Source organism: Mchenga conophoros, linkage group LG14 (genome assembly GCF_057382185.1).
Source record: "Mchenga conophoros isolate Kocher_MC1m ecotype Shallow Benthic linkage group LG14, M_conophoros_male_GT1.1, whole genome shotgun sequence".
Taxonomy (NCBI): Eukaryota; Metazoa; Chordata; class Actinopteri; order Cichliformes; family Cichlidae; genus Mchenga; species Mchenga conophoros.
In genome coordinates, this window is record NC_140539.1 from 17094302 (window position 1) to 17382659 (window position 288358).

The 288358-nt window shown below is 39.9% G+C and overlaps 4 protein-coding genes, 2 long non-coding RNA genes and 1 pseudogene across 18 annotated transcripts; 4 read left to right on the forward strand and 3 right to left on the reverse strand.

The window, feature by feature from the left end:
• The first annotated feature begins 89136 nt into the window (after nucleotides 1-89136).
• smtla (somatolactin alpha) lies at nucleotides 89137-95279 on the forward strand. Its single transcript, XM_085245572.1, has 5 exons — nucleotides 89137-89168; nucleotides 89345-89535; nucleotides 90846-90959; nucleotides 93678-93857; nucleotides 94234-95279. The coding sequence occupies exons 1-5, from the start codon at nucleotides 89156-89158 to the stop codon at nucleotides 94426-94428; spliced, it is 693 nt and encodes a 230-aa protein (XP_085101698.1). The 5' UTR covers nucleotides 89137-89155; the 3' UTR covers nucleotides 94429-95279.
• A 30667-nt stretch (nucleotides 95280-125946) lies between these two features.
• LOC146559529 (uncharacterized) lies at nucleotides 125947-152142 on the forward strand. The gene is made up of 3 exons (XR_014888252.1): nucleotides 125947-126010; nucleotides 143608-143666; nucleotides 151899-152142. It is a non-coding gene; the product is annotated as an uncharacterized LOC146559529 (long non-coding RNA).
• A 2080-nt stretch (nucleotides 152143-154222) lies between these two features.
• ets1 (ETS proto-oncogene 1, transcription factor) lies at nucleotides 154223-193783 on the reverse strand. 3 transcript variants are annotated; one of them, XM_085245574.1, is made up of 10 exons: nucleotides 193685-193783; nucleotides 191954-192030; nucleotides 188361-188508; nucleotides 165099-165218; nucleotides 164321-164521; nucleotides 163958-164035; nucleotides 163232-163432; nucleotides 161305-161565; nucleotides 157568-157686; nucleotides 154223-157387 (listed from the first exon to the last, which is right to left on the reverse strand). In XM_085245574.1, the coding sequence occupies exons 2-10, from the start codon at nucleotides 192020-192022 to the stop codon at nucleotides 157172-157174; spliced, it is 1413 nt and encodes a 470-aa protein (XP_085101700.1). In that variant the 5' UTR covers nucleotides 192023-192030; nucleotides 193685-193783; the 3' UTR covers nucleotides 154223-157171. The 3 variants fall into 3 exon arrangements, with proteins under 3 accessions (XP_085101700.1, XP_085101699.1, XP_085101701.1); XM_085245573.1 differs by having other exon boundaries at nucleotides 163232-163480; XM_085245575.1 differs by lacking the exons at nucleotides 188361-188508; nucleotides 191954-192030; nucleotides 193685-193783 and adding an exon at nucleotides 176001-176407 and having other exon boundaries at nucleotides 163232-163480.
• On the reverse strand, nucleotides 177697-183903 carry LOC146559531 (uncharacterized). Of its 4 annotated transcripts, none has more exons than XR_014888352.1 (5): nucleotides 181497-183903; nucleotides 180888-180953; nucleotides 180382-180537; nucleotides 179837-179929; nucleotides 177697-179537 (listed from the first exon to the last, which is right to left on the reverse strand). It is a non-coding gene; the product is annotated as an uncharacterized LOC146559531 (long non-coding RNA). The 4 variants fall into 4 exon arrangements; XR_014888351.1 differs by having other exon boundaries at nucleotides 181653-183902; XR_014888353.1 differs by lacking the exon at nucleotides 180888-180953 and having other exon boundaries at nucleotides 181653-183902.
• A 12000-nt stretch (nucleotides 193784-205783) lies between the features above and the next one.
• fli1 (Fli-1 proto-oncogene, ETS transcription factor) lies at nucleotides 205784-236220 on the forward strand. 6 transcript variants are annotated; one of them, XM_085245580.1, is made up of 10 exons: nucleotides 205784-205942; nucleotides 207641-207727; nucleotides 216825-217036; nucleotides 217764-217915; nucleotides 218778-218981; nucleotides 225554-225622; nucleotides 231352-231411; nucleotides 231810-231869; nucleotides 232711-232758; nucleotides 232913-236220. In XM_085245580.1, exons 2-10 carry the CDS (start codon nucleotides 207689-207691, stop codon nucleotides 233440-233442), a joined length of 1374 nt encoding a protein of 457 aa, XP_085101706.1. In that variant the 5' UTR covers nucleotides 205784-205942; nucleotides 207641-207688; the 3' UTR covers nucleotides 233443-236220. The 6 variants fall into 6 exon arrangements, with proteins under 6 accessions (XP_085101706.1, XP_085101702.1, XP_085101705.1 ...); XM_085245576.1 differs by having other exon boundaries at nucleotides 205785-205942; nucleotides 217761-217915; XM_085245579.1 differs by lacking the exon at nucleotides 205784-205942 and adding an exon at nucleotides 206184-206292 and having other exon boundaries at nucleotides 217761-217915.
• Nucleotides 236221-238464: 2244 nt separating this feature from the next.
• Nucleotides 238465-242083, reverse strand: LOC146559533 (ATP-sensitive inward rectifier potassium channel 1 pseudogene; annotated as a pseudogene). Its single transcript, XR_014888273.1, has 2 exons — nucleotides 241996-242083; nucleotides 238465-240384 (listed from the first exon to the last, which is right to left on the reverse strand). The product of XR_014888273.1 is annotated as an ATP-sensitive inward rectifier potassium channel 1 pseudogene (transcript).
• A 7635-nt stretch (nucleotides 242084-249718) lies between these two features.
• Nucleotides 249719-273287, forward strand: kcnj5 (potassium inwardly rectifying channel subfamily J member 5). 2 transcript variants are annotated; one of them, XM_085245584.1, is made up of 4 exons: nucleotides 249719-249969; nucleotides 259823-259902; nucleotides 261948-262821; nucleotides 271140-273287. In XM_085245584.1, exons 2-4 carry the CDS (start codon nucleotides 259840-259842, stop codon nucleotides 271523-271525), a joined length of 1323 nt encoding a protein of 440 aa, XP_085101710.1. In that variant the 5' UTR covers nucleotides 249719-249969; nucleotides 259823-259839; the 3' UTR covers nucleotides 271526-273287. The 2 variants fall into 2 exon arrangements, with proteins under 2 accessions (XP_085101710.1, XP_085101711.1); XM_085245585.1 differs by lacking the exons at nucleotides 249719-249969; nucleotides 259823-259902 and adding an exon at nucleotides 261763-261851.
• The last annotated feature ends 15071 nt before the right edge of the window (nucleotides 273288-288358 follow it).

Consider the following 288358-nt stretch of genomic DNA (forward strand, 5'->3'; position numbering starts at 1 on the left):
TTTGGGTTAATAGATAGGTATTTACCACCGTAATATCCTTAAACCTGTCCATCCCGAACCCCAGGCTCATCTCACCATTTGTCTTGCGCTGCAGCTGAATGAGAGCATGAGCTCTTCATGGTTCAAGAGCTTCACCTTTATATAATTCTTTTTGTCTTCTTCTTCTTCTTCTTTTAGCTGAAGTCACCACTGTGGCTCATCTGCCTCCATCTAACCTTAGCATCCTCTTCAGTTCCACCAACCTTCTGCATGTCCTCCACTACATCCATGTCTCTCTATCTACCCACACACACTGGCCACTTTATTAGTTACACTCTGCTAATACTAAGTGCGTTATTTCTTTGTGGTGTAGATTCATACATAGAAATGAAAAGTTTTTCCAATCTTCTATTGTCCAGTCGTGAACTGTAGCCTCAGTTTCCTGTTCTTAGTTGGCAGGAGTGTGACTTTGTCTTCTGCTTCAGTGTTGGACTCTTTAGTGGGCAGGTTGTTGCATATCAATAACTATGGCACGTTCAAAGTCATTTGACTAATATTTAGTAATGTACAACTAAACATATGTACCGGAGGGAGGATGGAGCATGTTATACTAAATATAAAATGAATAATTTATACATCCATTATAAATTAATAGTAAATTAAACTTAGTATCTATTCTATTAATGTTAACAAACACTGGAATCATAGTTAATGTAGTTAAGTCTCTAGTGTAAGTCGAAGTCTTTAAGTTTCTTGAAGATGTTTCACCTCTCATCTGAGAAGCTTCTTCAGTTCTAAGAGATTTTAAGCCCTATGGGAGTGTCCCCAAGAGGGTCATGGACCCTCTATTGATCCTCTACCTAATCTCACAAGCTAAGGTGTGAAAACAGGCTTGGGTCACAATCAGTCAAGGTTTTGGGTGAACCGACTGCGAAACCTTGCCCACCCTATCATGTGATTTTCTGAGGTTAAATGGCCCAGATGTGAGTGGGCGTTAAGGCGTCTGGGAAGGGATCTCAAAAACTGATGTCGTAAACCACCGCCTCTGTTCAAAGATGGTCGTTCACAGTGGGCATAGATAGCTCCTTTCACTCCTCTTTCAAATCATCTGTCTTACCGTCCTCAAAAGAGTGACCTTTGTCCTTTAGATGCAGAAGGACAGCCGAGCCTTGTCCCGTCCAGGTGGCTCTTCTGTGTTGTGCCATGCGTTTATGAAGTGGCTGTTTGGTCTCTCCAAGGTCTTAGAGGTCTGAGCATTCCCGGCTACACTGTACAGCATACACTACATTGTTAAGTTTTGTCTTTGGGATGAACCAATTTTTGTCTGAGTGTGTGGGTGGGTCTGAAGTACACTGGGATGTCGTGCTTGGAGAAGACTTTCTGAGTTTCTCTCATAAACCTGCTACATAGGGATGACAATACTGTTGTGTTTGTCAAATGCAACAATATTGTCATTTGTATTTGTTAGTGATGGCCAAATGTCTTTGTGGTTTCGTAATTACTTATCAGTGTACCAGTTCTCATTACCAGGACAGCAAATCAAGCTGTTAAGTGAAAGATGTAGAGTTACATACAAGGTGGTATTTAGTTTTGGTGCGTTGCCTTGTGTATGAATTAAGGGAACAGGGAAACTTACCTATCATATTTTAACCCAAACTACTGTACAGTCTTATTGTTAACCTGGTTTAAATGAGGTAGTTAAATCTAAACAAACACACAGCAAAAGTAAAAAATTAACAGTGAATAAGTTAGGACAGAAACTGTGTCGTTAGGTTCACAGACCTGTGATTTATTCCATTAATGTTTGACCAGCATAACTTTTGTACTTGAAAATAGGTATAGTTAATATTTTCAAAACTTTATAACACCCATTAAAATATTCGCTGAACATGCACCAAACACAATTTATTTACTGTTTACCAATTTGAAAACCATTAGCAACTTTAAAATAACCATCCAGATAACTTTCAAGGATAGTTTACCTGTCAATGTATGGGCTATAGTTGTTGTAAAGAGTTGTGTTTCTTTTTTTAATCATCTTTCCTTGAAGAATAATACTTTTACTGTACATCCCTAATCAGTTTAAATGACACAAACCGCATTGCAGTGGTTGCCATTGTTTCCGCTTAGTAGTTATTTTTGTCCCTTCTTAGCATCATATTGAAACTATGTGATTTATATGTTGGTGGCTATTGCATAAACTGAATATGGAACTTGCTCATTTTGTATGGTCAGCTGGGAAATTAGACCACCAGTTCTCACAACATAATAATAGAAATAATATACAGTGTGACCAAAAGGTTTGGAAACACTTTTCTAAAAGAACAAATTACATTAAAAGTTTATTGCCAGCCTTGAATTCTTCTATCAAATGTGCCGACTGCAGCGAGAAGCCCCAGAAGCTTTCATAATGAGAATCACATTCCAAACAATAACGTGTTAATGTAGAGCTATGCCCTTGTCAGTGGTGTGGACATTCTGACTCTCATGCACGGACAGACATGACAGCCTGCTCAGATTCAGCAAAAGGTCAAAATAACTTCAGTCAGTTGCAGTTTGTTCTAACATCATCCTGCTCTCTTTCTGAAGATCACTGTTAGCCAAAATGAGGCAACAGCAGTTTGCTATTACAGTGCCACATCAACCCTGTCACTTTTCCTCATGATGAAAATTAATTATAATGAAGGCTATTAAGTGAGGTAGCATTACCATCATTTAAAGAAAACCTTTGAAGCCATAAAGTACCACACTCAGAAATTAATGTCTACTATATTTAATCTATACTGACACAGCACCGGGTTATAAAAGTGCCCAAAACGACAAAAGCTAATGAAAAGTTCAATTTTCTGTCACTGCTAATCTAAATATGACCATCTACGGGAGACACACAAGATGTCAAATTAGTAAAATAGCTCCACACTTTGAAGCTCAACTTTAAAATCTATTCTTTTGTTCACTTACAAACATTCACAGTCATCTTGTTGTTGATATTTAAGTCCAGACTTAGTGCTGTTTTGGTGTATTTTGGGGTTTCTGATCTGTGCTGTAGGATATGTCCTGTATATTTGACTCACATTCTGCCCCTCTCCTTCTCATCTGAGAGGGCAAAGGAGATCATATCCATCTCCATCTCCTGCAGCCAGCCCCCACTCTACTAAAATACTCTGTGCCATAAAGGTGAATTGCTCATGGATGTCGTTCAGTTTCATTGCAGTTTTGGAGAAAGTCCGCTGCACTGAAAACAAGTAAAATCACCTCATACTACTAGCACTTTTTTATTAGTAGACAGGGAGTTAGTGCTGACTGTACATTTTTCTGCAGTGTATACTTTCTTTCCTGTTTCGCCCTCTCGTCTCCTTTCCACACCCTGTCACTTTTGCTCTCTGCCAATCTTGTCTAAACCTCCCCACCCCTCCACCGCCACCTTTGTCAGCCCTGCCCACCCTCCTCCTCACTCACCTTCACTCCCGCAACCCCTACCGTGGTGTGCTGCTCTCTCCCTGCAACATTTGTCTCTCATTTGAAATGAAGAGGAAATGCCTCCCTGTGGGCTCACAAGTGGCCCATCCCGAGGGCTGCCTGAGATTGATGCCTGTGATCCAGCTGTGCTGATTTACTCCCCGCACCCACAGGGGAGCGGGAGATTACACCGCGCTCTGCTGGAGAGGACGAAAAGCAGACAGACAAAATGAAGCAGAGGGAGCGATGGTAAGATAGTGAGTTAAGGAAAGAGGGAGGGAGAGAGAGATGTCATGAGAAAGATGAACCCATCAGAGTCGTCTCCTACCATTCTGTCCTCTTGTCGAGAACCACGCCTTTCATTACCAAACTGTCTAATTGTGAAACCAAAGCTCTGTTTGATGGTCACTATTTACTTTTCTGTAATTGCTGAGGTGGCAGAACGTGCCCTACCGCAAGTTCTATTCATGATATACACACAGGGCTTGTTGTGTCAAAGTGAAAATCATTATCAGTGTCCCAAGTTGAGAGAACAGGGAGGAAACTAAACAATGTCTTAGTCACAATTCAAGCTTTTGCATTGGCATTCGATAAGGTAAAAGCATGTCTCGGCTGACCATTCCCCCTGTGGTAGCAGAGACAATCTATAACTGTTGTCTCAACATTGATTCCAACATTATCCTCTTGAGGTCATCTGTATTCAGCCAACAGGAAAGAGTGTCCTAAATTTACCTCGTCGTGGCATTAGTTCACTGGCCCCTCCCCTGTCATCAGCTTCAAATTGAATGTGGTGATTTATTACCGGGTCATGGACGAATGATAACACTTTATCATTTCAGCTGACATCATAGTGGAAGTAATCTATTACAGCATGGCACCCAGAAAAGTTCACACATAATGCTTAAATGTACAGTATACCCTCAAATTAAATGTCCCTTGACTGCAACAGCCACTGGAAGCATAAGAGCATCGGCTTTAACACAAGAGAAAACTTGACTTATCTACTGCAAATGATTTAAAATTGAATCTAGTGCCTCTGTCATGTTTATTTATTTATTTACTTGGCAATACCTGTATGAATATTAAATGTAAATTAATGTTTCCACTTTTGCAGTAAAAGACGGGGAAGAAAAGGCTTTGTTGAACATTTATTGACACTTTAAATCTTGCTGTCTGACTGCAAAGAAAATGTACTTTTCCTTTTTGAGAGTTTTACTCCAGTGAGTTTTATGCACTGAATTTATGGTTTCTGAAAAATAAATTGACAGCACACTGCCTGCTCTGCCCATTTCACCTTTAAGAAGATAGATGCTGGCACTGATATAGTTCCTTGGAGGCAAGATTGCACACAAATACTCAGTTGTGTGTTTGCATGTACACTGCATGCGTGGTTACATGTGCATTATATGCCTGTCTGTGTGCATACAGGGAATCCAACTTATGTGGCAAAATGAATGACATTGATCTTTAACTCAGTAAACACAGAAATTTGTAAAGGCTTTCGTGACCTTTTAGGAGGAACCCATTTGTTTATCTGTGGCTCAGGAGGCATTGATTAGGTGGCAAAAGGAGCAAATGACTTACTGCGACTTGTTGCTCTGTGTCCTCACAAGACAAACACTCCTTCTCCCTCCTGCTTCCCATGGTGTACAGTTGACAGCATCTCTTCTATGTCCCTAGTGCACCTCGGTGGGGTGGTTGTGCCAAAGTCTGATGAGATGAAGCTGTATTGAACTGCTTACCCAAGGCTTTGTCCAAGAACATAGCACAATAAACAGCCTTTTACGTATCACTGTTAGGCGTTTTATCACAAAGTATTTGTGCATGATGTGTGCAGTAGCTACCCAAACAAATAAATCTCAAGAAAGCTCTACCATGTTCTAATGCCCACATTTACAGACACAAAGATCCTGCTCCACTCAGCCCCACAAAACCACACACACACACATACATGCATCACTACCGTCGCTGCCTGTTTTTTCCCCCACTGATATCCAAAGCCACTAGGTGTGAATGTGCGAGTGAATGTGAGTGTGAATGGTTGTCTGTCCCTATGTGTTAGCCCTGAGACAGACTGGCGACCTGTCCAGGGTGTACCCCGCCTTTCGCCCTATGACAGCTGGGATAGGCTCCAGCGCCCCCCGCGACCCTGAAAAGGATAAGCGGAAGCGAATGGATGGATGGATGATATCCAAAGAACTGACAGAGTCAAGATCTTATTTACTTGCACACATAAAGCACATTTATCGTAAATAAAGATAAATGCAAGGCAAAAATGAGGAGAAAATGGTATTCAGTGCATTTGTAAAAAAGCAGCACACTGAATTGTTTTACCAGACTGGCTTTGCCGTTATAAAGAATTTTTCAATCCCCATGCTAAATTTCTCAGGCCGGACCAAGAAGTAGAAAAATCTGTTATTATGACCCATTGGGAACAAAGTACAAAATAAATAGCTTTTTTATATTCACTGTAGGAATGGATCAGAAAGACTAAAGACAATTGTATGTTTTATACACTTGAGAACTCAACACATATGCAGTGGATTATAGTGTTTTTTCTAAGCATATCAGCACTCAAGGTCTTGAACGGATGTGTTGATTAATAATTGCTTCATTACTTTTTTTAAATCATTACATTAAATAAATGTCCTTCTCCTCAGAATAAAAGACAAACAAAAAATGCAGTATGTATTTCTGTCAAAATACATAAATGACATTCTCTGTATTATCTGTTTTTTGTGTGTGTCTTTTTAATTAAAGTAAGGTAGTTAAAGTGATTGTAATTAACCACTGAAAGAGTGTAATTATCCATGCATGTGGGAAACTCCAGACACCATAAAAGACTGGCAGGTGAGCCCAAAGTTTTGCCTTATTTTGGGAATTACACAGACGTAGAAATTAGTCTCCCTTTATTTTAATGCGAGTACTACCGGTTGGAGGTGCACAACAGAAGACAAATAGAAATAGAAATAGAAAAGTAGGAAAATGGTTACGCCTATTCCATCAAATGAGCCAGTGGCCACATATATTGGCACTTCTTCCACTGACAACTATACTGCGTAAATCTCTCATAAGGGACTGCACACACTAAACCATCACCTGCTAATCAGAAGGTCGGTGGTTCGATTCCCTTCTGTGCCAGTCTGCGTGTCAAATATCCTTGGACAAGATACTAACCCCACGTTGCTCTTAATGCATTCATCAGAGGGTGAAGTCAGATAGATGCACTCATCATTAGATAGATGAGTGCTCAGCTGGAGTAGAAAAGAGTTACATAAGAACCTTTTTATTTACCTAGAACACCAAGCTGAAATGTTTTGTTTTTCGCACATTTAGAAAGAGCCCTACTTACATACGTAGCTGTATTATATAATAATCTACCAAATGTGTGTTAATCAGAGATGGGCAGTAACGCGATACTGTAATCCGATTACTTTTTTTCAAGTAACAAGTAAAGTAAGGGATTACTATTGCAAAAATGGTAATTAGATTACCGTTACTTTCCCGTAGGAACACTGCGTTACTAAAACCGTGATTTTTTTGCGAGAATGTCTCATTACAGTGACGTAAGCGAGTGCGACGTTCATGACAACAGCTGTGTGCGGATTAAAAATGGATAATATATCGAGTGCAGGAGAGAGTATGAGCGTGCAGCGTTTAAAGCGTGGAAGTACTGACCTTACTTTGCGTTTGATTCCATAAAAAGTGACAAAAACATTAGCGTCCGTTGTGCGTGGGAAGAAAACTTCTTTTTACAGCGAAAAAAACCCCCTAAACTTCCAAGCAAGCACCGAGTGCGCTACCACGTAATGGGAAATTCACAGAGAAACTCGCGGATTCTTCCACTGACCGCTGCGGCACACCTGCACCAGGGTAAACCTCCGCCTACCCCACTCCTGCTTTACAGGTGAAAATAGAGTAAAAGGACCGCTAGTCTTTGACTTTATTTATTTTCTGCTGTGTTTAACTTGCATCTATTTGAAAGAGAGAGTGTAAACACACACAAGAAAATTTATTTTATGTGCTGGAATGTGCAGAAAATAGGTTTAAATATTAAACAAATTTCTTCAAGTCAGAGAATGTTGCATATAAAATTGAATTACATTCTTTCTTGATGCATAAAGTTAAAAGGTTAAAACTAATAAAACAAGTTTTAAAAAGGGACTTTTCCATTTGATTACATTTTGTATGATAGATTATGTAGGAAAAGTAGAACTGGGCTGAAAGATCTTTCGCTTTATCATCTAATCAGGTTGTAAATTGTGTTTATAAAAAGTAACTAAGTAATTCATTAATTTTGAAAATAAGTAATCAGTAATGTAAAGGGATTACTTTTTGGGGGAAGTAATCAGTAATTAGTTACTGATTACTTTTTTCAAGTACCTTGACCAACACTGGTTTTAATTGTGTTCTATATTATTTCTCAAGAAATAATGTGATGTTTGATCAAGCATACGTTGTTTTTTTTTTTTCTACTGAACTGAGTAAGCGTCTAGAGCAGCAGTGTCAAAACATAAGGCTCAGGGGTCATGCTTTTGGAATATGTGAAAAAGTAGATAGATTTTGGACTATGGAAGCATTTCTTGATCATGTGGAAAAACTGAGACATGCAGTTGAATTATTGTTGATTAAATGTGTTGTTAAACTTCACTCGAATGACCCACATGAGATCAAACTGGGCTGTATGTGGCCCATGATGAAAAGGGAGTTTAACATCTCTGCTCAAGAGTATAGGATCAAATGTGGTACCGTGTCTGAGACGTGTCTGAGCCCAGCGGAGGGCATTAGTAGGTCAATGGATTTCAGACTAATTGCAGCGGGATGCTGAAACACAAATTAATTTGCAAGACTGGAACAATGGCCAAATGGACAAATGTCATCATCTGACAGTCCAACTCTGAAATGATATATAGTGGTAACTCTTATAACGATAATATACCATTCTAGTCCGGATTGTTGTGCATTGACACCCTATCTAGTAGCATTTCATTTCTTCAAGAGATTTGTTAAACTGTATGAAATTGTCTTTTCATTTCATAAATTCAAGTAATTGTTTTTATTAAAAAGATCAGTTGGGGGACTGTTGATAAATAATGCAATTTAAAGTTTAACTCAGTTGAATATCCAGTCTATTTTAATTACATTTTGAAGTAATATTAGTTGTGTTATTTCTTGTAATTATTAAACACACACGTACACACTCACACACACATCTTCTGTGACAGAGGAAGCATAGCAGAAGATGCAGACGTGAAGGCAGTGATATCCTGTGGAGTTTAAAATGAGTTTACAACAGAGATCCATTAGGAGGGCTGTAAACATGTCTTTTAGTTATGGATCCATTCATATCCACATAACTCTTCCCCAAACCCTTTTCCTGGCTATTAATGGACTTCTTGACATGCAATTTAGGCTGCTTAGCCACTCTTTAATCCGCTTGTGCCACCCCAAGTTTATGGGGCAAAGAAAATCAAATAAACAGATGGTAATCTAACTAAATTAGAGCACAGGCGATGCTTCCAAGTACTAAGTACTGCATTATCTATCACATGGTTGAGTTGTTTTTCCTTCATGCTACTTAATAATTTATAGTTTGTTGAAAGAAAGGTCTTTTTGTTGTTCAGTATTTCTGTTTAATCCTAAATGTGTAATAAAGGTGTGGAATCCATTTCAAAGTTAAGTGTATTGCACAGGTTTTGCGTCATCCAAATACAAGTGTGAGTGCATGCGTAAGTTTTTCTACATGTTTTAAGGTAATGTAGTGTACATCCATCTGTGCATGTGATGCATCCATGTCTTTCTATGTGTGCTTGTGTGACAGTCGGAGGATGTTTGCTGTTATTTTTTCCGGCTTTTAGAGCAAATATCAGTGTGTCCCAGCTGAGAAGGCATTACAGGCTGTTGATTTGAGCAGCTCTCGGGACTCAGTACCATAATCTGCGTCTGTTCTTAGGTGCGTTGTACAGGTGGCTGTTCAGGAGAGGAAGGCTGGGGAATTTGGTTAATTAAGCAAGGTAAACAGCAGATAACTGCAAGCCATCCTGCTGGGACCACAAAAGCACCAGACCTTAGACATCGCCTAAATACCTTAGTAACCATAGTATGTATTTTATTCTTTTCTTGTGCTTTTGTCACATGAAAATCTTTGGCTGGAAGTGTATTTACAAATTGCAGCTATTGGGGTTAATGGTTCCTCGGAGATCCATTGTGAACAAGCAAGTTGGCATCCATTCTTGGAGTGGAGGAGATGGTGGTTTTGTTAACGATAATGATAATGCATGCCACGCAGATGGCATAAATTATTTTGTGCAACAAGGGTGTAATACAAAATGGGCCAAAAACAGCACTGGTGATACAGTAATTTGTTCAAATTCAAATTCAAATTTTATTTGTCACGTACACAGTCATACACAGTACGATATGCAGTGAAATGCTTAGACAACTGCTTGTGACCTAAAGAAAAAAAAGGAAAAGGCTATGGATAAGATAGGAGTAAAATATATAAATTAAAGTTGAAAATAAAATAACTGTACAACCAAATACACAATACACAATATAGAACTATATAAGAATGTATGAAGAAATATAAATAAATAAATAAATATATACACAATAACAGCAGCTGTACAAGTATTAACTGGAAATGAAGAATATAGTGACCAGTGTTGTGCAGTCCACATTATGTCTTGTGTAGTGCAAATATGCTTAAAGTGATTTAAGTGATGAAGTGAAAACAATGTCCAGAATGTCCAGTGTGTGTGTAAGAACTATATGTGTGGGTCAGTACTGTGTGGTGGTGTGATTGAGAGACCGTATCGCCTGCGGGAAGAAGCTCCTCCTCAGTCTCTCTGTGTTGGTCTTCAGGGAGCGGAATCGCTTTCCTGACCTCAGCAGAGAGAACAGTCTGTTGTTGGGATGGCTGAGGTCCTTCACGATCTTCCTGGCCTTGGTCCAGCACCGCCTGCTGTAGATTGAGTGCAGGTCAGGGAGCTCGGAGCGGATGGTGCGCTCAGCTGACCGCACAACCCTCTGTAGAGCTCGTCTGTCCTGCATGGTGCTGTTCCCGAACCAGGTTAAGATGTTTCCCGTCAGGATGCTCTCTATGGTGCACGAGTAAAAGTTCCTGAGCACCATGGAGGGCAGTTGGAAGTCTCTCAAGCATCTGAGGTGGTAGAGACACTGACGGGCCTTTTTCACCACGGTGTTGATATGACAGGACCATGACAGGTCCTGCGTGATGTGAACTCCGAGGTATTTGAAGCTGTCCACTCTCTCCACTGGGCACTCGTTGATGACGGGGGTCTGGTAGTTCCTCTCCTGCTTAGTGCTGAAGTCCACTATCAGCTCCTTTGTCTTACTGACGTTTAGAAGGAGGTTGTTCCTCTGGCACCAGTTCTCCAGATTCCTAATCTCCTTCAGGTAGGCCGTCTCGTTGTTATCAGAGATCAGGCCCACCACGACGGTGTTGTCAGCAAACTTGATGATGGTGGTGGAGCTGGTAGTGGCCACACAGTCATATGTGTACAAAGAGTACAGCAGGGGGCTCAGAACACACCCCTGGGGGGCTCCAGTGCTGAGAGTGGTGGAGGCTGAGACATGTCCGCCCATCCTTACTGCCTGTGGTCTGCCAGTTAGGAAGTTGGAGATCCACTGACACATAGATGAGCTGAGTCCCAGATGCTCCAGCTTGGTGGTGAGTGTGGAGGGAATTATGGTGTTAAATGCAGAGCTGAAGTCTATGAAGAGCATTTTAACATAATTCCCCCTTCTAGTGTCCAAGTGAGTAAGTGATGTGTGGAGGAGATGAGAGATGGCATCGTCTGTGGAACGATTTGGATGGTAAGCGAACTGTAGTGGGTCAGTGTGTCTGGTAGTGAAGAAATGATGAAGTCTCTGACCAGGCGTTCAAAGCACTTCATCACTACTGAGGTGAGGGCTACAGGGCGATAGTCATTGAGAGAAGCAGGGTGGGGTTTCTTCGGGACAGGAACAATGATGGACTCTTTGAAGCATGTGGGGATCACCGACTGAGATAAAGAGATGTTGAATATCTCAGTGAACACAGGAGCTAGCTGGTATGCGCAGTCTCTGAGGATACGACCTGGGATGCCGTCTGGTCCTGCTGCTTTCCTGGTGTTCACTCTTTTGAAGGCTCTCCTTACTTCATGCTCAGAGATGACGAGCACATTTCCGGTGCTGGCAGTATCTTCCTGTCTGCAGCCGTTTGCGCCGCTAGCACTAGCATCATTGGAGTCCTTAGCTGCAGCCTGGAAGCGAGCATAGAAAGTGTTCAGCTCGTCTGCCAGAGTCACGGCCGCGTTCGTCATACCGGTTGTTGGTGCTTTATAGTCCGTTATTGTCCTTAGTCCCCGCCACAGGCTCCTAGAGTCACTCTGTTGGAGTTGTGACTCTAGTTTCCTCCCGTAGCGCTGCTTCGCCTCTTTCACCGCCCTCCGCACGTTATATGACGCGGCTTTGTACGGGTCCATGTCCCCCGTCGTGAGTCCCGTGTTGTAGGCAGCGGTGCGGGATCTCAGAGCGTCGCGGATGGTTTTATCCACCCACGGCTTCTGGTTGGGAAACGCTGTGATAGTCTTTGTCTCCACAGTATCATCTGCTAGTTTCCCGATGAATCCCACGTTGACATTATCATCGGAGCTGTTTCTGAACATGTCCCAGTCTGCGTCATCGAGTGCGTCCTGTAACGCGGCACTGATTGATCCGTCCAGCACGCGACCTTCCTCTGAACCAGAACTTCCTGTTTCAGCCTTTGTTTGTATTTTGGCATGAGGAAGATGGCGGCGTGATCGGATTTACCAAACGGAGGGCGAGATTGTGCCTTGTAGCCGTCCTTGACCGTAGTGTAGCAGTGGTCCAGTGTCCTTTCACCTCTGGTGGGGCAGGTGATGTGTTGATAAAAGTTCGGCATTTTTGTTTTAGTTACGGTACATAAAAACAGTTTGTTAATATAGTAGTGGCTCACAGTCTGTTCTCCAGTAACTCGTTCTAATCTTTGTATTTCTTGATTCAGGATTATTCAGGTAGAACTCATTTATAATTCCTCATTTATTATTCAGCAATTAGTCGCACGTATTTCTTTTGTACTTTACAATTTTGAAATCAAAGTAGCCTCCCCGGCCAGGTCTAGTGAAAGTACTCAGTGAGTTATGAACTTTTCTCTCTGCAGCCTTTAGAATTGCTGAAAGGTCAGCTAAAGGATCACTACATTTGGTCTTTTATGATGAAACAGTGACTAAATTTCTTCATTAGTAGTACAAAACTGAACCCCGTTACTACTATTAATTTGGACAGTAAATGTATTTTCCATTGTGTTACGTCTTCGGTACTTACAAATGCTGCCTGCCTGACTTATTAATAGTGCCACTTCGTGTAGGGTCATTCCATTTCAAATTAACGTGGGCCTTCTGCACAACTGTCTCAGATTTGCATAACCTTTTATATGATCCAGAGTTTAAACACATAGAATGATTGCTATGAAATTTTAGCTTCATACATCGAATCTTTTTCAAGATATAACTTTTTGAAAAATGGCCAGTTGACCCACTTTCAGGCCTTTTTTTCACACATTGAAATCTGAGACAATGTTTGAAAAAGAATATCACAAAAGCTATTAAAGATAAAAGCCTGATTCACTGGCCTCTGCTCAGGCTCTTCAGGACTTGTGAATCTGAAACATACGTGTCAAAAAATGTTCTTGGCTATATAAACAGTTTAATATTGACTAGTTAAAATATGAAAAAAAGAGTCCCATATTTGATCACTCACTAATGAAAATCGTCACATTGCAAAATACAATTAATGCTGGTTTGAGCAAATACCACAAGCTGTACAACAAAAACAAAAATATCAGTAGATGGTCTAAACTGAATAGAAGAAAACTCTTCACGGTACTCTAATTCAGCGGTCCCCAACCTTTTTTGCGCCACGGACCGGTTTATGTCCGACAATATTTTCATGGACCGGCCTTTAAGGTGTCACGGATAAATACAACAAAATAAAACTAGTACCGGTACCGAAAAAAAGAAGATTTATTCATAACACACATGAAAAGACCCAGGAAAACTGAGTTAACTATAAAAACGATAACAAAATAACTTCTCATACTCAAACATAATAATTTCTCATGGTTGAGACCTACTCTGCTTTCCATTTAGAGACCTACTGCTGCCTTGGTAGTTTTACAATTTAGGTCAAATTCTAAAAATATTAAGAGCCATTATAAACCCAACAAGTTCATCATGTGATGTTTATCTTTCCGCCCAGCAGCTCAATCGCCCAAGCAAGTGAATGAAGTGTGTCCTTACATTTTAGATTGTAACACAAATCTGAGTTTGAACTCTGTGTAGAGCTTGCATGTATTCCCTGTGTTCCCATGTTGTTTCTCTCTGTGTTAATCCTATAGTCCAAAGACATGCTTGGCTGTAGGTGTAAACTCCTGAAGTTCCATTATTTATGTTTCAGTATTTGTGACATAATCCATCCTGCTTGCATTGCCTTTGGAATTTTTTAACTCTTCCCATTGGAAGCTAATTATTTGCCATGCTTCGCATTACAATACAATGGCAGTTTTCATTCCAAACCTCTAAAAGCATCGGCTAGTAACGGCCTCTTGATACATTAACATTTATACTCAAGTTTAACACAAAGAATGATAACTGCTGCTGTGATATGATAATGTTGTGGTCAGTGGTTCAGACCAAATTATGCTCGCCATGCTGTCAGGTGCCCAAGTTGGAGCTGACCTCCTCTGATCTTTTATCCCGTCCTTATCAAGACACCTGTGAATGTGCTCGCCAGGCTGTGAAATGAAATGATATCCTCTCAGCAATAAGAGCAGCCTTCCATTGTCTTCTTTGCCCCATCCATAATCATACTGAAAGCCGTAAAATAAAACAGTTCTTCTGTATCATCTAGGTTGAAACACCCCCATAATTGCATTAAAACAATCATAGGGTTTTTTTATCATTATTTTTTTTTAACTTGGTCTATTTTGTTTCCCCCGTGGTGGACATTGATGCATTAGCTTATACCATAGTGGTAATGAGAGGACCTTGGTCTCCTCTGAGGTGACACAGTGACCCAAATTAACAAATACAGGGAGTGGGATGTGTAACTCTGTGTGTGTATGTAGGTGGGAATGGGGTTGAATTTGTGTATAGCTGTTTTTCAGCAGGACTATACTAATGGAGACAGTGCAGCATTTTTTAACTTTTACACATATTTTTTTAACTTAACAATTAATCTGAATTATAGAGTTATCGTAACACTTCAGAAGCGATAGACATGCCAATATCCGGAAGAATGGAACCAAAATTTGACTTATATGGAATGCCAGTTTTGTGTTTGCTGCTTACACACGTGTGTGTTGAATCTACTGAGATCTGAATTTTTGTTTTTCTGGCTGTGCAAAGAAAGTGGCAGTCTTCCAACGCAATGTGGCCAAGGTTGATAACTGTAACGCGGCCCAGGTTACGCTCTGACCACACAGTCAGGCTATGAGATTGGTGGGATTACTGGGGAAGAAATGTTGCCGTGGGAACAGTGGAATGAGAGCAGGGCAGGGCCTGTAAAACATGCAGTCAGAGTTTCATATAGATTAGACATACATGACCACTGTCAGCAATGCCAAAGCATTTATGGACATTTTGAAAGAGGATTAGAAAGTGAATCCCTTTGCTCAGTTTCTGCTGAAGGATTTCTCAGGGAAATTACTTTTCGTTCATTTTCTGCTGCACATTACAATGTTGTTATGGGGACATGAAACTTGTAAACAGGCTTATAGATGGCTTAGACTGCCTTAGTGTTTATTCCATGGTATTTAATTCAAGAAAAAGGGGATTTATTGCTGTGATAATACGAAATTATCTGCTTGGCACTTACTCGGAGTGTAAAACTTAACTTGGACTATATATGTGTGTGTATATATATATATATATATATATATATATATATATATATATATATGCATATATATATATATATATCCCGAGGTCAAGTCCCGAGGTCAAAATGGGAGATGCCCCCAAGGGTGGTGGAGAATGACCGAGCTAAGATCCTGTGGGACTTCCAGATACAGACGGACAAAATGGTGGTGGCTAACCAACCGGACATAGTGGTGGTAGACAAACAGAAGAAGACGGCCGTAGTGATCGATGTAGCGGTTCCGAATGACAGCAATATCAGGAAGAAGGAACACGAGAAGCTGGAGAAATACCAAGGGCTCAGAGAAGAGCTCGAGAGGATGTGGAGGGTGAAGGTAACGGTGGTCCCCGTGGTAATCGGAGCACTAGGTGCGGTGACTCCCAAGCTAGGCGAGTGGCTCCAGCAGATCCCGGGAACAACATCGGAGATCTCTGTCCAGAAGAGCGCAGTCCTGGGAACAGCTAAGATACTGCGCAGGACCCTCAAGCTCCCAGGCCTCTGGTAGAGGACCCGAGCTTGAAGGATAAACCGCCCGCAGGGGCGTGCTGGGTGTTTTTTTATATATATATATATATATATATGCAGAAAGGTGCGACAAATAAGGTGCCTAAGAAATACAGCAAGCTGTCCATACCTGAGGCCTTGGAAACTGCCAAGCAAAGACTCACAGCCTTGGCCAGCCGCTTGAGGAGGTACACCAGAGAGATAGAAGGCAGGAGAATAAACCAGCTGTTCTCCACAGAACCAGCAAAGGTGTACTCTCAGTGGCAAGGGAACAATAAGAGAACAGCACCACCAAGGCTGGAGACGGAGCAATACTGGAAGAGCATATGGGAGAAGGATGCAACCCATAACGGCAATGCTCAGTGGCTAGAGGATCTGAGGGCTGACCACAGCGACCTCCCTGAACAGGGTCCAGTAACCATCACAGTGGCAGATATCCAAGAAAGGGTCTCCAGTATGAAGAGTTGGACAGCACCAGGGCCCGACATGGTTCACGCCTACTGGCTGAAGAAGCTGACTGCACTCCACGAGCGTCTGGCAGCACAAATGAACCAGCTGCTAGTTAACGAGAGACACCCGGAATGGCTAACTGAAGGCCGGACGGTCCTGATCCCCAAGGACCCCAAGAAGGGACCGGTCCCCTCCAACTACCGACCAATAACCTGCCTCAGTACTACATGGAAGCTCCTGTCAGGCATCATATCGGCTAAGATGAACAGGCACATGGGTCAATACATGAGCGGGACACAGAAAGGAATTGGCAAGAATACCAGAGGCGCAAAACACCAGCTACTGGTAGACAGAACAGTCAGCCGAGACTGCAAGACCAGACTGACCAACCTGTGCACTGCCTGGATTGATTACAAGAAGGCCTATGACTCAATGCCCCACAGCTGGATACTGGAATGCCTAGAATTGTACAAGATCAATGGGACCCTAAGAGCCTTCATCAGGAACTCAATGGGGATGTGGCGTACAACACTAGAGGCCAACTCCAAGCCCATAGCACAAGTCACCATCAAGTGCGGGATCTACCAAGGAGATGCTCTGTCCCCACTGCTGTTCTGCATAGGCCTGAACCCCCTCAGTGAGATCATTAACAAGACTGGCTACGGATACCGACTACAGAACGGAGCAGTTGTCAGCCACCTCCTGTACATGGATGACATCAAGCTGTATGCCAAGAGTGAACGAGACATCGATTCACTGATCCACACTACCAGGCTATACAGCAATGACATTGGAATGTCGTTCGGACTGGAGAAGTGTAGTCGGATGGTAACAAAGAGAGGGAAGGTAGTCAGAACTGAGGGGATTGAACTACCAGAAGGCAACATTGCAGACATAGAGGACAGTTACAAGTACTTGGGGATCCCACAGGCGAATGGGAACCATGAAGAGGCCGCTAGAAAAGCTGCAACCACCAAGTACCTGCAGAGGGTCAGGCAAGTCCTGAGGAGTCAGCTGAATGGTAAGAACAAGATCCGGGCCATCAACACGTACGCCCTGCCCGTGATCAGGTACCCTGCTGGGGTAATAGGCTGGCCAAAGGAGGAGATAGAAGCCACTGACATAAAGACAAGAAAGCTCCTTACCATGCATGGAGGGTTTCACCCCAAATCCAGCACCCTGAGGCTGTACGCTAAGCGGAAGGAAGGGGGCCGGGGACTGGTGAGTGTCAGCACCACAGTCCAGGATGAGACAACGAACATCCAAGAATACATTAGGAAGATGGCCCCAACTGACCGAGTGCTCAGTGAATACCTCAGGCAGCAGAAACCCAAGAAAGAGGAGGGAGACGAGGAACCATCATGGAAGGACAGGCCCCTGCACGGTATGTACCACCGGCAGATAGAGGAGGTGGCTGATATCCAGAAATCCTACCAGTGGCTGGACAAAGCTGGACTGAAAGACAGCACAGAAGCACTAATCATGGCAGCACAAGAACAAGCTCTGAGCACAAGATCCATAGAGGCTGGGGTCTATCACACCAGGCAAGACCCCAGGTGCAGGCTGTGTAAAGATGCCCCAGAGACAATCCAGCACATAACAGCAGGGTGCAAGATGCTAGCAGGCAAGGCATACATGGAACGCCATAACCAAGTGGCCGGCATAGTGTACAGGAACATCTGTGCCGAGTATAACCTGGAAGTCCCGAGGTCAAAATGGGAGATGCCCCCAAGGGTGGTGGAGAATGACCGAGCTAAGATCCTGTGGGACTTCCAGATACAGACGGACAAAATGGTGGTGGCTAACCAACCGGACATAGTGGTGGTAGACAAACAGAAGAAGATGGCCGTAGTGATCGATGTAGCGGTTCCGAATGACAGCAATATCAGGAAGAAGGAACACGAGAAGCTGGAGAAATACCAAGGGCTCAGAGAAGAGCTCGAGAGGATGTGGAGGGTGAAGGTAACGGTGGTCCCCGTGGTAATCGGAGCACTAGGTGCGGTGACTCCCAAGCTAGGCGAGTGGCTCCAGCAGATCCCGGGAACAACATCGGAGATCTCTGTCCAGAAGAGCGCAGTCCTGGGAACAGCTAAGATACTGCGCAGGACCCTCAAGCTCCCAGGCCTCTGGTAGAGGACCCGAGCTTGAAGGATAAACCGCCCGCAGGGGCGTGCTGGGTGTTTTTTATATATATATATATATATATATATATATATATATATATATATATATGTATATATATATATATATATATATATATATATATATATATACATATATATATATATATATACATAATTACATAGTGACAGACACTTAACAGACTCAATGAGTGTGGCATGAGGTCGAGATGTCATTTAGTGAGCACAGCCCAGCACTGAGAATGCTGCCAGAGACCATCATGAATTCCACCGTGCTGGATGATGTTGTAGAGAGCATAACATTTGTCACAGTGTATCCAGATTCTTTCATGTCTGTCACAGGTTCTTAGTCTGAACCAGCTCTTATATGTGAAGGGAACATGGTGCCAGTTGGTGGACTTGAAAGTTCTGGTGTTCTTGAGCACTTTTGTAGCTGTTGTTAGGTTTAAAAACCTTTTGTAGCTTTAATATATCTCAACCATACTTTCTTCCCATGAGTGAAAACATTAAAATGATATGAAGACAATAATGGCAGACACATTTCCACCCACAAGCAACATCAGATCTTTTCTGTTTTGATCACATTTTGGAGGTTGTTGTCACATCTCTTATTAGTCTTAACACAGCAGAGCCTTTCTGAATTGCTGGCTTTACTCTGTTATCCAGCATAATTGCTTTTGCATAAGAAAATGCAAATAGGAAAAGTGTGTGCAACCTGTGACAACAGACAGTAAATAAACTGAAAAGTCCACAGTTCAACAAAAGCTATGTCATCAGGTGCATGAATATAATAAATATTCTTTTTTTTTTTCAGTTTCTGCTGATCAGTAACCAAAATTCGAAATTGTGTTTTTTTTTCTTCTTTTTTGATTATTTAGAGCAGCAATGTAAATACCATAAGTAATGCATGCAGTTTTACTTACTCCTTATTCTTTACTTACTTATTCTAATTTAATTGTGTTCCCTTTTTTTCATCTTGCTATTTCAAAGATTTCCATAAAACATGCATCTAAAATGTTCTCCCCGTGTCTGCGTGGGTTCCCTCCGGGTACTCCGGCTTCCTCCCACCGTCCAAAGACATGCAACTTGTGGGGATAGGTTAATTGGATAATCCAAATTGTCACTAGGTGTGAATGTGCGAGTGAATGTGAGTGTGAATGGTTGTCTGTCCCTGTGTGTTAGCCCTGCGACAGACTGGCGACCTGTCCAGGGTGTACCCCGCCTCTCGCCCTATGACAGCTGGGATAGGCTCCAGCACCCCCCGCGACCCTGAAAAAGGATAAGTGGAAGCGAATGGATGGATGGATGGATGCATCTAAAATTTTATGATATTACTTGATATATAATCATATTTGATAATAATGAAAAATAAATATATGAAAAAATCCTCGCCTGCCTTACCTTGAGACTGGCATTGCATTAATATTTTATACTGTACTCTGAAAAGTTAAGAATCCCATTTCAATGAACTTTTTATGATGGATGTAAAGTGAGAAAATAAACAGATTCTTTTCACATATTATCAAAGGCTTTAGTATGATGAAGCTTTAAAAGCAGAAGGAAATGTTTGAATATACAACAACATATGTATAATGAGGCTGTATTGAAAAAAAAAACCTTTGTTGTGATCAAAGGAAAGTCCATGTTCTTTGTATCCGACAAGAAACCGGCTGTTCTGTGGCATTGTAATAAATACAAAATACATAGGATTAGGAAAATAGAAAGAAATTGTTTCGGTTTACCGAAAAGATTCGTTTTAAGGTCCTAGAAAACAGAATAGAAATCTGGTGTCTAACTTCACATGCCCACGACTTCTTCTAACTATGTTAATCACAAAGCATTATTTATTAGCCTTTTTGGAGAGAAACATCAATCAAAATGCCTGATCATTTTGAATGCAGAAACTGTCGTCTATATTTCATTCTAAAATTTGGTTTGGTTTTGTGAATGAAGGTCACATTACATCCTGCAAAATGCTGGTCAAGCCTTGCTGGGTATGTGCATGGATAATGCATTAGAAGATTCTATATTGTGTGAGTATCATCAGATATAAATATTCTGCTACTTCTACTTCAGGTCAGTAACAAAAAACTGAAATGTCAACAAGAATTTTTAAGTCCTGTATAGAATCACAATTTTATTTCACTTACTTTCTATTGGTTAAGCCATACAATAGCATCACAGTAACAGGAGATCTTACTTCATCTGACAGCAAGAGGAAAAGAGCTAAACAACTTTTTGAGTCCTTGGTTTCTTTTTTCTGTAACGTTCATTCAGTTTAGATTGTGCATAATATTATAGTTTGCTTTTTCGAATTCCGTGGACGAAATGAAAATGATCAGTGCTAATACTCGGAAAAAAATCACTGTACAATTATAGATGCTAACCAGCGTAGGTCATCCTTGAAAATTTATGCAGCCTTGAAATAATCTGAATCATAGAGTACATGTGTATATCCTGGATAGCACATATTGGCATTACCTACATATAGACACAACAAGTAAGACAAACGTGTTGACACCTCCTCCAGAAGAGCATTCATTATGCACACACACAAACCATCAATGACAGGATGCAAGAGGGATGCAAAGGCAACATGGGCCTTGGGTCCCCACTGTAATCTCATTCAGAATGGCAGCAGTGACAGAATGAGTTTTCTCCCCACTGAATAGCAAGACGGCTCTTTGTGTCTTTTTGATTTTCTTTCTTTTCAGATGATGTGTAGGGAAGGAAAGATCCCCTTTGTGTCAAGCCACAAGTCTTAAAAGCAAAGTTGGATCTGGACGCATTTGGGGTGTGTGTGTGTGTGTGTGTGTGTGTGTGTGTGTGTGTGTGTGTGTGTGTGTGTGTGTGTGTGACAAAGCGAGAGAAAGAAGGATGAGTACACAATGCACAAACAGCCTGGATCCATGTTTTTCTATGATATCCCGCACAAACAATGTTTCTTGAGAAAAATAGCATCACTGCAGCTAAGTTTGTTGACAGTTTGTTGAAAAATATCGAAGACCAAACAAGAAAATGACAAGATTATTTTTCCTCTTATTGAGTTTGTTCTGTAGTGCACACTCCTTCGCCTGTACATAAACAGCAACTGCTGCATTTAAACACTGTTTTGAAAAGGCTGCTGAATGTAGAATTTATTATTTAGCTCCTTTGAAGTGGTGATGCGAAAGCAAATAAAGTCTCCATATCACCAACAATGAAATTGCTGCCCCCATTTAATTTCATTCTCTTCAGGGAAAGATGCTAAATTAGGATTATGGAAAATAACTGGATTGTGTTGTAAACCACCAGCATTCAGTTTAAATGCAGCTAAGTTTCTAGGTCTATAGACTATAGAGGTCATAATGTTTTTAATTTTGCCTCTGTACACTAAAAATATGATCCATCAAGTGCACAAACTTACCTCTGCCTGTTCTCCATTCTCCCAAAGTATTTGTGCAAAATAATTGGGGTGCAAGTGCCTTTTATTTGTTCTAGGAGCATCAGGGTTCTGAGTAATATTAAGTGGGTAATATAGGTAGTAGGGTGTATGGGTTTACTTCTTAGATACATTTACTTCTTTATGGGTTTTCACTGATATTTATTAGGCATTTTGCTTGCTTGTAAATAGTTTCGAAAATGGTTTTATGTAAAAATTTATTTTTGTGTGACAAAGAAACTCTTTTTAATGAAGGTTTCATTATTATGCAGCAGACGGCATTTAAACAGTGCCCAAGTCTTTCTATGGGAAGGCGCTGGATGAACCTTGTTTTTAGAGTGGAAAAATAAATCTACTTCATGTTTCAAATTTGCTCTAGGTCTTGTGAACTCATTGCATCTTTCGAGCTTGATGAAGCTCACACTGGAATACATCTTAACATCAATGAATATATACTGGCCACCTCAGAAACACCAAGAGGCCTGGAAGACCTTCCTTACAGACCTGAAGTCTGTAAGGAAAATCACTTAAAACCAGTCAAGCCAAGTCAAGGCATTCTCAGGGAGGTCGGTACACTGACAGATGACACCAAAATGAACTTGTATGGTACGGGCATGTATGAATACCACTGGAACTGGGCCACTGCTTCGTACTGATCATGTGACTGCTGACAGATGGAGCAAGATTTGTTCAAGATTTGTTGATACACTTTTTTCACACTGAAAAAAGTGTATCAAGCAATATCTATAAAATTATTTTATAGTTCTTTTTATATTGTTTCTTTTTTTAAGTTTGTTATTGGTTGATTTGGCTGTTGTTGTTTTTTAATAACACCAATAATGCGAATACAATGTGGCTGAGGGCTAACATGTGAAGCAGCTTTAATGTTGGTCCTCTTTACAATATATTGCTTTACGATTTGTTTGAGTTAGCAGTGTACTCAAGAGAAAGATAATGCAGGTGAATGTCATTGTTTTCTGGTCCTTTGGTCACCAGAAGTTTAAGCAAAGCTGATGATGATGCTATTTGAAATGTCAGGGTATCACTATCATTTACAGGTCAATCTGAGGGTGGCATGATTGGCTGCAACAATTGATAGGAATTTTTTCAAAATCCTAAATGTCATTCTGATGCTACGGGAAAAGTCAAAAGACCCCTGAGGTCAGAAGGGTTAATCCTTTGGATGTTTGCATAACATTTTGTGTCGATCAGTGATGATGAACAAACTAAGACCCAAATGCCCACCTTACTTTTCTATTTAAAATTTTAAAAAGAGAAGAAACCCAATAAAACTTTAAAAGCTAGCCAGAATACCAATTTAAATGCATTTGGACACGAGACATTTCAGCATTTTATCAGATAAGCAACCCACAACACAACAGACTTAACCTGCTCCTGAAAAAGAACGACTGCAAAAAAAGACAATATTCCACTTTGTTGGATATTAAATATATATATTTGTAGACTTATGTTTTGTGTATCTTATTTCCTTCATAAATGTTTAATTAGTACTTATGTAAAAACAAAAACAGGCATCTTTTTCAGTTGCTAGGAAATGCAGCGAACAACACAGTTGCGGACTTCTTTGGCTTGCTTTCACAAATGTTTTCTAATTATTCTGACATCTGAAGCTGCTGTAAGTAGGACATGTTTGTGAGTCACAGCATTTGAAAGAGTTTAGTGGAAATAGTCCCTCAAAAAAAAAGAAAAATACTTGTTGCAAATATCTCGCCATGGATCCATGTTTTATTTATTCCTTAATGTTTAGTGCTCACTTTTATACCAAAAAGTATCTACAGAGGAAATCCCATTTTCAAAAGGTACTTTCATGGTAAAGACATTTGAGTTGACGAAGAAGATGAATGACAATCACTGCTGTCGACGTTATATTAATACAAAGATTATTAAAATATCACATAATGCATAAAAATATTGTAACCCCAATATCCACAGAGTTTCCTTCTGAACACTTTTGAATAGCAATCAATAGGAATAAAGTAGTCCCAAGTGCACTTAGTGGGATGTATTAACCTCAAAAACACATTGAATCTCAGGAGTTGCTAAATCTGCCAAGTTTCATGTAAATGAACTCCCAGGGGAATTTCTCTTGAGAGTGCATGAAGAACAGAGGATGATTATATTTAACAATGGAAAAAGTTCCTCTGTGTAAGCCAGTCTTCACACTCTCTGTCTGCTATTGTTCTGTTCTACTGCATTTGTTTTATACCTGTTATTGCCTGTCATCCACTCAATCACTGAACTAGAACTTCATATGCCTGCAAGTCACTGTTTGTTCCTTCTTAAAGGCAAAGAACTGAAAGGAAAAGGAGCTGTAGAAGTGCAATGGAGGTAACTGATACCAGGGTTTGCACGCCAGTGACACTGTCTTTCAGGACATTATGGAAATAAAACTGCAAGTCTTTGTACAGATTAACAAATAGGCAACCAAAATAGAAACACAACAGCACTGCTGCTCTTAAACAAGACTTGTTTGTGCCTGCTGACTTGGGATGTGAAGATGTATAGTTGTTTCTTTGCAAACATAAGGCGTAACAGAAGGTGCATACGAATGTTGTTACTCTCACCAGGATTTTTTTTTGTCTTATTAAAAACAGAAATACAAAAATGTTCAAAGCGTAACATCTTTCCCGTGTCAATCAAACTTTGAGCAGTGTTTCCGATTAACTCAAACATAAACATGGCATAATTTGTGGCATAACCCCAAATTTTTATGAGGAACAATTTCAAACAAAGAAGAAGGCGCAGGATTACGGTTTGAAAAAAGTAAAATGTATTGTTATTTCATTAATGCTCTGCCTGATGTTTGTCAGCTTGTTTATTGCTAATAGCCCCAGGTAATCATGCACTACAACCCCCGCGGAGTCATCATTTTGCGTTTCTACCTTTAAAACCCGGAGAGCAGTCAAATGGTGGAAGCGGAAGCTAAATTGGCTAGTCATTCATATGTATATGAGGTTGTTAAGTAGGAATTCTGGAGGGAGGGGGGTGGGGGAGTGGAGTGTTACAGTTTGCCATCTTAGGGAGAAATCAACACACACGGGTGTAGGTCCTTTGTTGCTGACATTTATTGATAAAAACAGTACAAAAAACCAACCATTTGTACACATATGTACAAATAATAATAAAAAGTGAGTGAGTACATTTCAACATTTTCAGCAATCACTCACAATCCTGGCACTGCCATGGTATCTGTAGTCTGCATTTACCACATGTGTATCTGTAGCAGTGAACACATCGCACAGTGGCCTGATTTTTCTTGCATTTGTGTTTGACCTGACACGTGGCTCTTTTTCCAGGGCAACCCGTCACACACAGCGACACTGCAAGCGATGCCACAATGGACCACTGATCAAAGACCACTGATCAATTGTGATCAAGGGTATATATATCATACAATCTCACTGCACTTAGCCTAATCCTTCATTGCCCTGAAGAATTGTGTGTAAAAGGGCTATGGAAATAACAATTTACATTATCTGTAGTCTGCATTTACACATGTGGTAAATGCAGACTACAGATACCATGGCAGTGCCAGGATTGTGAGTGATTGCTGAAAATGTTGAAATGTACTCACTCACTTTTTTATTATTATTTGTACATATGTGTACAAATGGTTGGTTTTTTTGTACTGTTTTTATCAATAAATGTCAGCAACAAAGGACCTACACCCATGTGTGTTGATTTCTCCCTAAGATGGCAAACTGTAACACTCCACTCCCCCACCCCACTCCCTCCAGAATTCCTACTTAACAACCTCATATACATATGAATGACTAGCCAATTTAGCTTCCGCTTCCACCATTTGATGCTCTCCGGGTTTTATAGGTAGAACGGTAGAAGCCTGGCAATCCCAGAAATTGTTTTATTTGGAGTTAAAAAGAGTGCACAGCTATGCTAAGGACTTCTGGACATCACAAAGGCTAAGCTAGATCTGGATGGATAGATGTGAAGCATTTGCCATTGTTCTTTCAGAAGCACCAGACAAAGCACTGGTGAGTAAGAAACAGTCAAGAGAAATGAGTAATCGGCCACGTAACACACTACTTTGATGAGTAGTAAGTGATGTCATTTTTTTCAGTGAGTACTGAGGAATTACTATCATCTTTTATCTACATGCTATACATACCTTCAGAGTAATATTGATTGTTGTACATCTGTGTCATCAGCTTGTTCATCTTTTCTTTCATCTTTTTGTGGAGTGACCTTTATTCGCTCCACACCAGACTACTCCAGGCTGCTGAGGTGCTGCCATCTGGGATTCTCCTCAGGGTTCCACAAGCAACACAATATCTCTGTGAAAGTTTAGTCCTTTAGGATTCTAAGCAGCCTTCCAATGGAAACCGAAGACTTCACCTCTCATATTTTCTAAAATAATTTTATGTTTTGTCAACTGATATCTGCACCGTCTGAACTGTGGGTGTGCCAAAAGACAGTTTGCAGGGTTAGTGTTAGGATTCTTATTCTTTTTCTTCTCCACTCCTGCCCACCTCACTCCCACTTGGAAGCACCAGAGGAGCAGATGGCTTGGCATCACCCTGACAGCCCAGTGTCAGCCTGTCTCTTTGGTTTGTCATCCAATCCAAGACTTGCTGTTAGCCCTGAATAAACACAGAAAGTGGCACACCAAAATTAGACATGAACAATTTGAGGGCACCATAAACTGGAATATGAAAACCCACCAAGATATGCCTCAATCAGGAAACAGGTTCGCACGGCACGGCTCCCCCTCGAGGGACAGACACCATTAAAATGTGACGGAAAAAATAAAAAAACAAACAAACACATTTGCTTTGCACAGTTGGTGTGAAATTCCTTTATTTATTTTATATCAACTCTAGGTGAGCTCAGGATGTTCAGAGTGTTTCTCTGTGATAATTTTAATTTTTCTTCATAGAAAAAAAAAGGGAAAAAGCAGTGGGCTGCTGATAAGAGTGCAGGTGCCAAGAGAAGAGGGACCACATCAGCTGCTCTGCAGCTGTTTAATCTTTCTCCTGAATTGTTGGAAATATGAGAATCTGCCAAAATCGATTGAGTCTAAATTTACTTTATCCACAGCTGCAGTAGAACCTTCTCTGATGCCACAACACATCTGTTTTGTTTTTTATACTCAAAAGGAAAATCTCTGTTTTGCATCTATGCCCTTCAGCCCTGAAAGAAACGGCGGGAGGCACTGACAAAGACACTTATGTTCTCACATATGCAGTGTGCACAGACTAGCTATTATCTCACCCCGTGCCTCCCAGCAGGGTTGGCAAAGTCAGATTCAGAGTTTGTATGAACTGGCGTCCGATATTACCTTTATTTGTATTTTATTTTATTTAACAACAAAGAAAAAGTCAAACTTGTGTAATGCACTGGCAGTGTTACCAAGTTGAGAGACATATTTTTGATCAGCAATTTATATATACATTTATGGGCAAAAGTCAAAAATTGTGTATCTCATTATAATTCCAATGCAGCTGTGAGAGCTGATCGCATTCACACAAGAGAATCAGAGAATGCTTGCATTTCCAATCGCCCCAGGAGCAGCTTTTCACTCAACTAATGCTTAAAACAGGGATGGGACTGTTTTTTATGGGCGTCATTTTAACCTGCGCTGAAGTCAGACAGACAAACGGCATAAAGAATTCAGTCAATTTTTGGCATAAAAGAATCAAATTCAAATTCAAATTTTATTTGTCACGTACACAGTCATACACAGTACGATATGTAGTGAAATGCTTGGACAACTGCTCGTGACCTAAAGAAAACAAAAAAGGAAAAGGCTATGAATAAGATAGGAAATAAATATGAAAAATTAAAAAGGGTAAATTTAACTAGGAAGGAATAAAATATAAATTAAGGTTAAAAATGAAATAACTGTACAACACAAATTAGAATGAAGGGTAAATTTAACTGGGAGAATAAGATAAAATATATAAATTAAAGTTGAAAATAAAATAACTGTACAACAAAATACACAATATAGAACTATATAAGAATGTATGAAGAAATATAAATAAATATATACACAATAACAGCAGCGTGATTTAAGTAATGAAGTGAAACAATGTCCAGAATGTCCAGTGTGTGTAAGAACTGTATGTGTGGGTCAGTACTGTGTGGTGGTGTGATTGAGAGACCGTATCGCCTGCGGGAAGAAGCTCCTCCTCAGTCTCTCTGTGTTGGTCTGTGTGTGAATCAGTGCAGACTAAGCCCTCTGCATCTGAAAAACTCCCAGTGTGATTTGAAGCTGTAGTAAAAACAGACCAAAACTGCATTGGTCTGTAGGGTGCAGGTGCATCAGTATGTTTTGCTCAGAAGCTGATGCTGCCTCATGGCCTGATGTGCAGCTGAAATTTAAGTTAGTGAAATATTCTTTGATTCTATTAATTATGGATTTTCAAGGTTAAACTAATTATCTATTAAGTCTTAACTGTAAGGTCGGCAGAATTTACTTAAAGGGTCAGAAAATATTTTTTAGTGATGACTTGTAAAGTTATATTAAAGATTTCTGGGACTGGGCCCTAGCTGTATTGATTTACTAGTAGGTTATTATGTTGCACAGTTTTCATGTTCGCAAGTTAGTAATAGGAATTTCAACGGCATCGCTAACCGAGCTCTAAGTTATAGAGTAAAATTGCCTGAACCGGTTATTAGATTAACTCCACTCGGGGAGTATTCTTAATATTTGTTACGATGGTCAAAATGCATATTAGTAAAGTATGAGGTTACAGCAAAGCACATCTCCAGTAAGCAGCCCCAGGCTCAAAACCAGGGCCTCCACCCCCTAATGCTGTGCAATCTCTGAAACTGAGTGAGAGAAACTCAGCTAAAGTCATCACACAGTCATCATCTGGATTAACAAGCTTCAAGTAAAGTATTCAGGAACTAAGACAATCCTGATGAGATGCAGGCTGCAGAATGAGGACATGGACCATGACTCAGATTACAGAACTGATTCCTCCTGTAACAGTTAAATGCAACATATATGAGAACTGTGGATGACCAGAGGACCAATAGTGACTACATTAACTAAGAAGCAGCAGGTCCCCCACTACTTAATAAAGGAAAACTACTATCACAAGTTCAAGAAAATCGTTTCAGTCCCCACACACGTGACCATGTGGTGAAACAAGACTGAAAAAAGAAAACCACAAACACCTTTTCTTAATTTCGTTCTGAATTACACCTCACTTCAGAACAGGGACATCATGAAAATTTAAATATAGAATAGTTTTTGGCATTTCTCTTTCTTGACCTTAGCTATACCTGTGTCACAGACTCATACTAACATTCCATTCCCCCTTCTCTCTTTTATCCCTAGTTATGGTATATCCCTATGAAAAATATATATTCTCTCCCTCTTACACCTCTCCCTTGCATTCTATCCTCCCCCTCACCTTGTGCCTACCTTTCAGCTAAAGTGTGACTTCCTGGGGTGTATGCAATTGTCACCTGACACACCTGCAACTGAAGCTCCAGTAACCTTACAGTCCTAGAGTAAGCTCTGAATATTCTCCCACTCTTTAGTTACATTGTTACATCTACTTTTTTGGAGGTAATGCTCGGGCTTCTCAGTTTTGATCTATGTACCTTGTTTTGACCCACAATGTTGTACAAAAGTCTTGAACTACAACTCATTTCAGTATGCTTTGCTCAGAAAATGGGAGAGCAATTTATAGAAATATGGAAATACAGTACTGTATCACAAAATAAAGGCTGAACAGCTTCTTGACATTATCTATCTATCTATCTATCTATCTATCTATCTATCTATCTATCTATCTATCTATCTATCTATCATGAAGAGAGCAATGGGAAGAGGAGTCAAATTTCTGGTTGTGTGGCCAAATAAAGATCCTTCTGATCGTGTTTCTCATATGACAAGTTTTCAGCTAAGAGCTCTTCACTAATCACTTAGTTGTTGCAAAACTAATATTTTGTGCCTGTCAAACTGTTATTTTTGGAATTTTTATTTATATTCATCTTAAAACTTAAGAAACAAACAGAGTGCCAAAAAATATCATTTAAATTGATTCTTTGCAAAGTCATCTCTTATGTGTAGACATAATACTACTTCATCTTTTGAATAAAAAGCCTGTTTTGTGTTTAAATGATTCATAGCTCAGGGTTCAGTGGCTTAACAATCAAAATTTGAAAAAAGCTCTCAAAATAGTCAGGTACGAGGACTATACTGAAAATCAGAGTAAAAAAAGCCAATGTCCAACCCCCTCAATTTTCTGAACTTTAAAATACTTTGTTGTTAAATGCAATCCCAAACTCACCACTGCAATCATCAACAGCTTTTGATGTGTCAGTTACCGCTTATTCTGATATTGCATAATTACACGCAAGTCCTGGTTTGTAGACATTCATTTATCACCTTCATCTATCGTTAAATTGTGTTTTTGTTATGTTATTGTCCCACACACAGTCCCCAAAACATGCTCAAGAGTTTGCCTTTATATAAAAACATGTATCAATCCTTCAGCTGCCTAACTGATTTGTTTTTGATCTTGTTTCCAAAAAAGACATATGTGAGTGCAAGAATTCTGCTAACCAAACAGACTACTCACTGCTCATATTTGGCCCTCTAAATAGTGCTGCTCTTTGTACATTGCATTGGTCACTGTTGAACTGAACAGTCTAACTGTGTTCATAGGGTGGCCCATTGTTAGTATCTCCTGCAGAACATTTCACTACCAATGGTATGTTTTTGTGATAGCCATTCTTAGTAAATCTGGTACTGAGATGGAACTGATAACATTCATTTCATTTCATTCATTTCTTTATTTATTTCACACATGGTCCAACAGTGTTTCGTTTCCTACATACAGAACCTCCTTCCCATTAATATAACACTGCACCCATGGGTGAAAAGGAGCAGGAAGAAGAATAAATTCTTGTTAGCACCTGCCCCCTATCTACAATCCAAATATTCTTACAAGAGGGTGCCAATAACCCCCCAAAAACTCTCTAACATCTATTTTTATGTAACAATGCAAAACTGAACAACAAATCAATATAATCAGCAATATACAGCACTAAATGGCAATGGATTTTTTTTCTTCCACATTTAGCCTAAATTACTTTCATGTTCTTCATATTGATTTATCCTTTTAAGTATGTAACACTTTTTAAAACGGTGCATGTTTGTACAACTCTTGAAATTATCTTGAAGAGAATTCTATATTCTTATACCTTTAACTGTCGGACACATTAGCCTTTGTGTAGAGCAAACTGGTGCTTAAAGTCAAACTTCCTTCTACTGTCCCCACTTCCTGAACACAATACAAATAAACTTTGTAACTTAACAGGTAATGTATTATTTCTTGCCTTGCACATGAATAATAATGTCTGTAATTTCACTAAGTCTTCAAATTTCGACAATTTCGATTTTATAAACAGATTATTTGTATGTTCTCTATATTTAACATTATGAACCATTCGTACCACTTTCTTCTGTAACAAGTATAGAGGATTTATATAAGTCGCATATGAATTCCCCTACACCTCAGCACAATAACTGAGATAGAGGAAAATTAGTGAGAAGTATAAAATACGCATTGCCTTATAATCTAATATATCTCTAACATTACCCAGAATATAAATATTTTAAACCATCTTTTTTCTAACATGTTCAGTATGAGATTTCCATTTTAATTTATCATCCAATACTACCCCCCAAAAATGGAGTTCAGTATCTCTCTCAATCGGAACTCCATCAATGGACAAAATTACTTCATCCTCTTTTACCTGTATAGGAATTTCTTTTACTTATGTATTAATCACATTAGTTTATTGTATAATGCCTTGGTGCCACTGGATTTTAACAAGTCTCACACTCATACATTAAGACAAATGGTGGGGGTGTAGTAAGGAAGTTGGGGGAGGCAGACAGCTCCACAGGAAGAATCTTTTGTCTCTTTGAGGACTCTGGGAGGGAGTGTGAACCTTATGTGTGAAACAGCTGTGTACTGCCTTTTGTTCCTGAAGAAGGTATTTAACTGAGAGTCATGCTAGGCTCAGAGAGACTCTGCTGACCGTCTTCCCCGCGGTCATGTAGGCTCTCCACAAGCTTGGTTTTCTGTTCTTTGTGTGTTTGGATTAAAGAATGTTAGCTCCGCTCACCGCTCGTCTGCAGGCTTTATTTAATGGAAAACTTCCACAACATACCCAATTTCCAAAAATCATAAATTTCGTTTTTGTCAAGTTCAAAGATAATTTGTTTACATCAAACCATTTTTTTAGTTTTTCCATTTCAGAAACCATTAATTCAGCCAATTCTTTCAATTTATCCCCAGCACAATAAAATTTTGTATCATCTGCAAACAAAATGGAACTTAACATTTTGGACACATCACAAATATCATTTATATATAAATTAAAAAGGTTTGGTCCCAAAACAGACCCTTGAGGAACGCCACATTCAGTTTTCAGTCTTTCAGAGGAAATGCCTAAATAATGCACATACTGAGTCCTATTTTCTAGATAACTACTTAACCAGTTTAATGCAATTCCTCTCACCCCATAAGTATTAAGCTTAGAAATCAAAATAGAATGTTGCAGCGTATCAAAAGCTTTTTTTAAGTCAATAAATACTCCTATTGTATATTTATTATTATCTGTTGCACATGAAATATCGTCAATAGTAGTCGTCAGTGCTAATGCCGTTGATTTATTTTTCCGAAAACCATATTGATTTTCACTTAGTAATTGATGTTTTTCAATAAAGCTATCAAGTCTTTCCACAAAAGGTTTTTCAAGAACTTTAGAAAACTGTGACAGAAGTGACACTGGCCTATAATTATTAAAACTATGTTTATCTCCCTTTTTATACAGAGGTATCACTTTTGCCACTTTCATTCTGTCAGGAAATACGCCAGTATGGAATGAAAGATTGAAAATATAACAAAGAGGAGTAATTATACAGTCTAATGTCTTTTTTAACTACAACCATATCTAAACCATCGCAATCAGTAGATGTCTTATTTTTAGTCTTATTTAAAATTGCTGCAATTTCGTTTTCAGTGATATCAGCTAAAAATATAGACTTAACTACTCTGCTTTCACCTTTCCAATCATTCTTTTGTTCTAACTTATCATGTTTTCGAATTCGATTTGCCAAATTATGGCCAATATTTACAAAAAAGGAACTGAATTCATTTACCACTTCATTCATGTCTTTATAATATTATTTTCCTTATAAAAATACTTATGCAAATCTAAGGCAACATTCTTATTGCCTAATATCTCTCTGAAAATATTCCAAATACCCTTTATATTATTTTTCTTTTCTTGAAATAGTTTGTTATAGTATTCTTTCTTGGCCTTCCTCAATATTAATACTAGCCTATTTTTATAGACTTTATATTTCATTTCAGCGGTCTTTGTTCTGAGTTTTATATAATCGCTGTATAGTTTGTTCTTCTTTTTGCACGCGTTTACTAGCCCCTTAGTTATCCATGGTTTAAAATTAGTTTTCTTCTTCTTAAACTTAAGCGGTACCAGTGGACAATGTTTTCCATACAAGGCCAAATAAGTATTTAAAAACGCATCATATGCGACATTAACATCATTTACATAAACGTCCTTCCAATCCTCTTCTATGAGATCATGTCTAAATTTATTTATTGCATCCTCATTTCTTATCCTTATACATCTGTCCAATTGCTCTTCCTCCTCCTCCTTATGATTTCTCATATTGTAATCTAAAGTAAAAAAAACAGGTAAATGATCACTTATATCATTTATGATGAGGCCACTTTTAATATTATTCCCTAAACCAGCGGTCCCCAAACCCCGGGCCTCGGACCGGTACCGGTCCATGAGTCGTTTGGTACCGGGCCACGAGAGTTGAGGCTCAGGTGTGAAATGTATGGTTTTCAGCGTTATTTTGTTATCGTTTTTATCGTTAACTCGGTTTTCCTGGGTCTTTTCACGTGTGTTATGAATAAATCTTTTTTTCGGTACCGGTACTAGTTTTATTTTGTTGTATTGATCCGTGACACCTTAAAGGCCGGTCCATGAAAATATTGTCGGGCATAAACCGGTCCGTGGCGCAAAAAAGGTTGGGGATCGCTGCCCTAAACTATTAATAAAAATATGATCAATTAATGTTGCTGATGTATCCGTTATTCTACTTGGCTTTGAAATCAGAGGGTATAATCCATTTCCAAGTAGTAATTCTAATAAGTCTGATGCCATGTGATTAGTCTCTTTTAGAAAATCAATATTATAATCCCCACACAAACAGAAAGTCTTATTTCCCTTAGCCCTACTTAATAAATCTTCCACTACACCTATACATTTTTCTGTCAGTGTTCCAGGTTTTCTATATATACACACCTAACAATTATATTACTTCTTCTTTCCATTTCTAATTCTACTGTAACAGTCTCCATTAAGTCGTCAATAACCATAGACATATCTTTAAGTTGTTTACATTTCAGATCACAGTTAACAAAAAGTGCCACCCCTCCTGCCTTCTTATTAGATCTATTTATGTAATATAACTCATACCCATCAATATAAAAATCACAGCCCCTTTTCTCATCTAGCCATGTTTCAGATAACGCAATTACTTTAAACTTGCCTCTCAAACTATGCAAAAAATCATTAATCGGAGCAATATTTTTATAGAGGCTTCTTCAATTAAAATGAATTAAAGAAAATATATTACTTATATCAACGTTATCTCTAAATTGCTCCTCCGTATAATATTCACATGTCTCATTAATTGTGTTAAGCATATTCCCTTCTAGATCAATATTGGCTTCAAAATCATATGATTTATAATCTAAATCATCGCTCCTTATAAATGAGTATTCTTTAAATGACTATTATTCTCACAAAAAACCCCCCCCAAAAAACAAAAAACGAAACAACATTAGCAATCGTGCATTTGTCTACCAACATATAGAGAAAATCCAGCGATCTTATCACAGTCCTATGCCCAAATTACAACCTGACTCTGGTCCTCTTCCATACAGTCAACTCCAGTAGTATTATCACTTATATATATCCAATTCCTCGAGATCCTTAATCGTGATCACCTTAGCCTCTTCTGGTGTTCCATTAAGCTTTATCATCACTTTATAGTTTCTCGTCCAAGTTGCTACCTCCTGCTTAAAACCTACCTACGTCATGAACTCAATGACGTTGTGGAAAACAAGACTAGAAGCCAACTGCACAGAGATCAGCCAGAGCACTGGTTGGTCAGCTAGCCAGAGAAATAAATACAGCTCAAAACAATAGGAATAATACTGAATCCATTAAGATGCATGTGCTGCCAGTCATCAGTTACACAGCTGGAAAAGCAAGCTGGCCATAGGAGAAGAATGATGTCAGTGATGTAATGATGCAAAAACTCTCCTTATTGCAGTCTGCTTGCTTTGTGAACCACCTCACCAGGTTCTATAGCAATGTGACTGGGATGATTTTGAAATATCCAAATTAAAATGACTAGCAAAAACAAAGGGATAAGGATCCCTAGACTAGGCATGCAGGTGAACATTTTCACCAGCTTTGTGATAGCCTGTTTCTGACTTTTAGCTAATCAACACTTTGTATAATACCAGAACTCTGATCTGTATATAACATATGTAATTGTTGTGGTGAATAAACAACAGAATAATATTTCTAAGTTCCTACACATTTTTCTATAAAACTATGTAGATACTGAAACAGCCAAATATTGAATAGTTTGAAGTTGTCATAAACTACATAAAACTGATGCTCATTAACTTTACAAATAGCTTAGATTAAACCCATACAAGGAGCATGCCACCTGAAAACTGAAAGAAATTAGCATTTCTGATTAATGTTTTCCGGGTGCACCTTGTGATTACAAGTGCCCTCTTGCTGATTTTGTATATAAAAATGTCTTAGCTTTTATGATAAAATAATCAAAGCGAAAAAAAAAAAATTACAGTGCGAGACTAGATTACCTATTTTAACCATCAACAAATTGCAATTTTCTGCAGCAAATGTGAATTATAATTAGACTGGACTGATTCATGATTAATGATCACACAGTCTCAAATCTTGTGTCATGGACCTCCTGCTTAAAACTGTAAACAAACAAAAAACAAAGCAATATTGGTACAATATTTGTTGTGTCCGCAATTAGGTGTCTGTGTGAGACACAAAGAGAAATGTGTGAATGAGAGATTAAAGAAAGAAAGAGAGAGAAGGAGGAATGGAGCATTAGAACAATCATATTAGGGAATTGGGGTGTATCAGTGTTGTTACGTGAAATGAGGTGCCCCACTCCAGGTTGGTTCTAGGCAGTGAATTGATAGATGAAAAGAAGAAACAACGGTAGTCAATTATAGCAGTGCATGATTAACCTAAACTAATTAAGACCTTTGGGTAATGGAAGGAAAGGAAACACTAGCCATCCTTTCCTTTTCACAGTGCAAACTCCCAGCACAGAATGCGGAGGCCTCCTTTGTTCTCTGTGTCCCAGTACTCAACCCAGCTGAACGACTGCCATTTCTACTGTAACTCCCTGACAGTGCTTCTCTCCAGTTTGCAATATATTTCAGCCTGTATGTTTGGATGTGTTACTGCGCATGCAAAGCATTGTTATCTTTGTTAGCCAGAAACACTCCTGGCTGGCTCTCTGAAGGAAAGTACGGAAAGTCCATAGATTTAGCTGTGCACACGTTCCTTTGAAAGCGGTATTTTGAAATAAATTACTCACAGGTCACTTCCTGTCCAGTAACTGTCATGGAGCTTTAAAAGAATAATTTGACAATCGGAAGTTTGTTGATGTGATTAATTGCAAAGAGTTCAATGAGAAGATTGATAGGATTTTCATTTCTGTAATGTAAATGTGTGGGTTTAGTCAGAGAATCACCACATCTTAAGTTCACTAATTACTACCTTAAGTTACATATATAAAAACATGTATTAAATAAAATACTCACACTATATTCCATTTGCCTTCACACACATGTAACATCTCTATCAACAGGGTTTAATATGATGCCGGCTCACCTTTTGCATTTGTAACAGTTGTAACTCCTCTGGAAAGGCTTTCCACAATGTTTAGGAGTGTGTTCAGTGGGATTTTTGGGAAGTTTCCACTCTAATTCATTCCAAAGGTGTTCTACCAGGTTGAGGTCAGGACTCTGTGCAGGCCGATCAAATTCTTCCACACCAAACTCTCTCATCCATGTAATTATGGACCTTACTTTGTGTGTTGGTTTACTGTCATGTTGAAACAGGAAAAAACCCCGTACCAAAAACGCCCCCTCCACCAAACTATATGCTTGGCACAGTGCAGTCAGACAAGTACCGTTCTTGTGGCAACCGTGATACCCAGATTCATCCATCGGAGTGCCAAACGAAGAAGCGTGACTCGCCCACTTCTATAGAGTCCAGTGTTGGCATGCTTTACACCATTGCATCTGGTGCTTTGATGATCTAAGGCTTGAATGGAGCTGGTAGGCCATGGAAACCCATTCCATGAAGCTCTCTCTTAAGAGATTTGCTCTCTTGAGCTAATCTGTCTTTGTAGAAAGTTGGTGACCTCTGTGCACTATGCGCCTCAACGTCAGCTGGCCCTGCTCTGTGATTTTCCATGGCCTACCTCTTAGTGGCTGAGTTGCTGTTATTCCCCCTCTCTTTGTTAAATTACCCACTTTGTTATAATACCATGAACAGTTGACTGTGGAATATTTAGTGGTGAGGAAATTTCACGGCTGGACTTGTTGCACAGCTGACATCCTATCACGGTACCACACTGGAATTCACTGAGCTCCTGAGAGCGACCCATTCTTTGGCAAATGTTTGTAGAAGCAGTCTGCATGCCTAGATGCTTAATTTTAAACACCTGTGACCATTGAAGTGGTTGGAACACCTGAATGCAATTATTTGGATGGGTGAGTGAATACTTTTTGCAATATACTTTATGTCCATGTGCAATCTTTCCTGTCATCTTGGCTTATTGCCTACTAGCAGCCAGTTATCAAGTCTTCTAAATTGTGAATAAGAACATTTCTAAAGTCAAACGAATATTTGCAGCATTGCTGCGATTAGATTGATTTTTATGGCTAATATATCATAATTTACAATTTAAATTCCCCAAACAACAAACATTTATAACAAACATTTACTAATTCTCCCTGAAAAGCCAAAATGTTGGAGTGTACTGACTGGCACTAGAAAGAGAGAAAATTGGATTTAAAATCCATCTCCTCACATATTTGAGCTTGAATAATCAGCCCCCATCTTATCTTAAGGACCCCATAGTATTGTATAATCCCAATAGAGCACTTTGATGAGGCTGGTTCTGCTTCCTTTTAAATGGAAGTTTTTCCTCCCTACTCTCACCAAGTACTTGCTCAGTGGGGGTCGAGTTTTCAATTATTCTAGGGTCTTTACATTACTATGTAAAGCACCTTAAGGCAGCGGTCCCCAACCTTTTTTGCGCCATGGACCGGTTTATGCCCAACAATATTTTCACGGACCGGCCTTTAAGGTGTCGCGGATAAGTACAACAAAATAAAACTAGTACCAGTACCGAAACAAAGATTTATTCATATCACACGTGAAAAGACCCAGGAAAACCGAGTTAACAATAAAAACGATAACAAAATAACGCTGAAAACCGATAAAAACCCTGAAAACCATACATTTCACACCTGAGCCTCAACTCTCGCGGCCCGGTACCAAATGACTCACAGACCGGTACCGGTCCGAGGCTCAGGGTTGGGGACCGCTGCCTTAAGGTGACTGCTGTTTTAATTTGGTGCTATATAAATAAAATTTAATTGAAACTGAAAGTGAAGTGATTAAGTTTTCAGTCGTTAATAGTCATACTCTACAGAATTGACAGAGTTTGAGCATTTTTTTCTAATATCAATTAGAAAAACTTAATTGAGTAGAAGTGACAGTGAAATCCACATAAAAAATACACTGACAAGCTGTAAATGAAAATAAATAAACCAAGCAGGACATGTCTGTGAGATTTATCTCTGATGCAGAATTCCAACACATGGGAATGCTGTGTTTATTTTAAAAGATCAAATTGATGGCGGAAGAAACAGATGACGGGGGACGGGGGACGGGGGACGGGGGGGGGGGGGGGGGGGGGGGGTGGTGGTCTTAAAAGTTCTGTCTTCTCTAAAGCTAAAGAATGAAACATCCTCCCATGCTAATTGCATGACTGCACTTTTCTGCTATTCAACCATCTTAACAACTTCTACCGCTGTGTATCAGTCAAAGAATGTCAGCAATCCAACTACTTGTGTTGGAAAGGAAAATGAGAGGAAAACTACATGCCTCTTGGTCCACTGCTTACTTGATGGATTACGAGACACTCAAAACCAGACAAGCATCACAGCAAATACTGTATATTTGCATCAACTATGCAAAACAAGAAATCAAAGACTGTTGGGCCTGGGATTTGCAAATTTAGAAAACAAAGCGGTGCCTAATTGAGGCAGTTGTTCTTATATGTTAGAAATCAGTGGATGATTGGCTGGTTTTATTTCTGAGTAAGACCATCATTTTTATTTTGGTATTTTTTCTTAATATTATACTGCATCATTGACTTAGTGGATGTGGATCAATGCAGGTTCATCTTTAACCAGGACACATTAATTCAGCTGACCTGGATCCGCACAGCTTTGAAGTTGTCAGTGATCTCCACTAGTCATCAATTTGCAAGAGCTCATCATTTAGAAAACTCCCCTTGCTCCATCACTTTGCATCCTGGGAATTAAAAGAAGCTTTTTCCAATTTCTGCTTTGGGTAGGCATAGTGCTGCTTAAAAGCCTACAGGAAGCAGAAGCAATGTGCTGACATCAGGCAAGCTGTTTGGAATTTTGTAATGTGTTTTCTTAGTGTATGTGCACCACATATATAAAGATATTTCACACTCAGACTTACCCTAATTAGCTTATGCCTCCCAGTTGTTGTTGCTGTCTTGATCATTCTCAGTGTCACAGGTCAACCAAATAAAATATTCAATATTTTTAATTAAAGATAAAGTTATGCTTCAGCCCATGGGGTTACTGGCAGATAAGGACTTTTATTGGAACCTACTTCAGGTGCTCCTCTTGAACACAACTTTTGTCACATTATAACACTGTTTCTGTCAGTCAGATTATAGTGGAAAGTGAAGCTTAGACAGGATATCACCATATTTCCACTAATGATAGGGATTTTCTGACATTACATTATCTAAGCTGATTTTAGCTCTCCAAAAAAGCATGTCTCATACAGAGCACTTCTTTGACTTTCCTAATGAACTTACTTCCTATTCAGGTTCAGTCTGCTCAAAATGCCACCTTTTCTACCATCTAATGTCACATTTCCATGTTCAAACGTCAATGTTTAGAATTCAGTTTTTACATGATAATAATCTTTGAAGACCAATTAAAGAGAGGCCAGATGTCACGCTATATTTTGTTATGCATCAACTCGTCTAACCCTTAATATTAAAATTAGCGAGGATGAGATCAGAATGTGAATAATAGATTTGACATTAGCTGACCAGGGTTGTTATTATTGAACATAATTTAGCATAATGCGGTTGATTCCCTTGAATTATGCACACAGGAATATAACATTATTTTGTTTGCATGGACAAAACCCCACTGGTAACCATCTGTTATGTACTGCTGGCGAGCAGCAGTTCTTGTTTGAATGAAAGCTGTATACAACAGGCCGTTTCGGTCAGCGTATTGTTTGCATAAATAGACCCCTTAACCAATGCTGCAACCTTAATGTGAATTATGCTCTGATGATAATAAAACACATCCATAAATTTTAAAATAAATACAATAGCTTGCACATGCCCCAGTGGAATATAATATACCATTTCGCTATAAACCAGGTTCACTTACAATCTTCTCATTGGACTTTGATCTGAACTACAAGCAGTTTATTTAAAGAAGCAACATAGGATCAAAGTAGCTCTGTCACAGAGATGTAAAACATGCAATAATAAACTAAAAGAATGTGTGTTCATCATGTTTTTGGATTTATGATTCTGTGATTTCATATATTATTAGAAGTCTGTTTAATTCTGTGGTATAAAAAGAATGATATATCTAGTTCACATACTGTTCCTAGAAATTCAAGAGCAGGTTCTACAATGAGTGTGAAGGAATCTTTTGTTTAAACATAATAAGTTTGAAGAAGGACTAACATACTTATCAGACTTAACTTTAAAAATTACTTAAAAGTTCTCTTTAAAAATTTAGTTTTTTTGTGAGTCACCCTATATTAGGTGAAGTGTTGGGATCGTTACTCAAGAAAAGTCATGTACACATTACTCATTACTTTTCTTAAAAGTATTGCAGTATGTTACTTAATTACTCACCAGGAGAAAGTAATTTTTTTTACACTATTCATTACATTACTTTCTTGTTACTCTGTTAAATTGATATGAAATGCATTGACTCACAATTACCAGTTAAAGTTATAAACCTCTGGATACTTCACACACCGCAATACAAATTCACATCCTAATGAGGATGCACATAGAAATTTTCTTTTAGTATTTAAATGTGAGCACAAAGCCGCCAACACAAAGCAAAGATGAATGTCAGCCTAAACAGACTTCACTGATTATGTTATAAAAACATCAACAGGTAGAAACAGGGGCTGCGAGCCTGACTGCTTATCTCTGCCTATGTTAACTGTTAAAGATAAGGCTCTGGCTGCTGAACTAGAGGTCAGCATACACTCAGCTTCTATGGGGTATGGGGTGGCTGTAGCTCAGGTGGCAGAGCAGGTCAGCCACTTATCAGAAGGTTGGTGGTTCGATCCCAGGCTGCCTCCTGGCTGCATGCCAAATATCCTTGGGCAAGATACTAACCCCATGTTTGCCTACTGGTGGTGGTCAGAGGGCCCGGTGGTGCCAGTGTCCGGCAGCCTCGCCTCTGTCAGTGCACCCCAGGGTGGCTGTGGCTACAATGTAGCTTGCCATCACCAGTGTGTGAATGTGTGGGTGGATGACTGGATGTAGTGTGAAGCGCTTTGGGGTCCTTAGGGACTAGAAAAGCGCCATACAAATGCAGGCCATTTACCATTCTAGCTGTGTGTTAGCATTTCCTGCACCTTTATGCTGTTACTTCAACATCATGCTGTTTGTTCTTTTGTTCAGTAAATGTAGTTGCCATATTACCACCAGAGATGGGCAGTAACTGTAAGCCGATTACTTTTAGGAAGTAACGAGTAAAGTAAGGGATTACTATTGCAAAAAAGGTAATTAGATTACTGCTAGTTTCCCGTAAGCACACTGCGTTACAGCGTTACTAAAGCCGCGATTTTTTTTGCGAGAGTGTATCATGACAATGACGTAAGCGAGTGCGACATTCGTGGCAACAGCTGTGTGCAGATCAACAATGGATAATATATCGAGTGTGGGAGAGAGTATGAGCGTGCAGCGTTTAACGCGTGGAAGTACTGACCTTACTTTGAGTTTGAGTCCGTGAAAGGTGACAAAAACATTAGTGTCTGCTGTTCACTGTGTGGGAAGAAAACTTTTTACAACGAAAAAACCCCTTAAAGCACTGAGTACGCTGCCACGTAATGGGAAATTCACAGAGAAACTTCCACTGTCCACTGCGGCACACCTGCACCAGGAAGAAACAGATGACGGAAGGTGGGGGGGGCTACCCCACTCCTGCTATACAGGTGAAAATAGAGCAAAAGGACCACTGAGTCTTTGATTTTTATTTTCTGCTGTGTTTCACTTGCATTTATTTGAAAAACTGAGTGTAAACACAAAAACCTATTTTATTTTAATGCACTGGAATGTGCAGAAAATAGGTTTAAATGTTAAACAAATTTCTTCAAGTCAGAGAACGTTGCATATAATTAAATTTTTGCTTGATGCATAAAGTTAAAAGGTTAAAACTAATAAAACAAGTTTTAAAAAGAGACTTTTCCATTTGATTACATTTTATATGATGGATTATGCAGAAAAAGTAGAATTGGGCTGAAAGATCTATCACTTTATCACCTATTTAGGGGATAAATCATGTTTTTAAAAAGTAACTAAGTAACTAATTACTTTTGAAAATAAGTAATCAGTAAAGTAATGGGATTACAGATGATTTTTGCGCAAGTTTTTGTATGTTTTTTTTCCCTATCTACCCAGCATGCAGAAAACTGAAGAACCTTTGTAACACAAGTAACAATATAATTGCAGCTGTAATGTAAATACTAAATTTAGACAGAAACAGATTTTTTACTGTAAAAAATATATCACCCAACACCGACATTTGTAGTCAAGCCTTGTGAAATGTTTAGTGTGTTGATATCCATGGCCCTTGCTGCTTGTACAGGGTTCTCTCTATTTTAGTCATGCTAAGGAATTTAATTAATCACGCTGTTCAGCTGCATGACTTTAGTTCTAAAGATAAAGCAAGAAAATGACAATAAAATAAGAGTGCAAGTTATTCCTACTTTTCTTTTGTCTGGAAATTTGTTATCATACTTATGTGCTTCTGGTTGACCCTTCCACTTGGTCTAAAAAGTGTAGTTATTTTTTATTTAGGTCACACTGTAGGGTAATGTTAAACAATAAATATTCCAGTGGCTATATACATCAAGTCTACCAACCAGAAGCTCCTGTCATGACCAATTAGAAATGCTTTGTGACTCAAAAATATGCTCACAGGCATGAAGCTGCTCTACCTGTAGCCATTGTCAGTCAAGAAAAAGCAAACACCCCTGTTAACCTTATGCACGAAAAGGAGAGCTTGCTGCCTCAAGTACAACAGCATTTCTGAATGAATATTTTATGACGCCTTGATTATGGGCACATGTAATTACTGCCTTTCCCATAATGCTTGACTAAGCCTTAACATCCAGGAATGAAGTGAAGCAGGGTGCACAGAAGGTTTGAATCCCCCACATCTACTCACCCACACCCCCAAATTACAAATTACTGTAATGTTTTTAAGCTCATTTACATACTTTGATCACTATGTGATGCGTGTACCAATACTTTCACTTCTGAGTGAACACTGCTGCTTATTAAGCCCCTTGAAAATGTGACCCAGTGAAGTAGCACTAGTGCTATTTTAAAGCTATGTAGAACTTGATTCAGATTCAGTTTTTCTCTCCTCATTTCAACGAGTCCATAATTTGCGTACAGTGATGTGACTATAAAGGAGGAAAGTTTATGGGCTTAGAAAGAACAAACAGGTCCACCTTCATTTAAAGTTTTTCTTTATTCTTTTTTCTTTTTTTCTTAAATACATTAAAGAGGTATCAAATATACTGGTGATACCAGCTAATATTCATCACATCCAGAGGCCAGAATGATGTGGAACATTGTTCCAACACCTTCAGTTAATGAGCATTTAAATCTGATAGGCATGTTAATGCATATTACTGTCGAAAGAGTTCATTTTTCGTGTCCTGCAGCCTGGCACTGCTTCCAGTGATAGCATGGAGATACTTGCTCAGTAATAAGAAAATAATGACATCCCACGGCCCACTTACACACTCAGTATATCCCTTTTTCTTCTCATTCCTGTGATGATGTCTCATTCCTAAATTATGAAAATTCCTAAATGATGAAAATTTAGTTGGTCACGGTCATCTAGCTAGTGCCATAGAAGAGAAATGAGCAAAATGGAATAACATTTTTTTAAGATACAAGGTAATTTCAAGTGCAAGTTTTCAAGAAGCTCAAAATATCACCAAACACAAAAACTGTTTCTGCAGTTTTTCACAAAATGTGTCTGCTAGCTAAAATTACAGTTATGGCATATCAAAGGGAGAACAATAAACAAATGAGCAAAAAAACAAAATAAATATGACATTATCAGAGATGGAGAAAGTTGAAAAGACCTACTGTCTTTTCAACTTTCTCCATCTCTGATAATGTCATATTTATTTTGTTTAGGAGACAAAAAAGAAGATGACAGATGATTTTTTTAAAGGTAAGAACTGTTCAGAATGTAGCGTTTCATAAACTTGAAATTTTCTATTCACTTTAGAGCTTTTAAAACCGATACATCATTTAACAACATGATGTGTTGCTGAAAGTTACATTAAGGGTAACAGACTTAAATTATTATTAAACATATTATCAGTTACTATATGGATTTGGTTAGATTCATGCACTTGATTCAACCTTTTGTAGTAGCATGACACTATCAAAGGTTTGGAAGTCAGCCACATTTCTTGTAGCTTGTGAAATATCTGCTTATATCTTGTCAAATTCGGTTAGAGCCCTAAATCCACAAAAATCACTGAATATTGAAGTAGCAGCACAGAGCTACAGCCACAGGGTAGCTCAGCGTTTATTTTTCCCACTCTTTCCCCATTACTATACCTGATCCTAGGGTTCAGCCACCTGTCAAATCCCATTTTAACCTTTGATCCTGTTAATTTTTATTATTATTATTTTTTTTACCATCCATATATTTACTGTTTACCTAGGCCCCAGTTATAGAGGCCTAACGATCTATTGGTGACTCCTTGGCAACCTCTGGTTGCGAAAGAAAAATGCCTAATCCATTACAAGTTGGCAAGTGGTTGCTATTTGTCATTACGTGAAATTCCTGCACCAATAAGATCTTAGTGATTGCTTTGGTCACTAGCAGATTGCCACGATTGCCCATAGTTGCCATGTAAGATGAAGACACATGCAAACTTGACAAAGTGTGATGAAAAATGGAAATGGAGAACATTCATTGTCAAAGAAAAAAAAAAAAACTGTCTCTGATTCCTGTTCGCATTAGACTCTTCACAGACTCACTGATGTTTGCAGTTTGTGTAGGTCTTCCATACAAAAGTACAATTGACTGCAGTAAACTGCTAGTGATCAAAGCAGTTGCAAGGAGGTTTTTTGGCAAAGTGCTGTATACTCCTTTGTGACTAATTTCAAGAAGAGTCAGCGAGCTACTTCTTGTCAACCAGTTAGGGACTGCAGATTTATTACATTTTAAATTTCACAGCAATTATCATCAAACTTCATCAACCACTGCCAAACAGTCCCTTGGTGTGTGGGGCTATGGCGTGAGATGTCTCACGTTCTTTACTGATAACATTTATATCGCTGAGGATGCCATAAGATTTTAAAAGGAAAAGTATTGCAGGTATTGCATTGTTTGTGTTGGGGTCTTTTAATTATTGTCATTTGACCAACTAATGGAATAGAAGTGCAGATTTTACTTCTTTAGATAAAAGAAAGCAGGTCACAGGTATAGACATAAGGATATAGCAATAAGCTATGCTCTTCATCTTCATGTTTTTTTTTTTCATTTTTAAAGGATGTGAATGTTTGTTTTGAATGTATTTACTTTAACTCACACGCATAGCTGGCATGCTGACATCCCTTGTATAATTTAATTGGCAGTTAGATGGGCACTGATATTATATTCTTGTAGCCAAACTAATCTGGAGCCACATTTCTGAGTCTGGCACTTGTAGGCATTTGCCATCAAGTAAATGGCCTCTTGAAGATCAACCCTGCCAGAGGCCTCCCATCATTTCATTTCTAAAAAGGAAGACTAGCATGTGATTCAAGTATAAATATTTCATTTAATTCCTTAGATTCATTTTAAATAGGCAGTAAACATATTGATGTGATCTTTTCTGATGGTTTAAACTGCTTTTTAAAGTGAGCACTCACATTGCCCTTATTACATTCTGAAGTGTATGTAAAAGATTAACTGCTTTGTATTACATTTCACTTGGTCAAACAGGGCAAATGCCATTATCAATTCAAACTGTATACAGCACTTAAGCTCATCTGTATTCAAAGCATTTTCTGACTTGATTCTATTTTCTTAATCCTAACTCGGGTGTCTGACCTGTGTTTTCTCAGGAGATCTGAAGAAGTCTAGTCACTTTTTTTGTGTGTGTGTCTGTATGTGAGCAGTGTATAACAGCTTGATGCACTACACCAAGGACTAAATCAAGCTTTCATTTCTTGTTACTAGGCTTACAATACAGTAAACTATCTACTGACATACAATAACCTCAGAAAATTACTTCAGACTACATGTCGGGGGCTTTTCCATTGCCGTGGAACATAAAAAGAGTAGTTGCACCTTGAGCGAAAATCAAGACTTACTCTCAATCTCACAAGGTTAATCAGATAATTTATAACAAGCCTGTTGCAAAGCCACCTTTAGCTGAAGTAGCAGTGGACAGACAGTGCATGCATGGAGGCAGACACCCACACGCGCACACACACACACACACTACTCCCTAACAGGCACTTGCTGAGTCCACACAACACTAGTTTGGCATGACCCTTATCAGAGTCTAGCAGTCTAATTACAGCTCAGGCAGTGAGAATCCATTGATTTGAAGATAAATGTTAGCACACCTGTGTGCTGAATCCATTACAATCTTATCTTAATGGCTCTGGGAAAATGCTTCATTAAGGTTCATTAGAATAATGTGAGGCATTAAGCATTAATTAGTTTACCATTGTGAATTGTCAGATTTACTTCCAGACAAAAACAAACTGTTGTGTTTTTCATTAGGCAGGAATACTGTAAAGCTAACACACACATTATATAACACAATGTTTAAGGCTAGTCCATGGTGTTTATTTTACCCTACACAGAGCACAGAGCACCTGTTTGCCAAGATATCATCAATCTTGGCAAACAGTCTAAGCCACCCCTCTTTTCTTTATATTTTGCTTTTTTATGGGGAAATGCTAGCAGGTGCAAACATACACGGAAATCAAGAATATAAGGCAAAAACACAATTCTAATGAGCTTGAAAGTCAAAATTTGGCATGATCACCTTTACTGTTTCATGCATTTATTCAAGTAATCTTCAGGAGCAATTGTCCAGCCTTTTTAAAGGACATAACATTTTATATAAACATTTGGACAGAAAAAAGCTACAAATGATTTGTAAATACTGGCCCAGATCTGCAAGGTTATCTAGTTTCACTGTCACCATCTGAAGGGAATGGTCCGTGGACTCTAATGAGCTGTGAAATTACATTATGAATAGAGGAGGCTTCGGTCTCCCCAGTTCCTGTGGTTAACTTGAGAAAACTGAGCAGAGGACCAGGACATCTCATCTAACTTAAAATTCTGATGACTGAGTGGAGGGATATGGGGCAGGAGACTCTCTGAGTTTTGAAGACTAAGAGCGACATAATCATGATGGCTGGAATGGCAAATATTATGGAGGAAAGTTATTTCAGGAGTGGGCACACTGGAAAAAGAAATAATGGCAAGGAATGATTGACATATTGCGGGGCGTACTTGGCTTCGTTGGAAAGAAAGATTTTGGGTCAATGAAAAATTGCCTTGGATTTACATCACCTTCATTATTTTTACTCGGAAAGCAGAATTTACAAGCAATGTAAGGAGTAACTGTAACTGCTGCAGCATAAAGTATGTCAGCATATGTAGCATGTAAAGCTAAGACAATGCAAAAAAAAATGAATACATAAAAAACATAAAAAACTGTTTGTCTGCACTTTTTGATGTGATGACTAGATGCATAATGAATTCAGTTAGTTTCCAGTGAATCATACTAAGTAACACTCTTTCCCATCTTACTTGCCCTCAACAGAACAAGTCTGTGATATTCTTAGTTGCTCTAAATGTTTAACTCCTATAGGATGAACTTATTTCTTTTCAACCTCCACAAGTATATGCACCTCTAACAAACTGTAACTGCTGTGAAATGCTTTGAGAATACATGTAATTATTTGTGTTTTTTTTTTTATTTAATTTATCTGAAAAGCTGATCAGATGTTTTTGCAGGCACTCCAAATGTGGCAGCGCATTAATTAACAACTTTTATATTTGTCAGATCATCAGTAACTGTGTTTCTGCCTTCAAAAATATATTCATTCAGGTCATTTATTAACTGTTCAATACATTCTTTTCATTTTTTTTTCTTTTACCTCTCCCTCCCCTCACGAGTCACACTCGACCCTCCTTTTGACAACTATGGCATCCTCCAGTCCCTCCTCCCTCCACCTCCCTCTCTTTGCCTTAGGCCCGTGGGTGGTTCAGATAATTTGCTTAATTTGTTGCCATTCACTCTCAGGACATGGATCAAAGAACTGTTAAATTGCACTGACGTGGCAGCATCTCGGAGTGACTGAGAGTGGAAGAAGAGAGGGAGATGGAGAGGGAGAGAGAGAGGTAAGCCCTCCAGCTAAAGGAGGAGACTTCCAACATCCTCACTACCACATTGTGTATTTGTGTGGGTGTGTTTGTGAGTGTATGTGTGTGTGTATCTACGGGCATGTGTGTGCTATGACATGAGGATGGAGACACCTACCAGAGGTGGGACCAAGTCATTGTTTTGCAAGTCTCAAGTAAGTCTCAAGTCTTTATCCTCAAGTCTCAAGTCAAGTCTCAAGTAATGTCAGGCAAGTCAGAGTCGAGTCTCAAGTCACTGGTGTAAAAGTCCGAGTCAAGTCACAAGTCTGAAATTTTGAATTTCAAGTCCTTTCGAGTCATTAAAAAAAACGAAAAAAAGCATGTTGCAGTTATGCTAAATGTAAATATTAGACCATGTAATTTTTAAATCTGTGTTTTTCTCAACACATGACAAAATAGTGAACTTAGAAAATATACACAAATTGTGAAATTGCACCTCTTTAGAATGCAGCTCAATTAAACCTAGCTCCAAGAATAATTTTCACCGACAGTTCTGAGATAAGCTGCATGTTATTCTTGGATGCGGTTGTAGGACCGGCTTTAAAATCGCATGACAAAAATATCATACACATTAAAAAAAAGCTGCATCACCAACGTAGCCTGGAAAACATTTGCTAGTTAGATGAAGTCAGCTATCTCATCGTAGCATATTTATATGCATATTTATAAGCATACGGTTCTTGGAGTGAGTGCACACACTCATGAAGTTTAGTAACTTCCGGTCACTGCAACAAGCCCAAGTACAGTTTACCGCCGGATGGGTACAGGACCTTGAAATGCACCGTGTAGAACGAAAGACCATCGTACGTATCATAAGTTTACCAGTCTCACAAATCGTCTTCATAAATACACATTCCTTAACCGTTTATTAATAGGACCTTTGAGCTCAACGGTAATTAATTAGTAGTGGAAATAATTTCTGGTACCCATCACAGAAATGTAGCAGTGACAATAATACTGTATGCTGTAATCGTACTGGGCAATTAGTGATACAAAAAACCTGTTTTATCCTGTGAATAAAAGTATATGTTTTTGTCAATGTACCATAATAACAGAGGCGAAACGCAATATTGTGTCAGGACAATTCACTATTTATGCACAATAAACAAAGGAGCATAGCACGACAATTTCTGTTCAGCGCCAGACTTGCTTGTAACCTATATCACCAATTATGTTATGAAAATGACGTATTAACTACAACAGCAGACTGACCTTTGTGGAAATGCTTGGAGCAGACTAACCTGTGAGCTGGAGTGTTCTGGGACGTTATATTTGATCTTTGAATGGCTGCAATCCAGGCCATCCGTCGCCTGTTTGTCACTTCGGAAACATGGCTGAACAATTTCTCTTAAACGTCGTAATCCGATAACAACCGATCTCTTTACCCGTCGGCTTCCCGTGGCTGTCATGCGACCGGCTATTGCAGTTAATAATACAACAGCTTCTTGACATTTTTGTGTTTCTTTTTATCGCTGTATAACTGATTTTAATTGAAAGCCTGCGTGCGCTAGTACTTCTTGCCACGAGTTCCCAGAATCCTTTGCGGTTCTACCCGTGAATGACGTCACATTTTCAATCTCTATATAATATGCGTGTTAAATTTTATATTTGGGGTGAAATATCAAGTCTTTTCAAGTAAACCGGTTCAAGTCCAATTCAAGTCCCAAGTCATTGGTGTAAAAGTCCAAGTCAAGTCACAAGTCTTAGAACATTTTTTCAAGTCAAGTCTAAAGTCATAAAATTAATGACTCGAGTCTGACTCGAGTCCAAGTCATGTGACTCGAGTCCACACCTCTGACACCTACTCTCTTCACTAGCAGGCCAAGTCGTGTTGGTGTGTGGATGCTGCTGATAATGGTTGCAGCCAATTCAGATAGCCTGTCAATAAACATTAGAGCACTACTACAGTTGGCTGATTGCTGGTATGAGCACAGACTGAGTGGTTATTTATGTTGGGAATATCATGGGATTTGAAATAAAGGGGTTAGCCAGGAATGATGTAAACTTTTTAGATCTCGAGCTCATTTCCTGATCCCCTCTCGGTCCCAAATACCCTGAACCAAGACAATTGCAATTTCTACACCTAAACTACTGATCAGCACTTTCTCTTCACTTTTCTGTCCTATTCTCGCTAATTCTAATTAATAAGCTGCATGAAACGTCAACTTACCACAGAGCAGGATCATGAAAAAGACCATTAGAATGATGCAATTACCCAGAGGACTCCGATGAGAGATACATGCAATCAAAGTGTGAAAAGAGGCAGGGAGGCAATGTAGCAGTGGGCTGGGGGAAGGGAAAAAAAGCAGATGTTGCAAAAAAAAAAAAAAAGTCTTCAAAGAGAAGGATGGGCTTGAAAACCCAGGAGAGGGAGCTGTGGGAGCTCTTCTTAGGCAAAAATGTGACAGAGCTCCTCCTGGACCTGGGAAGACACTGAGAACGAATGAACAGCAGGACATATTCTCACTGTCTTTATTTATCTGTCCTTCATTTTCACATCCTCTTCTTTTTGTCTTAAGATGCAAAGATGCAGGATAGAGAAACACACAGACAACGTGTGTTGTTTGAAAAGCAGTTTCAGATAAATAAAATTTTTGACTATAACATTACATACCCTGAGGTAAGCATGTGCTGCATTACTCTACCTATTTTGACACAGGATTTCCGATTTTCAGTATGAACTATGTGACCTGCAGTAAAAATGGAATCAGACACAATTATGTGTGGATATACTACATGATGCAACTCAAACTGAAACTTTTTGTCGCTAATGCACAACCAAGTCCTGCAGTGGTAATTCTGAGTAAACAAAACGCATAAAATATGTATGTGGGGTTTTCAGGTTGTTAGTTTTTAACTGTTGCAAATCGGCAACGCCTGCCTCAAGAGGGTTAAACTCTGTCAGCAAAGGCTTTTGCACTGATGACTTCAGCACCATGGACAGAGACATTTTCCTGCGAGAGATGCAATAGCTCTAGGTTTTGAATGGACAATCCCATGCTGTGGTACTCATCAGCCTGTATGCCATATTGATGTCTAATTAAAAATCATAATTGTATCATAGGATTTTCATTCCTTCTTGAACACATTTCATTTCACAGTGTCCCGTTAGCTTAACTTAACATCAGTGATGTATCATAAGTGATGAAACATAATCATCATCTGTTATCATCAAACATGGCACACTGGTACTGTTTCCTGTTCTTTCAGTCAGGCAATGCATGAGACTGATTCCTTATATGAGTAGGCACAATATACATTTAAAGCAAACAAATACAAGAAAGTGCATTACTTGATCTGATTTAAATCCATCATGTTAGTCTTAAAGTTTTACAATATTAGACTTAAGCAACAGGATGTTTCAGAACCTGATACTGCAAGGTATGGACACAGAGATAGCAGCAGCTAGCAAGAAAGTATAGATGAAGAAATATATGCCTGCATTTTTACAGCATATTGTTAGAGATGGAGCTACATGAGGTTGCATTCAGATTTATTGTATGCCAAGAGATGCAAAGGTAGGTAAGGAAAACTAATCACTTGTCTTCATGGTGGCTTACACAAGCTGGGTGTAATGGGAAAACTGAAACTCTGTTCATATATACAACTACCAGGCAATAAAATGATAAAAGCGAGACTGTATATTAAGCGACTGGTTGTCAGGGACAGTATTTGCTGTCCACACTTACATTCTGAGTGACATTTATATAATACTGAAGAATCATGCAAAAAAAAAAAAAGAGAGAAGGGGGGGAGGGGGGTTAAGATCAGAGAAAAAGAGATTGGCAGCTGAAGATGCAGATGTTTGTGCATGATAAAAGTGACTCGCATTATTGATTAAGTCACTCGCCTACGTATGGCAGGAACTGTTTAAATGTATGCTACTGTTCCCTCATTTTTTCAGACTGTACTACAATATTTATGCGCTTCTGCATCTAAATGCTGTATCCCATTTTCAAATAGCCTCGCTAAGCTATAAAGAAATGTCTCATATATCTCAAGAAATGAAAGGGATCTTAAGGCTTTTTTTTTGCTTTTTTTTGAGACAGTAGTTACCACTGTATAATATGGCTCAATGTTACCTATACATGTTTTGTATCCCTGTGTTTTCTATTATCATGTGTCAGAGATATAGATTTTTTTCATGCTCATCCACCGAGGAGGCGGATTTTAAAAAAAATATAGAAATCTAAAGGTGTTCTAACTTTCACATTTATCTTTTAAGTCTACCAGTTATCCTCCTCATATCCTATTCACATAGCCGCTGCCTTATGCATAAATGCATCAACCTGACAAACTTTGTGTTTGCCAATAATTTCCATGCTGTGATTTTTTAGATGACTTGGAAGATGATTCATCATCCATCATAAAATGCGCATGCATGCCAGTCTGTGTAGGCATGCATTCACTGGTGTGGTTTTTTGAAATTCAGGTTGCCAGCCACAAAGGTAACGTGTGAAAAAAGGGCTATTTAGATATGGAAGGCCTGATTGATTTATCAGAAAGAAGCTACTGGAAGCTAATCTTCCTCTTTGCAGATTTCTCCCATTATTGGGCATTGCTGCTGTGCTTTCAGTTCCCCTTCTTTTAATATTCTTATTTTCATATTCTTAACTGTGTCTCAGTTGGGTTTTAGTAGAGTCTATTTTGTTTGTCATTCTTCCAGCAAATTATTGTTTGAATACCCTGTTACAACTGCAGCATTTTTTGTAACATCTCTCCTTCTGGTGATTTCTATCATATGCATGTGGAAGTTCCTGTTTCACACTATCCTGAAAATCCAGCTGTATAAGAGATAATATTGTTGTATTAGTTCTATTTCAGATGCAGATTAAAAGTATAAAGTCAGGCAGTGTTGGCAAGGCTCATAGCCAGAGCTACCTCCCTCCTTTTTAATAAGTGTGAAACTGCATATCCTTTCTGATTTTTACCACTGGGAAGAGATATGGTCAAGGTATCCTTTGGCGATGGTGATGCAACAGCTAAGGCAATGCTAGATACTGAGAGTAAATGCTCCTGTGTGTCATGACAAAGTTTAATTTTTACCTGTTGTGTTTTTTAAAATTTTCCTGAAGACATTGTTTAATTTTAGGAAAAGATCATATCAATATCCCCATTTGAATAACTGAACAAATGATGATCAAGAATACCAGGTGCATTAGAAAGTGATGCAATGTGCATAACACACACAACATAACCTACTAATATGAAATGAATAACATTCTATCTATCTATCTATCTATCTATCTATCTATCTATCTATCTATCTATCTATCTATCTATCTATCTATCTATCTATCTATCTATCTATCTATGAAATATTAAACACAACTGTTGTAATGGAACACAATATCTTGAGTACAGGATATAAAGGCTTTTTCCGAGTCTGAAAATATATTATATATCATTTGTATTCCCATCATATTTGAACATACAGTCATAGAACAACAGAATGAATATAAAACAGTGTTTACAGACTGTCTTGCAGAGCACAGGTTCATCGTAACTGTCTAGACAAGTTCTACTGTCTCCTACCCCAATCGCAGAACAGTGTGGTGCATTGCAAAAGTACAAGATTTTAATGCAATAGGAGCATTTTGTATAAAAACATTGATATTTTTGGCCTCAAAACTGTATAAGTGTGTGTGTGTGTGTGTGTGTGTGGGTGGGGTGGGGTGGGGGGGTTAGTTTGTTGTGTCAGGCAAACTTTTTATACCCTTAAAACATTCTTTTAAGTAGCTGATTATTTCGGTATCTGATTAGCTGAATTAGTATTCCCACTATGTGCTTTGCCTGACTATCTGTTTAAGCACAAAAACAAACAAACAAAGCACATGAAGATCCCAACCTTGTATAACTTTGTGTACACAGAAAGGTCATTTCTGCATCAGTCAAGGCTGCTCTGAAATAGACTGAGAAACTCATATGTGAATATCGATTTATTTTTTCCTCTTTTCTCTGTTGCCAATTACAGAGCAGCAGATAATTTCAGCAAGGCTGAAAGGCAAAGTGCATCTATTTTGGAGATGCCAAAATATTATCTGAGAAAAAAGAGGCCCATGTATAACTGAACTCACTTCTATTTTTATTTTTTTTTTAGTCTTCCTGTGGTACACACTATGGTACGGACAGGAGAATGTTCGGTACCATTAAAATGAGAGCAACACAACAAGCTGGCAGAGGCATAGGCTGGATGAATCATGATTTAGATATCATGTTTCTGGGTTGTTTTTAATCCTCAGCACTGTTTAAGTCTTGTACATAATATTTATGTATTTAGTGTGTAATAAAGGGGAAAGGAAAAGACACCAAGAAAATGAAGGTGGGATACTACGCATTCGCGCTCTGCGTTAGATTACTCTGTTTTGGTCTGTTGATCTTCACCACCAGGCAGAACACTCCATCTGTGGCTGCCTCTCAATCCTGAGTAGACCAGACACTCTCTCCACTTCAGTGACTGGTTGTGCAGGAGCTGAAAACTAGCATCTCAGCAGTGCATCAAATAAAAAAAATAAAAAAATGTTCAAAAGATTTACAAACTCAGAGGTAAATGTTTTGCACTGCATAAAAATAAATATGCAATGCTGTCAGAAACTATTAGGATTTTAGTTTTTCATTGTTTTGCTCAATGGAACGGGAAAAATAGGATATGAAATAGAACAGGGACTTTAAGGTCAAAGTGCAACTTTAGTCATGTGTTTTACATCTGTTTGAGAGTCTCTTTGGAACGCTGTCGTTTTTACACTTAGTTGTAACTGCAATAATCCTGAAACACATACATCAGAGAGAGATGTTCTTAACTGTCAGTCAGTGGAGCTCAAACCAACTGAAAGTAGCGTGACTGTTGTAAATTGCCAACAGGGGCATAAACAGCCTCTGGTGTATATGCATCCATAACAAAGGTAAAGTGTATTTATTAGCATAGCAGAACAATATCCGCTTCTGTAGTGCAGTTGACATTTTTATGTTTATACAACGCTACTGGACCAGCTGTAACAACTGATACCCAGGGAACTGACTGAAACATAAGGATTACAAAGGAAACTGAAACCCAATAAACGTAACAATAAATAAATGCATGAAAAAATGACAGCAGAACTTTGCCTGTGGGTTTGAGACTATAAGCAAAAGCAAGGACAGGAACAGATATAAAAATGCATTTCTGTAGACATGCTGCTATAAAAATGAGGACCTGGCAAGAGGTCATCCAAAAGAAGGGAAATATGTTGCAAGAATGACTGGAAACTAACAAATGTCACTACAGACCATATATACAGAAAGGACTGGCTTGCTATTGGGGCCCAGGTGGCATGTAAAGGTGACAGGAAAAACAAAGGCTGGGTGTAAAACAATAATGGAAACATATTGGATATAAACAATTTCAAAATCAAACTGGAAACAACTACAAAAAATATAGCTGGTATGCCACAGCACCATACATTCAGAAAGCAGAGATTCAGATATAAAAATACATTAAAGACTAGATGGTACATAGCATAATTAAACTATTTTTTCTGTTTAAAAAAAAAAATCAAATACATAATCCTAGCTATTGTGGTCACTACAGTGAGTGTACGCTGTCAGTGTCAGTCTGATGTTTAAGTCAGCTGTCAATATGTTGGGGGTCCACATCTATTTATTCTGGAGGAGGCTATAAAAAGCTGTAATTGGTACGGTTTTGGCTGCTGTTGGCTTCTGTTAGATGCTGTGAAACTTTCTTTGAAGTGGCTCTAACATTGTTGGACTCAGACACTTATTGAATAAACTCCCATACATACGATGTGAGAATGTAATGAAACAGAGCGAATGAGTGATTTTAGGACACTCTAGCCTAGCATTAGCTAGCATAATGTTAGCTTATAACCAGCTGTTGTTATTGCTTAGCTGGCTTATTGGCAGCTATCTGGAGATGGAAGTGTTGCCCCCCTCCCATCTGCCCTACAACTTTGTTTGTCAGCAGTTACAAAACATAACTAAAAAAATAAAAAGAAATAATAAATAAAGATAAATTATGAGGGTCGTAGGCCAGTTAGCACCACTGTCAATGCTGCTGTCTTAGAACCTCGTTTTGAGGCTGCTCTTGCCATTTAGCTGAAGAGCCTCATCATTTAGCCCACCTGGGAAGTGGGCTAAATGACCCTGGAGTACCCAAGGGCTACACCAATCTTAGTAGTATGTTTTTTGGCAGCTGTGTACCTTGTGCACTGTGGAAAGACATAAACATGGTTGGAATTACTGGACTACTGATAACCACAATAAATAAAACACAATAAAACTCTAGTAAGTCTATGAAAACGCTTACATTATGGCCTAACATAAAGAAAATGTTATCATAGTGTAAGAAATTAGATACTGTAGCAACCACAACATACAGTTGCCATTACTAATACAAACCAGGAATTACCTGCAGATTCTGTTCACACCTTTCTGTCTTACTCCTCATATCTTCATTCAAACTTGTGCCTGTTGACTACTTTCATAAAAGTGCCATTCATCAAGCCTCAGCGGCATCACTGTTAGCTGCAGATGACAACGGCTGTCAGGATGTGACACTGCCATCACACCAAGTAGGCCAAGTGGGAGCGGCTTGAGATAACATAAAGCAGGGTTGTTTGACGTGAGGCGAGCGACCGGTAGTTAGACACTCAATCAAGAGGGGACAGAAGGGCTTGCCAATCTCTACGGGTCACAAAGCAGGCTCCATCTGTCACTCTGAAGCCCCCAGCTCTCCAATACTTCTCCACATACCGACAGAGAGACACTGGAAACCACTAAAGGGATAGGTACCACACAGAGCCATCATAGCAGGAGGAGAGTGACTGCTAATGAGGAGAGTTGAGCTCTTTACAGGCTAGTCACAGTCAATGATAGACCTTAAAAGACAGTCAAGGAGCCAAAAGGGGACAAGGAAAGCTAGCATTATCTTTTTGATTTCTAGTCAAAGAAGAAAAGGGCTCCTTTAAACAACTCAGTATTGTGCTTATGACTTGAATACACAACTTAAGCAATGCAAAAGGTTTCTAAGTGGCGAACAGAGCGTATGAGCAATTAAAAATAATGGAATGCATTTCTTTAGTGCTTTTATCTATATACGGTGACATGCAATCTAAGAGTAACGGGACCTCAAACAGAGTATAGCCATAGATTTACACTTTCCAGAAGCTATTATTTTTGTGAAGTCAGGCACTTAAATTGAATCCTCTTTCTGGGGCTTGATATATTTGGCAGCATATGGTGCAAAGACATTGTCCCCATTGAGGCACCTTATACACTGATGTAGAGGGAAAAGCCTGTCTTCTGCAAGAAAGCAAAGTGTACATAATTTACATCGTTCAACTCAGCAAACTTATGAAATAATGATGTGGTGTCTGTTTACGCAAAGGGTCCGTTTTATTATTCTGGCACAAATAAGAGGAAAAAAACGCAATCAGCTCATGTAAGTGGTACATTTAAACAATTTTGTTTGCCTGTCTGCTGTCACTCAAAGGGGCCATTTAAGGAAAAGGGGGCTTTCAGAGTATTCCCTTGAGTCGGAGCCGCTGAGCATAAGGAGCTGGAGTGGAAGCACCAGAATGCACCGTTTACACAGTGCACACAGCACATCAAATTACAGTGTACTTAGAAATTACTTGATGTGCATATTTGAGCTCTAATATGTGCCTACAACAATATTTTCCGGCTATTCAAACACATCTGCAGTTTGGATTGCTAAATGTGAATTGCGTCTCCAGAAACGCAGGTTCTTTTGTTTTTTTTCTGCGTGTGTGTATGTGAGTATTTGGTTTTGGTATCATTTCTTATTGGATTGGCTAAATCAGCTTTTAAATCTAGTGTCACTTGTACAGCCGCATCTGTTGCCACAGTTTTAATTACGAATATCTCAATGTAGCATATCCTAGACGTGCTCACAACAGACAGCACAAAAGCCCAAAGAATGACAGGCTGTGCGGCTTGGCAGCGCCGCCACAAAGTCACGTGGGGTGCAATCTTGTTGTGAAAACGCTGATATGCCTTGAGACACCACATTAGGAGGCCATCCTCGCTTGTCATCAGAGCTTTAATTGCCACGGCCAGGTGCAAACAGCATGTAATCTTGTTTGTCAGCCGCACAGTTTTATTTTCTAATTTCGTCCTTTTGACAAGCAATTTGGGAATAGAGAGGGATTTGAGAGAGCAGGCGGCCGTGAGCTAGTGGGGTGGAGTCGGATTTGGCGAAGCTGCGAGAGGAGAAAACGGGGGTGTCGAATGCGTACATCTGTGCGTTTGTGTGTGCGGCGGTGGTTATGCAAGTGTGTGTGCACACAGGGCCCCTCATCACTCCTGTTCAACCTTGTAATCTATGTGTCTCCCCAGTCTCTTTGTCCTGAGGAATGCCTGGCTCAGTGAGTGCAGAAAATTACCCTCCTGCTCTGTTCCTCAGCCTCATGAATATCACACACGCAGCACACACACACACACACACACAGTCCTCTAAGCTCATCTAGTTAAAATTCTAAGGGATATGAAAGAGGATCATCCGTTTCCAGATTTTTTTTTTTTTTTTTTTTTTTTACTACCTGGCCACCAGACCCATGCTTTGTTCCTAAACCAACCACTAAGAAAACATGAGGAGTTAAACTAAGCAATTCACAGCCTAGATATACAGCTACCTCTTCTTTCCACTAATGGCTGGACCTATTGAGCGCCGTACAATGCCGTCTCGAGAGCTGTAGCTGAGATGACCCCAGCTGCTTAAACTCACAACACGACCGAGAGTGAGTTTTGAAAAAAATATCCTTCTGCTCGGCTTCATGTTTGCTTGTTTTGAGTATGAATAAAACTTGTGCTTTTTAACCCGGTGTTTTTGCCTGCATTTATGACTGATAATGCCAAGTCCACGAATGAGTCTGTGTGTGAGTCATCATCTTCCTGTTTGTGTACAGTGCAGGCTACCCTCAATCTGACCTCGCCATTTTAAGCTTGCTTGTCCAGCCTTTTATGTAGATGCCCTTTTAGTGGTGCTTTCTTTTATTTCTGGGGGGGGTTCTCTGACCCACCAGCAATCTCTGTTCAAGCATTTGTCAAAATGTTTAGCATTGTCATGAGCCCTTTGTCTGGTCGAGGTCCCTCAGATGACTTTTGTTATGACAGGATACCCTAAGTGAGGAGCCAGTGTTTTTTTGTGCTGTACTTTGGCCATTGTGCTGCAAAAGATATTTAAATGGGGGTGCAGCCATAGGCCGAATATGCCTGGTAGATAGAGGTCAGGTGCAATGAGAGGCTTCTTTCAGAGACTATGCTGATGTAGTGTTACTCCATAAAAGATGAGGACTGGGTCCGGGCAAGTTTGAGTGAGGGTGTGTGAAGAGGTACAGAAGAAAAGAGCACCTGTCACTGAGGTGTTCATCACTTTCATGTCCTCACAGGAGAGACTCAGCAGCTTTCACTTGTAGATCAGTGTCTGCACCAGAGTAAAGCAGAAATTAATTTTTCTTTTTTTTTAAAGGTGAGTGAGGCTGAAAAAAGCTGGGATTTAAATATATAATTATGACAATGAATGCAAAAGTTCACACTCACCCACAGAAGTGGCACATTTATACGCACTAAAGGAAAGTCTGTGTGTCTCAGCTTGTGCGTAAAAAAGGAGAGAAGAGAAAGAAAGAAGAGAGAGCTACAGAGAGAGAAGAACCATGCCATATTCATTTTAAAACTCTGAAATTCAGAAAAAGAAAGTATAATGAGTTTTTTAATTAAGTCGCCCATTTTATCGTGTTTTACATAGCGACACCATTAATACCCCGGTAATTAATTGTTTTGGAAACTTTTCAGTGTCTGGTGATAAAGTTTTAATCAAACAATGTGGTGCTCTTGCTAAGCCATGTCACCTCTATATTTAATTATTTAGAGTTTAGTGCTGGTTTATGCATTTTGGCAGTCAAGTAGCTGTAAGAGTGCAGCTAACTCTTGTACTACTTGTAGCAGCCAAGACAGACATTCATGCCTTAATCCTGAAGCATGGGAAGTGGTGGAATGCAGCAATGTCTCACCTGAGGGTAACATCTTTCTTGCGCCGGACTGGAAAACTGCAGAGACCTTCAGTGAAGAGGAAAAGCGAAAACATAATCAGGCAACAGCAGATGACGGGTAAGAGGAGGTCTTGATGTTGAGGATAAAATCTGTTTTGTCACGTCATATCAATTAAGTGCATTTCTCATTCTTGATATATCTCACATGCTTTTCACGGGTTTGGTGCATCATTCTGACATGTCACCCTGAGTTTGGGTTACATGACTTTGTATTCTTAATGAAAACAGAAAATTGGGGTATTTTTTTTATATGTATGGAGAGAAAATGATTGAAATATGGCATTGTAAGAGAGGAATGCTGTCCCACTATTAGCTCATGCTCATCAGTTACACAGCTGGTGCTTAACTAGTCCTTACAATATTGCCTTGTGCCACCAACAAATTGTAGCAACCATGCCATGGGGTGATACCAGTAGTTTAATTTTAATCTAAGTCACTGTTTAGACTTCCCACAATTAAATGAGCATGATATGATGATATTAAAGATGTACGTAATAGAACAGCAAAGCAAAATCAAATGACACGCTCTCTTAATCAGCACCTGAATTTACCCTTGTTGTTGCTGTTTGAATTCCTCCATCAGCTGATAAAGATTTCATCCAAATGACTGCGGCTGATGGAGCCTGACCATACTGTGCACCACACATTAGACATGCAGCTAAATATTTTCTCTATCAACCGTTTTAGCATTGCTCATGCTAAAAAAAAACATGCCACAATATTTGCATACTTACATTTGCATACTGGAATTAAAATGTTCATCTATTTACCTTTTTGTGTTTGCTGGAACACATTTAATTTGCAGCTTTTGGGATAAATATATAATTGGTCTTCACAGTGTTCTCTGCCATTTATATTAAATCTATGTAATAAAAAAAGCAAGGTACAAAGTCACCACAACAGATTATTTAGCCAACTAACTATACTGTGAAGCACATTAGTACACTACATCTACTCTTTCTTCTCTAAAAACATTCTCTTTATGTGTGAGAATTTTGTACATCTCCTATAGGACTGAGGCTTTTATTCAATAGATTGCCTTCAAGAATATGCTTTTATAATGAATGCATTTCACTCAGCTCACTTTCACCAGCTCAGGCCTTGGAGACAAAATATTGATCAGTCACTATTGATGTGCATTGCTACTAGCAAGATTCACGTGTATATGAAATTTTGCTTTGATTATTGTATTTCCCTCAAGTTTTTCAGGCCAAACCCAAGTTTCAAGGAAAGTCGAAAGTACTTTCGATTACGGCGTCTTTCCTGTCACAGTGTTTTGTTTTTCTATGTTTTTTTTTTTTTAATGGACTGCAGCAAATTAAATCTCAAGTCTAATTATAAAAGCTCGGACATGTTGACAGGAATGTCAACCACAGAAAGCACAACAACAAGCCCGGCACATTTTCTGTTTCACTGGATGATTCGTACATTCAACACAGTGGGTTCAAACATTATATATAAATCATGCACTGGTTGTTTTATTTTATTTTCAGTCAGAATGAGCAGCTTAATTACAGGATATTCATTCTAGTTTAAACTTTTCTGGACTCTGCAGGCTTGGCCTATAGGTAGTATGTATCCTCTTGCAAGCTTTTTATTTATTTCCTTTTTGTAGTTTTCAGAAAATCATATGACTTCTATGCCCAGACTTACACACATGGCAAGATAAGCATGCACACACACAGACACACACACACATACAGACAAACAGAAGCACAAATCCCTCTGGCCTCCTAGCCTGCCTTCTTCCCCTGCTGCGCTTGATCAGGCATCCTTTCTTCATCTACAGAACACAGAGAAATGGCTGTGGTCCCATGTAGCCTTGTTTTCATTCTGCCTTTTCCATTTTAAGCCCCAGAACACCACTGAAAAAGCAGCTTCATTTTGACAAACTCTTTTAGGTGTCCATCTACTTACTTGTTAGTCTGCCTGGCTAGCCGCCTGCGGGTCTAGCAGCAATCCCATCAGTGACTTCTGTCTCCTGTCAGATTCAAGGCTTCACCCTGGGAAGTCATATTGATGGAGGAACAACTGGCCCTTTGGTTTTGATGGGGGAGAGAAAAAAACTGTTAGAAGATTTCTAATGAAATGAAAATGGCTCTTTTAAGGGCTGTTTTAGTGTGGGATGAAATGCATAAGAGAGAACTGAAAGAGCTGTGATGAAAGGACCAATGGACCAATAGATGATCTTTAAAAACTCAAGCCCTATGAATTAGAGACTTTGGAGTAGTTAATGTAAGATCATCTGAATTTAAAAAGAAATCACAGTTGTTTCCACTAATGAGACAATTTAAGTGCACAATCCATAAGTACAGGTCAAAGAAAACAGGTTTGAGTGTGTTCATCTATATATGGTTATTAAGTACGTTTTGGTAATATCATAATGTCTATAACCTCAGTTTACTGACATTATGGGGGACATATTTTCCAAATTTCCAATATTTTCATCAGTTCACGAGCGTGGCAGAGATTAGTAAAATAATTTAAGGGCAGGAGACTTGTCAGACTTAATTTCAAATCAATTCAGTTTTATTTATATAGCACCCAATCACAACAATTGTTGCCTCGGGGCCCTTATTGTAAGGTAATACAATAATACAAAGAAAACCCCAACAATCAAATGACCTCCTTTCAGTAAACACTTGGAAAGAGTGGGGAGGACAAACATCCTTTTAGCAGGAAAACACCTCTGGCAGAACCATCATCAGATGAAGGCAGCCATTGGTTGGGGTGAGGGGAGGAAAACAGGACAAAGACACTGTGGAAGAGAGCCAAGGAATAACTAATGATTAAATGCAGAGTTGTATAAACACATTATGAGTTAAAAGGGTGAATGAAAATGTCACGAAGTGGGATGGACTCAAGCGCAGACAAGGCAGCTAGAATACAGTTCCGTTTATTACTATACAACACGAAATATATACCAAATATAACATGCAAATATATACAAGTGAGAGGGCGAGGGGAATCCAGGGCACAGGGAAATCCGGGAAAGGAGCTCTTCACACACGAGGGACTTCACAAAAAACACAGCACACCAGCAAGCCTGCACACCAAGAGTTCCAGGGAAACGGAATTCTTGTTTACAGACAACAAGTGATTAATCCAAAGGGTCAGTGATACGAAAAGGCAACAAGAGACTAGTACTCCGGAGCTTACTACCGAGGTAACTCAATAGTCCAGCGGCGAGATGTTTCCAGCTACTGCCTTAAGTAGTGGATGAGTTTAGGCGATGAGCCACAGGTGTGTGATTAACTTCAGGTGCGAGGGCCAGTGGCGGGAGCCCGCAATGAGCTCCGCCCCGGCGAGACACAGCAAGCGTGAGAGAGGTAGATGTAAACAAGAAACATATGTAGCCAACCTGAGTCAGCCGGGCAGACACGGGGACCATGACAGAAAAACAACGACACACAGCTTAAGCCGATTGCAGCATAACTAAGTGAAGATTTATGGTCATCTGATCCAACCCTAATTACATATTTATCAAAAAGGAAAGTTTTACGTCTAATCCTAAAAGTAGAAAGGATGTCTTTCTCCTGAATCCAGACTGGTTCCACAGAAGAGGGGCCTGAAAGCTGAAGGCTCTGCCTCCCATTCTACTTTTAAATAACCCTAGGAACCACAAGTAAGTCTGCACTCTGAGAGTGAACTAATTTATTGGGGTGGTACAGTACTATAAGGTCTTTAAGATAAGATGGGGCTTGATTATTCAATTCAAGTTAACAGGAAGCCAGTGGAGATAAGCCAATATGAGAGAAATATGCTCTCTCATTCTACTGAATGTCAGTATTCTCGCTGCAGCATTTTGGATCAACTGAAGGCTTTTCAGGGAGTTTTTAGGACACGCTGCTAATAATGAATTACAGTAGTTCAGCATAGATGTAATACATAAAGTAATAAAGACTTGCAAATTAACTCCCCTAAATGAGAGAAGCAAATCTTTGGCAAGTTCAACAGAATGTGAAAGTACAAGACAGCTGTGTGTATTAGTAAGTTATTACAGCATGAGCAATTCATTTTTTCTTTTTCACTCAGGCTGGATCTGGTGCAGGCAGACTGTCGGATCTTCAAGAGTGTGAGGACGTAACGGTCAGTCATCATTGTGACAACCACAAACACACTTTTCCATGCCCTTCCCAGATGTCTGTTTCCTACCTGTGTAGCCCACTGTAGTCCCAAAGCTAAGAGATTATCGTGTTGATCTCAAAGTGTGAATCAATTAAGCTCTCACCACATTTGCAATCAATAAACAGCAAAGCCACTGACAGGCTTCCGCCTCAATTCTTCCCCCATTGTTAAAATGTCCTCTAAAGCACATGTGTTGGAACTCCTGCAGAGACAACCAAACAAAATGACTATTCCATGCCTATATCGACAGATACTAAGCAAGGGACTATGGGGAACCAGGGCAAACAATAGAAAAGGGTTTTTTTAAGAATCAGAGATAGATTTGTGTCATGATTGTCAATGATCTGTTCTTTTGCCCTCCATCAGACAGTGAAGCCCAATTTGTATTCCTGTTTCTTTTTTGTAGCTGTCAGGGAGACAGACGTGTGTCCATGTCTGCTGCTGGGGCAGTCAATGAGCCATTGATTTGGAGTCTGAGATGCCCACGTGATGGATGAGGCCCTTCTTAAACAGAAGCTAAAAAAAAAAAAAACCAAAAAAACAAATAATAATAATAAAAAAAAAATACCGAGCACAGAATGAGTAAAAGCAGGAGATATACAGTTTTGAAACTTTTTAAACTGCTCACACGGTCATTTCATAGTAAATGCTTTCATAGCTCTGGTTTTCTTTGATGATTCATTTACGGTTTTGATCTCTTTGTCTATTACCATTGTTGCAGATTCTTTCCCCATTACGTCTTCAAAAACAAAAAGGGTCTGTATTCATTTTTCAAACAAATTTCACATCAAAGGTGGCCACTGAAGCACAGAACACATGGAAACTGCAAAAAAATGCATATCTGTGTGTGCACATTTGAAGGTGTTTTGCACAAGTACGATGTAATAATCTGTTATGTGCCTTCCATATGCTCTGCTGCTGGGAAAGCTTTCACCTGACAAGCTTAATCTAATTCAGTTCTTTACAGTACTTCAGATGGTCTTCCTGGTGAAGTCAATTAATTATTTAATTACAACTTTCCCATGATGTTGGAGTAGCATCAAAGTAAAAAAACAAACAAACAAAAAACTGCCTTTTGTTTGCATCTTTTTTATATTGTGTGTATTGATATGGGCATCTTGGTTCTCATATGTGCAGGCAGCGCGCTGATAGGCTGTTTTCTCCCTGTTTGTTTTCTCAAGGATGTATTTATGTCAGCTGAAGAAAAAAATAAATAAAATAAAAACAACTTCAATCGCAAGGGTGAAACACAAGGCAAAATTAAACCAGTCGATGCATATCCAGCACATAAGACTTGTTAATTCAGTTGAGGGTGTGTGTAGTCCCTCATTATTTCATTCTATCATTGTGTGTTCTGTCAGGGGGAAAAAGACTCAACATTGTTAGTTTGAAAATGAACAAATGGTCTGCTTTGTAAGGAGAAGCTAACTGTATCAGACTTGTTTGGGCTGGTCTGACTGGACTGGGGTTGGATAGAGGAGGCAAATGAGGCACTAAAAATGATGCATGAAAATATGCAAAAACACATGCAGGCTGTCAGTGTTGCTCTCTTACTCAAAAAAAAAGTCATGTATTATGTTACATATTTACTCTCTGCACCAAGTAAACTCAATATATTACTTTTGCGTTACTTTACAACATAGTCTGAGATGTATTGCCACTTACTTAGGAGTTAACAACAAACCTTTAGGCTACGTGCCTCAGGCTCTAGGAAAAAGGAGCAGGATAAAAAGGGTGGTTTTTATATCCACCCTTCATGCAGGCAATTTAGGAACAATCCAAGTAATGGCATTATTGCTTGCTTAGTAACTGAAATGTGATTACCAACATTAGCACAGTAATGTATTACATTAGTGCATTAAAGAAAAGTATAATGTGATTAGAGCAACACCCAGTGCTGGAGCCTATGCAGAATTTACCTGACAATGCACATGTACAACTTAATAGTTTCTTTAGAGAGAGACAAAAGTGTTGAACATCAGTTAACGCTCAGGCTAAACGCTCTACATTTTCCAGGTGTGAAATTGAAGATGGATATGATATAGAATTGCTGTCTTTGCAGAGGTTATTGACTTTGGTTAACTATCTGAGGTAACCGTAAACCTCGAAATTAGGTGTCCTGATTTAAACACGAGTCATATGCACTCGTTCACCTTTGCTGAACAATTTGGAAAAGAGATGCATTTTTTTTTTAATCTTTCAGGTTTCTTAGGAGCAAATTGAAAAAGATATGCCCATTCATCTTTTAATTATGAATGGCAATTCAATTACATTGGCCCAACTACCGTATGTGTGTTGAGGGCACTCAAGTTATGGCCAAAGACCCTTTTGATGAGCCCAAGGTGACGATAGATTTAATAGGTGGATACAGGGTAAAGTTGGTTGTGAAAGCAGCCATTTGATAAAAAATGATCCCGAAATGTGCTGTAATAATGCAAAATGATGGGTTAACATGCTCAGTCCCTCCTGATCGCCTTGCACCATCCACATTAGTCTAAGTGCCTTGATCATCCATGTGCAAACCCTCTGGGAGAATAGGGTGGGAGGTGTTGTTGGTGAAGGTGTGGTGGCACACTCCTCCTTGCATCATATGAACCCCCTATTTCATGGCTGGCTAACCCGATGGAAAGTAATAGGGTTGTGGGGGTGATGAAGTGACATAGCCAATAACTTTCATTATGTGTTTTTAACCTTGTCCCATTCTCTAATTAATTCTCCAACGGCAGTCAAATGCCACTGTGTGTTAGACTGCATCCCAGGCAATCTTGGACTTGGTAAAACTTTGGTGGTACTGCTGGGAAACAGCAGAGAAGCAAATACTGCTGATACTCGAGCCTTAGGTGAGGTTTTCTTGTGGAGACCAATATATCTGTTTGCTTTTGCAGAGTCAGTCTATCCTTTCCTCAGCTCCTTTTTATAGATCATAGCCTCTTGCCAGATACAATCTGTCTTTCTTTCTCCCACATAGCTGGGAGCTGAAAGATGTTTCCTTTTGTAAGTTTTGTACTGCTAAGGTTTACCATATTGTGTAGGATCAGTAAAAGATACACTAATGAGTCCACCCCCTCACTATTGATCTGGATTCATTTTTGTCATGTCGATAAACCAATAGTCTCCAGACTCGCAACACTTATTTAGCTTGTCTCCTCTTGTTTATGGTCAAAACCAATTTTAATGGGGGTAAATAACAACAAGGGCTTTACGGGACAAAAGAAAAAAAGAAAAAGAAAAAGAAAAAGAAGAAAATCAAGTTTGTGATATTTTGTACACACAGTGAGCACCAAGTGTACTACAGCAGAACTAATCAATTAGCTTCTTTCATTTAATGATGCTGTGGGTTTATGCAAACCAGCTGCAATGAGAAGAATCAGCAGAATGAATAATAGATCACAAGGCTAAATCTGAAAACGGGGTAAGAGAACAGAACGCTCCCTTTAAGCTTTATCTTCACATTATCGCTTGTACCAAATGGTAGGCTGCCAACTGCTCTGCTGTTCAGTGTTTAAGGTGGAATTTCTGGAGTCCATTTTAGCTTTATTGTGTTTCCTCTGTTAGTATAGCTGTTTTTTCCCTTTAATTTAAAACACAATTAAACTTGGGACACTAACTCTATCCTTGTGCCTGCCAAACTCCTTCCACAGCAGCAGAGGCAGCCTCATTTAAGGAAACCCATGGGGTGTTGTGGATTAGGGAGGGTATGATTTCAGCACCACCTAGTGGCAGCCTCTGAAACAAAGCATTGTTTGTGAATTGGGTAAAAGATGCTTCCTATTAGAATTTCTCCCTATTAATGAGCCAAAAAAAGATAGTTGGTTCCTATTACAATGTGTTATCTTAGAATATGTAGAATCAGATAAAGTTCTCTCTTTACCGTTAAGATCGCCATCAGGAAAAGCAGTGAGAAGTTTGAAGTGCTGAGAAAGAAGGAGGAGTATCACCTTTGCCACTGCTATTCATTACTCTTAAAGGCATTAAGGAAACAACATAATGGCTCATAAGCCAAATGTTGTGGCATGAATCCGTCATTAGCGAAACGAGCAATAGAAATGATAAGAGAAGACATTATCGTATCATACATGCTTGACGTGCATTGTATTTCTCCAGGGTATATCATCAAACCACAAATAGTGCGCCGCTGATAATGTCTTATTTCTCCAGCAATTATATTTTATACATCCTTAATGAGCAGTTTCTCTTTAAAAGCAAACAAAACAAAATCCTGAGTCATTTCGCAGTTTAAGACTTACTCCAGAAGTCCATCCTAATCTAACGAGTTCTAACAAAGAGTCATTTCTCACACACGCAAACAGACCGACGAGCGGGCAAACATCTCTGTCTTTGAATTGTTGATTTTACTCGGAAATGTGTTTTGCCTCTCTTTGCTGCAAATGCAACCGTGTAATGACAGCAGTGTCATTGTGGGAGCCAACACCACACATGCTCCACTTCATCTTTAATATATCTGAGTTTGTGTTTTATTTTATTTTATTTTTTTGTGAGTAGATGCAAAAGGAGTCACATCCAAATGGCAACTACCCCTGTATACTGCCCAAAACCAAAGACATAGCAAAAACAAAGAGACTCCTTAACTACGGCATTCATTTTGGCATTAAGGCTCAGCGTACCGCAGAGACCAGAGAACACACTGATGATGAAAAAGAATGTCCTAGATTTTCAGAGGAAGAAGGGGGCTGGGCATGGGGAAAAGAGATTAAAGGACATGTTTTGACAGTGGTAGCTTGTTTCTGGAAAAAGTCCTGCACCCCATTCAGGATCTACACTGTTTCTTGCTTTCACCAGTTCAGATAGAGCCATGACGTGGATTCTGGGGGGGAGTGCAAGGTCAATGTAGTACTCTTTCAAAAGGGGACGGTTTAACATTTACTCATTTGCTAAAACAATGCACATATATCCACCTGCACCATCATTCCTTCCTCCACTCAGTCCACCTTATCCTTACAAAGTCTGCTCAATATGCCAAGAAAGCTGCCAACATTTGAGCAAACCCGCTCCTCCCCCACATGCTGCACAGGGGCGCACACACACACAGTAATCACACACACACATGCGGCTCCTCATAAATCGCCTACATCAACCAATTCTCTGCCCTCTCCTTCTCAGTATCCTCCCACCACCCCAGCTCACCCCACGGTACTCTTTTTCCTTTGTCTCTCTGGCTTCTTTGTCAGTGAGGCGTGCTTCTTGCTCGCTGTAATAATAAGGCTTTCAATAGGCTGGTGGCGGTACCGCTCCGGCTAGTCCTTATGAGCGGCCCATGGTTCCACAAAGACCACTTGTTGACGCCAGGTGAGACAGAGAGAGCAACAGAGACGAGGGAGAAAACGGTGAGATAGATAGTCAGGGGTGGGTCTCTGCTAGGCAAACAAAGCCTTGGCTATTTCAAGGTTGTCATGTGTCATGCTGTCCATGGGCCCGTCTACACACGGCTGTTTTGCAGAAGCTTGGCCAAAAATATCTTGGACCCTAAATGTCAATCAAAGCCGTATTAAGTGGCTCGTGGCTGAGAGAAGATAGTGTACTTCATTTTGAACATGGGTAATTAATAATGATTGTCCATCCATCCATCCATCTTCATCCGCTTTATCCGAGGCCGGGTCGCGGGGGCAGCAGCCTAAGCAAATGATTGTCTCTTTCGTTATTTATCTTGATCTCTTCTTTTATTTTCTGCTTTTTTTTTTCATCACAATTTTGACTCATTTTCACTCTATCTGAATCTATTTTGCATTTATTTGTCCCTGAGGAGATGGTAATGTAAGCATTATGCCTCAGGCCACAAAACAAGTCAGAAACAAAACCAACCAGCATTTGTGTACTTTTGTTGTCCTCATATTTTTGATGTGTTACACCCAGAATGATTTAGATATCACTTGAGGTTCTTTTCAGAGATTAATCTCATTATAAGCTTTTTTTTCTCTTTTTTTGTTTGGTTTTGTACCACTTTCCTCTGTCCAGAATGTGCAGACAGAAGAGATGCTCAAACCTCCCTTTCCCCAGCCACTGCCTCTAGCTCTTCCACGGGGATACAGAGGTATTCCCAGGCAAGCCAAGAAACATAACCTCTCCAGCGTGTCGTGGGTCTGCCCTGGGGTCTCCTCCCGGATGGACATGTTGAAACACCTCACCTATGAGGTGTACAGGAAGCATCCTGGTCAAATGCCAATAACTTCAGCTGTGGAAGCTCTACTCTGAGTATGTCCTGAATGTCTGAGGCTATCACCACCATTTGGAAATAACCTTTTTCAGCGTCTTGTACCCATAACCTTATTGTTTCGGTCACCACTCAAAGTTCATGACCATAGATGAGGAAGGATGTGGGTTGTTTCACTTTACAGCAGTGAAAAACAGGTTTTGTTAGGTGATGACTGGACACAGAGTTCTGTAACGCGATAAATTAGTGATATCAAAATTAAATGAATACAGCAAATTGCTGGGGAGGAAAATATTGTTGCTGCCTCTTTAATCTCTAGTTGCACTATAAAAACATTATTTTTGATTAAAATGGTCCTAATCCGAAACACCCCAAATCTAGACATTAATAAGCACACACATTTTAAGAAGTCTGATTTTGATGTTTGGTGCTTTTTACAACTTTTCCTGCTAATGTACAACTGCCCTCCAACATTGCCCCTTTGCTTTCCAGTGACTTAACTGCTCCTGTTATGAAACAGTACTGCGCCAGCATGTTGTGGAAATTAGTTGTATGAAGTCAGTGTTAAAATTTTTGCCACCTGCTTTTCGCCTTTGAGGCTTTTGCCATTAGAATACTCCACAGCCTGCTGAAAATCGGTGTCATCAAATACTCTCATGGACCTTACTACAAGTTGTTCATAGGCAGAAAAAAATAGTGTGAAATGCATCAGCAGTGACCTCCGTGAACCCAAAGCAAGTACCTCCCATTGTCTGCCCTGGCTTGTTTGTGAAGCTGTGCAGTTATGTATTTCATCAGGCTCATGTGCAATTAACCCTCACTGACTGCACCACTGCTGCATAATCTGTAATAATGTGCTTATGTCTTCATTTCAGAAAGCCCTGATTTTCTGCTTCATCCTTATATAAAGTGAAGGGTCTTCCAGATATGTTTAAGGCTGTTTACACAAAATACCCAGGTTGTATATAGCATGTGATGTAGTAATTCTGCATCATTGCCTCTGTATGAACCTACGGTAATAATAAGCAAACTCGAGTGTGACGAGTTGCTTAAATGAAAATGTGACATGTAAGCAGCCCGTGTGAAGTTTCTCTTTTGTGATTTTTCTCTCTCAAAGTAGCAACAGTCTCCAAGCAGCGTGCCTTTCTTGTTAAACAGTGAAGGCCGTGTTCTTTAATTGATTCCAGTGTTCAAGCAGTCTAAATTTGAATTGAGAATTGTGTTTAAAACTAATCCAATTATCACAACATCAGAAGAAGAAAAAAAAGTGGGGGAAAAGTAGGCTGTTAGCTCCATCAGTGGAGCTTGACAATTGGTATTTTAATCTTTGCAGCAGGAATAAGCTGTGATTAAGGCATTAAAGTGCTCTTCTTGTACATGGTTAAAAAAAATCTGCATTTTTATTTTTTATCTTACCGGAGTCTAAAATGGAATAAAAGATTTTTATGTCCATGATAACCTTTGTGATGTGGACGAGTGTAAATCTGGTCACCTTTGTAAGCATTTGTATTGTGGTGCAGATCAGCATGTTTGCTTCAAAATGCAGTGCACTCTTTAGTCTTTAAAGAGCAGAAACGTGGAACTAAGAGGTGAGAAAACTTGTAAAGAGGATGGAAAGTGAGAACAGCAAAAAACTATAAAAAAAACGCACAACTGAGAAACACGTATAAATACAAATATGTTAGCTATAATCAGTCTTTGATTCTGCTATCCCTGTGCTTGGCCTCACCACTGCTCAGACCCTGAGGCGATACTTGAGGCTAAAGACTTAACAGGGCTCTGATTCTGAAGCATCAACAATGGACGGGGGAGGCGAGTTGAAGATTAAGAAGGCACACCATGTGTGTGTTTGTCTATTAGTGCCTTTGGGAGACATAAAATTAAGGGAGGGAGAAAAAAAGCACTGTCATTAGCTTCTCATAGTGTGCTCCAGGGATACCATAGATGCCATTAGACTGGGATACAAACAGCAGAGTAGATGATATGTAGAGAAACTGCAGACAAAGCATCAAAGGACAACAGTGCAGACCTGACTTCTAAACTGATCTTTCAGCTTTAGCACTTGTTTCATGTTCCAAAGTCTTAATCACATGAACCTTCACTGTCTCCCTATACTTTCTATAATGTCGAATAAGCTGTCAATCATCAAAACGCACACACACTGACAAAGATTATGTGAACACTTCACGGAAAAAGAACTTTGAAGTATCCTTGCTACAATCACGAGTACAGCTGAAGATAGGTAATATTACATTAAAAGCCAATTAGCAGTCTGCTGAAAGAGATCTGACAAATAGCCCATTAATGTGACTTTTTAAAGGCAACACTGGATAGCCGTTGAAGGTTTAAAAAGGACAAATAATCTGTGCCCAAATTACTGGTGCAATTACTGGTGGAAGGGAAAAGAAATTAATAATTTTTAAAAGCAGCTAAGACGAACAATATTTAACATCGTGAAGTCTTGAAAAAACGGCAAATGCAAAAAGAAAAAAAATCTATTCAGCATTTAATATATGAGTCACACTGCTACCAAGCAGCGAGGTTATTTAGTATTTTTTTCCCTGAAGCGTTCATGTCATCTTTGTGTATGGCAAGTTCCATACTTTAAGCACCCCAAAGGTTTATGCTTGGTGTAAGTTCACTGTTGACTGTATACATAGGGGCAGATTACAACCATAAACTGTGAAGTGGAGAATTCGAATCATGATCATTTACATTTGCATACAGTGTAAATATCATCCCTGTTGATTAGGAAGAGAGAGAAAGAGAGAAGTTGTAGACATGTAGAGCAGGCAGGACGTGTGTGATGAAAGCAGCCAAACAAAGGAAATGTCACATAAAGTGATCCTAAAAATAAAAAGAACTGAACTAATTATGCTCTGTTGTTGTTTATAAGATGCTAGTGCCTCCATCTTTTATTCATCAAGACGCAAGGCGGCTGGAAGTTCTCTGTCTTGCTCTCTCATGCTCACTCCTTCAAATCTCATTTCAAACAGAACCCATTGAGCCATGGAACTGCATTCTGAATCACAATGAACTTGTTTTTCTTCAGCAAGAAAAGGATGGAGGAGGAAAAATGGCAAGAGTGGATCTTTACCATGGCAAACAAATAGAAAGAAAGGGAACGGGGGTTTCTAAATGTTACCTGACAATCATTGCTGTGCAGCAGGCAAAGACGTGGATTCACAAAACAGGAAGTTGATGACTTGTTTTGGTAGTGGGGGTAAGCCATTGTCAGTCAGCCTTAACCATCTTTGCTCCAGTGCACTCATTTTTAGTTTCCAAATGAAAAAGAACAAAAAAAACCAAATAAATACATAAATAAGTAAAATATGCATGGAGACAGGACAAATGAGCATTTTGACATACAAAACCTTAAACAAGTCCTGTATTCAGAAAGAAACTTCCGGAGGCAAGTTAAATTAATTGAGTTAGTCATCCCTACTACAGTCACTTTGCCTCAGGAGGGCCTCTTAATGTGAGATTCACATTATCTAATGGGGAATTTCATGCTCATCTCCTGAACTGACCAAACTATATTGTCTGGCTATGCCTCATTAGACAAACTGCGGGATTTTTCTCCCCATAGGTATACCTGTTTTTCTTCTTTTGGGATCCATAGACATGTTACATTTCTCATCTACAGCCACACATTCCTTTTGGGAATATTTTCTGTCACTATGGGGATTTTAAGTCTCTGTGTTAACAAGACCCATCACAGTTTGACAGACTTTAGTGAGGGCGCACGGAGGAATTTATCTTGTAATGAAAGAGATGTCCAAAAACTGAAAGAAGAGAAAATCACTTTCTTTACATTGTTTCTGGCTCACTAAACAAAGGACATATATGTATGTGTGTGTCACAAAGCTTATACCTAATGGGTTTGTAGGTAAAATAGTAAAGTGCAAGTTATTTTTGAGATTAAAAAAAACAAACATGTCTTTAAATCCCAAGAAATCATCAGAATTTGTATGATTCATCTCTGAGCTACCATCTGGCCTTGGCTTCTGTTAATAGGGGGTTTTGCTCTGAGCTAGCCAACACGTGGTTGCAGACTGTAGGAGAGAGAAAGAGGAAGAGTGGAAGCAGAGAGAGAGGAGAAAGCAGAGGGTAAAAAAGAGAGACTTAAAGGTGAGAGTAGGAATGAGGAGGAACAGAAGAAGAAGAACAAGCAAAGCATGAGAGACAGCGGGATGGGAGAAGATGGGTGAAATTTAGTGAAGGAAATGAGGATGGAGAAATATAGAAAACAGAGAAGGTAAAAGATTGAGCAGATGAGGCAGGAGCCGGGGAGAGTGCAGTGCACTCTAGGCGGGAACATGTATTTAGAATAAGGAGTAAAAGCAGAGAAGTGGAGCTTTGGTGTACATGTGCCCCGGGGAGGATAGTGTGAAGTACCTTTTGTCTTCCCACCATCAGGAGCTTCTTTTGAATAAACCAACCCAAGCATTTCCTTTTTGTAAATCTCACTTTAAAGAAGGGCAAAGCTAAAGCTTCTCCCACAGTGGTGATCTAGTATAGTTGTACCTCAGCCCACACAAATCCCTTCCTCAATAGCTGTGGGTGTGTAACAGCTTCATTTCCATTTTAGAGCACAGTGAGATCGCTTGCTGCCTAGACGCATAAGAGAAGCCTCACCTTGGTTGTGAGCCTGCATATGTTGTCCACAGTGATTGGCAAGGCCGTGTGACCAATTTGATTTAAAGCTTTATGCCTGTTTTCTTTATCCTTGAGACTTGTCAAAAATGACACGTGGCATCACTGCAAGGCAGTCATACTTCTGCTGCTGCAGCTGCTCGCGCTTCTGCAGCATCAAATCCCACTGGGAAATAACAAACTTGGGAGATGAATTCATCTCCAGTGATCATCATTGTTGCTCTTTAATTCTTGCAGGTGTGCTTCACCATAGATCCCATGGGTGCAGGAGTGTAAATGCAGGAGGAACAGAAGTGTTGCTATTGCTGTAACCAGACTGAGAAGTTAAAGAAAGATTGCATTTGAAACACAGAGTGTTGCGTGTTACTGGAGGGAGTTGGTAATTAAGCCTGGGGCAAAGTGGTAATGGATCAGCCCAGAACTGTCATCTGTAACTATGGCTTGCCTCTGATGATGGAACGGTTTTCTGTCAACCCACAGAAATCAAAGTGGGAAAAATGAATAAAAACTTCAACGATTCATTTGGCCCAAGTCAAACAGCAACTGGTGTGGTGCAAAATATTAACAAGGGAGAAAGCATACTATGTCAAAATATAGTTTAAAAGAGAAAGAAAACAAAACTTAAAAAAAAAAATAAAGCATCAAATAAATAATTAATTAAAAATATTGAAATTAGCTCTGTACCTAGAAGCTAAAGTTATCACGGCATGCAATATTAAGAAAGTGTAAACTATAAATGTAGGTAAATTATGGATGAATTCTAAATTGTGGATATGAATATCACAAATGAAGAGACTTTGGCAATTTCATCTTTTACTAATCAAAAGTTGTTTAAGTGTCCCTAAAGGCTCAGTCAAATCCAGACGCACACAAATGCACACACTCAAACACACTTACAGGCAATTTCGTACGGTAGACTAAATTGGTATAAACCAGAAACTTTGCATTCTGAAGCATTAAAGACTTTCTTTGCCTTATCGGCAGATCTATTTTCAGTATGCTGGCTGTGCACTCTTCAACTCTTCACTGTAAGTAAAAATAGCTTGCTGGGACTTGTTGGTCCTTTTTGTAGACAGTGCTGTTGAAAAAAAAAGAAGAAATTATTGCCTAAAACACTAACGCAAAATGACCAGGTTATTTAACTGGTTCATTACTATTCCTTTTCTCTCTATTTGTGAAATACATCAATCGCTGGAAACGTTACGTCCAGATGAACAGAATCAACTTTTGGAGATACATCAATCCAAAAACATGCTATGACATCAGATCATTAAAGACCACACAGTTCTTCTGTCATTCATTAATTATTCATATACACACATTAGCATGTGTACACCACATGTATGACAGCAGGCACGGGTACATGTCATAAAGACACATAAAATAACACAATAATCTTGTTAGTTATCCAACAACTGTATTGTGCTAAAGAATTGATTCTCTTTTTGTATATCAAAGACCTCATTAGAAAAGCCCACCTACTCGGTTATCTCCATTTCATTGGGCCCAATAACAAATCTGATAGCCCTGAAACAGTTTCAAGGTTAATCATCCAGCAGTTTTGCTAAATGAATACTAATGCTAAATAAATGATGATAATAATAATTTATCAAACCAGACATATAAGGACAACTCAGTTAATTATTACCAAATTTAATTACTAAAAAGTTAAAAAAAAACAACCCTCAGTTTAGTGTCATGTTACTTTAATTTGCTGTCAGCTGTAAACATTGAGTGATGTATCTGGTGTCATGGTGGTTACCTCCAGGGATTCTGTCTATTGATTTCTATGCATTTATAGAAAATTAGCTTGAATCGACATGAGCAATCACAAGTTGAATCTTAAGTTACTACTACTACAAATTTACATACAATTGCTCCCTTGTGAACCATATCATATGTGCTACCATATGGACAAAGATGTAGGCAACCAAGAGGACTGAAACATATTTGTAAAGCATGTTATGAAGTCCTGATGTCTGAGTGTAGAGCTTTTTTACTCGGATAAATTCTACTGAGATTAAAATCTCATTTTCATGACTTGAGTAAGTGTAATAACAGAAGATACTGAAAAACAGTAATACATACTGCAATATGAAAATGCAAAACAGAACATGAAATTAATGGCGCAGTGGAGCATGACTCATAGACTGTACACCTTCCTTTAGACTCTGGAACAAAATTAAAAGGAAGAAAATTGGAAGACACAGCACCAAAGGAAGAGGAAAGACAAATGCGTGTCTGTCCTTGTGACTAGACGAAGGCGATATCAGGATCTTTGTCACTGGGGAGGCAACAGAAGGTAACACTAAATATCCAGAGAATTAGTGAATGAGTATAGCTATGTAAAAGTAAATAGAGGACAGAAAGACACTGAAAGTGACACTGAGTTTTTATGCTTATTTAATGAATAAAAAAGGTTATGCAGTTACAGTCACTGGTCTGCTTAAAGCAATAAGAGGAACAGTTAAGACAAAGAATATGTTGAATTTCACTTGAAAATATGAAGCAGAAAACTTTGTGGATGTAATGAAAAAGGGTAGGGAGGGTATGTTTAGGGCCAAAAACAAAGATAGCAATATACGTACTACCAGTCAAAAGTTTGGATGCAGTTGCTATGCTGTGGTAGCCATGCTGGTTCAATGCGCCTTCAGTTTTGAATAAATCCCCAAAGGTTTCACCAGCAATGAACCATCACACCTCCTCCTCCAATGCTTCATGGTGGGAGACCATCCATTCTAGTTTTTTGCATCGTACCAGACTGCGCTTCACTTCTTAAAGTAATGTTGGACTGTTGTTTCTCTTTATGTAGCTGACTGGTTCTTGCCATAATTTGATTTCTAACAGTTGTCTATAGGGCTATATGGCTGTCCAGCTTTCTACAAACCTGACTTCTGCACAGCAAAACTGATGGTCCTAACCCCATCAAGGCAAGAAACTCCACAAATGAATCATGACAAGCTACACCTGTCAAATGAAAACCACTTCAGGTGACTACATCATGAAGCTCATTGAGAGAAGACTAAGGGTTTGTTTGTGAACAAAGAAAAGGGTGGCTACTTTTAGGAATCTAGTATATGACATATGTAGAGTAATTTATAATATTCTGATTTTCTTTTGTAATTCCATAATTCTTGTTTCATACATTTGTTGTTTTCACAATGTTTCTACAGTGTAAAAAGCAGTAAAATAAAGCAAAAAAACATTAAATGGGAAGGTGTGTCTGACTGGTAGTATAGATAGGTGCATCCAAGGACTAGCAGTACATGTGGAGTGCAAATAGTGAGAAAAAAGCCATAAATATCATAAACCATGCTGATTTAACCTTCTAGGACCTGGCGACCACATATGTGGACATCAGGCCCATTTAGAGCAAAATCAGGTAAAAAGATCATTCTTAGCTTTTACATTTATCAGGTCCCAATCAGCCCAAATAGCAAAGCGAAATTAAAAATGCATTCCACGAAAGAGTTTAGGTCTTAGGAGGTTAAACTTGTTTAGACTTGTTGAATCAGGAAATCACTTAAATAGAACCTGTCTGACAAAGTAAATTGGGTAAAAGATCTCAAAAAGCAGCACATCATGTTACAACCGAAAGAAACAATCTGAGAAACAAAGCCTTTGACATCAGTCAGTCTGAAAAGTGTCACAAAACCATTTGTAATGCTGCACTCAAAACGTGCGTCTATCCTAAATGGGCGTTCTTAAAGTCAGCAAAGAGGCACAGAAAAGAAGCTCAGACACCAGCGAGGGAGGATAAGAAAGACAGACGCAACAACATTGTCATCCCCTATGTAGCCGGTGTATCAGAGAAACTCAGGAGAGTTTTCTCCAAGCATGACATCCCAGTGTATTTCAGACCCAGCAACACGCTCAGACAGAAACTGGTTCACCCGAAAGACAAAACTCCAAAACACAAACTTAACAATGTGGTGTATGCTGTACAGTGCAGCGAGGAATGCCCAGACCTCTACATTGGAGAGACCAAACAGCCACTTCACAAGCGCATGGCACAACACAGAAGAGCCACCTCCACAGGACAAGACTCAGCAGTCCATCTGCATCTTAAGGATAAAGGTCACTCTTTCGAGGATGCCAATGTTCACATTTTGGACAGAGAGGACAGATGGTTTGAAAGAGGAATGAAAGAAGCCATCTATGTCCACTGTGAGCGAACATCTTTGAACAGAGGCGGTGGTTTACGACACCAACTCTCTGCCATCTATAATCCAGTTTTGAGATCCCTCCCCAGACACCTTAACGCCCACTCACATCCTGGGCCATCTGATCTCAGGAATTCGCATGATAAGGTGGGGCCAGGTTTCACAATGAGCTCACCCGAAACCCTGGCTGATTGGGACCCACACCCAGTTTCACACCTTGGCTCAGGCGATTAGAGGATCATCAGGGGGTCCTTTTGTCCCTCTGTGGGGGGATACTCCCACTAGGTTTAAATCTGGGACTCTCCACCATTTGACCTTAGAACTGAAGAAGCTTCTCGGATGAGAGGTGAAACAGCTTCAAGCAACTTAAAGAAGTCCAGACGCTTTTCTTTGCAAGCTCCTTTGACTACGATGACCTGGATGACTGAAAACCTTCACAGACAACAAGATTTAAAGAACTGCAGGCCTCACTCTACTCAGATAAGGTCAGTGTTCACGAACAATAATAACTAGACTGGGCAAAAATGGAAAGTTCAGGACGTGAAAACAACAACAAAAAAGACTAATGTCACATTTGCTGAAAAAATATCTTAACGAAAAACTTTTTGTGCATATAGTGTAAGCTATTTAAGTATAAAAACAAAGCTGAAACTTGTGAGACTTCATTAGAGGTGCAAGCCTCACAGCAGATGCCATTGTGTCAAAGTAACTGATGATAAAAAACTAAAATATATGAATATAATAATATATTCACACAATAATAATATATGATTTTCCCGGCCTGGTCTTTTATAGCATATAAGAAAATCATGTACAAAGACTGATGCTGCAAAAGTAAAGCAGAGCAAAGTTATAGAGGTTTTATTAGAGACATAGTTAGGAGTTTTGCAATTTGGCATCATTTGTAACAGCTGATATTTCTTCAGTATTGAACAGCAGAAATTAGGCTTTCTTGTCAGAGTCATATTTAGTAAAAAAGCAAAACAAAACAAAACAGTGGCCTTTAAATGTATCAAAGATATGCTACGTTGTCATGCAAAACCAAGTGAGAGCAAATTTTCCAGCCTATAAATATATAAAAATCATAGCAATTATATTAAGCTGTACAAAGACAGAAATGCATTTTAAAATTATTATACTACCAAAGTAACACACTGAAGCACAGTAACACAACAAGTGGCAAATGACTGAACGTACTTGATTTTGTTTTTTGTTTTTTTTGCACCACATTTGTCCCACTAGTTCAATGATGAGGTCTAGGCAAAATCTAGACAAATAAATTCAGTTTGATTGGTAAACACTGAGTTTATATCAGTTCATAGTTTTCTTCTTGAATAATTATTTAGATGATAAGCCTTTCATTTTATATATTTCATTTGCATTTTACTCACAGTTATTGCTTCATTTTATTGAGGGCCAAGAATCATTTTTTGAGTGTACAGAGGATGATTAGTGCTTGCATCAGAAAATGGCTAGAAGCCCATAGTGTCTTAGCAATGTGGCCCTATATAGATAGGGGGTTTGGAGAGGAATCAGTAACCTTGGTTTGTCAAGGGAGTTTAAGTGTGCAAGAACTAAGAAGTGTTAGTGCTAGAGCAAATATCCACAGGGTACATTAAGAGGAAAACAATAAACAAGTCAATACAAACCAAGTATGTAAATAAATGCAATGATATGTATGTCACAATCTACGATTACACTAATCATCACAGAAAAAAGAGACACTGTGATAAGCATCTCATTCAGAAGCAGGATGACATTGCATTTCAATTTAAATCATTGAGCTAACAAATCCAGAGACTCATTAAGACAGTGTGGCTGTCTGTCGCTATGCGTGCACCCTGAGATGGACTGCTAACCTGGGCGAAATGTACCTTGTCTCTTGACCTGTCACACTTAAATTGAACTCTTGCCCATACATTTTGTATAGACATGTCCAGTGATATGGATCCATATTTATCTTCCACAGCTTCTTCAAAATGTGAAGTAGAGCCCCTTAGCAACTTGTATTATTATTACTACAGCAAAAAAGTGATGAAAGACAAAAAAGTGTAGAACTGGATACATTCCAGAATTGCGCAGCTGTGAGACAAGGAGTCGCTGGGAGACAGAAACAAAAGCATCAGAGATATGTTTTTCATCTCTGTTTTAGGTTAGCGTACACAAGGTTTCTTGAATTGCCTCAAGAAATTCCTCCTGCCATCTAATTACAATAAAGGTTAATTAAATTCCACCTACTCAAATAATCTATTGGTGTTTGCAAGGTAGCTTAAAAGATAAAAAAAAACAAGATCCTCTCTTTTACTCTTTAAAACCCCAGAGAGAGGGGAAAAACATATATTTTGTTGAATTGAGTAAACTAATTACTAAACATGTGAGATAAATTTGTGTCACTCTTGGCAGTCAATTTTATAAAAGTAATTGTGAAAGCTCCACAAGGTACAAGGCCAAGATGCATCTTCAATTCTCATTCCAAGTGTGACTCCTTAACCTTTTCTTAAAAATACAACGACAATCAGGTTATTCTTTCAAAACATCATCCCTCTTGGCACCATTGGGAGGATCGTGTTTTTCTTGACTTTTACTTTTAAATGAAGAGAATTTGGTATATCTGCATCTTTAAAGTGGACGTGAAACAGTAAACATGTAAAGGAAAATTTACACCATAGAATCCTGTTCTTAAAAATGATCATATACTTAACACTGTCTGTGATGTATGTGCAGCGCCATCTTGTGCTAATACAGATTGGGAAGTCACTGAGTTGGCTGGTTGGTTGCTGCTAATAGACTTACTTTAGTTCATGTTAGCTAGCTAGTGACAGAACTGATAATTTAGTGGAAAACAAGGAAACTAAAAGTCTATCAGGGTCACCTTTTGCATTGCGTTCAACACTGAGTCGATTTCACGCTTTGCCTCTCCAAATGTTGAAACAGACACGCATGTTGAAGTTGCAGTAATTTGCAGTAACAACAGAGGGAGATATTTACATGTAAATATCTAGCTTAACTGTTACCAGTAAATAAGGACCCTGTAATGCACAGATCATTCTGCATGCGTGTCCATTTCACAATGGACCAGCGTGCCTATCACACGTTTTGCCGTGATTTCAGGTTGATGAATTTTGTGTTTTAAAAAAACATGAATTAATACTGTCGACTTTCACTCTGTCTCTTTAGCAGTAAGTAGCTGTTCATTGTAACAGGAAATCCACCTGTTGGCTGTAATAGCTGTGTTTGTAGAACACTTTATAAGTGAGAACTGTGTAAAGGAGAACCTGTTTGAGTCAGATTCACTGGACCAACAAGCTAAAGTGACACTGTCCCCTCTGTGAGTGATTTTTCCTCATCAGTGAGGGGCACAGACCAAGTGTATTAGACTGATGTCAGAATCTCACAATATGTAACACTAACTTTGATAAAGACCTCACACAGAATGCAGAAAAAAAAAGCGATGCACACATTTACACATGTGGCACAGTAAGTCATTAGAAGCCAATTTCTTCCAATCAATTTATATTAAAAAATGGTCACAGCTACTTATCACAATTATTGGTAAATGTGAAAATCGCACAGTTGTAAATATCTGCCATGCCTGCAGCTCTGCAGTCAGCTGATTTAAATATCACTATTTAATTTTTCATCCTGTTCTCTACTGTCTTTCCTGTTGACAGATGTTTTGACTGTGTGTTCATGTAGTTGTAGCTGTCGTTGTTTGCACTGTTTAGGTGAAAAGTCTGTCATCAGCTGTATGCGAGACTTGGTCTCTATGTTCTCTCTCTTTATTGTTGTGATTAACTAACAATCACTAAAAAGTAAACTGTACCTTTTTCCCTTCCTCAGAAGTGTCTGCCAAAGCACATGGATGTTTTGCTCAAACTCTTGCTAATGTTATGCTAATGTTATGCGGGGCCCCTAGTTGGGATTTGGACAGTGTATACTTCTCACCATGGCTTTTCTGTCAATAGGATTAGTCCTCTGCCTTCTTAATATTGGCCGGCAGAGCAAGTGGACATTTTGCCCAAAAGAATCTTTAACTGTGTGATCTATGAGTTTTGTGTGAATGCAGGATACTGAGTTGTATTAGTGCCATGTCAGGACATGGCAGAAGGCATTTTTTGTGCTTTTGGCACACAGTTGACATCCATGCTCACTCTACCATTTATTTCTTGGTGATCAGATCAGAATAAAGTGGTTTGCCCAAAAATCCTGAGCTACCCCTTATTTCTTCATGTTTTACTGCCAACCTCATTAGAATTATATGCTGCATTTCCATTTATGTTTGAACTAATTTCCTATTTTCCCATCTAACAGTGTTGCATTTAACATTGCTTAACATTGCTCTAGGGCAAGCACATCTCCATTGATTGCAACACAAATCCCCAACCGTAGTCCTGCCACACTATAAAAAAGTAAGGGACGAGTTTACAGATCCACTGATCTGTCAAAAATTATTTTTCTTGAATGATTCATCCGGTGCTGGAGTGAGGTCAGTTCTAGCTAATTCTAGTCAAAGCTATTCAGCTAATTACAGCTGATCACACCTTTGCCACTGCTCCTTGCCATCACCACAAGTGATTTATACTTAACAAATATTACCACAGGTGAAATGGGGCTACACAGGCTTTACACAGCCACAAAGTTTTTCAACTTTGAGACGTTTACAGTCACTGACAGAGCTGAAAATCTGTTTTTTTTTCATGCATGTTTATAAAAAGTAACTTCTGCTAAGTATCACTTTCCAATATGTGTTGTGATATTGACTGTGTGATTGAAGGAAAAAAAGGGCCTAACAGGAGGGGAGCAGTAGGGCAGTCACTTACTGCTACTTCAGAGTTCTCTCTGTAAACAGCAAACCCGCATTTCCTCTTATCTTGCACTTAGCAAACTAAGTTTTCATTAAACCTTTCTCCTTGAATATTTTAAATGACAAACAACACAAACTTTGGCTGCAGCAACAATACCCTACTCATCAGTTTAATTTGCTTGGGAGTTCCAAATAAAGAACTATTCTTCTCTATTCAAACTATTGCTAACTACACACATCCTCAGATATATTTGACATGTAGGACTACCAAGACAGGACAAAATAAGCACAATAAAATATATTTGCAGTCAAAATTTAATCAACATAAATTTAAGTTGCACAGGATAGCTGTTAATGAAATAATCCTTGACTTGGTGCCAGATGAACAGAATTCAAGCCCTTCATTTTGTGGGACTGCAAGTGTCCTTTAGTCTGGCATTGAAATCGAAAAACCTGCTTACAGCAGTTAGCAATTCATTTAGATGATGACTCGTAAGACCCAAAAGCTGCCAGCCACTAGCAACTAAACAGATTAAGTTAAATTAATTCTGGTGTACGCTGAGGCTAGTTCAAGTTCATTTTACATTGTTCAAAATTAAAAACGCAAGTGCTGAAGCGATGAATGGTTTTGATAGGAAAGAGCTGGATTTGGAAAAGATTATGCTGATATGAATGCAAAATGCAAAAAGGAAGTAATAATCACAAAGAACAAAATCATGTGCATGGAACAATTAAAACACACTAAGTTAATCAAAGAAAATGCAAATTTATCTCATGTTCAAATAATATGTGTTCAGGGCGAGTTTCTAATAAGATGGTGGACGTTGCCCTAACGGATCTCCTCCTAGACCTGGATAAGAGCACCAATGAGTCTATGGTGCTCTATGGCCACATCATAACAATAAGGACTTTTTCAATTGGATTCAGGTCTGGAGAACATGAGGACCAGTCAGTGGCATCGATCCTATCGAGATCCCACATGCACATCCTACTGCAGCTGGAGAAACCCAGCTATCATCCTGACAGTGTTGGGAAGGTTACTTTTAAAATGTATTCCACTACAGATTACAGAATACATACCCCAAAATGTATTTTGTAACGTATTCCGTTACGTTACTCAATGGGAGTAACGTATTCTGAATACTTTGGATTACTTAATATATTATCATACTGTTTACAACTACATGAATGTGATTTATTACTATTACTGAAGGTCCGCGGCGCCGAACCTTAGTAAAGGGACCTCTGACTAATACGCTCTGCTCTGTGTCAGCTAGTAGCTGAAAAATACCTTTACTTTGTTGTGTGGGTCAACTGTTCTTGCCAGAGACAGAGAGAGGCGTCGAAAGGCTGCTCCAACGGAACGTATTTTTTCGGAGGAAAACACGAACACGGTGTACAGTCGAGTCTTAATAGCTTACTTACAACCGGGCTCGTCAGGCACTCTTCTTGGCTGAAGTGGTTATTATTATATTTACATGCTTCCATCTCCCGTTTCTGCTCGATGTCAACTCCTACTTTTCCACTCTCCTTTTTCTCCCTCCCTCGCTCACAGACACATAACGGGTATGGCAGTCCATTCTCCCTGCACGGACTACACTGCCTATGAGGCTACATTCTTTAGGGCTATGCCTGTAGCATTTTGCCTATTAGCTTAGCACAACAACAACAACAACAAAAAGGCGATCTCTCACCCAGGAAACACACAGTCGCAGAAGAGCCGGGGCCACCCTGAAACCATGGCAACCGTAACGCTGCCGCCTGGAACAACGGAACGTAGCTGTCAAACAAAACCCAAACAGTCCTGACCCACAACAATATGAAACAGGGAAATACCGCCGTGTAATCCATTTATTTCAACAATGTAACTGTATTCTAAATACCACCTTTTTAAACGGTAACTTTAACGGAATACAGTTACTCATATTTTGTATTTTAAATACGTAACGGCGGTACATGTATTCCGTTACTCCCCAACACTGCATCCTGATAGCTAACAGTTCTCAGGGTGCCATTGGCTAGTTAGTGGAGTGGAGTCTGAGGTGAACAGTTTGGTCAGAAACGTGCATTAACTGCTGAAAATAATTTTGTATGGGTCTAGCAGTCCTGTTTCTCCCTGCCTGAAGAAACAGAGCTGGTGATAATCCTGGGTTGATGCCCTTCTATGATCATACCCAACTTTCCATATGATTGTGCCCATCTTTTGGATCTTTTGGAGACTACGGTAAGGGACGCTCAGGAAGGATAAAAGGAAAGCAGCAGTTGTTAGCCACCACCTGCAAAACCATTTTTGGGAATATCTTATTGTTGCTTCTCCAGTGTACCTGTTATCACTAACATTTGCTACAATACCCTTATGCTTGATAACAGGACAACTATCAGTAAACAACGCAAACAATTTCCTGCATTTATATTTTCATCAGTAATTGGCTGTAGCGCAGGAAGCACAGCAGGTCACCTACTAATCGGAAGGTTGGTGGTTTGATCCCCATCTGCTCCAGTCTGCATGCTGGAGCAGACCTAATATCCTTGTGCAATCTCTGACTGTATGAATGCATGAGAATGTTAGATAGAAAAAGCATAGAAAAAAGTGCCTGTATGAATACGTGAATGAGGCAATTTGTGTAAACCGCTCAGATAGAGTAGAAAAGCAGTATATAAGAAAAAAATTCTAGTATTGGGAATTAAATAAAAATTACTTTCTAATTAAATTAAGACTGCTTATTGCTGTTGCAAAAAATGTTAGCACTACTTTTTTGGTAATATGAATAACCAGATTCAGTTTTATTTATCAGTGCAGGTGCACAAAAAATGCTTGTCTCTTGTGAATATGTAGCTTTTTCATTACAATGATTGAAGGTGAATCTGTGAAAGTTTATTCTGCAAAATGGCCACAAATTCCTTTTGGGTAATTATGTCAAACTGAGTGAAAGTACCCTGATGTCAAAAAGCCATGAGTGTAACTGTCATTCAGTATCATATAAATTAAAATCTTTTGTACCCAATGTACCCAACAGATTGTAATAAATTTATTTTATCAATAGTTACAACTAGGACATTTAAGAAAGCAGAGAAGTATGTTGAGGGAAAACATGGGGAAGGAAAAAGAGGAGGTGTATACGAAAGGCGACAAGAAAAGAACAGAGGTTTATATTAAACAGGCTCACATACATAAAAGGAGGCTCCAGGTATCTTGAATAGCAACCACGTCTGTGACGCTGAATTCAGTAACTTAACACCCGTCAGATGCTACTTCCTGAGCCTCTGATTGTCTGTGGCTTATGCTTAAACATGCTGTTGTGTGGAAATAAACATGTGAGGACAGTGTCTTAAATGTCATCTTGATTTCTGTGATTTGGGTGGTGGAAAACCAAAACTCCTTTAATTAAAGTGTTAATTGTATCTATATTTTTTAAATTAAAAATATGATTATGATCTACTGAATGATAATAAATAATTTTTATTTAGTTCAAACATTTTATATCACATGCAATCAAAATACACAGATTAACTTATTTACAGAAATTGTTTGCAACTCATATCCAGTAATCCTACAATCTGATTACCGTTAAAATTAGGTAATTTAAGGGGCAGGTGTAAGTAGTGCAGCAAATGTCTCAGGCAGTAGAAGAAAACAGAAAACTGTAGCATTCAATGGAGTTTTCTACACCTACCTATGCTGGCACTCATTTAATGGGTTAATGCGTACACTGTATATAATAAAAGGAAGATTTTTTTAACCTCCCTTCTCTTTCAACTTTTGTTCGATGTATCTAATCAGTCTTTATTGCCAGATTATTGATCAACAGACATGTATCTGTATTTATTTGTTTGTTGTAGAGCCTTTTTTCACTGATTTTAGAAAATATTCAAATAAAAAGACTCTGGACATCAGATTTTCTTGAGCTATAAGCCACCATCATTCAAATGAAGAACAAAGCTATTTGCGAATACAACGTGTCCCATCTCGGTATTATGCATGAGAAAAGAAATGTCTTGGTTTGGGATGACCGGTATCTTTTTACAACAACCTACGCAAGACTCAAATGTCTTTTTCTTTATTCATGGCCTGATCAGGCTTTATAAAGAAGTCAGCATAACACAATAGCAAGAAAAACCTGAAGACGACAGATAGAATGGGCATGACTGGTAATGTATCAAAAAAAGCCCCAATTTTTTGTAATTTTCTTTTCTGCTTTTCTTTGTAATTGCATTGATAGAAATGTATAAAATATATATAAATAACATATTTGATATATAAATGCTCATATTTGTTTTTACTTGTTAACGTTTGTTCCATCTGTATATACCATATGCGTCTTCAGTCATCCAGCGAGGTGTGTGGGGTCTACTGCTCTGGCCCTATATTCTTACTGTAAGCATGCCACTAGACTGTAAAGAAGAGCCGGGCAGCCTTACTCGCTGCCCCTCCATCTCACAAGAGAAACTTCTTGACAGAGTCATCCATCATGCTGAGCTCATCTACCGTGTCTCAGAAGAATCGTGTTCTTTATTTGTGAGTAACTCCAAAATAAATCTTTGCTCTTTCACTTTTTTAATGTAAAAAAAAAAAAACAAGAGCAAACAAAAAAAAAAACCCAAACTAGTTTTGATTGTTCACCAGTGCTTCTGTATTCACATGCTTGAAAAGAATATTGGCGGAGCCTAGAATGAGTTATAGCTCTAAATCACTTCTCACACTAAGATGACTTAATGCAGAATTATTTTGTCACTAGAAAGAGACTGTAATCTGAGAAAATACCCCCCCCCCCTCTCTCTCTCTCTCTCTCTAAATATACATACATATATATATATATATATATATATATATATATATATATATATAGCGAGAGAGAGAGAGAGAGAAAGAGAGATATGAATGCAAAATAAGCACTCTGAAAAGCAATGCTATAAAAACATAGCCCTAGGCAAAGGCCACAGTGATAGCAATGCAATGTTTTTTTTTTCCATTTGAAAAGAAGTTTGCTATTACTTTTTATACAGAACATAAGTGCAATAAAACTAAAACATCAAGGTGGGAATGATACTATTTATTTGCATGTCAGAGGTAAAAAGCCATTGCTCACCAGTAAACATCTTAGTCCTTTAAATCTACATTTTTTAATAATTTGGTAAATGTGAAGCTTTGAACTTTGTTGGCTGTTTGACGATAATGCCAGACCTGTGAAACTTTTAGATACTGAGTATTCGTTGCATGACCATTCCCGCACTGCCAGTGTTCAGAGCAATCTTCTCTCTCTTCTGAGTAAAAGATATATTTAACTGAAGAAGCAGGTCTACAATGGGGTAATATGTCTGTGATAATGATACACTGCAACAGTAAAAGCACAGGTTTGGCAGTCTGTTAAATATCCTTCACTTTGTGGCTGCACAGTCAAAATGATCTTTGAAACGAGACTTTTCTAAAAAATATGCTGCACAGGATCTACAGCGAAGAGTTTGCTAGAGAACAAAATGTCAATGTGGGGTTTTCTCTTGTGGTAAAGATTTTGTCATTGCTTTCCTGATTGATCTTTTTATATAAATGGTTGAATATCTGTTACCCCTTCTTCTGTAGACAGTAGTTCTTAGGGGTTAGGATTAGGCCGTAACTATTTTGTCATACTGGCTGAAAACAAACCGAATTCATAAGCAAATATAGAAGGTAATACTGGTGTGTATGCCTATCATTTTAAATGTGAAAATTAAACAGTGCCTCTCTTTCTTTCTTTCTTTCTTTCTTTCTTTCTTTCTTTCTTTCTTTCTTTCTTTCTTTCTTTCTTTCTTTCTTTCTTTCTTTTACCACCATTTCTGCACGGGCTACAGGAAGAGATGTTCATCCCACTCCCTTTGCGACTTCAGAGTAACCAGGCTGGCTTTGCATGTATCACCAAAACATTACCGATCCCCAGCTCCAAAAGTGAAATTGAACAGATGTCTGTAAGCACACTATGGCTGAATACCACTGTTGTTTCTTTTTTTTTCTTTGCTAACATCATAATGTGTAAAAACTGCTTTTATTTGCTTGTTCACGCCTTTGCTTTTATGTATTGATGCATATATATTACGTGCTTATAGAGGCGCTTGCATGTTTTTGTGGATTTGAATGGGTTCAACAATCTGTCTGCTTCTCGCACATATGTGAGTGAGAGTGTGGAGGATTTGGAGTGTTGTTAATGCATTATTAGTGTTGTTGCACATGCACATCCTTGAGCTCAGTTAAGCCTCCCCTTCTTTTGCAGTTTGATACATTATGTGATGTTTGCAGTAATTGCATTACAAGAGGTTTTGACTGCTGTCTAGCTACCTATTTAAGATAAATACCAGCTTGGTCAGTAGAGTGGAAACTAGACTGAGCTGCTTAGCAGGCCTGTGAAGGGTGAATTGGCTGTTCTGCAATAATCACCCTTCAACTAACAAAGGCCATAGTATATAACAGCAATTTCTTCACAGGATCATTTTTAGCAATATTGAAACTGCTGGTTAAAAGTTATGTCATCACATAACAGTAAATGTGATCTTTGAAACAGCATATACTGCAACCTCCCATTTTATGAGTAATTTATCCTCTGCTCTTTCTGTTGGAATATTGCCTGCTCTGCCATTTAATGGCCATTTGTATGGTGGTCATTTGCACATACTTTAGACTCTCTTCTGCTTAGGGAGATTTAAGGAGGCTCACATGCCATTTCAGGCTACTTTTGTTGCTGAATGGTTTGTAGTTAATGATCCATTTCTTAAAAGAAGTACTATATATATATATATATATATATATATATATATTAGGGGTGCAACGATATTCGTATCGATATTGAACCGTTCGATACAGTGCTTTCGGTTCGGTACGCATATGTATGAACAATACAACATTTGTAATTTATTTTATCAATTTTCCTTCTGACGATGCTGTCTGTGTTGAGCGCTCAGTGAATCTGCGTTCGACTACTCCGCCTAGGCTGCACTGTCCATTGCAGATCCACTGAGCGCTCAACACAGACAGCATAGTCAGAAGGAAGAGCGCAGGGCAAGCTAGCGAGACAGAAGTTAAGCTCTCCTTTTAACATCGACCTCCCCCACCCTCATTCAGATCTGGCGTTTGGAATTATTTTGGTTTTCATGTGACGTATGACCCTGAAGGTAAGCGAGTCATGGACTAAAGTAAAACAGTATGTTGGATGTGCCATGCAATGCTCAATTACATTGGTGTGAACTAGTGTGTTAGCGCAGTTAGCTCGTTAACGTGTTGGCCGTCTAGCCCCATGCACGGAGCGATCGGCGGTAGCTCGTTAACGGAGATTTGCCGTGTTGTGGCGTTAAGGTCATTTCAACGAGATTAACCTGAAAGCACTAGTGGGAACACAACGAATATGACTGCACATTTACGCCGACATCATCCTAGTGCAAAGACAAGTGGAAGCAGACAAAAAAAGCAAGCATGCTACTAACTTTAGCCGAGTCATTTAGACAGCTGTTAGCACATGATTCTCCTTATGCTGCTGAGAATATAGCCCAGAAGAAGCGGATAGTATAGCTTTTATTTTGGAAAGAGCCATTTCTCTGTAATAAACTCTCTTTTCCAAAGATGAGTGATTCCTCAATCAGATACAGGGCTTGCAATATCGCTAGCCCGACGTCCAGAGCTAGCGATTTTTTTCAGTCGGGCTACCAAAATCTATCTCTGCCCTGCCCGTCGGGCTATTGTAGGAAAAATATATGTCAATGCTTTTGCATTCTTTCGGAAATGTAGCTGGGTAATTATGTCATTGGCATCGGTGAGCCACTGTCAATATGTGACATATTGAAGTCGCGTTTGAATTTGCGCTTGTTTTTTTGCTTTCACTTTGCAATCGTGTGAACTGTGTATAGAGAGCGACAGCACTGATCTGTGAGTGATGATAATTTGTGCACCAATTCCTCTGACATCGTCTTATTAATCGTTAGCTTACTATGCAAACATGACAAGTGAAATCTCCCGCAGCTTAAACATGTGAGAGGTTGATCGCGCAGAGAATCGCTGAGCTTATGTGAGTGAGTGTGTAAAAGCATTTCAGTTCTGCTGAGCCAAATAAGACAGGTCAGGGTGAAGAAGTGACAGCCAAAGAAAAGCTTACCACAAAACGGAGAAGTTATGACAAATGAGACTATAAGGCAAAAAGAAAGTGCAGCTTTATGGTTTCATGGACAAAATAATTTCTGTGGCTGCAATATGATGAGCTAAATAACCAGGGCTGCACATAAGTGGTCCGCAGGTGCGCATTCGCTGTCAAAATAAAAAACACGCACAAGGGTTAGGGTTAAATTTAAAAACTGTACTTTTGAGTTAAAATATATATTTATAATTTTAATAAATGACAAATTAAAAAGGCATGAACATTTTTTTTGTATCGAAAAAATATCGAACCGTGACACCAAAGTATCGAACCGAACCGAACCGTGAATTTTGTGTATCGTTGCACCCCTAATATATATATATAGACACACACACACACACACACACACACACACACACACATATATATATATATATATATATATATATATATATATATATATATATATATATAGAGACACACACACACACACACACACACACACACACACACATATATATATATATATATTCTTTGAGGCGGACTGTAAAGCATTTCTGTCCTGCAGGATAAATGGTTGCTCCACTCTGTGCTGATGCTGGTTCAGTCATGGATCGAGCCCTTGGTCTACCTGCAGACGACACTGGATCACTACGATCATGCTCCTGAAATGCTGGTCAACAAGACAAAATGGGTTTCTGAGAAACTGGTCAGTCTGGAGCAAGGGGTGGTTGCCCTCATTAAGAAGGTGGGTCAAATCACATATCACTCACACACAAGGTTATTTTTTTAATCCCTGAGGAATTTCTATAGGGATTAATAAATATATAGATAAATAAAGATATCTATGCTGGGGTCTATGCTCTATGCAAAGATTCCCCTGAGACAATCCAGTACATAACAGCAGGGTGCAAGATTGCGTTATGCCATAACCAAGCTGCTGGTGTAATCCACATTAACATCATGCAGAGTACGGCCTGGAAGTCCCAAGGTAAGAATAACCAAGCTAAGAAGGAATGACACCTACGATCTCTGTCCAGAAGAGCGCAATCTTCAAAAAAATCATTTTTTTATATCCTTTTGTTTGTATTTTTTCTGACTATTTCTATATGCTTGCTACACAGATGTTGGATGAGGGGACATTTACTACAACCTACAATGAACAAGGCCTATTTCAGTATGATACTCTGCCAGATATGCTGGAATCTGTTATGAGAGACTATACCTTACTCAGCTGCTTTAAAAAGGATGCTCATAAGATGGAGACTTTCCTCAAGCTTCTTAAGTGTCGTCAAGCTGACAAATACAACTGTGCATAAAATATAAACTGCAGCTAATAAATAATACAGTGCTTAGCTTTAAATTAATTCTTAAGGTTGGTAGTGTGCACTTTAAGATATGACCATGCCTTAGGCGAATCAACCTTGCTTGTAATGCAATGCATTCCTTATTGATTGTTTTGGAACACCTTCACACAAAAGTAGATGTAATGCTTTGCCCTTTCTTCAACATACTGCATTTTATATTCTTTCCCTGCTTAGTTGGTATTTTAACCTTGCAAAAGAAAGAGAGAGCAAACTCCCAAAAGATTATTTGTGTGTCGAGTTGTCAAAAAAATCTGCATATCCTGCCATTGATTTCCATTTCCTTTGTTCCTGACTGGGGTTTCTATTCCTTGCTGGGTCTCGCAGTGTTGTGACTATTCTCACAGCCCCTAGAGTACTGAGTGAAACTCTCATTTTTTTAATGGAGCTAGTTTTACTTCTGCGTTAGAGAAATGAAACACTTTCACCAAAAATGGGAGTCAAACAGAGAGCAATCACTATTAAAAAAAGAGAGAGAGATTTTTGATTAGCAAAAGAGCGGATGAGACGGAGACAAAATAAATAACAGTCGAATTGAAAGCTGGCGCTCTTGAAGGAAACAGGAATTATTCTGTGCCTAAATGTGTATAATTTAACATGGCTCTAACATATATAAAGAAATGTGCCTTATTCACTTCAATTGTTCTGGGAATTAAACATTGAAATCTATATTCTTAGACGTTATGAATCCAGAGAATAAATATTACCTTTCTCTTGTGGACAAAAGAACCCAATAGTGTACTTTCATAGCTTTTCTTCTGTTCATTTAAGAAACCAATAAAGCAAGACAAAAAGCATAAAAGAAACATTGTTTTTAATGTGGTCGTTTGTGTGCTATTTTCTTGAGAGAGTGCATTAGACGTGGATGTGTGGCTCATCGGTTTTTACAGTCAATTCCTTGTTATGCCTCTCTTTCTGTCTTAACCCGATGGCCACGGTTCAGCGTGTAAAACTCAGTCATTCACTTGTGAGGCATCAGTGTAGCGTGCTCGTTCTAGCTGGGTCCAAATGTAAAACTGCACCACAAAACTCAAAAATACATTGCACGTGCCATTTCCTCCACATAAAATGATACTCAAGAAGGAAGATTTGTACCTCGTATATTTCCATCTGTGTGCATTGAGGAAAAGTCAAGTCAGAATTTATGGAGGAAAAAAAATAGATCATACAGAGCATAAAACAAATTGATTTGGTCCCTTCTTTATATAAAACATTTTGTTAATTGTCGGCTTAAATAGCTACTGTTGCATGTGATGCTGTAGAACTGGTGAAATTTATTTCAGCCTGTTAATAACGCAGCCGACATACCATTTTCCATCTGTGAATCTTTGTCTCGTTCCTGATTGCAACCAATTCCAGCCAAAGCCTGTGTGGCCCAAAATAGACAGTGCTCATCCCTTGTATCCTTGAATAAGAAGCAGTGGAGGGCAGCAGAGGAGATAAACCTCTTGTTGTTGCCCTCATCCTTTCCTTTCTTTCTTTTTTGCCCCTTTTTTATTTTACCCCTGCCTGTTACCTTTGCTTTTAACTTAAAATCTTGCATGACCTCTTTCTTTTTTCCATTTAGTCTTTCTGTTTTTTGTTCTGTTCTTGATTGCAGAACAGATACTAACTCACTGCCTTTTATCAACTTCTCAGATTGTTTCAGGCCATCAGAGTCTCTGGATTCCAGAATGCTGTTATATTAATTTCTATGATTAACAACTTGTGGTGCAAAACACATTTTATGTGCAAACGGTAATTAATGCTTATTGAGCATTAAATATCCATCCGTGGCTAAAGAGAAGAATTGAGTCAAACTACTTTAGACATATGTGACAAAATGAGCATGTACGTTTCCACCTTTGTGCCAGTATAAACCATTTTAGCCATGAATGTGCACTGATGCTGCCGGCTGTTTGGTTTCAGTACATAACTTTTGCTGCTTGAGTTTGATTGAAAATGGACACTTTGTCTGGGTGCACTGTGTATGGAACTCAAGGGTGCCTTGAGATGGCAAGCGTCAAAGGTATGTCATCCAATCAGTAGTTTCTCCATTTGAATCCCATTTAGTTGAAATTAACAGTTGGAGCTCAACTCATTCAAATCTTAATCGCATCTTTATCAACATTTGATGAGTTCCAACTTATTCATGTGGCATTTAGAACATTGAAGAATGTTTAGATCCATTTTTCTGTGGCCAGTATGTGTAGCTCATTTCTGAAATCAAGTTTCTGCATCATGCCAACAGTCCAGATTTATGAAGAAATAAAATGATTAAAAAAGTATAATTTCTAAATGCCTGTTGCAAGACTTTTAAACCCTTTGAGTATAACCAAAACTATTTTCTTCAGAATGCTTTTGGTTCGTTTCAAATCTGTTGTGATGGTGTACACAAGAAAAACTGCACACTATGCCCTGTCCAAATATTTATGGGCCTGCCTGCTTGTGTATGCTATTAGTAGACACAGCCAAGTAGAGTTCAGATTACTGGCCAGAATTTATTCTGGACAGCAAAAAAAAATATTAATAATAAATAAATAAAATTTAATCCAAACCACATTTGGAGGTCGTTTGAAATGCAATTCTAAGGCTGTTTCTTGGCCTGTATGCTTTAACCACTCAGACTTCAGTGTGTCTTTTTTTATCACTCTCAATGAGACATGCAATAGCAATGTTAAATGTAGATTTTTTTTAAAGTCCTTAGCAGAGTCTAAGATGCTTCTAGTAGTGGACTATGTAAAACAATCTGGAGAATAATATGCAGTAGACGGAGAGATAACTTACAAAAGCCAGTTTCCAACAGACACTTGCACTAGACTGTCCCCAGACTGCTGCTCAATATATAAATGTAATTTACACCTTTTCTGACTTGAGTAACAAACCTGTGAAATATGTCTTTTCCCCACTCAGTTCTACAAAATTCATTATGGAATAATTCATTTTTTATTGTTTCGATCAAATCCAAATTTCAAAATCTAGACTTATTTCAATAAGGAAAGCTTGCTTGGAAGAACTGAAAATGATTTCTTGACGTTAAGGATTTAATTAATAACCTTTTTGGTAATAAGACTCCAATGAACCATCATAGCGATGGCAATGAGAGCAATGACAGGGATTAGGATGTGGTTTTGGCAGTCTATGTGGATGCTGGTAGTTGTGAAGATGAAGGTTGAGGGTAAGGCAGTGATGGGGAGGAAAAGGTGGGTTGCACGAACTGTCTGAAAGGCAGCATGAAAGAAGAGCACTGAGATTTGCAGCACACAAAACAGAGGCTGATTGGGTCATAGAAGGCAGGCAAGAAAATGACTGGACAGAGTAATAATGTCAGTATTGAGTTTCACAATGTGGGGAAGAGGAAATGATTCAATCTTCCGTTTCAGATACAGTGTTCACTTCAATTCAGAGAATGTTATGTGAAGAATAGACAGATGAGCGATTACAGAATTTCCTTATAGAACTATTTCAGCTTCATTTCATTTCAGTTTAAAAAAAGATTAAAATATACTATTCACAATATAAACTGCAGCTACATTTCCTCCAGGCAGCCCTGGTTTCGATTGAGTGGCTGTAGTCTTTGCAAAAGCTGTGTGCTTGTATTTTTCAAATGAAGGTGTGGACTATTTTGCAGAATGATTGGCTGTTAGCAACATACTGGAAAATACTGGTGAATTGACTTATCTGGACAAAAGTGTTCTGAAATATTCTGAAACATTTTCTTGCTCTTCCATAGCCTTTTCCATGGCAAAAAGGCAGGCTGTAACTAAAAAATGATATTGATTTGTTTGAAAGCTGGTGGTTCTGCTGAGTAAGGCTCATCTGTTCCATCACCACCATCTGTGGGGGTATATGGCATGGAGAGTACCAAGTGAGCCTTGGTGATGTGTGTAAGGCACGTGAACAGCTTGTGCATGACCAAAAACTAGATCCTGAGCCGCCAACTCTTTTCATATTGCAGTACCAGCAGACATTACATTTGTTTCTCAGCTAATTCTTCAGCTTATATTATGATGCGCTGCTTTTATTTATTTATTGTTTTTTTTTCTTGGAGGGCCCTCAGAAAAGAGTTGACAGTAAAAGCTCATGCACCTGCACGCAGAAAACTGACATGTCATATGTAATAACATCTAGAAGTTGAAACATCCATCAGTTAATATTGCTGCAATGCATCACAAGCCCTCCCCCCATTTTTATTATGTATTTATTTATTGTGTGGGTGTGTGCATGCCCTCACCTGTATGTACATTTGTGAAGATATGTAGGTGATCTTTCTAATATCCACACCCCTAAAAGGCCAGGACAATGCACCACTATGAGACCCAAAAACCAAACATTTAACCAAGGATGAATATACAAGCACAGACAACACCAGGCAGTGTGGTGGACTCTGCTGTGAGGAGACATCCACTCCCATCAAAATCACCCAAATCTGAGTTCAAATTTCCTAACAAAGAGTCCTGATGAGGTGATTCTTGTTATTCCTGATATTACATTAATCCTACTTAATCGACCATCCTTATTATAAGGATTTTTTTTTATTAAAAAACAAACAAACACACATTTTATAAAGTGTACATGAAAATATAAGCATATACATATAAGCAGAAGTTACTAATCTTGAGCAAAATCAATACATTTATCACACTCTCATTATATTACATAAACCAGCTCAGTTTTCCACCATCGAGATTAAGACAACAACACAAGTGTAATTTCCATATTTTTATATTGTTGATTCTGTCTTTTTCACTCCAAAACACTAGAGGGCAGTAGTGCTCTGTCATAGAGGTTTTCTTAGTCAGTAGATTTACGTTTTGAGCGACTGTTCATTTTATGGTATTGCGCATTATATGCAAATTCAGACAAGGAAAAAAATTAACTAATTAAAATTCCCACTTTATTTGGGACCATGGCAACCAAAGTAACAACGTTTACTGCTTTTAAGTAATCACTGTTTTTTCTTTTTTTAGATAGCAAAGAAACCAGCCTTACATTCTTCCACGTAAGATTCTTTACATTTAAGTGTAAAAACTGTTTTGTTTGTTTTTTTGCTTGTTTAAATCTGAGATGAGGATTTTTCCAAAAGCATTTTCTTTTCTTTTTTAAACTCGTCTCAGGTTTTCTCTTAACACTTTCATGTCCTCTAATATAATGCCTGCTTTTCCATCCTCTGTGACCATATCAGAAGATGTAAATCAGTCAGTGGCTGCCAATAGTGAATCAGGTGTCAGCATAGAGAGGTGGTGTCATGCCGTGTGGGTGGATGTCAAAGCAGGATGTGGTAAAGGGGGCCTAGTGTCAGCAATGTCAGGTTCAGCTTCCTGTGGCCTAATCACTTCAGCATAGGGGCTCAGAGGAGATTGGGTAGACCCTGTTCTCCTCTCCAGGACCGAGTCCAAAGCTTCACCTTGTTTGGCTCCCGACAACACCCAAGTAATCATGGGCGAGGAAAAACCTTGTGGCCCCCACCTACTTCACAAGATCTGAGGCCATAAATATTTAGGATTGGCTGTAAGTAGTAAGAGAAGGTAGGGAGAGAAAGATGTTAGAGAAGGGGAAAGAAGGGCATAGGGATGAAGGGAGGGGTGTTGTGCTGGGGTGATTTCACAGTCTAACTATTATAACCCGAGGAAAGGAAATCTAGACTGCTGGGATGCATAAGTGGGGCAGAGGAGACAGAAAAGGAGAGACGACGAAAGGAGCCTGAAATGTAAAAAATAATAATACTGCAAGCAGGTAAAGAGAGGAAAAAGAGGCAGTCTATCTGAAATTTGTCAACCACATAGAAAAGGAAAGTGTAAGAGAAATGAGAGGGAATATACAATCGAAATGACCAGGATTTGAGCGCAGCTCTTAAGTGTGACATGCAGGAAAGTAGGTTGAATCTAGAGAGAAAATGAATGACTGGAAAGCAGGTACACGGCTAGAGGAGTTAAGGCTGAGAAGTTGTGTTGGCTTGATATGAAACCGAGACTTGAAGTATGAAATCCTTGAGCCTCGAATGGCTCAGCTGGCTCCCACACTGTTGTTCTACTTTCATTTATGGCTCAAAATGACGGCTTGGAGAGACCTAAAACAGTCTCACAGCCACTGTATGATCTCCATGTAGTAACAGCTCAGTGCTTCTCCGCCGTTCTCATTTTCTCTGCTGTAATAGTGTTTCTAGGCGGTAACTTAAACTTGTCACTAAAATGGTCTGCTTTTTCATTTATACAAAAATAGGGAAAACAGAAAGAAGAGGAGGAATGTCTTCCCTTTGCATCTTCCCTTTGCATCTCAGCTGCTCAAGATGAGTACAGACCTTAAGCAGGAATGATACTTTGGATGTTGTACACAAGTAAAAGTGCCTTTAAATTACAAAATTTGAGTTAATGTCTACAAATGTTCACACCACAGAAAACTAATGGGAATTGGTCCTCAAACAAAACAGGCAGGCTACTGATCCTGAGCTCAGTACGCCTATAGGTTGCGTATATGCAGTTTAAAAAAGGAAAAGTTTAAATTATATATACATTATTCCATAACAAAACTTAGAGGAAGCACATCCATAGAAAAGTGAATCAACCTTTTGTTTTGATTTGCCCAAGCATTAAATCAGTGCATCATTATGCATTATGCTTCCTTGTGCAGACACAAAGGGAGAAGCTGGCAGATATTACACCATGAGGAAATTAGCTGAATACTTTGGAGACTGTTCAGAGACAGGCTGATGCTATGTGAGCTCTGTGGGGAAGCGCCCATCAGTCGTCCCAAACTCGTCTCTCCGCTGAAGCAGAGAATCACAGATCTGTTGTCCTACTGAGCTTTCCAAAGTTGTGAAGACATGGAGAAAATGTGTGCTAAAAATAAAAAAAGCTCCGGACAAAAAGCTAAAAAGTTCACTTTTACACTAAACTTTGTCACAGGTGCTATTGGAGCAAATTAGTGCGTGCTGCTATAAGATGCAAAGTTTTGGTTGTCCATCTGCTGCAGAAAATTGCTCCTGAGATTCACTGAATAGTCTTATGTGGGCAAGGAATTGACATCATGCAGACTCTGTACTAAAGATAGTTGATCCGGGTGCATCAAACAGATTTTATTTTCACGTTCACCTCAGTTAGGCGTCGCATTAATCTGGAGTTATGTTTTTTATCTTAGTGGCATAAATAACTCAGATTTTGACTCTCTTTAGCCGGGCTTTTGTTCTCAATAAATCCTAAGGGAAAATCCTAGCGCTTTAGCTCCACTGTGCTCACTGTCTGTTTGGTGTAGAGCAGGTAGTACAAAGAAGATTATTAGATGTTTTTCACAGACTGAAAATTATCTGAAAAACTTCAATGAGCCTGCTGAGGACACAGTCAGGAAATGGCTCTCATACAGTGAAGAGAATATAACTACACACCTCTTTTCAGGTAATCAGGTTTACGTGGTTTAATATTCCAGTTCTTCATCTTCAGTGTTCTCGCCTTTGTATACTTAATTCAAAGAATGAAGGCGGCAGTTCTGTTCAGGCTTCAGCACAGAAAAGCTGATTGTAATTGAAGTTCACAGTTTCTGTTATAAAGGCACTGCGATGCTCCGAATCACTTGCACTCATCAGTTTACCGTGGATATAATGAGAGACAAAGGGAAAACATCTGAGAGGACTGCATCTAGACCAGCGGCTGTGGAATAAACACCCTCACTTTCAGAAAAATGAAGAAGGCAGACAGATGCCAAAAGAAGCTGAGCTTAAATCAGTGCAATTTCCTCCCTTCATGTCTCTGGCCAAAAGGACCTTTGAGAGTTTTCTACCTCTTTTCCTTTTTTTCCCTTTTTTTTTTGGAAAAAGAAAAAAAAACCTGCTTTGAGATATACTGTAAATCACAATGCACAGGGAGGGGCTGAGCTAGTAAGAGAAAAGGGAGGCCTGTGGAAACACATTTATTATTTTCCTGCCAGTGTGCGTCTGCTTATGTTTTTCTTAGATCAAGACACAGTCCTAAAAAATCTGGTGCATTTCCTTCACTTCAGGAAGCACTTTCATAACTTCAAATATAATAATTTCCTTTTTGGAAAGACGCAGAGGATTATCCGTGTGTATTTGGATTTCATTTATCCGTTTTCTTACCCTGAAAGAAAAGGATTGAAGAAAAAAGGGGGCGCTCCCATACAGTTAATGGTTGGACCTCTGGCCTCTGATCCTAAATGGGTTTTGATAGGTGTGGTGAATTCAGTTTCAGCTCAGGGATTATGATTTACCGCCTCTCTGGTTTGGCTCCAGGAAAGCAGCACTCACATCCTCTGCCTATTTTCCTGTTTGTTTTGCCTCCCCGTGATGGCAGAAATAGTGATTATAAATGGCGTGCCGAAGAAATCCCTCCCTTCTCTGACATATGGCACTATAAAGAAGAAAGACTGAATTTTATTTGAAATGGAAGTACAATCCATTTCAAATACACTAAAGTGCATTGATGAAAATCTAAAAGATTTGTATGGCATGCCAAAACTCGAAGAGTTGAACACTGAAGTGTCCTTAAGATTATTCGTGTTTCTCTATCAGAAGTGTTGGAACAAGGCTGGCTGGTAAAGACGCTTTGTTTGATCACATGGATTGTTTTAATTCTACATAGCAAACTTAAATGTTTTGCTAACTTTGTAGCTTTTATGTTTGTTCATTAGCAGATTTGGACTCTACTTTTAGCATTTTATATAGTCCTCATATTTGCCGTTCATGTACCTGCTTCAGACCCTGTCAGAAGAATCGGCTACCAGGTGAATTAATGACACCGTGTGTTTGAAACACTGATGTGATTTTTATTTAAATAAGGAAATAAACCTACCAAAACCACAAAAATAAACCATATTTATAATTATTATGATTTCCCTTACTTCAATAATGACACAAAGTGTCTTGTTTACAGGGAAACGTGTTTTTAGTTTTAGTTTGGAATCTCCTCAGTTATGAAGTACAGCCAAAATATGTGCAACAAGAATAACTTTTGCCAATCCATCCAAGACGTCTTGAATTACAATGTTCACTTGTCATGCCCCCACCACCCCGTACTTTCTCACATTTGAGGCTTTCCCCCATAATCTCTGTAGCTGGTCAACTATTTATGCAGTTTTGGATCAACAGACCAAGAGAGTGTTTTTATTTTCATGCGACAGACTGAAGTCAGATACTTTTTGAGAATAATAGCAGAGTGAAATGAAAGGGCCCATTTTATGAATAGAGGCATTACATCAGCTTATGCATCAGAAGCATTTGGCTGTTGTGAAACAAACGTTTGAGATAGCATAAGGTAAGAGAAGATCTGAATGGAGGCAGAATGAAGTAAGGACAAATTTACTTAGAAAAGTGCAAAACAGGACGAACAACCTTGGAAATGTATGTGGTGTATATCCAATTCAATTCAATGGTATTTCTATAGTCCCAAATCCCAACAGCAGTTGCCTCAATGTGCTTTACATTGTAAAGACCCTACAATAATACAAAGAAAAAAGAGAAAACTCTAACAGTCACATGACCCCCTATGAGCAAGCGCATTCGTGACCTGTGGGCCAGAAAAACTAACTTTTAACAATATATATGCCCTGCTGATCTGAGGACAAGGCTCACACAAGTATGTGCAGAACGATGCTTATTTATGTTTGCTTATTTATACTTATTGTTTGCAGATTAGACATTTGACACTCCTGTCTCCGATAAGCTGACAATAAGCCAGCTAAACTACAACAACAGCTGATCATAACCTAACATTATGCCAGCTAATGTTAGGCTCCAGAGGCCCCCAAATCACACTTTCACTCTGAAAAACACTGTTTTTATTCATTTTAAGTGCCTGTGTCCAGTAATGTTAGAGCCGCCTCAATGATGGTTCACTGTTTTAACTAACAGTGGCTAACAGCAACTAACTAACAGTGGCAAAAATAGCAGTACTTGCAAACAGAAACATTCAGAATATCCTTAACAACTCGCCCTACATATTCACAGCTGAGAATAAGAATGGACTGACAACCTACTACAAACATTATACATAAAAGATGGCCAGGGTGTTTGTCCCACCCCAGCCACCGTACCTAAGATTATGCACTTCAGTCTACACATTGTTACTTTAAAGAAATCAATATTCAGTGCTAAAATCATTAAATACACCTGCTAGTGTTTCCATTTAGTTCCTGCAATATTTTTACTTTTGTATGAAAAAATGCTGTTATTTCTGAAGCACAAGACACTACATTTTTAACACTTAGCAGGTACACAAAACAATAATTGGAATTTCTGAGTCTATCTTGCAAGTTTGTCTTGAAGCCAGAGAAGTTTTCTCTCTAATAACACACTTATTTCCTCGCCATTCTCCCCACAGAGAAAACTTGATGAGAAATAAGTCGAGTGTAGTATTACAGCCTCATCTAATGGAAACATTATTGGGATGTGATACAGCAGAAACAGCAGCATTCAGCAGCATTTCCAAGAATCCATTTCAAAGCTCAGTTTACTCCTAATCTAGAGATAATCCTTGTCAGTCAAGAGGCGCCCCATTCACCGAATGAGAGCATGACCAGTCATTGTTAATTTTTACAGCTTTATCATCTATTTATTGGAGAAGTCATGAGAATATTGTGACAATGATGAATAAAAAATCACAACTGAAGTCATATATTATGAACTAAGTCGAGTAGCTAAACTCATGACTTAGGGTAACAAGGCTAAACAAATATAAACACCTCCTAAAGGCTGCATGCTGGAAATGCATTTGCAGTAATAATTCCATAGAAAATATTTAACAAGAAGTTATTGAATAATGGTAAAACTGTCAAGCAGCTCTTCTTCACTGCTCCTTGTGTCTCCTTAAAAACATTTAAAATAAGCATAGCCTTACTGTAGACTGGATTTTTATATGCTGCATATTTGTAAATCATCCTAGCTGGAATAAGAGAGAGGTTGACAAAATGAAACAGGACTGTAGAAAGGTGGGGCATTGTGATTTTGAAAGTGTTTGTGTGGACGTGGACAGGATGTGAACAAAGTTACCCACAGTGTGTTCATGTGCATGTGCCTGGCTCCATGTCTGACTGTAAATCAGACATGGAGTGATGGCAAATTGTGCAGCCACACCATATGCAAGTTTAGCAGCTTCTGCTTCAGTATAGCGTACTGTTTAGTACACATCTATAGCTGTCAACAGACATGCACATATACTGTACACAATTTGACATCTAAAATTCTTCAGTGGCATGTCAGAACTATGGAAATATACAGTAAGTGTCCAGTATATTTGATCCTATACAGCTTTAAAGCTGTATAAAAATTAAACTTCTGCTTCAACGGATTTTGAAAGCTCACCAGTGGAAGTTATGGTTTCATGCTCCTCTATTCTTTATACCTACATACAACAATCAAACAAAGAAAAAAATGCCAGCTTTGTGCAGTGGCAAATGCCACAGCTGATTCTATTAGATCATTACCAACACATCCTATACTTTTTAGGAACTCCAAAGCAGTGCGATTACAAAATTACATGGAGCTCATGCATTTGCATTGCATTTATGGTTCAAGGTAAAGTTGACAATAACCTATTATCAAAATGAGACATAATAAAATATTATTTAAATCTGCAAAGAAATTAAATGAAATATAAAAATCTCCACTTTGAACTGGCGCAGCTTGCGACCTTGCTCAGGCCAGGCAAAGCTGCCATGGTCCCTCACTTGTTTTTCTTGTCTGCTATTTTTTTTCTTTCTTTTTTATCCCAAATGTTATCCCTCTGCCCTGTCCTATTGTTCCAGCGACACAGTGTGAACACAGGTTCTTGGATTCCCATTCAGTGAGGCGAAGGACAGCATTCCAACTCCTTGCCAAGACACCTTATCTGTGCCTGGCAGCCTGCAGACAGGAAAGAGCAGTAAGTGTGAGGGAGGGGGGGGTGGCTGGGGAGGGCAAAGGCTAGAGGGCACAAATGGAAAAATACAAAAAAATACTTGGTGGAAGATACACAGTACAGGTGAAAAATATAAAAAGAAAATATAAAGTTATATGCAGAAGTCCATGTTTGAATATTTGGATTGGTTTATTCAGCTTTGTTGCATTTGTTGCTGGATAAAATTAGACAGCAGATTACACATTAATGAAGCTAAGTGGAAGAAAAGATGAACAACATGTGCTGGCACAATGGCAAAGTATGGAGTAAGGGTGCAAAATACTGAGCTGAAACTTACACAGTTGTGAGGCAGCATACACACATACATGTACTGCGCTATAAGCAAAACAGCTGTCCCAGTGTCCTGTTCCACACTGCTTACATTAAAATCAATGACAATTGTACGTGTTCTGTAAGCTGGTGGACTGAACTAAAAGCACCATTCTTTAGGTTTGTTCTTGCTTTGGCAATTTCGAAACAATGTTGCTGCCAAGTGGTGACTTTTAAAAGGTAAATATCTTATTATAGGAACAAAAACAAGCTCTTGTTTGGCACTGGCATGATTCACTGGTTCCCTCTGTTTAAAAGTGATAGGGGGGATTTATTTGACTTTCCAATTCTGTGCTGATGTCTTCCTCTTGTTTGTTTTTCTTTGCTTTGTTGCTGAAGCATAACTTGACTTTAAATTGATTTTTAGGTGAGAACATTGAAAGTTCACAATTTTGCTTTAGCGCGAGCTTCGAATTGTTTAATTGTGTGTGTGTGCGTGTGTGTGTACATAGGTAACAAAGGACAAAAAAGGAAAAATCTTATTATTTTTGAATGAGTTTTCCATGAATTAAGGGGACCAGCTTTATGGATCACATGAAATAATTCAGATTTGGAATTATGAACACAGAAAAAAATATTGTCAGATTTTGATCCACCATGCCCTACCATCTGGAAAGTGTCTAATTGGCAACAGCTTAATGTTTCTGCATGACAATGATCCCAAACACACTGTCAATGCAGAAAAACATACCTGAATAGACAACACTACCGGTCAAGACTGGATTCTCCAGAGCAAGAATCTCAATGCGACTGAATCAGTGTGAGATCATCTTAACAGAAAATGGAACAGAAGGCAGCAAACATCCAAAGATTTGCTTTGGATGTCCTTCAGGAAGAATGAAGAACTATTCCTGAAGACTCTGAAGAAATTTTGCCTAAGAGAGTTCAAAAGGTCCCTTTTGTAAGACTTATTTGTAAGACCTACTTTATACTGGTACACATTCTGAACCACATGTCCAAATCATGGTAGAACTTCATGTATTTGAAAAAAAAAAAAAAGAAAGAAAATAAAGTATGAAATACAGTTACCTACTGAAGCTTGACTGCTTCATCTAGTGCATCATCCTAAGTGCAAAACTTCAATTAATGTCAGCGGACTGAGCTCTAGTTGCTCGATTGACATACTGTTCCTATTCCACTGTATGCTGTAGGCACACAGTTTAGAGAAGCACTGCAGGAAACTATCCACATTTTGAGTCACAGACATCCTTTGAGCTTACTGTATATCAAGGGCAGGAAGGCCATCAAAAGGCCTTAAGTAACCCCAGTGTTTCCCACTTGACAGTGGCTATTCTGACTCAAATCCCTTCCCACACTAATGTGAACTACATCCTCAGGAAATGTTTCAGTAATAATAAAAAATGAAGTGAAACAACATAAATAGCATATTTTGTTTTGTTTTTGCTTTGTTTTGTTTTCTCTGGAGTAAGCTGAAAGACATAATCTGGAACAACACTGTAGTGTTTTTTTTCTTCCCCTGTGATTTTTCAGGTGTTCCATTTATCCATCTATTGATGATTACCTATTAAGTTTCCCATGCCACCCGAGCACAGGGATGGTGTGTTGCAAAAACTCTGAAGTTAATATACTGAGTCAAAAACTAGAACTGTCACATAAGATTTATCATTCATATTTATATGTTAGTGATTAACAACACTGCAGTTAGGGCTGCAATCATTATTACTTTTTTATTTATGTGTTCATGTGCATGTGTTAAATTCATAAAGGGAAAAAACAGAGTGAGAAGAGAGAAAGAAAACAGGTTTGAGAATCATTAAAGAGCCAGAGAGTGTGATGGTGAAATCTAGTATCCAGCTGGTTTTGCACCATCTGCTGTGCTAATGCACTGATACATCATTATGCAAGTGCGACGAAAATAATTATGAACCTCAAACACTCCATTTGTAGTTACTGCAAACGTCCACTAGATGACAGTCATGTTCCTTTAATGCTCTCTGCTTCAAAGAAAAAAAATGACTTGAAAGATGGGCTGAAAAGAAAAACTGTGTGTGTGTGTGTGTGTGTGTGTGTGTGTGTGTGTGTGTGTGTGTGTGTGTGAGACAGAGAGAGAGGGAGACTGTTTTAGATGGTCCTGCAGTATGGTATGTTGATTGCACATGGCTCTTTAAAATTTTCAGTTTATTGCTGTTTAATTTCTTCTCGTAGTTTTTTTTTTCCTGTTGTTGTTGTTTCATTGCTTTTTTCCGTTAGATCGGAGTTTCACCAAACAGTATCAAAGACCTGAGCTCTGAATAACACATAAACACTACTGTTTGAACCCAGTCTGCTTAAGCTCTGGTTCTTGTGTAACAGAGGTGTCCAACTCCAGTCCTTGGGAGCTACTGTCCTGCAGCTTTTAGATGCATCCCTACTCCAAGACAGCTGAATCAAATGGTTGGATTACCTCTTCAGCATGCCATCAAGTTTGGGAAGAGCCTGATAACAAACCATTCATTTGATTCAGGTTTGTCGGAACAAGATGCATCTAAAAGCTGAAGGACAGTAGCTCTCGAGGATTGGAGTTTGACACCCCTGACGTATAAGTTTACTAGCAGTTTGCCCAACAGTGTGACACTACTGGTAACAAGTTTTATTTGTTTTGTTTTTTTGCTTAAAACTCTGAGGCTCTAAAGGCACTTGTGCTCAAATTAAATTGTGCAATCTTTAACTCTGTAATTACTCAACTTACTTAAGGTATTACAGGGAAATAAGTTCGATTTTTAAATCACCTTTTAGAATGACTTTATTCAATCAGTTCATCTGACAACAGAGCTCAGAGCAGGTAGAAGGGGCATCCAGCCAGCAGACTGCAAACGTGCTCTCTCTGCTCAACCATAAGTTCCGTTATAGGAGTAACTGTGGTTCAGCGGTGGTACCATGCTGGCAGTCCATGAGCAGCTATGGACTGCCAGTTGTCAAATGGGGTCAGTGTCAAAAAAGATGTGGTACAGTCGGTCTGTGGGACACAGACTCATACTCGTGCTGTCGTTGGCCTGTTAGCCAGCCATTTGTTGTCAAATTTAAAGAAAAGAAGAGAAACCTTACATTAGAAACAATGAAGTATCCACTGCAGCCAATGTTCATGCTGTATATATTTATTTTTGATGGGTTTTTTTTCACACTTCTCCCATTCCCAGTAAACTCTGCTGTCACTTCCTTTCCTGGTTTGGCCCACTAGTCGACCAATCACAGTTTACATTATTTTGGCATCATGCAATTTGCATTTGGAATTTTGGAGGACTCCACGGGAGCGTATTTGTGCTGGTTGAAAACTCTTCGCTGTATGCAAACACATATGCACATTTGTGAATGAAGAATTACATGAAAACTGTGAATGGATCAAAGAGAAACACGTTGCAAAGCACTCTGTAGAACACTGAAGGTTAGAAAGTCTGATAAAATTATCCTTTCTTATCAGACAGGATGAGTTAAGATCAGATAGGTTTTAGGAAAGTAGGGGTCAATGCTGCATATTTGCCATTTCCTTTGCTTCCCTCTGTCCTTCCTTCCTTCCTTCCTTCCTTCCTTCCTTCCTTCTTTGCTTCCTTCCTTCCTTCCTTCCTTTCACACTTTCTCTTACCCTGCTGCTCTTTCTCTCAGTGGGACCTCGTGCAGACTCTACCCAAACACTGCCCCGTTGTTTAGGGCTGGGCAAGCTCTCTGCCTGACCACTCCCTGGACCTAATCGCCTCAGAGTTCTTTCCAAATTGCAATTACTGATAAACAGAGTTGGCTGATGGGGACAAGTGATTGTGCAGGCCATAGCTGGCAGTATCTGGCATCAGCCTAATTGTCACAAACAATTTGTCTCATTTCTTTACTCTTGCTATGATTCCACTGAGCACACTTGGGGAGCAAACCAGTTATGAGTATGCTCATTTGGGACTACTTTGAAGTGTTCTCTAGTGTTTCTCAAGAATCCCCCCCCACCCCGCCCAATCTTAGCAGTCTGCGTTCTGGGATTGTGTTTAAACAGAGTCCATTTAGAGTTATTTTGATTCATCATCGGAGATGGAGGGGAAAATATTTAGTGAGCAAGACACAAAATGTAATGTCCGCGCTTGTTTCCCTTGGATTCTGCATGCAAACTCTTTTCATTTCACTAAATAAATAAGTTTCATTTATGCATTTTCATCATGGAAAAAGAAATTTACATTCCTGCCAGTGAATGACTGCACATCTGGGAACTCAGTGAAACTTTATCCTATTATACGCTCTCACCCATCCCTGATCAGGTAAGTTCCTCGCTAAAGGGTAAATGCCAACGGGTACATTGCCATGACTCAAGAATTTTTCCTACTGCCAGGCTAAACTGACAACATTCAGTCACAAACCCGTTGTTCAGCCTTTTAAACTGCCATGATCCTCTATTTAGAATTATATGAGCCCCGCAGTTTCACAAGGCCCTGTTTTCCCCAGATGTGAATTTAAACAAGTATGCAACATGAGAGTTAAATGTGGCTTTCAGAGTTAGTACTGGTGCACATATTCTTGAGGTAAATGTTTTTTTAAAAAGGGAACAAAAACCTTTCAGCATGTCTTTCTAGGTATGTTGTGGGTGGGTGCATATGTGTAAGTGAGTGATGGGCTGAAGATGATTAAAGGGAGGAAGTCATGACCTTGTTTGCTCCTCTTCCCTCCTGAGTTATAACCTCAGCCAAGCCCAAATCATTCCTGTGCAGAAAAGAAAGAGGAAATGACCCAACTCAAAAAGGAAGTGCTGCAAGGTGACCAGTAGCAGTCTACGGGTAGGTGGGGATGGTATGCTCACATTGTTGTGTGTGTGCGCACATGTGGCAGAGAGCCCTTGATTTGTGTTGGCCCACCTTTGGTTCTGCTAAACCACTGTTTCAGCAGTTTGGGGCAGGAAACAGCTGTGGAGAGTGAGGCTAAGGTAACAGTCTGCACACAGCCGTTTGAGGGTTTTCAGTGCACTGCTCGCCAATATCAATCAAATTGCATGAAGCTTAGCTTTTACTGAGCTGGAAACCCACAGAATTTTAGCACATTCACACAGACACAGGCTTCAGCACACTGTCAGTAATGCTAGAGTATAAGATGATGGTTGAATTTTTTATTTTTTTTTTTGGAAAGTCATCGTTTTCATCTTAGCGAGTGAAAAATTGGCACTGATGTTTTATTTATGTATTCGTGTCATGTTTTGAAGTTGAGAGCCTCCTGAACGAGCACCCAAGCATCCATATCGAGCAGATGAAGAGTAAAAGTAACATGAGGATAAATGCAGACTTTAGTGACACAAGGACAGAGTCATCGGAATATTTTGAGCTTCACAGCTTGCGAGGAAGACGTGTCACTTTATGGGTAAATTAGTCACACCCCTCGCACAGCCAGCCACATCACCACAATCAACTGGGTGGCTTTTCTGTGGAATTTTGGCCTTGACAGTTAACATGTCTGCCACTAATGAAAACCATAATTTTGTACTGCTGTGTGTGTGCGCATATATATATATATATATATATATATATATATATATATATATATATATGGATCTGTATGAAATGGATGTAGACAATATAGACATTTGCCATTTTCTCCTGAAGCATAGCCTGAAGCAATTTTTATTTGTATTCCCATGTATTTCTACCTGTAGCTAGTCCCTGCCAAAACAGTGGCATTTGGGGTATGCAAGTCCCCAGAGCTTGCTGTCAGCTCTGTCAGGTTAGGGTGAAATACGAGACTTGAATCAAGCCTGTAGGCAGCTCAAGCATTCACAGATGGTCTAGTAACAAAATAATCAAAACAGGCTCAGCTGTCTTGGTCCAGTGTTATTCTGAATGATTAAATGATATTAAAGTGAGAGATTCTTTTTGCTGCAATGTACTTTATGGATTCTAATTACATTTTCAAAGCCCTTGCCTGTCATTGACCTTCTGTATACAGGAGTTGCACAAACACAGCATTTTGGGATCCAACTTGAAAAAAGGCAGTGACACAGTTAGACCCAAACAAAACGTTAGAGAATCTCATTCAAACACTAGGTGGCTTATATGCCTTCCTGACAAATTTGCAAAAAATTAAAGCTTGTTAGAATAATAAAAACTTTAATTTTAGCCTTATAATCAGAATCAGATTAATAATTGATTTAATAATCCCAGAGGAAATTATGTGGTCACAGTTGCTTCAAGATAATAAAACCAGTCACCAACTTCACAAATTTAAATATTACAACATATTACAATATTACAAAATATAAAAAATTGCTCTAGTAAATACAAATAACTCTAATTATAAATATCCCAGTATACTGCACAAAATTAAAATACATATAGTTGGAACTAATGATATGAAAAGAGGGACATCTTTTCATGTCATATTATATAAGCTGAATCCATGTTCGTTTGCCTCTATCAATAAATCACTGCACCCATTTCCCATTTTTCAAACAAAAGAAAAGGAAACCAATGGTGGTTGAAGACTTTTACACAGTACTATATGTCTTATGCATCTAATATGAGTGACCTCGCAGTCAAGCAAGATTGTGCACTTGCTCATAAGCTCACAACTCAGGTCAAGTGAGTTGCTGTCCTGCTGGTTATGACCAGCAGCAGGACGTGGTTAACCACATGAATGCATTTTCAGTCATAATGTGCCTCTCATGAGGTGCAGCCTCTTCAGATGTAGAAACACTATATGTAATTTAGCCAATATCATTTCAGAAATCACTGATGATCCATCTGTTCTGTTCTTTACATATTACGATGTGTTTTGTTTTTTAAAAGTGTGTTCAACCCAAAGACTGGTTGACTTGGCATCTTTTCCCATGTCCATGACCTCCATGTAGTCCTTGTAAAGCTGATGCAACAAAAAGGAGACTCATGACCCCATGAAGCAACCAGGCAAAACACTTCATAATCCCTTTAAAATCCATTAACTCAGACTTGCTTTGTGTTCCAGTATTCCTTCAACACTCTATTTACATGTGTATAAAAGACATTTTCCTATTAACTTCATTATGAGTTCTTTTCTTGAGCTCAACATACATACATAACTGTGCAGCTACTTTTCATCTCCCCGAGCAAAGCCGAGCAGAGACCTCCGCTGCTTGTCATCTGGATGGGTGGCATCTTGTCTTCTGAAGATCTGAAAGTTATGTTAGAAAGATTGGATTTGACAGAGCGATGCCTCATTCATGGTTCAGCTCAAATAAAATGATGATTTAATCTCTAACAAAGAGATTTTAAATAAATATTTTGCTCATTTTTACATTACCTCCATTATTGATCAAGTGTCAGTTCAACCACAGTTTGAGACTTAAAAAATAAGTTAAACCTTTAAAATAAAAACATGAATAACATAGCAGCTCCCTATTTATGATGACTCCTTTTTTGTCACAAACCATTTGTTTTACCAAGCTGAAGGACAGAAACAGAGGAAATAACTTCAGTTTTTGCACGTTAAAAAGGAAGAGGTGTCGTTTCCCAAGTTTTGTTACCATGTGGCTGTTTGTTGTTGTTTGTAGCTTTTGTTTTTTCAGAGAAAAGGGGCACTGTTCCTCAAAATCTGTTAACAAACAGTTCATCTGTAGCATTTTTAATAATCATCTGACTTTAACTTAAAGCAGCTGTAAGTGGTATTTATAGAATGATCTAAAATTTCATTGTATCTGTTATGCAGCTGCTGGGAGTACATCTGGCAAGCAGCCTGCTATACCTTGGAAGCATAATTCTCTCTCTCTCTCTCACACACACACACACACAAACACACACACACGCACGCACGCACACACACACACACACACACACACACACACACACACACACACTGGCTCTCTTCATGCTTCTCTGTCCTTTGTTTTTCCAAAAAAACAAAGTTTTCCCTGAATGTAACCTGGAAACAAAATAAAGTATATGGCAATGATAATGCCAGAACTTGCAAACTCATCTGGAATATGAAGCTAGAGTAAAAAGCTTTCTGAAGGAAAAAAAAATCATAGGAGTGAAGCAGAAAACGACAAGCAACTAGCACTTTTAACGGTGTGGCACAGCCTTCTGTTCAGTAGTCTTACTTTAACTATTCTTAATGTTTATATTTTATACATTGATCAGCCACAACATTAAAACAACAAAAAATAGCATACCGAAGACCAGTGCTATTGATCTACTTGTGACCATGCAGTGTTTCATTGCGAAATATTTGCATTTCCATGAAATTCACCCTGCCCCTATCCCCTAAACACCCACCCACAAAATAACCCTACAACAGGCTTCTATATGGCTTGTGGAGAGTCTCAGATGTTGACTCAGCCTTCAAAAACACCCTAGATTAACATTTCCCTCAGCATCCATGGGATGCACCAGAACAAGACTCATCCATGGAGGCCATAACCTGAAACCCACACGACCCAAACAATCCACTGCCAACATCCCAATGCCAGGGCTACAAGACACCCTCAAACCTCCTATGCCCATAGTCTGACGGGTCAGAGTTGTGTTTGCCGAAAGATGGGGACCTACTGTACAGCATATTAGGCAAGTGGTTTCAATACTGTAGCTAATCGGTATGACCTGTTATTTAGTTCATAGCAAGAACATACTGAGTACATTTAAATCCTTGTATATGTTCTGTCATGAGAGCAGACACTCTAAAGAGCTTTTTCAAAAAAGTGTGTCCAAGTTGTAAGTTATATGGCTGGGCTTGGTTTCTAAACTCTCCTGTGGGCCTCTATCACATTTTTATGGATTACAGTTCCTTAAAGTGAAATTCCATGCAAAGCAGAATTCAGACCAGCCATGGTAGACAATTCAGCCTTGAATGGTAGATAATGTGAAAATATAGGCGGACATAACAAATAAGCGATTCCCCTGGGCTTTAGGCTGAATATGTAAACGTCAATCATTGCAGTTATAGTCGTTTTTATTTTTTGAAAATAGTCTTTTGAGAATTTCTGTGTGTGCTTTTCATCCAAAACTAAATCCGAGGTCGACCACAGTACAACCACCCGATATTGTCTGCTTCCAGTGTCTTGTTCAATGTTCCTTCTGCAGGGTGAATGTTTGCTGTCTTAAATCCCACACAGTGTTTGTGGATTCAGTCTTTTACTGTTGATTACATAGTTTATTGAAGTTATCACAGATTTTTATTTTTATTTTTTTTTGGTGGGGGGGGGGGGGGGGGGGGGTTGTAAGTCTTACTTTTATCTGCCTTTGGAAGATGTGTTATCTTTGATTGAGCTCGATTTTCTCATTTCGCCAGCTATAAACAAGGTAAAGATAAAACAAACATAAGTGCTTTCTGGGGTGGGGTGTATATCACACACATACCAACATATATTCATATCGGTGTATAGAGAAAGTCTACACAGCCATTCTGTTCTCTATAGTCTAAAGTGATAAAAAAAAAAGAAAAGAAAAAACAGTGCCTGGACACTCATAAATAACAACAACAGCAACAACACACACATATGGAAACACAGCATACCAAATAGGTCTGATTTTACAGTCTGTTGTGTATTTAGTGAAGAGTATTTGGTTGAATCCCCATAAAGTCACGCTACACCCTGCTCTGTGGGATGCCACTCCCTTCTAATAGGGCTCCCTCTGGACAAAACCATTACAGAAGAGCCTCAGACACATTTATATAATGAATGTATATTAATCGGCAAATGGGGGTGGGGGGTGTTCAGGATGTAAAATTCTTCCACTTTATTTCAATTCAAATAATAATAATTCAAATAATTCAAAATCTTTATCCTCTTGGTGGTATGTGCAGAGCAGTGTAACATGGTCCTCATGTGCGGCTCATTGACAGTGTGGTTTAGGCTTTGGCTTTCTGTTATTCAAGCAATAGTTTCAGTTTTGTTGTGAGGTTTTAGTGACTCTTTTGACTCAATTTGCTTTGGTAACAGACGTTTATGTTTGCGTCGCTTTGAATCTCTGTTAAACATTTCCTTTTTTGTTAATTAGGCAGTTATTTTTGTCAGACACCCTCTGATTCATTGTCGACTTATCTGCAGAGGGCTGTGACAGAGCTTCTGAAGAATGTACCCTGAATTTTTGAACACGTGGCCCTGTCTGACTTTGTTGAGTGTTAGCATGGCATGTTCCAGTGACTTGCACATTTGGACCTCGCTGGATCGCAGTCTGTTTCTGTTGGAGGACTGGGCCACATATTTGAGCCACATGTGTGTTTGAGACAGAAACCCAAATGAAATACACATTGGGACGCAGAAGTGCTGCGCATGCAGTTGCATTCCTGGAAGCCGGCTCGCAGGCTGACAAAAGAGGGAATGACTGTCACGGCTGAAACGGTATACCAGGAATTATCTGATGGACACTTTATTGTTATCGTTTTATTCCCTTTTAAAGGGTTTGGAACATTTGCTACTGTGTCTGTTTTTCATGTCTTGCTGCAGTAACCCTGATTTCTTGACAGAGGGCAGCAGTAAGCCATTAAAAAAACAGAAGAAGAAGTAAAAGTGCTTCTCTTTGGTCTCTTACCAGAGCCGCATGCCAAAGACAAGCCATGAACTTAAGCTGATCACACTCTTCCTAATTTGTCCAATTTAAGCTTGTTTGATTCATTGTTGAAAACTGTCTGTCTAAGGGGAGCCAAACCATCATTTGCTCCATCTCCAAAGCATAGTTGAAAGTCTGCCAGCCATATTTGGTGGTTGCCTGCACATTACTGCATTGAAACAATATGTCAGTTTGGAGCATGACTTAATTTGAGCAATAAGCAAATATGCCGGGTAAACCATCCTGATGTTGTGCAACAAAGTGCATGACAAGGGGAGTATCAGGGAGTTAAAAGTCACCATCAACTTCTTGTCATAACGTTTTTTTCTCTCTAATCTTTGGGACTGTTGTGTTGGCCTTTTGAGAATTTTTTTTATTACTTCAGCATTCCATATAAGAGATTCTAATGGTCCTTATGTGTCCCATTAAGACTTTACACCATCCCATAGAACCAAACTGGGAAAGTCATTTTCTCTGTGACAACCTGCAGTAGAAGTTCTTAGGTTTCCTTCTCTTAAACTCATGAAAACGCATTAACTCACAGCTTGACTTATAGTTCATGTCATGCACTCTTGATTCAAAATGCTCCGGCTGCTGTCAGTTAAAAAAACCTTCAAACTCGAACAGTTTCAGTTTTAGTGGAAGCTTGGGCAAGTATGAAAGCGGTTGTGCGTGGAGTGTAATTGAACTCCGTGGAAATTTTTCTGGGTTTTTGCAAAATCTGAAGAGAAAAAAAAAATCAAGATAACACATAAGTAGATAGCGGGACACTACTATGATATGTGTTACAGTGCGGTCTAATGGAAAAATGTTTAATCTCAACATTTCATTCTGAGCTCAGCGTCCTTGCTGACCTGCTGTGTAACTAATAATGTTTTTGATCAAGATGAATATTGTTTGCCTTGTTGGGTAAGACAGAGGGAGGGCAGAACATTAAAATACTGACCGTACTTGATGGTGTCCCCCAAGGCTCCTTTGAGAAGCATAGCTTGTCTTCATAAACAGAGGTTACTGTGGCACAAAGGGGGGTTTCATTCCTACAAGGGTTCATGTACTTGAGCTTGGCATTTTTTCATATTTACATTGGTTGATAGTCTCAGTAGATCTGTTTATGATATTTCCCTCCTCGCTGTTTGTTTGTACTTCTTTCTTCTCAGCTTTTGCGATCTCTCTCTCCTCCATGTCCCTCCCTCTTTCACATTCTCTTTTTATCTCTTTCTTCTCTCAGTGTTATATCCTGAATAGTGGGTTTCTATTTTTTTTTCTCTCTCAAAGGCTTGCGTCATTATTCTCTGTCATTTAACTACATTTCACATGATATTCATTGTCTAAAACTTGATTTGTGTTGCCCTATCAGGACACATTTGTATTCCAGGTCCACAGAAGAGGGCTTTGTACAGAAAATATGGAAAAAAAGAGGCTACCTGTTTTGACAGCAGTTCAGATATGTGGCAAACACGTAGCTGGTGAACTGAGCAGCGACAAAAACCAGACTGTTTGTGATTGCCGCAGCAAATCTATTTCTCCTGGAAAGCCTAGTAGAGAAAAAAAACGGGCCACAAAATTTTGAAGCACAACCGTTTTCACTGCACTCAGTTTACTTTTAACTGTTTCACGCCGTCTGTCTCACACCTGGTTGCTGGGCACGGCACTGAACAGAGCGCGCTCTGTTCTGTCGCTAGAAAAAAATCTGCCGAGCCATACGGAAAATAAATCAGCTCCACGTTCATTAAACAAAAAAAGCTGTGGGCAGATTTATTTCATTATTGAGACACTCTCAGTTTAGTCCCCCCTCCCCGTGTACAGCAATTTAACTCTCAAAGGTATTCCTCCACCTCATTCCTTTTGGCTCCTTGTGGAGCTACTGGCAATGTCCACGCTACTCTGGTGGATCCTCTTCAAAGTAAACCAGTGTATTGGTTATGGGTCTCCACCCTTGTTGCTATCTCTTAAGCTGTGGTTTGTGAGGTGCTGTAAAAAAGGGGAAAAAAATACTAGCCCAGACACCCAAATTGCTGCATAATGAACCCGTGAAATATCCCCCACCGGGAGAGCCTAGGCTCTCTGAAACAACACAGACAAACCTGCACAAATATGCTGCTCTGTTTATGGAGAGGCAAAGCGCTCATGGAAATAATCGGCCTATTAGGGTCAGATATTTCAAAGTGTGCTATCTGTTTTCCCTCTTTACCCTCAGCTATGATCTTTGATGCAATTCCCACACCCAGTCTTAGAGTCGTTTGTGATAAAAATCCATCACTAGCTAATTTTCTGCCTATCTCTCTTTTCTTTTTTTTTCTTTCCTTCTGCCTATCTCTCCTGCATGTGGAACAGGTATCTAAAGTGTTGATTTGTTATCATTCTGACTTCGCAATGCTGGTGCACACTGAGGTCACAGAGCAGGGAAACTGTGAAACCACAGCGCCCAAATCTGACATTCATGCGAAAATAAACATGGTGGCATGTCGGTTTCATTTAAGGTCTTGTGAGATTATGCTGATTTTGATTTTCACTCCCTTTCCTTTTTGAAACTTTTAGATAATAGCGTGCAGCTAGTAAGTCATGAAAGCAGCAATTTAAGAGCAGTAAATAGCAGAAGTAGGTTGGCTCATTGTTGTTACAGGAATATAACTGTGGTCTCTGAAAAGAATCACCTGCTTTGCGCACATGAAAAGGTGCCCTGCACGACCTTCCAGCTAAAAAAAGAAAAAAGAAAAAAAAAAAATCTTAGCCACTACCAGCTCCATCCTCTCAGGATCCACTGAGGAAGGAAGCATGTCAGGCTACCTTAGTGCCCCATGAGCTATGCAGCACCATCTCCTGCAGGGACATTGGTTATTTTTGGACTGAAGGCGGATCGTGTTACGACTACGAGAAGACCCCTCAGACAGGAAATCACCCAGCACGCCACCTAGCTGCTCCCACATTCTTGGCCGTCAGCCTGACTGAATGGTGCTTCAGCATGCAGATGGTGATGAGAGAGGAAAACCCATAAGAGCAAGAGAGCCATCTTCTTTTCAGCTACAAATGACCTCTTGCTCACTCAAGTCTCAGCCCTGTATGATAAAAATGTATATCGCCACACCCAGTTTGCTAAGGGCGTGCAATGCTTTAGTACCTTTCTAGATGGTATATTGTAGAAATGCAGAAATGATGCCATTATCATACAATTTTTGCATTTCTGAGTCCAGCAAGAGGAAAAGACAACATGGCGCATGGTTACTAATCAGCTTACATCTGGTTATTTAAAATTGGCATTTGAATCAGTATTTTTTTTCTTGTGTATTTTTGTTATTCATATGTGGCCTAATATGTGGCCTCCATAATATGACAGGTGGTATAAGTAGCATTATGCTAATCCGTTTTTGCTTACATAGCATCATAGATAAGCATGGCTAATGTTTCAGCAGTTTTCTGAGGCAGGCTTATGCTTACGCAAACTCTCTTTTAATCCCACAATGGTTTACAAAGGTGAAAGCAAGATTAGATCAAGCTTCTACACTGTTGAAATATTTCTTGCATCATTATCATAACCAAGCAAAAGCCTGCGCAACGAAGTCATGCGTTGTGCTATTTGTTTCATATGAACATTCCTGGGGTTAGCTGAAAAACCACCAAGTTATTATGTGGGAAATATCAAAGGCTGTGTGGCCACCAAGGCTGAAGTGAAGAGCGTGGGAGGTTTGTGACATACCCCCCGATTTCTTTCCATCTGCCCACCAAAAACATTTGTGTACTGCATTTGTGTGCGTGTGAGTGTAGTTAGTATGCATGACTGTGTGTGTCTAATGAGACTGTTTGCCTGCTCTGCTGTGGACTTCCACTTAATTTCAATGAAGCCAAAAGAAATGGAAAAAAAAACCCAACTCATCTCCTCCAGGACAGTTGTTAACAGTCATGTAAATTTTATGAAACTTGTGCCTATGCTAAAATTTACTCTTGAAAGTGGCCACATTGTCATTTTTTTCATACAACATAATGTTTACCCGACTCACACCCTAAGACTGTACATGAATGATGGTCATATCCACCGTAATAACACCCACTGGTTCATTTGCTGTCATCTTGGTGTGTTTCTCGAGCCAGACATGGCCATGTTTGGAGAAGAAGATAATGTGAGTTATGAGTTCATGCTAACATTAGCAAGCTGCAACTAAAGACTGTATGGGTGCATTGCATATACACAGTTACCTGCTAATTAGTCCTCATCAAGATGCAAATAAAGAACAAATGTTAATGCCTGAAATTCTAGAGTCCACAGAGTTAACCAGCCTCAAGTGAACAGACAGAGCATGAAAAAGGCAGGGCGACGTGGCTAACACAACTTCAGCCCTTAATAAACATCTGCAAAGACAGCATGCTAGCACAAAGCTAGCCAACCCTAGTCGAGAAGCCAGAGAACAAAAGCAGTGAAGAGCACTCAGGCTTGCAGCTACAGTGCTGCAAGCCACCATTTCTATCTGCGCATGTTTCTACAGTAGAATAACTTGCTTTGAAGTCTTGATTTGTGTCAGTGTGTGAGACTGTACCCTCCAGTCTATATACTAACACTTATTTGCAGATTATTTGAATTGGATATCATAAGCAAATAAGTACAGATATTAGAACTTTCAATCATTTCTCTCTCTGAGGTCGCTAATATGAAATAAATAACAGAGGCCAAAGAGCAGAGTCCTGTGGGACACCACGCCGCAGGGGAATCTGACACCTAGCCTCCATCATAGAAAATGAAACTTATATGTGTAAGAAATGATTTGAACCATTTTAGGGCTGCACCTCAAACACCCACACAGTGTGACGCCAAGGCGTCAAGCTCAGAGCGGAAATTACCTACAAAGAGCAAAAATTCTTATGAAACATACAGCACATATTTGGTTATGTTTCCTTACAGTGACTTAAGTATCATTATGCCAAATCACACTGGACTAGCACTGTTTACTATCTAATATATCATGCTAATCTTATTATTGCACTATATAAAGTGGGACTATTTAAACTATTGAAATTTGGCCATACTGTGTAACCAAAACCAGACAGCTTCTTTCCATATTTCCCCCCCAAAACCTTTCAATAATAATAGTTTTTTAGGATACAGACAGTTACACTTTTGGTTTAGAATAGCTCTTTTGTTTATCTGTGCATTTTACAATGGAATGTGTGCCAGTGCCCGGTTTATTGGTGTTCACGTCAGCCTGACCTCAGGGTGTAAAAGGGCTGTTTCTTCACAGTTACTTCACCGGCTCAGGTTACGCACCATCAATCGAGCCTGAGAAAAACCAAGATGGAGGTGACCATTCCTTGAAACAACCCTGTTTTCTCGTATGCAAATGAAGAAATGTTTCAAATCTCCATAGCACCACATAGCATTTGGCATTCATTATGGATTTTGATGTATAGGTAAATAAAAGATCCCAAAATGCACCCATCGTGCAAGGTTTCCATCACAGATAGAATGATCCGTAACGGATCTGATTCCTGCTTTGTAATCTTAAGATCTCAATAGTGTCTCAATAGCGAACACTGATTACTGTGTATTTATGGATTGTGTTTGTGAAGCTCATCATTACATCCACATCACTTGAATGAAATGTGCTACCTCAAAGACTTACACAAACTCAACAATACCTTCAATTACAATAACTTCCTTTATATGTGGGCTGCAAAGCATGCCTAAGTGTGACTCAGTTTGAGTTATTTTTTTAGTATATTTGGTGCTTTTTATAAAAATTTAAAGTGAGTAGAAACTATTCTCAATTTCCAGTCTCAGCTTTTTGTCCAAACATACTAGTGTTCATTCACTCTGTGCAGGTTACAGCAGCTAAGTTTGAATGACTGGGCTAAAGGTGAACCTCTCACCTACTCAAGCTTGAGTACAGTACATTCCCTGACTGGAAGGTGGAGAGCATGGGGAAGAAGGAGTAGACCGTCTGCCCTCTTTCATCATTTCCCCTCCACGCTGCTGCTGCCCCTGAACCCACCTTCATTAAAACTCACTAGAGGGTTATGAATGGGCCTGTCTGGCCTACTGCGCAGCCTTGAAAGCCCAGCTGGTTCCTATTACAGACTCTTACAATACACGCGTGTGTGCATGGTTTGGTGGGTGTGGGTGAGAGAAAGAGAGACAGAGCTCATTCATCTGACACAGAGGGGTAACAGGTTCTAGTTAATCCCTGGCAGGTAGCCCTGATGAGACCCAGTATTCAGGTGCTGCCAGAATTGAGCACCATTTGGAAGGGTGGGAGGGGCACAAACATCTTTCAGTGGAAGTAAAGGTGGAGAACAGCGACGTGACCCCCGCGTTTTCAAGCCGCAGTCAATGCTGTTTCCCCATGAAACTCTGAGACGCTTATCTTTCTCCTCCTGATCCCATCATCCTCAGCATCCTTGTACACAGCTTCCTTTAAAAAAAAAATCATCTTCATCCTGCTCCCACTTTCCATGTGCTCATCACTCAGCTCTTTCAGTGTTTATGCTGTTCTTCTTTCACCTGCCTACCCTCTGTAATTTATAATAATACATTTCAAGAAAAAAAGGTGCCCTTTTTATGATAAGACATTATTTTCCTGGATGTTGTCCAAACACAAGGATGGGATTTCAGGCCCTGAGCCAGACATTTTGGGTCCACTTCTATGAAAGTATATAAATCTGACTGAGCCACAGAGGAAATGTATATAAGCTCAGTCCCATGGCCTTTTGTTCTCATGTTGGTCTCCTATTCTCCTATTGCAGCAACAAGCGGGGTGGAGGAGGGGGGTGACGACTGAAATAAAACTGCTTAGTTGAAGAGTCCGTGCTACAGTAGCTTCATGTATCATCCAAACAAGGGTCTTTCAAGCTGGAAGCATTTCCACTCAATTTGTTAAGGAGAAGAATGGGAGTTACAAGGCGACTGCCATTATGAATCATAATTACTGCACAAATCCACGTTATCCTATCCAACTTTGAATTATATTCCCTTGTACCTTTAATGCTGCCGGACTGTGATTAAAAACAAACCGGGTGCACTTGTGCTATCGGAGCCATCTGCATACTGACAAATGTCAGGCTGCTCTGAGTGACAGACGCTGTACATCACTGTGGTATTGGCGAGAAAGGGAAGCAAAAAAAAAAGAAAAAAAGGAAGACACGGAAAGAAGACATGTCTTATTTATGATAGCAATGTGGTTTAAATTGAGCCCACTCACACTAACCCCCCAACTCCACCCCCGCATTGAATTCCCAGGCTTGAGTAAATCGCCTCACTTACGTCGGAGTTTATATTCTCATGCCCTCCCAACCGCCAGGCCTTCGCTCCCACCCCCCACAAACAGATTTTTTTCCCCCCTCTTGTGTTTTTCTCTCTCCCATCACTAACACCCTCATTCACAGCAGCACCCTACACCCCCCACCCACCTCCCAAACCATCCTAAACTCCTGCACAGGGCAACACATGTGCTTCCGATTAAGTTTTCTTTTGTGAAGAAGCTGCCTCCTTCTTGCGTTCATGAGAAGAGATATATATGTATAAAAGGCATGTGTATAATGGTAAATTGCCCTCATTAGCAATGTGTAAAAAATATTTTTCCCATCCCATTTGCATATTTGAATTGGATTTAAGTTATATAGGTGTCATGCACATGTATTTACCTTTATTGCTTTTCTCAGACAATGCTATCAGGTGTAAATACAACATGCCTATTGCACGCCTGTCTCCGTTGCAAACGGCCTAAACAGGCAATCAAAAAATGTGCTTTTCTCATTGAGACACAATGTGGATGCTAAAACGTATCAACTTCCTGAAGGTTTTGCTTGCGACCACTAGAGGAGCTCCTACAACACATGAACACAGCAGCCCACTCGGTCAGAGTCTGAGTAGTTGCCGTCTGTGGCTGGGAAGCTTTTTATCGTAACACTTCAATGAAATTCTTGCAATCATGTTTCAGCCACTAATGGTAGCGTGATTTCCTTTTACCCTCAAAGAGTGGAGGGGTTTGGCAGATGTCTCAGAGGGTCACATATCATTCAGTGTTAGGCTGTACATCCACTTTCATGAAATAAAGGAATTGGCTAAACATGCATGCACATGTTTATTCATTGTTTACAGGTGACTCACATAGCAGCGATGTTTAAATGGGGTTGTTTTCGAGGCTGCTTGCTGCAGCTTGTGATTGAAATTACCGTTGCTAGGGAGACGCTCTAATTTGGCTTCATTGTAGACGTTGTGGTTTGAGCAACAGGTGCCTGTTATTTTTGGTTGCTTTGTTGCAGGGCTCTGCGTGTTTAAGTACGCTGTGTTTGCATGTGTGTGTGTGCGTGTGTTTCTTCTGCAAGGGTGTATGCACAAAAGTGTGTGTACTGATGTGTGTCCTACCATGCTACCTTTGCATCTTCAGAAGGACAGAAATACACAGCCGCAAGCTGAGACAAGCAGGAGCAAATAAGGCTCTGCGGTTCGCCGAGCTCCACACCCATGGGATGCTTAGCATTTGTTTACCAACCCTCTTGAAGGTGTGAGATTTTTTTTAAGGGTTATTTAAACCTCACTTCAATTCACACAAGCAAATCAGGTAAGAGGGGGAAAAAAATCAGGTTACCAAAGTTGTGTGAACTGAATCAACCGCCGCTCAACTTGACCTTTAAATTTTTCCATTCCTCTGTTTAACTAAACTGATACACAAGGGTTTGAGCTGACAGACTACGAGGATTAAGTGATTAGACTTTGCATACTCTGATCCTCGTTCTGTGATGTGAAACCGAAAGTGTGTTTATTATGAATTTAAATGACAACTTGTGCTAAAGTAGCCTGCATACATTGCAACCGCTTCATAATCCACCTTATGTTGACATAAAAATGAAGCAACATATGCGTGATACGGACCCATTTTTAAAGTAAGTCTGATGGTTCATTTTTATTCTGAAACAGTAATATTTCCATTGACTTAGCTGTCCCTGATGTCCACTGATAGTGACATAATGCATGTTAAATATAATTGGGGGTTTTGGTAGCACTTTATAGTTCTGTTCTGTAGTACTAAAACATTAATGGGGTAATAGGTCAATAAACAAGAGTGAATCGTGCCAGCCAGTTTTCTCTGGCAACGCCTGTCTGGCTAAATGTTTTTACCTTTTTTGTGCTAATGTGAGCATAAGTTAGCTGACCTGAATTGCAAGCTATGGTGGCTCAGCTTATTTTTCCTGAGAGCTGAGTCGCCGGTAAATTATTCAGCCTGCTCTTTTCAAAACTAACAGTTGAATGCGAGCTGCAAATAACACAGCCAAGTTAAACCTAGTTGTTTTGTCTAATGTTACTACAAATATTACCATGCATAGAACCTTTATCAGCTAGCACGATACTAGATTATTTATTATGTTAAACAACTTGGAATTTAGCTAACAAATTTGTAAATAAAGCTTGCCTACTAGCAAAGATGAGGTGTGGTGTGGTAGTTAGTTGTTAACAAGGGTGCAATTCGGTAGAAACCTCTAGTCTACATGTTCCTACTTATGCCCCAAAAGGCTGATTCTGTTCATCTGGACGTAATGTTTTCAATGGGAGAAACGTTTCGTCACTCACCCAAGTCACTTCTTCTGAAGAAGCACGTTTCGTCTTCATGACACAATTGAAAACTCGTCTTTCAAAGTGATAGTTTTAGCTATGCAAGGGGCTGCTTTCTGTAAGGAAATTAAGTGCATGGTTTGTTGGCTTTGGAACTGATGGTGCAATGCAAAGGTCTCAAACTTAAATGAGCTGTGGCCCACTGCTGTCATCTCTTTGGAGGGACACTTTAGTGTTCAAGTAGTACAAAAACAACCCCCCACCAAACAAGAAAATGTAGTGTTTGTTTGGTTTTTTTAAAAAAATTTCAAATAAACTGCAAATGTGAACACAATTGTTTTTCTGAAGCCTTCTTTTTCATTGAACTACCAACTAAACAAATTGTTACTCTCCTTCTTGCCAAACACGTGGCAGCACTTCTGCTGTCATTTTGTTCGTATTTAACAAAACAAAAATGCAGACATAAGTGTGCACATTCGTTTTTGACTGCTAGTCAAAATTGTTTTCTTTACAGACAACTCTCTCACTAAACTAACACAACCAATCCCTCAACATGTTTGTACTCTCTGCTCATATTAAATCATTTTTTGCTTTTTAAAGAACTTATTTTAACGTTGCACTCAACAACAAACAAATTCTCCCTAACAAAAGAATTAAGCTCAGGGGCCAAATCGCATTATAATTCTCCACGGCAATATCGGGGTGACATGGGCCATAAGTGGCTCCCGGGCGAGTTTGAGACCCCTGGTGAGCAAATTGCAAAGTCTGAAATTCTCAAACTGAGTAAATCAACAAGTTCACCTCATTCCTGTTAGAGCCCAGAGAATTGCTGATGTGCTGCACGAAAACAAAATCAAAACTTTTTTAAAATCTATTTATCAAATCTGTTCTGTAGGAAAATACCTGTATGGAAAAAACATGTATATATTAGCTGAAAACATTTTATGCTGTTAAAATTTGAGATTATTTCATATTAAATATTGAGGTTAAATGGTGCAGCTGGCCAAATATAAAAGTGGGATTTAATCAGAAGCTAAAATTGAATCACCTGTGTCTGAAGAAGAAAACACGAAACTGAGCATATTGTGTGTAATAATTGTAACAATTGAAGAAAGTAGTTACAATGCATATACGGTGACACAAAAATGCACTTCACACTTGCTGCTTTTTTCCTTCCACACCTTCAAGGCTTTCAGTGATAAATGTGTTAAGACTAAGGAAGCCACTGTGTCCACCTACCACCAGCCCCAGCAGGCCACCTCTTTCTAACCTTATGCAAAACTGATCTAAGTTTCAGAGAGTCAAAAAGAGTGAGAAAAGGAGAGATGGAGTGAAGCAGCAAAAAAGAAAAAAGTTTTACCCTGTGACCTCTCTCCAGGCCCCGAGCAGGGAGTAGGACTGAGCCCACCACATCACTGCATGGTGCTTGCCCCCTCTGTTATTCCAACTCTCTGGTTACGGTCCTAAACCCAAGGGGGTCTTTAACTCAGGCCTTGGGATCACAGGCCTGACTGTTAACAGCTTCAAGGTGAAAGGCCTTGGACATTGCCCTCCATGTTACATACTCCCCTGGCTTAGCCAAGTCCTTGGAGACTTCAGCCTCCTCCTTGGTGTGTAAGGACTAGTTTGTGCTTAGGTCTTGGCATGCCAAGGTGTTGTATTACCGCTTTTTCACGTTGTGAAGATGGTGTTCACCGTTTGTGTCAACATATAATTAAACACACAACTTTTCAAGGATTCATTTGAATGCACAAATGGTAATTCGGTATTTTATACGCTACCGATAATTCAACGTTTGCCTCCTCCCTTCTCACTGCCACACACCAGCTCAGTATTTTTTAATCAATTATTTCAGTCATTAGCAGTGATTAGTTTCAATCTCACATGTCAGATAAACATTGTAATCTCACCTAAAAATGATGGATTGCAGTAAAGAAAGTAAGCTAATAATAATTTAAATATATGCATGCTTGTCAACTAATATTCCTCTTTTGTTTAAGCCCCTTTCATGACCTGGCAATTTATCTTTTTGACAGTATGGCAGTGTTCAGACCAGTTAAATTTCCATTATCTCCCAAACCATTACCTGCTTATGTACCACATTTAAACCTGTCAAAATCTATCCAAATATAGTAATTGATGTGTGATCCATTGCAGGCCTAAAGACCCTGTGCTCTTTTTTTGTCAAAATTACACTTGTCATTTTTTATCTGAGGACTTGCTTCTCAAGATAAGAGTTGTTCTTCACCCACAGGTATGATTTGTCTCCTCTGTCAGCGGCATTTGTCTCCTCAGCCCCCCGCCCCCCCAGAGTTAATTACATTTCTGCAAAAAACATGTATTGCATGCAAAGTACCGTGAAAACATGAGTGACTGAAGTAAGAATGTTTGAACCTTAAACGGTTCTATTTAGCAATTAAGAAAATAAAAACTCACATGACTCATATAGCCATAGAGTAAATATGCATATGTACACACATACTGACTCAGTCTGTCAAAAAACAGAGGCAGATGGTACATTGTGATAATAATTATATTGTTGTGTCTGGCCTGGCAAAGGATTTCCTCTGGGAAGTGTCTGGCTGCTGCTGTGATGATGCTTCATTGAAACTGGGTGGAGGTCCATCGCTTAACAGCTGAACAGTCTGCTTTATGTGAAAACAGGGTGTCTTTTTTTCCCCATCTGTCACACGCATAGCATACAGTTGAACATATATGTATTTTTATATACATACAAATACACACAGAGACATAACAGAATGAAAAAAATTAACGGAGCCAACTGAATGTTTGGCCAAAGGTCAGTTAAGGGTTTTACTGCATTTCTCATATACTTTACATACTTGAGCAAAAAGATTGAGGAGTTGTGAACTCTGTACTTCAGCACTGGGGTTTGAATTATCATGCGCTTCATTGTTGTTTTGCCACTGCTTTGCTCGTGTCTCCATTGACCCTTGACGTTCTACTATCTCAGCCACACAGACACAACACACCTACGCTGGTCAGCCAGCGGCCTTGTTCCCCTATTGTCTTCCATTCCACTAGTCATGACCCTGAACAGCACACTGCAGGGGTCTGTTCCTTTTTATAATGGAAGGGTTTCCTCCTCTTGCATTGTTGCTGTTTGCCAGCGCTTCCTCCTTTCATTCACTGACCTCTTCTCTACTTCCTGTTTGTGTGGTGTACCAGTGGTCATCACGGGGTGGTTTGGCTCTTAATTATCATGGGTAAAAGGGTGTGATTGAGACAGTGTGAAGCAGAGAAACTTGCATCTTGTGTCTGTTTGTGATACGCTAATGCCAGATGTTTGTGCAGATTGGTGCTATAGCACATTACATTTTATTGATGCTTCTGTCCAAAAGAAAAAAAAAGAAATCATATACTGTAGACTTAATGCACATTGGTTACTATTTGGGGTTTGTTGTTTTACTCAAGGGCCCTTGAATCTCAACATGATGATTTCATCAGCCATCTTTAGTGATTAATGAATTTACCAACTGAGCTCCAGCTCCTGGCAATGAACAAGCTAGAAATGAACACGCAGACATTTGGTAACATGTTTTGTATTATTGTAAGGTCTTTACCTTACAATGTAAAGCGCCTTGAGGCAACTATTGTTGTGATTTGGTGCTATATAAATAAAACTGAGTTGAATTGAATGAGTTAAGACAGATAAGACACTAAAATGCCAAGTTTAACCTGATCCTTAATAGAAAGGATTGTACAGTTTTTCACTACAGTATTTTGTTTTTGGTGGGAGTTTATTGATGCTGATTGATATCAAGTTCTTTTGAACATGTTAACAAGTCTGAGAACTTTATAAGACAATAAATGTCAGGTATATGAGTCGATATTTCAGTCCTGAAAGAAACAAAAGGGTCATTAGGTAATTTTCATATCTTCACATTTATGGGCAATTCCAGTGTTTTTGTAACTGCTGTTGAAATGAGCACATGAAATCAGACTTTCACTTTTGAGACAAATTAGCTTTTTATCTCTAACTTTATAAATGTTTGATTGACTGTTAAAAGAAATACTTGGTAACTTTTTACCTGGTACTTTCTTGAAATCATATATTCATAACCTTTCCCTGACTAACTTTTATATAACTTTTCCATGTCACCAAGGACCCGTTATTTATCAGTTTATGAAGATCCAGGCTGGTGGTGTGCAGTCGCCTCTGATTGCAGAACAATCTGTGAGTTCCACTTCAGATCTTATGTCCCAAGAGAGTCCTTTTTATAGTTTAACAGGAACCAAACCTCCCCTGTGACTTCTACTCATCTGTGCGAATGACATAGTTTTCTTCATAATTTATCTGTTATTTTTTCCCTCTCTGTTTTATGTTCCTCACGCAAAGTAATCAACAGTGATAAGGAGGATGCGAATATGTTTTTGTGATAGCGGAAAGGCAAAGGGTTAAAAACTGGAGCACAATGATACACTTTCAAATTGAATTTACATTCACACGCATGCATGGTTCTGCTAGTTTCTTGCCAATTTTTTTTTTACTTTTATGTTTTTCATAAACTATGGCCTCAAGTGTTTAGATGAGCAATTGAAAATAAACAATACAGTTGACACTAGAATTCAAATCAAACAATCCGCAGCACAACAATGAAGCTCAAGTGTTGGCATTACAAGTCAATGGCTAACTATTCATGCATACTTTGTTGCCCAGCCGATGTTAAAACTATAGCAGGAAATGATGTAAATGGTGACCCGGGGAGGCAAAAACATTGTATAAAGGGAGTCTCATGAGAGTCTGGCTGACAATGGATCAAAATGAGACTATAAGAACAATGGAACACAAGTTACTGACAACATTCACAGCCCGACCAGATGCTAGTGTGAGAAAAAAGAAAGAAAGAAAAAAACCCTGCAGTTTGATTATTTGGACCTTTGAGCTGTTGGAGTCACTGCTACAGCCCACCTGGATATTACAAAGCCTCATCATACAGAGATGGGAGGCTGAACTCTAAGTCATGGGCTCTTATCTCATTCCGACATCTGTTTGCACTGGGTCTTCCAGATGTTTCCTGCTTGGCTTCTGCTGATTCTTAGTAGGGCCAAGGGCCTGCACACTTGCCTGTCCTCTCAGCCTAATACTGGTGCGAGACCTTTGGGTCCTATCAAATGTGTTTACCTAAGGCCCCACATTGATACTAACTTGGCGACAAGGCTAAATCATGCTCCAAATGTCATCATCTGTTAGTGGGAGAGGCAAGTTATTTTTGATACAGGGCAAGTGCTTTGGCCTTCATATAGGGCAAATGGGAGGATTTTCTTTTCTTTTTTTTTTGCTGATTATCTTCTTATTCAGAGGACTTGTATTTGTATTGTATCAAGGTGCAGCTAACTGAATCAGACAACTGAAGTTAAGTCACTGAGGCCTACGTGACAACAATCACTGCTTATTTCATTAAATAATGGTGTCCTTTGTTTGCTTAAGATACAGTTTGGAAGACAGCCAATGGGAGTCGTGCTAATTTAGACTTCGATGTGGAAAATGACTTCATCATTAGTTTAATATCTGATGTGATATTTGACAAACACTTCAGAGCTTAGACACGTACACAACCTTGTTAATGGAGATTCAGTTAACAACAAATGAAACAAAAACAACAAAAATATCTTAATACAACAGTGTGAAGTAGGATTGACTTTGGAATGTATGTAAGTATTCTAGTGTACACGGAAACAAAGCTAAAACAACATTTATAGAGCTGACAAGTTCTGCATGTCTACGTTTCAGTTCTCATGCCTCCCGCCCCTGATGCATGTTCCCTTTGCAGATTATTAGCATGTTCGAAAACAAACAGCAAAATTGACGATTCAGTAAAAAACTGCAATACTGTGATGGCATCAAGTTATTTGTAATATCAAAATAGATATTAGATGGGATAATAAAATCTTTAATTTCACATACAGTGACCAGTGACCATGACCAGCTTTAACCTTTGCACTTTAACTTTACTATATGTTGACTTCTGACTTCTTCTAGAAATTCTTCTGAAGAAGAATTTATTCTGAAGAAGAATTTAAACAAAAAAGAAAAGCTCATAAAAATAACAAGTGGCAAGGTTAAACCGAATATAGGGCCATAGGGAGTCTTCTGATTGTTGGGATTTTCTCTGTTTTATTGTAGGGTCTTTAGCTTATAATATAAAGTACCTTTTTGTGATTTAGTGCTATATAAATAAAATTAAACTGCATAGGATTTTAATTGATCAAATGTATAGTTAGGGTTGGATCATGTGAATCCACCCTGAGTTATTTATAAATAAGCCTAGGCTGCCTTTCAACTTGAGAAGGGTTATAAGGCCATTTGTAAAAAAGTTGAAGTCCATTATTCCACAGTGAGAAAAAAATATTCTTAAAGATAGTGGAAGTGTTGCCAGGAGAAAGCCTCATCTGTCTATCAGGCTGTGCTGCCATGATCCTTTTATTTTGATAATTATAATGATAATTTTTTTTTCAAACAGCCGCGTTTGCTGGACAATGGTAAAGTTATCATTAAGTTTTTAGTAATTTTTTTGTTTTACCTGCACTCTCTACTCACTACTTATGGTTAATGTTTAAAGGCATCCCCGTGGACTGGGGCCTAGCTATATTCTACCACTTCATTTGCAGAAGGGAAAGAAAAAGCGAAATACCGTGTTTGTATCTAAGCCATGCAGAGATCAGTGTTTTACTGCACCTTGATAAAAGTCAGAGACAGGCTCTTACGAGATGCCGAGTTGGTCTATCATCTCTGACAGCCATGGAGACTGCTTGCCTATCTCCTGTCTCATCCTCCTATTCCTGATATACTTCTTTACACAACTGTCCAACCAGCCATCCTCCCTCTTAAATCCCCTTCGAACTCAACGTAACCTCATTCCTGCTATCCTTCCTCTCATGTCTCTTTTAGCCGTTTATTCTTGTCCATTTATCCTGATTCTGCTTGTCTACTGATGGTGATACCAATTCAGAAGTGGCAGGCTGTAATAAAGTTAGTATGGATGGAAACTGATAAGAAGTTTGCAACTCTGATTTCATTATCGATATCACTTAGATATCACTTAGGGTTAGAGAAAAAAGTGTAGTACAAATTGATTTGTTTTGCATTACATGTTTAATGTAAAGTATCTACAAACATTTTGCATTTGATTAGAACTGGCATGAAAAAATAAGAATAGTTGACTCGACTTGACTCGGTTTCCGTTACAGCTGAGTACTACCTCAGTGTGTAGGGGGTGATTATAGCATCATGTCCAAAAGGTTTGTGATGTCATTGTATATAAATGAGTCCTTTGTTAGTAGATCACCTGCAGACCATCCTCCCCCCGTCAGTGGATTTTTGTTATTGCGTCTTCATGCCAAGCTCAAACTGTAAAAGCTAAAATTGAGATCACTGTTAGAACCACGTTCTTCTTACAGCCACTGAGCTTTATTCACATAGACTGCCGAGGATAACCGGCCTTCTCCTATTCTTTCAGTTAAAGGCTAAAGACAGAGGATGTTGTGTTCTAAGTTCCACTTTGAGAGTCACCAACATCGCTAGGCAGTGTATCAAAGACATTACATTCGTGCAAATTACTTACATGCTTTGGGGAGAAATGTTTGTCCATGTTTTCATTCGTCACGCTGTCTTTGCTTGTGAAATAGAACTATGCTTTAGAGCACTTCTGCCTCAGCTCCATGTTGGATATGTTCTGAACCAAAATACGGACCACGTCATCATGTAAATGCATCCTGACATTAGTGGAACTCATAACTGGAATTGACTAACACTGCAAGGAACTGAACAACTGGCAACCAACCACTTCTTTACAAGAACTGGTTCTCTATTTCCATTCCTAGAAGTTCGATTTTTCCATTGTTTTTTTGATGAATTATTTTTCCTAATTTTTCATTATTAATATAATTGTTATTTTTAGCAGCAGTAGCACTAATAGCAGTAGTACTTCATCTGCCTTCAGAACAGCATGCACTCGATTTCTGTGATTTACAAAAAAAGAAAATCTACCACAGCACAACGTCTCTGTTGTTCGAGGTGCTATACGACAAGGTGGGGGAGAAGACGCACATGTTTCGTCATGAAAGTGAAGTGTCTGAAAGCTTCAGACAGATTACAGGAGACACTGTTTGATGGTTTGGCAAATGTATGTCACCCACACACACAAAAAAAAACCCCAGGACCGTACACACGGTAGTTTATGCAGATTTTTTAAGCCCCAAAGCAAACTGCAAAAACTTTAAGATGTGAACTTTAACAGAGGCATGTGTGTTAAGAGGAACACTTGGGGCGAGGAATGGGGGGTGTTCATTGCCCTTTTGCAGCCATACAACATTGGTAGGTAATCATTCTAGCGCACAAAAACACCTACTGTAGAAATCCACTGGGTCCTATGTCTTTCACTCCTCTGCTGTGTTTGTGGCTTTCTATTCCTGCATCACTATGATGCTGAAGTTATGTCATTTTCCTGCTTATTCATTTGAAAGCATTTTCACAGAAAAGAAACTCTCTTCAATAAATGGAGAAGTATGAACATGTATCAGTTTGTTGCGAAATAGATCTGAGACACAATATAAGACTGCAGCTGGTCTAAAGCCATCTTTGTTATTAGTTTTGAGTTATTTCTAATAAGCACCTATTCTTGATTCTTGCTGTATTAAAACCACTGGCACTAATATGCAAGAGGCTTTGAGGCAAGAGGATCTATTTAATATCCTCCTACATTTCATTTGAATTATAAGGATCAGAGTTTATTTATAGAGTGTACTGCCAAGATGTGTGATTCTTTCCAGACTGTTTGGCACAAAGCTTTGCAGAGTGCCCAGCAGATGGTTCTTTTATTCACCTTATCTGGCTCTTTTTTTTTTGGACTGTTTTTTTTTATCATTTTTCTTTTATAGAATGCTCTGGCTCAGTTCTTTTGGAGAGGAAATCCATCAGATCGGCAGTGGTGCACTGTACCTCTCGGCTCATAAATTGTACATGCCTGAAAGTAGCAGGAAGTAGAGGCCTAATAGGGTGTATCCTCCAGGTTTCCTGTTAGGTTAACCCACTGGGCCTGGGGTATTCTACCCTGCCAGTGGTTCATAAGACATGACCCCCTGTTGCCCTAGCACTTAAAATGAATGGGCCTATAATGTGGTCAAGCTGCAATATCATCACTGAGCAGTTTCTTTTTCTTTTCTTTTTTTTTTGGTATAGGATTGTATCATATTCTGTTTTCGTACAAAAATATAAACCTCCACCCCCAAGCTATTTTAATGCCACAGTTACCTCTGTTGTCAGTCATAAAGAGCAGGTGATCTGCAAGACGGATTGGGGAGCTCCCATTCCAAACAAGCAATGTTAGCAGCTAACATCTTGTGCACATTGCAAGGAAAAAAAAAAGGATCAAGAAATTACAGTTGTTGTTTGGTTATATGATTTCCAAATCATTACAGGGCTCACACTCTTCAGATGCACGCATGCAGCTGTTTTTTCACTGTTTGATTGAATTTCCAGCTCAGCCTCATCGAGTTTCCAGGGAATCAGGCATAAGCAGGCACTGAAAGGGTTAGGCTTGAGCACGGAAACTCTTGCTCAAAGCAAATACGCACACACACACACACACACACACACCACACATACACGTAGAGAAAAAGAAAGAGAAAGAAAAAGGTGATCAGGTGCCACATCTACATCCAGTCCCACCTGGACACAGATATATATAGAAACAAGGTGAGGGCCATAGGTTCACAAGTCCTTCTTCTTAAAAGGGGGAGGAGTATGTCCTTGGTGTTGACCCATGCGCTTCTTTTAATTTTAATGAGAGCCGTCTGAAGGGTTGCAGGTGCTGGGAATCAGGTTTTGCGATAATTCTGAGTCTTGGCAGCTGTTGAAGTTGTTTAGGTTTCTGAGGAGTTTAGGTTTAGGTTCCTTGATTTTTTCATCACTGAATTGAGCTGGGCCTTTGAACCACCGGTGTGACACCACTAGCACTACCCCCAGGCCTCTTTTTACAGATGAAATGCTCAGGTAGAACATGTTGAAAGGATATGCTTTCAATTTGACTCATGCCACCCTTATCCCCCCCACACACACACACAAACACACACACAAACACACACACATCATCGTCATTCTTACTATCTCCCTCACTCTGTCTACCTCCCTGTCTGCTTTGGTGGATGTGTCAGACGAGTGATTAATTCTCCACAGGAGAGGAGGGGAATGAAAGAGCGTAGAACACAAGAGGTGACTTGATAAATCAGCTCTTTATTCATTCATAGGTAAATAAAAAACACAACTTGGGTCAGAAATACATAGATTTACCCCTTGACTTGCACAGATGCTGTGCATTAATACCTTCCTGGCTTCAGTGTAATACAATCATTTATAAACTGCCTCTAGATGTACACCCCTGGAATTCATTCTTATTTCTGCAGCAGTTGTACGCTTAGAATTTGCCGTGAATCTGAATTTCCTGCATACGGTTTAAGAGTAATAAGTACTAAGATACATTTATAAACGTATGTGATTTGGTAGATGGCCAAAGAGCTTTAACAAAGATCCTAGTCAAATATAATTTGTAAAAAGCTGATAGATATCTTTCAAGATATACTCAGAATAGCAGGAGCATTAGTACAACACATTTGTCTTTCGTGTGCTGTATTTCCAGTTGCACAGTTCTTTATCAGCACTAACACAGACATTCATTTCTGACAAAGCCTGTCGATGACATCTACTCATGATGAAAAAGAAACTTTATATTTTAGAAATTGCCATTGCTCGCACAGCCCCGAGTCCCAGCCGCACAAGCGTTTACACTCTTTCCAACCCGAAAGCCCTATTTTTACAACCACTGTCAACACTGCGATTATTATTCATCACTCTTTTGTAAACATTAACTTCTGCACTGTGACGAATGCACATTGTGCAGATTTCTTCATGTAAACGTTGTTCTAAATATGTTTAACAAGGTATGAAAAATGCAGCAATGTGAGAAAACCCCGAGCGGTTTGGGAGTTTCCTTTCGAACAATGCTGATCTGTCTTTTTTCCCTCACTCGCTAGTTACATATAGTAACGTACCTGCATGCAAGTTTGCATATGAATTTTATGGCAACTTCACTTATATTGGCAAGATCGCCTAGTTTCCAGCATTAAGCAACAATGTTACCACGTTCATTCATTTAGTGAGGTCTTGTCAGAGTGATAAATAATTCTAAATTCTGTTGACATTTTGGATGCTTGGCTTGACTATCTTACCAGAAGCTGTTTGGTAGAGGTTATAGTATAAACGTCATTTCTGTGAGCTCTGTCCTGATGAAAATGTATTGGCTTTGAGGTTCTGGAGGTAGACAGAGGTAGTGAGTCGCTGTCAAAACAGGTTTTATTTTTTGTTTTTTTAATGACATCTGAAAGTTTGAGGAACTATATTAATACTTCTACTTATTATGTCACACTACACTGCCACAGAATTTTAATTAAAATGTTTTGTTTTTTTTCTTTTTTCTTAGAAATGGTTGTTTGGAGAGCTTTGTGGTGCAGGGCCGTCACAATGCTCATATTTTAGCTCGAGCTGGTTAAAGGCGTTCATCTTTGCGGGTGCAGAAAAAAAAAGTCATATGACTTCCTGTATGTGCTTCTTTTAGTGAGAAAGTGTGTGCGTGTGTCGAACACGGAGAGAGAGAGAGGGAGGGAGAGACAGCAGTTCTAACTAAATAAAAAGTAGAGTTTGTGCAATCAGCAGAATATATCCTCTTGGTCATTCCTGTGTGTGCGTTTGCGACTTTGCGTGTGTTTGTGTGTGTCTATAAATAGAGGTACATGTTCATGCTGATATGCATGTGTGACCTCTCCACTGCAAATACATTGTGTTTACAACTTGTATAGCAAGTTGCTAATGGTTGCTTGGTCAATGACCCCAAAACACAGCCCCCTCCACCCTTCTACCCCACCTCCTCCTCCTGCTTACCAGTCCTTATCTGTGCTGCCACTGCCGCCCACTCGTTCTCATTCGCAACATGGGAGGTATGACCACGTTTGCAGAAACTGAAAGTGCCGTAGCGGCTTTAGGTAAACACATCGATTTCTACTTCATTACTTCAAGGGTGAGCAAGATGGCACTCCTGTGTGTCAGTCTTCTCAAGGATTTTATGCAGCATACTGAACTTCATTTTTTAACACTCAGTCACATTGTAAACCACGAAGATTCACTCAGGATATCACCTCAGGCTTTTAAAAGTCACGAGCAGTAAAATTTACATTTTGTCATGATCCTCAATAGATATTTTTCCAAATCAAGCTGAACTTAATGCTCATGCCCACTCACAAACTGACTGCCGCAGTTGCCTAAAACCACTGTTTCCATTCACTGCACTCTGCTGACATACAGCTGACAAGTTTATGAGTGAAAGGTGAACTTTAAATCATAGCTTGTCGAACAGAAGGTATGTTTTGTTTTGTTTGTTTTTTCTGTCTTGCTTGTTTGTCTCATAGTTAGCACGCAATCTGACTTATGTCATACTATATGACAAATAAGACAAAAGTACAGTGACGTGCAAAAATCTTGAGCCAATACTGGTTTCTTTAGCAATAGCATTATGCAAACTCTGTTTCTTGCACTTTGTACTTCAATAAATTGCTCCACCTATTTCCCATTTTCCTAACAAACTATAAAGACATGCGAAGTGGATTAAAGCTTCTACACAGGGTTTTTGTTTTAGTTTCTTTGTTACTGTACTCTGTAAAACTGTAATTAGATCTGGGCAAAATTTGATTTTGTAGCTTCCCACTGATCACAATAGGGATCAGTGTTTGCATATTTATCATTAAAAAGCCATTTAGAAATAAAAATAAATAGAATAAGAGTAATTTGGGAGTGATTTAATGCTCATATTTCAGCATGTAATAGTTACAGATGAGTGCAAATCTAACTTTTGTCCTGTCTCCCTCCCCTCACCTCCAACCAATCGCAACAGATGGCTGCCTCTCTCTGAGCCTGTTCAAACTGAGTTTTTCTTTACCGCTTTCGCCAAGTGCTTGCTTATACGGGTCAGGGTTTTCTGTTATTATATATTATTATTATATACATTTTGTCATTACAACATAAAGTGCCTTGATGCGTCTGTTGTTGGGATTTGGCCCTACATAAATAAAACTGAATTCAATTGAATAAAACTGATCAATAAATGCAGGCACTAATTCAGCCAGGGTTATGGACGAGCAGATAAACTGATGTATACCTGGCAAAACAAAACAATGAACGCAATGCTCTCATGCCAAATAGGCTCAAGTCAAACTAATCAAATGCTATGCAGTGAATCAAGCAACACTTCTGTCTGGACACTGAATACATGCTAAAATGTAAGCAGGAGGCTCACATGTTGCGTAGGCACGCTGAGTTGATAATATTATGCAGTTGTCTGGTGAGTCATTCACTTCGGCTTGGAAACAGACGTACACAAAAACGTCTGCGACAGAGAGACATTGACGTTAATCCAATTGAGCAAATATCCCTCCAAGTTCTCAATAAACATTTACCCCAAAATCACGAGCAGTGTCACTTGTCATCTCTAACTCCGCTCCCGCCCGCCCCCCCCCCTCTTGTTCACTCTCTCCTGGGTTAGTTGCTACAGGGGGACATGGTGAGAACAGTGGGCCGTAGCGTTTCCCAGCCACAGCCCGAAAAGATTGCTGCAGAGCAAGGAGCCCACCTCTCGCCTCAGCACAACCGCACCACCCCCCACCTCCCCTTCCCCGGCCCCCAATGATGTGGGAAAAGCCGGGGAGGGTGTCCCACTGAGTGTGCTCAGGCAGACGTCCCGGGCTTAAAACCTATCACTGGAGCCCTCTCAGCTACAGCATCAAGCAGGCCAGGCTGTGCTCGTTACAGAAGGCTCACTTCATGATTGTTTTCTTTACCATGTTGTTTCACCGTGGCTCAGACCAAACACAAACTACCACACAAGTTGCAGTGGGAATGAGTAAGGCTGCATTGCATCAGTGACTCGTGATTTTGTGTTACTACTTAAAAAGCTCTCCATACACTCTGCATCTGTTTGGCTTCAGAGTTGTTTTCCCGGGCCGGACCTGCAGTTTTTGAAACCCATATCGTTTCTTGCCTTCTTACCGCTTTTGTAACAAGCCACTGCTATAATCATTACTGTTAACAACCGCTTCAAGTGTAATGACTCTTCTCCAGCTGCGTGGCTAACATTTGAAAGTTACACAACCTCCATGGCAAGCGTGAGGGCCTGCATGGTGGCTCGGTGAGTAATCTCGGGCTTGTTCCCTTGTAATGCTGACAAAGAGCAGGAGCGTCTGTGCAGTGTCAAATGCTATAACAAGCCAAACACACGCAAATGCTCACACAATGACGGATAAATCGACTTTGCATCAGCAGAGAGGATAAGAACGCCAAAACATGAGGAAAGAAAAAAAGAGATCATTGACCTTCATCTAGGCTTTGAAAGCATTATAATTTTAAGGCTTTTGCATGTTTTCACAAGAAATTCTTGCCATAGGAATGGGAATATTTTTCCACAGCTTGCACCTTCTGTGTCACAATGTGTTTATGAGAGTAGATCAAATCAAGAAGGGGAAAGGGCTTTTATTATTATTATTATTATTATTATTATTTGTGCAGATAATTAGGAATCAGACGTCATGATTGCTATATGTTCACATACAGACCCCCTCTCTCAGCTGAGAGAGGGGCACTGATTCACAGTCCATATGTGAGGGAGCAAATCCTTGTATGGGAAACTCTGTGACCTGAGGCGTGGCTTTCCCCTCCACGCCATGTGAAAAACTCCCCCTCCACACTCTCCACAGCTTTATGCTATCTTTGACTTTCATTGTCTCAGTGAAAGAGTGATCAGTTGGCACCAGATCGCCAAGTGTCTGCTTTACATTAGTTCTGAGTCACAAGGAGAGTCATGCTTGCGCTGTCAAAGAGAAGGATTCTTGGGAAAACAGTTTATTTACTCAGGTTTCTTGGATTTTTCGAGATACATGCAATGTCATAGCCTTGGGGGAAGCAGCGTAAGCAAGGATTGCCCCCTGTATCTGTGTGTGATTGCGAGTTGGGGCGTGGGGATTGGTTTGTGGTTATCTGAACAAGAGCTTTTTGGCACATTGTCATATGACTCTCACACACTGTGAGAAAGGGGAGGATGTGAGCACACCACCAGTATTATTGTTAAAAAAAATAAGACTATTTTTGCAGACTTGCAGTAAACACATGATTATATAGCAACCACAGAGAGTTTTTTAGCATGTCCATGTATATACAGGCAAGATGTTGCTGACCGTGGGTTTCAAGGGTATTTGTAGTTCATTAAAAATGACTAATGTTCTTTGGTTACAGTTAAAGGAGAAATAGTCACGTATATTTATAACTGATGTCACTTACTGTACACCTGAAAACAAGGGAGTTAGTCATTGTTTTCCTTATATTTGTTTAGACTTTAATGTTGAAATTATGTTTCATTTTAAACTTTCACACATATTTTAAACTGTCACCATGACCCTGATAAAGACAAGTGGAAGAGAATGGATGGATGATTTTGCAGGTATTTGCTGACTTTTGGCGACACAACTAAAAATAAAGCTTGGAAGTCGAGAGGAGAATCATGGGACTTTGTCTACTCCTAAAAGTTCTCCTAAAACGTCTTCTAAATCGACATGATGCATTTACTCCAACTGAGTTATAGAGATTTTATAATTGTTTTACTGGAACACGATCAGACAGTCTGCTTTGGCAAGATAGAAATAATTTAGCTTAGACATTATCGGCCCGGGAAAGTTGCTTTTTTCGGTTCAGCGAAGATCCAAGTTGCTAAATGTCTCTATTATTATAATTACATAAAGCATCGCAGACCAAACATCTACAGTAATGGCTCTCCGAGACTACTTGGCACAGTGGTGTTTTGAGCATGCTTTGTAGAACATGGTTACAGTAGCAATGCAAACAAAGAGGGTGGGGGTTTTTTGTTGTCGTTGTTTTTACCATATTCACAATCTTAGTTTAGCATGCTAGCATGCTAAAATTGCTAACTGCCATAAATTACAAAGTATAGCTGAGATTGATGCTATACAGTATAACATCAGGAAGGAATTTAGTGGAATCTTTAATGTTCTCATTAACTTCATTTTCTTTTAAATTCATTAACTAGGACCTGGCGTCCACATATGTGGACGTCACATTTTGGGTTGTCTAGACCAAAATACTAAATTTTGCTCTGCAAGGGCCTGATATCCACTTATGAGGAAATTATATATTGTTCTATCGAAATTTAAAACCAATGTCCGCATACGTGGTTTTCATTTTCTCAGAAAAAAAAAATCAGGTTAAAAAAAAAAGATAATTCTTTGTTTTTAAATTCATCAGGTCCCAATCAGCCCAAATAGCAAAGAGAAATTAAAAATGCATGCCATGAAAGAGGTCGGGTCTTAGGAGGTTAATATATTTTCTGTTGACCAAATTATAGCTGAGTGTATCAACATAATGCTGTGATGATCCATATACATACCTGATTAGGAGTCCTCTTCCTATGTAATACTTACTTGTAGCTTTTTAGTGCTTGCACTCTTCCTCTGTTTAGTGCTGTTATAACACTGATACTTTAAAAAAAACATATATTTAACTGTTCTATCAGAGCACAGATATTTGACACATGTTGTATATACTTGCTTCCACACAATTCTTGGGTGTTTCTGTCCTTTCACACAAAGCTCTAAACTCTCAAGAGCCAAAGGTTAAACAGTGTGCTTCAGTCATTTTTGTAGATGCATAAGGGTGTATGCTAAAATCGATCAGTTCTCTAGTTATTTTAACTTTTTTTTTTGCTTTTCAGGCTGCTCAGTAAATAATATATTTGAATCATAATGCTATTATTCCCTCATTGTCATTCTTGCTTAATGCCAATCTAATTTATCTTTTCAGAAAAATCATATGCTGGGCTCATCCACACGAGACAGTTTCTCAGACCTGTTGTCCAGAAGGTAAGCCAAAACAGAGCCTGAGACATCTCATGAAACACGTCATATGCCATTTCTCACTACAAACTGCAGATCAGCAGGTGCTGTGAAACTTGATTTCTCCGTTATTCTTTACATATCACTTTGGTGTATTTACACTGACCATGTTTTTAAAGACAACCTCAAAATATCTCATTTAAACAGAAATGCTTTCACTGATTATTTACAGCTTACCATCAAATGAGCAGCTGAGTGCTAAACCAATAATTGCTTCTAATCAGCTGTCAATCCCCTTTACCTCCTTTTAACCCTTGTGTGGTGTTCATATTTTTGTTACTCAGCCAGTGTTCATGGGTCTGGTGGACCCGCTAGAGTTTTGGCTTTCGAAATTAACACTATCAAACAATTTTATGTTAAATTACTCAACAGATGTTCACTTCATCCCGATTACAAACCATATGAACAGCAAACATGGTTAATTTTTTCCCTTTACCTTTGTTAGATCATATTTATGAATTCATGTGCTTCTCATTTGTTTTTTTTTTATAAAATGTTAAAAAAAAAATCAGTTATAATCAAGTGGCGTGAGTGGAAAGACACAACACATTTACACGTGAAGCAATATGTTTCACAACTAAATGGGATCAGCTGCTCATCAATGGTGACATTAGGCACAGGGTTGCAAAACAGGGGGAGGTGGTGCACACACTTATCCCACACTGTCCTGATGGCAGCTAGCTTGTCTCTCTGCCGTCGAGCTGGTCTGTCGTCTCGGTTATCAAAACGGATAATCCTGGAAATTTTGTGGAAGTTTTCCAGAGACATTGATGCACGGAAAGGTTCGTGCCGGTTTCTTCATCCCACAGGGATTCTGTCGATTCCCCTTTGGACCTGAAAACTCCTGCAAGGATAAGAACCCCAAAGTAGGCCTTTGGAGTTCTTAGATGAATTTGGTCCATCTCCTTCCACCTCTCTCCAAAAACACACCTTCCTTCTAGATTACTGCAATCCAGAATAATTTTCTGGATGGAATCTGGGATGAAAAGCTCAAATGAAGACTTGATGTCCTGCACATGAGTAACTGTCAGCCGTGTTGGCCCTGGCTTATCACAGTAACAGCTCTGCATTTCTTGGGCAAGAAGACCATTCAGTTTCACCAGTTATTGACATCCATATTTCTTCACTTGCTGTCTGGTGGGCTTGTTCTGGTCCTGGAGCTGGCTGCAGATGCGGTACTCGTCTTCGTTTTGTTACTAAATGGTGCTCAACCTCATCCTCTTCTTCAAAGTCACTGTCAGACTCTGAATTTTCAGAAATGTGAAATATTCTGAAACCTCTTTGTCAACATCATCATCCGAAGCCCCTCTCTCTTCCAAAATCAATTGGATGGCCCTCGCAGCAGATAATCTTTTGCCATCTTGATCAGTTGTGATAAAGAACCACACTGGCAAAGTCTTATTTATAGTATTATGCCCCTAATTAGCAGGAGGGACAGGGAATGAGAAAATAAAATTTGGATCCCTCAAGAAAGAGGGTAAAATGTGTGGGAATGTAAGAGCAGACAACAATGTTGCAACTTTGCGCGGGAGCAGGAGGGGAAGAAAACACTATCAGCAGCACCAGAAAGGAGGAAGACAGAGTGTGGGAACACAGGACCTTCACTTTCAACACTTTTAGTAGACCTGGGTCCAGTGGACCCGAACACCTTGTATGTAATGTAAATGCGTGGGGGGAGGTACCGTATGAGGTCATTGAAAATTAGTTCGGATTTATGTTCTTCACAGAAAATAAGCCAAAGCCAATGAATTTCAGGTTGAAAAAATTATTAATTGTTTCATTTTTCTTTTGAATAAAAGTGAAAACGGGTCTCACAGACCCGAACACCATACAAGGGTTAAAGGAAGCTACGAAAAAAAGCTGGATAAAGAATAGATAAAAGACCCTCATGAAAACCATCAATTAGGAAGTAAATACATTTGTAAAAATCCACTAAACACTGATGTTATCAAACCTTTTCAACAGGAAATAAAGCACAAGAAATGCTACATTGGAGCATGGTGACTATGTATTGCTTGGCAACCTTTAAGAAATGTTTCAATTTTTGGTTCAGATTCTGCCTTCCCCTCGGTAAAGGGACCTCCGAGATGGAAAAGATTCTATTTGTGCAAATCATGTGTGCAAAGCCCAAATAAAGCATGAAAATTACACATCTTCACTTGATCAACCTGCTTTGTTTTTTGAAATGCAAAGGGAGGTTTCTGTGGGAACTGGTTTAAATTGAATTCAAAGTGTACACCTTTCCTTTCACGCTTCCTCAGCTTACCCTTAGCCATTTTTTCTTTTTTAATCTATTCTTCCGCCATCATCAGCCTCTCTTTCTTTCGGCATTCATCTGTGAAATGCCTGGCATGGGCAAAGGTAATTGGAAGTGACTTTTTTGTCATTCAAACTAAGGAGAGATTGACAGCAATATAAAGGCTCTGTTAAAAAAAATCATTGGTAATTGGTATGATTATACACTTCTGTAGAGCAAGAAGTCAGCAGAGATATGAATTCTCCTTTTCCACAATGCTTACTACTTTTGATTGGCATTTTCTTGTCTCCAAATGCTTTGCATTGCAGAATTATACATACGTTTATTAAGTCTCATGTAAACTTTCAAACCTCCACACTTAACCACCTGTAGTTTCATTTTAACACAGACATGTAACTCATTGTAACATGTTCCGAAGTATAAACCCAGTGTTATGTGTTGCAGGCAGGATATTTAAATGCCGTAACAGTCAAATAAAGAGGCTATGAAATTAAGAAATTGTGATTAAAAAATGTAATCTTTATGGAAACGATTACAAAAATACCAACAAAAGTTGCACACTTCAGATTTATTAGCTCAGTCTGACCCAGGATTACATTCAAAGACCAAGTAACTACTGTGCTGTAAATCAAGCTGTGCCCAGCAGGAGCAGGATCACAAAGTCAATAGCCTTCAGGGTCAAGGGTCATTGGGAGGAAGCTCAAAATCAGGCAGCTGCTAGTTATATCTTTATCTACACTAAATGACACAGTTGTTATACTAACAGTTGTTTACAATGTAATTTCAAACAATACCAAAAAGTAAATATAATGGCATTCAAGCATGTTTGAATCATCTTTCAATCTCAGTACTGTGTATTTCATCAAAGGTAACATATTTACCTGTTTAAAATGCTTAGATTTGTAGCTGGGCTGGCCTTTACAGTTTGCTCCAGCTGCTCCAAAAAACTGTCTGCAAGAACTCCTAAATTTCACTTGACCAGCCTTATGACTTCCAAGTTATTTCTCCCATGGTTGTATAGCCAAGGGGGCCAAAGCCTATTAAGTAGTTTGCTGGCAGAAATAACACAGGCAGCCTTACTAATGGGGAGGTATTGCTAAGAACTGAAGGAACTGCTGCTTACACTGTGTGTTTCTCTTTGGATACAGTGAATCACTATGGTTATTTCTGAATATCTGTGGAAAGTACCTGCTATAATAAACAGGGTTTTCTGGAGTTTGTTGACTTGCAGTCAAAAGTGATACAATAGAAGCAACAGCAATGACCACACAGGAGGGCAGAGCTGTGACTCAAAGATAGAAAGTAAGAAGCAGTAGCAAAACACATAAAACTTGCGGTAGGAAGCTGAACTTTAGTACTAATCATGAAAAAGACAGGATGCTGTGCTGAGGACAGCAGTTGCAAGGATGTTCAACATGTGTTCGAGTGTGTACATTTTGAAAATGTTACCAATTTATACAATGTTTGCTCTCACTCAATTCATTGAGATCTATTTCATGAACAGAATAATGATGTATCATTGCTATCTATCAAATAACAGCATAAAATTGTCTGTGTAAAGATAGTAAAATACTATACTGGTATAATTAAATAAACTTGACCAAGAAGTATCTTTAATGTTGCCAAAAACATAAAATTTCCTCTATGTTAACAAATAAGAATGCAGATGACTGAGAAGAGTGCGTATGTGTATGTGTCTGTGTATATATGTCCATGTGTGTGCACCCCAGACATCAGGGAGAAAGAAAAGCGGCCTTTTTACTAACGTTGATTGGAAACAGATGTTGGCGAAAGCCAAGACAGCAAAGAAAATGTTTCGGAAAATTCTCAGGGCTCAGCCTTCCCTTTCTGGGCCCTGGCCCAGGCAACCAATCATTGCAGAGCACCCTCTGGTCTTTGGGGTGAACTAAGCACTTCTATTGGATGAAGACGTGAACGTGGGCGTTGGGAGCAGATGTCCTGGGAAAGTTGCTGAATCCCACTCAACTCACAGTAAAAGAAAGCGAAAACATTTGCTTGGTTAACTGGACAGTGACCAAAGCATGTTTTAATCCAGATGAACTCTCAGTGCATGTACAAGCTGACAGTAAATACATTAGCACTGTGTTACAGATTTATACATTTGAAATGGATTGCTTTTCAAGTTGTTATTCATTCAACTGCCTCACAAAAAGAAACTTTAGAAGAATAGTCTGTAAGAAAAATGTCTTTAGGACCTCTAATTCTTTTCTGTCATCTAGTCGGCTCAAATGAATGCGAATGAGAGTTTCCTCGCACTATCATCTCCCCATCCCTTCACACTTCTAAACCTTCAACTGCTCCTTTGCTCCTTTTCACCTCCTAACCTTCACCCTCCTGCATTCAACTTTTTCTATTCCATCTCTCATCTCTGTGTTCGTCTCTGCCCCCAGCCCCCTCTCACTCCATCTTCAGCACCCAGATTCAGTCACAGTCTAGTTCACATATGGCCTCACCTGCACACAAAGCTCCATCTCACTCTTTTATTGTGCCAGTCTATTGCCTATTCACAGCAACGGCACAGCACAAATCAATCATCTTTCCTAATGGAAAGTCCACATTAACATGAGAAGACACTCAATTTCCGTCTCAGAATGCCAGGTCGACTGGTACCTGAGCTCCGGTCGATGAAGATCCAGGGCCCTGCAGGCGCTCTCATTTCGGGTGGGATAGCGAGGTGATGCCGTCAGGTCCAGGGGTGGCACCGGGAGTCAATGGTGTATTAACTGAGGATGTGACAATGGCAATAAAAATGCAAATTGCCATCCAAAGCAGGGGATGGCCTGGATCTGCCCTTCATAAGCCTGCATAATACAGTCAGCACACACCTGCTAAGACATGCGGTTCAACACGTCTCAAACATAACAATACAGTGAGTGAGAGGAAGGGAGCGTGTGCGTCTATCCTCGAGACCATAACACCGGTAACTAAAAGAGTTTTCTTATCACTGTCACTTCTCATTGATTTGTCTAGAAGTCCCCATTATGCACAATTTGTATTGGGTAAGAAAAAAAAAAGTTAATATGCTATTGAACAGCACTGGTCTCTACAAACCTTTTACCATTCTTCAAGTTATTTTTTGTTCTCATGAAAACGACTTCAACATGGTTTAACACCTATTTGACATTTTGAAACCAACATGCTAGACAGCACTCGCCACAATCAAAATAACACCAAAAGAGGAAATGTTTTTTAAAAGACTGATGGGTGATATTTCTAGTAGCTCCAGAGACTTGGGCAGTTCATACCAGGGTGCAGTGAAGCTATTCTGGTGTTATTAGAAAATCGGTTGTATCCTCATTGTTGTTAACTTTGGGCAAATTAATCCATTATGTTTTGTCTGATATATTCCATACTAAGGTTAAAGGCCAAGTGTGTAGGATTCAGCATGATTTACTAGCAAAAACTGTATCTCTGAGTCCAGTTCATTACACACACCCTCAATCATGGGAAGACTCTGATCTGACAGTTGTCCAGATGATAGTTATCAACAGCCTCCACAAGAAGGTTAAGCCATAAAAATGATAGCTGAAAAGGCTGGCTGTTGGTAGAGTGCTGTACTGAAGTAGATTAATGGAAAGTTTAGTGGACAGGAAAGTGTGGTAGCAAAAGGTACACATTGTCTCAAAAAGTTATTTCAAAAAGTTGGGAGAGCTTCACAAAGAGTGCACTAAGCTGGTTTGAGTACATCAAGGCTACTCTTGCATTCCTAATGTTAAGCCACTCCTCAACCAAAGCCACGAGAAGTGTCTCTTTCCACATAAAGATAAAGTTTGCATTTCATCATTTGGAAATCAAGGCCATACAGTCTAGAAGAGGAGAGGAAAGTCACAGAATCCAAGGTGTTTGAAGTCCAGTGTGAAGTTTCTGCATTCTGTGGTGAATTGCATTGCAATGACCAGTGGTGTCAGTTTGCAGTGTTTTATCACGTCCAAAGTCAACATTGTCATCTACAAGTAGATTTTAGATTAACTCGTGCTTCCATCTGCTGACAAGCTTTACGGAGATGCAGATTTCCTTTTTTAGCATTGTTTTGTTAACCATGTTATTACTGTGTTTGACCCAACTAACCTGGCCTGAACTGCCAAGAGGAAGATGAAAGCCACTATGAAAGCAACTTCAGTAACACCTTAGCAGTAACACCTCCATAACACACCACACTGGTGCAGTAATTTGTTGTAAAGGAGCATCAATAAATCAATGCATAAATCAACACACCTTTTCATAAGGTAAACATTTCTGTATAAAACTTTGTTGCTTGATCTTGGAAAATATTTGAGATATATGTATTAAAAAAAAACAATAAGTTGAAGTGTAATTATAAATCACCTTCACTTTTCCATGATAGTCTATTTTAGTAGTCAGTAGTCTCTATGACATGGCAAACCTCCATAATCGTTTAGCAGGGTCTTTTTTAGACAATGGTTTTAAGTCTGTTTATGTTAGTGCCTGCATACTATAGTAACACAAGACAGCACAACTTTGAAGGGCAATAGGACATGAATTTGTCCTCTGATAACAGTTTTTTTTTTCCTTTTGGGCCATAAGGACCCACAGGGACACATTGGTTGTATTTCAACGCTGCGTAATGGAACCACTGAGCTGTTGTCTCGTGCGTCACAGGGATTCTGTTTCAACGAAGAGGATATAATGTTGGGCAGTGAAGATAGATGTAGTTATGTTCTATCCACAGCAGAATTTTAGGTCATTAACATTAAAGATTGAGCTACAGAAGAAATTAAAAGTTGGAAAAGATTTTGGAGTTCAGTTTACAATAACAATCAGTTTAAGGCACTTTATATTTTGAGATAAAGACCCTACAATAATATGTTGAGTGACATATTATATATTCCATATTATATGACATATAATAACATGTAGACACACGCTTTGTCTTCCAGTGTTGGATTTATGGTTGTTCCAGTTCTACTGCTTTCTTCACAGTTCATTTAGATGTTCTAACTGTGTATTCATGTAGTCTAATACGAAAAACTGATAGAGTACAAATACTATAGCGTCACCACAACTTGTTCTAGTTCCATTCACAAACTCTGAGGAGTTTGACTGATTAAATGAGCCAAAGGGTGATTTATTTAATCTATTAAAAATTACTATGTTACTTAGGGACCAGACAACATTGCAACATCTGTCACATGCTTGTTATTTAGGATTTGTTGAAATTGATTCTGTAATCTGGCGCAGCAACTATTCTGCCTGTAATTACATTTAGATGCTATGCTGCTCCTTGATTCAAGGCAAAGGGCACATTGTGTGTATGTATTTAAATTTCCATGTATAAGTGTCACATATGTCTCTGCAACTAATCCTAAAATATTTTAGAAAATACTGAATATGGCTATTGATGAGTAAGTAAGCCCTTTAACTGTCTAATCTCTCACTGTTTTGTGTGTGTGTAGGTGTGTGTGTGTGTGTGTGTGTGTGTGTGTGTGTCTTGCATTTAAATGTGTACTACTTTAAATCAAAAACAAATCTTGTAATTTAACCAGTTGACATGTTACAGATTTTAGATAATACATACATTGCATTTGCATATATTGCAGTCATTATTATTCATACATTTGTAAATGTATTGATGAAGCAATAGCCTTCGTCTGAACACAAAATGGCTCGACGGTTAATTGCAAGTTACTTTAGAACCTCAAAAAATGGAGAAATGATTTAATATCCTTCCGAGACTGACAGGTGTTACACTTCTCACTTTGAACACAGGTCGCCTCTTCCTTTTCTGTCTCAGTTTTCTGTTTCTCACCTTGAGACACTGCTTAAATCAGTGGAAGGTTTCTTTGAATAAGGCACAAAAGGGGAGAAAGAAGAGTACTGTGTCTGCGTGAGCCAGCTTTGTGTCTCTGGATGAGGAAGAGGTGGGTATGAGTAGTATCATAATGATTTGGATTTCGTTCCAGGTCTCTTGGAACATGCACTGTCTGGTGAAGTATTTTAAAAAGCTGCCTCGTGAATGTGTCTGCTTTGGATCATCAGCCCAGTCAGAGAGAGGGAGGTGGAAGAAGAGAAGACCCACCTGTGTAACCTCAGCTTATCCTCTGCCAAGAACACAAAACACTGATCCAAGAGAAGAATACGGGTCTAATTTTGTCAGAAGACAGCTCTATCATATCATGAATCTTATCACTTTACATATTTTTTTTACATGGCAGTCTATTGTAAGGAGTACAACTGTCAATATAAAATATACTTGTCTAAATAAATACATTTAAACTCCCTGAAATAATAAAAATAACATATCAAATAAAAAAAAAATACAAAAATATGTTTAATGATTATTTTTGTAACTTTAGCTTGTTATAGTGGAGCCAAACAGCTGTGGGCAGCAGGCAACAGCTTTGCATGTTTTTTATCTAGAGTGGAATTTATTAGAAGGGTTGAATGAGCCTCAGTGTGTTGGTTTCATTTTTATGTCACCTCATCAGTGTGCACGAAGCACAATTGTTAAAACTCAGACACACTATGGACGGAACGTATTTCAAAGGGAAACGATACGCCTCCTTTGAAGCACCACAGCAATATGTACAAAGGATGTGTTTGACAAATTTGTACCACTATGACCTTGAGGTTATTACAGAATCAGGTCTTTACTCAAACAATTTTTCTGCGCATCTTTTTTGTTTGTCTTCATTAGTAAATCAAAACTATACGTTAATAAACACATCAGGCATACGCTTTTCGGAGACTTTATTCGATACCCCCATTTGCCTTCAGAACTGGGTGAACTCTTCATGGCATAGATTCAACAAAGTGCTGGAGACATCCCTCAGAGACTTTGGTCCATATTGATATGATAGCATCACACAGCTGTGGATTTGTTGGCTGCACATCCATGATGTGAATCTCCTGTTCTACTACATCCCAGAGGTGCTCTACTGGATTGATTGGATGATTGTGTTGGCCATTTGAATGCAGTGAACTCACTGTCATCTTAAAAGAAAGCAGTTTGAGATTATTTAAGCTTTGTGAGATACCATGAAGCAGCCACCAGAAAATGAGCAAAATGTGGTCATAAAGGGATAGACATGCTCAGCAGCAACACTCAGGTAGGTTGAGGTGTTTAAATAATGCTCAGCTGGTGCCTAAAGTGTGCCAGGAAAATATCCCCCATACCATTACACTGCCAGCACCCTGAACATTTGAGGTGAGATTGATCCAGATTATTATGCTGTTAATGCCAAGTTGTGATGCTACCATACAAATGTCGCAGCAGGAATAAATTCATCAGAACAGCCGACGCTTTTCCAGTCTTCTACTGTGTGCTATTTTATTGAGCTTATGTGAGTTGTAACCTTAGTTTCTTGTTCTTATTTGACACAAGTGGCACCCAGTGTGGTCTTCTGCTGCTCTAGCTCATATGCTTCAAGTTACAGTATATTATGCATTGAAAGATATTCTTCTGCATGCCTTGGTTATAAACAGTGGTTATTTGATGCTTTCTGAACAATTTGAAGGATTCATTTTCACCGTTCTGTAGAAAAGCCCTGAGATGGTGGTGCAGGGAAAACCCCAGCAGATCAGCATTTTCTGAAAACTTAGACCAGTCCGCCTGTTACATGTTTCATTCAAAGTCACTTAAATCACCTTTCTTCTCCATTCTGATGCTCAGTTGGAACTTCAGCAGGTCAACTTGACCATTTCTACACGCCTAAATACACTGAGTTGCTGCAATGTGATTGGTTAATTAGATGTTCACTTTAACAAGCAGTTCAATAATTGTACCTGATAAAGTGTGTGGGGTATGTACTTTGACATGATTAATAGTTTCTCTTAATTTCACTTCATATTTTACAAAGTGATCTGCAGATGACTGAAAACTCTAAACTAGGGCTGTTATTTTACTGCCCAGTTATTGTGCAGTATTATCACAGTGACAATAGCACAATATCTGGAAATGCAAACAGCAATATTAATAACACTATGATTCAATTTCATCATTTAGTTGTTGTTTGCTGTTCAAGAACAGTATTGAAGCCAAAGTATGAATATAGGGAGCTGTAAAGAGACTCTGCAAATCAAAGCACGTTACTTATATACATACAATATTTCCATATATTTTATTTTCAATAATGGCATGTAATCCCTACATTTCCCATCCATACTCTCATTGAACTGTGACAAAAATCTATATTTAAACTATATAGAAAAGTGAAGAAAATCACTAAGTAGGCAGATGGTTAACCTTTCATGTGAACTTTCACAATAAAAACACCACACACAGTGATAAAATCTTTCTTCACATATATTTTATAACATTTTGAAGTACATTAAGTACATTTTGGAAATAGAAGCTACAGTTTATAAAACCTTTCCAGCAGAAATCATTGATGGGCCAGCATCAGCCTTTTTACCTCTAGCAGACAGGTCTATTTTCTATATAAAAAATGAATTCAAAAACAAAAACAAAAAAAAAAGAAATTAGCTACATTATTTTGTCCTGCGCTACCTTTAAATTCCCATGAAAGCACCAGCTGTCTGCATCTCGTCTTTTATAAAATATAAATTATTGAAAAATATTCAAATGCTTGTGAACTAAATACAATAAAAATGATCTCATAACAAAAATACAAAGACACTATAAAATATACAAAAAAACATCCAAAATAACAAGTTTTCCTTCTGAATCCATTCCGAGATATGCATATGCCACAAAATATTGTTAGGTGTACACTTGCCTGACTAGGTTTCATTAATACATAAGACCTGCAGTAGACTGTAGACTCTGACATTTAACAACAGTATAATTTCCTGACAAAGTAAATGTCAAAATATTAACATTTTAGGTAACAGAAATGTTTTCTCCGAGCACATTGATCTTATGAAGCCAACCATACTAACATTATGACGTTTGTGTTGGGAGGAAAAAAGAAAACATTTTTTTAATACAAACAGATAAAAAATAAGTCTTTTAAGCTCACTTTAATACAGAACACTGACATCAGAAAAATACCTGAACAATACCAAAGAAAAAAGAAAAAAAAAGAGAGAAAGAAGATTTTCAAACACTGGTGTGAACATATGCAATAAAGGAATGAACATACAGTGCAGCTTATTCCTGAACCAACTGTTTAACTTCCAATTCTTTATCTTGGATAAGGAAACACTAAGCCAGTGCTGAATAACAATGGACAAGCTTGTTACCAGTTACACAGTATGAACGTATACATCATCTCTTACCTAAACTCAGCCGGTATCCAAAATCAAAAATGAAAAGAAAAAAAAAAAAACATCAGCAAAGACGTTACTCTTTGTCCTTAAGCTGTGTGCTTTCTGACGTATTAACAAAAGATAAAAGACGACATTTCACGAATACGTGAGAGGTTTCTGGTCCCCATCTCCTAACGTTGTGGGTGCACCGTGGCCAAAGACCTCACATGGGCTTTGGTTATTATTCCTGCTTTGTCTTTTGCTTATTTGTGTAATCTGGGTCTCAGTAAAGCATTATGAAACAGAATCTGTACAAATAGACATCTCAGAAGCTATTTTCATCCATATGGGTAACTTTCAGCTACTGTAAACAATAACATTGTATTCTAATATAATACTCAACTTTGGCATTTCCCATAAGGCTAGTGTACAGCCACTGTTCCCACTGTTTGGGAGGAAACTGTTGCCAATTTGCTTGTAACCAGTCATTCATTTCTGAACTGAATGTAGATAAGTTGCAAAAGAATGTAAAATTGAAATGGAAGCCTCTGCCATCCGTCCTATATTTCTCAAGCAAGTTAACTTGCATCACTTGTATCAACCTGTCGTCATCAGACATCACGAGAGATCACCTACATTATCCACATCACCCATCACCTTCATCTATCCTCTAAAGTTTCAGATTCTCTATAGTCAACATTTATAGTCAGTTTTCCTATTACCTGACCTGCTTTCCTACACTGTACCTTCACACTATACTACCCTTCCTTATGGCCAAAACGTACAACACATTTGAAAGAGAATTATGCAAGATAACATCAGCAAACCAACTTGCAATTTTACTCTCTAGGCAATTAATATGAAAACGTGTCTAAAAGTAAGCTTACATGGGCAGTGAAATGAAATTATGCATTTAATCTGCACATGAAACAGCTCCTCTTACTCCTGAATTTCCCCATATAAGATTGTCTACAGTTTGCTAATACTGGTGGTATATGCAAAAAAAAAAAAAAAATGCACGACTTTCAGTCACAATATGCGTCTCTAACGAGGTGGCAAACATGTACATAAAGGTGAACGTGTCAGTTTCAAAAGCAACGGCTACTTTCAGTTGTCTTTCAGACACTCTTGCTATGAGTAACCTCACCAGGTCTTCACACTCTACAAAGCAAGGGGCCAGTGTCTATAGTGTTGTCTGATAACGCATCAGCACATTTCAGTTGAAAGTTCCTTGAGAACAGACGAGTAAAACTTGGCATCTAATGTTTGGTTCCACTGTAATACCGTCACTGAGAACAATGTGAAAAAATACCCTTTACAACACTTATCCAGAAGATGTACAGCGACTGTTTTGAGAAATCGGCATTAGTATGGTGGCACAAGCATAAACAGCAATTTAAACCAGACACTTTTTTTTCCCTTTTGTTTTTTTTTTGGTCCTAGCTGAAAAAAGTCTGTCACTGCCAAAGGGAAAAACAGTAAGCATGTATGCAAGTATGAGATTATACCTTCCTCAGTTCAGTTCAGGTTTTTTTGGCAACCGTTTTCTTAGCAGGAACTTTCCGATTCGTTTAGCCCAACATTTTTATTGTCTCTCTCTCTCTCTCTCTCAGTTCTCCCCCACTTTGCTACTTAGTCAGAACAGAACCTGAAATCTACCCGGTAACGCTTTGTCTGCTTTGAGCTGCTAAATGACACCAGTATAAGTCACTCATACACACATACACACATGCGTGCACACACACGCACCTCAAATGCAACAGGGTAAGAATACAGGTTTTAGGCTTCTGCCTTCGGTTTTAAAATTATGGTCTGAGAGACAGGAGCTCAAAGTTGACAAAGACCACAGTTATTCGTTTAAAAAAAACAGCAAAAAAAACCCAAAAACCAAAACAAAACATTTTTGGTCCCCAAAATAATTGGTTTACCAATTCTATTAAACAGTTAAGACCACTTTATGAGCCTCAGTCCAAGTGACTCCTTAACTTTTTGTCTTCACTTCCTTTTTTATTCTTTCATATCTGATTCACTCGTCCGTATCAGGCTTTACATCCAACATTGCATGCAGCTCCTCGGGAGTGTACCCCAGCAGGCTTTTCAAGTCACAGACAAAGCGGTAGACATAGCGTTTCCCAGATGTCTTGTGGATGATATTCTTGTCATAGTAGTAACGCAGGCCACGGCTCAGCTTCTCATAATTCATCTTAGGCTTGTTTTTTCTTTTGCCCCACCTTCGAGCAACCTGAAAAAGCACAGTGAACAAGCCTGTCAAGATGTGCCAGAAACATTAGAATACATACTTTTGTTGAAACTTGCAATTAATTGAGCTACATGGAACAAGCAGCCATCTTGTTCATCTGGCTAACTACTTAAGACCTCCCAGCACGTGTGCTAGATGACCAGTGGGGTCGCAACCTCTCACCTCATCTGGGTCAGAAAGCTTGAACTCCCAGCCGTCGCCTGTCCAGCTGATGAAGGACTGGCAAGACTTGTCGGTCAGTAGCTCCAGAAGAAACTGCCACAGCTGGATGGGGCCACTGCCTGCAGAGCAGATGGGGGTGGAGGGGGAGAAGGTGTTCGTTTAAGAAGAAGAGCTATACACACTGAGAGGACACATTGTTGTTTGTGCAGATGCCAGTTGCTGTGGGGATTGATTGAGGTGAGGCTAAGTTCAGAGCAAAAGAGCTCCTGTTGTTGGAAAATGCTCCCAAGTCCCATAGTCTGCTCAACATTTTATCGAACTAAACTAGTATATTTCACATAACAATACGCCGAATCTAGGAGATATATTCCCATCAGTCCATGTGCTATGCAGAATGTGTTGAGGAACAGCACTGTCTGTACAATGTCCTGTCTGTGATAAAAGTCACGGCCAGAAGAAGCACGACACTAAGTACTTATGCTATATATGAAAAGTGTTACATATTCATGCTAATTATTCACTTAATTTGAAAAGAGGAACAAAGTAAAGCTTCTAATCTGGGTCAGACTGAAGTACAGCAGTGGAACTAAATGTCGTCCCAAGCACAGAAGTCCCATTCATCATGTATTCCCTTGTCTGCCAGTTGCCCTGTGCAGTATGTGAATTTAGAGTGAGAGGCTGTGTCTGCAAGAGTTCCACACTGATGAAATCACTATTTTAAAAATAAGAAGGGCTGCATTTAGGCTTCAGCAGCACATCTACTGTACTTGAATAGAGTCTGTTTTAAGAAAGAGAGCAGTTGCCAAGTTCAATGCAAAGTTAAGAGGGTGCATTTTTCCAAGAGTAACATTAAATGAATAAACTAGTAAAACATCATTTCAATGTCAGAGCAAAAAGTGTATTAGAGTTCATGGAAAAAAAAAAGGAGGGAAAGCAGAACAAAGGCGATAAAAAAAAAGCCTGGTTTTGTCTCTGAACTAGATTCACTGCAGTGCACTTTGATCGTGTGGTTTTTTTTTTGTTTGTTTTTTTTTTTTCAGCATACACATGAACCCACCCACTTTTGAGGCTTGCGTGTTGAAATCACACCTGCCAGTGCAGCACACCGCCTAAGCAAAACTGGAGCTAAGCAAAAGTCACCTCTCTCGAGTGCCTCAGAAAACCAAACGTAGCCTTTTTGTAACAAAAACAAAAGCGTTCAGGGAAACAGACGTGTGGGTTGAACAACTCGAAATTTAGAGCCCTCTAAGGCCTCGCAGGGACTGAAGAAGAAGGTGCATGACAGCAGCCATTCCGAGTTTGGAAAATAAGTGGCTCCGCAACATCGGGTGTCACTCATACAGAAAGCTTTGACTCGTGTTCCTGCTGCAGTAACTGTGAGCCCACATAAGGGTAATACCAGAATCTCGTGCTTTCACGCCACAATGTAGGCAACCCTTTTTAAAATATGTTAAAATCTTTTCACAATGGGGCTCACTGAACAAGCATAAGGTTGGGGCTCGTCTTCATAACGATAAGTATTGAATCCATGGCAATATGAGTCTAAAACCTATATGGCTATTTAAAGGACGATAATTCAAAGGTGTGGATAAAAAATTTTAAAGGCGAGACCAGCTAATATTGACTGGCGAATTACTATTTTTTACAACGTTGCAATGCAAAAGCCCTCTGTGTGTACGAGCAAATACATGCAATAGTGAGACAGAGAGCGAAATATCATGAGCCAAAATGAGAGTTCGCTATGTTGTAAGGTGGCCTGATGTTATTGCAGACAGAGGTGTAAATGATGAATTGTCGCAGGAAACCACGCAGATGGCAACTGGAGCCTTATCTCCCTGCAGCCTTATCAGGTCCCCTGTCCTCGTTACAAGTGTCACCTGTCACCCCGTGACTTAAACAGGAAGTCGAGCAAGAGCAAGCTGTCGAGCTGTCATAAACACTGTTTTGGAATTGTACAAGAGGTTGTTTCTTTATTTTGAGGGATTTCTTTTTTCCAGATAGAGGTCTCTTTCTCTCTCTTGCTCCCCCGATCCTTTTTTTTCTTCTTCTGTTTTTATTCACCCACCCACACATGCACATGGGCAAACACAAAAATGCTTCCATCTTTGAAAGACCACAACTCTCTTTGCACTACTCTTTAAAATAGCAGGGTCCAGAGCGGCAGTTAGAAGTTTTTGGTTGTTGTTTTTTGTCTTAAAAACTGGAGTGTTGTGGCATTATTACCTTCATGGTTATAGTTTCATAGTCAAAACAAGTCTCTTCTCACATTAGGCCGAAAGCAGCTGCCATGCTTTCCTTACAAGTACACAATTTGGAGTTGAAACATGCAGTACATAAAAAGACAGATTATGAAACTATGCAACTATGACTCGTTTATAATATGTTTACGCCGTGACTGCTTGCAGCCAGTTTGCATTGCCTCTGCTGGTTTAGCGTGCAGGGAGAAAACAGATTTAGATCATTCTAGAGATGCTCTGTGCCTTGGTCTAATCCATTTGGTTATAAATTCATAACTATGTCGTTCCAACATTTCATAAATGACTTATTGTTCTAAAGGTGGCTCTTGAACTAATGACCATACAGCTGACCAATTAACTTGTGCATACCAACTTTGGGGCACTCTGCAGAGATCTGATGTATGCATTGTTTGTGACGTTGGAAAATATGCTTGGATTTCCCCCTTTTTCCAATACTGGCAGTCTTACTGCCATGTGACTGTAATTTAAACAAGACCGAAAAAGTCCCAAACACTCTGTGAAGAGTCGATTCAGCGTCAGCGTTCAACTGTGTCAGTGTTCAGCTGTGTTTACAGTTCAGCTTTAAACTAGAATAACTTGAATTAAACCCCTTTGCAGGGATTTGACTTTTCTCTTCGTATGTTTGGCAATTGACATTAAAAGACAGCTAACTTGAGGCCAAAAAAACAGAGCTATTTATGTCATCTTTCTTGATTCAAATTAACTTAAAAGTTGAATTTATGGCTCAGTGCTGATAAACGGTTAAGAAGTAGCAACAGCAGCAGTTGGGTTTCTTTTTTTTGCACCCTTTTGAAACTAAAAGTCATGCCAGATGCTAAAATAGTGCATTTGCTGCACAAGAGCCTTTAAAATATCTCTCCATCTTACTGAACTTGAAGAACATACATAAAGGAGCTTTTTCAGCATGCATGAGTGAGAAGATGCCTCATGAGATGAAGAGATAATTTTACTCTGCTCTGGTGTTATGTGCAGGGGCAGGCATAATTTCTAAGTTTCACGAGCGTTGCTAGGACGACCTGGAAAAAATAGGTTGAGATGCGGGCTGCCGATAAGAAGAAGGTAGATGAGAAGACAGAAAAGAAGAAGAGAAAAAAAAGCGAGAGAAAAAGAAGTGAAGTAAAAGGAGGCATGAGTAAAATCTGTTTTATTTCCTGTGATGTGCATAACTTGGGTTGCCTGGGTAAAAGGTGTGCTTTTTTTCTCTTCTTTGGTCTAAAAGTGTTGCATTCAGGCACCACAAGATTTGGCACTTTTGCAGAGCATCAACAAGTTTGTTACACCACATTATACACTGCATTTTGTGCCCTACAGAAGTGTTTATATTAAAATTATATTCACAGAAATCAACAATCGGACTGGTTTTCCATAAACGTCTACCGTTTGCATGCACGCGATCAGAAAAAATACATATAGACCAATATTACTCTTTTACTGTAATGACTGCATATAAATATAAAGTGTGATTTCTAGACATCTTACCTGTGTATCCTGCCAGTGCTGCTGCTGGGATGACGGGTTTGTCCTTGCTGAGGTCTGAGCGCTCCCTCACATAGTCTTTAAAGGTGCCCTTGGGCTTGTGGCCATGCAAGGCAGCGGGGTAGTCTTCTGAGTCAAAGCTGTCATAAGACGGTACCCGCTGCAGGCTGCTAAATGAAGACTGGCTGCTCCAGGACTGGGTCAGTCGGTCGCAGCTCTCATAGCTGTCAATGCTCTCAAACGAGTCCTGGCCACCAAGCTTACCTGGAAGGGAAAGGGCGAAAAAAAAAATTAAAAGTTGGCAAGAAAGCCATTGTTATGTAGGTAGAAACTCTAAACTCACATTACTGTGATTTCAAACTCTGACATTGTTTGTGGACAAGTTATATGATATTAAAATTTTAGCATTTAGGCCAGTTTGATGATGGCAAAAATCTTAAGATGATTCCCGTCAATGTTGCATTGATGTTGGCATTGCACATTGGTGATTACTCAGTTTTATAGCATTATTCAATTTGTCACAGTCACACACAGGCTATGTTTTTTTAGTCATCCCAAGATGAACCAAGTCTACCACAGCCTGATGGAAAGTGACTTTGGACTTTCGGTAAGAGCCAAAGTTGAACCGATGGAAAAGAAATAAGTGCACTCGCTATATGACACAGATAGATTCTATGACAAATCACTATTACCTCCAAAACTGTCGGATGGCGAAACTTGAACAATAGCAAATAACTCTGAATTAATTGCGAAAACCTTGCTGAGATTTGACAAAAGGGACATTAGCCACACCTTAGAAGTAAATTGTTTTGCTCCTCACTAAGCTATAGCTTATTGCTCTGTACAGTGCCACGTCCCTCCATTTCACACCTCATTTCACTTTCACAACCAGCATTTGGGTTTGATTTTAAATGGAAGACATTCACAGAAATTGCCCCGCTATTTTTGGCCTTGATGACGATAAGAGGAGTCTTTCAGTGGTAAGCCATTAACAAATGACAGATAATGCCATGCCGCTATTGATGCTGAAATCTTCAACTGGTAAAATTGGAGCCACGTGTGGATATCAATTGTGCTACAAGATACTTTCCCACGTCGGGAGAGCACAGTTCAATGCGCAAACACTTGGTATGTGTGATGCATGGGGATTGGATCTCAAGCTTTGCAGGCAAATGCTTAAAGCACTGGATGGAGGACTCGTATGGTTTACATGGCACTTGCTAATAATTTATACAGCTGGGGATTTGGGAGAAGAAAAACCCTAGCTTTATGGGTAACGGTCTAAATCATACCGCTAATTCCTCTGTAAACTATTGCTGGGAGAGAAAACAAGCTCGAGCATTCAGAAAAGCAAACAGTTTCATGAGAAAACCCCACGCTAACTGAGGATGACACCTCTATCTCCTTACCCAGAACCCTAAGGTTGCGCCGAAGAAAGGAGGCCAAGAAAAACAAGAAAGAGAAAAAAAAGACCTTTTTTTTTTAAGGTTACACCACTTGAACTGTTTTACATAAGGGACATGCGGCAAGAACAGAACACATTGTGGCTTTGGTTCGTGTATCGCTCTGACAAAAACAATAGAGTTTTTTTTTCCCCAACCCAGTCTAGAGTGTACAAGTCGGGTTTGCTTGAACCACAAGCCAACCAGAAGGCCTGCTTTTCTTCTCTTCTAATACTTGCACACTGATGTGGCATGACAAGATTCTGGTAGCTTCAGCACAATCACACGCAGGCAGACACCCATAGAAACCTTCAACTTTTACATGCATTCAGACAAACTCAAGCAAGTGCATGTGGTAAGCAGGTAATTAGAGCAAACCTTCTGAGTAAAATGTAAATGCACCACATTTTCACTGCAAAGCTAGTCCCACATTCTTTAATGTCTCCTCAAATCTCAGCCACATACTTATGCATTGTACGATCGCTCACCTCTGCTGAGGCGTCCCACGCACATGTTGTCAGGTGACACCACCTCTTGCTTGACAGAAAAGTAGTCTCCCGGCATGCCGTTGAGGGCCGTGTCCCGGAGGATGACCGCAGCAGGGTATTCACTCTCATATTTGAGGGTCAGCAGTTCTTCTGAGCTGATGGGATGAAGTGTCTGGTAGGACTCTGTGATGAAGCCGGGCTCTGAGTATTCAGAAGGAGGGACACACTGAGCGTGCTCAACACCATAGCCTGGAGCAAACAAAGGGAAATGAGTGTAGATAGAAAGCAGAGAAGGAAGGCAAGCAAGGAGCAACACAGAGGAGGAAGATCGATCTTAAAAGGAGTGGGGTCATTATCCCTCTTGTGCTGAGCCGCCACCGAAGTTCTCGGCACGTGAATAGTCCAAAAGAAAATATAGCCCTGAGCACACGGGAACAATCTTGTAGATTTTCAGCAAGACATATTGATTGAAGCTAAACTCAGCAAAAAATTCACAGTGATGCCACTGTACGTGTGGTCACTATTCATCTACAGCTGCAAAGATGTACTGAGGATCTATAGCTAGGAAATAAATCCAAGAAAAAAAATGTGTGTGGGGGGATTATTTGCTAACGCTAACCAACTTGCCACACTGAACCACCTTATCTACTTCCTCTATTTGGATTCCCTTTCATATTTTAATATTTGTTTTCTTATGCTATCAGATTGACTGTGATGAATACTTACTGACAAAGTAGTCTGAGGTAAAGCGGGATTCCTGGAAGTTAGAGTTGAGTCCATTCATGGGGTAATGCTTTGTATCCTCTTCATGAAAAATAGATGGAGAATGAGAATCAGTGACCTCATCATTGATTTTATGTATCGCGTAACTGCATCCTGCTCTATCAAAAATTAATGACCTGAGCTAAATCGTGTCTTCCTGTTTGGCTCCTGTTACAAGAGCAAATACCAACAGTCCTAAACTGGAGTAAGCAGTGATGTCAGCCTGTGTAGTGAGAGCTTTCTTATTTGACTCGCATCACAAAACTGAGACTTTTAAATCTCTTAAACTCATCTGATAATCAGAGGATAACCATCTTACGCTGTTACCTTTTTGAAGCATTTCCAAATGCTCCCAAAGGATGTCGCCCACAAAGTCAGGCGCCAAGTCCAAGAATCGCTCCTTCCCCATCGCACACAGGCTGGCTCCGTTGATGCCAAACTTGTCAAAATCGACGTTCTTCAGACTGAATTCGTTCACGGTCCACGTTAGCCACTCGGCCACGTGCTTTTCTGTCCACAGTCTAGGATCTGCACAGGATTGCAAAGAGTGGCAGTTACTGTTAAACGTCGACAACACCATCCAGACACATTTACTCAAATATTCAGGTCAGCTTGTGAATGATACAACAGGACAGATTCTCATTTTTTGCAGTCTGAGCTGGAGCCAACTTTCACTTAATAACCTACAGCAAAGTGGGAAGCTGAAGTGACTGTAAACCACAGTTGTAATGAAAAGCTAAAAAAAATCATAATTTGCAGATCACATGGGTTGCTGTAATTGCTTCAGTTTTCAATGCCATCTCTTTGCTGTCTGTCTCTGTGTCTCAATTCTTGGGATGTTGCAATCAGTCAGTCTGCCTGGACTGAATATATATAATGCAACGCCATTTCTGGAACAACTGGGCGTTTCCTTTTCAGTCAGTCTTTCTAAGAGGTGCTTTCTCAGAATCCTCTGAAGAAAGCCGAAATGTGAAAGAACTGCAGATGTGTGCGCCTGATATGTGACACACTGAGGTATTCTTAGAGGGCTGGTGCTGCAATTTGAGTTTTCAAATGAAAACATTAACAGGAACTAATGACAGCAAAAAGCAGCTGGCAGTCTTACCTTTGGGAATACCCAGTCGCTGCTGTTCCTTTGTGAAGCCACTAAAGGTAGCCTTCAAAGCCTGGGACATCATCTCTTTACTTCCTGGAGTTAGCAGGGGGACATCTCCACACTCGGGATCTGCAAATCACAAAGAAGAATATTTATTTTGAGTAACACCAGCATCTGTTAGACTTGAAATCCAAATGACTAATATTACATGCTCCTTTCACTCCTATTGACAACTGAGGCTGCGGCAGTGCATCCTGTATTATATTTCATGCCGATCAAGCTCGCTGAATGGAAAATTTAATTGAGACAAAGAGGCGGCGGGAAGAGTCCTGTGAATGTGCGCTTCGGTTAGACATTGACACAGTTACGTGCGCGTGCATCCACGTCCACACAAACACAGCAAACATTTATATCTACCGTGATCAACAACATGGTTCAACAATTACATTCCGTCTAGACAGACACTGTCTCCATATCGGCTCCAATCTATTGAAACAAGGACTGTCACAGCTTTGGCTCGAACCTGTTTAAAAAGTAAGGGAGAGCCATGTCACTGTGTGTATACTGTGTTGGTAAACCCCACATTTATTATCTTCTACCTGTACATCCTGGGTGGGAGAGTGGTCAGTGGCCAGTGCTGCCCATCAGCGACACTATCACCTCTGCTAGCCCTCCTACCACGTCGCCCCGACACAGTGGGCCTACTGTCACAGGACCCAGCGCGGGGTCAAGCATTCTCACAGGTCAAGGGTCGAGGGATGAGGTGATGATGTCACCGCGGCTGCTGGCGAGTGACTTGGAAAGTCGGGGGTGGCCCGTCTCGAGGGGATTCAGTTACACACTAGGGTTACTGTTCTCGGCTCACAGCCAGTGGGCAACCAGTGGGACACAGAGCTCCCTTTGATGGCTTTAAACAGTGCCTGATGACTCGCACTCATCTAATTAGATTTACTGGGCTGCAGAAGTATGGCGATAAGGGGGCAAAACAGAGGATATGATGAGGAGGAGAGAAGGGGAAAGACCCTCTGGCCTCTAATATAAAAACAGACTAGTTAAAAAAACAAAAACAAAAAAAACCCCAGCAACCTAGGCTCAACTTGTAAACAGCCACAAAAAAAGAACCTAGAGTTTCAGTTAGGGCATATTTTATCGTTTAAATCTCCAAACCGTCCACACACATTTGCACAGCACACAATTACATCTGTTATTATCTGTTACTGTGCAGTAAAGCTTAATGTCACTTTCTTGTGTACTCAACTTTTGGGTGGGGGGGGGGTTCAACGTGCATACGGCAAAACTTAAAAACACAGCAGGTCAGCTTAGGTCTCAAGTAGGTTAACATGCAAACACATAAAAAAATCAAAGAGTCAGCCAGGTCTTGATTTTGGTGGTGAGTCTATTTCTTTAGATCATTTTTTTCTTTGTCCATTACATGCAATTTCAAATCATTAATCCTAGATCACAGAAAGGCTTGTCTTCAGGGCAAACAAGCTGTGAGGAGTGGGTGTGTCACACTTGCAGCACCGCCATGTGTCAAACCCAGATGTTCTGGCATCTCCACTGGCTGGTGTTTTATCTGCCAGCAGTATACTAGAGCAACATACAGTTCATGCTTGTTTTCACCACTGACGTCGCGACCTTGTCTGGAATGCACAGCAGCTTACCCCCCCGTCCCTACTTCGCCCATGTAACCAATGTCTGTCTGGCTGTTTGTAAAATTAGGTTTCCCAGTTTCTGTTTTTTCGGTCTTTAGGTCGTTTTTTTCCCCCCTTTTCTTCCCCCTCTCAAGCTTTTTTGCAGCAGACTGGAGAAAAAAGACAGAGGAGCTCTTTGCTTCTTCCTGTGATTCAATTTGGGCTGTAATAATATAGTCTGAACAAACAGAATGTAACCATTTCAGTCAGAAGTGAAGGTAAAAGGTTGAAGAGTTGAGAACAGCCATTGTTTTACAGTCTCACACAAAAACCCAGTTTAACTACTGTCAGACATGGCTCACACATCAAAATAAAGCTGGTTTCTCTATTTGACAAAAAAAAAAAAAAGACTGCAAGGTTGTCTAAGTTTCTACTGAGCTCGTTTTGCTTTTAAGTAGTGTTGGTAATGCAGAGAGGTACATGTTGCAAATGGCTGCAAACTGAGATGTGACCGGGGCTCAGACAGTCTGTGCTTTGATGTGAAAGCAAAGGCAAAATGTGGCAGTTTATTTAAGCTGGCTCAAGTGGAGTTTGTCTGCACTTTCAAACCGCTTACACCCCTCCCTCCACACCGCTTTTATCAACCCATCCGCACCGCGTACTTGCCCACACAGACTTGAACCCACTTTAGCACTAAATCTTCCATCAAAGACACTTAACACTACAGTGCATGAGAACTAACATTAGACACTAGAGAGAGTAAAAAGAAAAATGTGAACCCCGTCTACAAAGCATATCATTATTGGGTTGTTTTAATACTTCTTGAAATCCTGCTCAGGCTCTAATTCAAACCACAAACACAATTTAAAAAAAAGAAGAAGGTTGACTGTCAGGTGACAGTCAAATAGTGTGTTTTGTGTACATACACTACTTTGTTGTAAATTTTTCTTTTTGATCTGAGCTGATCTCCTAAAAACATGATGCAGAATGTTCAGCAAGGCTGAAAGGAGAACGCTAAACGTAACAGTGAAGTGATAATAGAGCAGTCTCCATGGTGAATGATCCATATGAAAGTTATCTGCGGCAGTGCTAATGTACAATGTGCATCCATTAGCGAGAGAGGCGAGCTTGGATCTAGACAGTCTCGAGTAAATGATGAAGTCCTGATACGATTTCAATGCCTGCGAGCCCCATTAGATAGAGAACGGTCAGTATGTACTGAGAGCTAGAGCATCCACTAGTCATCACTTTCCACATTAGACTGTGTGGGTCTGTCCGCAAAATGAGTCCCATCCACTTAGCTCATGAAATGTGGGAATGGATGTAAATCACAGGCAACATTATGGCATTTCACTGACAAGTATCTGACTTAAAAGAAGAGAAAAAAAGAAAAAGAGCTTCTGCAGCAAAATGTACAAAATGAAACCAATTTTACTAATGAGGTAAAAACCATATTAAGTTCATCTATGCTAAGAATCACTGACGAATTGAGACTGATGTTTAGTCTAGATTACAGTAAAAGGTATTGATTAGCCACTCTCCTCTTGCCATGAAATGAGTAATGGACAAGCTACTGAGTGCGACGACGATATTTCCCCCAGGGGTTCTCGCTGAGGCTGTTCCACCTTTACTGCTCTGCCCTTGTGAGCAAGGCCCAACCCAACTTTAGACAGAGGTACTTCTTTGGCACCTCAGGCTGTTAAAGTGACTCACATAAACACACATATACATATACACACCAAATTAGTGGCCGTCTTTGCCTGTGCGCTAGAGCGTGGGTGTGAAATTGGGATTTTCACAGCCAGGGCCAAAGTCTATTGGGCTGGAATAGGCACGGATGGGCAGGGCGGGACAGGGCTGGGGAAGATAGCAAGAAAGCATCTTGGGTGGGTGATGGGTGACTGAGTTGGGTGAGGGGTGGGCAAAAAAAAAAAAAGAGCGAGAGAGAGAGAGCGAAACCAATGAATGGGAGGTTTCATAAAGCTCCCTCTCTTCTCCTTGTCTGTGGCATGACATCACAGTGGGATCGGTGCCATCTCCCAGCCTCTGGCGGAGAGTCAGTTCATTCATAAAGCCTGGACTGCTGCCTCTGCTCCGAATGATGCAATGATACAACAGAGCAGGCAACCAGACCCAACAAATAAGGGACAATATGCTTTCTATCATGCGATTGAGCTATAAATAGGCCTATAGTTTATGAGTGGGTGTGTGTTGGTGTGAGGAAGCAAGATCGGACTGTGAATAAAAAAATAAGGACAAGATCTGAAAGGGTAAATCAAAGCTGGGCTTTTGATAGCCTTTGTCAATAGCAAGGAGCCAGTACTTAGGACTGCATAGCCGTTTATTTATATCAGATTGTGGCAATTTGGGTATCCCGCTATTCGCACATCTTAGCACATTGGGGGGGGACGTCTTTATAAAGATCTGCATAAGTCCATTTCCTGTGGCTGAGTTGCCACTTCCTGTGGGAGGTGAGGTGAATTGAGGGTTCGGGTTCGGGTTAAAACATTTCATAATAACCACTATGGGCTTATACCCTTCTTGATTATCCCTACATGCACACACGTACATATTAAACAGGATTACGGCAAGCTGTGAGGAAAAAAAACAGGAGCTCCTGGTTAATAGTTAAGAGCTTATAATTAGTTCTTCAAGGCAGACCAGCCCACAGCTGACCAGAGGTGACAGGAGTATGTGAGAACGCCTTTGATGGAGATACATATCTAGACCCCCAGTCTGCAAAAGCAGGGTCATAAACTCGGCTGGTATGAAGGGGACCCATTCAGCACCACAGAGTGATAAAGTGGTGACTGAAGGCTGCAGTGGAGCAAAAGGAGAAGAACGGGGTGGCGGTCTGGTTTTAAGAGGGCTGCTTGTTCAGTCAGCCAGACTGTTTAAATTTCCATCTCAATGCCAAGAAACCAGGAATTGAAGTGTATGCAAGGCGATGAAGCCGGCCAGACCGGCAGCAGACCTTAGCATGCTTCGAAGCAGGACAACGTCAGGCTGAAATCCTCCCACGCGCAAACCAGTACAATCCCACCATCACAGGCAGCAGTGCTGAATAACTAGTTTTATTCTTAGATCTTCACCACTGCCTTCTGGCTGCCCTCCTGAAACACAAGCCTGTGGTGGTGTAAAGCTGCTGTACGGGACAAGCCTAGTATTGCTGACATCTGTCTTTGGCCATGAAAATAGAGTTGCCCAGGATCATCACCACCACAGACACACTGGCTACTGAAGCAGACAATAAGTCAGACTAATACCCCATAGCTGCCTTTCTGTCTTTCTTTCCTCCACTCCCTCCTTCTCTGAAATCATATTAGCCCATGATGTGAAAGTGCATTAACGCTACTGTTTATGCTATGGCCTCGGTGCTTGATATGACATTCACTTTGATCCACGCCATCACCAAGAGACACTTAACATTATTTTTCTTTTTTCTTTTTTTTTGCTAAAAGCTTGTTAGAAATTCTGTCCTAGAAAAATAAAAAATAAAAAAATAAAGAGCTTTCAGCAGGATTTGGCTCCTTGCTGCAACTTTAACTGGCTAAAAGCTGCACTGGTCTGTCTTTAACAGTGTGAAAAGGTCTGTTTTTACTTACTTAGTCCAATAAGATCAGTTCATCTTGTTTTATGCATCAGTGCATAGTGGAGAAAAAAAAAAGGGGGGGGGGGGGGGGGGTTGACAGGGAAGTGCTACAGTCCAGAGTGCAGGTGGCGCTAGCCTAGCCATGTCCAGGCTCCATTGCTGTTATAAACAGACATGGGATGCTCTGGAGGAACTGTTTAGGCGTTAAACCAAACACACGACATATCTGACAAACAGTTTACTTTCTGTGTTGCATTTTTTCCACAAAACATGGTGCCTGCCCCATTTTTAGTCCAAATTGATACATTCCGCAATCGGGTTCCTGATACACGCACGATTCATGTGGGACAGTATAAAGATGCACGTTCACACACTTGGATGGAGCCGTCTGCAACACAACCATGCTTACGGTTTGCAACATGTATGCTTGTAACGGTTGGGTCCAATTAGACATCATACATATACACATGTAAGAAGACTGTTGCTTGTTAGACGGCGAACTTTGGGCGGCAGATGGATACTTCATAAATAAATTCTCCCAAGACCGCCATGTTTTCATGTTGCATGCCTCGCATTCCACCTCTGTTTTACAATCGCCAATGTGCTTCTCACAGCTTTCTTGTTTTCCTCTAATGCGACCAAAAATGACTCGCGGTCTGAGTGGCAAAATGGTCTCAGCTCAAGAAGATGAATCGCTCTTCTATTTTGGGCTCCGTGTCAGCTCCACAGCTAATAGGAGCGTAAAACATCTGGCCACATCTTTCTTCCTTTATCTTTTTTATAAAGATATGCACGCTTTTCACGATGCTGTGAAACTTCTCAGGTTTGGCTGACTGTACTGATTGAAAGATTTAAACTAGGATTTTGATAGCTGGAAAGTTACAACTCAGGGTTTTGCAATACGAGATGGAAGTGATTTCAAAAAACATGAGACTAACGTTGCAGTTGTGTAAACTGGTGCTCGAAATATCTTATCTCACTCTCTTTAGTTCTCTCTCTTAAACACACACTCACATAGACAAGCATACATAGACAGGGTGTGACTCATTTAGTCAAAGGATGACTGGACGTACGGGGATATCGTGCTGCTTCATTTGACAATGTGACTGGTCATGATTAAAGCAATGACCAGATCTTGTAAAATTCCTGCTGGTGATTCAAAATGTGGTCACAGTTACCTTGAAACCACACATAAAACAAATACACGTTGCAGAGCAACAAAGAAGTGTCTGCAATAAGAACTTACGTGAAGCAAAAATAACAATGGTCTACACTCCCAATTTCTACGACAAAATAACAGTGATGAAATGTTTAATACAAAAAAAAAGTACTCTAACTAACACAGCCCATAAAACACACACTCTGGACATATGTCTTCCATTTGACTGTGTCGCTCATTACAGGCATCGCAGAATCATACTTAAACGCCAAGCAAACACCACCCCTCTCTGTCATCTGTTGCTTTGGCGGGCTGGTCGATCTACATACATCTGACGCTGTGGGTCTGATATGGGCACACTCGGTGGCTGTGCCCCATTTGCTCACCTGATTACAAAAGCAGCATGCTATGCACACCAACTCCGAAAACAGGTGTTGTGAAGCAAGCATAGACAAAAGAGAAGAAAGTGAGCACAATGTAGAGCACACGCCGAGCAAAATAAGTTATCCGACTTCGTTGTGGACAGCCGAACATCTGCACTGAAACAAACCGACTACCTTTAAAGACAGTGGACTGATCCCCAAAGCAGGCGTGTTCCTAAACCGGCCAAGTTTCCATTTTATTATAGGAAACACAGCTACTAAATGTGGAAATATAAAACAGAAACTCTGTGAAAAAAAAGATTTTCACGACAATGTAGAGATCCGTGGGCAGTTGTTGAAGGCCTTTCTGGACAGTGAAAAGCTAGTCAGGGTTCCCCGTCATACTAGTAATGAGGGGCAGAGGACTGTGATAGCTGTAAGCTAATCAACACCGGCGCATAGCCAGTGGCGTGTGGTGTAGCAGGCGTCTAGTCCCATGACTCAGGGATTACAAACTAGGAATGACTGGGGATGGGACAAAGTGCATTCACCGGGAACTCACTACAGTATATACCACATCAAGGGCATGAGAGAAACTCATGTGGCCAACAGAAAGACATTGAAACAGAGGGAGAAAGGGAAAGGAGGGGGGAAGAATGCTAGTGGAGGAATTGAGTCAGTGGGTGGGTGAATGACTGAAAAGAGTAACAACAAATTCTTGTTAATGCTTTCTGTTCCTCTCTCCTTTGCTTTGGTTGTCGGTGTTTTTATGTAATGCAAATAAAATCAGAAGCTGCGAGAAAGGCATTCTAGCCTTTGTGATCTCTTTTGCTTTTATAGCCATTTACTGTAGCCTCATTGGCCACACCTTGGTAGCTCCTCAACCCCTTACTCACCATATGCTTATTATTTAGTCGACTGCTGTCTGTGGAGCTAGCACGCCTTTTTTATGACTAAGCTTTATAAGCAAATATTAAGGTGTGTAGTCACGAGGGAAGCATCAAGAAAGACCCACGCACCATAACGGTTTTATGTTTCTATGGGCAACGCAACAGATGTAGGAACCAGTGAATGGTTGGCTGACTGGATGCGGGAATAACCCATTTAATGAAACAAAGTGGCACCACTGTGCAACACTGAAAAGAAAGAAAGAAAGAAAGAAAGAAAGAAAGAAAGAAAGAAAGAAAGAAAGAAAGAAAGAAAGAAAGAAAGAAAGAGTCATTGTGAAAGCCAAATTGTCACAGGGAGTCCCATTGAGCAAACTGATATCTGTTGCCCTCTAGGGACAGTCGAATCCCATTCAAATGAAACCTCATGTTAAGTAGGTGAGGCTGGACTAAAGTTTTGATCTCACAAACTAGATAGTTCGACACGCCAGACATCAGAAGAAAAACTGACCCGTTTGCTCTGTTTGGCCCAGTTCATTGACAGACCACATCAAGAGAAGCACAGATCACCCAAACAGTGTTTGCACAGCTGCTAGCCAGCCACGCACACTCAAACACTGGCATATATTACACTGTGCTACTCAAGCAGTGCTGTCACAAACGCACTAAAGAAAGAAAAAAAAAAAAAAACTTATGTAACTCCCTCATTCCTGACTCAAGCTACTACTCCTCTCCACAGTGCACCAACATGAGAGGAACCATGAAAGAGAAAGTAGGTGAAGTCCTTCTATGAGTCTACTGTTTTTGCCATGGCCTGTATGTGCTTGTGCATCTGCTGCCTTTTTTAAAGTGTGGATTTGGATGCCATATAAGGTCTCTCGGAAGAAACGTCAGAACTGCCAGTTACAACAAAGTGCAGCATTTTTGATCAGATAAACCTGAACCTTGCCAAAGCTATTTCTATGCTTCTATGCATACCACCCAGCAGGGCATATTCACAAAACATTCCTGTCTTTCACTGAACCTCGACCTTCAGGCCTGGCAGAGACATAAACAAAACAGGGACTGCTCATTCAGGTCTAAAAACTGTATTGTAAATAATTAACTCTGTTGAATATTAAATCCATCACTGGGCAGCCATAATAAATGTTTCTCAAATGTACTACAATGCGCCTGGTGAGGTAATGTTCTACACTATCTTTCAAATTAGTCTCTGTAGAAGTTTCCTCGTGGCTAGAGAGTGCTTTCAGCAACAACAACCCCACCGGCTGGGTCACAACAAAGTAAGCTTGGGGTGCTTCGAAGTGAATCCCATAACAGTGAAGTAAGCAGTGTTATTTTGGGTTTACCTCTGCGCGAATGACTTTTAAAGAGTTACCTCTGCTGTCACTTCCGTCAAAAAAAGAAAACAAACAAAAGAGCAAGGTGGGCTAGAAACCACTTAAGACTGTTAGCAGGGTGTGCATGCATGTGCAGTGTGTGACTGCAGGTGTTATTCAAAACAATGCCATAGACCTGACGGGGCTAAAGCTGAGCTGCCATCACCACTTGCTGCAGAGGTGCTTCTCACAGTAACAGTCCAAGAACTTGACCTGTGTGGACTACTTTCTTTCAGTAAGCTGTAAGCAAAGGGCAAGTGCAACTTGGTCATGCCTTTAAATTTGTTATTTCTTATCAGGCTGAAGAACAGCCTTGGCCATTGGTAGTACATCTATCTTGCGACTATGGTAACACCAAGAAGTAAACAAGAACAGTGTGCGTGAGTGTGTGCGTGTATGCATGCGAGAGGGAGGTGAAGAAAGGATGTGTTTGTGTGAAGTTGTGAACTGCTCCTTGGCAGGCTTGGCTTGACCTGAGTGCACCCAACTTAGCGTAAGTAGGAGCGAGAGTTGCGAAATGCTTTTGCAAGATTGTGCTACGCTTTGGCAACAATTCTGCAGCTGTCAGCAGAATTTGCGACTTTTGTGTGATGTGCATGTATGAATCTATGCTCTGCAGGTATTGACAGCAGGGAGAAGGCGGTTAATGTGGTGAGTCACAGCCCCTTAGTGGGTCAGCACTAGCAATTAGTATCAGATTTCCATGATGCATCACTGCTGCTTGCTACTCTGCTAATAGGTTCTCTGCACCTGAACTGCAAAAGCACAGGGGGATTGGTTAATGTAAAAAGCTGCTGAATGCAAATCCTGCAAACGTGCCACCATATGCTATGAAAAAAAAAGATAAAGAGAGAAGTGAAACCACGCAAAGGTTTAAACCCCAACACGAAAACAGCTTACAGTTGCGGCCTCCCCTGCCTGCGCCCTGGACTACCCCTGGAGTGATCCAAAGGGTTCTGGGCAGTGGAGTTAAGAGAGAGGCAAGCCTCAGCACTGCAGATTCATCACCTCAGCCTGCCTCTCCTGATTTCTGGAAAGTCAGTTTCAGCCACTAAAGGAGGAGGTGGTGGGGAGGGAGGCAGAGAAGAAAGGGAGAAAGAGGAGGCAGTTTGGTTGGTGGGTGAGGGGAGGGGAGGGGGTTATTAGGCACCACTGCCTGTCTCCCATGCCGGCTGGGCAATATGCCTTGGATTTCTCCAGCATGGCATGGAATATATGGGTCAGTGTTAGGTGAGATCAAAGCAGGATTAGAGAGATAGGGTTACCATCTGTACAAAAAGAGGAAATGTGGCAAAACTTAACTCGGATAGCTGTTCATGCTTGAGATCATCAGAGAACTGTCATAAAACATACAGCGTGTCTTAAAGTGGCAGCTACACACATGCATAAACAGTAAAAGTCACACTGCTGTTTGCATGTACTAGTAAAAATTGCCAATGCTATGCAAAGCAGCATGCTTTGTGATGACTGATCATAAATGTAAAAAGTCCAGTGTCCTAACTTTTTTTTCATATTAGCACATCATCACATCTGAAACAGTCACACCTGTCAGAGCCGGATTTCTAGCAATACGGAGCACACACACACGCACGCATGCATGTATGCATACAGTACAGTCTATTGCAAGACTCTAGACCCTCAGGCATGATTTCATCTTTCTCAAGTCTTGCCTGTAGAGTCCAATATTGAGCAACCAGCAGCGCCTTCATCAAAGAAATGCGTTCAGGACGTTATGTCCCTCTCTCAGCTCATCTACTTGTTCTCGAGAATTAGCAGCGTGCTTTACTGTGAGCGTAATCCGGAGACAGCCGCTTGTGTTACAAAGAAACATTGAGGAGTAATGTACAGTAAGTCTCGTGTTAGCTGTCAAAGCGCTCAGAAGAGTTGAGATTACTCACCGTCCATTTTTTCAGCCTTTATGATTGTTAACGTCGGTTTCATATCGACAGCTGCCGTCATGATCATCAGATCAGCGTGAATTAATAACGCCGCCTCCCTCTTTAATTCTAACACCTCCAAAAGCGCAATATATTTCAAAGGAAAAAAAAAATCTTCTCCTCCTCCTCTGGCGTCCCGATCAGTTCTTGATTTTGTAAAAAAATATATATTTATATATATATATAATATTCTCCTCTCACACTAAAAAAAAGAAATGGAAAAGAAAGAAACGATTCAGATTCTTTTACTCCTAACTTATCTTTCTCCCTCTCCGGTACACACACTCCCTCTTTTCCTCGTTCTTTCTTACTCACTCACTCACACACTCACTCACTTACTCCCTCCTCTGTATCTGTGGCTATGGGCGTTGCATTTGTGAAGAACCAGAGTGCGACGACAGAGAAGGGGGCGGTGACTGGGAATAACTTGCTAGCTGATTCACAATTCAATTACAAGGACCCCCCCACCCCACCCCCACCTCTTCCCTCTAGACACCCCCCCCCCCCCCCCCCACACACACACACACACACACACACACACACCAGCTCATGTGAAAGCTGTTACCTGTGACCCCGAGCAGCCTACATACGTCATCGTACGCACTCGGCGCCTTGCTCTTGATGTTGAGAAACACGCTGGTGATTTGATGATGAACATTTTAAATATGTAAACACATATTTTTAAGAGAGACTAACGGAAAAAAACGTCTTTATCACCTAATTTAGCATGCCAAACCATTAGGAATGAATTAATGTTGATCTATAAATCAGAGTCTGAGTTATTAAATCAGAGTTATTAATGTGTGGAAATAGTATTTCTACTAAAATCTCAAAACAAATAAGCTATATAGCTGAGATGAAGTTACTAAGAGCTAAAAGAACCTGGACTGTCTCTGTCCTATATATTCTGTGGGTCCAGGCATCCTCATAACTTGTAACTCACCCTCATAAACACCTCAGAGTATTTCCTGTTCAGGTTGCAGAGATCAATAAAAGTCAGCCACGTCTGTGTTCTTTATGCTGCTGCAGCACAGTCATAACAAAGTTTGTCTTTACAAACAGTTGCCCTATTAACCTTTATTGAAAATGAAGATATAAAAATAAAATAAAAATAAGGCACAAAAGTAATGCGAGGTTTAGTTGTCTGGATGTTTAAATCGATCTGCATTACCGAGACCGTCAATGAAAATCTAGTTTGGGAAATGCAAACTGCTTTTTCTTTAGTTTTCTGCTCGCTTTTTTTTTTTTTATCTGCCAATAATCAGGAACAATGACCATGCCTCACTGGAAATTGAATCATGTATTTGTTCTGCTGCTGAAAAAGAATAAAGACAAAAGAAAGACTGGGCTTTTTGCCACAGTAGGACTCCACTCTTCACAAGCTACTACCATCAAGGAGCACCTCCCATGGCAACAGAAGCTGTAATAACAGATGATTCATTTTTAACCAGGTTTTGTAAGAAATTTAAAATGTAAATAATTTTCTTTAGAGCACATATCCCACAGCCAGCCCCATCTTAAGAAACCTAGTTAGAATGAATCAATGGTACATCCTATGATGCACATCCACACGATACATCTGCATGTCTTGTACACTCACTCAAAAAAATGAAACGTTGACTTTAATTAAAATTATTTTGTCAACAGGTTCCACGAAATTGAATTATGTTAGTTTAAAGCAAAAATCTTTAGTTCATCTAATTTAAAAAAACTACTTAAGATTAACAAGACATATTTAAGACTAACTAAATCAAGTTATGTTGTATGAACATAGATGATATATTTTCAGGTTAGATAGTTTAGATTAGTTACTTCAACACATTTCTTATTTGTGGCAGTAAAATGTTAAATTTAAGTTAGATTAATTCAAATATTATATTTTCAGCCACCTTGTGCTTTATTAATTAGTTTTACATAAATCTATTTTGTCAACAGGTTCCACACAAATGAATTAAGTACATCCAACTTATTTTTTAAAATTTATTTTATTGCCAACACATTCAGTGAGCATTTGTGTAAACCCGGTCCAAAATAAAACACAACAGCTCATTAGGGTTAGTAATTAACAGTATGTAGACAGATGCAACATCAAGACTTTAAATTAAATGTCTGTATCTACCAGAAATAGAAGAAAAAAAAAAACGCATTGAAGATCACATAACACATTGATAAGATGACACTTGAGTTATGCACATGTGATGCTAGTAAGGTCTGTGAGTGTTTTTTTTCTTTTAGTGTCTAAAATGGATAGCAAAGTTGCTATTTGCAATGATTGCTTAGGGTCAGTCCAGTAACACAATGCCAATGAAGTGCTTTCCTTTAACAATGCAAAGTGAAGTGTCCACCTCAACAACCACAATTTAAAAAAAAAAAAAAAAAAATTATGTAACAACAACAACAACAACAACAATAATAATAATAATAATAATAATAAATAGTCCACTGATATTAGCAATCAAAGAAAATTACATCACCATCCCAAATAAAACTTTAACAAAACATGCCAAGATTATGGTCTAACAATAAAACAGCTTGTCAGCGTTCAGTTTTTTTGCAACAGCACAGCAGTAACCATTTAACACTTGCCACTGTCAACATTTATTTTACCAGTGTTTGGGCAAAAAACTTCAGATGTAAACATTTTAACATGGAAACAATTGTTCGTCTTTAAAAGTCCACAAAATATACATTCATCCTGCATTCCCAACTTGGATGATCTGATATCCTCGTGTTGGTGTTGTTCCCAGACCATCATGAAAATGTTGTTCCAGGTTCAACATTGCAAGTGACCAATCACATTGTTGTGACGTTATTCTATTCCAAGCCATTTGTGCATTTATGAAATTCCAATGTTGCAAGGACAATATCAATTCTGCTTACTGTTTATTAAAGGGTTAGGGTTAGGGTCAGTTGATCGGCAGACAGAGGCGGTTTCACGCAGCTTAAGTACAGTTTTTTGTTTTACGCCGGTTTTTCCCGAAGTCGCAAAAGTATGACGTCACAACATTCTGATTGGTCACTTGCAATGTTGATCCTGGAACAACATTTAGTATGATGATCTGGGAACAACACCAACACGGGGATATCAGATCAACCTCCTAACTTACCCTTATTTTTAGTATGTATTGCAATTACCTTTACAATGCACACAATGTAACACAAACTGAATATGAACATATTTCCACCTCATAACAATATGCCTTGAACGCTAATATACACACCACCCTTCAACATTTCTGGTGCAGTATCATCTCTCAATTAAATCCTTTAAATCTCAATACTTTTGATTGTCTCTTAGCTTTCAGTCTTGAGGTTAACTGAGATTCAGTGCATATATCCCACCCATTAAGAGTGCACATGCAGAGGCCAGGTCTTCCAGGTCATGCAGGACACACTAGATGGTTATACCCACATCGGCTGGAGGAGTGCTGGCATCAGCTCTTTCGATGGTAAAGATAGCAAGGGTAATTTGTTCCAGCTCCCTCTGAACAGCTGTAGCTTAGACACAAAAACATAGAAAAATGGCATCCAGTTTTAAAAAAAAGAAAGAAAAAGGGCCAAAGCTACCCTTTAATGACGTAAACACAATATTAGGAACATGCACCCCAGTGCGCCACTATTTCAGACTACAGATTCAACGATAAATATAAATAGTTTGGGTATACAAGAAGATTTCCCAAAACATTTAAACAGGTTCCATGCAAATTACAACAACAACAACATTACAACATGCAACAACATTAGTTATTCAAAATTAGTTTTTTTATCTGTATTAAACCAAAACTAAAATTACCAACCAATTATTCTTTGAAGAGGATGCTTGGGTCTTCATTCAGGTAAAAAGGTAGTGCCCTGAGGACACACTCCCTCCCCTTTTCAATGGTTTCCTTCTGTAGAGAGTGGCAGAGATACAGGAAGAGAAAACAGAAATACTTTAGGATGACAGAAACTCACATTATACGCAAAATGAATGACATAGCCACTGCACAGATAGACATGTACACAAGACCAACTAATCATCACATGGACATGAATAGTTAACCTGTTGGGCAGGGTTTCCACCACATTATATATGTCCATAATGGAGGTAAAGACAAACTAATACATCATCTTTTTTGCATTCAAAACATAACATAAAAACATTCACTTCTGGTTTAACCTAAATCAAGGGATCAGATTTTACATATGTTTAGGTAATATAAATTTTCCAACGTTTTGAGTACCAAACTTTGTCTTGCTTAATATAAATGTAAGTGCACTGTGCAGCTACCATACACTAGCTGTTTAAATTTGAAAATGATCTTATTAGCCATAATATTTTGCTACCAACAGAATAACGCACCTGTGTGGCTGGGGCCAAAGGTTGTCTAATTTTCTTCCCTGCAACGCCTCCTTTTTTCTTGAAGACTTTTATGAGCTGGTCAGTGTATTGGTCAAGTTGTGTAAAAAGCCTTGGAACATGTGCAGCAGTAGTAATCCTCACATATTCTGCTTCCACCTGAAAATATGTCAACAAACACAACATACTGTACTGTAAATATACATACTATATGTACACATATACAAACTAAAACTAATGTAGTAAGACCTCATTAAAGCTATAATTTTAACACAAACATTTACACAAAATGCTAATGGAGCCATTACAGCTTTTATTGTTATTTATCAAGTTCCAAAAAATATTGATCACAGCTGATCTGAAAAGAATTTCATGCCTCAGGCCCTTGAACTGCAACCTTTACCATGGTTCAGATGTGGAGACGAAATAACAGGGGCATGGGATGGGTCACAAAAGAAAACTTAACTTATAAAACAGTTTTGTTTTTAAAAGTATAACAGTTCACATACCACATACAAGCTCAGCAGTACCACATACACCACATCAGTATAGGAGGGAGCAGGTAAAGGCAGGATCTGAGATTTATAAAGTAAAATAAGAAATTCATTACTTAATTTCAAGAAGCAAATTATTGTTTGAATTACAACTAAATAAAATACTACTCAGAAGAAAAGCAAGAGATTGACACTGCCATGTGCTAACTTTCTATAGAAGCAATTATCACCAGGTCTGTCATCCTCCATTGTCTGTCCACTCATATGTCTTGAATAATTTTATTAAAAAAATTAAGTGTGTACTTTCACAAACTGTAATTTATAACTACATTGATATGTATAACTCCGCTAGGAAACATGCTGTATTTACAGACCATTTTTACATAATACAGATTACTGATAGAGCAGAACAATGGTGTCACAGTGGCTTTCGCCCTTGACTTTTTGGATTTTAAATGTCACTTTATGCTATCCTTGCTATCCTATTCGATATTTCCGACTCTCGGATTACAGAAAAGGAATCCCAAGAAAGCAAATGGAAAAATAACCCCTTGAAAGAATAACCCCATGAACCCCTGTAGCTAATCCCTTAATAAAACAAAAAACAATAAAAATGTTTCTTACACAGTCCACAAAATAAGCATGTCCAGAACCCAGTAAAACTAATGTAAAACAAGCACACGCAAACGATATAACATGTCTTGTAAGACAAACGCAAAATATAACCATGCTGGACATATAGATACTACACAACATAGTCAAAGAAAAAAGTGGTCTTACCTCTCAAAGAAACAGCAGCTTGGCGCCAAAACAGCCTTTTTCAGTTAAATTTGAAGTCTTGCGCATGAGCAGGCACAAGCCGTGAAACCTTCTTGTTCTGCGCGGTTTCATTACAACTGTTTTTGCATTACTGCCACCTTGTGGATATACAAGGTATATCGATCCTCATTGACTTAACTTAAATGTTATGCGATCAAGTAACACATTAGTATTATGTACGTTGAATAATAGACACAATTACGTAGACTTGATCAGAAAAACATATGTTAACTTAACAAAAACATATATTTTAAGTAAAATGAAAATAAATAATTAATATACACTGAACAATCCACCTCATTCATTTTTTTGAGTGCTTGTACGTCTAAATGGGACGATGTGGGAGGAGGCTGGGGAGCCAGGGATATTGATCATGCATGGATTTTTTTCAACTGGTGGTACTTCACCGACTCCATTAGCAGCCCTGGATCGGGTTTCATTGCCCTGATAGGAGCCTCATCTGTGAGGAGTGCTGGTGGGTTCTGCGGTGAGAAAAGCTGCCTCACCAGGGAGGGAGGGGGGCTTTAAAGTAGAGGGGGTGATGGAGGAGAAGAATGGAGGAAGAAACAGTAGCTCTCCAGCAGTCAGCACGTCGGTCTCTCAAACGCTCTGACTGAACCTCTTTGTCTTCTGTTAATGAACTCCCTTGTATCTGCTCTTAAAAGGACAGCCTGGGTCCTTTTGTGCCTAAGGACAGCCATTTAGAGTTTAATGGTGTTGCTGACTAATATCTGGGCTGGTGACACTCTGGATGATTTTCACTTTGTTCCTGTCCATCTCTATTGATTTACATATTTTGTTAATATTTCATTTGATTTTAGTGATGAAACGTGCATACTAATTGGTAAACTAATATCTTAATAATAATCCTGTTAAAAAGTGATTACAAAAGCTCTTGAAATTCTTGGCTCCACTATGCATCTGAATATATTTATATTATGTTAGTACATTGTTGAGCTGTTTCTCAGAGCAGTGGCCATTGCCTGGTGTACAATGACCCTTAAAAGCAAGGCGAACAGCACTCTGACATGAGGAAAGGTTAAATGCTAAACAATCAGCTTCTCATCATCAGTCGTACAAGCTTATTATAACACAGTTTTGAACAATCTGAATTCCATAAGCAACTGCTAAAACAATTGTGTCATTTTCTTTTTAGCAATAAACATGAAACGATCGTCTCATGCATGTACAGTACCCCCAGGACACATGTCCTAGATCAAACAAGTTTTGGTTGCAGTGTCTCTTTTTCTTCACCTGGCAAATGCTGTTTCCATGGTTTTGACAGTTAGCTGCCTTCACTCATTTGTGTTGCTGTATAGCACCCCCGGCAAAAACAGCCTTCTCTCTCTCTCCTCGCTGCTGCTTGCTGTCAGTCTCTTACTGGCACATCTGTGCTTTCTGCCTGTCTATAATCCTCAGATGTAACCGTTGCACCTGCTACTTTTCACAGAGTTAACTGAAAGGTTATTTGATTTAGAGCAATCCATACAGCTGTCAAGTGATATTTGTCTTTGATGGCGGCACCCTCGCAGTAGTTGCAGGAGCCTTGGATGCTCTGAGGCTTTCGATGTTTGGCGTGTGCATTCTCACACATTTACAAACGCGAAGCCTTAAAAGATGACTGGGATAAAATCCCAAAGTCCCAGAGAATGTCTATGATCTGATGGGTATGGTATTTGCGTGAATAGAAGCCATTTAGCATGTAATCAGTCAGTCATTTATTTACAGCCACTCAAGCACACACACACACACATATGGGACACGCACACACACACACACAGGGCAGACAGTCAAACAGTAAAACAGTGGGGTCCTTGTGGCTTCTGTCTAACAGCTCAGTCTCAGCTCTATCTGTGGTGGATGCTGTCTGAAGGTGCCACAGGCTGGATGCACTCCTGCTGAGATCAGAGGGTTAGCTGGGACAGGAGTGCTGTGTCCCTGTATGTGTGAGTCTGTCTCTGCTCATAGATGTCTACTGTGCTTGTGCACATCTCTTTCTTATGCCTCGCATTCCAAAATCTTTTTCTTCCCGAATGTGTTTGTGCGCGTGCATGTGTTTTTGTGTGTATGTGTGTGCACACACGCCGCTAAATTGTGTGGATGTAAAGTGCACTGGGAAAGTAGCAGGGCCTCCCTGAACAAAGGCTCAGCTCTTTTCTGAACAATTAGCTCCGCTAAAAAGGACATCTCTTCCTCCATTAGCGGCACCACGTGCCCCCCATCACTCCATTGTGCAGATAATTCAATTATCCCCACCCCCCTCCGCGTCTCTTTGCCTCCCAGACCTCCCTTTACTTGTCTTGCGTTCTTCTCCCTCCCTCCCTCCTCTCCATTATTAGCACAGTCTCGCAGTCTGCTAGTCCTCACAGCTAAAGGGATCATACATCAGTGTTACTCTATGTTTCATATGAAAAATGAAGGTTGTGTATCATAGTAAATAGCAACGCCCAAAGGAATGATCCACTCAGTTAAGAAACAAGCAGTTGTTGGATTCTTTTTTTTTTCCTTTGGTTAATTGTTGTATAAATTCAGTTTATATTAAAATGCTAAAGTGAGCAACTGACCATTAACTATTACAAAGAGGACTTGACTCAACAACCAACGCAAATTACGGGATACAGTTAGAGGAATTCACTTTTACCGCTACTGGTAAAGTACGCTCATTGTTTTTAAAAGCTCTGCATATTGCTATGCTCACGACATAAACATTAAAACAATGGGAGGTCTATCACAGGATTCATTAAAGCACCACCTTTCCTGGTGAGCTGGCATCTGTTGCATCATCACCCCCGTCAGTGATTGCATGTCTTTCAGAACTGCATGTTCTCCTACTGAAGTGGTTTGTAATTAGTCACTGCGCTATCAAGAGGAACTTACCACACGAACACTTCCTAGAAATATGGCCTGTAGAACTCTGGGAAAGGGAAGTTTAAAAAATGATTGGTACTTAAAAGCAGAGCGTTTCCAAAAAGAGAATAAATAAATAAAATTACAACACTAACAGAGAAGAAAGCAATCATTTTTCAATCAGGGTACAATGCCAAAAGCTGTAGGTGAAAAGGGGAAAAATGCATTTCTGACGATCTCAAGTGATATTTTTAAAAAGCATTGGAGAAAATGGCTCATCAAAGGAGAAGAAGCAAAAAAATAATTTCAAGATTTCAGTTAACCAAAGCAGAACTTTGAATTATGGGATAGAGATTCCAGAGTGGCTCTATTGTAAACCGTGTCTCAGAAGCCTAATGTGGAAACTCATTCAAACGGTTCAGACATCTAAAAATAAAACTACAAATGTGCAGTGTAGTAGAAGCAGATGAACTCTTCACTATTTTTATTGACTTGCATTTCTTGCTTTAGCTCTATCACCATGCCATGCGCTTCAAATGTGCACAGTTGTGTAGCCCATTCCCCCGCAGTTGTCTGCCGCTTTTCCGTGTTTCCACTCTTGTTTTGTTTTATTGTTAGAGGGGGAAGTGTGCGCTGGCCTGATTAGTATCAATGTTTCCTCCTTTCCCATAACCCTCCAGACCCCCGCAGGCTGCCTGTTTACTTTTAGAAAATAAAAAATGGGCCTTCGCCCGTGAGGACGTGCCCCTCATCAGAGGCGAACCCCCCCCAACTCCACTCAAGGCCCCACATCTTAGATCCTCCTCCCCTCATCTCTTCTCCTCCCACCACTGCAGTCCCACTTCTGTGACTTCTCTTTTTCCCTATCCATATTCTCTCCTAAAATTGTACTCCACCCCCCCCCCCCCCACCCCCCCACCCCCAATTCCCCTCCTCTTGCAACTGTCCAGCTGTCAAATCACATCATATAAAACACAGGCCAATGGTCTCTGAGTGCCAGATCACAGCTGTGTCTGCGTGTACTAAATGGGAGTGCATGTTTAAATGTACAGTGAACTCAGGAGAGCCTGGGAGTGAATGTATGTGTGTGTGCGCCTCCCTGTATGTGTGTGTGTGTGCCTGTTTCACTGAATGGAAGGATGCTGTAATACAATACACACAAGAGTGCAGGGTGTGAATTTAATGAATGAATACGCGAGTGTGTATCACTCCAGGATGTTGGTGGAGCGTGTTTGCATGTGTGTGATTTCTGTGCCTGGATTTTGGTGAGATTGTGCAGAAATGCACCCTCACTCTTTTATTAGCACACACACACACACACACACACACGCATACTTAACTCACACATGCACATAAAGTGAATTTCCTCAGTGGGCGTTTGCAACAGATCCTTTGGTGTGAGTGTTGGAGAGTATAGAGTAGAGCTGGGTTAGTGTAAACATTACCATGTCATGGCTGTTGTCAGGAAGCAGTGTGTGTGACATTGGGCTCAGGGCCAAGCATGTAACATCCTAAATCCCTGCCTCACATCTGCTCTGTATCTTTTCTTTCTCACAGTAACACGTTTCATTTTAAACACACCCAGTCCATTCACAAGGGGAAAAATAGTGACTTCAGTTGCAAAATCAGGCTCTAACCACCTTAAAAGACACACAAAATATTTCATCCCAAATATCCAAGACAGACATGACATGTTTGTGTTTATATTTATAGCGCCAATGGATTTGTTACATGAATATACATAAAGAGGGGGGTTTACAGATGTGAAAAAATAACAGAATTTAAAACTGGCAAAACCTCAGTGGTCTGAAAAAGAACAAGTATGCGTTCAAATACGAGAAATCTCCAAAGCTCTGCTTGCACAGCACCAGAAACTTAAAATTGTTTGCACCTGTATTTCTAAGTCTACACAAATCGTTTGCGGGTATTCAGAATTTGCAAATGTGAAATTATTAAGAGAAGTTTCTCTTTGTTTTTTTCAGTTTGAAAGAAATGAGTCAAATCAACGGCTCGGGGTGTGGAGACTGTGTCAGAGATTATTGAGCAGCTTTTTGAGGTTAACGGCAACTCATAACAGCGTATGGTGGTAGGACAGAAACCAAAGCAGTTCTTATGACATTGCTGTTAAGAGCTAAATGACTCTAACCGCATCTCCAGGTGGCTCAAATGCTCTGAGACCTGCGGTCTCCATGGATTTTGGAGACGAGAACGAGAAAAGAAAAAAAAAAAAGAAGGTCAGCACTCGGTCATTTTTTTCCACTTAGCAATGTTTATGTCAATGGTTTAGCGCTGGGAGGAATGAAGTGAGTGCTCCAAAAGAGTGTGTCTCTGTAACAAACATCAGCAAATCCCATCAAATCCTGACTCCCTTTTGTACTGGCGTATGCAAGCATATGCACACACACACACGTACAAACACACACACACATACTCTCTCTCTCTCTCTCTCTCTCTCTCTCTCTCTCACACACACACACACACACACACACACACAAGCACTTAGCCCCCCTCCACCTCTCCAGAGACCAAACCAGAGGCTTGGGAAAAAGATGGCCGCCCTTTGGCCCCCTGTCTTGCCCCTGCATCCAGCTCAGGGAGGTGACGGAAGAAAGCCTGTGCCCCCCAGCACCCCTATCTTACTCCCGTGGCGTGTGTCCCAGTCCAACAGCATCAATCACTTTTGAGAAGTAGAAGAGGCCAGAGTCAAACGCAGGCAAATGCACTGGGAGGAATGTTCCAGTTTAAAATAAAACTAATTTGAAAAACAATGAACGAAAAAAAAAAAACCTAGAAAGAGAGGGCTGTTAGAAGAAAAATGAAGAGCATTTGCCCCCAGAAACAGAGTGGGAGGAAGATAGAGAACGTAAGAGAGGGGGGTATGAGGGTATCTGGTAAAGGCATTGCCCTCAGGGTCAGCATCACCAACATCCCCCGTGCAGCAGACGCAGAACAACAGGCCAAGTTGAGACTCTGCACGCGTGCATGTGTGTGTGTGTATGTCCTTAAATGTGTGCAATACTGAAGTTGTGGAAACATAAATCTGTTCCACTTTGGGGTCTCTATTAATAGGAGCAACGCATGTCCACAGTGTAAATCATCACATTTTACTTTTGAAAGCTTGGTTTAAGGTTAGGTTGCGGGTTAGGGAAGATGACAATCAGGTTAGACCCTTGTCCTGAGCTCCCCTTTTCCCCATCTAGCATACAGCAGGGACTTTTTTCACATAACTGGAAATACTCAGTTTTATTTAAGCATTGATGCCTCCTTCATAGAGCCTATGCAGGCAGCTAAGCACAAGATGTCCACTCAGCTTGGTGTGAATTTTCCAGACAATTACCTTCACTATTCTGTACCTGGAAGATGATAAGTTAAAGGCTGTCAGCTCTGACTGAAACAGGCATCGGGGTTTGACATTCATGGTGACAATACATGTGTTAAAATAGCTTTATTGTGTTATAACAACAAAATGAGCAAGATTTGGTGTGCCATGATCGAAGAGATGAATCCATTTAGCATACAAACTCTTTTGGTTGCTCTTTGTTGTTGTAGTGCCGAATCACATACAAGAAGGAATAAAAAGGAGGCAAATTGTAATCTCTATTTTCTGACAGATTACCACTTCTGCATCTTGTGGTTTCATACAAGCTATGACAATGTTTCTATCAAGCAACTAAGGGTCTATTAGGAACATTAACATTTGATTGTAAAAGGTTAACTTGATCAAAACGCTATCACAATTAAAAATTGTTAAATTATGGGTCCTGGTTGAGAATCAGTTCATAAATACTACATACACTTGACATCAGACTGATGATTTCTTACCTGTAGGGCACATTTCACGTCCGTCCGGAACCTCCTGCAGGGGTATATCGTGAGGGTAAAGGGGCTGTGATGGGTAATACTGCTGATGAGGGTGAACCACACCTGGGTGCTGGGTCTGTGGGCCCATTGCCACACCTCCACTCTGCCTCTGGAGACAAAATGAACAATGGAGACAAAATTTAATTTGTAATCATTTATCCACAAGATGACAAACAGAATGTGCAGTTGCATGCATTCTCTGCATGCAACTGCTCATTCTTTCTTAAAAGAAATCTTTTTAAAAATCACCCAAACTTCACAAACGAGGGATGGGGACTTTTTATTTGATAAACATTAAATAAATCAGTTAGCAACACAAAATGTGGTATGGACTTAGTTTATGCCTCTAACATTAAGTTATACAGTCTTCCTAATTGGGATTTTGGTTATAGTGAGCTCAGATAGCATAGCTAATGAGGATGTATGTGGAAAATGCTCCTTTTAAAACTTCTGTAGTGTGTGAGTGTTAGAATAAAAGATATGGTCAGGGTTTAAAATCACCCAAAATCACTTGAACCCTTGAAGAACAAGAGGAAAAGCCTGTTGGTTAGTGTGCCTTTCCATTGAATAATTATGCAGCTAAATTTGATGTGTTAACCAATGAAAAATGTTAACGTATGAGCTTATCAATATAGCTGTCCGGTGGCTTTGTCCCAGAGTGTAACCTTGTATTTTTGGAAACATTTTTTCATTGTACTCACATACAGATAACCCCTGCAGCTAAATTTGACTCATTCAGTTTATCTTTGCTCTGTTGTTTTATCCTGCTTATCGCAGAACTGTTCACGTAAGAGGCTGCACTGGGGGGGAAGTCTAAAGTCAGCACTTGGCAGCAGGGCTAAAGAGATATAAAATTCTTTGAGGAAACAAGAGACAGTGGCGAAGAAGATAGCCATTTTTAGTAAATCAAAATCTAACTTTGACCACTCATGAAAAACATCAGGAAATAGCATTCTTTAAAACTGGCGTTTTTCTCACAGGCACATGACGGCTTATATAACTGGATATATAATTGGATATAACTACAGCATCCTATGATTTATGTCACATGTGTAAGTGACAGCCCCAGCAGACAGAGTGACTGGCAATCTGATAAGCAGCTCCTGTTTAAGCACTGCACCATTTATCAGTAGCTATCTAGTTTTATGGATGACTAACATGACCAAAGAATCGAGGAGGCCAGTTTACAAGGTTCTTGAGAGATTTGCATTTTCTATCAAGTCAGTCAGCAAAGGAGGGAAAGTTAGATAGGGAAGAAGGGAGCCACATGGAGGATTTATGGAGTAGACAGGCTGTCGCAGATACCAATGCAGATACCATCGACACCATAATATTCAGCTCATTCAGCTCATGTAGAACAACTTTAAATGTCGGGGTCAGCCTATATTTGGAGGAGCCTGCCTTTATAATGCATGCTTTTATATGGCCTACCTGTTATTTTAGGGACTAAAGTATTGGGAAATCTAATAGAAGTTTAGGGTCAAGTAATTTCTCAGGGGGACGACTACTGTCGACTACTGTAAATGAAAATTCATATATTTTGGATGTGGGGCTTGCAATGCTCACCATTTTTGAGTATAAGTATTAGCAGCATCCTGTTTGTTTTAATAATCTATGTGAAGCACATTGAGTTTATGTGTAGTGGAATGTGTGAAAATTACATTTTTTTTCAAAACATTATACCTATTAATCAGTGAGAGCATGACATGCTTACTGTTGTTGCAGAACTGAATAGTCTTTGGTGTATAGGACTTCAGCATTCTTATATAGCATGTATGTGACGCAGTTAGATGTATTTTTGTGTTTGGCCTCACTCCAGTAATCCAGTTAGACCATTCCATGTACAGAAAGGCATAACTTTAGAATATTGCAACATATTTTGCAATATGGTGAAGAAATCTTACAGTGCACATGTAAAAACAACTGAAACGCCCACTGTTACAAGACGCTACATTTGTGTCACAATCAAACATATGCGCACAAACACATACTCAATTACCACCGAGTGGTTTTAAGAGGAAAGCCCTTGTCTATTGCTAGCAAACCAGGCAGATTTAATTAAACATACCTATGTGTTACTTGAAATGTGGTCTATAAGGGTTCTTAATATACTTAATACAAATGATGTGTTGTTAACAGGTTATAATTTTTTGCACTTTTGCTTTTCTGCAAAGACAAAATGTAAAGTTCCAAAAATAGCCGTGTCTGAAATCATACATCCATATGTCCACGCAAACAACTTGGAGTGCAAGAAAAGTGAGTTGCAAATTTAGATCCAAAATCTAAATTTGCAACTCATTTTTGAGTAAAACAATGAGTTTTCTTTGTACATTGTGGAGGTAATGAGTGATTCTGGGTACAGCCCCTGCAACCTGCTGCTGTTCACTCCATCCTTCATGTCTGGGGTTCTTTCATTGTGTTCATTATTTGCGTGAAAAAGATATGTAAAGAAAAGGATTAATTCAATGCATTACAAAAGGTAAGGTTACAAATGAAACTATTTGCATTTGTATCAATTTCATTTTCAACAAGCTGTGTGATTCTTTGAGTTTTTCTTTTTCTTTTTGCAGCTGTTTTCTGAATACTGCCTTTGTGAAATACATAGAACTTAGATATTGTCTTAAAGAGAGAAAAAAATATCAGAGCCTTTGCTTTTTGCTGATAATTTATGTAAATTCAAGAGAATAAAGCTACCGAGGTGACATGGGCTCACCTTTTGACCAAGCTGCCCTTGTATACAGTAGTCTCAATTTCAAAGGCAAGCCCCACCACCTGAGCCAATTAGGAAACAGGGAGAGGCATCATTCTGTGTTTTGTATTAGAACGGGGTGGGGTTGCCATTTGCATGTAACCTCAGTCTATTATCCTAATGTGCTGGCGCTCTGCATACAAATGGAGCCATTTATTTTGCAGCACACTGGCCTTCACCCTTCAAATGCTCACCTGACAGGAATCCCAATGTTCCCAGCAACTGTCTCTGACTTTGTATTCAGCACTACCATTTGGAAAGTGTTAAGGGTTCTTGCAAACACACTGCTGCAAAGCACAGTGCGGGTGGCTCAGCTGAGAAAAGTGCTGGTCTGCTGGGGTTGCCTGACTCCAGTTTGATTGGTTAGTGCCAAGGCTGGAGGCCTAGGTCTCATTATTTACAATATTACTTGCTAAAGAGAAGTACACAGAGCAGGCTTGTTGTGCAACACAGAGGAGCTCGAAAGGGCAATTTCACAGCCGTGTAGAGAATTGTCTTGTTCAACAGCTCTGTTTCCTAACTTTTGATGAAATCATGAGGAACAGCATGTACAGATACAGGCGCTTTTACTGCAAACCCTGGTGGAGTGAACTGAAAAAGAAATAGAGTATCCTCCTGTAAGGTGATGGAATCCAGAGTTGCTAATACACTGACAAGAACACCACTCTAATGCTCCTGCACACATTCCTGCACTGAGCAGTTTGCACACACACACAAACGCTCATTCGCTCACACTCGTGGACGGCTGTGTGGTAGGTAGCCGAGGCAGTCTTAACACAGAGATAATTTACGAGGGAGGTCTTACCAGTGTGCCCAGACGGTCACAGGGGTGAAGGGCTGGGTAGGAAGAAACTGGATCCATGTAGTAACTCATCACGGACACTGTGGACAGGAGAAGCAGGGCCTGCTGAAGGGATCAACGTACAAACAGTGCAGGCAGAGAGAGGCAGCCTATCCGTCACACGCTGTCTACACTTTGTGTGTGCAGGTCCGTGGTATATGTGCATGTATGCATAGGTGTGTGAGAGAGGAAAAGCTGGGAGAGGGAAGGGGGTCAAGAAGGAGACAAGATAATACAGGGAAATAGAAATTTGAGCTGTTTTTTTAATAATAATAATAATAATAATAATAATGGATTGGATTTATATAGCGCTTTTCAAGGCACCCAAAGCGCTTTACAATACCACTATTCATTCACTCTCACATTCATACACTGGTGTAGGCAAGCTACAGTTGTAGCCACAGCTGCCCTGGGGCAGACTGACAGAAGCGAGGCTGCCATATCGCGCCATCGGCCCCTCTGGCCAACACCAGTAGGCAAGTAGGGTAAAGTGTCTTGCCCAGGGACACAACATCCTGTTTTCATGTCATTTTTTACATTTGTTTTTGATTTACAATATATATTTGCGTTACTTTATTTCTATTGACACGTAGTCAATCAATCAACATCTCACATTGCGCTACTTCATGGTTTAAGTCTGACAGGATGTTATTTTTTTAAGAAAATCTTGGTATGTTCTCAACAAAAATGAATTTCAGCTGATGTAAATCCATCCACTAAGGAACATTTCCACCACTTCTTCCACTATCTTCCTCCCTCCCATTACACCAGTCTGCCTCCTCCTTTCATCTACCTCGCTTCTTCCTCCTCTTCTCCTTCACCCTCCTTCCTCCTCCTCCTCTCCTTGCCGCCCTCCTCCACGCTTCTGCTTATCACTTAACATTGTTTACTCAAAGCAGCACCAACAAAAGAGACTGAAAAGTGAACTGAAGGACTGCATTAGAGGTGGGTTGTGATATGGGCAGTGTTGTGTTTCATACAGGTCTCATCTTCGTCACATTCATATGTTAAGCAATTTGGCATTTCTAGTCTGTGGCAGCTGCTGACAGAAAGATGTGCAGCCGCTCAATGCTTGCAGATGTTCGGCATATCAAAAATAAATAAATAAATAAATTTAAAAAAAGATTCAAATGCTTTTATTCCCGTAGAAAGAAAAAAATAGCACAAAGTGAATAATTACGTCTGTCAATCAAACGCATGCCTTACTTTTAGCCGTTCAAGTCTCTCTGATTTATTGAGAAAAAGGCAAAAAATCAATAAAAAAAATCAATAAATCACTGCTAGATAAAACATTCATATAGGTCTAACTCCACATTTAGTCATATGAAGAGATGCTATTTATATATGAAGCTACATTTCGGAGCTCTGTTAGAAATCAGTTTAAAGCCCGTTAATTGAAGGCAATTAGCAATCCTGAAGTTTCTCTTGTTCAGAGAAAATAAAATAAAACAAAAACGTGAAGGCAACTTTTTATGCGCAAAATAAGTAACGGTGGAACAGGTCGGAAACAACGCGTCACGCATTCGGAAGAATTCCTGACGGGAAAAAACTAAAACTTTAAAGCCAACACTTTCCCTCTCGTGGATCAAAGGAGCGACGAGCGCAGATAATAACAGCGTCTTCTTATTCTACCACTGACCTGTAAGAAGATGCAGAAAGAAAAGAAGAAGAAAAAAACAACAACTTTGCACTTACCGACTGCGGTGTTTAAAAGTTTCCTGTGAGCGCTGGACAGCTGAGTGTGACAGCTGAGCGGTGGACTGCAGAGATGCTGTACCTGCCTCGCAGCGAATCCCACGGAGGAAGAAATGATATGCACACTTTTAGTCCCTCCCTCAGTCCTACGGTGATCCTCTCCAAATCCAATTTTTCCTCTGTATGTAGTCTTTGGACTTCACATGTGGTTCACATGCAGCCACAGTAGGTGTAAACTTGTAGAGAACCTGTGCTGCCATGTGTAGCTTTTCCTCTATTTTCAGTCAGCTTGTGTTTCAAAAGATTATAATATCTATATTCTCTTTCAGTAAATATAACAGTGTCATTTTTTTTAGCTAAATTAGATTTAGGTTTGTTTATTTCCTTTTTCTTTTGGTTTGTTTGTTCCTCGTCCTCCATCAGAGTCATGACAGGGAGGAAACAGCAGGGAGGCAAAAAACAAAGGTTTTGACTATCATTGCAACTGTTGACTTTCCTGTGATGTTGTCCTCTGACACCGTTGTTTGTCTGACATGCAATTTTTTCTCTCTCTCTCTCTTTAAAACAAGGATCTCAGATGTCTGAGCATGTGTGTCAAGCAGCAATTTTACATTCTTGTATTATCGTAACCTGGCACAGTATCCCAGACTTCTTAGATCTGGCATCGGCTGAAATTACCTTTTAAAGGAAACTGTGGCTGTTAGATCAGTTTGTCTTAGCAGAAAGCACCTGCATATTTATTTACTGTACATCACTGACCATCATATCATCCTCCAACCTTTAACTGCAAGCGTCGGCCGGTGCATGCGGGACACTGATTAAAGCAGTGGTAGGAACACTGACTGCTCTTCTGCGAAATGAGAAGCCCCCCACTACAAGGCAAAATCTACATCCACATGTTCTGATAGAGGATAGTGATAAGTAATCGAGATTGGGCAGTGTTATCTGTCTATTTGCTTATTCATTGCTGCATTTGTTTGCTTATTTCCACGCTGAAAACTCACAAGCTTTCCACAGCATTGCTCCCTAACAGCACCCCCCCCCCCCCCCCCCACACACACACACACACACACACACATACTGCTTCTTCTCCCCTCTTCTCTCTCTCTATCAGCTCAGCACTCAACACTTGCGAGGCATCTGAAACACCTTGTGGCTCCATGATAATAGCGTGACCTCAGTGCCGCATTTGTTTGAATTAGAAAGTGCACGGTCCAAACCTCCTGACAACCACTGCTCTTACCAGTAAATCTTAAGTCTGGGGGGTAAAGAGGTGTGTGTGTCTGTGTATGAGTGAGTGAAGAGCTGTGGGGATGTGGGGTGGGGGTCAAGTCCAAGGTGAGAGGCGTGAAAAAGTACCATAAGGGGCTTTCTCAAGACCTCATCTGAATCCCTTGGCGTTCTCAGGGCCTCAGCACTCTGGGCCCCCAGGGGACACAGATGGGCAACACGTCGAGGGCAAAAGGCGAGGGTATGACTTATTGCCATGTGGAGAGAAAAAGCACGAGACGCGCCCCTGTGATGAAACCAAATTGAATAAAAGCGGGGGTGAATGAGATCCAGATCTTCAGCCGATGCCCTGGCAATGCTGTTTCAATTAGCCGGCTCACCAGTTCAAAGGCGAGGCCCCAGATACACTTCTGCTCTGCATGAAGCTACTATCATCGCTTTGCCCCTTGCCTTTCACCTCCCCATTACGGTGCCATCTTTTTCCGCTCAGAGCCTCAGCCCGTCTGCTGGCTTTGCTCATGTTTTACATTAAACAGATAGTGAACGGCTTGCCATCGCAGTCGGTGAAAACCATCAGTCAAACAACCTGCAGGATTTTACGACCTTTACAATCACTCTCTTGGTTTGAACTGCATCTGCATCAGCTCTGAATTAAACTTATGTTGGGTTATTTTTACCAGAAGAACAACATTTAATACATTTTTTTCTTGTTTTTATTTTATCTAAAACCATGTGAACTTAAGGTCATGACAGCATTATGCACAGCCCATATTGAAACACAACCCCTTATATAAAATATGCTAATATTTATACTGAAATTACACAGTTCTCAAGCATCACTTTAAACTACGTTTTTCCTTTTAGTTACGATACATAGGAATATTCATCATCCTTCTTGTTTTCTTGATGGTTTCCTGTCAGCTCACTGCTCAAGCGCTGCAGCCGTTTGTCCTCCACTGGTATCCCACATCTTGTTGAGCAGCTCCAGACTGAATCCTTTTGTCTCATTTTCTCGTTTTGGATCTTCCAAAGATAGCACTGACAGGTGATATTAATGGTCTTTTATTAGCATCGTCCTGATTGCTACAGATTTTTTGGAAGCGCAAGATAAAAAGAGCGAGGGAGGAGAACAAAAAAAGAAGGAGAGAGACAGAGAGAGAGGGAGAATATGGAAGTCCTCCACCCACCACTTCTCACAGGAGATCGCCTCTCTTTGATAGCCTGCCCGAATCTGTTCCCCCCATAGAAACTGCCCTGCAGATGTTGTTGCTGTATGTCGACTACAAAGAAGGAGCCCTTTATGAGAGGAACATCTATTTTGGGCCTCAGCGTTTCCGAGTTGTGGTGCTCAGCGAGAGAAGTGCAGGCCTAATCTTTCTGCTGTTGAAAACTCTGTTTTATTCTCTGCCCATGATATTTTTAGATTAAAGCGCAGTTCTAATGAATAAAGCAAGAATGTAATGTTTTATGACAGTATCAATATGCCATCACTGTGGTGGACTTGGGCCTAGAACAGCCTACGTTGCTATTGGCATCAGCAGACAGAAAAAGGGGTGGGGTGGAGGGGGGCGGGGGGGGGGGGGGGGGCACATGGGACAGTAACCTCAGTGAAATCACAAATGTGGAGAAGCCTTTGTTTCGGGCCTGACTATACTCGCTTAGAAGTGCTTGTGGCTCAGATTTTCATCTTCAGCCACAGAACCGTGTCTTTGTTGCACTGTTGACTGCGAGGCAAAGGTCTCGGGGGCAATATTAGCTCTTGATATTATTTTTAATTAAGGCACCAATCCTTCAGCCAAGTTGTCCAAACAGTTCTAAATAGGCTCTGTAAATCAGACAAACATCCTCAATATTTGATGGGTTGAGAGTGTGCACTATAGCCTCCAGATGGTTTGTGTTTCTCAAGCGTTTCACGAGGGATGGTACGGGACAGCAATCTTCTGTTCGAGTGTGCCTCTTGACAGAGCAAGTTCCTCCAAATCACATGCTGAGTCGCTGGACTTCTGCCTAGGTCTTCTCTCTCTCTCCCTCTCATGCTCTCTTTCCCCACTGGTCTTCTGACTCCACTGTGTGTGGATTTATTAGTAAGCTATGTGTGTGCACGAACTGTAGCTCTTGCTTTTTTGCCAGTCAATACTTTGTTTAATTAATTCCAAGACAAACTGATTCGTGCTGAAGCTAACACTATGAATTTTGGCTTTTACACCCCCCCCCCCCCCCCAAAAAAAAAGGCCAGCACAGCTCGCGATATCAGGATATCAAGCAGTTGTGTGTGTCATAGTCAAAGCTGTTCAAAGCTAATGCATTCTTTGATAAGTGTAAATGTAATGGTGCTTAGGAAAAACAAATCAAAACACTGATGTTCTACACTAAAAGAAAAAAAAAAGATGGGAGTAGAGTAAGATGAAAGGCAAGCAGTCTGAAGATGTAGGGAGAGGACTAGATGCACAGTCCAACTTTCACTGGTTGATAAGCTGCTGGCCTGGCGCCAAAATCCCCATCCCCACACCCCTCAAACACACACATACTCACACACGCATGTTCAAACACCCCACCCAGTGGTGAGCACTGACCCTCACCACCCTCACAACCACCACCACTCCAGTGGCGTCTCCAGCTCGCTATCCCTCTTCATTAGTGTCCCAGAACGAGATGCTTGTCATGTAATTAACAGAGGTTTTCTGAATGCCTGCGTAACGCACGCTCTCATTAGGAAAGCGGGAAAAAAAAAGGCTGGAGCGAGAGAGGAGAGGTGGGGAGGCAGGCCTGGGAGGCACGTAGAGGGAGAGCAACCGGGGAGACAGATGGGGAGAGAGACGGACAGAAGGACAGGGAGTACATGGGGGGGGGGATAACGTGCTTAGAGCAGCAAGAAAAACAGTGACTTACATGTCGAGGGGCAAGGTTTCTGACTTTCCGCGTGCCAGCTAGGGACACAACTGACAATTACTGGGGTCTGGACTAAATTATAACGACTTACCTCAGTCAACTGCTATTCTCGTTAATATTCAAAAAGTCTTCTAGAGGTCGTTTAAGCCAAGCCCTCCTCGGTTTTCTCTCAGGGTCATCGTATTTAAATGTGATGTAAAACGAAACAGATAAGTCAAGTATGAATAATGAGTATAAGTGTAAAGGGAAAGTTACCATAGCTGTTGAAAAACATGTAATTGTGCTTATGTTTGAATGACTATTGGCTCTGGTGACCTGTCCTCGGTCTCTATGATAGCTAAGATAGGCTCCAGCCCACTTATTAGTCAAAAGAAACAGATGAATACTGCTGTATATTTCCCAGCACCTAATTTAGCAGAAGTCTGGAGAAAGTCTCTAAAGTATAAAATGTTATGATTCTTGTTGAAGCCATATCAGGTATGAAGCAAAATTGTACATGTACCTGGCCAGAGAGGCTTATACACTGAACCATTCAGAGATGTACTGAAGGGCCAAATCACTGAGACCTTTATGAACTAATCAAAGGATTTTAAAGGTAATTCTTTATTGAACTGGGAGCCAATGAAATGTCCTCAGTACTGGGGTAATATGTTCAAATTTCCATGTATGACTGACTCTGCTTCATTCTAAATATGCCGGCAATCCATGGACCAAGAGCCAGGCTGAGAAAAGAATGCTCTAACTTTTGACACATATTTTTCTAAGTGACAAAAAGCTGTTCTGGTGACTTTATTAACATGATCATCAAAACAAAAATCACCGCCCATGCTTCCTTACTGTTTTAGAAATAATTGTGATATATATGAAAAAATATTTCTGTCTTGGCTAAAGGTCTAAAACGTTTCTAGTCATCCAGCAGTTAGTGTCATCAGCGGAGTTTATAGATCTTGAGAGCAAAATAATAGGTACAACTGTATATCATCTGCATAAGAGTGAAAGGAGATGTTTTTATATATTACAGTACCAAGCAATAGCTTGTAAAAGTTAAAGAGCAATGAACGAAGAGAAGACCCTTGAGGAACACCTGTTTTATTTGCGCAGTTCTAAAACTACTCATTGAAACATAAAAACCGCTGCCCTTTAGGTATGAAAGCGGTCGAGAACCTGACTGAATCATGAAGCCTTTGAATTAAAATGTCAAGATCAGCAGAGTCGAAGGCAACAGTGAGATCAAGCAGAAGTCAGAATGAAACTCTGTGAATCACTGTTGCTCTTCAGGTCACTGATGACTTTGGTAAGAGCTGTTCCAGTTCTATGATTTGTTACGAAACCATACTGGTATTTATACATACTGTCAGTTCAAAAATATTTCTTCTATATTTTAAAAACTTTTTCTTTTTTTTAAATTTGGCAGAGGAAATAACGATTAGAAATATATCTGTAATTATTAATTACCACTGGATCAAAGTGTATGATCACATCACAGTTACAAGAACCAGGAAAATTGCCTGTCTGTAAAAAATTTAATGATAATATTTATTACTAATGTTATTAATGATTATCTTAATATGAGAACGTGGGTTGGAATTTGGTGCTCAGTGCTACCAGAAATAAACACAGAGAGATTACACGATTTTCATCCGATAACTTGAGATTTGCACATTCGTCCTGAGCTGTTTATGAGTGCAACACTATGCATTGTATATTAGTGTATATCAAGGCAAAGCAACCCAATCAGGGATATGGGACCATTAACCAGCTTCCATCTGATTTAAGAGGAAAGCTGTGACATTAAAAGCCTCATATTATGCTGTATCATAGTGCTGCGTTACAATGGGCAAGGCTGTGAAGCCATGTTAAGGGTCATGATGGCTGTCAAAGTGTCTCTGAAATGTTGTCTCTGAAATGCTATTTTACGTGTGTGACTAAGCACATGTAAAACAGCATGGGCTTAGTCACCAAAGGAAATGTCATGTTGTAGATAACCACTTTGTTAATCTGCTTCCATCTGTTAGGTAACTGAGTCTGCAAATCTACCTTTGTATTTTGTGGCCACTTTTTGACCACAAAATCCTCATTAGAGTCTTAATACTGATAATAATGCAGCCACTAGTAGCATTTCTGTTCAGCATATATTTAGCCAGTGATGGGCTGTGGAGTAACCTGCAGAGGAGGGGTTATCAGGGTGATGAGAGCAAAGAAAGAGCTGCTTTTCAGTGGCTCGTTTTCAAGGGGTTCTGTGCTGTTTTCAGTCCTTCCCTGAATGTGTGATGTAAATCAGAAACACAGGTGTCATTAATTCTCTCAGTTAAAACAAAACTTGCTAATTGCACCAAGTTCCTTGTATGCCACAGGTAAGCAATGGTTTGATCCCAGCCAATTTCACTTGACTATTTCCAGAACCAAAGAGAGTTTTACAGGGAAGTCTTTCATCTCAATCGGGGTCGTCTCTCATCCACTTTCACTCTTTCAGTCCTGCACACTTAGTCTCTCTCTCTATCTGAGGCCTCTTATTCTCTGACCCACTGCTTTTCACAGCTGTCTTGCAGGTTGGTGTTTCTTTGTTTCTACCATTTCCAACTGCCAGACGCCACCGCTCACCCTCACCTCACTCATTCCTACTCCTACTCCCACTTCCAACTCTTACTGTGCAGAAAAAGGGGGCTATTTTTAGAGCACCGTTGACGGTTTAAGGATTTCCATATTGTGCCCTGGATTTTAAGTGAGGAAACAGACTGTTTCTCTTTTTGGCCCCCCCTCACTTCCATTCATTTCCTTCTCTGCATCCTCTCGTTCCCTCCCAGTTACCCCTCTCTGCAAAACGCCCTTGAACCAACACACTTTCTTTTTCTCTCGCCCTCTCTGTAACCGATTGTCAACATTAACACCATTACCGCTCTCTCACCTCTCTCCTCACACCTACACCGTTCTCTCGTTTTCTCGTCTTGGTTTGTGCTCTTCCTAGCAGTGAGCTTTTTTTTCCTCTGCATGTAAACTGGGCCTGTCATCTTCAGACTTCTCAAGCCACTCTGCTGTCTGTATGTTGAGTGAAGACACTTTCAGAATTAATACTAGCTTCTTGTATGCGCCAGTTTTGCCACGTTGTGAAGGATTTTAGCTAAAACTACAAACTAGATACAAGAATACACCTCAGTTCACCTACCTAGAAACCTCTGGAAACCTGTGTAACATCAGGGACTAGCATGGCAGTGCTAGCAAGGCAGAAATACTGGTTGTGTAGTTGACCTTCTGGTATTTTTTTTTTTTTTTTTATTATTTTTTTTGGCAAATCTTAAATCAAATCTTTGTGATTGATACAGAAAAAGTTTCAAACACAAGCCTGCCTCTGCTCGTGTGTGGAGCTCTCCTCTCCTCGCACTTGTTTCACGGCTCAACTCTGCCCTCTGTAGTGTCTCCGAAATGTAGCCACAGTAACCTGTGTTTTTGTCCCCTTTTTCTTTTTTAGCTGTAGCAAGACACAAGCCACAAGTCTGTTTGGATTTCAATCAAAAAGAAAAAAAGAGTTCAATTTTAGTGAAACTAATGTGAAATTTTAAAAAATGCATAAATCTGCACTTTCTCAGAGATTACCTGACACCCAACTTGAATGCCATCGTAGTGCTGGCATAGCCACCTACTGATTCTGCGCCTCTCACCAGCTGTCTCAAATAGCCCTCTCCATATGTTAACGCTTTACGCCCCAGATACCCACGATGACAGCGTCGCTCTGTCTCTTTAAGACTTACATGGAATGCTGTGGTTTTGCCTAGGCGTTTGGGGTAGTGCCCTCACCGACACGTAAACACAACCCTGAAAGTAGCTCTGACTCATTCTCCATGCGTCCCATTTCATTCTTAGATGCTTCTTCTGGCTTTTCTGTCAGTGTGAGGATTTTCCCCGTGCCTTCACTCTGCTTCTCTCCTAATATTTAGAATGAAACGACCTGGAAACGACATTATCGATACATAATACACTCATGGGTTATTTTATTTATTTTTGATTCTACGTGGTTGTTTGTGTCATGGCTGGAAAAGGAGGAGACTGTTGTTATCTTTGGATTCAATAACCCCACAAGTTCTGTTTTTAAAGCTTCAAATAGTCCAGAACAGGAATGTCTTATCTTGCAGATGTCAATATCTCTTTTTTATCTGTGCTAACACACTTATATAAAATGCTGCCTTTAGATAAAAGACATTTAAAAGAAAATCAATGTGAAAAAAGTTATTAAGACAGGAATAGATGCTGTTTCAATAACAAATCACATCAGTTTACTTAGAAGATTTCGCCCTTCCTATCTCCTATGATGAGCAACTGTACCAGAGTGATCAAGAAGCCGTCACAAACTTGAGCTACAGAGCCCCCAAGTGGTAAGAGTTTGCACTGCCGTCCCTTGTAAATAGGATCAATAGGCAGGCTCCCTTTATTAGATCCAGATTTGACCGTCTGAAGCCACAGATGAATGATTTTTGTAGTCTGGTGAGCAGCCCACATCGAGTTCAGCCTGTCAGACATGTCTGGGGGGACGTGGGGGAGGAACGAGAGAGACTTGGGCCTCAAAGCATTGAGAATGAGGGACAGGGGCAAACCCTAAACCTGAGAGCTCAGCTCAGACTAGCAGCCTTCCAGGGAACAACACTTTTCTTATTGAGCTAGTGGGCCAGACCCAAATGAGAGGTGACAGCATATTCATTTCACTCAGTGTTTTTCTTTAAGGGGTTTTTAAAATGCTGCTGAATGATGAGTGGTCACAGGATTTATAGTTCAGGGGATGATTTAGGCTTTCTAAATGGCACTGCTTTCCTCCTGCTCTCACTCTCCCAACTGTTTTTTTTTTCCACAGGAGCAGTCATTTTCTGGGGCTTTATTTCAGCCTCGTGTTGTTCGTGTAGGGATGACTCCCCCCTTGGCAAGTGAGACTGATTTAAAATGTAAAGCGAGCACCTTGGTTTCCCATGTCCTGTCTGGACTATAGAGGCAGGGTGTGCCAACACTTACGGCTGAACTGTGAATTCAGACCAATTTGTGGTGTTGGGGAAAGCAATTATGTGGACAAGGTGTCTCACAAAAAGACACCGACCACTCTTCTTTTGATTAAAGACATACCAGAACACACTGTGTGAAGTGGCAGCGTGCGTTTTGTCTCAACACCACTCCCAAGCTCTGGTCTCAGCATTATTCCCGGGAGCGAAAATACCAAGACTGAACAGGTGGGGGTCAAATAGTTGAAGTATCAGTGCTTTTCTCCGGACCTGACGAAGGGGAAACACATTAAGAGACATCGGGAGGTCGTTGATTTATAGGGACGCTATTACCTTCATAAATGCTTGGCTCATAAAATGACTGCTTTGCTTTAATTTAATACTTCCCCTCTCTAATTATCACTACACACACGTGCACAGAAGTGGGCTGCTGTCTGCTATGGACCTACAGAATGCAGCTTTGTGATTGTTTCTTTGTTGTTTTCACTCCACACTCTGGTGCTGGTTTAGTGTCTTTGCCCTTGCAAGCAGCTGAAAAGAAACTTTTACTTTCTCCTTCCTTCAGCTTGTTTTATTTGAGAATTCAGAGAGGGTAGATGGTTGAAGTCTTTCCAAAAGAACCTCATCTGTCACTTTTTACATTTTGCCATCTCCTTGCTGTTGTTCAGGGTACTCACACACACACAGGCATACACACACATACACAAGATACATATAGTGGCTTTCACTCTTTTGAACATGAGCCCAGTGCAAAAGCACCATTCCACGTCTGGATCATAAGTGCCTGGGAGCTTGCGTGAAAACATTTGAGGTTCTGCCCTGCCTTCCCTGGTGCCACACTGCCATTTTCTCTCTCCCCCAGGAGCTACAAAAGAAAGGTTTGGATTGGACCAATAATCTCCATCTTCAGATCATCTCTCAGTAGCCTCTTCAGCTAAATAAATAACTCATTACAGTTCAGAGCGAGGAGCTTCATTTACTCTGAGCGATGCAATCACAGATGTCTGCAGGTTTGCCCGCATCATCTCAAATAAAAGTGTTTCTGTTGTGAATCCCAAGAGAAGAGGCGCTCTCAAATGTTAACATAGCAGTGCAGAGCGAGGACTAGCAGTCGACTGCTTGTGGCAAAACTGCTGATGGCAGATTGCTCGGCACCGGCGGCAGAGAGGGGTTACGTCTGCTTGCTTAAGCACACAATGAGATTCTGTTTGCAACATTAGGGCTTAGATGCTAAACAATATTAAAACAAGACACATAAAGCTGCCAGCATGTTTGCCTGGACCATTAGCAGGAGGCATAATGAGCCACATTACACATTTACTATCAGTCTCAGGGAAACCCCCCCAAAAAGACAACAACAGTGAAAAGTGCAAGATAGCGCAACACTATAGGTGTAAAACTGTCCCCCAGTGTTAATATATGACAACTTCTGTTTCCTGTTGTTCACAAAAATTAGATTTCAGTAAATATGGGAGGCATTCAGTGTTGATTTGAGAGTGAACAAAAATAAATAAAAGCCTGGGCTTTCTTTGGACTGAGACAGCTGGATGTTAATAAAACCCTGCACTGTGCAGCATATAGATGAACATATACTCTGTCTTCGTTGTTGTTGTTGTTGTTGTTGTTTGTCTATTTCTTTTGTAAAACTGTAGTAGCTGCTGTTCAAATGTGTTAGAAAAGTCTTCTGCTGTACCCTGAGGAAGGCAACAAAGCAGGCGCATGAATGCCATTTTTCAGTAAAAAGGATGTTGGGATTTCCGCCAATTGTTTCATGCTGGGAACACTATTATCAGCGTTGTTGTTCTTAATCACTGCATTAGGAAACGGTGCAACAAACAGAAGGTCTAGCCGGTGATGAAAGACGACCTTTTTACCAGATGACCCCATCACTGTAAAAGAATGAGTGAAGGCGCTCGGTAGGCCATATCTTAGCGTTTTAAGACTGTTTTCGGACGCCTGTCATTAAAGACATGTGTCAGAAAAAAACATAAATGTATTTATTTTCTTGACCTCGTTTTATAGCCTGAAGCAATCCCATCACAAAAGTAGGCTATGGAGGCGGACATTACAGCTCTGCTCTGACAAGTATGTAAGTATGTTACAAAGTATGAGAGGTCTTAAAAAAGCCGCATCAGATCCAACATTTCACACTCATTTTAAGCATATCTTATAGGCTCTCGCACGCAACAAGTTACAACCAACTTCTCTGTTTCACTTTGGTTGCCCTGCGTGAAATAGCAACCTTGATGAGGCTATAAAATGCTATGGTTGGGCGACTTTCCTCACCGTGAATTGCCCCCACACCCTTTGGAGGACTACGAGTCGAAGATGAGGGCAGAGACGTGAAGGAAATGAATTTAGTGAAGCGAGTGGGGTCAGATGCAGGAAAAGGAACTCGTTTTGCTGTTTTATTCCTGCGGGGACTGTCACCGTGAGGACAGAGAGGAACATGAACGGAAAAGCTACTCCTGAGAGATAATTGATTATTAATATTAGCATCAGTATTAATAACTGGAGGGGGTGCTTGTTTGCGTGGCAGAGGGAGATTTCCTCACTAAGTCAGTTTCTTGTGGATAACACTTTTAGGCTTGCTCAGTATCTGTCATATAAATTGCTTTATGTTTTAATTACACCCACGAACGAACTTTGTTTACAACTTTATTCTGGATAGGTAACAACAAGTTTGTTGAACACAAAAGGTGGCTCTGGTTTCTTTTTGAAGTTTGCCCAATGTGCCATCTGTCTGATATTTGCCTGCTCGTTGTAATAAATAATAAAGCTGCTCAAAATATCTTTTTTTTGCACTTAAAAAATATATCGACACTTTCTTTCAACAACAGGCTTTATAAATCACCTTTATGACGCTCTTTCCCTCTCTCTGCTTCTCCCTTATTTCATGGTTCAGTGGCCTCACACCGCCGGGCGAGGGGAGGTTTTTCTCTCTCTGCTCATTGGTCGCGGCTTTTCAATCTCTCTAACATTTCCATTCATACAGCCGGCGCTCCTTTTTGCCCCTTTCAAAATAACTCACTGTCATCATCATTCGGAAAACGGTTTTGCCTGGACGGGACTAATTATTTAAAATTGGGGGAGTGATTAGCTGCAATCGGAAAAAGGAAAGCAAGAAAGAGAGATCAAGCGTCTGGCACAACAACGACAGGTGAGTGAGGAAAAATAATCCTCAAAATACGGAGTCGTGTAAACTGTGCACAGCGTGGGTGAGAATGCGGGAGGATAATAAATCACTTCTGCTTGTTTTATTGCTTTTATTGATGCCCAGTCACGTCGTAAACGGATGTAGAGTTTGCACCTCGAGCGAGAGTGGACGTTTCGGAATGACTCCAAAAGTGAAATGAAACTGCAGCAGCTACATCTTAATAGTTGCGCTAATCTTCGTGTATCGTTGCATCAGACTTTTATTTTTCCCACTTAAGGGTCGAATTATATCGAAAAGCAATAACCTGATAATCGTTTGTCAAGCCACTTCTTCACAGTCTAACTTTGGGGAAGGTAAGACAAACAAAATGGAATGCGTATTAGCCGAAAATCAGTTGGCTCTCGTTTGTGATGGATAACAGCAAGGTAAGATGCTTAAAATGTAACACTAGAGGGGTCCCGGCCCACGGGGCTGTCTCGGAGGAAGGTTCACGCCGTTATTCACCAGTCCTCCTCTGCCTAATTGGCTGCAGATGCTGTATCCTATGGTCTTTTTACCGCGTAGAAATTGGATGCATTTGGGGAACTTTATGAGGCGAGCTCTGCTTTTGCCCGAAGGAATCGAAAGAAAAAAAACAAACTTCAAAATAAAGGGATTTAAAACCGTGCCACGTTCATGTATAATGCACTCTTCCTTGGTCAATTTATCACGAGGCACGAAAAAGAGACTCGAAATTGCGCTGCACATAGAGAGAGCTTGTGTTGCTGTGACTCTCTGGTATAAATATGTTTTTTTTTTCTTGGATTTTTTGACAGGTGTTTTCTACAAGATGCCAAAGGCTCGTGGTCTGGAGTCAGCATCAAAAATAAAAATGTGTACAGCAGGGGGAAAAAAATCGATTATCAAAATATGGCCACGACTGCATGCTTCTAATCATGACACATCGCAGCATAGCTGCTGAACAGGACGACGATGTCCCGTACGCCTTGTTAAAATATGTTAAGCTTTAATGGTGCGTCCTGCAAGTCCATATACATTTATTTGCTTTATCACGTAGCACAAGAGCCATTTCTGGTGCCGTGTGCCGTTGCCTTCCTAATAATTGCAGAGGGAGGGAATGGACTAAAAAACACCGTCCTCTAAGTGCCCTTTCACCCTAGACTTTGTAAGCTGCACTTATTAAAGCGAAAAGTGTTTCAATATGTGGTAAGCTTTAGGGGGAAAACGTGATGGGGGTTGGGATGGGGCCCTCCTTTTTCTTTTTTCTTTTTTCTGCCCAACTCCTATTGGGCGACATGAAGTAATTCATCCATGTTAGCAGTAGGTCAGTGGTGTAATTTCCGTCTAATGGTGTTTCTGAATGTCAGCTATGGACAGCGGTAATTAAAAGGTACCCGTATCTAATACCGCTGACCACTGGTGAAAAAAAAATGAGAGCTTTATGAATGAATCCAGCCATTATGCGTGGAGTCTGACGTGCACGGGGGCCATTAAGCAAATTTGACTTTCTCTTTATTTTGGTGGAAGTGGTAACCCATGTGTGCACTACGCCGGACTTCTCAAAACACGTGAAAACACGCGGTACTCTGTGGATGTTTGCAGTTCAGCAAGTGTAAATAACGTTTAAATGAAATAATAAAATCAATAAATAATGGTGAAAGAAATCTCGATAATTGTTTGTCTTCTTTTCCTTTTTCTCAGGGCCCATTGGACACTGAGAACCCTTGGGCCTGTCTCTGTCAAGTAGACATGTTTCAAACTGTCCCTGACACGTCGTCTTACGTCAAGGTAAGACACCACCGTCTCTTGGATCAGGTAATGTTTGAGGGACAATTTGGGGTCCTTTCATTGAAGACTGCGCACAGTGAAATGATACTGAATGTTAAAACCTTTAGCAAACCACTGTCTTTATTTGTATTTAAAACCAGTGTTTCTACCCCCGCCTGTTGCCAAAATGGGCTTTTTTTATGCTGATTTTATGCGCCTGTTGAAATTTTTAAATGCTACTTATTTTTTGTATTATTTTCTAAGTCTGACACCTGTAGCCTGAGTACCTACCGGGGGGCATTTTATTTTTCTTCGCGTGGAAAAAGCCTACATGTTTACACTGTCAAGTCAGTGCTGAAGTGTGGATCTGTGGTCTGTGTGATTTACCAAACTCGACTCAACTTTTTTTCCCTCTTTACTCCAAAAATGCTGCTATTACGGGTCATAAACATGTCTGACGTCACGAACTTCTCTCTCCCTCTCTCTCTGAGTCTCTCTTTCTCTTGGTCCTAAAAATGTAAATAAAGCAAACAGCGCACATCTGGTTTTTCACATAAACCTGCATCACGTCACACATGGCTCGGCGTGACTACCTGCAACTGCTACAGCCGCATGTCTGTGGCTGAAACCATTAAGTGTTTCTCTTTATTGCTACGTGTGTGTGTGTGTGTGTGTGTGTGTGTGTGTGTGTGTGTGTGTGTGTGTGTGTGTGTGTGTGTGTAAGACTAGAAGATGTCAACAAGTGTAAGTAAACTTGGGTGGCTGCGTGACGTTCACTCCCAAATCCATCAAAATAATCTGTAATAATTGCTGTAATATCTTCATAATCAAGGTATTTTTTTTCCCACGGGCTTCTTGTTAATGTTTTGAAGACCCGTTCCCTTTTGAATAAGGGCTCCTTTCATCCAGGAACGGCGTTTGTGCCACTGCTGAGAGATCCTGCGTTTCGGGGCTCAGAACAATTCCGGATTTGTTGTGAAAGAGTTAAATAGCAGGGAATGTTTAAGGAGAAAATACGCATTTAAAATAGTCTTTCTGCTCCCTCAGAAAAAAAATTAAAATTAAAATTTATATATATATATATATATAGAAGAGGGAGTGAGACAGAGGAGATCAGTGAGGGAGAAAAGTTGATATCGGGAGTTAACTTTCAATTTTGCTCGCCTCTTATAGTTTGCAGCCCGGGTTGCTTACGTTTGCTTTAATCCCAGTCTTTGTTGAATGACAGTTACTATTCTCCTGTTTGGGTTGAGGGTTAGCCTGTGCCTTTTTTTTCTTTTTTTCTTTTTTTTGCGTGCAAGTCCAGCACTCACTGGCTCACTCGCACTCAAAGAGATGTTGGTCTGAATGTGGCACGCCTCAATAGAAAATTTAAAAAGAAATATTCCCCATTCAAGCGGATCCACGGCCAAGCATTTGGTTTTGTTTGGTTAAGGCCAGGCGAGACTGGAACTCTCCAATAAAAATAAATCTCAAATTAATTATGGCCTAGAGCGAGGGGCCAGACAGTTCGTGCTTATATGTGCTGCAGACTCCACTTTTTGCCCTCAGTATTTTGACTCGAGCTGTCTTTTAGCCCCAGAGAAGGAATGATCTGAATACAAGTCTGAATTCTAATAAGCAGCAACCCCAACAGACTCGCATGGACCGGGACTCTGAGAACAGTTGTGTTTCTCACAACACTCAGTGGCCCGCTTTACGTATTTCCCACTTCAAGAATAGCCAAAGGTGCACACCATTGGGCAAAGAGTAGCGAACTCGTGTTTAAAAATTGTTAAAGAATAATCTTATATATATATCACTCCATTATATATATATATATATATATATATATATATATATATATATATATATATATATATATATATATATATATATATATATATATATATATATATATATATATATATATAATGGAGTGATATATATTTATCACTCCTTTCACAGACTGTTTGTCTTCGCCCCATAACCATATTACTCAATTGAACTCATTAACTAACTGTAAATCAGATTTACATAAGACAAATCTCAGCAGATCCTTCTATAAGCTAAAGAAAAAGGATGGGCCTAACAATTGAAAAGCTGCAGAACATAAACTCACCATAGTGTCCGCCCACCTCTGGCTCGTTGCCCCAGCGGAGAGACAGAGGAGCTACTGGCTCGTGGTGTAAGAAGAAATGTCTGGCTGTCTAGTTCCAGCGTCAAGCCAGATGTTCTGTGGTTCGCTGTGTAAACCAACTTGCATTTGTTTATTGGCCTTCCAAAATGTTTGTTACCACAGTATTCATTATGATCTATGTAGATTCTGCCACCACCAACCCCCCAGTCTTCTTGATAAATCAGAGTGGCAGGTAGGTTATGGCCTTGAATCAGAAGGACATGTTAACTTCCAAAATCACATATTTTCTTTTCTTTAAGCAGGAGGGGGGGGTTGCATCATTTGATAATGTCCTGGAAATTTGCAGCTCTGTTTCCAAAGATATTTCGTTTATTTATGTTACCTAAACTGATTTTGGCACCACAGCGGGATGAGTGTATTTTTATTAATGGAAAGTGACATAAATCCAAAGATGCACATCACACACTGGTGGGATGGAGTGTTGGAAGAGATCTGTTTCTTTATTGCTGATCATAAAACCTTATAGTAAGTCACTTGCTCAAGGTCGCAGCTTAAGTACTTCTTTAATTTCCCCCCTTTATCACCAGTCTCCCAACAACAAAAAATTGAAAACCTTAGACTTTGGAATGTATAAGAATAACAAAAAACAACCCAAGCCAGTCACTGAAGAGTTAAACAAGGTGTCTCCCTTAATTACACGAGTCTGAACTGGCCTCAGGCAGGAGAAGCCTTGACCCTTAGCAGGATCCAGATGTGGTGGTCCCAAGGGTGGGGGCCCACAGCTTCACCAGACCCCCAAGCCGAGAGCAGACAGGCCGGCCCTGCTGCCAGTCTTCGCTGGCAGCAGCTCCCAGCTTCTTTTTTGTGCACACTGAGGCCAATCCTCAAAGCGAAACCACCCCTCAAAATCACAAGAATATTCATAATCATTATTATCTTAATTACACTGTAACCAGGTGCATTCAGTTTAGCAAAGAAAGTCTCTCATTTTATTTTATTTTGTACTCAGACTCCTGCAATTGCGGAACCTTGGTTAAGGTGAACATTTTAAAGGCTTCTAAAGTTAGTTACCCGTTTTGTTGGATGTAAATGTGTCCCGTCTTTCAGAATTACCAAATGTAGTGTTATTAGTCTGGTCATATTCAGACCTGGTTACTCGTCTAGCATGTGCCTGAAATTGGGTCTAAATTGATGAGGAGGAATTTCGTGGGGTAAAAGAAGAGGAAATATATGTGGGGGTGGGGATCTGGGGTTTCTTTTTTAGACTTAAGCAAACATGGAGTAAAACAGAAAGTTTGAAGTTTAAAAAGCTATGATTAAATTGACAAAAACGTAAATATATCGAATAATAATAATAATCCTTTTTAGTGGGCTTATGTTGATGCATTCTGAGCTTCATCCTTTTAGCCCTGTGCTGAACAGCAGACGCACACGTGTAGCCCAGACCCTTAGATTATAGTGCGGTTGGAGCTAAATGCTTGGATTTTATTAATGGTGTCTCAGGGAAAAAAGAAATCCACAAAAGGCTTCATAGAAAAAAAAAGAGTTTACAACAATTCCTCTCAGAGGTGTTCAGGTTGCTCTCCTTATTTGATTTAGAGCTACATCGAACCTAGTCAGATGTGTCCAACATCTGTCTAGGTTCAAAGACAATGTTTATTTAATGTATCACTTTAACTATGTATATAATAAACATTATTTTATTTTTTATTTTTTTTAAAGAGAGAATAGGCTGATTTATAGAGAATCGGAGGTAGTGGCCAGATGTAAGTCTGAAGTGTAGGCGTTAACCAAAAGCGCTCTAAAACATGCAATCGCATAACTTAGATTGTCCGGCGACAGTAAAACCTCTTTCCACAAAATCTCAGTCAAATATGAGCAGGAATAATTCATAAGCCGGAGAAATAGTAAACCATTCCACACCATCTGTGGCATTACTGGGAAAGCAAAACACACAACACAATTTTACTGCAGGCTACACAGCAATGGCTGTGCACAACGCAGGCAGCCATCCTGTAAATATTTCCGACCAGAAAAACATAACAGCGGAGCGAACACTCAATTGTTTTCCCTGCTTATCTCTCTGGGACAGTATCCTGCTTTTTTGAAGGCAGGGCTTTTGGTGACACACAGCTTCCTTCTCAACCTTCTCAACAGTGGTGACTTCACTTCCCAAATTTAGAGGAAAGAAAAAACGCAATCCGGTAAAAGTGTCTCTTTCTCTCCGCCACATACCGGGGACTGGAATTAATTCAGGAGCGTGTCATGTTTGGGGTATCGTCCGGGTCCGCTGAAAATTGCGCAAAATGGACGGAACTATTAAGGTAAGGGTGGAGAACGGGGTGTATGAGTTTGTGGGAGACTGCTTTTTTTCGAAGTTGCGCCTCCTTTTTTTTAAGCAATGGTTTGAAATACTCCTCTGTGTCGTCTGTGAGCTGGGATCTCCAGTCAGGCAAAGATGAGCGGCTTTTTTCTGTCGGTCTGAAAGCGGGTAACCCGATTTCCTTCTTCTTTCTTTGAAAGTATCCTTCTCGCTTTTTGTATATACATATATTTAAATATATATTATCTGACTGGTTGCGAGGGCACTGCTGTGGTGTGGATTCGAGGCTAAATCAGAGATCACCCTTTGGATTTGGGGGACCGAGCGCATAATTACGCGCGTCTGGAAAGGCACAAAGGAGCGATGAATTGTTTCATACAAACCCATGTAGACTGTACTTTCCTGTAGTCATAAGTAATACTTGTGTTCAGCGATTTGGTTTTGTCTGGACAGCGGGGGCTGAGCAATAGCCATGACTGGATGTACCGCTGGATAGATGTGTCGAGCTGCGCAACAGTGGTGTGGCACATCGCCCAGCTCGGTACGAAGATCTCGTCTAGGTTAAAAACTCTGACGGCTTAGAATTTACCACAAAAGAAGAAGAATCACATTCCTCCCTGTATTTCTGTTGGTTGTTGTTTCTGTTATCCCCTCCGCTGCCGGACAGGGAGATTTGTGAAAGTGTAAGGAAGCCTGTCATACGGTTACTTCACACAGTAACTGCACGGTTTGCGACACTTTAAACCGCAAACCTTCACAACGATACCTTGGCTTGCTCCTCGTGCAGTTACACAACTATTTTGAAATGGTGCTGCTGCTGGTTGAGCGCTGGTCTACATTAACACTGGCTACCGGCCCCCCCATCAGTCAAATTCCAGATGCATTATGGCTGAAGCCACCAGATGTTGAATGGCAAAGTCCCTATTAAGTTCACCCTGCAACGCGTTTAGTTAACAAGTGTGAGCTGGGAAGAATGAAGCATCTGTATTCACTCTTATTGTTGCAAGAAAACCTAATGCGATTTATTTTTCTTTCGGAAATTTAAAGTAGCTAGTTTGTGGCGGCTGGGTGTGGTGTGAGTTTTGGAAGAGTGTAAACGTTGGCCAGACAAAAAAAAAATGTCAGTCTACATATAGCCTTAAATCGCTCATCGCCCACAGCGCTGTGATTGTTTTGTAGCGCACTTGAAGTAAATTACCCCCCACGGCTGCAAGAGGACATGACTATATCAGCCTGGGTTGTCTAACAAAGTAAGAAGCTGCATTACAATTAATGCAATCATAATTGAATCCTTTTGGTGTAAACGACTGGCTGCTACTTGCATTCATGCTCGCTAAAGAAAGGAAGGACTCTCTAGCCATGAGAGCTTCCTGTTCTACACAATCTTTTCCTGACAGGTTTCCTCTTCCTCCTTAAACAAAAGACAGGAATGCCCCCCCTCCCTCTCCGTGGGTGGCTCCTGGTAGATGGCTGTGTGTGAACGCCAAACAGATACACGTGTAGTCTGGATGTGGAGTTATTCCACGCAGTATCCAGCCAGCTCCCAGACACGTAGTGACGCATTTGCGGAGATAGACTTGGCTGATGTAAACAGAACAGAGGTTGCTCCCAGCAGGTGTCACACTCACACAATGGTCATAATGGTGCGGGCTGATCCACAACTGAGCTATGATTTATTTGATGTTTTTCCCCTTTGTCTGGTTACTGCGGAGAGCTATAGTGAAAAAAAGCAGAAAGCATGCTTTGGGGAATTGACTTTAAAGGATTAATTAAAAAAAATCTTTAAATTTCAGGAAGTTTCTGGAGATTTGTGTGTGTGTGATTATAATTTTTCAGGAGAAGTTCCTCTTTGGTGCTTAACACATTTTCAACTTATCTTAGGACGATTTTAGGCAGACAAAGAGTGTGTAATCGGCTGCCTGTAGCTCTCACTGGTAGTATGTGTGTGTTCCTAATTGGCTCTGTTCTCTCATCCTTTCAGCTTCTTCTGCGAGAGTGCTGTACCCCTATCTAAAACAAAACAAAACGAATAAAAATAAAGAGTACTCCAATCCTGATGGGCACACACCACTTGCCAATCATTGCTCCAATTGTGCAGCCTGATATGTCATTGTAAATATAACGTGCAACAGTCATAGTAGTTAACAAACCCTTTATCAGGCTGCAATGAGACATTCCCTCACTCTCTTACACTTTATCATCCACAAACTAGCTGCTGTGCTCTGCTCAGATAATGTGTCTTGCTGCCAGTGTTCAGACTATGACAGATCCACTGATGAAAATCGCTGGAAAGTCTAATTCTGGCAGACGGTTAAGAGGGTCAGCTTTTCCTTTTTTTCTTCTTCTTCTTCTTCTTCTTTTTTTTTAATCCACCCATTAACCTGAAGAGTCGTATATTACAAAATCCCTAGTTTGGTCTACAGTTGCCATAGCCCGTAGACCTGACGTTTCCTCAACGTTTAAAGGAACACCATCATTGAGGCTTGCTAATCCAAATCATCACAGCGTTAAACACAAAACTATATATTCCAGTTTGCGAAAAGCCCGTAAAGCTCCGGTTTATTTGCCACAACCATGCACCGTAAATCATTTTTTATCTATGTTTTGCATCCAGTTCTGTAAACACAACCAACACAGAGGCAACAGATGGTGCTAAATGGCACATACAAATGTTAACATTTTTTTCCACTGCAGTGAGTATCAGACACTATCAAACATCTCTTCTGATCATTGGATAAGTTTTATGTAACATATCATTTTTCACTGCAGTAATAAGAAAAGCACCAATACAACAGACACCCCGATTGTTATTACTGAAGTTCTACAGAAGGTTGGGACATTAGGTCCCTTATTAAGCTCTCAAACTGTAGCTGATGAGAGAGTCTTCTCACCTTTTTTCTCTTTTTTTCATTGTTGTATTTAACCTCCTAGAACCTGGCGTCCACATATGTGGACATCACATTTTGGGTTGTCTAGACCAAAATCCTACATTCTGATATCCACTCACGAGGACATTTTACTGCCTCTGTTTTATCAAAATTCAAAACGAATGTCTTCATATGTGGCTCTCAATTTTCTTAGAAACAAAAATCAGGTATACAAAAAAAATCTGGGGATTCTTTATCAGGTCCCAATCGTCCAAATAGCAAAGAGAAATTAAAAATGCATGCCATGAAAGAGTTCGGGTCTTAGGAGGTTAATGCATGTGCATACATGCATTTTATATATTAGTTAGTTATGCCATTGCACCAAGAGAAATGTGTCCTACAAAAAGAAAGTGCACTGAAATGAGGGCAAGTGAAAACTTTCCACTCACATGAAATGCCTTAGAAGTGAATAGAAGTGAAGTTATGTGAGATCTTGAGGATTTCACTTTCATAAAAGCAACATTTTTGAGAATGCAACGGCTGCATGTTGGAAATATTGATCAATGAATATCAAGTAGCATTTTTTCCCCCCGAGGCAGATATCTGGCATGTTGGAATGAAATAATTCAGTCCTTGGGGATTAGACACGTCTCAGTCTAAGCTGTGCCATCACATCCTATCAGATCCAGATGCGCATCAGATCTAGGCCCGATCCTCAGAGGCATATGGCTGTAATGATTTCACTTTAAACTTTAGTTTTATTGTTTTGTTTTTCTTTCATTGTATTTGTTTGTTTTATTCTTGTCCACAAAGATAAATGGAAAAACTAATATAAAACTCATTCCATTCCTGTTAACATGTATACACATTCTGAGCACAGATCTGACTTGGTGACGTTGTCTTTCTCTGCTCCCTGTCAGACACAAACCGGTGACATCTTCATGTTAAAATGTGACCAGCAAACTCCATAATCCAGTCTTTACTTCCAAGACATTACATGAGGAGCATGTTGAAGCCGCATAGCGTTTCAGAGTTTGTTTTCTTTAATAAACTTACATTGCTCCAGCTGAGTCAAAGTAGAGGGGGGTCACTGGAGCCGTGACCCAAATGCTTCTGTTGAGTCTTCTGCTGTGGGGAGAAGCCCAGCACCAGACAGGGTAGCCACACCAGGGCCTGACAGGGGGAATTTCAGGGTGCAGTGAAATTACAAAGATGGCGATAAGAAAAAAATAATTACAGCCCAGGAATAAGGATTATTAGATTAGGATGCTGTTAACTGTTAGTTAGAAGACCTTTTTATTTTTTATTTTTGTCGTTTTATATGGGAGCCACTAGGTGACCGCTGCTGGCCATGTGTTTTGATTAATATTATTGTCATTATTGATGTTACTACACCAGAAGGCCCTGTGGCATCCTATCTGCATCTCCCCTACTCCACTGTGGGCATGATTGAAGTCCTCGTAACATCAACAGGAAGCTACAGCCACTACTCCTGTAAACACAAACCGCCGAGGATGCCAGACAGCGATATGACCCATAACTGCACATAATTACTGTAAACAAAAAATACACTAGAGATTCGAAATTTGACATCACAAGTTTCTGGATAGTGTCAACTAAGAAATTTGAGTTGTATTTGTTCGTGTCAAGCATTCGCTTTGATGCATGTGAAGCCAGAAGAGAAAGATATTTAGTGTTGTGCAAAATTGGGATGCTATAAAGAATAAACCCTACTATAACACCTCTACAGCTCACAAGCATTAAAGAATTTTGAAAGAAATACCAAGGATTTGTTATTTTCACCTCCAGGAGGCGCTATCAGTGGTGAGTGAAGACCAGTCCTTATTTGAGCCTCCCTACGCTGCTGCTGCCCCTCTACCCAAAACAGATATGACTGCATCTGGCACACAGGACTACGGCCAGACCCACAAAATCAACCCCTTACCCCCACAACAGGAGTGGATCAACCAGCCAGTGAGGGTCAACGTCAAAAGAGAATATGAGCACATGAACGGATCCAGGTAATGACATGACAGCCACACCCTGTGGCATGCATTGTTTAGTAGAGATGAGTTTTTATGCACTTTTATCAGACATGCAAGTGGGTGATGAATTAAAAAGCAAAATTGACACAATGAGTTTCAGTTAGGCGTGGCTTTGGCTTTCATTCTCCAAGTCTCTCAAGCTCTCCTGGTAAGATGCAGTACCATTCACTGTTAGGTGTTTTTTAACTGTGTTGAGATGTGGTGAGTGCATTTCCTCAAACCATCCAGTAACTCCTTGCTCCAGATGGCCAGGGCTATTGTCATCGTAGAAGAGACCCCTCCCTTCATAATAGAAATGTTTCGGCGTAGGATAAACATGATCTCTCAGATAAACGCTGTATTTATTTTCAGTGCCCCTTCCCTCTAATGGTACATGTGGACCCAAACCATGGCACATTATGCTGCTATGTGGATCAAACAGATCCACACTCATTGCAGATTTTCAGGTTTTGCTTCTAATTTGTCACCCATTTGTATGACACTTCTGCTGCTGTTGTCATTTGTCATTCAGCGGGTCGTTTCTTTACCACAGCTAACCTTCACGTTTCACATCTAATCTTTGATATGCTTGGCTCAGAATATCTCGTGCCAAAGTCAATGGCTGGAAAGGAAATTCAACAACACCCAGTTTATCTGCTGATAATATTTTTACAACTTACTTGGTGTGCATGTGTGTGTGTGTGCATGCATGTTTGTGCAGCAGGGAGTCTCCAGTGGACTGCAGTGTGGGTAAATGTAATAAGCTGGTGGGGGGTAATGATACATCTCAGATGAACTATGGAAACTACATGGATGAGAAGAATGCCCCTCCCCCCAACATGACCACCAATGAACGGAGAGTCATTGTACCTGCAGGTAAGAACAGATGTGTATAGTTAGGAAAAATTAATCAGGACATAAGAACAAAATTGATTACTATTGTTAGATGGCAGTCACTTGCCTGTTCTGGTATGATGTCACTAATGCTGAGGCACAATCTAATGAACCTAAGTAGATATTTATTTTTTTTACTATACCCTTTGTTTGAACACTTAGTTTAAGAAATTTGTCTTTCACTCAAAGTCCAAACAAAAGGCGTTTCAGTACATTTCAGAATGGCAAACAGTGTGCCAAAAAACGAGAAATCCAGATTATTTAATTAAAACTGAATGCAGACTTGGTAAATTATTCATTTTTTAGTGTTTAGCTGATGCCAAAGGCCACTCATCTATTAACCTAATAGGAGCTCACTTGGATGCCACTCCTTAACCACAAAGTGGCAAGTTTGGGGTTTGGTTTCCAAATTGGCTGTGCTGTGTATCAGGCATGGGTCAAGTAACATTTGCAAATACTGAGTTTTCTTTGGTATCACAAAGTTCAGTAAATTTAATGATGAGATTCAAAAACGAATACTATTCTATGATAGGTGACTGAACTAGGAATCTGCTCTGTTTTCATTTTACTTAATAAAGTAAAAGCAATATTTAGTATTCTGTCTAAACCACACAAACTGAAGTCTGTTCACCTCAGCATTATTATATGAAGCTAAATCACAGCAACAGTTGCCTGAAGGCACTTTATATTGTGAGGTAAAGAGCCTGCAATAATACAAAGAAAATAGAAACTGCCTTCAGTTTGTTTATTACTCCTCCTCCCTTTAACTTAGAGATATGTCTTTCCTGAAGTCTGCCCGTAACAGTCAGTAAAACCAGTCTCCTTCCCTTCTGTCGTCCTGCAGACCCATCACTGTGGTCCCAGGACCATGTGCGCCAGTGGCTAGAGTGGGCCATCAAGGAGTATGGCTTGTTAGAGATTGATACGGCAATGTTTCAAAACACGGACGGCAAAGAGCTCTGCAAGATGAGCAAAGATGACTTTCTACGGCTCACCACCATGTACAACGCAGAAGTGCTTCTCTCTCATCTCAATTATCTCAGGGAAAGTAAGTAAACTTTGGTAATTACTTGACGGGTCTCTGGAACAAATATAGGAGTGCAACAAAAAGTGTTTAACAGTTGAAAACAGAAGATAAAAAATAAATCGGAAAGTATTAAACACAGTGAAAAGTCAGCAATGCCATGCTGCACTTCGTTTTCATTACTTTCCTTGTTTGTGCCTAAACCTGCATCACCATCCACGTTTGCCAAAGGGTGAAAGTCATTTAGTTTTTTTTCTTCTTCTTTTCGATTCAAAGTGTGAATGAAAATGACCTCGTTTGCTCAGCATGAAAGAAAAAAAGGAATGTCACCTTTTTTCATTCGCACTATGCTTGCATTACTAAATAAACAATGAAATTACTAATTTCTCTACGATAGCTAACACGTCTAAAGCACAGCATAGAAACCCAAAGGGTTTCTTTTCCCCTCTCCAGATAACCATCATCAACCTCCCCCACTACACTTTTATACCGCATGGCCCACAGAAAGATGAAGCCCAGGTGCATTGCCTCAGGAATCACGCTAGGCTTGTATGTCCAGAGCAAAGAAAAGAAAGTTGATCTGCAATTTGCAATGGTGGCAGCTAAATTTGAGCCCCTTACCTTTGAAGAATATCTCGCCGTAATCCCCGCTTCATATGTTTCTGTGAGGAAGCGAAGCCAATTTTCTGATGCGGTATGCAAATGACATTTTAATATAAAGTGTAACATCTGGTGAGGCTCTGGTTTGAATACATGCAGCGTGGTGTCGAGTTCGAATGCTAAATATCAGCCGTGTGCTATAAAAATTAGCAAACGAGTGGCGCGATTGATGCACGTGTAGGGAACGGTCTGTCCCCATCTTTAAAAAGTTTGGATACTGTAGAATAGTTAGAGCTGCTTGCGCCGTGGCTGCAGAATATCACGGCAGCACACTGGGTGGAGTGACTGATGGCTTGACTAAATTTAACATTACTCTCAAAAAATTGCGATGGGCCTCAATGTGATGTAATGGGAACTGTATTTTGTGGGTGTCAACAGTTTTCTCTATGCACTGCGTCTGGGCAGAGAGAGATGCTTGTCATGAGTATAACAGCCTCATTGTGCAGCGGTGCAGCGGGTGGATCTGTCTGACCGCCACTGGGCACACTTCGCAGAGCAGTTTTCATTATGGCCAATGGCTGTGGGACTTAGCCACGGCTTAGGCGTGCTGCATCACGATTTTGCCCCATTTTTCTTTCTTTCTTTCTTTCTTTTGTGTGCTTTGGAGACAGAAAAGATGTCTTGGGAATCCTCTCCACTTGCCAGCTGAAATTGCTTTGTATTAATTCCTAACAATCAGCGAAATGGACGCTCCCTTTCCTGAGCTGAGTAACCCGTTTTAGGGCAGCTCGCGGACGATGCAAGCGGGGTGAAGTGCTGATACTGTACCTGCATTACACATACAAAATTTTCTGTCTATTACAAATGTGATACAAATATCCAAAGCAGATCAGGCACTGAACACACTTTAGCCTACCAGCTTTCTGTTGCAAAGCGCCTACCATGTCCTATTGCACAGTTTTTCATCTTATGTGGGACTTGCACAGATTTTACAGCTAGTGCTGCCTAAATCAAAAAGAGTATTTCCAGTTGTGAGACCATCTCCTGCCACGTGCCACGTATGAAAACATCAGATGGCATCCTGATTCTCTTGATACTGTCCGGAGCTCAAGTGTGAAAACAGTTTGTGAGCAAAGGAAAGGGGTCAAGGCTTTATGACGACCCTCACGGGGTGATAATTTAGAAATGAAAGGCTTTCTCTCGTCTCCCCCCACAGCACAAACAAACACAATCAGAGACTAGGAGTAACCCTGTCCAGAAAATAGACCTCTGTTTTCACTCACAAGAGCTGGAGCTGGGACTAGTTTCCAGGAGGCAGAGAAACAAAGAGAAAAGGGGAAAGGCTCAAGCAAGCCCTGGAAGTATTAGTGATTACAGGTCATGTGATCTGATTCACTGAATCTTTTCATTATCACCCCCCATCCTACACCCAAAAAAAAATAAAAAATAAAAAATAGATGGTCCAGAGGGATACTGCAATCATTTCGTACACATCTGTGTGCACCATATGTGTGATTGGTTCTGTTTATTGAACCTCTGATTAACATTCCTCAGAGTCATTAGACCCTGTATGTACACTTGGTGAAGGGCGGGAGACGCACTTCCACACCCTACAGCCATACCATAACAAAACATTCCTGCCACGTCACACACACAGAAATACCGCTCAGACATCCATACTGGCGCAACCGCTGGCACAACCTGAACATCTGTCTGGCTTCCCAGCTGCTTACAGTAACAAGGGTAGTTGCCCGTGCATTATTTTGGCCTCGTTGTTGGTCACTTATCCAGATTTTCATAAGTGATGGCCGCCCACACCCCAATGTGCTTTCAATTTGGGGCGCAATTTGAGAATTTGTTCAAATTAGTCTGTCAGGGAGGGGACTGCTGACTGTTTGCTTTATCGCACCCATGTAGGTCGGTTTGATACCACATGTGCTGGAAACGGAGCAGAGCAGCAAACCTCAGACAAGGAGAGACTGTATCTTCTGACACATAGAGATGCGAGGCGGAGAGAGAAGGGAGGAAGAGGGGGGAGAATTCAAAAACGAGCAGAGGGACTGGGGAGACAGAACAATCCAAAGAAGCATGTGAAGGAACATAATAGTAGGAGTTAAGAAATATGTCACTGACAGATTGGGTTGTTGCTTCAGGACAAAAACAGGAGTGTGTGTAAGCAAGAAAGGCAGTTATAGAAAGGGAGTGCGAAATTTAAAAAAAGAAGAAAGAAAAAAATTTGGTGGCTGAACTATTCCTTTTTGTTTTTTTGCGAAGAGTGTGGAAATGGTCCGAGATGGTCATGATTGAGTGCCATTGGAGAATAGCAACAGTTCTGTTTCCCAGCTGTCGCCGTTGCTTGTGTGTCTGGATGGATTTACAGCGAGGGAGTCCAGAAGGAGAGAGAGAGAGAGCGAAAGAGAGGAGAGAGAGAGAGTGATAAGTCTGGGCTTCTGCACTGCTGCTGCTCGCTCGAGAGTGGGGGACATTCTCGAGCCCTCAATAGTTTATACAGACCATAAACATCTGGGCTCGCAGGCTGAGTAGGGAAAAAGGAGCTCTGGAGAACTCTCTCTCTCTCACACACACACTCTCTCTCTCTCTCTCTCTGTCTTTCACTCCTCTTTCTCCCCTCAAAACATTTTTATTGAGCTCCCCTTGCATTAGTTCTTTCTATTGGCAGATTATCACTGGTGCAGAGGGGCTCAGCAGGCTGGCTCTGCGCCTTTTGCCGTTTGCTGTCTGCTGTTAGCCACCATTACAGTGCAGTCTGCGGCTGCTCACTCAACTGCTGGGGTTCGGCCACTTATGAGCTTCGCAGGAATTTATGTCTATATCACATTAGCATAAGTGGAAGTGGATAATAAGCAGTTGCTATTCGTGTAAACACTGAGATGAGCCTAGCTGTAATTGAAGCGAGATGTAGATAATAATTGTAAGTTTCCAGTTAAGAATACTGATGTCAGCCAGTTCTGCATATCTCGTTTTATAGTCCTGTTTTTAACATTAATGCTAATTGTTTTAAGTGATTTATATTTTTCCCATCATATCTTGGACTGGTAACTGCATGATTGCAGTTAGGAACAGCATATAAACTGTGGTCAGGATATTGTTAAAGCTAAGAATAGTGATTAAACATTTCTGAACATTTCACCTCTCACTTGTCCAATCAGATAGGAGAGCACTGGGTCCAGATCTCTCTAACATTTCTAAATGGATAATTTGATGTTTGCGCCCATTTCACGCAACAAACTATCAGATATGTGAAGGTGTGTGGAGGGAGACAGGGTTGGATTGATATGTTATAGCTATTTTTGGCCCTTTTTTATGACTATAAATACCTTCAAGCGGAGTCTGTCTAAAAGTGTTGACCATTAACCAATAAACACTTTCACGTTAATACATAATGGAACATTTATAACCATTCTCTGGATCATTGGCAGGATGGGATGTAATCTTGGTGTCAACTTCACATAGTTTGACCTTTTTTCCACCAACAAGTCTAATCTAGTACTAGTCCCAATTATTTTCACTCAAAAAGGACTGATGCTGCTCGGCCCAAAGCTGAACACCCTGATTTCAGTGGCTACAACCCAAAGATTGCATCCACCATGATCTTCTAATGGAAAACATTTAACATTTTGCTATTTGGCTCTGAAAGGGCATCACTGCAGAACTGGCTCCACATGAGCACTGGTCCCAGAACTGGAACTATGTTGATGGAAAAGAGGCACTTGTTAGTCTATCAATTCATAACAGCCTCCACATAAAAAAAACCCTTTGTCTGTACAACAATACTTGTGCATTTGATACTACCTGTTTTACCAGGGGTTTAATAAAGAACCTGTATAACTCTTCAGTTGGCAGACTGGTTTGGTAGCTTGAGGTGGTCTCGAAGTGTGGGCAGGAACTTCAATCTGTGCCCAACACAAATGTAATTTAATGAGAAGAGTGTTTTCTTTTTCTTTCAGTTACTTGCGAACAGTGCCATCATGAAAGGAGGGTCATAAGTTAAAAAAACAATTCCAATACTTTGTAGCGGAAGACTCAGAAATGCCTCATATGAAATATGAAGCCAAGCAGCAGCGTTATCCAGTACAACTAAATGGGTTTGCCTAAACTTATGTGCCCCCCTTTATGTGGCAAGGTGCCTAAAACAGGGTGACTGGGGACCCTGAGTTTGTTGACAAAGCTTAGACCACATGTTGAGGCAATGGTATCGTATAGCTATACAGAATAAACAGTACAGGGGGCTTGCCAGAGGTCCTACACGGCGCTGTACAAGGCTTTAGAAATATCGATCAATGTTACGTGCACGTCAGGCGGCGCTTTCGTGAAACCAAACAGTCATACGAAGGAGAGAAAAGAAAACTGTTTGCGGGTGTTATGTAATCTTACAGAGTCTGAAGCAGATGTGATTGGAAAGGGAGAGCAAGAGAATGAGGGTCTCAAAGCTTGAACACTGGCCAGTCCTCCCACTGCGCTGTCAGATTACCGGGATGTGTTTGTTTTCGAAGAGAGGAAGAGGCCATCCAAATAAATAGGCAGCCCAGCCAAGGCTCCCTTCACCAAAACTGTCAGCTGTGGTGTTTCTCTAGCTCGCTCTCACTCGCTCACTCAACCCTCCACTCGCTCTCACTCTCTCCCATACAGCAGTCCCAAATTTCTCTGTGGGATGGTTTGAGGTTTTCTTAGCAATGCTGCCTGTTTGCCTGTCTGGGTCAGACCACATATGTGGCACACAGTAGGAAAGGGGTTAACAACCCCTTCCTCCTTCCTCCATCCCCTCTCTGTTCCTCGTTCTCTTACACCCTCTCCCTCATTCCAGAAGTCGGTGCTTCGGAGGCTCGTTTGCCCCTGTGAGCTTACGCTCTGCGTGTGGAATTATTTTTGTATGGGGGAGCTGCGTTTGATTGCCATGCAGGGACCCTTCCTCATACAATGGCTCCCCTGTTCTGAGTCCCCCATCCTTCTAAACTAGACCCAGAGCCTTGGGGGTGCCGTGGAGTATAGGTGGAACTGGGAGGGGTGGGGACATTTGGAGGGTTAGAATACATTTGTGGAGCACCCCACATTACCCCACAGCCACCACTCTCCCCCCTTAAAAAAACAGACCCCTAGTCTGCCACTATGAGGCCCCAACCCACCACCAGCAGCACAGCACGTTAGTCGAGGACCTTGCATCGAAACTTTCACAGACTTTCTGGATTTTTCTTTTTCCATTTGTACTTTAGCTCATTTCTCAGATTTCTCTGCACCACCCCACCAGAAAAGGTACGGTCCCTACTCAGCAACTTGCTGTTGCTGGCTCAGTGCTATATCTTGTCTACACTCTCCATGTAGTAACTGCTCTCGTGTTTTCTCTGTGCATTTTTGGGTCTGTTTTTCCACTCACTGATTTATGCCTGGGGGCAGCTAAAATTAAGAGAGCATTTTGGTGCCGCCCAGGGTGCCTGTGTAAGTGGAGGAATGCAGTGCAGAGTTCTGCTCCATAAGGTGAAATGAACAGGCAGCCATACAAGGACTCTTAACTCACTGTCTTGCTTTATTCAGGGGCAGTGGTTCCAGTTAAAATGTTGACATACTACAGGGCTTCCTCAGCACTATTCAAAGGACAGACTGTGTGCTGGGTTTGCTTTATTCGAGAATAGAGTTCTTTGTCATTAATTAGCTTTCCTCTTAAAAAAAATAATAATTTAAGAGCAAAAGGTACAGAAGTGATCCAATGAAAATGGCTTCAGTGGCATGCCATAGGTATCGAGCTGGACCTTCTACTGCCACCTGCTGGGAGTATTAGAAATTTGAGCTTTTTGTCACTCATACAAAAAACCTCTCATAGCAAATGCAGCAAATTTCAGTTCAAATGAAATATATTCTGCATGTATTCCTCAAGATACTTTATTCTAAAGTAAACACTTTATAAAGCAATGAAGACTCTTTAATTGTTTAAAAAATCCAACAAAATTAATCTCACCATGCTCTCTTCTGTCTCATTGCAGGTAGCTCATCATTATCCTACAATACAACATCTCACACAGATCCATCACCACGGCTGGCTGCCAAAGAGGGTAGGGAAGTTTAGAAATTTTCTCTGCATTTCTCTCCACATATTTAGAGTTGTTTTAAATGCTGTATACAGACTGAACAAGGTGGGAATGGTGCAACCAAAGCTAAAGGTGATCATGTATGGCAAAAATATAAAATACCCAAACCTTCAGGCTTCGCATGAAGAAAACCACACACATGTGAGAACAAACGCTACTTAACAAAAAGGAAGCACAATGCAGCCACCGATTGTTTCTGATGAAGCTCTGGGCAAGTACACCTTTTGTTTTGAGTCAGGCTGCTATTGCTATTCGGGACTACTACCTGAACCCAAAGAATAAAGGCATGTTAACAATAAAACAAAAGCAGAGTGCTGATGAGTTCTTTCCATAGCAGTGGGAGCATGAACAGACTGTAAATGTAGTAATTATGGAAAGAATCTATGTGACTGAAGCTGTTTACTGGAAGGACGGGCAGCACAGACAGGTGCCCGAGCAACAATGTGCTTGGTAAACATGACAGAAAGGGGCTGATTGGCTGCTTTAGACTAGACTAGAGGGGAAATAGGGGTTACATGTGTGAGTCTCTGATGAGTGAAATAGTGGCAGAAATCATGATAAGAGGTTAAGGGGACACTACACATAAAATATGCTATTGTAAGACAGTGTCCAGCAGCACTGAGACCCTTTGACTAATATATGTAGATATATATAAATATATATATAGCTTTTAATGAAAATCAAATGATAGTAGCCATTTTCAGCTATTTTATGTAAAATGTAGGCTTTAACATAAACTGTTAGCTGGTTTTATTAAGAGATTTAATGGTTAAGGAACCAATGTCTGATTAAAAACAATAGTGAAAATGGCTTTTTAAAGAAAAATGTTACCATACAAGCAGCTTGGTGTTCTCCACATCTTAATCTGGCCAAAATTTAAAGGACACAATGAACTAATTGAATTAGCGATACATTTTTAATAAAGCAGAAGAGGAGCGGTCAGAGGGACCAGCTCTAGTGTGCTAAGCCGAGAACAATGCCCCAAGCAGCTCAGGATGACGGTCCTTTTCCTCCCGATACCTTTTTCACCCTACAAACACTGGTGTGCTGACACGGTTCAGACAGGCGATAGCTTCGTATCTGTTTAGAAAAAAAAAGAAAAAACTACACATCCTTCACATAGGCTATATGGTGTCACCACCAGAGTCGAGAGCAAAGACTGCAATAACAATGATAGCCTTGCTAACAGGATGAGAGGCCCTATCAAGGCAGCAGCAGAGGAAATGCTAGGTCTGATAAGTGTCAGAGAATGCTCTCTGCCTCTCGCAATATCTGCCCCATTGGTGGGAATTCCAGGCCACGTAGTGGTTCTCGCCCAGCTTCATACTAATAGGCCATTGGGCAGGCCAGATAAGATTCTGCTCGGTCACCCCCCGACCTTGGTCTTCCTGATTCTCAGCTCCAGGTATTTGGACTGGCAGGAATAGAGGGTCACTCCCATCAGCAGCATTTCCCTTTCTCAAGAGGTGATTTCTATTAAGTGCTCCTGTAACACTGCCTTCCTCTAACTGTGGCCTAAAACTCTGGCCTTAAATAGAACACTTGTAGCATTTAAAACATGCTAACTTTTCCAAATAAAGGAAATACGACAGTATTTTTGCTCGCACAAGTGTTACTTTCGTGCAGAGTTTCTGCTTCGGCAATAAAAGATGCGTTGCTTCAGGAGAAGCCTTTATCAGCGTTTGCTCAGATCAGCACTGCCAGATGTTCCACTTCATATTGCCTTTTGAGAGCAGTCAAATACCATACAGGCTCTTTGGGGTAGAGTAAGCACGAGCATACAGCAGGAGACAACCCTTAATCTGCCCCAGACTCTGCGGTGTAAAATGCAATGTTATGAATAAAAGAGAGCATATAAAACACGGAATGCAGCAGCTATGAAAGGACTCGTGCGCGCCGATGTGTGTGTGTGGCTTTCTCAAAGTCTGCGTCTGCTATGTGCCTGCTGATCGGCTTGTAAGTATGGGTTTCCTGCATACCTTACTAGTGTGATATATATATATATATATATATATATATATATATATATATATATATATATATATATATATATATATATACAAATATTATACTATGCCTATGCCTTTGCATATCTTTTGGACGTGGACTGCATTATTCATGAGTGTAAGAGTTATAGGGCGTTGCTGGGAATTAGACATCATGTCGTTGTTACAAGTAAACACCTACACTTCTACTTGTAAACTACTTTTTTTCCCCCAGATTGATTTTTTTGTTTTTGTTTTTTTTTTTCTCTTTTGTGGTTTCTGATCTATTAGCACAGCAATAAAATGTCAAAATGTTCTAAAAGCATTCATATCCTCCCCTGCCATGTTGAGGAAAGATGATTCACCTTTTGAAAAGCATTTCCTCTGGTGCCAAGTCAAAGGCAAAAACAGCTTGAAATGCTTCATTACGTACACAAACCATCTCAGATTTGTGTTTTTTCAAATGCTCACCTTGCTCTGTGCTAAATATAATGTAAGATAAACTGCGGACTTGGAAGTGAAAACGTTTAATGTTAAGAGTGTTGCGAAGATGTTCCCCCCTTTTTTTTTTCTTTGATGGTTTTCTGTTCCAGTGCACCCACTGTCTCCTCGCTGTGTCTAACTCCTGTACTTTGCCATCATTCTCCTCCTCTTATGGCTCCTTGCTCACACAGATGGCTTTTAAAGCACCTGTATTATGGGTATTAAAAAAGTTTACCCTGTCTGGGTTTCTCTCCTTGGCTCGGACCCTGGGTTAAAAACAGTCCACAGCTCCACTCTCTCTTTTTCTCCACTCATTCTCTATCCCGCTCCCGTTGCTCAGTTGCTCTTTCTCTCCTAGCCTACTTGCTGTCTTTCTTCTTCCCTCTGTGTCTCTCTCTCTTTCTCTCTCTCTCTGTCTAGCACTTGGGCCTTGTTTTGACTAACTGGTCCTGCAGTTGAAGTCTCCCAGGAGCGTGCACCACACCCGAGACCAGAGTGGAAACTGGCTCAAGTCGCAGTCAGAGCGAGGCCTGGAAAAATGAAGGCGGGAGAAGGGGGTGGGTGGTGAGGGGTGAGGCGGTTCTGTGTGTGCACAGTCGAGTCTACGTTTGTGTGGTTGCCCCCCCAAACCGCCGTGCATTGTGATTCTTCCTCCTGCATGTTCACTTTCACTCAATCAATGAAGCTAAACCTTAATGCACAGTAGTGGTGAAAATTGTATTTGCTGAGATTTTTCTTTGGCCAGAGAAAATTGTTTTGGTGGCAGATGCTACCAACCAGCCAAGGTGTCTTAAGGCAGAAAACACACCCAAATAACACAGCTTCCCCTCTTCTTCTTCCACAGCTAACAGTAGCTGAGTTTGCAGCCATTGTTTTCTTTCCAGATTCCAAAGTTGTGTTTTGTCTGACTCTTTTTTTCATCATTTTTCTGTCCTGATTTTCTTCTTCACTTCTTTCTCTTCTGTACCTTTTTTGTGCTTTTATACCCTGACCGTAATTTGTCTGCTTCTCAGTACGTCTTTCTGCGATTTCCTCACTTCCACTCTCATCTCTCTCGTTCATCTGTGCCTCTCCCCCACCATCTCCTAAACCCCTTCTGCACGTAGATGGAGGTAACCCCGTCGTGTTTTTTCGGGGTGGTGGTGGTGGTGGAGGGACTGGCGGTGAGTAGAGGGGAAAAAAGGGCCAGTAAAACAAAGAGAGGTTGTCTGCAGGCGAAGCAGGCAGGAAACGCAAGTCTCTCAGGACTCTCCCCCAGTCACTGCTCCTTGGCTATCCTGCCAGCCCACACCAGATTGAACCTGACAGCCCCGTTGAGCCACAGCAGCCCGCTTGTTATTTATCCCTCCTCTCCTTCTTTTTGTCTTTCTCTCCTCATATACTGTCTTTTCTTTTATTCATTTGATCGTGTTCCAAATTCTTTTCTCGTTGCAAGCTCATATATGTTTCGCTTCATGCATCTGCCGCTGTTAACTCTGCAGGGGACACAGAGACAGGGACAACCTCTCTTGTTTGCAGATTGTAACGAGTCCTTTGCTGAAGCGTTTAAGGTTAAAAGTTGATATGATAGAACTTAGCGAAGAGAACAAGAGGTTCAACATGAATATAAAATGTGTTTAAAAAGAAAAATAACTAGAACCAGCCAAACTTGGGAAACGTTGTTTTTTTCGTTCTAGTGAGATTAAGTTGTGCTCAGATGAAATAATCATTTGATGTGGAATGTGTCATCATTATTTATTATAAGGAAAACACCGATGCTAATATATTCTTGTCCACTGGAGGGCAGTGCCGCACAGTGTGTAGAAATGTCTGTCCGTGTAGTGAAGCGAATGATGCACAATTTGATGTCACTGGATGTTTTCTTTCTTGGTTTCGTTTGGTTTTTTCCCACTTGGACTATATGAGGTAATATGGGTCAAGATGCTATACCCAAAACACATTTTTAAAAAAGCCAGGCACACTTACAATAATTGATAATGTGTGATTTTTTTCCCCATAACTGAAATCTACAGACTTAGAAAAACACAGGAAATTACACTAAAATGAATTTAATAGTTTTATGTTTTTAATGACTGATATCTTGCAAGGATCTGATGAAATGGAAATGGAAGTAAATTTCCCATTACTTGTCAGACAAATCTAAGTTAACAAAGTCACAGTTTAATGTCATCAGCTCTATACAAGCATGAAGAGAGATGAAATTGTGTTCAGTTGTTTTCACTTTAATCAGCATAGGAATCGTCTCAGATCTTTACAAAAACCAGCACACGATAACCTTTCAAACATATCTGGTCTTAAAAAGTATCAATTCAGCATCTGATTTATCAAACAAGACAACTAAAGACTCGTCCCTCACTGATGGGAAATAGAATTGCCTCTTGACCTTCTAGCAGCTTGCTACTTCAAATCCCTTGTCATCGCCATTGCACCATCTCTATCTGCTGCCCTCTGGGAGCAACGCTGCCGACAAAAAAAAGAAAAAGTTGGCCGATCACGATAACACCGTTGAGCGCTACTCAGCATAAAGCACGTCTGGCCTCATCATATTTTCCCCTCGTGTTCTGACAATTGTTTGAACTGTTTTACTCCATAATAATACAAACCATCAAGGGTGCTGGCCAGGTGCACTCTGAGTATACAAGGGTGTTCACTGCCAGAGGAACGACACAGCCTCTGTTTTATCTGTTTGTGTCAGAGTGATTGATTGTTACTGGAAGCTGTCCAGCTTCACACTCGGTTAGTTGGAACCACAGACACACACACACAGCAGGTAGAGCCCATGGAAACCGGGCCAGTTTGGCTGTTTGTCAAGGTTTCGTGAAAGCCGCATGTGTGGGAAGAGAGGATGATAGTGGATATCATGCACATGTATTGTCTTTGTGTGTGTCTCTGTTGTACGTTAATTTGCATCAGTCCCTTTCATTTGTGGTCGGGGTGTTGCAAGCTCTTTAACCAACTGTATTCTCTGTAAAAGATTGTGCCATCTACATTTTAACCACCACAGCAAGCCAAACAAAACCACATTTCCATGTCCAGATATCCTGTGAAGAACATTTTAACGATGTTTTGATGGATTTATTAATGCCCTAACTGTTGGCCAGCTGTAATTGTTAGGATTGGCTTGTGCACCGTGGCATTTTATGAATTGTACTTAGCATGTTTAAAAAAACAGTAACTGTTTTCCTATTGAAACTTTGTCTGTCCTTTTGTCTTTGTTGTTGTTAGACCCTTCATATGATGCTGTACGGCGGACAGGCTGGTCCAACAACATGCACAGTGGCAAAGGTGAGGGCACACAAATCACCAATAATGTCTTTAGTTTTTTCACTGAACAGTAATGGTAAGTATGAGTGGAGCAACTTACTGAGCAGGGGCATGATTCGTGACAAACCCAATCATTTGTTATGGGGTGGAGGTTAAATAGTTTTCAGATACCCTTTAATGCAACTCTGCAGCATGCGAGCAGCCCTTCCAGAATCCACAGAGAGTCTAGACATGTGGGACAGCCTCCTAAAGATTACACTCGGCCAAAAGAAGCCACTCATACCACCAGCTACTGCCTTATTTACTTTGGACCACTGCTGGCATTCCTTTAAGATGTGTATATTGGTTATCTGCAGAGCACCACTACTGATGTTTTCTGTGTCTCTCTTGTCCCTCACTTATTCCATTTCTCTCTGCAGGCTCGCCAGTGGTTACTCAAAATGTGACCAAGTCCACTGAGCAACCCAGAGCTCAGCCAGGTACTGGCTTACGTGGTGTCTTTCTTGACCTACTTAGTATAAGCACACACTCAAATCCGAGTCATACCAGCTTGTCTGTTGTGCCGCTTGTTCTGACAGATCTTTCTTTTAGTCTTTCTGTTAACAGTCGAGACAGTGAAGCATAATCACTTTGTGTTTATCATAGCATTATCTATTCTAAGATCCTGGTATTTTGTGTTTGTTTACTCGACTGATTCTGCTAAAGCTTCTCTTTAAATCCTCCAGCCTTAAGCAAAGTGTTTACTGACACTTACCAACAAGTGTAGTTGCCTCTTCTAATTGCTTTATTATTTGACAGACTTCAGCGTGTAATACTAATTTGTTTTGTCAGTGTTACTGTTAGTTGTGTTTACTTCATTTCAAATGTAATGACATGAAAAGAGCTATAAAAAGTGAAATTGTATCGATTCATCCAAATCCACCTATTTGAATGGTCGATTCATTTGTTATGGATATAGGATAGATACTTTAGAGTATCTACAGACTAAGTTCAGCGTGTCATGCACTATGACAATTATTTGAAGTTGAAAGGTGTATTTTATTGTATCAACTAATAATTGTGGAAAGTAAATATCATAACGATTTATTTGTCATTGAAATGTGTTTAGAATTTGCAAATTAATGATGAATCATTTCATAAATCATGAAACACAATTTATGGTATGGGTAATGGTATCAGCAGTACTGGCCCTGTATTTACTTGGTTTTACTTGATACCAAGTAAATTTTGGAGATAACCCAAAGAATCTGCAGTATCGCACAGCACTAATTGCCATAATACTAGTTGTGATGACTCACAAAGCTCTCCTTTTGCCCACAGACCCTTACCAGGTTCTGGGTCCCACCAGTAGTCGTTTAGCCAACCCAGGTAAGTCTCTCACCATAACCAGGTTTTCAATTCAGCAGCTGTAAAAACACACTTTCTCCAAAACCTTTGAACAGCATTGTTAGTATCCAACTGAGCTTCCAGATGGATGAGAAAGCAACCATGCCTGAACGTTTGCTCTTGTGTTTTCCAATAGGCTCAGGTCAGATCCAGCTGTGGCAGTTCCTCCTGGAGCTCTTGTCTGACAGTGCCAATGCGGGCTGCATCACTTGGGAGGGCACCAATGGCGAGTTCAAGATGACAGATCCAGATGAGGTGGCGCGACGCTGGGGTGAGCGCAAGAGCAAGCCCAACATGAACTACGATAAGCTGAGCCGTGCACTGCGCTACTACTATGACAAAAACATCATGACCAAAGTGCACGGCAAACGCTATGCCTACAAGTTCGACTTCCATGGCATCGCTCAGGCGCTGCAACCGCACCCGACCGAGTCTTCTATGTACAAATACCCCTCGGACCTAGCCTATGTGCCTTCCTACCACACCCACCAGCAGAAGGTCAACTTTGTATCCCCGCACCCTCCATCCATGCCAGTCACCTCCTCCAATTTCTTTGGACCCACTGCTCAGTACTGGAGCTCGCCCACTGCAGGCCTCTACCCCAACCCAAATGTTCCTCGCCATCCTAACACGCATGTGCCATCCCACCTGGGTAGTTATTATTAAAACCACCCTTTCTGATCATCCACCACCCCTTGAACCTCCCCTGGCCCACGCCATTTGCTGACATGCACTCTCAATGACGCCAAACCAATGAAGACTGAACTGACAGAGGTATTTTGTCCTCTGAAGAAATTTGATCCAAAATGAAGGATGATCAAACTAAAGGAAATTTTTTTGTATGATTATATAAACAACTGGATATTAAGGTCCAAAAAATGGAATACTACTTACCTTTAAATGACTACCAAGTTTTTGTTTTTTTTTTATGATTTATGGACATTTATCTGAGTTTCATGTGCCTTTTCCTTCCTCCTGAAAGCTGCACCTACAGTAGCTGCAAGTGGGTGTTCAAGAAGCTTCCTAAACCAAAGCCTGAAGACAGAAGATAACCCGCAAGTCTTTCTGCCTCATCTTCCCTTTACAGTACCAGACATGGGCCTATTACTTATGGGTCTCAAAAAGCATCCTTCTCAGTATGTACCTTGTCCTGTAAAGCATCTGCCTTTTCATTCATCTAAAGCCTTGACAGGATTTCTTATTCCCACTACATCTAACCTTCTGTTTTGACTGTCTATGTTTTTTTGTTCTGTTAATCTGCATGTTTTCATGTGTGTGTGTGTGTGCATGTGGAGAGTCTTCTGGAATTCTCTGGACAAGAAGGAGCTCTCATTGAGGTGGACTTTTCTCAGCACTGAATAAAATTTGGCAACTGGAATATGCCATTCACTATGCCATTTAACTTATCCTCCAAACTGGAAGGCTAGAGAAGAGTTGAATGCAGTTAAGAGGGAAGCGCTGTATGTTTTTGCTGATTTGGGTCAATTCAGTTGCTTAAAATGTTTTCTTGTGAGTTGTTTGCGGCGTTTGAGCTAGGCTAAGTGTTGACTCGATTGTGCCAGGAAAGCTGAGTCAAGATATAATTGCAGTAATTTGTTACAATAATTCAACGTAGGTCAGATGTTTTCACTCGGGGCCACACATTAGGCTATTAAATGTTTGCAGAGTCTTCGCATTTTTCAACCGTGCCATTTCCAGATGTGTTGTCGCTCGACCGTGTCAGTATTAATGTGAATGTCTTCTGGTTTGTGAATTTTTTTAAAAAAGGGATACCCTTTGGCAAAAATCTAAATTTGTCAGAAGTATTCATTTTTATTTTTAAACGTTTGATGAAAAAAAAGTAATTCCTTCACACTTGAGATCATGGATATAGAACACGAACGTGCCTTTTTGCAGATGTGGTCATGTTGACGTGTTGATGTTATCAACTGCCATTTGGTGGCTATTTATTTTCTATCCAAAATTGTCTTAAATGAATATGTGCTGTCCTGAAAATCCTGCCATGCTTTAACTGCTGATTTTGTATTTTTTTTTTTTTTTTACCATATTTTGTCTATTCATTAAAGATGAGACAGCACTTCATCTTAAAGTGCACGCAATGAATTATCACACCACAAATCTGACAATTTTGGACTTTGAAATGGACTCTGACAGTAAAAGCTGCCGTGGTGTCTCTTTACTCTTTCTAGGCCAGTCACGACCATATAGGTCAGCACAGTAGATGTGGCTATGCATCAAGTCATGTTAATAGACAGTTAAGTTGCATTTTTTTTTTTTCACCAGGGCTGGATCCTAATTTGAGAGTAACATGTGTGTCTGAATGTTAGTTTCTCACTGATCGTAAAGCCCAGCTAAATGCACATGAATCTCAAGTCAGGATTTCATTACCACAATGTAAGAAGACATATCCATCTTCATGTGTTCAAAGCTGTTAATATCGGAAGTATTCCTTTAGCGTAACTGAGAATGGACACTTGAATATAAATTACCTGGGAACTTTATCAAAGAACAAATCCGATAAAGTATGACGAGACGAAGCAAAGAAATCCTCAGATTCGCAAGCGCTGTGCGTTTGTCAGACCTATTTTTTATTATTTTATAAGCATCAGTCAACTAGGCATTAAAGCAACTTACTGTATAAATTATGCAGAGTTATTTTCATATGTGACACAGTATTAAAAAAGTCAAGAAAATTAATACACGAGTTGACCTCGGTCAAAAATGCAAAACTTTTAAGTCCATTTCTGCTAGGTGGTTTGTTAAGCTTTTTAAGCGTTTTTATATCTGTACATTTGGGCAATACATTTTACCTTTTTGTTTTTTTTGGTTTCTCTTTATTGTTATTATTTCTCAAGTTAGTTATAAAATCCTAAGTGCCATTAGGTGTAAACTATATTTTTGTGTATTCCCAAAACCATGAATGCCGCTTGAATGATAACCCGATGGCCGGGGATTCCTTTACTATATATGCAACGTGTGATCATGATGCCTTGTTTCCATGGCCAATCACTTTTCTTGCCAAATGACAGAGTTTCAGGTATTTTATGCAAAATAATACTAACAGTATTAATATCCACGATTAATTTCTTTTGACGATTTATAACATTCAGTGAGCAAATTGAAAGGAGAATATGATTTGTAGTATAAAGAAATTTTTCTAATGCACCCTGACTATTCATGTTTCACAAGCATTATCAATGAAAAGGGATCTCTGCTACTTCATATATGCAATGTATTTTGGATATCAAATATGTATATATATATATATATATATATATATATATATATTTATATATATAAATATATATATATATAGTGTATGTTTTACAATTAACCAATGTATTATTGTTATTATTGTCATTCCTGCAATGTATGAAGTAATACCTTTTGAAAAAGGGCTTTTGTATAGGAAAATGTGACAAAATAAATATTTTTACCTCTCAATTAATGCCCTGTTGCCTTTCTGTGGTTTCACCAAAAAGTGAGTGCTAATAAAAACAAAGACTCAAAGAAACCGTATCTCTAAAAGCACAGTAGTGTAATCTTGACAGTAGCTTGCATAATTACACAATACATCTCCGTTTTGAGTTTGAATTTTTTTTAAATATATTTTGCAGAGATGCATCTGAGTTTCATGTGCCTTCTTCATCCTCTTGAAAGATGCACCTAGAATTGCAACTATTTACACACATTTCTTCCTATAGGTCAAAGTTAATGTGTTTATATTTGTTTGTCGTGGTGAAATCTAATCATTTATGCGTGCAGATGCAAAACTCCTTAGTTTTAATTAGGTCAGAGCAGTGTGAGACTTCTATGTGTCTTCATGGGTTTTCTGAAGGCAGCCTAAAATAATGTTTTTGGCAGTTAGCATCTGTGCATGCTGTCTGTGTCAAACAGCAGCTATGTGGGAGCATGTGGGAGCATACTGGCTAAAATGTATATAATGGAGGCGACCGTGGCTCAGGGTATTGGGAAGCTCATCTGTAACTGGAAGGTTGCCGGTTCGATCCCCCTTGTCCTGGTCGTTGTGTACTTGGGCAAGACACTTCACCTACAGCCTACTGGTGATGGCCAGAGGGACCGATGGCACGATATGGCAGCCTTGCTTCTGTCAGTCTGCCCCAGGGCAGCTGTGGCTACAACTATAGCTTACCTCCATCAGTGTGTGAATATGAGAGTGAATGAATAGTGGAATTGTAAAGTGCTTTGAGTGCCTAGAAAAGCGCTATATAAATACAATCCATTATTATTATTATTATTATTATAACAGGGAAAGAGAATCACCATCGGTGTTGGTCAAGTTACTTGAAAAAAGTAATCCGTAACTAATTACTGATTACTTCCCCAAAAAAGTAATCCTGTTACTTTACTGATTACTTATTTTCAAAAGTAATTAATTACTTAGTTACTTTTTAAAAACACAATTTACAACCTGAATAGGTAATAAAGCGATAGATCTTTCAGCCCAATTCTACTTTTTCTGCATAATCCATCATATAAAATGTAATCAAATGAAAAAGTCTCTTTTTAAAACTTGTTTTATTTTTTTTAATCTTTTAACTTTATTCATCAAGCAAACATTAAATTATATGCAACATTCTCTGACTGGAAGAAATTTGTTTGACATTTAAACCTATTTTCTGCACATTCCAGCACATAAAATAAAAATATTTTTCAAATAAATACAAGTGAAACACAGCAGAAAATAAATAAAATCAAACACTCAGCGGTCCTGTTGCTCTATTTTCACCTGTATGGCAGGCAGATGTTTGCTCTGGTGCAGGTGTGCTGCAGCGGTCAGTGGAAGAATCTGCGAGTTTGTCTGTGAATTTCCCATTAGCGTACTCGGTGCTTGCTCGGAAGTAAAAAGAAGTTTTCTTCCCACGCAGTGAACAGCGGACGTTAATGTTTTTGTCACTTTTTACGGAATCAAACTCTAAGTAAGGTCAGTACTTCCACGCTTTAAACGCTGCACGCTCATACTCTCTCCTGCACTCGATATATTATCCATTGTTGATCTGCACACAGCTGTTGCCACAAACGTCGCACTCGCTTACGTCATTGTCATGAGACACTCTCGCAAAAAAAATCACAGTTTTAGTAACGCAGTAACGCAGTGTGCTTACGGGAAAGTAACAGTAATCTAAATACTGTTTTTGCAATAGTAATCCCTTACTTTACTCGTTATGTGTTACTGCCCATCACAGACATTTTTTTTTAATTGAAATATCATTCTGGAGCATGTACCATCTTTATTTTTTTCTAGTAATTTCACTTATTGATTTGCAACATCATGTTCAGACTTTTACATGAGAGCATATGCCTGGGAACAGAGAGCTGCTCTGGGGTCTACCTTAATAATGAACTCTATGTGGTGCTGTTTCTCCAAATAGTGAATTTTGGTTTCATGTTCTGACCCTGAAATCTAAATAATGGTTTTGTAAGCTCCCAGCTGTCATCTCGTGAATTCTTACGCTAGTTTGTCTTTTCCTTCCTGTTTGATGTCACAACTTTACACTGTGTACAGCTAAAACAGCCACAGTAGAGGTTGGCACCAGTCACAGTATGTGCTTTGACCTTTTGTGATCACAAGTCCTTGTAAGGAGCTTTGATTCCTTCAGATGGACAGTAGAAACAGTAATATGGCACAAACACTGTATTGGTTGAAAATCTTTTTTATTGATATCAACATTTTCTCCCTGAGAGAGAATACAAAAAGACTTTACAAACACAAATGCATACTGTACTCAGTGCTGCACGCTTGTTTTCTGTGAACTTTGTTCACTTCATTTAAAAAATACAAACAAACAAACAAATAAACAGAACAGACACGAAACTATATAAACTAGTGTTGAAAAGACTTGCGCCAGTACCCAACCATTTGCCTGTACCTCAGAATCTGAATAGTATTCCAGTGTTTCAAGTTCATGTGTCAATTCTTCTACACGTTATGGCAGTACTTAAAGAAAACTTAAACTTTGGTGTTTTCTCACCAAAGGCAACAACGTTGCTTCTTCAACTGCATTGTGAGGGTTAAATACAGTTTTACACATTGGTTTGTTTTTCTTCATGTCCATGCTCTATGAACCTGAGGTGAGGCAAGTGGTAAAACAGAAGAGCTTTTCTTCATTTAAAGCAGGAGCATACTTTGTTCCTGCATTGAAGCGTGTTGTATAACCAGGCCTCCCTTTTTGAAAACAGGCTTATGGTCAGCAGACAGTGGCAGGTGTGGTTTTATATCTAAATAGTTCACAATAATGCTATGGAATTGATGGTGGCTTAAACACACACACACACACACACACACACACACACACACACACACACACACACACACACACACACACACACACACACACACACACAAGTGCAAGTAAGCAGATTTTTTACTTCATATCTAAATGCTACACAATGTGCTGCCATTTCTATTTGTGTTGCTTTCCACCTCTTACATTTTGGTGGCATCTTGGGACTCAGTGATTTCTATCACCTCAAAGCCAGGATTGTCTTGTCCTTCTCTGGAGTGGTGATGATGACCCTTGATATTGTGGAAACAATAGGCGCAGTGTGCAGTGGCTACTGGCACCACTTTGGAGAAGTTGGAGAAATCGACTCTGTATTTGTTATCCCTGCTCCTTGAGATGACGGGCAAGAAGCTGTAGCCCCACATAATTTCCCGAGGAATATAGGAGGTCCGCACTTGACAAGAAGCACTTGTGGACTCCGCTGTGCCGTCCAGGAAGACGACCAGCTCAAAGTCTTGATTGTGGAGTGTGTCAACTGCAACCTCGAAGAAGGGGCTGCTTTTGTCGATTATGTGATGGAGAGTGAGAGGACAAATAAAGAAGAGGTTGTCCTTCCCAGCATCCACCATAAAATCAATGTTCACCTGATCCATGATTATCGTCTCTCCATCTTGTGTGGTTGTCGTTCTCAGGAGCTTACCGTAGATCTGGCTGCCGATCATCAGACTCTTACGTAGGTTGGCCACTCTGATTGAAAGGCAAAGATAGTCATTTCTGGGGCTAATCACAGCCATTGGACTAAATGAGATGGTTTTAGCTCTCTTTTTAGGTAAAGAGATCTTGGCCATTATAAGACCACACATGAAGCAATTAATAATTGCTCCGAGGACTGACTGGATAGTGACAAGAGCAACAGCACCCGGGCAGTGAGGTGTGAGTGCTCGTACACCGTACCCAATAGTGGTCTGTGTTTCAAGGGAGTAGAGATATGCTGTGGTGAGTCCTGCAACACCCCAAACACACGGAGTGTGATCTGGTGAGGGGTTTTGCCAGGTCAGATCTCCATTATTACGCACAATCCAGTACCACAGCAGACCGAAAATGAACCAGGTGAGGGTGTGAGTTGCAGTGAAATTGAAGAAAACGAACCGCCACCGGGCCTCCACCAAGGTGGTCCAGAAATCTGCCAGGAAGGCAAAGTGTTTGCTGTACTTGACGTTTCCATATTCAATGTTGCAGCGGCCATCTTTGGTCACTAGCCTGGTCCTGTGATTTCTTCTTTCATCCAGATACTTCCTGATTCTTGTGCCTATGGATCCACACATTTTGTTTTTTGTTTTGTTTTGTTTCACGAGCCAGCAGCCTAAAATACAATAAAATAGGAAATGATGTAACGTGGATATGCACAACATGTAAATACGTAATAGCAAATCATTAAACAGTCTCTAGACCAAAGATGCTACGATAATGACAAAAAAATATTGAGAAAAAGAAATATGCTCTGCACTCGTTATAATGAAGAAGAATATAAAACTGACTAATAATCGCTTAGTTTCCTTAATATTGACAAAAAGATATTTTTACCACACAATTTGAGTTCTATATTCAATTTGAAACATAAAAAATAATGAAATAACATAATTGTAAATGAATAAAACAATCATTCTTGAACTTTAAGAGGCAGATTTTATATTTTATTTCAGGGCATTTTCTACTTTTTGATACCCTGTTGAAAGATTTTACTCCTTGCCCCATGATTAGCTGAGTCTCACTGTAAACTCCCTATGCACAGCCTCAAATGTTCCAAGCTTCCCTGTCCCACAGTAAATTTAATCATCACTGAATGCCTGTAATCCTAAATGCAGCGCTGCAGTGGAGTCCTGACATTAATGAGAAACAAAAGTTTCCACTGAAGCATAACATGTAAGTGTTCCAAATAAACCAAATAATTCGGGAACTTTGGTCCTACGCAAGTGTCTAAACACAAGGATCATCTTTGTTTGCTGAGTTTCAATGTAGCATAACTTAACGTGGCATTAAAATAATTTGAGCAAACCCAGCCAGAAGGGGAACAGCTCACAGGCATAACAATCTTTGACTTTATTCAAGCTTTTAGTTCTCTCATAAGTCTGGTGCTTGATGGATGGTAGCTGGCAGTGTTGGCTGTACAGAGGTTTCCAAATAAGTATGGCCTCTGTTCTTGCCAAGCCATGCAAACAGCCATTTGGATCATGCTGTGCTTGTTAGCAAGTGTGAAGTAGGACAAAAAAGTCAGTACAGCGAGTTTATTTTTTTGTTTGCAGTCCTCAAAGCTCAAATCGTGACATTTTGCCAAAAGAAATCTGATAATTACACGCTGTTGCTTGTTGGCAAGCTTTAATGCTTTTAGAAGCAAACGTAGTCATTTTACACCTAATCATTAGATCACCATGTTGTCATGCTGTAACAAGATATGTGCTGAAGTAATTTCAAATTATATAGGCTTTTTAATTGCAGATATGATAAGTACAAAAAAACAGGTAGAATCACAATTGAAAACGTGACATAGAAGAGAACTCTTGATATGCGTCCTCATAGCTTTAAATGTACTGCTTGAAGTTTAACATTTAAAGCATAGTATATTAGAAGTTTAGTATATTCAAAGTTTAAATGTAATTCATGTTTGTAAAGCAGTACATGTACATTTCTGTATTTTATTTTTTCTGTAGTAAAAATTTAGTTCATGGATTTTTTTTTTGATTGAGCAATTGTTGCTGTGACTGAAATGCTGTAGCAAAAACACTTTCTTAAAGCTACACATAAAAAAATCACGACTGGTATGTTATGTATGTTTTTTGTCTAATATGTACATTGCTGTGGTAGAAACAAACCAAAAACAGGTCACGAGTGAAGTAACCTTGTTAAACTTCCTTGAAGTAAAAATGTACATGTGAAAATTCATACTTTAAAATAAAAGGCCTGAAGCCAAACTCACCGAAGTGAAAAGTTCACGTCGAAAAGTCAGTTTCGTCTCTGTCTTTCTTGCTTCCAGCTGATTGGGACAGTTTAGGCGTGTCCCTCTCTTGTGCTTGCTGATCTGTACCTGAGTGGCTTTATATCGTCCTGTCTCAATGTGGTGGAATCACCCAGGTGATGTTTACGCCCACAGACACATCAAGTGTCCCCACCCCCATCCCCACTTCTGACTCAAAACATACACATGACCAAGCATCCTAAGACACACACCCATGCACATGCTTCCCAAGTTAGAAGAAATACGGTTTATTTCATACATGCTTGGCACCTAGAGCCACCCTGACCTCTGTGCATCACACTTTGTGCCTATTGTGGTGTCAGAGTTCCTCTGAATTCACAGTTTGTTGGTTCTTTTTTGCGGCTTTCGTGCAGTTGCCCTCACATTTCGATATTGTGTGGTGTTGACACCACACGTTTCGTGTTCTGGATGCTGATGACGAAACAGACTGTGTTGCATTATTTACTGTAAACTCTATACACACATAATATTATTGACAGTTTGGGAGGAAAACTTTTCTTTTCTTTTTTTTTTTTGGACAGTGAGACCATTTTCTGTGTCTGAAGTTTTTTAACAGGTATGTTGTCCATTTAACAAGTAGCGTGTATATTTCACAATTAACTCATGCACTTTACCAAAAATGACCGCTACAAAAATATGAAATGCACACTGCATGCGTAGTGCTAGCACTGTCAATAAAACATCTGCACTCACACTGTTCACAATTCTGAGTTATCATTCTCTAAGCAAAAAACACTTTCCCCTCTTTACTGTTGTGGTAAACCGTTCCATTGTGGTGGAATACAGCAATAAGTGCAACACGTGCATTGCACTGCACCATTAGGTGTGGTGCGAATGCTGCAAGGTCAGCGGTCAGTCAGGAATCAAATGATTTCATCATTCTAAATGCAAAGGGATGATTTGCCCTCTTTCTGCAAGTACTGCAGGGTCTTTTTTCTACTTTTACAACTAATTATGGGGTACATGCTACATCACTGTACCAGCATGCATTAAAATGCTTAAAGATATTATGCTTTACATTTGAGCCAAAAGTTCATACACAAATTTAGTCTCTGCTGCAGTCTCAAGTGACAAACTCAAACTTTGCCATGTCGGCTGATTTTGTTATTTTCTTCTTCTTTCTTTTGAATGGCACAAAATTATCACAGTGCTCTAGTTACTGGTCAGCCTTGTGGCTATTTGTCTCACAGTAAAAGAAAACAATGCCAGTTCCTGTCCAGCTTAACTAAAACATTTAGCTGACCAGTGCTTGTTTCTGGATCACTTTTGGAACAAAAGGTTTGAAGTCATTCAGTTTGTGTCTTTGATTTGATCTGTTTGTTGCAGAGTCAGCACATAGAGCCAGACAACCATTCACTTTCACACCGACAGTGTGGAGTTAGGATTGGCTATAAATTTATGATAATGAACCCCACGCATGTCTTTAGACTGTAGGTAGGAATCTGGAGTATCTGGAGACAAGCTTTGCAGACTGGATTTGAATCCAGGATGTTTGTACTGAGAGGCAACAGTGGTACCACAGAAACACCATGCTGCTCAGTACGGCAAAACATTTATACTGTATTTAAACATATAAAGAAAAGAGTTTTGCGCAGTAGTGTGGATGGAGATCTGACTTTATTTCTTTATTATTTAGATGATAAAGATGAAGTTACAAAGCTTCCTATAAAAAAGTTAAAGTCCATCTAACTATTTCAGCTGGTTTCCCCCTAAAGTTATGTTATGTGTCAGTCCAAGGCCATCATTGTCAAAAAGTGTTGACCTCCTGCTCCTCTAATGGGTGCTGTGCTAAAAAAAAAAAAAAAAAAAGCCTATAGGGAAAAAACTGTCACTTTTTGTTCTTACATCTCTGGTGGTACAAGGATTTAGAGAATTTCAAATCTCTGGTGCCTTTTGGTGGCATGATATGAAATATATAAGTGAAACATTTATTATGCAGGTTTAGAGACACCTTCTCCTCTAGCAATGCTGTACCACCACTGCACAGCAGAAAGTGGCCTTCATAACACAGGAGTCTTTCTTTTTATTGGTCTCATATCACCCTTTGGAATACAAAAAGAAATCAAGGCCAATGAACAGTTGTACAGTTTTATTTTTCAGTGGGGTGATATTTTAGCATTTTGGTGTCATTTCACATTATACAGTATTTTATTTGTTTTTATTCCTCGCAAGCCTTTGTGCGATTGCAGAGTGGTGAGGTGAGAAAAAAAACAACTTTGAATGAGAGAAGTGATTTAAGCTTATAAAAAAAGGGGTTTTGTATTTTATTTCCTCTTCACTGAGTTAATTGTTTTCATCTACTAATGCAAGCTGAAGTCCTTTGAATTGTGGGAGGGAAACAGTAAGGCAAGAACATATGAGAAAAGGAAGTCGAGGGAAAAACTGCGTATGCTATCCGATCCCTGTGAACAGATCAAATAATGCCATACCTAAGACACGAGCTTCGATTTCGTACACATTTCTTAGCAATAGGATTAGTGAGGCCTACTGAGAACAAGAACCGAATATTGTTTTTGAAGAGACAATGTTCAGTTCATCCTTACTAGTTGTCCACTTGCCTGAATGATTTCCTTGCTCTATACTACAAATTCTAAATGTTCAAAACAGCAAAAGTTTACACCACTGCAGTACTCGGTGTCCTGTTCTTCAGGTCTTGAGCTAGGACTCTTCCGGTAATAACCATACTTGCTCTGAATTCAACTGAAAACAAGAGAGATCCCAAGAAATGTATAAGATTTCTCTTTAGCGTGAGAATACACTAACAAACAAGTGTTGCATAAGATAATGGAAGATTGTGGAAGGAAGCAAGCCAACAAAAACTCTTTAAATAGTTTTGTTATGTCAGTCCATGCATGTAGCGCAGACAGAAACAGATACTAAAATGCAATCTATTTAGCCTCTTCAATCGGAGACTAAATGTGAAAAGCTTTTATGACAACAAATATTTCCCCAAAACTTAGATTCTAATATTCCAGTTCAGAGGCCATAGTAGTCTGGTTTTAAGGATCTTTCTGTTTGCAAATGCTAAACTTCTTACAGAAGAGCAATATAGGAATTATTGCCTGCTATACCCATTATCACCACATAGTGTCACTGTGTCAGGGCAGTGCAGTGGTGTCTATAAAAGGATCATTCACTTTCTCTTCACCCAGTTAAAAGTGTAAAACAACAAAACAGGATTTATGATTTGAACAGTCATGGATGCAAAAGACTACATTTAAAGATGTTCTAACGGTGTTGATACATTGTGATACAATTACAGCAGTTTGCTTCTATAGTGAAATATTACAGCACAACTCCAATTTTAAAATGTAAAATGTAAAATATAAATAACAGACTGCAGGGATTTACAAATCCCATAAACCCATATATCTTGTTTTTTCAGCAGAACATAGAAGCACATGACATGTTAAAACTGTGACTTTTATGGAAAATACTAGCTTAATTTGAGTTTAATGGCAACAACACATCTAAAAAAAAATGGAACGGGGGAGACAAAAAGGCTGTAAAAAGAAACAAGTGGGGCAACATTTGACAAATAATTAGGTTAACTGGGTATAAAAAATCTTAGAGAGCCAGAGTTTGTCAAAAGGAAAGATGGGCAAAGATGTACAAAGCCACAAAAAAAAATTAGAGTCATGTTCTTTAATTTAAAACTGCAAATACAGTGAAAATCTCATAGTACACAGAATCTGGAGAAAACTGTGGGCAAGCAACAAGGCTGAAAATCAACAGTGGATGCCCGTGATCTTCGGGTCCTCGGACGACACAGCATTAAATTCAGGCATGGAAATCACTGCATGGGCTCAGGAACAGTTCCAGAAATCAGTGTCTGTGAACATAGTTCAGGGTACCATCCACAAAATTCAGGGTACAGTTCTGTCATGTAAAGAAGAAGCCATATGTGAACATATGAATGCCATCACCCTCTCTGGGCCAAAACTAATTTAAAATGGAATTAGTGGAAAACTGCTCTGTGGTTGAACAGGTTGAAATTTGAAATTCTTTTCTGGAAAACATGGACATTGTGTCCTCCAGAATAAAGAGGAGTGGGACCAGCACTCACTTCAAAAGCCTGCATCTCTGGTGGTAGAAAGGAGAATTAGCTTGCATGGAATTGGCAGCTTGAACATCAGGAAAGGCTGCAACAGTGCAGAAAGGCACATATATGTTATAGCATAGCATATGCCCATCAAGATGGCCTTGAAATGAGAGCAACACTACAATTCAATACAACATGACCCATTTTTTTCCTTAAAATGGTTCATTTTCTTAGTTCAAGCATTTGATATGTTGTCTATGTTCCGTTAAGGATAAAATATGTAAGGTTTTCAGATCATTACACTTTGTTTTTATTTTCATTTTCCACTGCACCCCAACTCTTTTTGGAATTGTGGTTGTAATTCTAAAAAGTCACTGACTGCTATTATGTTGCCAATAAAAATAATAGGATCAATGCGCCTTTAGGAAGCAGTCCAAGCTTTGTTCACACATAAAACAAGAGCAGTGGGCTGACTTAAGCTTCACATTTATATTATTTACAATTTAATACTAAATGATTTAATACCAAAAGTTTGCTTGCCTTTAAAAATTGTATATAACTAAAAACAATTCACTGACAGTTACTGCACCTAAATATTTCTTTATAAAATGATGTGAGCTAGAGAACTAGACAATGTTGAGTAAGTAGGACAAATTGTTTGATAATTTACACATTACTGATACCAAGCATATCTTTCTTCTCCATGCAGTGACTGGTTTGTCATAATATGAAATTCCAACCTACAGCTTTGCCCCTAGGTTTTGTAGTGCAAAATTAAAAAAACAAACAAACAAAAAACACTTGTTTCAAGTATAGATATATAACATAGATGGAAGTATAAGGTCATGTTAGTCTTTGAATTCAGGTGTTCCCAGTCCCATTGCCCTGCCGTTCACTTTGTCTTTTCAGACATTTGTGACATTGTGTGGATTGTTCTAAAGAGCTCACTGAATTCAAGCCGGGTACTATAATAGAATACCAGCATCAACTGTAAGCAGTATTATTGCAGAATGGAACTGTTTACGAACCGCAGAAACTCAGTCATGTGGGGTTGCAGAGTGGTTAGACACATCGCTGAAAGTTGCTGAAACAGCTGAAACCTCCTCTGGCATTAACATTAGCATGAAACCTGTACTATGGGAGCTTCATATCATGGGTTTCCATGGCCGAGCAGCTCCTGGAGGTGTAATTTCCATTTGGCCATACAGTGTATGAGACTATAGCAGTAAAAATCATAGCAGCTTCAAACTTCAGAAATCCTGCTAAGATAAGATAACCTTTATTAGTCCCACATGTGGGAAACTATTCAGTGCTCTGTATTATGCCCTCCTACTATATTTTTTTCCCGGCTGGCCTCTGATTTTTCATTCCCACTGTGTTCTGGGTTGATGGTAACAATGCACTTCATCGTTGTGCCATAAGCTCTGACAAGAGGATCAATCAGAGCTAATGAAGCCTAGGAGGAGGTGAGAGAAGTGTAAGAGGGACGGCGCCGAAGGGGGACTTGGTGGGAATGTGAGGATGGAGGCGGGTGTGGCGGTGCCAAGGATGCAGTGAGGGGGATTAAGAAAAATGGCACTTCCACCAGTTCTTTTCCATTTCCTCACTTCCTGTGGAATAACACACACCGTTATCTGTGGACCACAATCTGCTGACCTATGATACTATCATTACATTGCAGAGAAATGGGCATTGCCAACATTTCTACATCGTACATTTCCCTTTTGCAATCTCTACTATTTGTAAAGATTTAAACCGCAGCTTACCCAGTGCTTGCTATCCTCATATATTTTTCATTTTGTAGGAAGGAAATCAAGAATAACTGCATTGAAAAGAGGAGATACCACGCGTTTTTTTCATATGGAAATTTCTGCACTGATGGATATTAAATCAGACTGGAAGCATACATGACACTTAACAACATTTGTATTATGCTTCTTTATCCTGCAGTTCACCTTAGCAGGATAACCATTTCATGCTTCTAATGGATTATTTATTACAGGAACAACAAAGAGCCTATTATACTGCACACCCCTTAAGCATCATACAAATGGGTGTACAATATACACAGGTTTCCTTCAAGCACTTGTAATAGCAAAATGTGCTAGGAAGCTTTATTAATGTATGATGTGTGGTTAATGTGATATGTGTAAAGTCACCTGCAGGGATTTCTCCACAGCATGACGTGGAGAAGTAATAAGGTGGAAGGGGGTTCAAGCTTTGATCAGTCGTGTAACCTCAGGAGGGGAAATAATTAAACATGCCCCAGATCTGAACAACTCAAAGCCACGCGGGGCTCATCCACAGCCGGGATCGGCACAGCTGTTGCTGAAGAACCTGAATTATTACAATTAAAATCACCAACATTTCATTATTACCGTCGAGCTTAGCGCCGCTAACCCTGAGTACGGTCCAGAACTCATAACCCTCGGCCAAATCCCAAGTTCCTCATTATTACAGCTTCGCTCATTGATGTCCCATAATCCGCTGTCATCGCTTCCCCAGTCGGTGAATCCTGGGAAACAGAAACAAGAGTCTATCCTGGTGACAGGAAGTGGTGGGTGGGGGGTGATGTGCAGAAAAAAAAAGGGGGGGGGGGGCTGCAGAGTCATAAATATCCTCCCAAACTCAGTGTAGGATGTACGAGAAGAGCCTTTCTGGTAATAGCTGCTTCTGTTGCTCCTCCCCTACTTATCATCATCTCCTTATCTTTCTTTCTCTCTGCTCTCATTTTCATCTTTCGCCGTCTGTTAAGTGGAGAGCGCACATTCAGTTTTCTGTATGTCATGCTAATAACATCTCAGTGTCAAGCATCCACCTCTCTGCCCGCAGCCTGATGGGTATCATATTTTGTGTACATATTACCCTGGTAACAAAATTTGAAATATGATCAATGAATATCTACATGGATGTATTTGAATAAACTCCACACTGATCATTGCCCCATGAGCTCAGTGACCATCAGCATGGCTGATGTGACTGCATGAGACTATAGTTTCAGTTTGTTTATACAGGCATCCTTTATTCTACGTTAGGTGCTAGTGTGTGACTTGAAAACTGAACTTCTAGGTCCAAAGGGTCCTTTTCACTCTTTTTAGCACCTCCTTCACCTCTGTCTCGTATGTTTTGGTTCTTTTTTCCCTTTTCAGCTCTTATTTGTCTTGCTCCAGCTATTTTTTGTATGAGATCTCTTTTCACTGTTTCTACTTTTTTATGACTCTCTCAACCCCTCAGGGTGTTTTTTCAACTGCAGTTCTAGAGCAATTGATTATACCACACTACTGTACATGACTGCTCTTTCCCTGTCTGCAGCCAAACACACACACACACATACACCACCCTCATCTGACTTTGCCTCCCTCTCACTGTACTTGACTTTTCTGAGTCTATTTCTCTCTGCCTATGCAGCAGATAAAAAAGGAACCATGTGGTAGATGTATACACATACACACACACTGAAACTGATGCTCAGTGCAAACAGGCATAAACACATACACTCCAATAAAGGACAAATCCCGAGAGACGGAGAGTACAATCTCAGTCGAAGTGAGAAGACAGGAACAGGAAAAATAGACAGGAAAAAAAACACATACATATTAACATCCTTCCCATCTCCTCTCGCATCCACTCTACCTCTAGCTCTCTCTCTCTCACTCCCTCTTTCCCTCACACACAAGCACAGACAGACCCCCCTCTCACACAGGAGTAGATAGAGAGTGGTGAAGAGCAGAAGGAGCTGGGTGGCAGGAGGGAGGCAGGAGGGCTGTTGTTTATTGAACAAAGCCAGGAAAGGAGCGTGCAGTCCTGGGAAGAAGAGCCGCTGTGAAATGCCTCGAAGGGAGCCCGCCAGCTACTCCTGCAGAGACCTGAAGGTAAGCGTCGTTCACCGCCGATGGAGGAGGGAAAAAAAAGCAGAGGAAGAGACAGGGAGAGGAAGGCAAAAGAGGAGAGGGGAGGTTTTTAAAGCCATTGATGCATGATACGACCGTGGCACCTCGTCCAAGCTGTCTTCTCTCAGTTTGACTGCGAATGGCATAGCATGACAGCATTATTTGTTTGAGAATTGACAAATAAAAAAAGTGTGCATTACTACAAGGAGAAATCCAAAACTGTGAGAATCCAATATCCACTATTTAGAAACAGCGAATGCAATGGCCGATTGAAAGAGAACATGTAAGCTAATTCAAGAGGAAGAGACCGGGAAAAGAAAAATGTTTATGGTACTTCAGCAATAACCTTTATCACCACATCTTGCACTCCCCCCCCTTTACCCCCACCCCAATCCTATGTCACTGCAGTGATATATAGATCATCACTATGCATCCCCTCATTGCAGGGGGCAGGGTAATCAAAAAGGCATTGAATATCTCTGACGCAAGCAGAGAAAAGCCTGTCAACGCTTCTACTGTTTGTGCCTATTTGGGCTCCGTGCTGTAGTTCTCTCAGTACAATGCAGGAGTTTTACAAGCGCAGCAGCGAACCTAAAGTGAACGTGCATCTGTGTGTTACTGTAAGTGTGACTGTGCGCGCGTGTGTGTAGAGGAGGGGGTCTCGCACGTCCAACATGCAGCGCAGCATGTTTGGGCTTTGCATGTTTCTTTTTTTACATTCTATAAAAGTTGGAGATGAAGCAAAGGACACTGGGTCGTGATAGCTGCTGGTATGAATATTGCAGACTGCATCAAAAGTGTTAAGAGAAAATAATTCCTCTTTTCTGGCCTGGAGATTATACAGCTGCTCGCTTTAATGTCTCATGCACCCCACTTTTTTTCCCCAACCTCCCTTACTGTATGGCGGACTCTCTGGGAGACACATCTCAAGAGTTGCTGCTGTAAAACTTTGATGACATTGCAGCGGGCTTAATGGTCACATTAATTGATCTCTAAAGCTCCTGTCTGTCCTGGTATCGTCTCATCAAGGCACATCGGGAAGACGGTGTCAAGGCAATGTGCAGACTCGATCATGATTTTTTAATGTGGAGGAATACTAAAGCCGATGCTCTGATCATTAACCACATTTTTACACATCACTCAAACTCAAACCCAGAAAAAGGGAAAGCCCGGGGTGATATCCTAATGCCGAAATTTGCAACAAAAACCTGCTTATTTGCCACACTCGATGTTACTTTTAATCACTGCAATTCACCGTGACCCTTCTCGCATCTGCTTGAACAGTGATTTGCTATTTCAAGGCTGCAGATGGAAAGTGTGAACTGCTGTGATGTAATGCTTTTTGGTAGATAGGCCTTTGACCTCATAGGGCTATCATTGCAACTGTAATTCATGGCTGTGCACCTCATTTCCCCCTCCTACTAAGCCCGTGTTCAGATCTCCCTAACAAGTGGACAAAACAGGGCAAAGGGCAGGAATAATGCTCAGCAGGATCTAAAGAGACTCTCAAAAGACAAGACAGTGTGAATAATTAATTGGATGTGTTTATTTTGTTAAGACTGTGTGTCTCAAGGGGATGGGGAGAAAACCACATCCGCGATTCTCTAATACCACAGTGGCACATTTGTGTCAAGAGATTAGCCAGCCGTGAAGATTTTGTCTGTCTTTCTTTTGCTTTTTGCATCTTTTCTTTTCTTTTTTTTTTTAGTATCACACACCCTGGAAAATGTGCATCCATCTCCGAGTGCAGCTCAGAATTACAGTATCTTATTTTTTTTATAGATCTACATAAAGATGCCTTGTTTATGCAGCCCTACTGAACTAGTTGCCATCTATAAATTCTCCTTCAGTTTTAGCTTGTGCTCTTGATAAACTACTGTCTATAATTCAAAGCCCCGCCACTCTGTGAGCTGTACATGCAAGCAATCTGATGCTTGTGTTACTTGCAAGAGACAGATGTGCTGAATACAATTTCTTAAATAATCTAGTCTTTCCCTCAGGAAGATCAATCACTCTGTTTATGTGCTCGTAAATCTGCAACCAATGGAAATCGGTGCTTGTCCACTGTATGTTAAAGTGGCACCTACAATGCTTATGTAGCAGATTTATAACATGGCACACTCTCTGCTTCTGCCACAACTTCACAGAGCGTGCGTTTTCTCTATAGTCTCATCACACATAAAGTTGATAGAGTGCATGAGACTGCTGCTGCTCCAGCCTACACACAACACAAATAAACCTTCACCCTGTGTTTGGTAATGAGATGACTGCTTCAGGGATCACTGCTTTGTGTCATGGTTGTCTTTTTGTCCAGCACACCTATACTAACATAAAAAACATTAAAGCATGTCTACACTTCTACATATACCTAGGGTTACCCATCATGAATGGGAAAAAAACAGCTTTAGGGATCTTGTAGCTTGATGCAGTGTTGTTCTGTACGTGGGTAATTGCCAAGAAATCTTTTAAAAATTGTTGGATGTTTCAGGACACTTTGCTCTGAACATCCCTCAGTGAGCTTTCTAGTAACATATGCTGTCCAGGTGGTGTGAGAGGATTAAAAACTAATGCTGCAAAGCTACCTCTTTAACAACAGGACTGTAAAATGTACTCTGTCACTGGCTACATTTTAAAAAATGTGAAAAATTGTCACATTTCCAGGTTAAGTGGACATGTTCATGATGGGCCGCGCTCCTTTCTGTTAGCAGCAGGTTATTGCTTGCACTATCCTTTATTTACTATGTTAAGGGAGAATGCTTGCACTATGCACATGGCTGCCTTTGTCAGGCATTGCAGTCTGTAGGAGATGTGCATTGATGTCTCATATCCAGTGGATAACATTTCAAGCCAGGCCAGTTAGCTAAATCACACAAGGGCAATTGCATTGTGGGACATTTACATGGTGCATGTACTTGTAAATATCTGTCTTCAGACATGCTGGCAGAATTGGATGTTGTTTAGTTTGAAATGCACCAGTCTGCTATTTTGTTTGGCCAGTATAACAAATGCCCATCAATATCATTTGCAGACACAATGACAGCTTGACTAAATTTGATCCATATTGTGTAACCATGTTTTTTTCCTTTCTCTTTTCGTAAGAACAATGCGCATTAATCAGCATTGTGATAAATACAGCTTTTTATACAGAAGAGCACATACTGCTGATGCACATACTTAATTTTGAGCACTCGAAAAAAAATTACAATAATAACGTCAAAAAGGATGAAAATGTAAATACACCTCGGATCTGTTCTATCGGATCAGAGTGATTTTTATCAGGTTTTATGCACGGGATGTGAGCATCCATCACCAAGAGGAAGATGATGGATCTGCAAAGTCTCCGTACATTTACCATTCATTAGCAGAGATGCAAGAGCAACGTGCTGCACGGTTAAGGCCTATGGAGTGACACCATGTTCTTTTTTAATTTGACATCTTTTGAAAGAATGTTTTCAAGATTGCTCTGCTTTTTTGCTTCGACACCAACTTGCTTCACATTTATGCAGATTGGACTCACTCACAGCATGTCATCTGCTGTCAGAAACAGAGGTTTGAGCTTTCCGCTGAAGGACACGTCAGCAAAAAACTGAGCAGAGACCTTGTTACTCTGCTGCTATACCCAACATACCGGAATAAGGTTTGGGTTTGTTTTGTTTTTTGTTTTTTAACATGCAACTGACAGACCCTAATCTCATTTCATTCTGACTTAGTATGTGCTGACTATGGAGAAGGAGCATCCTCAAAGGGACAAGCACGGGGACACAGTGAAGCATGTTATGAATTCTGATCCAGATCATGACCTTTGGCTCTTCCACCATTCTCCATGTGCTGCCCGGCTCTGCAGCCCCACCCCTACCATGCTTGTGGCCTCACTTCACCTCATCTTCCCCTCCTGTTCTGTCCTCTACAGTTAGATGAGGCAGAGGATTAATAAGCGAGTACACTAAGACTGATTTTGGATGCAGAGAATTTGTATCAGTGGGTCCAATTTATAGACTGCACAGAAGAAGTTAGGGGGTGTTAGGGAGCATATCCACCTCTCTGCCTCACACATCTCACTTCTGTTTCCATCACGTCTCTCACACTTCAGGCCAGCATGGTTGAAGAGGGTGCAATTTGGCTCCAGTAGGTGTTGGGTTTTAATCCCATCGACTGCCACTTCAGCAGCAATGTGAAATGGCCATCACTTTTTCTTTTGTAAAGGTGCTCATCTTAGTGGAAGACTGACATTTTTGGCTTTGGTGAATTTTTTGTAAAAACTGTACAGTAGTGAAAAGACTCAATCAAGGAAGGTGTGATGCAAAGGATGTGTGTGTGAGAGAGTGGGATGAATCATTAGGAAAATTATTTCTCCAGTGTGAATGGAATGTCTTGGTGCAGCAGTGTCACTCCGGAGAAGGTCATTCGAAGGAAGGGCACAACTGGATACACTCAGCTCACTATCGGGCATAATGGGAAAATGGTACATGGTAAGTTGGTAAGTTCGTGTGTGTGCGTGTGTGTGTTTGCAGAGCCTGGAGACAAACTAGCTGGGGACATTTTTAGTCATTTGACCTGCCCGACCTCAAAGTGTCATAAGTGAGCAGAGATAGGGATGAAGCCATGTTATTTTATGGGCCAGTCTTAGCCTTGGATAATCATGACAGGTCCAGTAACCATGACTGAAGGGAGGAGTGGAGAAGCGTGGACAGTCAAGCAAATACAAAGCTCTTGTGCTCCTGTAGAAAGACTCTACCAGTGCAGATATCTTTACCATGCAGGGACTGGTAAACCTAAATCTAGCTGACGTCTTAATGTCTTAAGATAATCCTAAAAACATCTTCACAAAATTAGCAACATCTGCCTTTCTTCTCTTTTTATTCTATTTTTTCTTATTCTTCATCCTCAGCCTGTGTTTTTATTTATTTTTCTCACTATCAGCACCATTTGTCTTTCTTTTTTTGATGAAACAACAGAAAACACTCATCCATGAGCTCAAAATCTATGGATGAGATCCTCCAATAGTCCTGTTTTTACCGTTGAACTAAGGGATACTGCTGTGTTTGCTGCATATCTTGCTGCCATTTGTAACCCTGTCATGCTCAGCAGAAAGGTCAATGAGGAATGGTGAAATGAAGCACCACTGTCAGGTAAAAGTCTAGTGTGAAGTCACTAAAAATGCATGCTGTTTTATTTGTATTAAAAATACTGCAGATTTTATCTTTTATTTTGGATCCTGAAAGTTATTCCTGACTGGGGCGAGCGTCAGCATTTCCAAAATAAGCACAATTGCAAAGCTTTCAGACAGGAAATAAGGAAAGCACAATCGATAATCTCCACATAATGTGAAATAAAGAAGAAATTGGGAGATTACTGAACCAAACAGTTGATCAAGTAAGAATTATAATTCAGGATTGGATCTGATTCAAGGGCTTTATTTGCATGTTGGTGATTAGTATTGATGTGAACCTCTCTTAGCTCAGTTACAAGCTCGCTCTTACTTCACAAAGCTGACAATACAAGTTTCTGAAGTTCAGGAAAATATAGGAAATTAAATCACAAAGCAAATTCTATTCAGTACCAGTCAGCCCCTGAGGGGAAATTATAGTGCTTGCTACAGGTTAGACGAAGAACAAAACACATTTTGCTGCGCTCTGTATGGATAATTGTTTATAGCATGCGGTGTCAGCAAATAAGGGAAATATATGTAGTGTAGATATCCCTTAGGAGGCAAGTTGCCTGGTTTACTAGTACCTCTTGGCTTTAAACACAATAGATGAGTGCTCTTGTTATCAGGACACAAACACAATTCAACCAAAGCATCCAGTCACTCTTCGGGTAACAAGATAAATGCTTGTTACCCTCTTAAAGCGCTGAGATAAAACACCCCAGCTGGTATCCATTTCGAACACTTCTCATTCGGGCTTGTTGAATCTGCAACCGCGAGCAGACACTGCAATTACAGCCTTTCTGAAAGCGCACACGGGTCTGGAGTTCACAAATCTCTGGGGAATCATATTTAATTCATGGGAGAACCTAAAAAAAAACGAGTCAGAAAGTGAGACCTTGCAACCCCTGCAATGTATTCAGCAAGTTATGCTGAAAGCTTTGTGCGCACCTCTGCTGTCTGTCTGTCTGTCTGTCTGTCTGTGTTTTCTCTGCTCAGATGCCTGTCACGTCACTCTGCCCTTTGCTTTGGACGAACATTGTCAACACTACATTCCTGTGTGGATCTGGTTTGTGACGTGGTCCTCTCACTTCCCCTGTGCTCGCTTTTGTATTCCCTCCCCTCGTTTGTCAGTGATCAAATAAAGTAACATCAAAGACAGATGGCAAAGAAATGTCAGGTGTTGTTAAGGTCAAGAACGAGCCACAAAGGTAATTTACTGTTCCTTTGCTTGGTTACTTTCAAGGCCCCGTGTATCCCTTGTTCTTTGAGCAAATTAAAAGTATCTGATTTTCAAATAACACCCAGGGGCTCTATAAATTAATTGCCTCTTTTGGGGCTCCAAAGGTGTAGTAAGATTGCTTCCAAAACTAGGGCTTCATCTGAAACCCCACATACACACCACTTCCCTCTAAAATTATAGTAGTGGCAGTAATTAAATCCCACATCATTCAGGAGACGTTCAAAGTGTTCCCTTTCTACTTTCCCTGTCACTTTGGACCTCACACAACAGATGTTTAAAAATACCTGTTTTGTAATACAACTCAACAGCAGAGGAAAAGCTCTTTAAAACCGCATCACACTGCACCGGAGGCTGTCACAGCACATCACCTACTGGCTTCAGTTGTGCTAAAAACAACCACAAAGAAAATATGTATGCTCATTTTATATTGGAATGAATGTAAAGGGAAGGAAACAGCTGAAGGTGCTTATTTCTCTGCCACTAACTGATTAGGAGAATAATCATTAAATTTAATGGGCAGGATGATGAATAGAGTGAAAGCAGTGTTCGGGGTTTTTTGTTGTTGTTGTTTCGTTTTTTATCGAGAGAGCAGTGTGTGCGAGTGGGTACACACAGTCACAAGAACTGGCAACGATGGCGATGAGGAGCCTGCTCTTTGGGAAAATGACATCATTAAAATAAAAATGTGCAGCTGAGCCTCATCATCCAGGCAAATTGGTCAGCATTGGGCACTGGGTCACCTCCAGCGTGATGAGGTCAGCTAATCCCTTACTTAGGTCTTGTTTGGTGGTTATAGTCAAATATTTAATATTTACTTCATGAGTCTGAACTGGAAATAAAATTAAGCGAGCACATCAGGGTTGTTCAGGTGCTGACTTTTGCCCTCACGTCCTCCATTTGTGTGCATTATTTTGTGCATGAAATGATGCACAAATGATTTGCTTTGTCAAACCTAGTTTACAAGAAACTGAATTCATGGAAATGCTCAGCCTCACAGCTGATATCCTCAGTGTGGTTAGGTTTATGTAACAAATGCTCACATCCTGTCTTGTGATTCAGTCTTGACCTCAAATGTTCCCTGCGCTGTGTATACCAAAACATAACCGTGAAAAAATATTCATGCTTGACTTGCTACATGCAGATAGTGCATTGCCAGTACAGTTATTGGTAAAACATGCAAACTACACTGTCAGCAAACATTTTGGCACGTTCAGTGCTCTAGTTTGGCAGTGTGCTGTGTTCATTAACTAGCAGCGTGCGGCCATGATGCTAGCTCTTCTTGGCGGTGATCACCTACAGCAGTTTTTTGAGCTAAATACTAATAAATACATATGGCTGTGTTCTCACTGATTAAAGCTCAACTCAATGTCATTCAAGAAACCAGTTTGAGGTGACTGGAGTTTTGTGGCACCAGAAGATGGGTGCACTGTGGTCATAAAGGGATAACAGGATCAGCAACAATACTCAGATGGGCTGCATTACTTAACTGGTACAACTAGACGCATTTTCTAATTTTGATGACATAATTGGGACCTGTGTGGTCTTCTGCTGCTGTAGCCAATCTGCTTCATGTTGTGCATTCAGAGACGCTCTTCTCCATAACTTAATTGTAATGAGTGTTTGGTTTGTTTGTTTTTTTGCTTTGTTTTTCAGTTGTTGTTGTCTCCCTGTCAGCATTTGGTCATTCTCCACTGACCTCTACTATCAGCAAGACATTTTATGCCAGTGAACTGCCACTAACTGGATATTTTATGTGTTTTACTGACCAATATAAAAACAAAAAGGTCAGGAAAAATGGGAAAAATCCTAGCAGGTCAGCAGCTGTCTCACGTTCAGATTCACATAAATCACCTTTCTTCCTCATTTCTGACACAGTTAGAACTTTAGCTGAATGTCTGGGCCATGTCTGCATTCCTAAATACATTGAGCTGCTGTCTTGTGATTTGTTGGTTAGATATTTGGGTTAACAAGCAGTTAAACAGGGGTAAAAAATAAAGACATTTTGTGCCTTTATATTTTGAATATCTTTTGTTTTCTTCAAAAATAAGCTTACTTTTGCTTCTACGCAGCAAAGTCAAGCTGCCATAACAGTAATTTCCCCCCACAAGTACATCCCTGGAAATGCCTACATGAAAGAAATCTTTATATAGACTTTTGAAAAAATATATTGCAACAATTACAACTGCAATGGCTTGACCTTTTTTAACCTTATAGCTTTCTGTGATCTCTTAATATACCATCTGGCAAACCCTGACATAATGACAAATTCATGCGATTTCAAAGCCATTCATCCATTTTCTGCTTATCTGAGTTCTGGTCTTGGAGAAGCAGTCTGAGCAGAGACACACCTTCTTTCTATGCAGCCACAGGCCAGATGAGACATGAGCTCCTAAGTGTATCCTCTTCAGGCCAAGTGTTTTGGGTGCTCAAAACACCTCGCCTTAAGAAGTGTCCAGGAAGCGTGCTGTTGCCCAAATTGTCTTCTTTCAATGTGCCATCTCTATTCTGAGTACTTCCTGAATTACTGAGATCCAAGAGTGAACCTAGAAACCATTTGAAGTTTGTTTTATTGAGTCTATTTTGTAAAACAGTGCACTTTCATGGGTGATGTTATTCTTTCATTTTCTACCTATATGTTGTAGGCGTGGTTTAATTCAGTTTTAATTAGATTTTATTTATATAGTGCCAAACCACAACAACAGTTGTCTCAAGGTACTTTATGTTGCAAGGTAAAGACCCTGCCAGAGATTAATAATAACTAATGATTAAATTCAGAATGGTGTAAAAACACAGTTAGTGGGGGGAAGAAAAAAAAGAGTGAAGAAGAAACAACAAATCAACACTCACTCAACTCACCTCTCATTCTCACCAGTCCACCTCTTAATTTCAAGCTGGACCCTCATCCCTCCTTTGAACCAGGCCTGAGATACTTTATTGGTGCAACAACTCCTTCCCAGTCTGGAACCTACCATTTTTTTTTAGCTTAAAACCACTGCCTCAGATCTGGAGGTGCTAAGGAAAACTGCCGCAGTGTAAGCTGGAGGTCAACAATCCACAAAAAGCAGAGTTGAGATCCTGTGAACATAAACCAGACAGCCTTAAACCACTGGCTGCGCCTACAAATCCTGTCTGCAAAAGTTATGACCAACATATTTTCCAAAGCACCCAAATCTTGCTACAGTTGCACACGGACCAAATCAGCTTCAGTAATGGATGCAACTAAATGCAATGTGTTCACGCAATACCTGTATCTGTTATGCAATACCTAGGGGTTGAAATGTAAAAAGCCTGAGATTGTACCTACAATGCAGTATGTACTCTTTCAGTAACATAGCTATGACCTTTTATTGTTTGTCGCATTGGTTTATTTAAAAAAAAACAAATGACCATTCTGGAAATATGTTTAGTATAACAAATCCCATGAAGCACTTTTTCATTTTCGACAGGTTAGCTCCAGCTGAGGATGGCAGGAGATTCCCGAGTCCTAATGGACCACAACATGGAGATAGGCGTCACCCCTGCACAGGTATTCGCACAGTACACACACTGTATTTTGCCCAATCTGTATTACTTTATATTTAAACAACTGGGAGAGATTAACTGTGAAATACTAGAGAAACTATATGAGAGAGTGGAGGTGAGACCTCGTTTTTGGGAAAGCAGGGGTAGAAAAATAGATGAGAGATATATAGAGAGAAGATAAGAATGAATAATATGGAAAGCTCTGACATTGAAAACAAAGCATTGTGGAAAGCATTATGGAAATGCTCAAGAACTTAAGAATTTATCTACCCTATAAAGTAGATATGCTGTAGAATTATTGAATAGATAAAATAAGTAATATGAACATGAATTAAGGCTACCAAAGTGTAATTTTTTTAGTAGTTTAAATAAGTGTTTAATTCAGTTTACCTGGCAGTGAAGATAATGACCAAAAAAACAGCCATCCCAAATAACTAGTGGAGTTGTTATCCATCCTGAATTCCCAAGCTGATTGAAACTTATGCAGCTTACTCAACCTTGTCTGGCGAGGCTCAGTGAGAGAAAACTCCCAGTACTTACTAGTGCCAAACAGAGACAGCTAATGAATTTGTTTTAAGAGCCATCACCCCCAGGGACAGTATTGACTACAAAGGCTGGAGTTTGGGCAGCACTAGCTGTGATGTCTTCATCTATCACTCAATTAACCCAGCTCAAAGAGTGGAAATGAAAAGGCCTGTTTTGGCTGTCTTTCATTGAAAACCTCTGTAGTAGCGTTTAACAACTCGAGAAAACACGGCCATACGTCAAGTCATCTTGTCAGTAGAGAAGAAACGCTTAAAGCATTACCTTAAAAAGCGGTGTGCCGACTGCATTCTGCATGACTGTTTGATGCATTTTCCCTGACTATGGTCTGTAATAAGGAACCGCATTGACATTTAGTGAACGCACGGTCATCAAGCCACTAATTGCAATGCAGATCAATAAGAATAGTCTTTCAATTCTTCTTTTTCAAAATGGTCCTTAAAAACTGATTACATACGATTTGAAAATTAAAATAAAAATCCGGCAGGTTTTATTTTTCAGGCATTACAATCAAAGGCACCAAAAAGGACACTGTTTGTGGCTCACACTGTGCTGTTCTCCAACTAAACTACGATAATGATCATCCCTATGATGGATGCAACTTCCCTGTTGATGAACGTGTGGCTGTGGGGAGAAATGGTTTGCAGGTGTAAGATTAGCAGAAAGAGACACAATCGTTGTCTCGTCTTGACACAATCATTTCATTTACCAACTGAGATCTGACAGCGTCAATGTCTCAATAAAGAGTCCCTGTGCTTTTCTGAAAGGTCCCTTAAAACATTGTCTTTGGTGTATGTTGGTCTTTTATGTATTTATTTGTGTAAGAGGGAGGCCAAAAAAACATTTTTTTTTCCAAATCATGTTTGAATTTATAGCTACATTGTGAAGCATTGCCTTTTCTAACCATAAATAAACTCAACAAAATATGATATTATAATATGATATTATAATAATGCCTACAAGTGTAAGGTGATTCTTTAGTTATACATCAGTTTTTTTAGGGTCTTTTAAAGGGTCTTTTAAAGGATGGTGGTAGATCTGTTCTTATCCGAGGTTGCAAATGTTCCATAGAGTGCAAAAGAACACAAGGGACAGGGAGGAAGGCAGGGCACAGTTGTGGAGCCAGATTGCCTCGCTGGAGCTGGGCCAACATAGACAAAGGCTTGAGTGTCCTTGTGTTCTTGTTGTGTCCTTACTCTCTGTTTCTTTTTTGCCCTCTGTGTATACATAGACATCTACAAAGTGACTTTGTAACGGCTCTTAATTTGATTTGCCTCGCTTATCTTCTCTCCCTCACCTCTAGTGTGGCTTAGCAAAACCTGATAGAAAATCCCATACTGCAGTGATAGTTAACACATACATCTTCCAGCACACTATGCCTAACAAATTCTTCAGAGCAAATCAATGCGGGTAAAATATCTCTCTAATTCTGTCTTTTCATGCCTAATTTCTTTGACCGTTTTTCTTTTCCTTACTTTAGCACTCTGTCTTTTTTCTTTCACATAGGTGAAGAAGCTTCCCAAACATTTGAGGGAGCCTCAGATCTCTACAGAGCGAACCCACCTGATAGCCGACCCAGTGAAGAAGCCACGTCAGCGCTACGTGCAAAAGGATGGTAAATGCAACGTTCATCATGGAAACGTGCAAGAGACCTACCGTTACCTCAGTGACTTGTTCACTACGCTGGTGGACCTACGCTGGCGTCTTAGTTTCTTTATTTTCACACTGGTCTATGTAGTCAACTGGCTCTTCTTTGGGTTTCTTTGGTGGCTGATCGCACTCATCCGTGGGGATCTAGTGCATGGTGACGAGGAGGGCTGGACCCCCTGTGTGGAGAACCTTAATAGTTTTGTCTCAGCCTTCCTCTTCTCCATTGAAACGGAGACCACCATTGGGTATGGTTATCGTGTAATTACCGAAAAATGCCCTGAAGGTATTATACTACTTTTGGTGCAGGCCATCTTGGGTTCCATTGTCAATGCCATGATGGTGGGCTGCATGTTTGTTAAGATTTCACAGCCAAAGAACCGTGCTGAGACCCTCATGTTCTCACACAACGCTGTCATATCGGTGCGAGATAACAAGATGTGCCTGATGTTTCGGGTGGGCGACCTGAGGAACTCTCACATTGTGGAGGCATCGATTCGAGCAAAGCTGATCCGCTCACAGCAGACCAAAGAGGGGGAGTTCATCCCGCTCAACCAGACTGACATCAACATTGGCTTTGACACAGGGGATGACCGGCTGTTCTTGGTCTCACCACTCATCATCTCTCATGAAATAAATGAGAAGAGCCCCTTCTGGGAAATGTCCCTGGCGCAAATGGAAAAGGAGGAGTTCGAGATTGTGGTTATTCTTGAGGGAATGGTGGAGGCCACAGGTATGAAGGGGGTAAGATTATCAGGAAGGGGTAAAGGAAGTATGGGAGGGCATACAAATGAGGATAAGTCAAAAAAAGAGATGAGGAAATGTTGCAAGCAGTGAGCTAGGATGGATTAATGGATGGAGAGGCGAAAGAGGAAAGGTGAGCCTGCCAGTAAGCGCTGCTTACTGGAAATGATGGAAAGACAGAGATACTAATTAAAACCTAATAATAATGCATTAAAAAATAGAAGACATTTTTTTATATCTTTCCTATTCTATATGGGTCAGTTTAGAGTCAATAAATTGTTTGAAATGTATATTTTCTTAATTCCACAACAGTTGTTGACTGTTCTTTTATTTAATCTTTAACTGCAAAACTAAATATTTCTTCCTTCAACCGAGGCAGACAAATAAACTCTAAAACCTCTTTACAAATGTTTATCTGTACCGGCATCTCTACTGTTGCTACTTCAAAGTTTTGCCTTTGATACTGTTTATTTTCAATTCAATGAAGCGTACCTACCTGCAATGTTGGCGTGTGTTTTTGGTAAAAACCAAGCAGTCCTGAAAAGTGCTGCAGGCTGGTTACATTAATGGCGCAGAGATGACCAGGTGTATCTGTAAAGTTCCAGAAAGTATTTCCCAGCTTAAAACTGCAGTCAAGACCACAAGTTCAACACAAGTCATTTGTCAATCTAACTTGTTCCTGTGGCTAAATCAAGTATTGTTTATATGCCTAACCTGCATTTTTTAATGGCCTTTGTTGAAGGACTTATTACAATATACTCATTTTAAATTAATTGAATTATACATGCTACTAATTTACTTTACTGGATTGCATCATACTTCACATGAGTAAAGGAGACACACAGTGATTAGCGGTCTGATGATGCCACAGTTGGCTTTTTGAAAATTCTAACAAACCATCAAATGACCTAATATGACCAGACACAGCTTTGCATTCGTGTGAACATTTCTGCTCTATTTCATCTTATTTATTTATTTATTTCCTTTTTCCTGCAAAGCACCAGCAGTCATCCCACTTCCTGCTCACACTGCTTGATACTTGACTCAGGCATTAAATCACCTTTCGCTTCACCGGCAGAGACCATGGCATCATGCAGGGGTTATGTCGTCACTGTCCTTGACCGCTAGGCAACAAACTAATCTGACCATCCACCAGCCCTCCCCCACTTCCTTTTTTGTATGTGAGACTTTCATTCTGTGCGTGAGAAAGAACACAGTGACAGACAGAAAGCTACCTCAGGCCCAGGCTTTACGTGTCGTTAATAAAAAGTCATTAATAAACAAAATATCCTGCGTACGACCTCAAGTGGATGTCGTCACGTATATTTTGGAAGCGATACATACGTGGGTGGTGAAACTGGCTTCATGCTCTCGCAGCCATTACTTGTTAGCTGTGTAGCCTGTGGTGTGCAGCATAATGGTGAGTAAGGCTCTGGAAATCACTTACAAGAGGTGCTTCCACATTATTTGTTTGTTGTTGTTTTTTGTTTTTAAAAAAAAAGCAAAACACAAACATGACATATTAAACCAAATTTTGCTTTTCAAGTGTAATTGCAATAACAAAGCGGCTCTCTGAAATAAAAGCAGCTTATGATACACTTCACAGTTAGTCAACTTAAAATCGTGGGAAAATGTCACGATACAATAACCGAGTCTAATGAGTATAAGATGAGTAAAATTATGCAATCATGTTCACACTTTTTATTCCAAATTTAAATTGGAGTTTAAAATAAAGTTTAAACTGAATGAGATTCTTACACAAGACTTTGGATCACTTTAGCTGATGCAACAAAAGCTATCAATTTCATATTTAATTGAAAGCAAGGAATGGTTTTACTTTAATAAAAACAAACAAAAAAATAGGCCACCCCTGCTTCCCTCACTCCCTTTTCTATAAAGTCTTAATGGGAATTACTTATTAATACTTATTATTATTATTATTATTATTAGTAGTAGTAGTAGTAGTAGTACTTATTAGTACTTATTAATACTTTTTTAATAATACTATTTAATAAAAATAATAAAACCTTTTTTAAAAAGTTTTATGACACCTATTTGAAAATTCCAAAGTGGTAATGTTGTGATTTGATTGAAAAACTTTCCTACATATCCATAGCTGTAGATACTAACGAGCCTGTTAAATGCTATATAAGTGATAAGTGCTTATGGAGAAGTCCAGCACAACAGGATAGTCTTTCTCCCACATAAAATGAGGTCATCGCACCAGCTATTTTGCTGCAAAGAGCAGAGATCCAAACTTCCCTGGTCAACAGCACAAACACCTCTGCCCTGTTGTAAAGGGGGGACAATGAGGTACAATCAAGTTTTTATGAAAGTACGCCATATGTAGGCAAATAACATTGCCGTGCAGTCAGCTATGAGAAGAGCACACAGAGACTGTGTGCAAAGTGCAAATAAATGATTCAGTCTTTTTTCATTAATTGGCATGCAGACTCAAACATGCAATCCATATTGTATTAACTCAATTAACAAATATCCATCTATCTTTCTCAAAATAGCCATACCCGACATGAGAATACTGGTGCCTTGGTTTGAGCTTTTATGCTGCAACACAGCATGAGAGAGAAGTCATTCAATGATTGCAAACAGCAATTTGCTGACCCTCCTTTGCAGTGGAGGTTTTAGTTATCTTAATAACAATAATAATGATGTAAAATTCGTCTTTCTTTTTTTCTTTTTTTTCCTTTTTCTTTTACAAAATGTTGTGGTGTAACAAACAGGACGCTGTTGGTGTCTTGACTGATTTTGGGAAAATATCCCTTTACAAAGTTGCACTTTTGAGGAAAGTCTCTTCTCAATTACATCACAGTCCAGTGCAATTCAATAATCCATTTTGGAGGGTGGCTTCTTTAATGAGAATCAAAACACTGGAATGAATCCTGTGGCCAAGAATTATGGAAATGTGGGGCAACATTTATTAAAAACATGGGAGCAAATTGTATTACATGTGTATGCACTACGTTTTATGCACCCAATTTAGTAAAGTGTGCCTTGCTTGTAATTTCCTCATTGGCTGCACTCTGGCTGTGACTTTGAGTCAGACTCTAGATTTAAGATGTACGGTCACGGTAAAAAGAAAGTACACCCTCTTTAAATTCTAAAGTTTTACATATTGGGATATGATAAGAAATAATAACAGTGCCTTAGATGAACTGCAAAGCAGGAAATATATATTACACAGTTTATTCAAACAAAACAATGGCCAAAATTCTGAAACACTTGAATATAAAAGGTACACCCTTGATGTTTCCATATAAACTCAGAGAATAAGTAGCAGCTAGATGCTCCTAATTAAATGCACTTGATAAAGTGATCATCAGCAAGTGTGTACCTAAAAGGTAGAGCTTTAGGTATTTGTCAGGTCTGAAACACTCAGTTTAAAACAATGTTTGGAGGAAATACATTCAATTGAGTTAGATTTTCCTTATATAGCACCAAATTAAAACAACAGTGGCCTCAAGGCGATTCAGATTGTAAGGTAATGGCCCTGCGACAATACAGCAATGATCCTAAATCTAGTCAATTTGGCATAAAGTTGATCATCTCCTGTGAGAAAGATCATTCACAAGTGGAAAGCATTCAAGACAGCTGCCAATCTTCCCAAGAGTAGATATCCCAATAAATTAATTCCAAGGTCAGATTGTGCAAGGCTCAAAGAAACTGAAAAAAGAAGAGCAAGTTGTTTGGATATAATGCATAGCACCATGTTGGTAAAAACCAAACACAACATATCCACACGTACACCTTATACCAACTGTAATGCATGGTGGTGTAGGGCTAATGATATGGGCTTTTTTTGCATTCATAGTCCCTGAGCACCTTGCAGTCATTGAGTAGACCATGAACTGTACTGCATACCGAAGTATTTTAGAGGTAAATGTGAGTCAGTCTGTCCTACAGTGAAAGCTTGCCCCAAACTGAGTGATGCAACAGGACAATGAACCCAAGTAGAAAGAATCAAACAGAATGGCTGAAAAAGAAAAGACCTAAACCTGACTGAAATCCTGTGGCAGGAACTTAAGAAAGCTGAGCATAAATGCAGGCCCACAAACCTTGATGAACTGATACACCTTTATAAAGAAGAGTGGGTCAAAACTCCTCCACAGCTATGTAAGAGATAAAGTCATACAGCATCTTCACTCACAAAACACTCACTGCGGTACTTTAAAACAATAAAGCCACTAGAGGTTTGTTGTCAGCAACATACAGCAGATGCAGTTTTGATGTTTTATATTAGGAAACTAAAACTGTACGTGACCATGCTTCATTCTATTTAGTACTTGCTGTGATGGAGGCCCAGTCATATACACTATGTTGCTAACAACAAACTTTGCTGTCATTATGAGAAGTGTTTCTAAACTGAACTGAACATAGTGTGTTTGTCCCCTGTGTCCTTCACAATATTTATATATAAAATAAACCCTCTTTTATGCCAGTTCTCAGAATACAGAAAGAATATTGCATCATCATCATTGTTGCTTGTGAAAACAACGGTGTCTGCACTGCTGTTTTTTGTTTTATACTTTGCAAGAAAATTCATAAAACCGATATCTGCAGCAGGACCCACAAATATGATTTCAAATGGTGAAAAGAGAGACAAATGAAAAGAAAAAAAGTGAATATGACTGTAGGCTGCCAGAATTAATATAAAGCAAACAATCTTTTCAAACACTGAGATGGGGCCATTAAAGTTTAATACAAACAATAACTAAGCTTAGAATGACATTTCAGGAGTCATTACTTATTTATTTTTTTATTTACTTAGTTGGTTGGTTTTCATTGTTTATGTTTATTTGTTTGTTTGTTTGGTCATCATTTGTGATTCTTTGATAGAGGCTGATTCTTGATTTACAATACAAAGCCTGCAGCCTATGTATCAGCAGTTAAGTTCATTAGAGCATGTTTAATAGCAGATTTTCAGATTGAAGAAGGATGGTCGATTGTCTCAAGGTTTTTGCCTCGGCCCACAAACAAAAAGTAGAAAGAAAGTCACAAGATAAGCCCTCAGCATCTTTGTTCATCAGAGGACACGTGTGTACTGACAGGAACCCTTGAGGGCAAAAACAAAAGAGTCAAGACACATGGTCAAGTTACAACCTTCAACTTGACCTTTACAATTTAACTTTTTTGATGATACTGTTTATATGGTTTATCCGTTAGCAAGATTACTACAACTATTTGCATGATGGACACATTGGTAGTAAACAAAATCACCTAGAAGAGACTAATACATTATGTGTCAATGATGTTCTAGGCTCTATCACTGTCACTTACTGTAAGGATATGTCAAGTTCAACAAATCGTTTCCACCTGGATTTCAAGTCATGGTATGCTCACAGGTCATGATCTTTTTCCATGACGGCAGTTTTCCATGGTAGCCTTTTTCCTTTGGAAAAGAATCTGTTCCATTTTCCAGCAGGCATGATACCATGAGACTTAAAGTTGCACCTCCAAATGGAAACCAATGAAATATATGGTTTCCATTTGGAAAATCCTTTTTTTTTAATTCACCCTGATTACTACATTTGTGCGGCATTGTTTTGGAGGAAATGTACTCGTTGCACTCACTGTATGGATGAAACAAATCTGAGTCCTCTTTACAAGCTGTAGAAATCTCCAGATACTGCTTCTGCAGAAGTGACCAAATTATCCTAAAAGAAACATCAGTTGTTTTTTTTACTGTATATTTATAATGTATCACAATGAAATTTACAATAACAATCTACACATGGCTATCAGGAGGGTCTTTGTTTATTAAAATGGCTAATAAACAAGGGGGGGGGGGAGTACTATCTGATCACAACAATAGGGACTAAATTAATTCATTAGCAAAATACTGTAATTATATCTGTGAAGTCTCTATCTTCCACGAGGCCAATATAAAGTCAAATATTGTTTTGTGACAGTCATGACAAAGCCTGTGCACCACTACATGCCAACAGGAGAAGGTACTAAGGATCTTCATTGAACAGCTTAATGGATTTAGACTACTAAACTAGGGCTTTAAAACAAACACATCAAATACTATTTCAACAACCTTAAAATACACTATAGAATCTCTTGTCATTAGGAACTGAAAGATGCTATATTTCACAAGTTAAATGTGGAAAGTAGGCCACTCATATCCAGAGGGAAAGCTGAAGAAAATGTGCAAAAGCCTCTCCTCTCACACTAGATACCATATCAGTTTCATCCCATGCTTGATGTTTTTGGGGATGTTACATACATACAGATTATTTATTTCAAAGGTTATCGATGGAAAGTCAGATGTTTGCAGTTTAAAGTGATATACAGCTACATATCGAGCGTGTGAATGATTGCTCCAGCTTGGAAAGTTGTGGCAGTGATTATTTTGTGGCTATTTTAAAAGCTGTAAGTCTTATTAGCTAATTGACGCAGACTTTTCAAAGCTGCTGATATAAAAACAGACAGAATACTGAGAAGTGGGAAAACTTACTTTGCTGTCAGAAGTTTATATGCATTCACTGTGGGCACGAATGCCATGGTAATTTGGGGTTTTAATGATTTCTTTGAACTGTTCTTTGTTCCTGGGTGGAATGATTGTACAGCACACATCTTTATTGAAAAACAAATTGCGTGGACAGGTTTCCATACAATTTGGAATTCTTTGTTCCATGCAAGGACAAAAGCACATCTATACAGACCCAAATCTATACAAACACTTGAAGGTTATATAATGCCTTTTAACTTGATAAGCCTTAGGCATATTGAGTAAACAACTGCAGATTCCAAGAGCAGTATTTCAAACAAATCTATGTAAATATAAGTTATTTGGGTATGGCACCCCTTTGCCAAGACGTAAAAGAAGAGCCAAACTGTCACAGAGAAATGGTTAGGATGTTCATAAGCCCAACTGAGCCCAACTTTATATGATTAAATATTGAAATGCTTCATTTTAAAATTGCTTTAAAGTTATCAATGAGGAGGTATGGTGAAATACTGTTTTATTATTTTTTCCTCAATAAAAAAAATGCAGTGGTTTCTGATGCTAGCTGCTATTTAGCTTTAGGTCATATTTAATTTATTAACAAGAACGTATTAACTGCACCACTAACTTTCTGCAGCTCACATTTTTAAGGCTATTTCACACCAGCTACCTACACTGGAAGAAAAACACAGTTATAACTAATGACAACGATAGCAAGAGTTCGACTTAGGTTAGCCAGTTTTCTCAGCCCTACAAATGATATGTAAACATGAGCAGACATTTGCACTTGTCATAAAAGAAAACATGCAAAGGGACTTTTACAGTTGCACTGCTTCAGTAGCTGTGCCACACATCCACCATGTATAATAACAAGACCATGGATGTAGCTCATCAAAAAGGAATGCTATTTAGTTGGAGATTAAGTATCGGAATTTCACGAGCCGGACCACGCCTCCATACTGCTCCTTCTGGTTCTCATCTATATAGGTTCCCCCAGTCCTACAAGCTGTTCAATCTTGTTTACGTGCCCTACCGTCCCTCCCCTTTTCAATTCTTCCTCTTCAGTCCCCTTCGAGGCCTTCCCCAAACCACAGCTCAATTCATGTCCAAGCCATTCACCTTTACCTACTAAAACGCTGTCAAACATAAAATGAGGACGTTATTTATATATTGTTAGTGTTACCAGTTACACTTTTGCAAGCAGAAATGCTGTTATAAAATATATTGTGAATGCTGCCTCCCAAGTCTTATACTTACACCAAGGTTTTATTGTTGCTATTTGAGTAACACACCTGTGTTAAGCCACAGTGTTAAACCATACTTTAATACTTTACTGAGCAAAAGCTACAAACATGCAATTAACATGTGCCTTTAGCATTTAAATGAATCAATGCGTAGTTGTTTTGCCTTTTGACTATCAAAGCATGTGCACACACAATATTGGCATGTGACGTGTACTATTTTTATTCAGATTTGCTTACTATTAAAACACAACTAATGGAATATATACAGTCTTTTTTATGTGTAAACTCAACAAACTTGCCAAATACTTCAGTGTTTAAAAAAATACTCTAGTTATATGATTGGAGACTGATGATAGGAGTGTAGAGAAAACAGTATGCACGTCTTTGCTGTTCTTTTGTAACCATGAATAATTAACTGATGCTCTTTCTCCCTATGCCTCTTTCTATGTCATTGTGTGCTTACCTATCCACTCTGGTTGTGTGTGTTTGGCTCTCTGGTTTCTCATGTATGGACCCCTCGGACTGTCGTGTGTGCTCTTTGATTTTGTGTGAATGTTTGTGTGTGTACATACACCTGTCTTTACCTTTTGGCAGGGATGACGTGTCAGGCAAGAAGTTCGTACCTGGACACTGAGGTCCTGTGGGGTTACCGCTTCACTCCAGTGCTATCCTTAGAGAAGGGCTTCTACGAGGTAGATTACAATAATTTCCACGATGTCTATGAGACCAACACACCCACCTGCAGCGCCAAGGAGATGGCGGCTAAACTTCGCGAGGAGCCGTTATTGCCACAGCTTTCCCTCCTCAGCCCTGAACCCAAAATGCATACGTTTGACCCCCTAAACCGACTGTCACAGCAGGATCCACTGAGCCAAGATGAGGAGATTGAAGAGAGGGTTTCAGGGGGTGACAGAGGGGAGACCAATGGCTCAGCCGCTGCTTTAGAGGAGCTCCCACTTGCTGACAGACTGTCTGACTGATGGGTTTGACAGCTAAAAGCCCAGAAAACCTTGGATAAAGACATATGACATTATATGGTTTCATTTGGTCAATGGCCGGCTTGGTCCTTTGCAGCACTCAGAGATAAAAGACATATCTCCAGCCACCAACTCATGCAATATTCCTCTACTAGAGTGTCAATCTATAGTATAGATTGGTTTTGTAGACAAATAGTCCACATACAGAGAAACACATGTACAGTATCTATATCTACACTTACAGGTGGGGGGGTTCAGATTGTGTTTTTATATACAATAATGACCACTTACTGCTATAACTCTGACAGTTCAAGTTGTATAATGTAAACTTGAGCGGAAACTGGTAGCCATGACAGCTTACCATGGGCTTATTATGAATCCAGTATTCTCATTTTAGAGTGTGTTAATTCAGCTTCGTTAAAGCATAATCTCATAACTCAGCTCGTGTGTCTGACTGCAGCTTCTGTGTGGTAATGGAACCTTGTTATCTGCAATTTTTTTGATTTAATATAGGAGATTATTATCCTTTCTCTGTCACTGTTGTTCTTCTGCGTCAGAAATCTCACTCACCTAGAAGGAAAGAGTCTTCAAGTATGCACAAACAAATAAGAACATTATGAAGGCAATGTGTGCCGGCAACCACAATCCAGTGTTATTTTCTTTGATCGCACTTTTTCTCACGTCTGTGCTGTCTCTCGTTATAGATGTCTAATTCTGTCCTCGACACACTGGGAGCCTTGACCCAAAACAAACCAGCTAGTACCTCATTTTCTACCCATTTTCAGGTTTTTAAACTAAGAATAACAACAAGGCAAATGCTGGCAAAACTGCATAAATGTGCTACGGTATGGTTGGTTAAAGATTTAATTCACCTGCCCACTGCAGCAAATGAAGCTTTCATTTCAAGCCCCTGGTACATAAAGCACAATTTCTTTATAAAGGGGACTCCACACTGACCTACCCTACCCTCCCACCTAGCCACCGCCACTGGCTAATGCATGTCAGTTCTAGTTAAAACTAACATCCAGATATAGCTTTCAACACTTATATGTAATGTTCAAGCTCAAATCCTATTTGAAATGCTCTTGATTTTTATATATGACAATTTCAAATGCTCCTCAAGCAAAATGTAATATTCCATGTATCCTTTTTATGTTTTTTTTTTGTTTGTTTTAAAAGCTTACAGATAATCAACCTTGATATTTTCAGCTGCATTAAAGCTAAATATACTAAAGATATAAACAGGATGTCTTATTTCGTGACTTTAGCATCTGGCTAACTTATTGCTGTTCTTTTTTCCCCCCTTTGAAGGTCACCCTCAGCTTTTGCCCTATAATCTGGCACTTTTTTAGTGAGCACACACATTCAGTCTGCAAATTCACCACCATCACACAAGCCCTAGATGTTTCACATTATATACTTTATGGTCCTTTAAACTTTAGACTTGTCCTTGAAGGTCACTTGAGCTTGCATGGATGAGGTAACAGGAAAAACAGGGTATTTTCTAGTCAGCCAAATTATACATTAATTAATTCTACATTCATTCTACAGTATACTGTCACATGATGTGCAATTTTAAAATCACCAAAAGAAAACCCCCCATTTTTTGGGTAATTTCTTTTATTTAATTTGATGCCTTTTTTTAAAAATGATTTTCACTATGACATTTTGGCACCTTAGTATATTTATCATTCAAGTGAGGTCATTTTTTTCATTCCTTGAATGTCATCTGTTTTCTGTGTGTTCTTGTGGGAATAAACATAATATGGCCGAAAGAACAACATGTTCCTTTTAGATAATCTGCACATGCACAAACAAGTGTATGGGAGTCTATGAATGTGTAGGCATTTCGCACATGACGTTGCGACTGAGGATTTAAAAGTACCTTGATGTGGAGTGACTCTGAACTCTATCAGCTGATGTGTGATAAAATGACACATTTAACTCAAGTGGCTCTGGGTGAAACGACTGCGCCTCGTACACATGCTACCTGAAAACTGGATTAGCTGTGCATCAAATCATGAGAAGGGAACTTTAGCAACCAGCAATTATGAGTGCAGAACAATCTCGTCTTGCATTTAAGCTTGAGGCAAGGAAAACAAATGTGGGAAGATTAGAGCAACTTTGTTTCCACCACACACCCCCTGCCCCTACCGCACGCCTGAATTTCAAAAAATGGATTAACATTACTGTGGCTGCTAGAACCTTCAGGACTTAAACAGTTTCCCTGAGTCAGCTTTGTGTTTTCTGTGACTACGATTGAATTTGCATGCACAACAGCCAGCAGACTGATTAAGAAAGGCACCGCAGCTATTAACTACCAACAGAGAAAACACTGCAGAAGTCACAGGGGTAATGACATTTCAAAGAGTACAACCAGTTAGGAAAATGAAACATGGTGTTACATTCAGTGGCCAGCGTGCCATAGAAATTCAGTGAATCACAGCAATGTGCTGTCAAGGCTATTCTTGTCCAAGCTATTAAATGTGGAAGTTGAATTGCCAGCAAGCTGACAGACCCTGATTCAAATCTGAATAATGTACGATGATGAATATAATGCATCCATTCAGTGGTGCATTGAAATAGATACCCAAGGCAGGTGCATGGGGATGAGCGTGTGTGTGTGTGTGTGTGTGTGTGTGTGTGTGTGTGTTTGCGAGAAAGAGAGAGAGAAAGAGGAGACAGACAAGACTGCACAGTCATGACAACCTCGTGCCTACAATGACACATGCAAACAAAACAACACACAAAATGTTCTTTTATTATTTTGCCAAGTTGCACATGCTATTTCTGCCAAAAGGAAATCAAAGACAGGTACATTTCTAAAGATAAAGATGAATGGCACCACTTCAAGACACTAACTATTGTTCGTCTGCTTAAGACGCCTAGCTAAAATGCTCCCCCTTCTGTTAAATTATGCATGTATTGAATGAAGAAGAAAGCACGTTGGCCATTAACTTCTCAGTAGTCAGAATAAAGCATCCTGCATGAGGGAAAGAATCACAGTCCCTGAGAGACAGCAGGCGGGGATGACTTCTGCAGTTGTTTGAGTTTTTTCCATATTCTTTTTCTGTCCATCATGTTTTGTTTTGCAAACAAGCTGACCCTATCAAACATCTCCCACCGAGAACAAACACGGACAAACTGACAGAGCCGAGTAAAGCGAGCAAATACTTTATGCCCGTGCTGATTTCAGACGTTTCTTTCTTTCAGAACCCATCCAGAGACTAAAGGACAAGCTCCTAAACCCCATTGTCCCATTTTTAGCAATTATGTCTCCCTGCTGCAATTATATCTTATTAAGCATTCAAATCTCGTCTTACATGATACTGTAATGACTCCCCTCGTTTCATTCCCTTGAAGCTCCCACTGGTAAAAGACGGGTTCGTGTCACTTATATCTTTTCTCTCCCTCTTTGTCTCTGTCTTTCGTGAAAGGCTGCAATTTAACTCCTTCGCTTGCGTGTGCTACACACATCAGCAGAAGGCACTTTTGCACACACAGCTGTGCACGTGGTCTGCTGGGTTTCCTGGGAATCTTTCCCTGCAGTGTTAGTCAGAACAGAAGCTGAAATCCTCTTGAATCCAGCAGTGAACGTGTTAGAAAACGTTATGTAATGCAGCTTCAGATGGAGGAAAGGAACCAATTGCACTTTACGCGGTGACGTAATTCAGTCTGCTGTTTGTTCATGATGAAAATTTGTCTGCTGCAAGTCAGTTATACAGTCTGTGGTTCAAGTAGTTGCAAATCCACATAAAAAAGTTTTCTGAACTTCATAAAGCAGCTATGTTGTTCTTAGAGCACAAATATGCTGCAACCCTTGTGTTAAGGACAGCATCATCACCACACACTCCACCGTTAAGTCAACACAAAAACTTTTAAAGATGTATAAAAAGAGAAAATCGATAGCACTGCGAGTTGAGGAATGATCTTTTTCCCGAGTTTTGAATGATACAGACAGATGGAGGCACAGAGTGAGACAGAGAAACCTTTGCCTTTTCCAGCCAGTAGACAGAGGTCTACCCTTTGATGTCGATGGCAGCCTTTGATGAGGATTTCTATGGCTGTAGAGTGTGGCTGCAGATTGAGCTCCCTCAAATTTACCTGCTAAGAAAAACAGACAACCAGGAAGAACCAAACATACTGAAGGAACTAGTCATTGTTAAAGTTAATAAAGCATTAGTACAACACTAAGAATCCAAAAAATTCATGCTGATAAGATTGTGTGGTAAGGTAAATATGAAGCGATAGCCAGCACCTGGCTGACAAAGTTTTCTAATGCAGAAAATCTTTCAGAATAATTGGGTGAAGTTTTTTTTTTTATGGTGGGCTACTGTTTTTGCTCATAGCTCACATTATGTCGATGACATTCTAATTCTGTATAATTCTAAACAGTAAAGCTAAGATGAACAAACTATGTCTAGCTACTTCCTGTTGGAGAACTCAACGTTAAGGCTCAAAAGGGGAGGGGTCAGGGGGAATCGACCTGCGACAGCAGTACTGTTCATATGTCGCTATAATAAACCAAGGGATCTCCATTTCTGTCTGTTTCACGCTTGAGTGGTTGTCTCATTTTTGGGGTCATCTCCCTGTTGCTAAGCAACATCATTAGAGGGACTGGGACCTGATAAAGATGTCACCAGTTCTGATCACATAGTTCATAAATTACCAGACTGTGACTGTGACCGTACATCTAATGATGCCAAAATGCCTGTGATAGTGAGCACTGCACTAGTTTTTCCAAACCATAGAAGAGAAACCATAAAAGAAAATTCAAAGGATTGCTTCATGTTGGAAACTTCTGGAGCATTTTTGTTCCTAATGCCCTGTGAGCCAATTCTATCACTCAAGGCCTTGTTTTAAACACCATTGTACAAACCAATGGAGCATACACTGTTGGATTAATTAACAGTAACCTTTTAGCGTCATTGTCAGACATTGCTTCTACATTAATACTGCAGTGATACACGAACAGAACTTAGACTTACTGTATGTGTGGGAGAGAAGCCTTAGAAAAGTGTAACCACTTTGCAAGCTTATCCTGATAGTGGAAATAAGAGCAATGCCGCAAACCTTGAGATGCTTAAGATTTTTAACAAAACAGGCAGATTATCTGAGAGGTTTCTTTACTTTGATGAAGGCGTTCCCAATCAGATGCTTTCCAGGTGGTACTGCATGGTGGAAAAAAATGTACTTTTCTGGATTCACAATTTTTAACAAGATCCCCAACAGCACTGTTGTAATGCAAGCCCAAACCATGACAGAGCCTCCACAATGTTTTACAGATGGGTGTAAACACTCCTTGACCTCCACTGTACATACTAATATTTGAACCAAGGTTTTTAGGTTCAAATCACTGTATAAGATCTGTTGCCACTGATTTTAACCAACGTCTTGTGTAATCTGGCATACGTTTTCCTTCCTTACGAATGGCTTGTTCACAGCCACCATTTTCTATGAGGCTTCAGTGAGCAGTAGATGGATCAACTGAGGGGCCAGATGCATCTATGTCAGGTGTTTGCTGATTATTTGTCCTTATTTCTGAAGTTCATGACTTTAGATACTGTTCATCTGCAATAGATCTTTTTTAGTTAGGCCTGTCACCTTTTCTTTTGTCATTCATTTACTCAAAATATTTAACGGCGCACTGCACTGAATGAATCACGGGTCATTGTTAGGTCACTTATGAAAATAAAATTAAAAAATTGGAAAGTGGCAAGATACAAGCCATCAGAAATCCAGGGAACTGTTCCTTGAGACCAATTTTAAAAAGTCACAAGAAAGAGTGGCTCCTTGGAAGAAAAATATAAAGGAACTCGAGTGTCTCAAGACTTTCCTGGAGTACTGTCTAGTCTCTTCAGAGTATTTTTTTTTTACAACTTCTAACTTTGTGAACTATATTTTTATTCAGTTATGACATAGAACCTGTTTTTCTCTCTTATCTCAATATCACAGTGGTAAGTATAGGAAAAATGGTGTGGAACTGATGCTTGCTTTTGAACTCTTGGTGGATTTAAGCCCACTTGAGAAGCTTTGAATGAGTAGGAGAAAGGCGAGAGAAAGTGTGTGAGATATCCCACGTCAGTGATAGAGATAACATCAATACTTCCACACAATGGCTTCAAATGAATGCATGGGTTGTCTTTCTCTGAGAACTCGGCTACCAAGAAGCACTTTGTTTTAAAAGGATATCAAGCCTTTAAAAAAGCCCTTTTTTTGACTTCAAGCAGTCATGTTTAAAGTAGTAGGCTGACTGCCATTCACGTGAAACCTCTTTATGTGTGTTGTGAAAGCAAATAAGAGAAGACAATAAAAACAGATAGCAAATTAGTGACAAACAGTGTTTGATTAAATTCCTAAACCAATGAAGAAGCCTCCTCCTGTGAATCATACAGATTAAATTACAGCAAGCTTATTCATGTGTCCAATACTCCGTACATTATGCAGCAACAAAACAAAGTGTGATTTTACCTGAGAAAATAGTAACATTGCAAGAGCGCAAGAGTGCAAAAAGTTTTGTGTGCTCTCAATAAAGATGGCACTGTGTGTCAAAGACTTGCAGTGCTGGAAAAACAAGCACTGCAAATCGTAAAATAATGCTTGACTGTATAATGCACAGTTCACCAGCATCTGAAAGAGGCAACTGTGGGAAACCGAATTACCTCATGCAGAGATGAGCTTGTATTCTAAATTTATCTTTCTATTTCTCTCTCCCTCGTTCTTTCTCTCGCTCTCTTTATCCATTGCTCCTGCTCATTGAGTTGGTAACCTTCATGATTCCTCTCCCTCCTACGCAGCAAAACAGTACTAGAACAGGAAAGAGAGCTGTCCAGTTTTTGCCTGCCTGTAGATGATTGCTTATATGTTTTGGCTGATGCAGAAGATTGCAACAAAATTTTCAATTACCAGATTAGCACTAGAAAGTTCTGCTTAATGCTTTTCCTTAAGGACTGTATCACAAATATGCAACTCAACCAGCTGACAGTGTGAGAGTGTGCTGGGCAAATCCTTGCCTCTTATAAAACATGCTCATTTATTACTCACACCACCAAATAACATCACTTGTGTAGTGCAAAGTCACTTCAGCTGTGGGTTGGTTTCGGTTTAGGAGAGAAACATCAAATATTTATAGATGTGACAAAACCAAGCTGCAGCAAATTGTACTAAACTGAAGCATTTTCAACCGGGCCTATTGTCTCCTTTGGGTCCTGGCATTAACATGCATCTGTGAACTGCTCTGTCATATATCTCTTCACGCATAAGCCAGCCACCCTCTGTGAGTCACACTATAATCACATCAAGCATATACCTCACCACACATCCTTTGCTCCTGTTTCACATGCGCTGACAGAATGCCACTCAGAGCGCACCGCTGAGGGAAACGCTGCGTACATCTTAGTCCTTTTGTGCAAACTAAGCCAATGAGTCTCAAAGACTCTTGAAGTCCCAGAAGCTTTATGCATCTTCGACACGTGCTTCCTTGTCACTGCATGTCCTCCCTCCAGCCAAGCTACTTGTTTTGCCTGTGACCTTTTAACAGATTCCCTTGGCATCACTGAGGCCTGCAGTCATTTGCAGTGTGCACTGTCATAGGCAGCATAGTAAACGTTTCCAAAAGGGTCATAAACTGTATGTCAACCATCAGAGGTGATTTTCTTTTCTTTTCTTTTTTTACACAAACTGTGCTGTCATGCCAAAATACTTTAGGGGTGAAGAATTTGTTAAATGCCTCACCCACCAAACACACACTCGCATGCTGTATGCGATTTGTTTGTTTGCCCTTCAGCATTGGATTAGGACTATATTTAGCCCAATGAAGTATGCTAATGAGCACCTAGTTTCTGGAAGGCATATCTGACAGCTTCCACCACACTCTGCCAAATCCAGAATCTTTATCACTGTTCTTTTTTCTTTTCTTTTTTTTTTTTGTTCTTCACTCGTCTTGTTGTTAAAATGCTTAAGCATTTGCATGAGATAAGGTTGACATGGGTGCACAGGGTGGCAGGATGTTTATTGGTTGGTGAAATTCATCTTAATTTGACAGACAGCAGACCTCCCCTGTGAAAGAAAACCAGTGGCCAGTGGCTGGTATCCCCATCTGCCAGCGTCAGGGGCTGGGTGCTCGGGTGTGTACTGGCTTACTCCCAGCGGCTCCATAGCGGGACCCAGGCCCACAGGCTCTGTCGGGTGTCCTTGGGTCTCAGGTCTCCGTGGCCGGAGCTCGGTCTGCTCTGACATAGCCAGCTCCCAGCAGGGCCTGGATGTCGGTGGGGTGGTGGGGCCTGGGTCGTCACTGTTGTTTATGCATATGTTGGTTGTTGCTGATGTTTCTTTGCTGTTTTCTTTTATTTTCTCAGCAAGTGTTGAAGCAGATTCGCAGTGTTTGTTTCTGTTAACTTTCTCACCAGCTTCACATTCTTACTTATTTTTTCTTTTCTGCCCTTCAATCTTTTCTGTTGTGGCTGTAATAACCCAAAATTTAAAAAAATCCTCATAAAGTTCTGATAAAATACGACTATCGAGTGGATCATTATAGCAGGTGCCTTAATACTGCACTTGTGAAAGTAAATCTGTTTGGCATGTTTTGGCCTTAAGACAACAATTCTGATTGCTACACTGTTGGACAGGACAGGAGGAAAGAAAACTGTTGCGTAACTGTGCTTTCTCAGATAGCAGTTAGAACTGTGACCCCTGTCCAGCCAGAGCTGAGTAGCCTGGTGAATCACACACACACACACACACGTGTACCTTTTTATATTAATTTTGCGATCTAAATTAGCTTGTCAGGTCATGTTATCCACCAGTAGACAAAAGTAACACTGCAGCCTTCACCAAACCCAAATTATTTTTCAGTTTCATTTTAAAAAATAAATGATCAGGCTAATTTTGCTATCTAGACTAACAGATACACTCAAAAAAGCAAGGACAATCATCAACCCGACAAACATCATTGATTTAAATCTTATATTGATGTGAAGTGTTGTTTGAGGGAAGAAATAAAGCACTGCTTACTGTTTCTAATTAAGCAGCACTCGGTTTTCTTGAAATCAATGGAAGTTATTTTCAGGAAGCTTTTAAACCACATGTATTGATTTTTGTAGCCATCTGCACTGCACTGATATTAGAAGACACATTTTGGGAAATGTAAACTATTAAAAGTCTAGGAAAAACTACAAAAACGAGCAGCAAACACCTTTTCTATGTTACAATGATTAATTAACCATTTACCAAAACCATGCTGTATATGTTGAAACAGTTATGTGGACAAGTAAATCTATAGCATGTGCAAATTCTGAAAACTGTCTTTTATCCGTAGGTTTGTAATTTTGAAGCTATAATTGATTGACTTGTCTGGGAAAATATTAGTAAATTGGATTCATCACACTCTCCCTTACAAATAATGAAATACCAAGTTACTAGTTTTTGTTTGTTTGTTTGTTTTACACCACAGAATACATCCAGATATGTTACATTTTAAAGCTTAACGCAATTTACCAACTCGTTTAACAAATAAACCTTCACCACGAGACGCTTTGGGATTTCTGTGGTTTTACAGATTGCTCTTCGCTGCAGGCAGTGATATCTGGGTATTGATTCTTGATGGACGCAGTCTGACAACTTTAAAAATCTCCATGGCGGTGCAGTGCAATTTATATTCCTGAACCTTAACCGGGATGGATCAAATTTATGTTTTAAAGCTCTTAAAAATCCTCACTGGTCATTTCCCCGTGGCTCAGCAGATTAAGGCGGATGTTGGCTCATCAAGACATGGTGCTCGAAGTTTTCATCATTTGCATAATAAAACCTCATCCCTCGTATCTCATGTGCACGCACTCCACATCACCTAATCAAGCAGATATCCCATGATAGCAGACTTTCGATGGCTCTCAGGAGATGATGAATAATGTTTAGTAAATCCTTCAGTCCACTGATGTGCCTCTTATTAACGTGCTACTAAACTGTGATGGGCTGTGAAATCAGCTTCTTGTGATACTATAATGGGCTGCTGTTTTGATTAACCTCTCTACTGCTGATGAGTCAAGGTGCAATATGATTTAAAGTTTTCTTGTAGAATCGCTATTTTAACTATAAAGCTGGTGGTTGGTCATTTTGAATTCATGTTAACCTGATTTTCATCATTGCATCCATTCACAGCATATTTATCTGCACAATCAAATTCAGATTTGAAAACATTAAAGAAAACTGTGAGAAACGGCAAATATGCATTAAACCTCTTATTTGTTATTGTCCTACTGCAATGATCATATGTTTGTATGCCTGAATGATGCCAATTTGGAACGCATGCCATTTTTACATACATAAATGAACATAACTGTCCACATAACATTCTCATGTCTGTCACATTTTAAGAATGGGCATGTTTTTATTCCTGATCGGGCATGCTGTTATGCCTCTATACCATTAACTGAGGCTGAAAGATGGTCAAAATACATTCAGAGAAAGGGCAGTTTCTCTGACATTTGAATGCTACATGCAAAGAACCATGATTGACATAAAAGGTGGGTGTGGCCATTCATTCCATGAAATATCACCTTGCCTTACCAAGTATTTGTCATTTCTGTGTAAGGCAGGAAGGAACCCATAGGTGCAGGACTTACAGGTAAAACTAAACTTAAATGCACCTTTGTTGCTGAATTATCGAATACAATATATATATTTTTTTTTTGGGTTGTATGGAAGCCCCAAACGCAATTTCATTGTTCTTGACAATGACAATAAATAAATAAATACTAATAAATACTAAATACTAAATACTAATACTACATATACCAAGGAAGTCACAAGGAACCTAGACTGAGATATACTTAACAGACAGAACACAGCCAGAGGACGAAGGAGAGCAGAACAAGGAACAGAGGGAAATGCAGCCAATTTATACACACAGGGAATCAGGGCAGAGAGGTAACACCTGGGGAACAAGGCTGGACATATTCTGACTGACAAGACACAAAGCAAAACTCAACATGACGCAAACAGGACAAATGACTATTAGAATAAAACAGGAAACAGACAGAAATCACGGTCACATTGAAAACACAGGCACACTCAGACTGACTAAATACAGTGAACGGATAACAAACAAGAAAACTTCCAAACAAATCAGAGGAGACTGCGCAAATGAGGCTTTTATGGTCAAATGTCTAGGAATGGACACTGGACCAATGAAAATCTGTACTTTGGTCTGAGCAGTCTAAATTTGAGGTTTTTGGTTCCACCCGCTGTCTCTTTGTGCAATGTGGAAAAGGTGAATGGATGGTCTCTAAATGCATGGTTCCCACCATGGAGCACGGAGGAGGTGTGATGGTGTGGGGGCGCTTTGCTGGTGACACTGTTAGGGATTTATTCAAAACTGAAGGCACACTGAACCACCATGGCTACCACAGCAGTGACATGCTCATCATTTCCAGCACTGCCATCCCATCCCATCAGAATTTGGTTTCTGCTTGTTTAAAAAAATAAAATAAAGATAATACTAATTATTATTGGATGACCTTTGGAGGTGCTGATTAATCAGGGTTTGTTACCTTTTGACAGAGCTAGCCATGTCTTCTCTGCATCTTCCGTTTTTGTTAAAGCTGTCTCTTAACTCTTGACAAGAAATGTGTCAAAGTATTAATTTAGATATTAAACTCTAAACACAAAATTCACTATGGTTTGTCTTTGCGTGTGTTCGTCTTTGTGTGTTTCCATTTCTAGCCATTGCAGATGTGTGGCACCCATGGCTGCCAGCACTGTTCTTGATGGTGTTTGCATGTGTGTACTGGTGTTTGTTTGTGCATGTCTGTTTTTTGTGAGGACTCAGCTGTAAAAGGTTTTAATTAGGATTGGATGGCTTCATGCATTATTGTTAGTTATCACAGTGGCAGATCTCCAGTGGGAAAAGGTTCCCTAAATTAGACATGGACAACTGGGTGGGGGGTAGTTATTTGTTTTTGTTTTTTCTTTAATATTTCTGCCATCATTATATTTATTCATCAAAGACAATAGGTCTCATATTTATCTCTGTTGTTATGCTGTATAGTGTGGACTTATGTTAGGTGTTAAGTTGTGTTTTTGCTGTTTAACTAGATTTAAAAACTAATCTCTCTCACAAATGCCTTTAATTGCTTTAGCTTGTGTCCTCCATGGCGGTGGCATTCAGAATGATGACAAAGCAACAATCGCTTCACATGATTTGGTAGTTTGAAAAACACTAATGTGCCATCTGACAGATGTCTTTTGATGGCTTCTGTTAATGTCATTCTAAATCCACGCATATTCCCACTGGGTAGATGTTACGGGTGAAGGAGATGTCAGCCATCTGCAGTGTGACAGCGTAATCAGGACAATGTCATATGACTTGATGAGTTCCTATGAGACCCTGGTGACACGTACTGTGCAGTGCTGTACTGTGAAAAGCAGCTTCTATAAGGAACAGAGAAATGAAATGTTTAAATGAAATGTTTCCGCCTGTGTTTTCTTTATTTAGATCACAGTTGTTTTTTATGCTTGTACTTATTTGTCTGTTAGTGCTTTTCTTTTTCTCTCAGCAAGTGTTGTTTTTAAAGTATGGTACTAAAATTACTGCCAACCACAGTGTATAATCGTGGCGCTTTCAACAGCAATCAACATGAAACCCATTCATAAATAGTTTAAACAAGTACTCAGTATTATGACATAAATCTCTTCCCGTGGGTTTGTGTTTGTAAACTGTTTCTTAGCTGATCAGAGACTCGACTAGACACTTCCCTGCTGGCACAGACAGAATCACCAAATAACTGTCTCGTCTCCTTCCAGCTGAAAAGGTAATATTCTTCATCAGAGCAGTCTGTTTTGCTCAGCGTGCCAGATCTAAATGGCTGAAATTCCTGCCCACTTACAGCAGTTATGTGAGCTGCTTTGGCTAAGATCAGCTGTGCAAGAAATACAAATTCCCAGCCAGTTTTTTCAGATGTTTCTTTCACTGACTACAAAAATTGTACCAGGTTTTTTAAACATGACATCTACATGCACCAAATGATTAATAACCTACCAGAGAGGCAACACCAGTTATTATCACTGATTCTCATTAAAACACCAAAGATTTCCAATTGACCCTTAAATTGAGTGCAACAACTTATTGGCCTCACTGACTGATATCGGTGACGATACAATGCATACATGCATATTTACATATATATTGAAAACAGATTTCAACTTGTCATCTTGTGGCCTACGTCTGGATGTCGCTGTAAAAATGATGTGGATGAATAACACTGTAGTAACATAATTGCATCAAAGAAAATGAAGGTAGCAGGGAGGAAATTAGCAAATGAAAATATGTGAAGCAGCAGGTATGACAGGCAAAGTAATACGCCAAAGATGAGGAGCTACAGGTAACACAGCCTTTAATTAATGCTGGCCCAAACTCTGATTAATGCAACTGTCAAGACTGAATTTGATGGATGGAGAGTAAATGTATTTGCTCACCCAGGATTTGATGTAAGATTTACTGCCTTGTGGTACCAATGTTTTATTCTCCTTTTAGGGTATGGTATGAGAGTAAAGGAAGGGAAAGGGTGGTTGTGGAAATGATGCAGATGAGAGGCCTAATTTAGAAAACATCTCCAAGCCCATAATCTGTGAGGACTGGCCTGCACTGCCCACCTTGCGGTTTCAGCCTCAAGTGTTCCTGCATCCTATTATGACACATGCTGAGGCCTCAACTTGAGTAAGAGGTGGCAAAGAGATTATGCTGGGTGAGTATTAAAAATTTCATATACTGGCCTTAAGCCCGTTTTCCCTTCTTTTCTGGGGAACCTGTGGTGCTTGAGATGAGGATGATTACTTGCAGTAAGGCAATTTTCTTTCTTCTCTTTTTTCTCTTCTTAAAACATAAAAGCCTGAATACAGTTTCCCCTAATGGAAGGTACATTTTATCCGCTTGTGTGTGCTTGAGAAAATGTGAAAAATGCAAATTAACTAAAATATTAGGTAAAAGTTGGGGGGAGAGATGTTTCAGAAGGAACTATTGTGTAAAGTGTCTACTGGCAATCACAGTGAGTCTTGTGTGGCTCCCTGTGCACAGTGTGGCACGCTCCTATTTCAGAGTAACTGTCAGTCTCTTGCCTTTACTCTGACAGCTGTGTTTGAGATGTGTCCAAATGTTTGAACAATGAATTTGATAGCTGAAAGTACCTGTTTCGTGTGTGTGTGTGTGTGTGTGTGTGTGTGTGTGTGTGTGTGTGTGTGTGTGTGTGTGTGTGTGTGTGTGTGTGTGTGTGTGTGTGTGTGTGTAAAGATAATTTACAACTTGGATACCTTCCAACAAACATGCTACCAAAGTTGAGCTGTAGTGCTGAACAGTCTAACTCTCTGTGACACCATCATTATCTGGACTGGAGCTTTAACTCATTCACTTTTTCTACACCAATCACCCTCTAACAAAGTTAGACAGCCACCTTTTGATGTGAGGCTAGCAGAATAAAATACGGCCCTGTGGCTGAGTTTTTATTAGCCAGCGTTTTCATTTAGCAAGCTGAACGTGGATAGCCTGTCTAATAGCTCTGATTCCACCCTTCACTCCACCCAAATCTCACACACCTCACCAGTTGATAGTCAATATATACTTTCCCTATTTTCATCTACTGCCTGGTTTTACCGTAGTATGTCTTATTATTACACCCTGAGCCCTTCTCTCTGTCTCTCCCAGTAGTGTGTTCTTTCTGCGACAGCTGTCAGTCAAATGCAGACAGATGGCAGTTTATATTGAGCCAGAAATATGGGAGTGAAATTGTGCATCACTGCCAATTCTTCCCATCAGTTACACTTGGTTTCCTCTAAATGCATCCTATAGCTATATAAACCTGGAAAGTAACTGAGACGGAGAAAAAGAAAATGCATTTGAAGTAAGAAGAACACAACTCTTTTTTTTCTGTCAGTCTAACACAGTTGCAAATGTATGCAACACCAATATTAATCCTGAATATTATGCACTAATCCTCTGTTATTTACTGCAAAGTATAAGATGATCAAACACGCTGCCTTAAGATAATACATTTTAAACATCTTTCTCATCTGAAGACTTCAAATGAACGTGTTGGCAATATTTAGTTGGACCCAAGCATAAAATTGAAATTCATGTTTGCCTTCTGCAGTAATCATTTCAGGCCTACCTGCTAGAGGACAGTCTAGGAAAATACCTTACTTATCCTTTCTGCTTTGTATACACTGGCTGATTTTTACAGCACTGACTGTGCCAAGGCTAGAATGCTGGGGGAAAGTAAACTAGGACACTGCTGTAATACACACTGGCAGGCATCTGAGCTGTTTGATAGATAAAAGGGAAAGAAACATATAGAACAAAACAAATGGCACAGAAGAAGAAATGACGCAGATAGCATGAGCCGATGTGCTCATCATTTCCAACACTGCTCACACAACGAGTCAGGCTGTAGAACTGGTGCTGGGTTACTATTACTAATAACAGCCTGTCCTCATTTGTGGAGCAGTATGGAAAAAAAGTTTTGTAATGTTGTTTGAAGACAATACATGTACAGCATTCACTGTTATTTTGGAATAATTATTTAGAGGTCTAGAGGAAACTTTGGGTTTTTGCAATTTTCTCCACTTTAGACGTCAAATGCAAATGCTCTTGGACATGTATCAGTTGCTTTCATACAATTCTCTACCGTCTACACCATTATCATTTGCTTATGTCATGTCAGTCAAAATGAACTATACTTTTGGATGCTGAATAGTCGTTCCCAATAAAACTAATAGTCTTCATTTCATTGCTCGAGTCATCACATACAAAACTGGTGAATTAGTTTTCAAATGCTGTCCAGCAAATGTTATACCTTTTTTATTATTTTTTCCTGGAAATGTCCCCCAAATTGAACAATTTCTCTCAGGTGAACTTCAGCTTTCACTGACAAGGAGGTGTGTGAAGTATTAGTTGTAACCAATGACAAGCCACTTGTTCACAGTCACTCATGGATCAATCCCATGAACCCTCAATTGACAAGCATATATGAACCGAGCAGGACATATTGTGTACCATTTCTACAAGGTCAGCATTGTGGAAGAGGGGTGAGGATGCGGGAGGGGGGGCAAAACAGCAGAGGGAAAAGACAGCAAAAACATAGGCAGATCCCTAATGAAATTAGGGCAACACTTGTCGACCATGTTGTCAATTACGGCCTCACAATGGATGATGCTGCAAACAAATGTTGGAAGAACACTGTGAAATCAATCAGTCAAACATTTCGTAGGGAGAACAGGTATGTATAGTATTGGACAGTAATCCAACATCTCATAATATCTCATGTTTAGTGTACATTACTGTAATTTTACTGTACACGACTGTACAAAAAGTGTATAGTGCTGTCTTGAGCATTTTCAGGTAGTGTCACTGAGTTCTGACCTTTTTTTGCATTGGAAAACACTGAAAGAATACTGTACACTGTCATAATGGAAACGTGACAAAGCCACTTGACTATCTTGTTCATCAAGATGGTGTCAACACTTCTCATTTTGATGACACTGGCAGTTTCATTGACGTGAATACTTGCTTTTAGACAGACAGACAGACAGACAGACAGACAGACAGACAGACAGACAGACAGATAGATAGATAGATAGATAGATAGATAGATAGATAGATAGATAGATAGATAGATAGATAGATAGATAGATAGAAGAAGCTTCATGGTGAGACCTGGTGGGGCCTGTTTCCTTATAATTACATAAGACATTAAACATATAAAAGATCTGCAGCTGATCGCAGGTGCTGTTCACTAGAACTCTCAATATGAGGACCAAAGACATGCAAGTGAGGGGACCATATGTCAGGCT

Bases quoted from the DNA above. Each gene is read 5' to 3' on its own strand.
- smtla (XM_085245572.1), top strand. The intron at 90,960-93,677 runs GTAAGCACACTA...TCTGTCCTGCAG, and splicing joins GTGAAATTGAACAGATGTCT to GATAAATGGTTGCTCCACTC. The intron at 93,858-94,233 runs GTGGGTCAAATC...CTTGCTACACAG, and splicing joins TGGTTGCCCTCATTAAGAAG to ATGTTGGATGAGGGGACATT.
- fli1 (XM_085245576.1), top strand. From the start codon at position 207,689: ATGTTTCAAACTGTCCCTGACACGTCGTCTTACGTCAAG. The intron at 217,037-217,760 runs GTAATGACATGA...ATGTTTGTGCAG, and splicing joins GAGCACATGAACGGATCCAG to CAGGGAGTCTCCAGTGGACT. The intron at 225,623-231,351 runs GTAGGGAAGTTT...TGTTGTTGTTAG, and splicing joins ACGGCTGGCTGCCAAAGAGG to ACCCTTCATATGATGCTGTA.
- kcnj5 (XM_085245584.1), top strand. From the start codon at position 259,840: ATGGCAGGAGATTCCCGAGTCCTAATGGACCACAACATGGAGATAGGC. The intron at 259,903-261,947 runs GTATTCGCACAG...TCTTTCACATAG, and splicing joins TAGGCGTCACCCCTGCACAG to GTGAAGAAGCTTCCCAAACA. The intron at 262,822-271,139 runs GTATGAAGGGGG...ACCTTTTGGCAG, and splicing joins GGGAATGGTGGAGGCCACAG to GGATGACGTGTCAGGCAAGA.
- ets1 (XM_085245573.1), bottom strand. From the start codon at position 192,022: ATGAGTTACTACATGGATCCAGTTTCTTCCTACCCAGCCCTTCACCCC. The intron at 188,509-191,953 runs GTAAGACCTCCC...TTTTGTCTCCAG, and splicing joins GTGACCGTCTGGGCACACTG to AGGCAGAGTGGAGGTGTGGC. The intron at 161,566-163,231 runs GTGAGCGATCGT...TTTCCCTTCCAG, and splicing joins CGTGGGACGCCTCAGCAGAG to GTAAGCTTGGTGGCCAGGAC.